Genomic DNA, 273,213 nt, shown 5'->3' with positions numbered 1-273,213 from the left:
TGATACACTTGGAGGAGTCGTTGCTCGCCGTCCCGCTTTAGAGGCAGAAGTCTTTTTAAGAACAACTCATGTTTCAAATGTTCCGGGGCTGTGTGTGTGTGTGTGCGTATGTGTGTGTATGTGTGTGTGTGTTTTTTTTTCAAAGTGGGAAGTCACACAGGTAGGCAACTCTCACTGACGGTAATTCTCTCTGTGGCACATAGTGATAGGATGGTGTTTACGGAGTTTTGAAAGGCGTATATGTATCCCTCTAGCGGTTACAATTTAAACAATCCAACACTTCCACCGAGTCCACAACACAGGACCACAAGCAAACGGTCTGGGGACGTGAAAAACTTACTATGATCCGGGTTTTTCTTCCTTTAAATCCTCCACGAAAGCTCTGTTTTTAGTCACACTGCTCCGTAATGTAGATGTAGGAAATACAACAAAGAAATAGTGCCAAATGTGATTTAAGAACGTTTTATTTTGAAATAAAAACGTGCAAAATATCTATAATCGCTAGAAACACATGTATGTACGCTCCAAAATAAAAATAGAAAGTGTTTTCACTATAAAATACTCCCTACAACACCATTTTAAGTTATAAAAAAGTACGTATAACACAGGTAGACCTAACTGGCACGTTAAAGTCCTGTTTCTCAATCATGTTTTTCAAAATAAAGTAGATCAGTGACGTAATGGGAGAACAACTGCAGTGTGAAAGCATGCCTGATTGAAATAGTGTGTTTTATGCTATAAAAAAATACTACTAGAACTTCCGGTACTCACTACTACTAATATATTATCATTGGCAAAGTTTGAGTAGACCCAACAGTCCTGGCAAAGTCATTTTCCCCGTTTAATTCCTTTCAAAATAAAATTTGCAGTAGGTTAAAGTAGATCAATGACGTAATGGGAGACCAAGGTTGGCGTAAAAAGCATTTATTATTGAAGTATCAAACAAAAAAACACAACCACTAGAACTTCCGGTAGCCTACTCACTACTACTCTATTTAACACTGGCAAAGTTTAAACAGACCCAACAGTCCCATCAAAGTCATCGTCCCGTTTAATTCCTTTCAAAATAAAATGTGCAGTCCATCAATGACGTAAAGGAAGAACAATGACAAAGTCTCTTTTTACTTCACTTAATTTGATGGATCATTTAACACTTAAAAATATATGATTTATGTAATAACAAACTGCTGCTGCTCACTTATACTCAGGACAACTCCATTTTAACTTTGGCAAATTATTAGGTGGACCTAACTGCCCCGTCAAAGTCATGTTTCCCGTTAATATCCTTTCAAAATAAAGTAAGCAGAAGATCAATGAATTAATGGAAGAACAATGACAAAGTGAAAGCAGTTCTTGTCCCTTTTCTGCTTCACTTAGTTGATGGATCATACGTTCTTTCAGTTTAAAAGCCACAGTTTGATGTTTTTTAATCACAAAATGGAAATAAATGCACTTTGATTTTCTACCTGGGGCTGTTTTTTTTTGTTTATTTGGCGAACTCAAATAACCCCGAATTCATCAGATGAATCACACGTTATTTCTAAGTAGTCTGATAAAGAAAAATGTGGCCAATGTAAGCTACAGTTTGACTCACACATCCTTATGTTTACCGAGCCGTCACTTTAGATGGATGTGAGTTTCAAAACCGCGCTCGACTACGGCTTTAAGAGCCTTTGAGGCCCGAGACAAATCCTTCGTAATTCCCAACCGCTGAGTGAAATCAAAACGATCCTTTTGGTCGATGTTGGAGTATTTTCTGACACAGAGAAGACGCTGACTTTACCTTTAACAGCTTCCCATAGAAACAGTCGGCTGGAATGTTGGTGTTTCCTCTCCGTCCTCTCACGGTTGTTTGTTGTAAATGTGCGTTTAGACGGCCAAAACTTGCCACCTACCATAAAGAGAAGAGAGAACAAACATTCAATATTTGCTTTCCTTTTCATGCGGTGTTGCGACTTTTTCGGCCACATATTTCCCTTTGTGCCTTTAGTGCGAGAAGGGGGGGGGTGACATACTGAAAGGTGTGTGACCTTGAAAAGTTGCTGGGAGCGGAGTTCCACATGGAGCACAACTCGAAACCCTCTCAAAGGAGACGGTGGCTTTAGTTTGTGTGTCCGAACCTTCACATGATAGGTTGTTAACGCACATTCTTCTTGCAGATTCGGTTGTGTGGCAACACTTTTGAATCCTCTGAGAGAGTTTTTGTTTGCTTTTTTGTCTCTATTCCCATACGATGGCTTGTTTTTGATGCATCGTTTGTGACCTATATTGACTTCTTTCACCGCATGGTCACAGCCTGTACTATAATTTAGTGTTGCAATGTACTGGAAGTGGATTTTCACAGAGTGTACTTGATACCAGAGGTTCACACTGAAGGAAAGTGGACATCTAAACCCACTAAGGTGCCAAAGTATCATGACTGAAGGCGAAAGACTCCTCCGGTCCTGTAATTACATTTGTCACCCTCTCTGTAAAGGAACATGAGTGCTACAGATAGAAGAGATGACCTAATGTCTTACAGTCGGCATCCTTTCAGGTTGGTACACTATGTTCAGACTGAAGGGAAGAAAAAAACCCCCCTCTGCTCACATAAAGGTCACTCACCATCCCTGTGTTATGCAAGGAGATTGAGCTGAATTGTTTTAGTATAGCCTTGCACCCACCACCCAACCCCTCAGGGCACGGACCAATCACCACGCGCAAAGTTCAAACCGTGTGCCTCCCTGCAGCTCTACCATACGCCGGTAAAAGAGCATCCTTCATAAAACAGGCTGATTCCACAGTTGTTTTTTTTTCCAGGATTTGATGGTCCAGGAAGACAACATCCCATCTTAACCCAATGACCTGTGATGGTCAGTGTCACGGAGCCCCCTGTGCAATTCTGCAAATCCTGCAGCAAATCTGAGCCCGTGCGTAAAGTAGGACCCTGCGCAGTGCTTTCACAGTCAGGGGTCAACGGTGAATAAAAAACGTCGGACCGTAGACAAACCTTTGACATCAAATCAGAAGATTACAGGCGTAAAAGATGCACGCAGTGGTGATTAACACACACAAAAATGATCACACATTTTCCAACCTTTCTGTCATGCAGTCACCTCTAATATCCAAACCAAAACATCCATCCTTAGCAGTAAAATAAAAGCCTTTTGATTATACAGAACATAAAGATAATAGTGAGTGCGTAATCTGAATGCATGCAAGCACTTTTTGGCTTTTTTTTTTCACTCTCTTTTTATTCACTCACTTTTGACCCAGAAAGATAACATCTGTGCGCAGTGAAAGCTTGGCGAGATGGGTTAAATACGACACATTTAACAGTGGAATTTGGTGGCGATGTAGGTGGTTTGTCGCCACCAGTTCAGCTCTATACAAATGTCCAACGGCGAGTCGATCACAAGTACCGTCGAACTTTATGTCTCGCTTCATTGATGCCGCAGAACATTCCTCTCTCCCTATCACTTCTGTTTGGAGGAAAGTGGTACAATAATCCCACCACGTCATCCGAGCGACCGTGGAGCAGCGCGAGTCAAATAGGAAAAAAACATTGTCCCATAATCCATTAATGCACCCGGCTTAATCTGTGACTGTTCTAAAGTGCAAACCTAAATGCTTCAGTTTTTTTAGTGGGTGATCAGCAGAGTAAAATAATATACACTGGAGTGTAAACACATGAAATATAACACAGATTATAGTAAATATAAAGGAAGTGTGAATGGTTAGAAAAGTAAAATGCAGAGCTGTAGCGACAATAGGATTCAGTGTTAGCTGACAGGACCTTGTAAGGCGGCGGCTCTTTCTAAATATAATGCCGTTACAGAGTGCCCATTAAAGCCTTTAAGAGTATAATCCCGCGCTACCTACAAACCAACACAAGGTCGAGTTTTCAGCGATTCCATGAAAACTGTCACGCAGGCGGTTTCCTGTAAAAAAGACTTCACAATAAGAGACGCGAGAGCGGAGATGGAGGAGCTGTTTGTCACTTTGAAAGAGAATATCGCAAAGATTACAGAAAATGTATACATTGGCGTAAATCAGGTTTAATCTTTTCTAATGCTTATGACAGCTGTCATTATATGCGCTTAGCATGGAAGGGCAGCCAGTTCAGATGGACACTGGCAGACTATATGTGGACGCTGAAAATACAGACGGCCATTGTGTTGGTCAAAACATGGAATACTGTTCGCAGCAGAGAGGAGGCAGATCACAGCCAGGCTGTTGTTAGTAACGGTGTCTGACAAGGGAGAATTTTGTCCCCCGTCTTTTTTTAATGTTTATATTCATAATCTGTCCATGAAATTGACAGCCTGTAATACTGGTGCATGATGGGTAATAGTCTCGTGAACCATCTTATGTATGCTGTCCTGATCTGTTGCACCAAAGAGGACAAGAGTGAGAAGATGGATGGATGGATGGATAGATTGACGGATAGATGGATGGATGGATCAATAGATAGATGATGGATGGATGGATGGATAGATCGACGGATGGATGGATGGATGGATGGATGAATAGATCAACGGATGGATGGATGGATGGATGGATCAATAGACTGACAAATAGATGGATGGATCAATAGATGGATGGATGGATGGATGATGGATCGATTGATTGACGGATGGATGGATGGATGGATCAATTGACTGATGGATGGATGGATGGATGGATAGATGAATGTATGGATAGATTGATCAATAGATCGATAGATGGATGGATGGATAGATAAATTGATCGACAGATGGATGGATGGATCAATAGATTGACAGATAGATGGATAGACAGAAGGATGGATGGATAGATGGCTGAAAGGATGGTTAGATCAATAGATCTATAGATGGATGGATGGATGGATCAAAAACGTTCATTCACACAGTTTTAGTATTTGTGCAGATGGAGTGACGACGTCTCTTCAGAGCCACTAAATCAATAAAAGGTCACATGGTAAAAAAAGTCAATTGCTTACGTGCAAGTTATTGAAGTCTGCTACTTAATTAACATTTACACATCACAGCAAATGACATTATGTAAGTTCAATAGAAGATAAATCAGAATCAAAGTAACCTAACTGTAGCACTTTATGTCTGTAATTTAATCATCTCTTCAAAGACTATGTGCTTCACTGTGCTATGATATATTACATGTAGTCTTTTATTTCTATATGTCATCCTAAGTTTCCACTCCGCCCCTTTATCTTCCTTTATCCAAGTGCTACATCATTTATTAGTCATAGCTTCCAGCTGTAGAGCAACAGAGAGTAAGAGGAGAGGGAGGATGTGACTGCGTTGTATCTCTGCTGCCTCCAGCTTTTCTCACCACAAAGAATCCTTTCTTTCTGTTCACCAGTCGGGCTACAGCGCTACATTTATCTGCACCTTTAGGGCAGATTTTCCTGTTGTTTTATAGAGCTAAATGTTTTTCTGATAGTTGTTGGATAATAAAATTTAGTCTGAACAAATGTAAATTGGGAAAAACCAAAGACCAAACTTTGATATTGTTGGTAGGTTAATACAAGATATCGTGTAGTCATACTATCGAGGTGGTAGGAGGCTAAACAAGCCTTAGCCCAGACATATCTCCCTAGCAACATTTTCCAGTTCCTCCTGGGGGATCCCACGGCGTTCCCATGCCACGTGGGATATATAATCCCTCCAGCGGGCTCTGGGTTTGCCAAGGGGTCTCCTCCCAGTTGGACGTGCCCAGAAAACCTCCACAAGGAGGCGCCCAGGAGGCATCGTAATCAGAACCACCTCAACTGGCTCCTTTCGATGCGAAGGAGTGACGGCTCTACCCCGAGCTCCCTCCGTTTCGGCATCTTGTATCCGCAATCTCATTCTTTCGGTCACTTCCCAAAGCTCATGACAATAGGCGAGGGATGGAACATAGACCGACTGGTAAACTGAGAGCTTATTCACCACAACGGTCCGGTACAATGCCCGCAATACTGCAAACACTGCACCAACTTGTCTGTCAATCTCACGATCCGTTTTACCCTCGCTTGAGAACACAACCCTGAGATACTTTGCTTGGGGGAGTACCTCTCTTCCCACCCAATGGGATCAATCCACCGTATATTATAGTATTTGATTATTAATCAAACCCAAAGCAGCTAATTCAGTTATATGACTGCTAAAAAAGCTAAGCTAACCAAGATAACATGCACTGTAACATTTCAACCAAACTTTCCAGTAAGAAATAAATCAAACCTCCAATTTCTTGACCTTCTAAGAAAAAGAAACGTAGAATCAACAGAAAATTCAATTTACTTCCCTGAAGTCCACATTTGTGTTTTAGATAATTATCTCAATGTCTGCTGTCTTCACTAAAATACCCCAAAAAAGCAACCAAAAAAATGTCCCATTTCTTACCCTACATTGTACTTAAGTTAAGAGTTGGTTGACAAACAAAGTCATGATACTCTCCCACCAGCGCCTGGTAAGCTGTGCGGGCTGAACGGCTAAATTTATTTGACAAACTTGGCTGAAGAAGCACTCTGCCTGGCAAAGCTGATTCATCAACTGATGCAGCTCACTTTCTCTGAATTTGTGGCATGTCTTTGCTTTTTTTTTCTTCTTCTGTTGTCAGAGTACCAGGCTGGCATTAAGGTAATAAATGCAAAAGGGAGTTGGAGATGGCAGAAAGTTGGTCTCGTACTTTTTCTGGCAAATGGAAGTGCACTGGTCATGTTTTTAAAAGCTTTAGCGTAAAAGAAATCATACATCAGTGTTTTGAAAAGGCTTAATTTTCCCATCCACATTGCAAGACTGGCACTTATAAATCTGTGCACTCTGGAGGGCCAAAAACAAGGCAAAAACAATGCTTATGTCAAACGTATCTGCGTGTGAATCATGCATTTACCTTTGTGCAGTGTGAATAGCATCAAAAAAAGCAGCAAGATATATGACTCCTTCCATTCTGGGTTGGAAACCATGCATAACATCACATCATTGTCTACATATGTAAATGCGCATGAGGTGTGTGTTCCTCATCATGCTCACATCCTGGATTTTTAGCCGCTGTTGGGAGCCCTGCGGTAAACAATAACCCATTATGGCTCCCCGACGGCAACCGAGCGCTTGCCCTCGGTTTAACTCTACCGCTTGTGGGGAAGAATTATACGTGCAGGGGTGCAGAGTACGGCACAGTCAGCACACCACGGCTTGCCACCGCTACTGCCCCTCCGTCTAGACGTTAGAGCACGTTCCATATGGAGATGGTTAAAAAGCTCATTAGCCGGCCTACTTGAAATACAGTTGCAGTGACGCTTGTCCATAAAAACACAAAGTGGAGTGGTTTTCTGCAGTGGTATTAACCAGGTTGAGGCATCAAGCCCCCAGGACTGACAACAATTTGGCACAGGCCTCCGGTTCACCATACGATGGCTGAAACGGCGGGCTTTCCAAGAAAGGAATAAGGAAAGAAATTATTTCTTGGAAGATTTCTGGAACTTTTTTGCTTGAGGTAGAGCCTGATCCATCTGGGTGAGGAAGAGTGGAAAAATGTCTGGTAAGGTGAGTGGGATATGGCCCATTGGAAGAAAAATGGCTCGGCCTTATTAAAAACATTTAGGGCGACCAAAGGATTGCTCCAGGGCAAGGAAAGAAAGTGCAATTCATGCAACAGCCATTCCCTGTTTGTCACCACCAAACATTCAGTGTTACATTCACACTTTCAACTCATTGAACTAAAACTCAAACCATCCTTAACTTGCAAAATGGCCTTTACACTAAATAATCTGTATATTGTGGAAGCTCTCAGGTTGTAAAACAAACCCATAAAATCCTTATTTAAAGCTATAACCCTTACTGACATTGGGAGAGCTGTAGATTAAAGCACCTTCCACACCTACTGTACAGACGTCTGCACAGGCTTGATTTAGGCTAATTGGGGAACCTGATACCATGGGAGGAATGTACTTTAGTGTGCAGAAAGGAAAGTAAGCGAAAGTGTTTTACCGGCTCTCATTAACACACTGTAAGCTAGCTGTCCAGCAAGAGCAGACGATGTTAGCGTTTAGCTTTTTGAGGAGCTAAACAGCTCGATATCTTTAACCCTTACCCTAACCCTAACCCAGGGGTCAACGTTCGACACACCTTCAGGCCAGTGCACCAAAGTCCCAGCCACTGATAAGCAAACATGAATCCATCACAGACCCTAACCCCTAAACCCTAACCCATAACCCTAAACCCTAACCCCAACCCTAAGCCAAACAAAGCAAAAATGAGGGGAGCAAGTTTGTCAGTGTTGTGTTTTCGGCTTCTTGACCCATAACCCTAAACCCTAACCTTAAACCCTAACCTTAAACCCTAAACCCTAAACCCTAAACCCTATACCCTATACCCTATACCCTAACCCTAAGCCAAACAAAGCAAAAATTAGAGCGAGTTTGTCAGTGTTGTGTTTTCGGCTTCTTGCACTGCCCCAAAAAAGCCATCAAATTCATTACTGTTAGTTTAACCAAATGTATCTAATAAAACCTTACAACTAGCAATAACCAAAAAAGCTGCAATTTGTTGTTATTGGATTAAAAAAAAGATGACTGGCTTTCACATAAAATCTATCAAATCTGGTCACAAAATTTGAGTTAATAAGAGTTCAATTTCATGTACAAATATGAGACGATTTGTATCAAATCAGGAAGCGTAATAATATCATTGCACACACTTGCATATAGACTGCATGAAGCTTCAACAGCAGCCGCTCAGGGATGAATCGTATTTGACAGCAGTGACCACAAGAGCAGCAGTAACACTGTTATGCACTAAAGAGAGAAAACCTCAGACATTGCAGATGAAAGATATAGATAGCAACCTTACACCGCAGTTTAACTGGTTTCAAACTGGAGGTAATGCAGCTGCAGAGCTCGCGTCAGCACTATTTGCTTCATGCAAACACAACACCTGCAGCGTGGAGGTCAGGGGCGACCATTTTTAAACCGTGATAAACAAAAGAGAAACATTGCAGGGACAAATGGGTGTCCTGCTGTTTTGCTGTTCTCGCTGCAGAGGACAACATAAGCAGTCATCACCACGGCTGGGCCTGTCTGCTTTTAAACTGCAGTGTACCAAGGACAGGCTGAACAACACGTTTTCAGATTGGCAGGTTTGTGATGTCACAAACCTAAGGAGCCCATCCTGTTAATGGACGGGGTGACGCTGTGCATATCATTATGTGCAACCTATGGCGACCACTTCAGCGATGCGCGAGCCAGCTGTAACCGTCATTGAAATTTACTCACTACTCACTACTAACTAGTAATGCTAACGTTACTACTACTAGTTACTACATTTCAAGCTAGCTAAGTTTGAATAAGTTGCCACAAAACGATGGCAGAGACGTGTTTTGTTTTCGCGACAGAGTGGGTGTTTGGAAATCTGCATAGTGGGCGGGGACTGTGCAGATTGGGGAATTTGTAATGAGGGAGAAGGAGGAGATGCTTTGGGAGGATTGTAAGGTAATTAAACATATTTTGCAGAAAAAACTTATCAGACAATTTAATATTTCAAGCTGGAGCTGGAGCTGGTCTTTAAACTAAATCAATGGCTGTCAAAGGCAGAACAAGCCCTACAAAAGGTGCCGGTCCACAGAGTCAACATCCTCTCAAAGATGCTTTGTGAGCACGTATCAAAGCTTCGCGCCTATTAAACTTTTCCTTTTATTAATACATCTAAGCCTCGTTGCTCAACATCTCTGAGGTTGTGTGTGTGTTATTTGCAAGGCATGTTTACATTCAACCCAACAAAAGAAAAACTACGTGCCAAATGCTCATAAAGCATCAAAATCATAGAGCGGCGTCTCTGTCCTGTGAATGTATGAGTGTGCACAGTGTTGAATGAACGGTTGACGGAGGTGTGTTTTACCTGTAAGCACGAATGGAAAGTCTGCGTTTAGGTACAAAGAGTGTGCGCAGACGCCAGCATGTTAACCAGAAGGAAAGAAGTGTGTGTACAGAGCTTTAAAACCAATCTACAAATGTCAAAGAGGTGTAGTCCTGAGGCGACTATAGAGGAGAGAAAAATGGCAGGAATGTGTAGTATGTGCTCGGCAAACAACGCTAACAAAATGCAGCGGAACACACACCTTACGCTCATTGGGTGTGCCGTAAATAATCAAAGCGCCGTGGAGCACCTAAACAATGTTTTGTAGACGCGTGATGTATATTTTACTCCGGCCCGGGAAAGGAAGCATAATGCGTTTAGCGAGATGCTAAAGTCAGTAAGCAGAAAAACACATGCTGCAGCATAAGTAAACAATGCATAATGCTACATTGAGATGAGCAAACAATGGGCACGTGCTGATTTGCAGTCAACAATGCAATGCTGCACCTTAATGTGTCTGGGCCAAACAATGCAAAAGCCGATTATGCAAATTGGGGTTATCGAGGGCACTGCAATGTAACAATGGCACCAAGTTGATTGAGGCGCGCTGTGTGTGCGTGTACGCTACCCATCCCCTTGGGTTTCTGTTTTCTCCCCACAGATGCCCTTCCCAAAACCCCCTATCCTACGCTCTCTGCTCTGAGGCCTCATTATAGGGGCTGCTGTCAATCGGAAGGTCAAGGGTCACGGCAGAGGATCAGCTTGATCAATACCCCCTGGCCTGATCAATCAACTTGTCTTTTACGTTTCCACCAATAAGACAGCGGCGCGCATCAAAACAAAAGAGTGAGAGGAGGACGAATGCCAGAACGAATTAGGCGGAGTAAGAAAAAAGGGAGATTGTAAACAAGCGTGCCTTGCTGAACAGATCCCAGAAGCTGCTTTTTTTTTTCTCAGTTTGGAATGACTTTGTCAAGGACTAGGACATTGATGGGTGTGTGCGTCATCGTGATGCACCTGTAATGCCCTTGGGCCCCCTCTGTGTTTGCTCCAGACCCTGAGACACCTTGTGGGAGATTTAGATCTGTGGCTGCATCGTGATCAGTTCCTTACGGCAATAAACACGCACGCACTCGCACAAGCTGTCGTTATCCTCCTTAGACGTAGCAATAAGTCTAAAAAAAAAAAGGTTGATATTTATAGAATTACAAACCTTTTAAGTGGGAAAAAAACAGCATTTTTTGCAGAATAACTTAAAGAATTAAGCGGTACATTTAGAAAAGCACACTTCCATTTAATTATAAATCACCTCATTTCATACATCCAAATTACAAGACGCAGCCAGCCTCCCCTCGTTCCCTTTTAGCGTCTGCAGAGTTAAGGAAATTGAAATGATCCATTAGCTTTGATTATCAAACAGGCTCAATAAATGGGTCATTTTTCAGTATCCTCTCAAATTAAAATTGCCCACTGTGTATTTTCAATTGAGTGTCTGCTTCTGTGCCAAGGAATTATTCTCCCCAAGGAATCATTCCAGCCACCAAGTAGTTACAAATCATGGAAATGAGATGATGGAATATAGAATAGAGAGGCAGTCAATGCTAAATCATTAAAAATGTACTTTCTTTACCTCAGCTCTGGAGCGACGCCTCACGTGACGTTAGCTGGCGGAGAGCCAAGCGTAAAAAGGCAAGCAGGTCCCGGGCTGTTCTGTGGTGAAAGATAATTCTTTTAGGACTAAGGGCAATATCCTAACAACACAGTCGTGACACGCAGCAATAACACAGATTGAAAAGGTTTGTAACGCTCTAAAATCAGGTGGAATAATGTACTTAAAGTGATGACACTTTGAGTGCCAGAGGGAGGAAGTCACTCACAAAACGACTTTTGATTCACTACTGTTACCTTCAGATCACACATGCTTCAACTACAAGAAATCAAACTGTAAATCCACCTTCCTGAAGCACAGTTCATACAAAGATCACTATTGTTCACAAACGAATGAACAAATCATTAATGATAAGGGGTGGGAATCGCAGGGTAACTCACGATATGTACGATAATATCACGATACATTGATTCTGCGATTCTGTGATATATTGCAAGACAATTATATAATGATACATCACGATATCTGATTAACTGAAGAATACAAAATGCTCCTAAAAAGGTAAAGTGCAGGATTAATATATAGAACAAATTAGCGCTTTGAAAGTGGCTGGCGCATCTCTTAACTTTTTTCCTGCTGTCAACATCTTTCGTCACGATACCCTCATTCACATCATAAGTGCCACCGTGAGGATACATGAACAATAAATCGGTAGGTGATTATGTGAAAGTGCTACTTTTTCTTATGCAGGAATAGTGACTGGACTCGAACACGGCCGAGAAATAGTCCGACACATAACCAAGAGTAAAAGCAAAACTCATCAGTTTTACACTTTGGTTTTTGTACAATTTCAAACTAGTTATAACTGGTTTGAAAGTGCTTGTGTTCTTCCTAAGCGCAAAAACGCCCTCTGCCTCAGCTGTCTTTTGTCGTTGCACTCAGCGCTCCGTTAAAAATAGTTTTGGGACATCCCCACTTGTCAGTGTCGCATCTCCCTCACCGACCAATCAAAATCAAGAAGGGGCAGGACTTCTGATATCGACTTTGTCAACAACATAGGCAGATGAGAAGCTAATACTTTATTTTTTTGATGATACAATTTCCAGGTTTAGAGCTGCTTTCCATAGTTTTCTTTGTAAAGTTTCCTTGAATAAAAGCGATTTAAAACAGACTTTACGGTCACTACCATGGGAAGCAGAAGTGCCAGACAACTTTCGTAACCTAGCAACAGTAAGCGCTGGTGAGAAGCGCTGAGGTCGTAGACACTGCCACTAAAAAACGCTATTGTTGGACACAGGCCCTAATGCTAAGCTAACCTAAAAGACGGCTATATATTTAAAAAGCATTTTATTTCCTAATATGAAATATTCTGTCAAAAACGTTTCAATAATCTGAGTTAGCACATGCTACTTCTTTAAATCTACATTTCATGGACCTCAAAAAAACTGATTAAGAGAAAAATAATCAAAAATCAAAACTGCAATTGCCGAGATTTAAAACAATAAAGTTAGCAGAGAGATTTTAATATATTTCCCATAAAATTTCCATTCTTTAAAGTCTATTGTATAACAAATAAAAGCAGCGGGGGAAGTATTGCCCAAAAATGGAGGAAAGAGGAAGTGGAAAAACAAACAGGTCATGAACTGGATTTAAAATTCACTATGTTACAAGTACACGGTATATGTTTTAGCTTAGTGAGCTGTCAACACAGCCCAAGGGACGGTGTGTAACAAGTCATTTGCAGGGAAAGAAGTTTGAAAGGTGAAGCCGAAGGTGAACTGATTGAGCAGCTGGAAACTGTGCAGACACTACAGAGGAGGGAAAAAAACAGGGAACAGAAGGAACAGATTGTATAATCAGCCAAGACGGGGGAGATGATTACTTTCAACTTCTGACATTTGTAATAATTTCCCCGGCCAAATAACACAATTTTATTGGTGTGTGCAATGTAACCTGTCAAACCTTAGGTTTCTCGCTGCAAATTAATTGTAGTATAGAGAAGTTATGTGAATGAAAAAGTGCTTAACAAAAGGCAGAGTCTTGTCAGGAACATAACCACAATAGTTGTAAAGACCAGCGTCAGCAATCCTGACTATGGCAGTTTAACAAAAGGGCAATTACGTCTGTGAAGAAAAAGAAACAAATAGGCCTGTTTCACTAAACCCCAAAATATATGGGCTTCATTGTACGGGTTAGAAACTTGTCCTCATCTTGTCATTGTCCTCAGCGGTCTGCAATTGCGTGGCGAGGCTGGATGTGCTCCCCAGATCATGACAACGATTAATAAATAATAACGGTGAGATCAGGGGGACATCACTGAGCGTCTATTTATATCCACAGAGCAAATTTAACCTTGACCTGCTTTTTTCACACTGACCACCTTTGCCTTTCTCGACCCAAGAGTCAAACATCATATTTTCACACTTGGGCGTTACCTCATAACTCTGACTTAGACATAAAATATTCAAATGCTGCTCTGCCTGCTGTAATAGGCAGTGAAATTCCTCATCATGAGCCTCGCAGACTGTGTGCTCTTTGTTTCAGGGAGCATGTTGCCTGCACCTGTGGTGGGGTTGCACCTGGTACAAATGAGGAGTGCAGAAACACCTGGACGCTAATCATGTGTTTCAGTAAAGTAGTCAGATTATTATTGTATTAGAGCTCAGATACCGATACCTGTATTGGGATCAGTATTGGTATCGATACCAGTATCTGTATCAGAGACAGCGTCACATACACAACATGTAAACCACACAACTCTATATCAACCATAACTTAGTTCTATATGCATATAATTTTCAGATGGTATGTTGACAGATAATGATTCCAGTATCGGTGTCAGTATTGGTATCGATACCCAGTATCATATCAGAGACACTGCATCACATACGTAACACGTAAACCACACAGCAAACCATCTTAAATTATAAGCAGATGCAACTTCATTATAGTTGGTATGAAGTTGACAGATAATGATACCAGCATCAGCGTCAGTATCGGTATCAATACTAGTATCGGTATCAGAGACACAGTGTCACATACACAACATATAAACCACACAGTGTACCATCTGAAATTCTAAGCAAATGCTACTTAATTATGGTTGCTACAGAGTTGACAGATAATGATACCAGTATCGGTATCAGTATTGGTATCGATACCCAGTATCGTATCAGAAACACTGCATCACATTTGTAACATGTAAACCACACAGCAAACCATCTCAAAATATAAGCAGATGCAACTAAATTATGGTTGATATAGAATTGACCGGTAATGATACCAGTATCAGCGTCAGTATTGGTATCAATACCAGTATCAGTATCAGGGACACAGTGTTACAAACACAACATGTAAACCACAAAGCATACCATCTAAAATCAAAGCAAATAAATTATGGTTGATACAGAGTTGACAGATGATGATATCAGCATCGGCGTCAGTATTGGTATCTATACCAGTATCGGTATCATAGACACAGGGTCACATACACAACATGTAAACCACACAGCACACCATCTCAAATTATAAGCAGACTTTTGATATAGAGGTGACAGATAATGATACCAGTATCGCTATCAGTCTCGACAGATACTGATCGGAAACCGATACCGAGTCAAGTATTGGTATCAACCTCAAATATTGCCCAAAACGCGGTATTGGATATCGGCAAGCACGTTTAATCAATGAACCAATATCATGATATATTATTTCCCCCAAACAATCGTTTCAGGTAAATTATCATTTGACGATTAAAAAGAACTACAATTTGGTGCTAATTGATTGTGAAAGGTTATTAAAGTTTTAGCTAACAGTGGGGTTTTTTGCAATGGTATCAGAGGGGTAGTCAGTATCGGCCAAAACTCAAGTCTAGGGATCAAAATTGATATTGGGCAGGAAAAAATTGTATCAGAACATCTCTATATGTATCATTTTTGGCTTTAGGCAGAACCTAGCTATTCTAAGAGGTGCATGAGAAGCCAGAAACACTCAGCCTTTTTTGTCCCGCTGTGGGAAAAGACTTTAATCTGAGTCAGAGTATGATGTGCGTGCATCTGTATATACGTGTGCCTGCGCAGGTGTGCGGAGGGAGCAGAGCAGGCAGGCGAACAGACAGGCGCACCGGGTGCCTGTGAGGTCAGGGGCTAGGTGGAGTGTTAGCAGGAACGACACCTGACAGCAACTGGGAGGATGCGCCCTGGCAGTTCTGTACATTCATGTCACTACCGATAAAAGTCAGCACCTGCTGAGCAGGAGAAACTACAGTGCCGGTGCCGTGGGGTCCTCCATACAGGACAAAGAGAGGAGGATGAGAACACTTCCTTCCTGCCTGTCCTTCCCTGTCCCTCCGATGCTCACTGAGCGGACAAGTCGGGACAGCTGTGATGGCCGTCGGTTGGGCAGGGGTGAAGGTGCCAACCTTGTCAATGGCAGAGGTGGGAGCAAAGCTGCACGACAGCCCCTGATTTGGGCTTGGAAAACGAAAACCTGGATGTCTCTCGTGGTTGTGTAACAGCCAAGGGCAAACGGAAGTCTACAGAACTTTCTCTGTTGGTGTAAATGTAGCTGGATGGATACATGTGTCACTCTAGGTAAAGCAGAACAACCTACAGGGAGGCGGAGTCTTTGTGAATGGCTCAGTACGAAAGAGTAAAGAAACCTGACAAAAAAAACTGTTTAAAGAATTTTTTTTGTTGGTTGTACATACAAATTGTAAGGATCAAAAACTCCAAAAGACCCTCCTTCATCGTGCAGGTGACATTGGACCCCTGTTTATACACTGTTAATGTAATATATAAACCCATAAACACATTCATAGAGGACAAAAATAAGGCAAATATAGCTTTTGATTATAAGACGGGCGTCTGCTTGTCCCGACAAGTCTCAGCTTGTCCCGACATGTTTTGGAACATCCCAACCTGGGTTACCTGGAGCTTGAAAGCACGACAGTGTCTCCAGTTAACAAAAGCTTAATGAGAAAAATAATGCATTTCTAAAATGTTTCATTTTTATAACCTGTGATCTTCTGTGGACTTAGTTTGTGGTGTTGCTAACACTAGATTGCATTCAATCTTAGGGTGATGCTTTTATAGCATCCACTCTGCAGCTGATAAAAAGCCAGATACTACCACCTAGTGTTCACATGCTGCTACACACAGGGAACCCCCTTTATATTCACATGATGCTGAGAGTACCACATTCCAAATGCAGCCCAAAACCACAGTACTAGACTTTTAAACAATGTAATTCAGATTAAAACAAATACATGTTCTGCTTATATAAATGTATGCCGATTGCAAAAACAGCCAAACACACTCCGACTTATTTTCCCTGAGAAAGCGCTGATTTGCAACTTTCCCCTAACCCCAGAACAAAACGGAAGCAATTCTCCGATGGGAGGGGTTGTTTTCCCCACATTTCGCGTTTCTAAATGACCGAAAATTGAGGCCCCGGCTCGCACACACTTGTTGCCGTAAGCAAAAACAAACTTAGCACGTCACTGTGGTAATAGCTTGTGGAAAAACGTCACCTTCAGGAGCGGGGTGTGGAGGAAGGGAGGAGGTTGTATTGTGTGTGTGTGTGTGTGGGTAAAGGGGGTTGGTGCGGCAGGCAAACTTGGACGCATGTGCTGCAAATTAGGCTTTAGCAGGCAGCTCTCATGTTGGAAGGTGAAGACAAGAGTGCGGGTGTTTCTGCTTGGCTGCAGACTGCTGCGCCTTTGGGGGCAGACTGACCCGGGTGCAAATGGAGGGAGGAAGACAGCAAGGCTGAGATGAACACTTGCTCCTTCTCTCTCTCTCTCTGTCTGTCTCACTCCCTCGCTTTTTTGCCCTATCGGTAGCCCCCTTGGGAACCCTTGCACGCACCTCTAAGCAGTCTCTGTATATTCACTCCCCCATGTGTGGGTCTTCAATCACTCTGCCCTCATATAGGGCCTCTTTCCCCTCTACATGTGTTTGAGGCCCTCCGTCTCTCCCCTCGCAGCCACTGTGGAAAGCTCTGCTTCGTTCTCTCTGGGTGGTGAGTCCTCATTCAGACTGGAAATAGGCAAACAGATGCATATTTAAAGGAAGATACTTTCTCTCTTAAAATATTTCCTTTTGATTTATGGATTCATACATTTTTCTTAAGCGTCTTCCATCTTAAATGCAGGAAAAATGAGTCTAACTAGTCCCCCAAGTAGACACTTCTACGTGGATAAAACTGTCATACACAGACATGCACCATCCCTCGCACTGCAAATACACATCACATTTTGACACAGATTTGGAGTTTATTCACACGTCACATACTACAGTGGGTAATGTATTCAAGAAACATTAAACAGCGCTGCCACATATGACACAGGAAACAAAAACGAACCAAAAACAGACACTGAACCCTTTCTTCGCCATTATATAAAAATAGTGTTGCTACAAAAGTATAAATTAGGCTTACTAATAAGACAACTCAGATCTGAAGCTACACAGGAATCTGCTGCCAAAGTGCGATAAAAAAGACAAAAAAAAAAACCAACGGAAAAGAATCAAACACATTTTTTTGCATTTTAGCAGAGTAGAAAAGGAAGTAATGCCTGTAAAGGAGGATGAAAGCAACACTAGTATCTTAACCTGAATTGATAATACAGACTATAATCCATAGTTAAAACAGAACAGATCTCCATGTCAGCATTCTTATACCATATTGTACAATTATTATCTGAATAAGTTAAAATCCTGAAACAAAAGAAACTTACAGCTGATTTCCGTCGTCTAATAATAACAGTATCTAAGTTGAGTTTTCTATTATATCAAAACCTTTTTGAAATGCTACTGTAGAAAATAGAGGTATAATGTTATTGGTGTTCCCTACTGTATCTCTGAAATGAAGGCTCCCCCTTGTGGCATAAAAACAGCAGTTCTCCTGTATTTACATAATACATCCTCTGAAAATGGATGATGTCAACCCATAAACACCAACCCATGATCAGCATCACTACTCCCGCCTCCAGAGGTTCAAATCCAGCCCGGGTTGCTTATCTGACTCCTGATAAGAGTGTTTCCATGTTAAGCCAGTGTTTCTCATCTGATGCAATTGAATCATGTTGACTCTAACTTTATATATCAGTATTCTTATTAAAAGCATGCATATCTTAGATATAATTCTCATGTAATCAACAAAAACACGCTATTTCTGAGTAAAATCAAGTTGACATCATTGCGTCAACGATGGCATTTTGTCCCAGAGTATATTCTATTTAAAATACTTATTTAAAAACTGTAAGAAAAATCCCTTCATCAGTTCAATCGAGCATCACTGCCAAAACCAATGTACAGTATTTTGACTATATGTGACTAAAGCTTAAATTTCGTATCAACAGCTGATTTCCAATCTTTAAATAACAGTATTACCTTCTGAGTACTGAGGTAAAACATTGGATAGGTACTTTAAAATATAATTTACAGCAATTTTCTGTGAGTTTTATAGCAAAATATAAATGTGTGACGTGAGTTTGAACACAGCAGAATACAGATTGAATCAAAAATGAACACATTGACATGATGCCTTGCTCAAGTCGTTCTCCAAAAACCTTACAGAGGAAAAACAGACTCTGTTTGGAACCTGGGAAACCAAAGCATCTGAGACATTACAATGATTATCATAAGCAGACTTTTATAATAAACCCCTAAAGAGTAACTTAACACCAACTTAACATGCCGTCTTTGCTGACCTCCAGTGGTTTACCTCGTCACCTGGCTGCAGTGTTTTATAGCTGTGACATCACTGTTTTATTACGCGGCTGTGTACTTGATTCTGATTGGTTAATTACGGCATTCCGGGGTCTGTTATTTCTCGATAAGAGACCGTTACTATGAAGAACAGACCGTTGCTAGGGATGCGGCTCTAATCATACAATCTGGAGGACTAACTGTAATCATATCAATCCGCTAAAAGAAGTCCGGTAAATTTGATGTTGGTTTGTTTACAGAGGGAAAAAAATGACACATGAAGTAAACAAACGGAACACAGTACGGGATACGGTGGTGTTTTAACAGCGAGCTAAGCTCATTTTAATGTGAGTAAAAACAGCTAGCTTAGCTTGTTTTAATGCGAGTAAAAACAGCTAGCTTAGCTTGTTTTAATGCGAGTAAAAACAGCTAGCTTAGCTCGCTTTAACATGAGTAAAAACAGCTAGCTTAGCTTGTTTTAATGCGAGTAAATACAGCTAGGTTAGCTCATTTTAATGTGAGTAAAAACAGCTAGCTTAGCTTGTTTTAATGCGAGTAAAAACAGCTAGCTTAGCTTGTTTTAATGCGAGTAAAAACAGCTAGGTTAGCTAAGTTAGCTAACATTAAAATGAGCGCATTTTAAGAAGGCTACAGACTTAATCATTGCTATGGACACAGCTCGGACTCAGTTTAACAGACTATTTTTAAACGGAAAATGGAAAGATAATCATTTTTAAATTAATAAAACCATTTCCAAATCAATATATTGTGTCAAATAATTGATGTGGTAAATAAATAGCTGTGTAATGAGCAAGATAATGTTTAGTGAGCAGGTTGTTGCTGTGGAGGAACCCCTTCAGAGTGAGACAAGTATACATTATCCCTTAGCAACTTTTCAGAGGATACAGTAGAAACTGGGAGGGTATCAGAACAGTGCTTTAAGCCTGGTGTTAAGTTACTCTTTACAGAGAGAAGAAACAATTCTTTTTAAAAACTGTTAATGGAGGTACAAAAAAAACATCTTAAGCATGTTTGACCTTTTAAAAGCTGAGTTCACCGTATAACTTAAGATGTGCACAACAGCATTCCATTGGATCAAAGAGATTCTCATTTTATCATCGTGGCTTTCCCTCAGATACCCCTTGATGTCCAATATGCAGTGTGCCGACTTCCTACTTCCTGTATCCATAAGTGTAAACTGTCCCTGTAGCTCATCTGTGTTTCTACTGGCCGACCTTACACTTCTGTGAGGTCAAAGTTGAACAAAGATGAACTCTTTTCCATGAATATAGACACTTGAATTGAATGCGAGCATGAGGCAGAAGTGGGTCCTAATTTGAAGTTGTACTTGGGCCTAAAGCTGGAAAACATGTCAAATTAAAAGTATGTTCTGATAATAGGAGAGTATTTCATTTATGACTAAAAAAACATTTGTAGTTTGCTACTTCAAATATTTGTGCTTGGGTGTATAGATTGATGCAATAGTTCCTGACCTGTTGTATAAACCTGTAGACTTAAAAAGCATTCCTGTACAGTTAGTTCCTCCTTTCTAAAAGCTGGGAACTTCACAATAAAGCACTTGACAAACGCCACAGTTGTCCATGATATTATAAAGCCTACATTTGACCACTAGAGGACACTGTTTCCAACCATCAATCATTAGTCCCTTTGAGTCTACGTGAGAGAAAAAGAAAAGAATAGCTTCAGAGAAGATGGTGAACAGAAGGCCATTGAATAATAAAAAGGCATGAGGTTGGCTCCGACTGAAGGATTTAAGGTAATCGTATGAAAAAAGACTTAAGGCCCAAAAACAGAGATGACAAACTAGTACTTAACTGATTAGTACCAAAGGCAACAAACTAAAGAAGGTACAGTATAACTTCCATTCATCCAAGTCATTGTAGGAGGTAACAGCTTGTGTAAATGTACTACAATCCATAAAAAAATAAATAACTTGACTTCATTAGTATGCATGTGTTGACTTTAGTGAATGTACTGGTAGAGTTTTTTTTCATCCTGAAAACAAAAAAAGAAACCCCTCAGTGATCCGTGTTTGTCGTTTGTTGCAAATGGCACTAACTGTGTTTTTCGGGGTGGAACGTCTCGCAAAAGTCACGGTTTCAGCACATACCCCCGGCATTGAGGTCACAGTTTGGTGTGTTTTTTTCAGTACAGTGAGGAAAAAGAGTTGTGGTGCCGGCTTGGGTGCACTCATTCCTGAGAAAATCCCGTTCATTTCACGAAACAGAAAATAATATTATAATGAGCTGCAGGAGCGTCATGAACAGTCGTTTGTAGTAGAGAGAGTTGGGAGAGTGTGCCCTACGGTAAAGCTTATTGCCTTGAAGATGGACAGTTGTAGCTTACATGAGGAAGACGATGTTGATCATAGAATGAGAGGAGAATAAATAAAATAATTTTCTCTAATTAAGCTTTGAAAAAACACATACATAAACACACATACAGTGTGAAACCACAGGAGGATTAATGAGTGATGAATTAAATCCTTGCCTATGAGCTTACCACACTGATGGCGAACAATATTACTGCTGTTTATCCGAGGGTAATGCAGAGGGGAAACGTCCTCAGTATAAAGACATGTATTGATGAAACTTGAGTGACTCATGTTCACCTTCCTGATTCATCATCAGGCCAGACGAAACGGCCTCTAGGTGTCGTCAGTATTTAGTTACTGACATAAAAGCTGAGTTGTGCCATGAAGCATTAATGGATCGTGAATGATTTATCTTCCCAACACGTTAATTTCCTGTTGATTCCGGATACGGTATGTTTACGGCGGCTTCACACTGGAGGCGCGGCGTGTGCGTGACAGCGGTGGGATCTTTTCAAACGGGGGGCGACACACCGCCTGCGTACTCGCTTGGATCTCGGGGTCTCACTGCGCTCCTCATGTGAATAGACAGTTAGACAAGCGCTCTGCGAGTAAACGCCAGGCGCTCTATGTGTGGCAACCATGGAAACGGCTTCTGTGCACTACTGTATCCCTGCAGGTACAGCTGTATTTTCTTCATAGGCTATAGCAACTAGCTAAATTAGCATAATAGTAACTTAACAGTTACCAACCAACATATATCCTGGCTTAAGTTAAAGCTAACATTACATTACTCAATACGTCTTGTGCCGATGCTCTGCCATGTAAAAGCCCTCCTGTTTATGTGCCGGCAACTGTTTAAAAAGTGGTTATATATCTTCTCGCAAAGAGCAAGCATCAGTCTCTCATCCATTGTGATGTTTTTTGTTAACTACTGCGCGTCGTGTAGAAAAAAAGTTCAAGAACTTCTAACTCTAGCAGCTGGCGGGCGTGTGCGTGAGACGAGCACACTTGCGACAATTTCAAGGGATTGCGTCTGCTTGTCGCTCCGCCTGTCAGATTGCACCTGCCTCGCTACCTGCCCGCTCGCCTCTCATCGACAATGAATGACGAGGCGCATCAATCGAAAAGATCTTCACCATCTAAAATCTAGAGAACAGGAGGCTCGCCTATTTTTACTGCGAGAGTTTCTCGGCCAAAACACACTTTAAAAATGAAATGTGATGATTTCTGACAGCATCTCTTCCTGATGTGCTTCTTTAAAACGACTTCCCTCGTTTGTACACAATGCTCTCATTTTGATGTGTTTTTAACTTTGTTACATTTCCAGGAAGTTAGTTGGTAGATAAAGTCACTCACAAGGCTATTTATTGCCGTTCCTATTTAATTTTCTTTGAAATAAAACACAGTCAGAAGTCTCATGTTGGCCTTAAACACATAAATAACATCAGGTTATGGACGTTATTACTTCTGATACGATCTCCCCCCTCGGGGAGCTCGTATGTCACGCTCTGCTCATGCTTCCGGTGTGAAGCCGCCGCTGAATGAAATCATGAAAGCTGACCACAACATGATGCTGTCCTCTTTGTGCATGTCTATAAGAAATATTTGTGAAGGAAAATCAACCAGCAGCTTGATTTCCTTCATGGTACAGGCCCTTCCCTGCAAATCTAGCGGCTTGATTTGCATATCTAGCAGCATAAGACCTGTTTAGAAGGAAAAACACGCCATTGGTTGATTTTTGTTACATTTTGTAACATAGACAAAAAGGAGAACATGAGGCGGCCATTAATGTTTCAGCAGCTGCTTTGAATTAAAAAATGCAAATGATCCACGGCTACATGAAGGCCAAATACGATTGAAGTAGTTTTCCTGTGAGTATGTTGAACACATAATAGTGATGCATGATAGTAAATTATAAACCTGCTTTAGTTAATTGTCAGAGGTGCATTGGCAGTGAGGATTCACCACTTGAATTCTTGTCATACACTACAACAGAAACGATCCTTCTCCTAAATACTGCACGCTACAGTCCATCCTGCAAAATATCACCTAGTCGTTTTCAGAGGTCTATGACGGTAGATCCAAGCTGTGAACGCTGACTTTACCTGAAAATGTTGCCATCAAGAGAGTAACAGCATTGTAGCCTTTAGGCTGGAGGAATTCTAGTAACTGGCCGGGATATGACTGACGCCGATCCTGCTTGTGTGTGCTTCCCAAACCAGAGGGAGGCGTACCAAACAGGGCAAGCTTTTGAGAACGACCGTTCCACCCCTACGTTTTGTCCACAGTACTTCACAACAGTCCTCCCTCCGTATAAAATATGCAATAAGCTGTAATATTTTATGGGTGTTGCAACCTGTACAATGTGAGTTTCCTGTAAGTATTTGTCTCAAGAAGTAGATTAATTTCCAAACACGTTTTTTCTTTTTTTAAAGTGTACAGTAAGTCTAAACCTACGGTATATAAATAATAGTCTTCAGTCATTGGTTGGAGGTGAAGGTTTGGTTGGTTAGGGTTGGTTTCTTCTAGCCCATGTTGGAGCGAAGGAAAATTAGTTTGTTCATCTCCTCAGCGGTCACCTGCTGCCTCCGCTTCATCGCCAGGCTCTGCTCGCACACCGTCACGCACTCGCTGCGGATGCCCACAGCGGGCACGGCGAGGAGCCACAGAGCCAGGCGAGCCAGCTTGGGGAACTTCTCCCCCACCGCTGAGCTCCAGTACTGGAAGAGGTCAGGCGTGCCTTGGAGAAGAGGTTCAGCCAGGTACTGAAAAATCTCTTGTCTGACTTGGCTCGGACTCTCGTCGTTACCGGACACCCCCCTCGAGGTGCCGCCGTTGTTTCCCCCTCCCTCTATGCGGCTTATTTTCGGGGTCGGCGGGCCGTCAGTGTCCCGGTCTTCGCTCCCTGACCCTCCACCTCCAGTCATACCTCCATCCCTGGTTTCAGCAGCCATTTCGCACGCACGGGAGATGATGTCTTCATGCTGGTAGGCCGGCACTGAACGCAGCTTGAGCTGTGGATCCAGGACCATGGCTACCTGGTGGGCTCGTTCAACCTAGAAACAGAGGAAACTGTTATGAATCATAGTCCTTCTATCAAGTCGAAACTGTAAGTTCTTATACTGCTGATCTGCTGATGAAACAACTTCTTAATTCTAGACGAACTATCAGTTCAATACCTTGAAATTTTCCTTAAGTGCTTCCAGGAAGTAGTGGCAGAGTTTGCTAGCCGTGCCGGTTCCGGCCTCACCAGCTTTGGATGTGAAGAACTTCTCCAGGCGCAGGTAGACGGGAAGCACCTGCTGTAAGGTCGGTCTCCTCTGGCTGCTCAGCTCCAAAGCTGCCAGACGCAGAGGTGCCAGCAGGCAAGCCAGTGTCCCGAGCAGATGCTTGTTTAGACCTTGGAGAACTGGAGCTGTGGCCTTACTGCGACCATATGCTTCACAAATGTGCTCAAAGTGGGCGTGCACCTGCAGAAGAGCTTCAGCCATACGGTCCCAGCATGGAGGGGTGGGGCATTGTGCAGGGCTGGTCTGCGCTCCTTCCTCAGTTGTGCTTGTGGACGTGTTGGTGTACTGTTCCTCGCGAAGGGCCAGCGAGGAGGAGGAGGCGATGTCTCTGCACGTTGTGAGAAGCTCGGCCAGCTCGTGAAGACCACGAGCCTGCAGGCTGCGCTTCCCGAGCACAGCCTGGACAACTGCGCCCAGCGAACACCCGGCGCATCGCAGGCATATCCTGCCCCGCCCACCACCGCCGAGAGGCGAGCCCGAAAACCCCGCCGCCCACACTCTGGGCTCGGAGACGTACACAGTGCGGATGTCGGACATCACAAACTCAGACAGCACGTTCTGCACCCAGTGGTGGACCTGCTCAGGCCCCTCCCTCAGCTCCGCCTCCCTCACGCCGAGCACGTAGCGCTTCAGTCTGCACCCCTCCACCTGGTAGGCTGTAAGAACGTAGCAGGCGTCCGGGCCTGAGGTCTGGGAGTGGCAGGTGACGGCGATGCCCAGCGAGGCGTTGGAGCCGAGAGCACACGTGACTTTGACTTTGACTTGGTTGTACATGCGGGGCAGCTGGCGCAGTGCCAAGGCACTCATGTTACCAAAAGCATCACGGGTGGAGTAGGCTCCATGGCGAGCACCCGTATCCACCAGGGTCTGGGCGAGCTTCAGGAAGTCCTTGCTGTTGAGGACGTTGAGCATGCTCAGATCTGAGCACATTACCCGTAAGAGACGCTCGGCCACCTGCTGCCGCTCCTTCTCAGGTAGACCGTTATTCTCTGCCAGGACGGACAGCAGAGGGGCGGAGACAAAGCATAAACATGATGAGTGTGAATGCTTTCTTTAATGTGACATGTAGAAAATACAGATCATTGTGTTTTGCATGTACAGACATATCAACAATATGCTTACGGCTGACAGTGTGATTTCTCTGGGTGATACTTTGAGGCTGGATTTGTAGTTTCACTGAGGGATGGGCCGGGGCCGGGGCCGGGACCTGAGTCTGGGAACCTCTCCACAGCGGCTCTTGAGGACCAGAAGCAGAAGAGGTTTTGGGTGAGTCGCCTTTGGTGTGGTTCTCATTGTCCGCTGAGGAGACGGGAGAGGTAGAGCTTCAGGCAGGGACAACATTGTTTGGCTTTAATGGTGGTTTTTTAAAGCGTGTGGTAAGTGAAGAAAAATATAAAGAGCAAATTAGGATACACAATCAAAGCAACAAGAACAGAAAAGAAAGAGATACGCTCTGTTGGCTCCCTGAATCTGCCATTCGAACCATGTGGCGGTTAAAGCCACTCAGCTTCTGTTTGCTTGCTGTCCACGTTGCATAAGTCATATTTCAGAGATGATTTAGTCGTGACTTTCAGCTGTGGTTACTTGGAATTGGTGTCATTAGCTACATGTATGATGCACTGAGGCTTTAGCGACAAACCTTAAAAGCTGTATCCGGCAGCCTCAGAACCAGATCTGCAACAACCCTCTTTTAACTCTATAATGTCGTGTCATACGCATGAATTTTAAATGCTTGCAGCTCAATCAACAGTTTCACTGTGGTCAAACAGACTATCACATGCATCGCAGCCACGGAGGGTGTGTTCACGTCCTGTGCTAGTCTGCCCGTTGAGCCTAACATGCATTTGTAGTGGTGGACTCACCAGCGTGGGACTGCATGTGCTCCAGCAGGTTGTTGTAGAACTGGAACTGGATGCCACAGGCACCACAAGTGTAGGGTTCTATGAAATCACAAGGCCCAGAAGAGTGTTGACTCTTTGTCAGAGCAGGAAAATGAATACACCTTGCACCTGTCAATCATTCCCTGATCTATACTTTATCTGCAGCTCTGAAAGTCAGTTCCACCAATTCCCATCGAAGAATTTGTTGCTTTTGTTGTTGTGATGCAGTTTTTGTGTTACTGTGCAAGTGATTGCAGTCATGGCGTCTTGGTGGCCTCGTAGCTCAAGGCGCCGACCTTATAATCACAGCGTCCCTGGTTTGAATCTGACTCGGGGACTTTGATGTATGTTATCCCTCCCTCTCTATCTCCCTCATGCTACTGTATGCTGTCCAATAAAGACTCACAATACAAAAAAACTAATTTCAACATTTTAAAATAAAACATTAAAAAAATGTGCAACAGCTTCTATAACATTCTTTGTCTGCTAAAAGATTTATAATGACGCTAAATGCAGAAAATAATCCTCTTATAATCTATAATCACAATTAATTCTATTATTTTTTACAAAGAGCTATTTGCACCAAACAATGACAGATTAACAAAAAAAAAGAGAGGGTGAAATGAAAAGGAGACAGCATGCATGTTTTCTCTTTTGACAGGTAGGTGGGGTTGGACTTACTCTGAGTTGTAGCGAAGGTGCTGGCCACCAGGGGGCTCGGAGTTCCTGTGGACAAGAGGATACAGAGGCTGTAAGCAGGCACAGTGGGTTCTCTCTGTTGCTTTTATCCCCCTTTTTTATTTAATCAGTCTTAACTGTTTATTGACTTTTTTAAAAGACAAGCAAATATCGAAGAGAGTGTACTAAGATGTCCATAACAGAACTTAAATTGCAAATCTATCTAATCATATTTAAACCTCTTTACATCCTTAAATATTTATGACCAAATAAGGGGAAAGTCTGAAAAGACACACATCCTTAGGTAGCTTTTAACAACTAATCTGCGTCATTGGGACTGTGTGAGAGGTCTGCCAAAATAAGCACATTAACTGCATACAGTCGTCAGATTATAATACACATGAAGCTGATTGGAGGAAGAAATGCTCCCTTTGCAGTTTTAAAGGAACAATCTTGAAGATATTCATTTGAATAATTGTCTGTTAAGTCACTATCTATCCCCAAATGAGGTAACACAATGGTGATTGAGCCTATGGCCCACTGATGAAAGCCTTTGCATTTGCAATATATAGTATTATTATGGACTGGGTGTCTGTGGTGAGTTTTGCAGAAAAAAATCACAAGCGGCGCCCAGTTCGTGACGCGTTTTCCATCACCCAGCAGTGGTTGGTCTGCCAGAGAGGGTAGGCGGAGCTAAGCGGCTGCTTTTCCGCTCTCTGCAAGTGTTGCGAGTAAACAGTAATCTACTATGGCTGAACAAACAAAGAAAAGATCGATGACTACAGATACAACTTCAAAAATAAGTGAAAATCCAAAGAAAAAGAAACAAATTCGACGCTCAGATGAAGGCAAACAGTCTGAAAAGGAAAGCAAACGTCAGCGAGGAAAATCAAGAGTTGCAACCATGACAAAGGGGGCCAACCGTGGACGGCTGGTTATCTTGGACGCATGAGGCCGCAATTGCCTTTTATCGCCATCAGGTGCCACCGAAGAGATCGAAACTGAGAACTTTGAGATTATATCTTCAAATCTTTATGACTAAATAAGGGGAAAAAATGTTACGTCTGAAAATACACACATCCTTAGGTAGTTTTAACTAGCAACTAATCTGCCTCATTGGGACTGTGTGAGAGAGGTTTGATCACGTTTAATTGACTGCGCCTGCCAAAGTAAGCAAATTAACTGCATACAAGCATCAGATACAGATACACATGGAGCGGATTGGTGCAAGGACATGCACCCTTTACAAGTTGAAAATTCAATTTGTCCCTGTGAATGTCAGAGACAGAACAGCACAGAGAGAAACTCTACTGACAGACTGTAACTTTTGCAGAACATTTTGTGTCGGTGCATTTTATCTGAGCTCACAGTAAGAGGCTGATGAGGAAAATATGTTTTCAGGGCCTTTAATTGCAAATCTTTTTTTTGGGTCACTGCTGTGATTTGTGGCAGCTGTGATCAGAGCCAAAGGTGATCCAACGTGTTATTCAACAAGGTCTCTGTTTTATGGTCTGAGTATGGACTGGAATAATAATAATAACAGAGCTCTTAGACTTGAGTTTTATATAGTAACAGTTGATGCAAGGTAGGTCACACAAACCTCTTTACATCCTCTACTCCCCCTCCATCTCAATTTCCAGCCCGGGCGACTGAAAATACCTTTCGCCGTTCGAGCAGAAATGATACATTTCCACACAGGTACACAAAACGTCCACGTAAAGTAAGTGACTCAGTGCTCACCGCTTGAGTTCTGCGAGCTGTTTGTGTCAACCAGGCTAGACTGGATTGCACTTTCCAGCTTCCGCCTGAATGGGCTGTCTGTAAGTGGAGAAACAATGAGTGACAAGCGAGTGTGAAAAAACAAGCTGTGAACCCAGACAACAGTTAAAACGTAGGAAAGTCAATGCATTAATCTTAAGTAGTTTGCAGCATGCTAATCAATCGTGCTAACAGCCTTGAACAAAAGGGTCCAAATGTTCATATTACATTTAAATATGGGTTTAATTCCTCCTCTTCATTCCATCTTTTTGACCCACTTCTAAGATGTGAGCGTGCCATGCTTTAAATAGTTCTTTATGGCTGTTCTTAGCAGAAAGATGGAGGAGGGGGGGCGGTGGGGGGGAGTGTCATGTATCACAAAATGCAGAACCAGTTTGGAGAAAAAATAATTTAGGACACAAAGTTTTTGTAGTGGAGTAAAATTGGCTCCAAAGTTAAAATAAAAGTGTAAAAAAGAAACCTTTATTGCGAGACTTAAACGAACAATGCACCAGCAGTTAACGATCCACTCGAGGGTTATTCGTTTCCCGCAGTGTCAAGGTGACCCAGAACCTCACATTTAATCTCTTAGGGTTCTCTTAAATCCTGTTTCCACTGGCTCAGTGTCACACACTTCAGCCGTAGTGAGCCATGCTCTCATGAATTTCTAACACGCCCTAACAGCAGGTCTGGGATATTACTTTGACGGTGCCTGCCCTAAAACCTCCGCTACCTCATCAGTATCAGCGCGAAACCGACCGGCTGCACTTCTGTGTTGATGGGGAGCCGAGAGTCACGCTGCCGTTTTAAAAAGACATCATTCAAAAGTACAGCCGCATGGTTTTTTTACTTTCTGATCATGTTCACGAGGTGGTTTTTTTCATTTTATCAACATCAATTTCTGCTCAATTCTGTCCCGACTCATTTCCAACAGTATTACAATTTGTCATGTTGACACCCTCGGCCAATTACAAAGCAATCAAGCTCTACATCACCAATGAGAGAGTATAAAATATGATCTGTAAATATCAGAGCACGAGGTGAAAAAAAAGAGCAGACGCCACTGTGTGTGTACGTGTCGGCTGTCGAGGTTAGGATGCAGTGTTGAATTCTCTGCCCAAACAGCTGAGATCACACCCTGGATGATGTGAGCCCAACGACGCACCAACACCGGAGGGTGCTAACGACTCTTGTTGCTATTAGGTCAGCAGCCCAGGTTAAAGGGCCAGTTCAGCGATTTTCAACCTCAGTCCTATCATGCGATAACGAGGAGCTAATGGCATTACGCAAGTTCTCTCTGTGCCTTTTGGAGGACGCTATCTGCTTCCGTGTCACCGGGCGGGGGCCAGGGAGCTTGATAAACTACACTTCCTCAATCTAGGACGCCCGCCTCCGATGTCATGTCTCATTCAAAATCGTCAGGTTTGAAATGTAGACTGCAGATCTGAAGATTTTTAGACGATCCACCGGTATATTCTTTTCATATTTCGGATTCTGTACCGCTCTGAGCCGTTGCCCTCAGCGAAAACGGTAGCATTTCACTCCAGCGTCTCTCGCTGTTCCTTTCAGAGGGAGGGGCACAATACACGCTGGGTGTTGTAGGAATGTAGACTGGGAGAAACCACGAGCTGTTTGTACAACTTTCTCCACAGCTATGGCGCTAATTTCAAATATTATTGCTTCTATCGATTACAGAGAACACCAGCTTTGACTGACAGTGGCTTTTTCCAGGTGCGAATTGCTCCTTTAACGACTCACCCCTGATTACACATCTATTAGCATTCTAATGACATACAGAGGTGTATATTTCTAGCTCTGTCCACCGGTCAGTTCAGAACTGAAGAAGCCTTTCGGATGAGAGGTGAAACGTCTTCATGAACTTCAACCATGTCCAGTTGCCTTTTGGATTAAGCTTCGAGTTATGAGGTTATGAGGCATGCACACTTTTCTTACTATAATATAATCAATCAACAACACTACTGAAGGATGTAGGATACACAAAATGGTTCTTACTTTTGATTTTACCAGCTTGGCTGTGGCCAAATTTACTCATATCGATGCTTCCAATTTCGGGTACCCGTGACGTCTTCAAATCAAAGGAGGCTGCATCAAAGACAGATTTGCAGAATTAGTTAAATCTCAGAGCTCTCACTCAGACCAGTGACATCAAAGCTTCAAGTCTGACTTCATCATATCAAACACATTGAGAACATGCTCAAGCAAAATTTTCATCTATGTTTATAGGAGGTTATACGTGTAAGAACCAATGACTTTAAAAAGATGGACGACATGACAGCTCCCTACAAGTGAAGTGAAAAGTTTTCGAGCGCCCCCTGCTGACTGGCTGCAGTATAGGTCATAAAGCCCGCCTCCTCCATGTTAACAGATGTGACATGAGTCAAACCATAAAATCAAAAAATCAATGTTTCTCAAACATGGTTACTGTTATTATAGTTACTTCTTATCATGCTGATTTATGTCCAAGTGTTTATTTTTCTGTAGTCTAGTTTTAATTAGTTATTTGATGCTGAAGGATGATTGACAGCTCTGTTGACAAATCCGGCTCCTGCAGCCGATCTGCTCTGGATTAGCAGAGTAGAGGAGGAACGGCGAGAGGAGATGTAACTAAAACAATCACTACAGTCATTGAAGATTCCATACCTGTGAACATCCGTTGAACGTACTTCAGACCAACACAAGAAGCTGTTCTGCGGTTTGTTTTAGTTACTTCTCCTCTCGCCGTTCCTCCTCTACTCTGCCACTCTGGAACAGATCGGCTGCAGGAGCCGTATTTGTCAACAGAGCTGTCAATCATCCTTTTTACAGCATCAAATAACTCATTAAAAATAAACACTTGGACGTAAATCAGCAGGATAAGAACTAACTATAATGACAGAAACTATGTTTGAGAAACATTTATTTGGCGTGTATTTTGATTTTATAGTTTGACTCATGTCCCATCTGATAACATGGAGGAGGCGGGCTTTATGACCTATACTGCAGCCAGTCAGCAGGGGGCGATAGAGACGTTTTGGCTTCACTTTTAGGGAGCTGTCATGTCGTCCAACGTTTTATACAGTCGATGGTACGGACAACAAGACTAAAACAGGTACTCTTTTCATAGCCTAAATATTGCAGCTTTAACAGGCTCACCCATCGGTGTGTGCAGAGCGACATGCTCCTGGTACGGGTTGAAGTACTTGTACTGCTTCCCACAGAACTCACAGACGTAGCTCCCCGTTTCTGCAGACAAGAAACACACAATCAAACCTTTGTTTTCTTTAAAATCCATGTCACTGTTAAACCTGTATCATATCAATAAAGATCCAGTTTGTTGGATTAGTTGTTTTCAATTAAAAAAAAAGGGACATCATTTGTTTAATCATGTCTTATTCGAAGCAGGAGAAGCAGAAAAGAGGTGGAGAAGAGGAAGAAGCTGGTGATCTGATTGCATCTTTTCCAAGTGAAAATTCTGTAAGTTTACGTTTAGCATAAAACATAAAAACACGGGGGTCTCTCTGCATAGTGCGTGGAGGTTCACGCTATCCCCCCCCCTATCAGTAGGAGTCATTAGTGCAGTGACAAGTGCAGGCTTCCCACCTGCGAACACTGCCAATTGTGTTTGAAGGGACACCCGCTGCCGTCGGCTGAACCCGCGGTCTCTGCGGAGGTGGGCGAGTGCTTTTTCCCCTGCGAAGGAGGACTTTTGGACTCATGTTCTGAAACCTTTCCAGTGTGGAGTTAGCTCATATGCTTAGTGTTGTCTGTCTAACACGGACCATCACAGTGACTTAAAGTCGGGCATTACAAACTGTGTCCAGTGGACTGAGGTGGACACAGGTGGACTTCAGGCTGTAAAGCTGTATGTTATAAACAGTCAAGGGGAACCATTAGTGCACTAAGATCTGCTTAGTTTTACCGCCTACAAACAAACTTTCCCCTCTAAATAATAATTTAAATATATCATAAAACAAGGTTAATAAAAGGTTATTAATGGCTGCTTATGATGCTGTATTTTAAGTAGGTTTTGTAATCTTCTTCTGCCATATGTTCCATATGTGTTGGACTACCTAGAAAAGTGCATCAAACAGTCTTACTTGGTCCAATTTTCTGGTAGGGTTCAACTGGCTCCTCCTCTTTAAGGCCATCCACAGGTAACACTACCTGTTCATATGGATCTGGAGGGAAGACAGAAGGAGATGCAATGCGTGGAAACTATAGCTGTGTACAGTATATATTATCCACTCCCTCTTTCACATGCTACCGGGCTTTTGATGCAGCTGCAGGAAATAGAGATTCTATAGCAAGAGGAAAGTGTGAAATAGGAAGTTCACTTATACGTGACTTTCCAGTTCAGGTCGGGAAGTTTCAAAAGAAAAAATACATTGTCATGCAAAGTTGAAAAAAAAAAACTCCAGGTTACCATCTACTGCATGCAGGTCACGGTGCTCCTGGAAGCAGCTGTAGTACTTATACTTCTTGCCGCAGATGTCACAGGAGTAACGGAAGCTACCTGCGGATGATCACGTAAGAGAGAGAGAGAGAGAGAGAGAGATTGTTTATCCGTGACTGAAACACAGGCAGGACCGGCTCTTACAACCAGTATTTTGTGGATCACTGACTGCAAACTGGGTAGATAATAAAAACAAAAGAAGAATAAATAAACTCCAATTTTCGTGCACAGTTGACTGTGCAGAGAGCACTGTTCCTGTTCTGATTTCTTTTCACACTACATCAGCAGACATTGCCATAGAAAGAGGGTCAGAGAGGGCAGAATTGCATTATAAGAATAGATACGTACACAAAGAAAATATGATTAGAATAAATAGGAGATTTGATAGTGCTGGGGCAGACAGATGGAAGCTATATGAGATTAGATAAACAGACAGAAAAGTCTGGACAAGTCAAAGAAGAGGTATTAATGATTCGATTTATTTTGATCAAAATCTCCACATAAGCAAAGATAAAGAAAATGTGTGCAAGATAAATTGTGATGTTAATTAGCATCTCATGAATCTCAAATAGTGTTATAAAGGATGACAGTAGTAGGAACTGTGTTTTCAAGCTGGAAAATAGATCATTGTTTTAACTTGCAGTTTTTTGTCGGATTTGGAATTTGTCACATTGTACACAAAGCTAGCACGTTTCTCAAACTGGATTACCGTAACACCTGGAATATAAGATGCAGTCTGTTTTGGGGGTATACCAGAGGGGAAGAAAAGGTTAACGCGAGTTAACGCACATTCCCTTTAACGCCACTTTTTATTTTGACATGTGGTTAATGCATGCACGTTTTATTATTATGACCCTCCGCCTGCCCAGTAGTTTGAGAAATCAGGAAGCGATGCAGCGGTAATGTTGTGGTTGGCAAGCAGAAACAAACCTCCGTGAGCAGAAATTGATAAAGTAAAGGGTCTTTTAAATGGCAAGTTCAGCCTCAAAGCCCGGCTAGATGGTTCTCTGGACAAGACAAAAGTTTTTTGTATTCACGGTCGATGTGAACGGAGTTACCACAGGAGTACGTTGAGTCTTAAATACCACTTGAGCCCCAGGTTGTGAAAAATGTCTTTAAGTGATTAAACTTTGACTATTATTTAGTTATTTTTATCTCCTACTGCAGACTCAGTGACTTATTCCTTAGGAATGTTACATTCAGGTCAACATGCCGTCTGTTGTTGCTTGTTGGGCTTCAGTTTGCCATGTTATGCTTTCAGCATATTTTCTGAGCATGCAGTACCTTTGAGGTTATTCTGTAGAATATTCTGGACAGTATTTGTCTTTGTTTTGGAATGTTGCAATAATAATAAACATACATTTGCATAAAGGAAGCATATTTGTCCATTCCAATGTTGATAAGAGGATTAAAAACATTTACAACAGGTAAAAAATGTGCAATTAATTGCGAGGCTAACTATGGACAACCATGCGATTAATCGCGACTTAATATTTGAATCAATTGACAGCCCTACTATTCACTGATAGAAAAACATGGATACAAGTTATTTCAAGACTTTTTCAATTTATCTTAATTTGAAACACATTCAAAACACACAAATTAGAGCCTACCGTCTGTTTTCGCCATGTCGAGTTTGCAATCCTGCTAGCTAACGGTGTGGCAGTTAAGCTCAGCCTACGGTAACGTTGATTGTTGTGAGGGTGCCGGCTGTACCGGCGATCATGACGGCGCATGTCCGTGACGAAGCTTTAGCTAGATTATAGCGCCATCATCTGGGTAAAATACCTCAACACAATAAAATACTTGTAAATAGGACGCAGCCTGCTTTTTAAATGAAAAATATATATATCTTATACACTGAAGTTTACGGTATATAAACTGGAATGCTGAATCTAAATCTTGTTGTGAACCAACTAACGCACTACATTTTAAAAATTGCATTAATATTGCACCTTGTTTATCTGTTTAAAAGTTTTATAACTGCTGGGTCAATTCTGTTGATGCTTAAGAGAATGAAAGGAAATTAACAGATAAACAGTGCTGCTCTTGCTAATTCTGTGAGAGCATTGTGCAGCCAGGTGGCTGTTGACGAGAACACCTGAAGTGCCTCTTGGCAGAGCAAAGTGAACTCATGTCTGAAGACAATCTGTTGCATGGCACGGAGCAACTGAAAGACTACAATCCTTTCTCCTGTAACTTCAGGTCTATTCTTCTCTCCGTAATAATGTGTCTGACTGAGGTTGCCCCCGCAGAAGGCCTCTCACCTTACACACCCATGTGGCAAATGTTTCAACATTAAGCAGCAGAGCGACAACTTCTAAATGTAACGTCATGTTAATTCAATCAGCTGCATTCTTGCTTGAATTCCAGGCGGGCCCAACTGAGGTATTCCAAATATGTGTTTAAATACTGAACAAAAACACGCAACAAAAATATAAACAGCTTTTGTTTTGGTTCCAGTTTGTACGAGCTGAAACTTTTGTTTCCCACGCACATAAAAAGGTACATTCAAGGCACCAATGTTTTTTTTGATCTGTGTTAGTGACTCCTCTTAGCTGCCAAGATAATGCATCATCCTGACAGATGTGGCAAATCAAGATGCTCATTAAACAGCATGGTTATCACACAGGACGGCCTCTGGCTGCTCACAAGAAAAGGCCCAGCTAAAATGTGCATTTCTATCGCACAACTACGGGCAGAAAAAAGGCTGAATTTGAATTATTCATATTTGAATTTGAATTGCTCAACCTGAATAATTTAATTCAAAATTTGAATTTGAATCACATTATTTGAATTTGTATTGTACAGTCTGAATATTTCAGATTCAGTTTTTCAATTCAATTATTCAGTTTCTCCTGACACATATTTCACGCACATACACGACACAGTGCCACAGATATGGAACGTTTTCAGAGTGTGTAACTGGCATGCTGACTGCAGGACTGGGTTTCCAATAATCATTTGAGATATCTTCCCGGGAGTTTTTAATATATCTTGAGCTCCCTTGCCTCGTAGGTTCCTGGGGATCACTGCTGCAGACCACCTGCTGCTGCTCGACACAGACTGCAACAAGTAATATCATTCTTCCCCATAGTATCGTTATTATAGCGGCTAATGCAGCTGCTAATTACAATTATTATTATCAGCCTTTCATCATTACTGTGCTGTTCTTGCTACTTTTACCCATTTGTACCATTATTATTCGCATTGTGACCATTAGTCTGTATCATCTGTTGTTGTTGTTATTGTTGTAACAAGTACATACTGTATGTTGTTGTTGCTCTGTTTGCCTGTCTCTATCCTGCATCTCCTTCTAACCCATTTTTCGGCCCATCCAGTCGAGGCACACGGCTGTTCAACATGAGTCTGGTGCTGCTCGAGGTTTCTGCCTGTTAGAAGGATGTTTTTCCTGCCACTGTTGCCAAATGTTGCTAAGTGCTGCTCATGGTGGATTCATGTTTGGTCTCTGTCTAAATAATATAACAAAGAATATACCTGCTCTTTTTGTAAAGCGTCTTGAGATAACTTTGGTTATGATTTGCCGCTATACAAATAAAGTTAGATTGATTGATTATTAAATTACCCCAATAAACCGTCTCATTCAACACCTAGGATTAGGTATGCACGATATTATCGGCACGTTATCGGTATTGGCCGATATCGGCTTAAAAATCGGATATCGGCCAACACGCCGATATCCGCCGATATAATTAACCAATAAAATAATGGGCTGCTGCATACTTGATTAAATGCCCGACCTCGGCGCAATGTCCCCGGCGCGAAGAAGACCTGCGCGGCGCAGCGTGATGACGTCACGTGTGTCTACCTGCAGCATGAGAGAGTTAGAAGCCAAAATGTCCGTGGTGTGGAAGTTTTTCAAAGTGTCCGAAATAGAAAGCAAAACTGATATTTGCAATGACTGCTCAGCTTCGGTGATGCGAGGAGGAGCCAAGGCAAAGTCTTTCAACACTACAAACTTGATGAACCATCTCAAGACCCGTCACCCCGACCGTTGTAACAAATGTGATAAGAGTATCACCATTATACTGTACGCTAATTCCAATACAGAAGAGAGTTGATGATCTCTGCAATTAGGTGTGTGGGGAAAAATATCGGTATCGGTAATGAGTTGTAAAATATCGGCATATCGGATATCGGCAAAAAATCTAATATCGTGCATCCCTACTTAGGATAAGTTTGCGTAACCCAGCCAGTTTTAAAAATGGATTTTAAACATTTTGGAAACATAGTAAATAGATTTCCTAGAAATATTATGCCAGGGGGCATCGACGAGCCAGCAAAGTACATTTTTATAAGAACCAGTTTCCACACTTCACAGCAAAATGGTCCATGCACATTATGCTTAAATGGTCACAAGGAAATATAGCTACTAAAGCCATTATTAGGGCGCCTAACTGTAATTGCCTTTATAACAGCTCGAGGGTTCAATATCATGTATATGCTATAATTTCCCCATCAATTAACGTGATTAAAACTATTTCCCACAAATTGGTGTTCTCCTGCTCTTTGTCAGGGTAATTAAAGCTCACATACCATCATCGCTCCAAGCACAGGTGAGGACACGTTCTAGATACATCAATAACACGGTAATAACACAGATAACTGGATATGAACGCGCGATCCGAGCAGGTTGGACCGGTCTCTTTAATGTGATATTTCTGTGTACCGGCTGTAACACAGTCTCACATAAACACTGCCAAAGAAAGCAAGGACAGTTAAAAGACAGGCCCAATCTGCAACCAGACCTCTTCTCTTTAGCTCAGGGATCAAAAAACGAGCCGAAAGCCCAATATTTGACAACCTTGAATGTCCTCTTTTTTCTGCCTGTTTGAATAAAAGTTGGAGCTAATGGATGTTATATCCTTCCCACTGGTTTTTGAAGGATGAATATGAAATGTTTCAGAAAACAAGCCTCGGGGAAAACCTGCCATTATTCAGCTGAAAATGCAAACTGGCATTTCAATTTCATTTTCACTTGATAAGCACTAAAACCATGACGTACTTCACATTCAAATGTCAGTGTGGTTTGCTTTGTCAAACTTAAACTGGCAGGCACTGTGCAACCTAACACAAATAACAACATAGAAAACCATTTTTCTTTTGATTTCACAATCAACATGACATGAAAACTCTGATAATCACCTGTAAACAGTGTTTTCATTTTTCCTCTCACAGTGGTGTTAAACAACTCTCTCTCAGGTATTTATCTCAGGTATTTTTAGTCTTAGTCCAACTTTCAGCGTGCTTGCACAGAGATATTCTGAGATGTTTGATAAACAGGGAGCCAGGTTTCCAAGAACCCTACTGTGATTGTAACATTTGAATGTGGCTGCTCTGTTGATACAGCAGGGGGGGATCCAACTCAGGTGGCTCCAGAAAACAAAAATAAAACAATCAAAGAAGTTAAACCTGGCTAGACTTTTGTCACAAAACAATGCAATGTAACGTGGTTGGGTTCTTCGTCAGCCAACCATTAATCTCTATTTACAGATTCTACATTTCTTTGTAGAATCTGTAGGCTGGGATGTCTTCTGGTTTCCGTTTGTGCTACGCTTGTAGTGCGAGTAATATTGACCAATCACGTATCAGTAGGCTGCGGCGTATGCAGGATAAACAGTCCGTGTGAGAGCAACGATTTAGCTTCTTATTAATCTCTTTCAACAGAAGTCTGCAGCAAACAATCCGTTCTAGATCTTAAATTCAACTTGAGACAAATTCCCCTGATGCTGTGTCACGAAAGCCAGCGTCCGTTTAGATTTCCCGACTTCCTCGAATGCATCAGAAATGATCGATCCGACCTCCGTTCAACAAACGAGCATTTTAAAAGCTGTTGACTGTGTTTGAAATGGCATACTACATACTACATACTGCATTTGGTGGTAGTATGTAGCACAGAGCTGTTCAAATGTATTTTGTTTTCGGAAAGCGGGAGTAAACAACAGCCCGCCAATAGCAAACAGCTGCTTCTTCAGCTTTAGCGCCCCCTTCTGCTCTTCAGGAATGCTGCTGCTGTCTGCCATTTCAACTGCCGTTGTGATGTTCCAGCGCTTTGCATTGTGGGATACAGTAAGCAAGGCAGACTGGTCCGATGCATACTGGAGATTTTTTCCGAATCAGTACGACATCTGGTTATTTTTGGCGTACTGTGAATTGTGCTTTTTTTTTGCATACTACATTTTGGCCAAATCAGAACATACTGCTAGTATAGTACGGCATTTCAAACAGCCGTTTTTTTTCTCCTCTTGAGGACAGAACGCTTTATTTTTACTTGTTACACATGTGCATCATGATGATGTTGAAATTTCGGCAAAGCTAAAACGGTTTCTTTTTCTGTCAACAATGCAGCACACGGAAAAGGAAGTCATGACTGGAAGTCGTTTATTGCTAACCGCTGGCTACACGCTCGGCATGTTCCCCACTGTCCCCAGAGGCTACATCGTCGTCAGACTATAGCCGATGGGATCTAAGATTGATTGCTTTGTGACGTGTGTTTAAAGCTCCTGTGAGGCACTTGGGTTTGTGTCGTTTTGGCGCCCCCTGTGGACAAAGCCTTCCTTTACTGATTTTATCCTGTACATGCTTAAGTGGTGATTTTTAACAAAGAAATCTCATCCTGCTTTCTTTAACAGTCGTGTATTACTCACTTAAATTTTTGCTTGGAAAATGTAAGAATTAATTTCAGTCCGTTTTATAACCAGTGAAAAACTCCTCACAGGAGCTTTAACATGTACAAAATGTGTATTGCTAGTGTTACAGTGCGATCAGAACAACATTAGATAACTTTCACAGAGTTTTTAAATTCTGTCTTACAGTCTAATACAGCATTTGAAAACTCAGTTTTGGCGTCCATATTGTATAAGTCAAATATAAATATTTATGGATCACATTTTATAGCATCTCTGGTACCTGAAGCTACCTCTTTTTTTAACACATGGCTGTTTTTGATCTTAACACCCACTTAGTCAAAACTACCGAAGGTTTGTTCTAGCAGGGCTCCAAAAATACTCCCCTCTAACTCCTAGAACTCCTCCACAACACTACAGCCCGTGTTGTTTTTCTGCTTTTTCTAAACTCTCCTCTGCCCCCACTCCTTCCACCGAGAGATATTTTACAAATCATACTAGATATGCAGTCTGGGATTATTGTTGTCCTGGTTTAATTTCCCCAGTTGGTTTAAAAAATGAAGGCTTGCAATGATCCAATGATAGTTACCAATCAGTAAGAACAAATCTGGTGTTAAGCAGGCTTAAAGTCAAGGTCACTATAATGCCATATCTTTAGTTTGCAGCCCTAAACTTCAGCTTTAATCTTCTTTTGATCGCTGGCATGAGCAAATTTTATTTTTTCTTTATAAGACAAACACGCTGTTTATTCAACTAGAATAAATTGCTTCTAAAACAGTTTGGTTTTTCTTTACTTGCTGCCACATTTTCAGGCCACTTGGACGGCCCATAGAAGCAAATTAAAGACACACTTTTAAATTGGCATGTCAATCATTATCAAGTATAAAGTCTAAATATGTGGCATCAACCAAAAATGCTTCACAGCTTGTTCCATCCTCTTAAGAATTTAATCTATCAGCATTTCACCGAGCAGCCTCTCTGGCCTACTTATTAACACAGCCACAGCCCGGCTTCTATGAGTTTGTATTCCACATACAGCTAAAAAAATGCCGTTGTTTTGTCTGAATAAAGATGATTGCTCTCCAATCTCCCTGCCATGTTGATAATGCTGCCTTTGCGACGTGCACATTCATGTAATGATTGCCGAGTGTGTGTAGGAAGCTTTATAAATAACTCAAGTACTACTCTGAGGTAGGAGTATTTTTAGTCCCAATCAAACTTTCACCGCGATCCCTGGGAGTGATTTTTAAGATGTCTAATAAATACAGGCTCTAGGACCTCATGTACAATGCAATTAGATGAGCAACATGCCCAAACCTGCAGGCCGAAGGTTTACCTCAGTTAAACTGGTGTTGTGGGACAATGAGTGTCAACAGTGTGACATTTTTTGGCTGTGAGGTCTTTAATTTGTTCCACTGAGAGAATTCAGTTAAACTTTAACCAAGCTAATTTTATCAGCAACATATCTTGTGGATAATGAGAACATTGTGTCCAAGCAGGATTAGTTTGTGCCAGAAATTTGGGGTTAAGTTGGAAGATGCATTACAGATACTTAATGTCGCCAATGGAAAGGCAGCGACAGTGAGGAAACTAGACGGGAGAGAGGAAGGATTGTGAGGGTCACATAGAGACAAATCTTCCAACCCAAATAAGTGTTTTTCAGACCGGGACCAAAAATGTACCAATATGTGGCCAGTACAAGATTCCTTTTTGCAAGATTGATTTTTCAAAAGGTCCTCAGTTGACTGCAGCTTAAACAAATACATTTTTAAAAAGTACATTAAACAGTTTTTTTCAACCAATTCAAGCAAGGACAACCTACTGCTCAGGGAGGGATAGTTCAGGTTTCATGTACTTATCAATAGCAAGTGCACTATTTACAGTAGATAACAGTCAGCACGGCCACTGTCAGGAGCCGGGCGGAGTTCCTACATGGAAGCTAAGCTAAGGCCTGGCCCACTCAACAAGATTTTTTTGTTAAAAAAGAGACCCCACATATGACGACAAATGATGATAGATATAACAGTCATGTTCCTGTAGTTTGTGGAGAGCAACAATATGACCAGAACAGCACCAACACCACAAACTAACAGATTCCATTCGCCAACAACTTGTCCCGACTCACACAACCGGATATCTTGTTAAATCTCTCGCGGTCAAATGCAACTTTAGAGTAAACAAATATGGCGGACTATAGGCAGGAAGAATTGGGGAAGATCACTCACACTCACAAAGAAAAAACTATGGATGAAGTCGTGGAGTTGTGGAGACGTAACAATGGGCTCTACATGTTGCAGCGCGAGTTGTGCTTCCTCCTTCAGTCAGCTTGCTTCCCAGTTGGAAGCAATCGTTTCGTTCCAAGTGACAAACAACAGAGCGCATGCTCGGCTGCCATCTGGGTTCCCCCCACACAACAGGATATCGCATCGTAAATATTGATGTAAATATATTTCATATTCGGAGCAGCCCTGACGCTCTTCCAAGCAGATGGGAACGTAAAAACACTCTTAATATACCTCACACCACAGGAGAATCTGGCATAACATTTTTGTCGAAAGGAGGAAGTCGGGTCCTACATCGGCCTGATTATCTTGTAGTGTGTACCCCGCTTAAGCACCGCTGCAGAGGGGGTCACGAGTTACTTTAGCCACTTAAAAGAGTCGGACGCAAGTTGTGTTTTTTTTTATTGTTCTCCGCAGTCAGACAGCTCTTTCCTTGGGCAACATGTCTTAATCCGCACAACGGCCCTGCATACCTGCACATCAGATCAGCTGTTAGATCAGCAGTTTATAGAGGAGACGACAAATAAAAGAAAATAAATTATTGAAATTACTAAATTACGTCCACGATCATTTTTTCTGCATTATCATCCGTATAAAAAAAGTTAAGATATCAGTACGTAAGAAATAACATAAACAGAGACAGATATGTCTGCGATATCGGTGGATAATATCGCCAAACTTATACACTGGAGGGGCTCTGGTATCTTCTATTATAAGTTGCAGTAGATTGTTTTAACCAGCTTTTTAAAGATCTAAAAGTAAAACAACACACTGTCTGTTAAATGAGCCATGTATGCAATAAACAGCTTGTGATGGCACGCTAATAAACTTGAGTGTGTTCACTGGATGGCTGTACTCACTGTTGGGAGTCTGGGGTAGACCATCTGCAACCATGCTCTCTGATTCTATAGGGGGAAAATAGTCAGCCTTAGAGAAATCTGTGAATAGATGAATGCATGCTCACATGTGGTCACGGCTTACAGGAAGTGAATCACAAAGGACTAAAATATCATGGGAAGAAAACTACAGTGAATTGAATATTATTAGGCTTTTTGTAAGTACCAAACACAGATGAAAAACTGTCTTACCTCTGTGTGCTCTGACGTGCGTCTGAAAGCAGTTATAATACTTGTACTTCTTCCCACAAACCCCGCATACATAAGAACCTGCAGGAAGATGCAAAACAGTGTCAAAAACCCTGGAGTACACGCATTTAGCAAATTCAATAACTACTGTAAATATACTAACAATTACTTCCAAACAAAAATGCTACCAAAAAGCTATTCATGCACTAAAATCCAATTATATGTCACTTCCCATACAATCCAACCACTTATGAAACTGAGGTTTTTTCTCAGCTTTTGTTGCCTAAAAGAAAGGAATTACTACGAAATCGGATTAATTGTTCGAAAAAAGTATGAAAGTCAGGAGCCAAGATTGGTATTAGGGCCGATCAAGGGATTTTTAACCGGTCAGTATGAGCTATATAATCCAGCTTCTGTTCTCAAGCTTCTGTTTATTGTTCTCCAATTATGTGAACTGTCAAAAAAGCTAAATTGTGGTTAATTTAAATTATGAAACCAAAGATGAAACAAAACAAAGGCATAATAATCCCGCCTTGAACTGGCAGTGTAAAAGGGGCTACTGATTCCTGCGGTCCAACTTCACCATCAGAGGAAATGTTTACATTTAATGTGAGTAATAACGACTTGCTTAGCTCGTTTTAATGTGAGTAATAACAGCTAGGTTAGCTTGTTCTAATGTGAGTAAAAACAGCTAGGTTAGCTCGTTTTAATGTGAGTAATAACAGCTAGGTTAGCTCATTTTAATGTGAGTAATAACAGCTAGCTTAGCTTGTTTTAATGTGAGTAATAACAGCTAGCTTAGCTCATTTTAATGTGAGTAATAACAGCTAGGTCAGCTCGTTTTAATGTGAGTAATAACAGCTAGCTTAGCTCGTTTTAATGTGAGTAATAACAGCTAGGTTAGCTTGTTCTAATGTGAGTAAAAACAGCTAGGTCAGCTCGTTTTAATGTGAGTAAAAACAGCTAGCTTAGCTCATTTTAATGTGAGTAATAACAGCTATCTTAGCTCGTTTTAATGTGAGTAATAACAGCTAGGTTAGCTTGTTCTAATGTGAGTAAAAACAGCTAGGTCAGCTCGTTTTAATGTGAGTAATAACAGCTATCTTAGCTCGTTTTAATGTGAGTAATAACAGCTAGGTCAGCTCGTTTTAATGTGAGTAATAACAGCTAGGTCAGCTCGTTTTAATGTGAGTAATAACAGCTAGCTTAGCTTGTTTTAATGTGAGTAATAACAGCTAGGTCAGCTCGTTTTAATGTGAGTAATAACAGCTAGCTTAGCTCGTTTTAATGTGAATAATAACAGCTAGCTTAGCTCGTTTTAATGTGAGTAATAACAGCTAGCTTAGCTCGTTTTAATGTGAGTAATAACAGCTAGCTTAGCTCATTTTAATGTGAGTAATAACAGCTATCTTAGCACATTTTAATGTGAGTAATAACAGCTAGCTTAGCTCGTTTTAATGTGAGTAATAACAGCTAACTTAGCTTGTTTTAATGTGAGTAATAACAGCTATCTTAGCACATTTTAATGTGAGTAATAACAGCTAGCTTAGCTCTTTTTAATGTGAGTAATAACAGCTAACTTAGCTTGTTTTAATGCGAGTAAAAACAGCTAGCTTAGCAAGTTTTAATGTGAGTAATAACAGCTACATGAGCTCATTTTAATGTAAGTTATAACAGCTAGCTTAGCTCATTTTAAGAAGGCTAGAGTTAACCATTGCTATGGACACAGCTCTCACTGTAAGTGTAACAAACCATTTTTAAACCGAAAACCGAAATATATTCATTTTTAAATTAATAAAATAAGTGGTTGATTTGGTAAGTAAATAGCTGTGTGATAATGTTTAGTTGTGCCTGTTGGGGTTTCCACTTCGCAATAACAACCTGCTCACTACACATTATCCCTAACGTGAGCAGGATCCCTCGTCTCACCCTGGATATTTATAATCATTATCATCATCACCACCACGACCACCACCCAGGTTTTATTTGTCTTTAAGATTTGAGCTCCAACCCTCATGCTAAATCCTGCATAAAATAGAGGTGAATGGAATTTCAATTGTGCCCTTAAGATTGGAAAATGACATTTAAAAAATTCAACAGCACCATAACGCTGTAAATACATTTCATGGGGGCCATTTTGTCTGTAGAAAGTAGTGCCAATTAAAACAGCTTACAGCAGGGTCTGTGGATTATCTCGGTAACGAGGACATTGTTTCTGCAAAAAGCGACTGCTGCTGAATGTTTTTAAATGTCATTTTTAAATGCAGTGCAGTTTGTTTGTGTTGTTCTGCCGCTCAGGTCAGATTGCAGTCAGAAAATGCATGTATATATATCAGTATGTATATTTACACACCTATGCATGAGTCTGTGCTCTTCGTTGGAGGAGGAGTACCAAGGGCAAACATACCCTCGGTCTGAGCTCTACGGGATGCTCCTCCGCTCGCTCCTCCGTCTCCTAAGACAACACAGATCTCTGCAGGGTTGGCTTCACCCACTTTCCCGTTACTCGTCTCCGAGGTCCCAGGCTCTTTCTTTACAGTGACAGGTGGTGGACTGATGCTCTTGGACTTTGGGGCTACAGTTGGTGAGGGGCCATCTGTAGCGGCGGCACTTCCACTGTCCCCCTTCTCCTTCCCAGGATTGGGTGCCTCTTGTGCACTCATGACTCCACCTCCTCTGAGCCCGTGCTTCTGTACAAGGAAACAAACAACAGAGAGACAGTCTTGATCTGATCTGATGCCTCCTTATCCAATGTTTATTCTTGGTGTCATATTCCAGCAATGCCAGGTCAAACAGACGGCAGCCATTTTCCTTTGACAACACACTCAGGGTCTTAAGCTTAGGTCCAGCTTTATTGTACTGCTGTGTTCCAAGCTGTAAAATGTATAAAAAATCTGACAAATCATTATTATGTCACTGTTTCATGGTTGTGCAGCAAAAGAAAAGACCATGAGCTGTGAAAATCTGGAGGAACATCAGCCATATTTCAAAATAAAAACCCCTTTTAAAAACACATTAGCTATCTTTTAGTAGCTAAGGTTAGCATTCAACCATTTCCCTGCTAACATTACCATTAGCTAGGAAGTGGCTCAGTGCTAACATTAGCGTTGTTAAGTGTTGATAAGATAGGAAAGGTCTAAACAGACTTCACAAGGAAAGGTCCAAAACAGCATAGTAACTCATTATCTATGATCAGACAGCAGCTAAGGTTAGCATTCAGCCACATCACTGCTAACATTACCATTAGCTAGGAAGTAGCTAAGTGCTAACATCAGTGTCACAAAGTTTTATAGGAAAAGTCTAAACAAACTTCACTTTGTGAAAAAAGCATAACTCATTAGCTATCATAAGAAAGCAGCTAAGGTTAGCATTCAGCCACTTCCCTGCTAAAATTACCATTAGCTAGGAAGTAGCTGAGTGCTAACATCAGCGTCACAAAGTGTTATAGGAAAGGTCTAAACAGACTTCACTTCGTGAAAACAGCATAATAACTCATTAGCTATCATCAGACAGCAGCTAAGGTTAGCATTCAGCCACTTCCCTGCTAACATCACCGTTAGCTAGGAAGTGGCTCAGTGCTAACATTAGCATTGCAAAGTGTTGATAAGATTGGAAAGGTCTAAACAGACTTCACAAAGAAAGGTCCAAAACAGCATAGTAACTCATTATCTATCATCAGACAGCAGCTAAGGTTAGCATTCAGCCACATCCCTGCTAACGTTGCCATTAGCTAGGAAGTGGCTCAGTGCTAACAGTAGCTTTAGAAAGTGCTATATGAGCAGATAGGAAAGGTCTAAACAGACTTCACTTTGTGAAAAGAGCATAATTACTCATTAGCTATCATCAGATAGCAGCTATGGTTAGCATTCAGCCACTTCCCTGCTAACATTACCATTAGCTAGGAAGTAGCTGAGTGCTAACATCAGCGTCACAAAGTGTTAAAGGAAAGGTCTAAACAGACTTCACTTCGTGAAAACAGCATAATTATTCATTAGCTATCATCAGACAGCAGCTATGGTTAGCATTCAGCCACTTCCCTGCTAACATTACCATTAGCTAAGAAATAGCTAAGTGCTAACATCAGCGTCACAAAGTGTTAAAGGAAAGGTCTAAACAGACTTCACTTCGTGAAAACAGCATAATTATTCATTAGCTATCATCAGACAGCAGCTAAGGTTAGCATTCAGCCACTTCCCTGCTAACATTACCATTAGCTAGAAAGTTACACCTTTCCTATCAAATCATACAACACTATGAAAAGGGAGCGGCTCAATGCTAACAAATGTAACTTGAAATATGACCCAAATGTCCCTCCAGATTTTCACTGTCCATTTTCCATTAATGTGCTTATGAATCAGTAACTGGTGAAATGATGGGCTAATGATCGTCAGATTTCTTGTAAGTCCATACAACTTAATGATTGTCAGATTCCTTGTAAGTCCATATACCTTACATCTGAGAAAAAGCACTTTGACATTGTAACAGCATTAGAGCTTCCCATCCTGACCTTGATTTGAGAGGGAAATTGCAGCTGTGTGAATAAAATGAAGATCCTTTATCTGACAACTACTGACAGTCTAAAAAAAGTCCAAATTGTGAGACAACCACCCTTTTACACAGATGTGTGAGCTCTAAAAGCACAGGACTGGCTCCTGGTCATCTATCTGTGCAAGTGCCATTTTAAGGACAGAAATAGCAGACAAAATTCTCTAGTTATCCATGAAGAACAACAGAGTGGCTTTACTGTTCATAAGTGACCTTTGATGGCATAAATTCCACAGCTTTGTGACATACAAATGCTCTAATTTCAGAAATATCCAAATTACACAACTTGCCACTTCAGCACAAGGCTATAAAAGGCCCTGTCAAGAGAATGTGCTCAAAATGCAACCAAGCAAAACAGAGTTATGCCAGGATGACTGATATTATGGAAAGAGGGAAAATTGGTCTTCTAATAATAGCGCACCAATACAGCAACAACAAGCCTTTTCATAGCCCAAATACACCTTTCTTTGGATAAGAGACACGGCCGGGAAGCCTGAGCAAACAGGTCCATGAATAGGATAATGTTGGAACAAAACATTCAAGGCTTCCAGTTTGAATTGCTTGCCTTAGTTTGTGAAATTACAAAAATTACTGTCAGCTCAATAATACAGTAGGTGCAACACTAAACAAGGAGGTTGTTTGCTGTGTGTGCTGCAATCTTTATATGAACAAGCGTGAACTTTTAAAGCAAGTTTTATGCAAAATAAAAATTAGCGTGCCATAAAAATCCACAGCATAGTTCATCAGAACTCAGTCAATTGTAACTGTATCGTGTTATGACAGAGGTTGCTGAATAAGGGGAATTGAACCTCATTGTTGACACTTAAGCTTTTATTTGAGCATTTTCAGTTTAATCAAAAAGAAACAAAGAAACTTCTCTTTTCCATTTATTACTGCTATTTTAAATGTTGACTGTTTCTCTTCTGGTTTCATTTTTCATTCATTTCCCATTTTTAAGTATTTTCAATTCTAGTTTTATTTTCAGTTCCAGTCTCTTTTCATTAGTGTTGTCTTGTCTGTCTTCTCTAGTGACATAAGAAAACAGCAACTGAGTACACCTATGGCATTATCATCCAAACTGTCCATGGACTGAAACTGTGAGCAGAAATAGTAAATAATCTTTGTTTACATTCACAGGTTGTATACAGGTTTTACATTTACACTTGTATTAGGAAAATTAATAGTTGTTGTAAAGAGGGAATGTCTACCATACTATATACTACTGTAGAAGTGACCCAGACAGCTACTCAATGATACCAACTGCTTATTTCATATAATCATCAATTTCATAATAACTCCACACAAAGCTCTTGTCTCCTTAAACCCCCTCATTCCAGAACTCTTCAATCCCAGTTTAGTATAATCTATAGAGGATCCAAATTATGGAATTCACTCCCTTTACATTAGAATGTATTCTAACCAACCAGAATGTTCCATATAGACTGCCTGTATAAGCTGGCCTCAAGCAGTACTTGTCACAAGGGGTGGGAATCGGAGGATAACTCACGATACGTGATACAATAAGTGATACAATAAGTGATACAATACGCGATACATTACCGAATGCGTTACAATACACGATACAATACGCAATAGAGTACGCGATATGGTACGTCATACTGCATGCGATACGATGAATGATACAATACATTAGGGATGCGCGATATTATCAGCAAGTTATCGGTATCGGCCGATATTGGCTTAAAAGTGAACTTTCGGATATCGGCCAACACGCCGATATCTGCCGATATAATAAATCAATAAAATAATGGGCTGCTGCATACTTGATTAAATGCCCGACCTCGGCGCAATGTCCCCGGCGCGAAGAAGACCTGCGCGGCACAGCGTGATGATGTCACGTGTGTCTACCTGCAGCACGAGAGAGTTAGAAGCCAAAATGTCCGTGGTGTGGAAGTTTTTCAAAGTGTCTGAAATAGATATCAAAACTGCTACTTGCAATGACTGCTCAGCTTCGGTGATGCGAGGAGGAGCCAAGGCAAAGTCTTTCAACACTACAAACTTGATTAACCATCTCAAGACCCCTCACCCCGACCGTTGTAACAAATGTGATAAGAGTATCACCATTATACTGTACACGAATTCCACTACAGAAGAGTCGATGATCTCTGCAATTAGGTGTGTGGGAAAAAAATATCGGTATCAGTATCGGTAATCGGCTAAATGAGTTGTAAAATATCGGCATATCGGATATCGGCAAAGAATCCAATATCGTGCATCCCTACAATACATGACAATAGGCCATACGATATGCGATACAATACGCAATATGATACGCGATACGTTACGCAATACTATACGCGATACGATACGCGATATGTGGTCAATGATAACAATAATATACAGCGATTCTGTGATAATTGATATATTGCAAGACAATCATATATTTGATACATCATGATATCTGATTAACTGACAAATTCACAATGCCCCTAAAAAAGGTGAAGTGCAGGATTGATGTATGCAGTTTCACAGAATTTGACACCTTTTGTTACCCTCATTTATGTTATATGCGCCACCGCAAGGAGTCATGAAGTAGTCAGTCAAAACCAAAAGAAGTATTTAGCGGCTGCATATTGATAATTGTATTGCACAAGTCAGGACAGCGATATATTGTCATATCGATATTTTGTACCACCCCTACTTGTAACATAAGTCAAAAGACCTATTATGAATGAATGTTGTTTTGCATGTTATCGCTGTTTGTTTATTCCTTAGATGTCTGTCAATCACAGTGATTGTATACTTGTATGTACTTTGAAAAAAAAGAATGTTTTTGTTGTGTCTGTGTGTCACTTTTGACTATGATCTATTATACTACAACAGATGGGTAGTTAGATTGGCTTTGCTGTCAAGTAACAAAACTATTGCGCATAAATTATGTATTCACTGCTGTAATTATTTCCTTTTATGTATTGCTAGGAGACTGCCAGTCTACAAGCCCCAGGTGGGTTTTTAGGCAATTCTCCCTCACATGTAATCATATTCTAGTCCTTGTTAAATGTGTTTTATTTTTAAATCAAAAAATAAATAAATAATTGAGCCATGTTCATACAGCTTTAACCAGAAGCTCAGAAAAAAAACCTTCATATGTGTAATACCTGTGGCAGCATTACATTTAAAGCGTAAAGCCAAGCTTCTCTGTGACTTTGTTTAGTTTAATGTTACAGGTTAAAAGCGGCACATTTTCTTTGTTAGCACATTAGATTACACAACGAACCTCGTTTGGTGAAAAGATGCCAACGATTATAAAACTTAGACGAGTTAAACTGCGTCCTTTTGTGAGTCACCACTGGTATGACTTTAAGAGGATTGGATTTGGAAGTAGCAAACACTTCAAGGAACCTACTCGGCCCCACATATACTCAGTGGCCACTTTGTTAGACACACCTGTACAAACTGAAAATATTATTACATTACATTTTTATTACTTGGGTCACATTGCCAGAGCAGCAGGCATATACCGAGAGACTATATGTTTAACTCCTGTGTACCATAACATTTAGGGGATTCTCTTTAGATGCATTGTTTCATATATCTTAAGCCAGGAATCAGAGAAACGCCTTAAAATGCTCACACTTGTGTTGTAGTAAATGCACACTAAAATGAAAGGTATTGTAGCACTCCTACAGTTGAGAGAATTATGAGCCACATTTAAACCTCACTTTAAGGCAGGGGCTGAAATGGCCGCACGGCTGCATATGTGCAGAAATATTTTGGGTCAGCAAAGTTAGTGGCCCATTTACTGTCTACGCAGCAGTGCCAAATTTTACATCCCAGTGACATCATAAACTAAATGGTCAGCTTTCCATTTTATAGTTGAAATGCCTCGGGTAAAACTGAAGTCTGGTAGTCGCTGGAATTCTCTTTTTAAAGTGAGGGAGCAAACATTTTAATGCTTTAAATCAGGCGAAAAAACAGCCCGATATCCACACTGTACATGTACCTAACTCTGTGTTAATAAATGTCATAAAGCATTGTATTACATGCAGCATTATTTATGATTAAAGCCACTGTAATAAAATGCACAAAGACAAATAGCACCTGCCTGATAAAGGGATTAAATTTTAACATTTTATGACTCATGGGGAGAGGCATTATGTTACTGTAGATTATGTGCATAAATTTGTTAGCCAAAATATATACGGCTACAGTAGGGCAGTAGATTAGCTTCTCTCTGTAGGCTAGTTTACTCAAGGTGTGTGTGTGTGTGTGTGTGAAATTCAAATACCTTTAAACGTCTGTTTTGTGAAACTGCAAATTTTACATTGAGTCAAGAAAAATATAACCCCGTCTCCTCTGTTCCATTCTTTCAACACGCAGCCTAAAGGAGCCACTTTAAATGTCGACAACACCAGCGTTTGGCGCTGCTTTGCCAGAACTTACACTGGCATGAAAATTTCCAACCGTGACGAGTCTAATCCCCCGCCACACAAAAAGCGACGTGTCATCATTGTTCTTATGAATGATAGGGTAAAGGCCTTCTGTCAGCTTAAAGTCAAGCCAAAACAAATGAAGACAGCACAAATATAGTGCCTCTCACTTTAATGCATGTGTCATTACTTTTTAAATTATTAACACAAAGGGACGATCATATTGTTTACTTTTACAACGGAACAACTCGAATATAGATCTTTAAAGCATTTGAGTAAAGGTCACATGGAGGCTTTTTCAGGCTTGTACCAATGATTAACTTACCAAGCAGCCACCAGTTCCTATTCTTTATCAGTTCTTAACAAAAGCTACTCCACTACGCTTCAGAGAGGTGTTCTTTGTTATATTGATCATTATATGACATAGTAACTAGGCACTTTACAGAGCAAAATTTGACATAAAAATTACAACATATGTGAAGCTTATAGAAAACTTTTAAAGATTAAAGTAGTGGTCCCAAGCCAAACGGTCTCACAAAAAAGCAGTGTCTGGTTGGGGGCCTGTACCAGATTTAGGGGACATTTCCCCATTTAACTTCTCCAATCGTTCCATTTACGTAACTGTTATTTATTAATAAAATAATGTAGACGTTTACCTCTTTAGGCTTTTAACAAATATTAGAGAAAGGTCCACAAAACATATTTGCAAAGCAGAACTTGTTTTTCCGTCTTTCCTCTCCTTTTAATCATCTCACAACCACTCATTTTTATCTGGTGACCCTTGGGAGGGGCTTGAACGTTATGTTGGAAACCACAAGATAAAACTGCCGGGCTGTTTATAAAGTAGACGCGTAGATTGGTCAGATACAACTTATAAATGCTGATAACACATCGTAGCAGTAGTTTGGGGGGGGGGGGGGAGCTTTAGATTTCACTGTGTCATACCCCATACGAGTAGCTTAGCATAACTCAGTCAGCTCTGTCAGTCAGTCCCTTTAAGAAACCCCGTCCACTTCTTTCTGATTAGCCAGCTCTTCGAAGCCTGCTGAGGCTGCACTTTGTGACATCACAAAGTGTAGCGTTCAGAAAAAACTGTGTGAAACCCAAGCGGCAAGCGCCGGTGTTAAAAAATGAAGCCAATGCAGAAGTGCAAAAAAACTGCAGTTCCTCAAGGGGCCACTTGAGGCTGGCTCCAGAAATCAAGAAATAACATTACAGCAGATGGGAAAATGCCAGTTTTCACAGCAGAAATAAACATGTTTACAGCCTTGTACAAAAAACGTCTTTGTTATAAATAGCCAATTGTATTGTTCAAGATAACTGTACGGGGGTTGAATTTCTTTATAACACACCCGTTTTAATTATATTAAGCCTTAAATTATAGGGGCCGGATCACTTGATTGACAGGTGGATCCTGCTGGCTGTCTGCTAGACGCCAACACAGACACACAGTCACTGAACTTAACTTCACCTGTTTGTGTTGTTGGAGCCTGTTGGGGATTTTTTCATTTAAGGTTTGGACAAATAATCCCTCTCTGTGGGATTTATGGAACTTTCTGGCCGTGCAAGAAGTCTGAGCTCGAGCTTTTTGGTGAGTTAAATGCGAGCACTAACTAGCAGGTATACTGTGCTCCCTTGAGCTGCTTGTTAGCCTGTTCAGTGTTTATCAAACAATTATTTAATCTTCGGCCAGTATAGTCAGGAGTTGTTGGCTTTCTTTTCCCCGGAGAGATTACAGCAGACCTTAGTTATGAGAAGACGGGTTATTTTACGTTTCCTGTTACGTGTCGGCTCGCCGCTCTCTCACCGGTCGAGCAAGCAGCGAGTCCGCTACTTCTTTACTCTGATAACTAAACACCTGCAGTCAGTAACTGTCACAAACAGAATCTCCTCCTGGCAAAGTCAAACTAGCTCATTCATTATTTATACAGTCTATGGCTAATAACCGCTAGCTACGCTGAGGAGCATATAGCCTAGCTTCATAGCGGTAGCTGGCTAATTAATGCGGCCCCGCCCATAGTCCTAAGCCATAGGTTCGTGCTCCGCCTCTTTGCCTTGCGACCCCCAGCACCTGCCCAATTCGGGCTTCAAAACGCTTCTTCAGACATCACTGAGACTACGTCCATTATTTATACAGTCTATGGTGAAACCTGGCGTTCACAGCAGCCGGCAGACTGAGCCGAGAAGTCTGGGGATTACTCCAACATACTTTTACCTACAGATTTGAAACTTCACCACCATTTATTATGGACGTCCAACATTGTAACATTATATGTATGTCTTAAAATGTGAAACAGCATAATACCCCCTCTTTAACCCTTCTAATTATGTCATATTCTATATCAGTCAAAAGGCACATTTTCATGCGGAACGAATACTTCTACTTTAGATATTTGCTGATAATACTTTTACAGAACTACTTCAACATTTGCACATATCTGTGTCTTCTTCAAGAAGTCTGCTTTTGTTAAAAGAAAGACAATTTTTCTGTTAGTATATTTGCTTTGAACAGCTTACAAAGTTGGTTACTCTGTTGCTGACAGCAGTCGATTAGTGGACTGACTCCCCAAATGGGCAAAGTCAGTGGTTAAACAAGGCCGCCTCAAGTCTGTGTGCGGTTAGAGAAGATCATAAGCTGCCTTTGACGGCAGCGAGAAAGAGATCATGTGGCCATGATGGATCAAGCAGATATATCACCTATTTTTATGCCTGTTTTTTTTATTAAATTAATGCCAACATTAAGTGACTTTTATCATCTCTAATCAAATAAAATAATGGCAGGAAAAGATCTGAATTAGATCAATCCCTTAGTCATCGTCTAATATTTCCTGTGCAACATTTTGAATGCATGCCCTGAATATATGAAATGCTTGTCGTGGCCTGTTTTCCTCTAATTAAAGTCAAAATGCAAAATTAGCCATCTGGCCTCTCTGTTCTTTTTAAAGTCGGAGCCTTCTGATATACTGTAACCTACAACCCCCACGCTGAAAGGAAATCTAAACCAGATGTACATTTGCTTGATGTTCCTTAAAATATAAAAGCACATCGTAAAACAAACACAACAAAAAAAGCCATTAGGGAAAAAACAAAACAACAGCACCAGGAAATGTAGTTCGAGCAAATATGATTTCCATGATCTGTAACGGTAAGAGGAAGTAAGATGGTTAAAGTGGCACTGTGGTTTATTAAACTAGTTTTCTCTTGCTGATAAAATGTCAGTGTCTTCATGTTAACTACACTATATTACAGTATTCCTGGACTGAATGTTTCAGAGGTTACAGAATAAGGAGCATACAAGTCTCTAGGTCGTACCTCTGCACAGAATACTGCACTAAGTCGAGGTACTTAAAATAATTGGCCTATATTTGGGCAGTACTGTATCTGCCTCTGCACAATAATGAAGTAAATGAATCGCTGTGCTCGGTTCAAGCAAAAAATAAAATCTTGCTCTCTTAAGTTACAGAGATTTTGTGACTTTGAATTGTACCTTGCGTTGCCAAAAAGTCCCTGTGCTCTGCATGTTAAGTAGGCTGGAGTAGAGATTCCAAATATAAAATACAAATTTGTTTAAGGCTCATGGAAATGTTTCCACTCTGGAGGGATTAAAAATAGGAATGAGCTAAAATGGGGGGGGTGGGGGGGGGTCACTTCAATCACTGCTTTCACTGCATGTTTGTATTACCCTGAGCAGAGTCAGTGACTGAGAGCAAGGGTTCACCAGAACCTGTTTCACACTAAACGCTTTGCTTTTCCTCTTTCTTTAATCAAATGCACATTTTCTCGTCCTCTGTAATAAATGTCTTCCAAGATGGTGTACGACCCATGATTTCAAAAAGCAATAATGCAGAGAAATGGATAAATCCCCCCCCCCCTCAGACCCTCCCTTCCTTCGACCCACCTCACACACACACACACACACACATACACACACACGCACGCACACACACCCGGGATGCTCTGGAAAAAGAAACTGTGTCGTCTAGTAAAATTCCATCAGCATACACTCAAAACCCCCATAAAAACCTTTTCAATCTATATGTTAATGCCACGAATTAAAATTTAATAACAAGAGATATTGAAAAGCAGACTTGAATTATACAAAAATAAATCCTGAAAGATCAGGCCCCTAAAATTAGAAATTCAGGGCGGCATCCGGTCTGCTGCTAAACCCTTGTAGGCTGGCAGATTAAATTTTTGATGAAAATCAAAATTGCACTGCACACTGACGCAGGCGCAGCAAACCTGGCACTATTGTGATTTATGGATTCATTAAACCCAGGGGAGTTTCACCCCCCCCCCCTCCCCTTTTCACTCACAGAAATGAGATTTGCTTTGCTGAAAATTTGTGTTTTCAGAAAAGCTACTCAGGCTCTGCTCTACCTTTCAGAAAATGGTCAAGGAAAAAAAGAAGCTTCTGTGTACATAACCACTGCACGTAAACAGCCCTAATTTTCATTGCTGCAGCAATTGAACGTCCTCATGCATTATTCATGGCACCAATAAGGTTCATTTTTAAAAAGGAAGAGGCAGGAAAATATGTGCAGAATGCACAGATTTTTTTTTTTTAATGCAGCAGCCCCAACCTCTGAAAAGCCGTTCCCTGGAGACTAATTTAAGTGAAGCCATTTTCAGACAGTTTCAACATGCCACTAGGAAGTAGCAGAATATAAGATGTGCGCCATGTCGAAAAAAGGGATGTATGTTTTTTTTCAGACACATCTAAGCACAAATCATGAATCTGTAATCATGCATTAACGAAAAAGGAAGCAGAGACATCAAAGACAGAAACTGTTTGTGTAACATCAATTAGCCTTTAAATGGAAAACAAAACCTCTGTGCTAAGTTAATGACAATCAGAGCAGCAACCAAACAAGTGAAACCCACAGGCGGTGATACAATCCCTCAACATCTTGTGTTTATCAGAGCCTGAAGGGACAAGCTTCACCTCTCCATCCAAACTATTTGCTCCAAAAATCCTGCGTGAAACAAAGCTTTTGTTCATTAAAGTACAGGCACACAGGCATTCCTGCTACCTTACTTAGAATGAGAAGAACACAGTCCCCATTAACCGTATGAGGGGTTTAGGGTGTTTTTCATTTCAACACTGCTGCATTATTCCTAAAGGATTTATAACTTATTACTTGGTCCTTCAGGTATTCTGCGTATAAACATTCCCATCACAGGCAGAGTGATCCAACCCTATTAAACCCATGACACTGGTTGCCTCTATTCAGCCCTGTACTTTAACTCCAACTGCATTTTCATGAGACTTTCCCAGCAAAGGTCAGAATTTACACCCAGATTTTGCATACCAACCATACAATTTCCACCAGCTCTTTGAATTTAAACAGATTTGAAGGTCAGCATTAAAATCACCCACAGCAACAAAAAAAAATGGCCTCCGCAGTTTTCCCTTACATTAAAATAAAAGCAAGCCGAGCAAGATGGGAAACTGTTTGGCGTCTGCAGGATTAATATAAACAGTAGAGGCACTGGTTGTGATTGTTTTTCCTGCCCTCAAATTATGCTGACATGGTCTTTCTTCTTCCAGAGCTGTTCAGTTCACTTTGGATAGTTATTTTCCGCTTACACATTTTCCAATCTGTAGAAGTTTAGAATCCGATTTGTTCCACGTTTACTAGGAGGTAAATATATCCCTGTATATCCATCGTAACACAAATGCATACATAAAGAGGCGAGGAAAAAAAGGAAAATTATTGTTAATGTGGATGTTAGAGGGAAAAGATTCAGCATGGGTTTAGCATATTTGTTTCTTCCATTCACATTAAATTGTTCCCATAGTTAAATAATTGCCTGAAGCAAAATAATTAATGTAAAGAACATCCATCATGAATGGGGGAACATAAAAGGTTATTTTGCATTAATTATCACAAAAGCACAAGATACATTTATATTAGAGGCAATCATGTACAGATGACATATTCATTTAAAGGGCGACAAATTGTGTCTCCATTCGCATAAAACATTCAATTTAGAAAAATAAGTCTCAAAACTAGTCTCATTACAATTTTTTTAATTTCCCCAAATGACTGCCTACAGGTGGCGCCAACGACACATACATTTTAAATCCTCTATCTTCCTAAAAATAAAATTAGAAATGTATTTTGATACGACGCCACTTTGGCGTTTCCTCATGGCTGTCTACAATGACTACCAAGCCGTCAAATACAGCCAAAAGTAACGTTAGTGTTGAGTGAGTTTCAGAGGAGGCAACTCCGAAGCTCTGCTCAAATTTGCTGGAAAATTCACAAAACATGGCTGCAGGAGGTTTTTGTGTTTCAGATTGTTCCTCCCCTCATCGTCCTTCATGTTGCCACTACCGCCTGGTCCCCCTTGCTCTTTCGGCGTATACAGTGTTTTATCTAGGTGGGGAATATGTGAGCAAACTAGGTGCACAGACACACGACTAGTCACTTGCTACACGGAAACTTCATTACGAAAATTCAGTCCAAAAACATCAACAGATTAGGTCTATTTCGGATGGCTTCAAAGCCTGCACCTGGTTTAGTGTCAGGCAATAGTGCAAAAACACTGTCAGGTCTCGCCTTTTTAAGTGGACGGGACTGAAACTTAACACCCGCTACTGAAATTTCTCAAATTTAGGATTTCTAAATCAGAAAAAAAGCAAACAGCGGTATGACATACCTCCAAAAACGATGCAGCTCATGCGAAACAGGCTCGCGCTCCAGAAATCTTCCCTCCCCGACCAGAGGTGACTGCACAACTGCTTCCTCAAAAAATTGTGAATTAGTTATGAGAAATTCCAAATGTTGAAAAAATTTCCACCACAGCGGGTTTATTTTCCCTCGGCGACACGCTACGTTACATTTTAGAAAGAGTAATGGCGTAATGATTCATAAATTTGCCGAGGTCTACTCATTCCGTGCAAGCTTTCCGTTTCTGCCGTGCACGCGGGGGTTTGTGTTGCGGTTCCTCCTGTGAAATTTTCGTCCGCCATATACAAGGGCAGATTCCGAAATTGCAGCGCCGGCCTGTATATTAGCCTACATGAAAAAAAAGAAAGAAAAAGGAAAAAAGTCTGGGAAGAAGACAGAAAAAAATGGTTGGCCGACTATGAGGTTGCACGGGGGAAAGGGGGCTGGAAATTACGCAGAGGGAAAAAAGTCTCATGTGAGCAAAGATATTATAATAACATGCTCTTACTGCTGCTCTACCCTACTGACATATGGGGCGTTTTAATAAAGATAAACGCCTCTGAATATGACCATATTTAAGGTTAATTGGCTGACTGACTGACAATTATAGCATACTATTTTAATAACCTCGTTGTCCAAGTTTCATTCACAGTTGCTTTGAAATTATTGTCATTGTTTCTCAATTTAGTGAGGGAAGAATAGTATCGCTCCTCATGAGCCGTTTTTAACTTCACAAGAGGGAAGTTTATTGTTCACAATATAACCTAATATCAGACTCTACCTGAGTTTTGTCAGAGGACAAATTCACCGAATCCACTTGTGTTTTTGCCGTTTACTGCAGCAGTCTCCACACAGTTTCTGGTAATGTTACATGTCCAGGGCAAGGTTTTGGTTGGCCAACAAATTTTGAATTGAAAACCCCACTCTGAGAATTAACAGTCGTTTTTTCTTTTGAAATAGTTTAGTTTTTGTTTCTAGAAGTTCATTATGAAAGGATTTTCAAAGAACCACCGTAAGTTTTTTCGCAAATTATATTTGAGTGTTTTAAATATATTTATTTTGCAGGTCTGGGCTGTCAATATGGTCAGAATACTTGACAATTACATAAATATAAACCAATAACAATAAAAATAATAAAAGCATACATATACTATGTACTTTTCTAACATAATGGATGCAATGTAGTGATAAATTCTATAAGCAGGAGTGGCATAACCTGCAATAAAATATATATTCAATACTTTAGGGCTGTTTGTGCTTTTTCTGTCATTTTATTCACCACTGAATCCTTATGTACACAATGATCTGAATGAAAACCATCTGCAAACCTCTCATCGGTGATGGTCAGTCATCTGAACAATTAAATGTTAATTAATTGCAAAATAAATAATTGAATTAATCATATATTTATCCATTTAAATCAATATTTTTTTTATTAACTTTTTTGTGGGTTAGTGATTATGGGGTGCTGACTTAAGACAACACTTGAAACAAATCTGTGAGAACATGCTGATCAATGGAACAGTACAAAAACTTTAAAATGCACCAAATATCTTCCGAGTGTTGTAGGGTCAATAAAAACAATGAATTATCTGAAAACCTGCCTCTTTGAAAAGTACCCCCAGTATGACTATCCCCACAATATGGGCACAGAGTCCTTTTAAAAGTCAGACATCTCACTGCTTCACAAGGCGGCAAATGCTATAGAAAGTCACTCTTGAGAATCAAAATCCTGAATTCAACTACATTTGGGATGACGTTTTTAAGGTGACACAGGAGTGACTCCTGTTGAGATCAGATATTGGGGTACTCTTTGGCCTTCACACTCATTAACAATCTGCACATCCGCAGACACACCATCTCGACCATGAATCTTGTTGGAGGCAGCTTCATGCTCCTGTGCAGCCGGCTCTGGAGGGCCTGTGAGGGTAGCTGGGTCAAATCAACGCTGCAAAATAATGAGAAATCCTGGAGGAAAGGTTCCTGCAACCTGGGCAAAAAACAATGAGGCCAGCTCTTCACAGGAATGCGAGAAAAATAACAGCAATGTTACTGTCCTGGAGTGTCAGGGTGCAGAATCCAAACAAATATATATGGGCAAAATATGAGTTGAATTGCTCAACTTGAATAATTGAATTAACAATGTGAATTTGAATCACATAATTTGAATTTGTATCGTTAAGCTTGAATAACTGTATTGAAAAACTGAATCTGAAAGAGCATATTTTGAAATTGAGGCCAGTGCTTCACAGGAATGCCTGAAAACATAACAATAATGTTACTGTCCTGGGGTGTCAGAGTGCAGAATCCAAACACAAAATGTATGCTGTATGGGCAGAAACATGTCAGTAGAAACTGAATTTGAATTATTAATATTTGAATTGCTCAACTTGAATAAATGAATTAATTGAATCCCGGCAGCCCCCGTAGCACGTCCCACAAACAGAAGGGAATCACAGACAGCCCCTCCCTAAACAGCAACAAGTGGGTGATACCCCACATTAGTTCCGGAAGCTACCAGAACTTCCACGACAGCTCTGGCAACTCCGCGGCAAGCTACTGCTACTACTATTGAACTTGGCCTTGCTGCAAGTTCATGTAGTGAAGAAAATGGTCAAAAACATAGATGCTGATTGGCCAAAGAGGAGTGCTGCGAATCTGCACTCGATTGCGCTTCCTCATCAACCGGATGTGTGTCTCCGTAAACTTAAGGTACATTTGAGGAACTGAATTTGAATTGCCAGAAGATGAATTTTAAGCGAGGCTAAAAGTTTCAGAGCAATTTAATTCAACTGCAGAATATTTAATTCAGATTCACGTTTATTAGAATTCAGTTTGAAAGTAATAAATTCAATTTCAAATGATGCTATTTCAGATTCAGTTTTTCCAATGCAGTTATTCAAGTTGAGCAATCCAAACTCAATTTACACATATTTCTGCCCTGTACATTGCTGTTAACTCACAACATTATGGTGTTTAAGCAAATTTGCAAGGAAGAATTGGCAACTATTCAGATTGTCATGTGGGAAAAAGCTGGTATAGACCAATCTGCATGGTTAATTTTATGTTTTGAATTTGTACAAAAAAAAAAATCAATTTGTAACATTCACTTAAAGTCCATCATTATATTATAGGGGGTTTTGCTCCTTTTCTAATGCTTTATTCCACCTCTATTATCAAAGTAAGCTGGGTCATTGTTTAACCTTTTCCCCTCAATATGCAGAGGATGGCACTGAACAAAGTTTTGATTGAATACATGATTGATATTTGACATATAATCAATATCAGGTCATTCATTTTGTTGTACTTAAAACGAGACTAATGATAAGTCAAACAAAGCAGACGAAATATACATTCATACAATTTTAAGTTTGTATTTTCCTTTAATTGTAGTTTTCATCAGTTTCAAAAAGTTGCTTTGTATGTAAATTCTGTCCCAGGTGTATTTCAAACATTTTAATTGGTGCCGGTATGATTTATTACATATCACATACAATTAAGTATTTATTATCTTTGATAAATACCTTCTCTTCTCGCTAGCTTTCTTGCTGTAGTTATCTTTTCTGTCCAGCAGAGGGCGCCCAAACCCAAGCGAATAGAAAGTAGTGGTCAGAGACAGTGCTGCATCTGTTGAGCTCACTTTCTGCTCTCTTCCTCCCTCTGCTGCCTGGACTTTGTCATATCTGATCCAACTCATGTCATTGCAGAATGACTGCTTCTAAATTCTCTTCTATTGCTGTCCAGAATCATGTCTGGTCATAACAATGAACTAACTTTAACAGGAAAAGTTCACTTACGGGTTCAGGCATTTAATTATGCAAGAAAGTTTGTCTAATCTTTTAGCTTGTGCTGTTACCTTGGATCAAATCAGCACAACTGGGGCGTTTACAGCAAACTGCAGCTAAGAAAGTCCAGAATGTGGGTCAAAAGCATAATCATGTGTTGACCGCATCATTTTATTGATCCTTTAACCTCATAGGTATGCAGCAAGGTGTCTGAGACCCTGAGGTAGGTCAACACTTACCTTTGAGTGGGTTTCAGTGGCATCAGACTGAAGGAATACATATTTTTCATGGGTATAAGGAAAATGCTGGATAATATGGTGTTTGGTTTCAGGTATTTCCAGGTAGATTGTATAGTAAAAACTTATATAAAGGCAGTTCAAAGTGCACTATAAAGTGGTAAATTATAACATATACAGAAAGAAAGCAATACTATTAAATGAAAAGCTATTGTAGACCAAATGTCCACAAAAAGGAAGTAAAGGGTTCAAACCTAGGGTCAAGGAATCAGAGTCATGTAATCAGATGTGTTTGTCCTATTCAAACGGTTGCTATATTTTGTTTTAGCAGAAGCTGCTGAATGGCGTTTACAGGAAAATAAGGCGAAATAAGAAAGAGAAATTATGGTTATCTGCTCTGCTGCCCGCAAAGCCAGACGTAGGTGATTTCCAAGTCTGACTGTGATTAAACAGAAACTAGTACGATGCTTTGTTTGGAGATAGGAAGTGGTTAAAGACACTTGCAAACTCGGAAACCACTGACAGCTCACTCTATGTTGCTATAAGTGGTTTTCCCCGGTGATGAAAACAAACTTCATACATTCTGAGGTCTCATGAGAAAGGCAGACAAGAAAAGAACATTTTTGGAAAGGAATTAATAAGATTGAATCCACTGAGTCAGTTTTTCTTTCAGTCTGAAACATTTGGCAGCTCATATTCGGGATGAAACCCAGCAACCATAGTGTCCTCGATATGAACAAACACACTCTCCCTTTCCTCCAACATTTTTCACAGCTCAAGGTTGGCCTGACCTCTCAGCCTACTTTTTTTGAGAGATATATTTCTTCAAGTGGCAGAAGAAGCAACAGGTGAGTGTGGCTGACAACAAGGATGCTATTTTTTCCCTCACTGACCTACTTGGGATTGAGAGCCGACAGACCTTTTGCTGCATGCTGAAGAGCCTGGCGTGATATGGAGACAGTTTTCCACCAGTGGTGATGCTAAAATCTAGGTCTTCCAAAATGTGACCTGCATAAAGAGAACAACATCTAGGAGGAAATGCGTTTTTTCAGCTTTGGAAAGAAATGCAGAAATACTCAGATCCAAAGATAAAGTTGTTCTCACTGCTACAACTAGCAACTTGTTACATTCACTTTTAGCTCCTTGTTATTAAAAGTGAGGCAAACTCTTTCTCAGACATTATGATGGCTAATGTTAGCTAACGTCAGCAAACATTGCTTAGTAACTGACCTTGATGAGGAAGTTCACTTATTCTGACTCTTGCCTTTTTATACAACAGTACATTTTAGCACTTTTTGTCTGACATATTTCAACAGTTTTATGTCAAACTAAAACAGGAAGTAGACACATCACACCTCGCCTTCCTGTTTTGTTTCGTAACTAAGTTGAGGCTACTGTGGCCACAGGTCAGAAGTTCAATAGTCCAACATTAAAGAGGGGGTATTATACTGTTTCACATTTTAAGATGTTGCAATGTTGGATGTCCGTACTAACGTGGGTGAAGTTTCAACTCTGTAAGTAAAAGTACAGTGGAGTGATCCCCAGGCTTCTCAGCTCTGTGAACGCCAGGTTTCAGACAGACTACGCCAGACGCTTCACTTTGTGACGTCACAAAGTGGAGGAACTCTATATTTGGGCATCTGCCGGGACACAGCAGAACTTCCTGCCCCTGGCACAGTTCAAGGACACGCCCACCCAGCAGCTCAGTCTGCCTTGGAAATATTTTTCACTCCACCACTCTGCTCGTCAAATTGGTTAACAATGTCTTGGGGAAAGTGTTTCTTTGGCTGTGATGGAAAGACATCAGTGTTTACCTTTCCAAAGGACAAGAGCAGCAGACGTTTATTTAAAATTGAAAAAGTGAAGTTTACTCTTTGCAATCAACTCTGTAACTCAGCTGGCCAATCAGAAGAAAGTGGGCTTGTTGGGGCGGGGTGTCTTAAAGAGACAGAGTTGACTGAGTCATTTCAGGCAGAGGCTGTATGAGGGCCTGCACAGAGCACCAGTGTGACAAAAATGATGAGTTTTTCTAACTGTAAATTATGCTAAGCTACTCCACAGGTGTCATAGAGTAAAATATATGAAGCTTGAAATTAGCACAATACCCCCTCCCCCCCTTTAAAGACCAAAAATGGCCAAAACTAGTCAACTAAAAACTTAAATTCAGTCATTATTTTTTATATTAGTTAGGCCTGTGTTTTCTCCTTAGCTAACACGTAAAATATCTTCCATTAAAAATTGAAAGTTCCTTTAAAATACCCATGGCAACATGTAGCTAGCAGCGGAAGACCTTGAAGAACAACATGGTTCCTGAATCACAGCCTTGCAGTGAAAACACTGTTTACTTTTGTGCACTAATTTATACACAAACCTTGAAAACACACAGACCACACAGGGGGAGCCTAAAGGTACGGGACAAACAGCACATTTAATGTCGTACACAAACAAGAGCGAGCCTCATTTTAGGTTTAACACTAACAGATGACAGTGACAGTTACGTAGCGCGAGAACAATCCATAAACAGAACGATAATCTCCGACCAGTCTCTGTTGTCAGTTCAAATACCAAGTGCCAAGTTTATCCTTTGCCTAATGTGTATTGTGCAAGAAAACAGTAGTTGGTAGCTAACCACAGACCAGTAAACGCAGGAAGGAGTCTCGCCTGTTGTTCTGTTGCCACTAGTAATTGCAGGTTTTTGGTCCAATTTTAAGCAATCAAAAGCCTCTTGTATTGAAGCGCAGTGTGTTATTAAGGATCAGGGAAACTATTGGGTAAACTATTCAATTTTAATGCTGACCTCAAACTGAAAAATAGAATATTTTTGTTTTTCAGAAGAGACTGATTGAAAAACAAGCTGGTGGACTAGGCTCCAGGCTTAATGAGATGTTTTGGAAAATGTGCTTGTTTTCCACCTCACAGGGTCAGAGTAGAGGATAAACAGGTATTTAACTAGGATTTAGAAAGGTGTAGCATGAAAAATAAATAAGTGAAGGAGTAGGTGTATAATGATTTATCTTTTAAATATGGTAAAGGAGCAGTTGGCCCCTGGAAAAAGCCACAAGCTGGTGTTCTCTGTAATCGATAGAAGCAATAATATTTTAAATTAGCGCCATAGCTGTGGAGAAAGTTTTACAAAGAGCTTGTGGTTTCACCCATTCTACATTCCTACAACACCCAGCATGCATTGCGCCCCTCCCTGTGAAAGGAACGGCCCAGAGAGAGACACTGGAGTGAAATACTGGAGTGCAGGCAACGGCTCAGAGCGGTACAGAATCCGAAATACGACGAGAATATAACGGTGGGTCGTCTAAAAAATCTTCTTGTTTGCAGTCTACATTTCAAACCTGACGATTTTAAACGAGATCAGAGGCGGGCGTCCTAGATTGAGGAAGTGTAGTTTAGCGAGCTGGGCCCATTGGAGAAACGGAAGGCACAGAGCCTTTGGAGTACGCCATAATGGCATTAGCTCCCCATAGGACTGAGGTTGAAAATCGGCTAACTGGCCCTTTAACTTTAATTGGGCTAAATGTGGATCGAATGTGTTGGTAAGAAGTGATCTGTCTACAAGATCTAATATACAAAAATAAACATAACACAAAAGTTTTACACTCTTGTATCTAAGCTGCAAACTTTCATCTTGAATTTATGACTTTTAACCTGATTGTTCTACTTTCAACCTCTGTCAAATTATACTCTTCTTGTAGAAGCGACACATATATCTAAATACATCTGTATTTGAACAAAAGTTTTGCTTCCATGTATATATGTGTAAGTAACTTTTTACCTGTTTTTACTCTGACAAAAACAAATAGCGCATCGCACGAGTTGTACTATTTTGAGACAAGTGCTCATTTTCACTTTTCAACCTCAGCCTGCAGGTAATCAAAGGCTCCTGGCTGTTTTGTTCCTCACATGATTGCAAACCATGACAAGAGCACATAACAAACAAAAAAGCCCATAATTGCTTTAACGCCATCTCTTCACTTACATTGTGAGCGCCTGATTAGGCCAAGAAAAGTGAGTAATGTAATTATAGTTATGACAGGATAGCATGAACTGACTGCACTTTCATATGCATGGGAAGTCAAAGAAGAAGCTAAGAATAAAACATACAATGATTGAGCAGTAAACCTCTGCAACCCACAATGACAGAATGTATCTGATTACAGCAGTGCCCGTTCTGAAGCTAATTATAGTAATCCACTTTCTGCGCCTGGATGTTGTTTTTATGTTTGGTCAGTGTCGAGTCAAGGCCGCAACCTAAAATCATCATCCAGGAAGTGAAAACATAAGTCTGCACGTGATGTATATTTATATTTTTCACTGAACTTGGCCCTGCTCAAAGTAGAAACCATCAAAAAAAACAGGCATCCATTGACTGGTAAAATAAGCATGGAACAAAAAAGTGAGCTATTTTTTGTATAATAACCCTCGGTTTGAAATAAAATGGTAATTATAGACAGTGAGTGCTCATGTGGTCTGTTTAACCTCTGAATACATGACATGCTGTCATAATAAAATGCTTGTTTCCTTTCAAAAGTTGAGAAGTTCTGCAGACTTTGTTTCTTTTACCTTTTCTAAACGTCATTACGTTCAGCTGACAGATTATTTGATACAGCTAGACTTGGACTTGCCATCTGGTAACTCTGAAATGCGAGATGGGAGGGACTAAAGATAAAGAAGGTATACTTTATTAATCCCAGAGGGGAAATTCAGTGGTTTCACTCTGTTAGTTCAAACATGCTACACAAACATAGGCCCGAAATACACACGCATGCACAAACAGAACTCTATGGACATAACGGAGAGATGCCAGAGTTAGGGGGCTGCATATGCACATGGATTGCACCTCGACAGTGCCCAGGAAGGGAACTGGCACCTCTCCAGCTACCAGCCCCAATTCCATACTTGGCACGTACCCGGTCATGAACCGGCCACCCTCTTGTTACCTACCTAACTAGACAACAGGTAACGCTGGCATTCAAGAAATTCATAGCTAACATTGACTTTAGCTAGCGAGTATTGGCTGACATTACTGTTAGCTAGCCAGCATTGACGTTAACTAGCCAATATTGGCTAACATTACCGTTAGCTAGCTAACACCAGCATGAGCTAAGAATCTAGGCCTTTCCTTTCTTATTGTGTAACTATCAAACTGTTAGCACAATCAATTCCTAGCTAACATTATTGTTTACACGGTACGATAGGAAAGGCGTACAGCTGGGTGTGAACGGGACTGAGAAGAAAAGAAAATATTGTCAGGGCAGAACTTTGTTTTGGAGGTATTTAGCCATAAACCAAAGTATTGAACAAAATGTAAATCTGACCTGAATAAATATGCCTCTGTAAGTTACCCTTCAACTTTTTGTCAAATCTACTGCTATTTTGGAATCAACTGATTAGTTTGAGTCGGTGTTGAAATAAAAGGAAAACAATATTTTCAAGAGCTCCAAACGACACAGTGCAGTTCAGCCTTAGGCCAAGGTTAACAGCACATTCCATTCACGGCTCCTCCAATTAGCAATAAAACTTTATATAACCTCTTCCAAACCCTGTTTTTCACGGAGAAGACTAGTGAACTCAAAACAGCCTCTAAACCTCCGAGAAGCTGGAGGCACTAATTAGTCGGAATCACAGATTTTCATTCGGAAATCATTTGTCTGCTGTCTGCTCTTGCTTTATTCTTATTTTCTTAGGAGCCTTTTTTATACCAATACCAGTGCTGAATTATGACTGGAATTACCTTTAAATTACCGCTCATGCTTGACATATTTTTCTCGATATTTGTTCCTTCTTCGTAGCATTTCTCACTCACCCTGTGTAAAAACGTGAGAGAGTAGTTTTAGTGCCTTTGGTTCGTAACGGATCGTTGTGAGAAACATAATATCATAAGGAATTTGGAGGGTAAATCATCATTTTAATTATACCTAACTTGTCTAGTAACCTTTATTCTACCTTTTGATAAAGAAGGAGATAAGTGCCTTTAAAACCTGAGTTTTGGCATCATATCATTAACAGCCACTTACACAAGAACATTATTAACATCCGAGGAAACAGCATACTTAGTTTGCCACCATACAATGATTTTGGTTTCAATTGATTCTTTCTCACAAAAGCGTTTCCAGGATTCAGTATTTGTAACACACAGTGAGCTCAACCTTATAAATATGAAGCCAGGTCATCCGCTTTCATCCGTATCTGTCTGTTAATTCAATTAATCTCCTCTGAGTCATTCTTTAGGCACGAGGCTGTCCTCCAGAACTTACGGTCTTAACAGAAACCCCAATATGTGTGTCCCTGAGGTAAACGATAAAGTAAAAATGAAGACGTCCAGACAAACACATTTGCTCACCACGAGAGCAAATGATTTAAAGTTGAAGGAGGCTTTCAGAAGACAAGAGAAAGCTACACTGCAGACTCCTCACATTCTCAAGGGTTGCCGAGTTCATTACTTGCTAAATTAAGAATGTACAGATAGATAAATTGAGTTAAGTATATTGAAAACAGTGACAATGACCTAAATGCGCCATCTGTCATAGCTTTCTTGAGAACAAAACCAGGAAGGAGGCCAAGTCAGAGCAACATCTGATTACAAGGCACCGAAAGTATGAAGGAAAACAAAATGAGTTTTCCATCTGCACAGAGGGAGGACGACACATGCCAGAAAATACAGATGGTGACAAATTTCAACAAAAAGCCCAGATGGCTTCTTTTCAAGTGAGGACAAATATGAATGTAGGATAAATGACCCTTTGTTTGAGTGTTTATAAGTAAAAGTTACATGATTCAAGCTGCATTTTGTTTTGCGTACTTCTAGGCCCCAAGCCAGTTATGTGTAGTCGCTAGGGTTACTAATATATAAAACATTTATAAACAGCATAATATTTGTTACAAAGCAGCTTAAAATATATGTCATAAAATATACATCCAAAAGATCCTGCCAAGAGACCTTGGGTTTTATAACCATGGTTCCTTTCAAAGTTTGACATCAAGTACACAATAAGTGATTGTTTTTTGGCAGTCTGGAAAGGTTCTAAGTACGGCACCATGTGGTACGCCAGGCATCTCAAAGCTGACCTATGACCTGACCCAGAAGCAGGGGTTGTGAAGGTTTACATGAGATGGTCTGTCTGACCTCCAACCAGACACAAGGAAGATGTGGGGACGGCATTTATCTCTTAAACAAAGATTAGCCTGTGCGTTTTTTTTATAACTGTTTTTTGACCATAACAAGGTAACTTGAGTGAGTTGGTTATGATGCATTCCAGCTGCCTCATTCTGCTTTTCATCTGAAAATTAAATTATCCAAAGGTCAGAGTTTAATCAGTATAATGGGAACCTAATAATAGTGTAGTTGTGTTTTAGGAGTATTGAAAAAGGCATTCCTTTAAAGTCGAGGTGAAATGATAATCCCCGGTAATATTGTGCATCTATTCAAAATCCGATCATTTTTTCTTCTGGTAAAACTACATTTCACACGTGCTTACGTAAGTTAGCACCAAACAATTTCAACCAATCCATCTGCAACATTTAGCCGCAGAGCACCAAGAACGCTCGGTCAGTTAGCTAGCTACTGCGCTGTGGAGATCGTCTGTCTACGCCCACTTCTCAACGATCAAATCAAATCCCTCTAATGATATGTCCCGCCTGCATGTGTTTCCCTCGGAAATACGTCAAGATACGGAAGCTAGATACTGTCGAAATGCCGTTTCAGCTCGACTTTAACATTCAAGTTTATTAACAATTAAGCAAATCTCAAACATAAACAACAATAGCAAGAAAAAACCAAAGGTACTATTTATTAAGGGTTTAATACTCATTTAATCATCAAGACTTCATGGACCTGGTTTGACCAGATTTTACTAAAAGAAGCCAAACTAACAACCTGTGATCAGATTATGATTCAAATGTTCCGACTGGTTCATGGATACTTGTGATATCACCTTTTTTCAAACAACCCCTGCCTACTTCTAACCAGTGACACAAGGACAAAGAACAATGGAAGTAGTAAGTGGTTAATTGAGATATTTAAGGAAGCGTATCCTGTGTGACGCAGTGTTGGCAGTGACTCAAGCATGTTCAAGGTTGCAAGGAAATCTAATTAAACAGAGGCTAAGACACATCATGAAGGTTTACGGCATTGGTTGCACTAATGAGGCATTGAGATAATGAAGAGAGAGCTGAGCCATAGAGCTAAAAACACAGCCAATCTGTGACTTCAAGGAGCCAGACAAGCCCAGGTTCATTGAGATTACATCCCGGGGTGGCAGCCATGACGGCTATGTTGGTCATGCTTTAATAAAAACAGTTTTTTTTTAATCAATCTGAAGGCCTTTATTGTCAAGTACAACCACTATTCTCTCTGCAAATAACACGCAGTTATGTAAGAGTATAAGTATGTATATGGGTCAAGAGGAACCCCTAACATAAATTACTGGACAAGTAAAGTAGGAAACAACTTCTCAAGGTATTCGTAAATTACATTTATCTATTAGGAATGAGCTCCTCTGAGACTCAGATATAAAGATGCGTGTGTGTGTGTGTGTTAGCTTGACCTGAGCGCTGACATCATATAAATGAACAGTCTATAAATGGAACCTCATTAGCGGGCTGTTATAATAGAGGCAGGTCATCTCAAAGACCCTGGGGGCTTTAAATTCTGCCAGTGATGCAACACGTAGACACATCCTATTGGCTCTTTCATGAAAGAGTTCTTGTCTGGTATCACGCCTGAAAACATGAAACGTTTAAGTATCATTTCTTTAGATTGTGAAGACATTGAGAACATTTTGCCAAAGCAACAATGACCCGTCGAGGCATGGACTCCGCTAGACCTCTGAAGGTGTGCTGTGGTATGTTGCACCAGGCAGCAGATCCTTTAAGCCCTGTAAGTTTCGAGGTGGGGCCTCCATGGATCAGACTTGTTTGTCCAGCACATCCCACAGATGCTCCATTGGATTGATATCTGGGGAATTTGGAGGCCAAGTCATCACCTTGAACTCGTGTTCCGCAAACCATTCCTGAACCACTGTTACTGCATTATCCTGCTGAAAGAGGCCACTCCCATTAGGGAATACTGTTTCCATGAAGGGGTGTACTTGGTCTAGGTAGGTGGTACGTGGCAAAGTCGCATCCACATGAATGGCAGGACCCAACATTCTGGTCATAACGTTATGGCTCATCTGTGTATATTGATCATCTGTTATCCTCTTACAATATAGCAGGAGTCTTATACAGTTAGTCCATGTCACTTTTGTTAAGCAGTGCCCACCGTGGCAAGGATAATGGTACCATTAAGGTACTGATCTAACTGGATACAGCCTCAGAGGCCAGGCCCCATTCATTCCTGTGAAAATCACATTAAGCCAAATAAACTCAACTCAACTGGGGGAAAAAAATGACCCAGATCTTTTGCATAGCTTCTGCATTGAGCGACCAACAAGCCAAGCACACTAGCATTTCTTTTAACCACAGTTCCCAACCCCCTCGTCTCTGAATCTGCTTTATTATGCCCAGAAAAATAACTCAGCTTTTAGAGATTTTGACAACTTTTAGGACATAAAATTCTAATAACGGCTTTATTATTGGTTTCAAAGTCCAGGCCACTTCCTGGGGGCTTGAATGATACATCCTCAATTTCCCAAGTTCTCTGGTGTAACTTGCTCAAAGCCTGTAGTAACTGATTGTTACGCCTATTTGGGAACATGGGAAGCTGTAAACACGTGTTTACTTGACGTTTTATTTTGAGTGAGAGGACAGTGGATAGTGTTGGAAACAGGGGGCGAGAGTGGGGGATGACACATAGCAAGGGGCTGACGGTGGGAGTTGAACCCGGGCCGATGCATCGAGGACTATAGCCTCTGTACTTGGGTTGCGCGCTTTAACCACTGAGCTAAAAAGGCGCCCAAGTGTTAATTATTAATACTTTTACCTTAGTAAGATTTTGAATGCAGGACATTCATTTGTTAGGATGTGTATTTGTAGTACTTCTTCCATCACTGTACAAGAGTAAGTGGCTGCACTCTTAATTATTTAGATATTTTTAGCTGTTCTGGCTGTTTAAATCATGTTTTCTTACAGCCTCGGTGCTGTGTTGTGTTCTTGTGTTTATTCATCATGTCTTTTTTTAGTACCACCTTTGTGGCTCCTTGTTTAATATTATGTAAGACTTGTCCCTTCAATACACTGTACGTGACTTACCATCCATATTACCAAGAGCTGTATATTCAGCTCTTTGAAGCCATGTGAAGAGCCTGTCTCATTTTCCATATTCATCAGCCTCTGTGTTACCCGCACTCAGGATCCTCTTGTGCAGCTTGGTTTTGTCTCTCATGTCCTGAATGCAGCACGACAAGCCGACTAAAGATAAATGTAGCCACAGGGAGAAAAAAAGAATTGCTTAATTGCTTAAGGCTTAATTCAATCTTCATTTATAAGAAGGTGGAGGACATTTTACAGCCCGGGCTCTGGCCTGTGGAAGAAAAACAGTCTCTGTGCCGTTTGTCTCATTCCTTTTTTTAAAAAAAAAGTGTCTTATGACTTTGTTAAATTCTCTCATCATCTGACCTAACTGCTGCTATTTTGAGCAGGCTCTCTCTCTTGTTCTCCTTACTTAGTTTTACTCTCAGTCGTCCTCTGTCCTCTGCAATGTCTCTCGTATCCTTTTGCTTTACTTTCAGTTTCAACTTGAATCTTCAAACTCTGTGCTTACTAAAATCATCCGTCTGTCTGTCTGTCTGTCTGTCTGTCTCTCTTGTGAATGAAGAGTCAGTGACTCAGTCTGTGAACGGGACTCTGCGGGCTACCAAGGTTGTTACAAAACACTGCAGCACTTGATATTCATAGTGCCGCCCTACTTTCATCAGGACCTGCATGTGTGTGGATACACACCTACAACGTATGGATCTATTCACAAATAGTTTGTTAAGAATAGTCCAAAATGAGTGAGTCATAGGCGTAGGTTTGGACTGATCGGAGACGTAACAAATAGATCCATCTGTACATTTTATAGAAGCCGGAGCTCCTGCTGATTTGGGGAAGTTACATGAAACAGCAAGTTTGTGGTGTCGAATACTGAGCTGCCACCACTGAATGCAAACTCATTTTTTCTGGATTAACTGTCCTCTGTCCTATTGTTCCAAATCAAAGTCCTTATTGCTCCAAAACTGTACAAAATGCCTAGGTGTTGATTATCATACTCACTTGCAGTCTCCTATGTACTCACAGTAAGGACTGGCCTTGATGTTTGTTGCTCCTGCATTCATGATAAAGGTTTTATTCAAGCATCAAAAAGGGGAATTCTCCTGTAATCACAAACTCTATTTGCTCTTTAGAGTAATAATCTGGACGATTTTCATTTGTAATAAATGTCTGTTAAGTCACTATCTATCACCGAATGAGGTAACACAATGGCCCACTGATGAAAGCCTTTGCATATGCAGTATTACACTGGGTGTCTGATGCAGTGTTGCCAACTTTTTCCCAATGAATGTAGCTAGCATTAGCTCCAAAAGCCGCTAGAAGTTGCCAGATGACGTCATACGCTAATTTGCATATTGGTGACGTCATTGTGAACTCATTTGCATAACGTTTAGTGGTCGTTAGCACAGCAGCACTCTACCCTGACTGCCTGCGCAGTGCTGCTGCACACGGAACAAGAGGAGAGAGGAGAGAGCAACTCGGAGCTGTTGGCTGAGGAGCCGTGAACTGTGATCACTCTGAGCAGCATGGGAATGAACAATATAATATATTTCACAGGTCTGAAAATGTCGCTAATTTGTCACTAGTCGCTTTTTAAAAAGTAAGTCGCCACGAGGGTCTAAAAAGCCGCTATATCTAGCGAGAAAGTCACCGAGTTGGCAACACTGGTCTGGTGCCCAGCAGTGGTTGGCCTGCCAGAGAGAGTAGGTGGAGCTAAGCGGCTGCTTTTCCAGTCTCTGCAAGTGTTGGAAGTAAACAGTAATCTACTATGTCTGAACAAACAAAGACAAGATTGATGACTACAGATACAACTTCAAAAATAAGTGAAAACCAAAGAAAAAGAAACAAATTCGACGCTCAGATGAAGCAAACAGTCTGAAAAGGAAAGCGACCGTCAGCGAGGAAAATCAAGAGTTACAACCGGAGACAACCGTGGACGTCACACATGCAACACTGTCTGGATATCTGGGAAGTGTGCTCCCACAATCACCGTTTATCGCCATAGGTGCCACCAAAGAAAACTAAACTGAGATCTTTGAGATTACAACTTTAAGAGTGCTTAAAGGCTAGGCCTTTATAGAGATAGAGATGAGGCAGCTAATGTCTAAATGCCCAAACACACATTACATTATATATGGAGCTATAGATGGAAGTCGTGTCCAGAAAGCCATACATCTGCCACTTGTGACACTTGTGACACAGAAGCAGGCTCTGGAAAGCTGAAATAATCAACTGTCTGTGTTACTTGAAGCAGGATTCAAATAAAGCCAAAATAGGAAGTGAACGTAACATCAGGCAGACGTCCAGCTTTCGCCACAACAATGTTCAAAAGAAGAAGATTTATACAAGCCAAAGAAACGCATTTTGGATGAACAGCAGATCATAACACGAGATACAGGAAAGATAAAAAAGAGGAGTATTACATCACTGAAAGCTGCAGATTATATTTGTTTGTGTGGGAGCAGTTGGCTATATTTATTCCTCTTTAAAACTGACTGTTCAAAGTGTACGCACGCATAAACTTACTGGAGTTCAATGAAATTACCACTTCTGCTTTTGTCATCCTTGTATTCCAGTCCTTTCTTCCCTCTGGGGCCTGTGTCAGACCTTTTTCTGTCTTTACAGGCATCACAAATGGAGCCACTTAGGCACATGCTCTGATTGTGTGAAATTACATAATTGAGCCACAGGTAGAACGGACGTGCGGAGCAGGGGAATAGGCTGTTCGTTACGTTTGTTTCGTCACCGTTCAGACAGTGGTTTCCTCACAGAGTAAAAACCCTGCTGTGTTTCCTGTCCTTAAAAGCATTGTTGGCCTCACTAGAGCAGAAAGACGCGCTCACAGAGAACAAAATGGAAAGTGTAGAAGTGCAGATATTCGAGCAAAATATTTTATAAAATTCTCTGTTAAAAAAAAAGTTTGCAATCCATTCATATTTTATCATTTCTGGTCGCTTTTCCTTTAAATGTTAAAAGCAACATGACAACAAGCTGCATGATTATCTGTCTGCATATTTGTGAGTATCAACGTGATGTCATTCATCCTTTTGTTTTGAAACGCGCCGCTAAAAATAGACATCAAATAACCTTAATGGACGAGCCCTCCTCCTGTGACGCGTGGATCTACGATCCAGCTGTGTATACAGTCACAGCCACACACACACACACACACACACACACACGGTGAATGTGCACTTTTGTTGGTGCATCATTTCCCATCACACTGAATCCTCACCGATGCCAGAGTTAAGGATTATGCTAAACCAAACGTGAGCTCTAATCTGTTGCGTTCTGACCAGCTTCTGTCTCTTTTTCCGAGGCTTGAGCGGGAATGCAGCTCGATGCTGACCTACATGCTTCATACCAGGCTGCCAGTTAGGGTTTTTTACTTGTGAATGAAAGAGGTCCAGTAAAGTATATTTTTAGAACTGACTGTATACTCTCTCGCTTAGACACTTACTTGGTTTAAAGCTTAGCCGATTAGCTCCAACACGTGTCCACAAGAAACGGAGTTGAAGTGCATTCATGCGTCTTTCCTTACATATTTCTCACTCCCAAAAGAATCTCTGCTTGAATAAACATCTTGCTAAAAATTGTCCTAAAACTCAACAGTTGACTAAAAGTAGATAGAAAATATGACCGAGGGGCACAGGAAGTCTTCCAGGTTATTTCAGGCCTCGACACAACCTCACGTGACGAGACACTCGGTCATGACAGCCCCCGAAAAAGCGCCAGATTTAGACTTTTTACAGGAACCCTGGACCCGTTTGCCTCGTGACCCCTCCCCCCCTCTGTGGGTGGACTTGCTGAGTTATCAACCATAACAAAAACTACTACATGTTTTCCCTTCCCTCAGGCCAAAGAGGTGGCGTCATTCTGGTGGCCACGTTTGTTTGGTCACGCTCTCTTGCAGCATTTACAGTACGGAGCTGAGAAATTATATACAATGAAACATTTACTGCCCCCAGTGGTATTTACGTCTTTCATACACCAAAGTCCCATTTAAACAGCTGCTTGAGCCTGTTAGTCACAGTGTGACGTAAAGCAAGCGTCATCCCCACTGATCTGACAGAGTTATAGGCATGTTCATTGAGTAATTATTGAAACTCAACAACGACAAATCGGGCTTCCCGTCATTCTCTTCAGCTGTTGATTCATTCATTTAAAGCCCTCAACTTGAGTGAGTTTTCTGCCCGCCTGAATTGTCTGTTTACGTTATACCCATCTAGTCATCTCCACCAACCCAGAGAGTCATCCAATGTTTGGCAGTGGGTGTTGATTTAAGTGGCACACTCTGACATCAGTCCAACCAGAAAAATCTGCACTATTCAACCAGTATCAAGTCTGCAAACCGCAGCTAATAAACATCAGATGTGATTGCTAAGCGCCTGGTATTTACAAGCCGTTTCCTGTTTCCTAGAAGATGTTCCTCAAGACGTTTCTTTTTATTTATTAGGAGAATTTACTGAATGAACAATAATTAATCCACAGGATAATTTGGCACAAGCCCCAGCATTTTATATTTGATGTTAAATGTTACAGCCTAGTTGATGGATTTAAGAAATATCTCTGGCAGTGTTAATTACGTTAACGGAAATAATGACTATTATATTATATATCCTGTCTGGCCCCGGAACGCCTCGGAATCCCCCAGGAGGAACTGGAAAATGTTGCTGGGGAAAGGGACGCTTGGGTCACCTTGCTGAGTAGGCTGCCACCGCGACCCGGCCCCTGGATAAGCGGAAGATAATGGATGGATGGAAATAATGACAAAAAATGTTCGTCAACAATCTTTTTTCCATGACGAAGTCGAGACGTGGACGTCTCGTGGCTAAAAATAGGTCGCTAAAAAAAATAAAAACATGACGACACCTCGTTAACGAGATGAGACGGGACTTCAATGTTAGTGGTGGGCTGTCAGACATTCAAAGTACATATTGTCCCCCACTGTGCGTCTAATCTGTCCGTCAAAATACAAGCAATTCATTCCTGTAACTGGGTAACCTGCTTGGTGACAATCTCGGATCCCATCGACTACAGTCCCACCATGAAATAGCCTCTGGGGACAGTGCTGAACACGCCAGCCGTGTAGCAGCTTCCAGTCATGACTTCCTTTTCAGCGTGCTGTATTTTTGCAGAAAAAGAAAAAGGTTTTCTTGTCAGTTACTTTAATTAACAGGTTTTAGCTTTGCCGAAATTTCAAAATCATGATGCAGATTTGTAAAAAGTAAAAATGAAGCTTTGTCAGGTCTGCCGTCGAGAGGAGAAGAAAACTACTCTTAAAATGCTCGTTTGTTAAATGGAGATCGCATCGATCATTCTTGATGCATTCGAGGAAGTCCGGAAATCTAAACGCTGAACGGCTTTCATGACACAGCGTCAAGGGAATGCATGCCAAGTTGAATTTGGGATCTATAACGAATTGTTCGCTGAACTTACATGTAGAAATTAGAGATTAATAAGAAGCTAAATCATCGTCAGATCGCCGCTAACGGCAGCCGGACACGGACTGTTCTTCCTGCTTATGCCACGGCCTGATGATATGTGATTGGTCAATATTAGTCGGACTACAAGCGTAGTAAACCAGAACACTTGCCGTCCCGGAAATCCACATCTCTGTTTTACCTACGTAAATAGAGATTAGCTTGGCGATAACGGGTATCACGGAGGTGGTTATGACCTTTCTCTGTTAACTCAGGCTTTCTGCTTCAGGCTCTGTGGGGGGGGCGTTTTTTAACATGTCATTTGACGCATCTTTCACACAAAAAGGAAATTTAAAGCTTTAATTTTACCGAAAGCAAAGAAGAGGGAGACCGGAGGGGGTCATATTTTCTTAAGAGAGAAATCATCTTGACTAAAAGTAATGACTAAAATGTGACTAAAACTAATGACCATTTTCGTCTGAAGACTAAGACTAAAATAGCTGCCAAAATTGACACTGCTGGCTGCAACAATAGTACCCTTCCGGGGGTAAAAGAGAGGAATTAAACGATTTATTATTTCGGGACTTACTGAGGCATGGATGTTACGTAAAAGGCTATTGAGAAACTTTCGGCCTGTGCCAGGAGCACAGGATGAGGTGGCCTTCCTGTTTGAACCTCTGCTTCAATTTCATTACTTATTTTTAGTCTCGGACGGTTCAGCAGTTGTGTTTTATCATTCTTCCCAGGCTGAGGAGGAGGAGGACAAAGATTGCCAGTTACAATATTATCGTAGACCTTCGGCATTTTTAAGCGGAAGAAAATAAATACCTGACTGGAAGGCCGCATGGAGAGGAGAAGGCTGTGTAATTGAAATTAAATTGAAAACATCGTCGCTTTTTGGGAGTCATATGAGCAAGCCCGCACAGAGTGAAAACTTTTACTGATTACAGAAAAGGAGAAGGATAACTCAATATGCTTTGCAGACATGTGGTTTCCTGCAAAGTTTCGTGCCTCAAAGATTTAAACAATGTTCCCTGAAACCTTCTATTTTCTGCTCAGGATCTCCTGCAGACTTGTGCCAATGTATGCAAAAATTACAACTCAAACATCCCTTTAATAATTGAAAGCGTCCTTAAGTATTTTTCAATAAATCTACTGAAATTCATAATTCAAATTTTAACAACCAAGCGTAAAAAGACAGAAAGTAGACCCTGTTGAAACACCAAATAGGATCACCATGTTGCTGCTTTCTCTTGTGACAATTTAGCAGCGTCATTAAATCTCTATGTTGTAACCTTGTGAGTTACGTTACGCCTGTGTTACATGTAAAGCCAGTAGGGAGTAGAGTGAGAGATTACGTTGCCCATCCCTGGTTCCTGTCTTCTAATTTTACCTCCGAAAAAAAAAAAGGAAGATGAGGAGTTTCCTGACAGCGTCCTGAGGGATCGAGCCCTGGTTGCTTGGAGACTAATGGAAAGTCAGGGGCTAAAGGAATGGCAGGAGTGAGTCACTGACCTGGGAAAGCAGAGAGTGAGAGAAGATTAAACGAGATAAAATGATCTACCTCTACGTCCCTGTGGAAAAGAACCACGCTTGTAATGATAACTGCTTTTGCTTTGTTGTTCTCTGTAAGCATCTGTCGTGCATGTGCGGCATTCTTCTCCATTAATCCTCATCCCCACATCTTATGGCGCCATCTGCTTTTGATCGACGCGATTTTATTGATCTCCGCTCCGGTATAAAAATAGCAAGAGGAATTTAAATTCAAAACACGCCTCAGAATAATGGACGCCCGTCTTTGCCTATGATTGCGCCCCCTGAAACATGACTTTCTACCTACAAAAGAAATCAGCAACAGCTACTATGTTTCCTCCGAGTGTGATTTATACTGCAGATAAGTCACCAGGAACTCTAGAGGGTTTATTGTACCACCTTATGACAAAGCGTCATCCACATCTGTGCAGCATTTCTTTGATAATGTGTCACGGAGCGGAGAAATGAGCAGGATGAGTAGGTTAGTGGTGTTTATTACGCATCACTTGAGCCTCCCAGTGCTATTAATGCCCTATTGACGCACTGTGAGGAGGCTGGATTCATGCATGAATTAACTGCTTCATAAACACAGAGTGAAGCGTAGGACGACAAAGCCCTGGAAAGTTCGGGGACTAACTTGCACTTGAGAAAACATTTTCCGACAATCGCACCTCCATCTCAAAAATTACATAAACAAGACACACTTTAAATGTTTGGTAAAAACTACCCGTTACATTGTATCCCCTATTAAGGCATGAGGTCATAAATCATGAGAGTTTCTATGGCAGGCGCTCGTAATAACTGCAATAAAAAGCTATAATCAACAATTCTTGTCGCTCATCAAGCAGAATTATTGACCATTACATTAGAGATGTTTGAAAACACTCTCTTTTCTTAACGATAAACATGAAGCTACAACTTCAAGCAGCCAGTTAGCTTAGCTTAGCATGGCAAAAAGGTTGTAAACAGGAACTAGCTACCCGTCCTCTGTCCAAATATACTAACCAGCTTTTAAAACCTTTAGAAATGATCATGTTTTATTTCATTTGTTAAATCCATACAGCTAGTTTTATGCTTGAAATATATGGGAAATATTTCATGGCTGGGTGAAGTTACTTCCTGGAGTCGCTGCTGATTGCCTGGCGGTTTTACAGTTGTAAAATTATTTATTGTTAAAGTGGTAATTTTTAAAATCAAAGTTTGGTTCTCTTTGGCGGCAGGGTGATAAGATATCCAGACAGTGTTGCATGTGTGACGTCCACGTCTTGGCTCCAGACTGTTTGCCTTCATCTGAGCGTCGAATTTGTTTCTGTTTCTTTGGATTTTCACTTATTTTTGAAGTTGTATCTGTAGTCATCGATCTGTTCTTTGTTTGTTCAGCCATAGTAGATTACTGTTTACTCGCAACACTTGCAGAGACCGGAAAAGCAGCCGCTTAGCTCCGCCTACCCTCTCTGGCAGACCAACCACTGCTGAGTGATGGAAAAGGGTCACTAACTGGGCGCTGCTTGTGAAGGTGCCACAGACACCCAGTCCATAATACTGCAAATGCAAAGGCTTTCATCAGTGGGCCATAGGCTCAGTCACCATTGTGTTGCCTCATTCGGCGCTAGATAGTGACATTTATGTGAATGAAAATCTTAAAGATTATGATAGAGACCCATATAGTTCCCTGTGTACAATAGATGTGATGAATTGATGTGAATGTAGATCATAGAGGAAGTAACAAGTGACTCGTTTCCAGCGTTGTTCATTCCTGTCCTCATTAAAGGAAAAGAATGATTAATGCCTCTGAACTGTGTCATAGACATGGCAAATCACAACTCCATTTGTCACCTCACCTTGAGCCTCATGAACCTTTGTTCCAGCGTTTATTTCTGTAGCTTCTGTCCAGAGTTGGTAAATTTAGGCTCCACATTCAGAACCTGGCAGAACAAGCTGACATTAAGTGTGTGGTATTAGGTAACACTCTCTGTGGGCGAGGGGAGGACATGTGTTCCTGTTTAGGTTTATAATGATTAAAGTGAATCTGCAATGAGGTGTTTCCTTGACATTTACAACGAAAGAGCGAGACAAAAGGTGTGTATTACCGGGCTGCTTTTATGAGACAGCCACTCACGTTTCGTTCTCTGAATACAAAACATTTCATACAATGACTCAGATAAAAGGTAACTATCACAAACAGCCTCGTAACACACTTGTTACGAAATTAGTATTGGCGAACGTGCGTAAAGTAGACAAGAATTATTGCCTGAAAGATCCAAACATGTGTTGAAACCTTTATATTTTCTACAATGAGAAGGAGCCTTGACAGCTTGATTTATGTGTGTGTATACGCAGGCTCATAATGAGGCATTTCAGCCAACAGGCAAGCCCTGTGCCTTCTGCAAAATAGCTCGCCTGTGAGGTTATAACTGAAGTCGCTGAAAGAAAGTTCTGTTCAAGGGGCCAAAAGCATGTCAAATATGGTGGTGACAAACACAAGTTTTGGTCGTTTTAACATTCCTGCAGCGCTCTAGAAAACTCTCAGAAGAGAGTAAAGGTGTTAACTGATTGGCCGAAAGATGCCGGCTAATGTCAAGGTCACATGTAAGAAGAGGGGAGTTAAACACACATCAATCAGAACACCAGCGTCACCTCAAAAAACGCAGGATAAGGGAGATCGAGTTTAAGCATTTTAAAATGATCCATAAGTAACATAATAGTTAGGACGAAATAAATTATCTGCTATCAAATTCTGAACCCTCACACTAAAGGGGTCTTTATCTGCTCATCATATATAAGTGGTTGACCTCACTTGACCTCAAACTATCGGCTGTCACATTGCAAAAGCTTTAACAATGATCCAAATGTGTACCTCAAGAAATCAATAGCACCCCTGCTGCGTTTAAGACGCTCACACAAGAGACTGTGGGAAACCTGAAGCTGCTGCGGATCCTTGTATACCTGCAATTTTTCAAACCACCAGTTAAGTATGTGGGACGCAGCGTCTGAGACAGGAATAGATCCAAAGGAAGTGAAAGCAGTCATGCAGTGGAAAAAGCTCATTTGTCACCACCGAGCTTTTTACTAGGCTTCTGTGGCTACTATTGAGGATTCAAAGCCGGCTATTCTGCCTTTGTCCAACCACCAGCCGAATAAAGTGCTTTTTAACAAGGGAGAGATGTTTTTTAACAACCTCGTAGACATTTTGGAGACCAACCTGCAGCACTGTATTTTCCAAAAATCATCCACAAACTCTCCAAAGCACATGTGTTTCTGCTGGTGATGTAACCAAAGTGAGCACTGAGTATAGATTCTCGCCTGAAGGAGCAGAAATCAACAAAGGATACACAAAGGGATTGGACTATAAACAAATGTGAAAAGCTGAACCCCATCATCAGCTGGAATTTCTGACTTTTCTTATGAATAAATGGTTTGTTGTGTAACAGAACAGACAACAATCCATCCACATGTTTGAGGATGACAAAATTGAATGTCAGTGGCCAAAGATGGCGGGCAGGCCTCAGTGCCTGTTATTTTGTTGTTCAGACTGTTAGAACTGAAGCAAGCTTGTACGGTTCGATACCATACGTTACTAAATGTTACTATATGACATGATATCATAATTTTAATATACGTAACAGTGTTCCTGCTAGATACATTTTGCCGCCGCTGCTTCAAATTCCTATAACCTGACTCCTCAGAGATGTCCGCTCCAAATGAGCGGTCGTTCGCCCTCTCTCCTCGTTGAGGAAGAGCACTGAAACAGTCACAGGACATCAATCACACGTGAAGTCGTGGCAACCAAATAAACAACAGCGGGACCAGTTTACTCCTCACATAGTGTTCTAACAGCATAAGAGGGTCCGACATCGGACGCTCTCTGTCCGCACACAATCACATGCAGTTCTGTTACACAATGTAAACAAACCTATTGTGTATCTCCGCACGTCCCTACTGTAAATTCATTGATTGTCACTGTTTATAAAGCTTATAAAAATGTGCAGATGTCATTTGGTAATGATTGATCGATCGTTTTGTTCGCTCCATCATTAATAATGTCCCTCGTGCACACGCGGCTCACGTGCTGTTTTGAATTGGGAGAGAAAATATTTAAGTTTTGTAACTGAATTAAACAGACTGCTGATGAAGGCAGTCAACAAAGCAGACAGAGAGACCGACAGAAAGAGGGGGGCGGGGCCAGAAGCTATGCAGAGAGCAGAGGTGCAGGTGCGTTGGGGGACTGAAGCAAAGCATCAGATTAAAGTAGATTGTGAATAAAACTTAATAAGGTGAAGAAGAGAGTACAATTAAAGTGTGGAAGTGGAAGTCTACATGTGATGTGTCATTGATATATGACACATCAATGATGTATCATTGATATGATACTCTACGTCATGATAGCTTATGATTCATCGCAATGTACGATACGATATATTGTTACGTCTTTGTTGGGAAATTCTTCTAGCATTTGAATGCTGCACACATTTAGCTTTCTGCATAACAGAATGAGCACACGGGTGAACAGGCCGGTTTTTACCAGATTAGAGGTCAAAGTTGGTCTAACAATTATTCTTGACATCTTTGCCAGGGAGAAGCAGCAGGACAGTACACTGAAAAGTTTCTTTCTGAACTGCGTTTATGTTGATAACTTTATGTTTACGGAGTGAACTTTTCCATCACCTGAATCCACACAACAAGCAGCTGCAGGGTGGAGATAAATCCATGACATTCCTAAATAGACTGACAAAGGGGGGAACTGATTTGTGGATATCTGTACCCTTTCCTTGGAGTAAGTAAGTGTTATTCCTCCTATTTTTATAATTAAATACGGTGACATTTTGGAAGATAACTGACCTTACAAACAAATGTGTGAAAATGCAAAACAAATAAGGTATTGTAAGGAGAATTTATGCCCAACAATTCTTTGTTTCATTTTCTTCTTCTTTGTTTAATCTACATGTTCTGACCTATCGATCTGTACTTTGCATTCTCATGTCCTGCTTCATACTTTACACCCTCCTTCCCCTCCTTTCCTGGTCTATTTTTACACCACATATACAATCCACGTTTATCTGGCGGCCTATAAATGCACCATTAAAGAATTAGCAGCCTGCAATCACAGGATGTGGCCAAAAGCCAGCAGGGAACAGCTGCTTACATGTCGGTCCTCTGATCCTGTATGACAGCTCCACTACTCAACCAAACCCCGCCCCCCAACTGCCCAGTCTGAGTGATGCGACAGGAAGAGGAGAGGAAACAAGTCATTCACATGTCAGACAGTAACCTGCCCCAACGAATCCACAACTGCTCCCACTGGGTGTTGCCACTCAGAGGTTTGACCCTGATTTGTCTGTCTGATTCTTTCAGACGCGTAGGTGCCTCATGGAAAAACTTGCGGCCAAAAAAACCTTAAAGGGTGCTGAAGTATTTCAGGGATTGCTGCTGTGAGTTTGCTTTGGAGTCAGTCCTCTTGCAGTCAGAAATGACTTAATGCCGCTATGAGCTGTGGTGAAGCTCCTACTGTATGTTTTCCATCCTCATGCCGTGCTTGCACACATCGTATACGGCAATAAAAGCTTTTCACTGAATCTTTCTAGAAAATATCTTTCTAGGAACAATTTAAATGTCTTTAACTGTGAAATAAGAGAACTCTATTAGGTTTACAGAAAATGCAGGTCCAATTATTACTTAATGTGGAATGAAAATGTATAAACAAATGGTAAAAACATTATAGTTTGAACATTTTCCAAATAGAACATAATACATAACATAGAGTGGAAAATCGTAAATGTTAAAGGATGGTTTACAGCAACAGTGGTAAAGTTATTTAAGGTCCCCATCCTCATAATACCGTTTCTCCTCATTCCCATTACCAACTTTTCTTTTATAGCCATTTTCTTCTTCTATATCTGTTTTATAATAATAAATATGACTACGTTTCTAAAATGTAGTAGAAGAAGTAGAAGTAGCATTCAGCAACTAAACAAACAGATGTTTCCGTCAGTAGTTGGTTTCAAAGATTGAGCTAAAAATGAGTGAAAATAGGATTTAAATCCATCAGGGTAAACACAAACATAACAGTTTGTTAACAAGTTTAAGGTGACAATGTTGTCAGCTTGTGTGGTAATAAAAAACACGTTTATAATTGCTGGTTTGGTAATTCTAGAAAACTCTAAACAGCGGCGCTGGCAGAATTATGTTATAGTCAGCGCGTGCACATACGTGGTCTACTCAGTTAGTCAAGGAGAAAGAGAAGGTGTCTTTGCAGTGACGTCACATATACAGCAGCGCCATAAAAACTGAGATTAACAGCATGTATTCAAAGACCAGCCAAAAGGCCAGGAATACAGCTAGCTGAATAATGGCCGTCAAGATATCTTATTTAAAAACTCGTTTATATGAACAACCAGCCAAGAGAGGTAAAGAAACTAACAACAATTAAACAAATGAAATGTAGAAAAAGTGTTCCTACCTGTTATAAACGAGTTCGGCGTCCTGCCGTTGCATCCAACACTTGCAGAACCTTCTCCTCGTCGACTCCAATATTATGACGGATGTTCATCGGTGCAAGTCCTTTCAATCAAGAGATACTTCTTTAGTTAATTTAAACAGCTGAAGTTCCGCTAAACAGTGGCAGCGGACAGACGCGTCGTTAGGTGAATCTTCATGACAGTGTTTATGTTTAGGTAGCTGCGACGGTAGATTCCTCCCAGACCTCATCACGAACATGTAGCTCGCTGCTAGCTTCTGTCGTAATGTCTATGCTAGCAGCACTTGCGTCAGTAGCCTCGGTGCTCTTGCTGCCCACGGCAGAAGCTTCGCTGCTAAGGGCTCCTGAAAAATATACGATTGATTTCTTCGCGAATTTCTAAGTTATGTTTTGTCTGCCATAACTCTAATATTAAGCGGCAGAAACGTTTTCATGTAATAACCTTCGACGTGACGGTGACGTGACCAATCAGCGGTCTTCAAATGAATTGCGTCATGACGTCAGTGGGAGTGGAAAAAACGCAGCCAAATTTTTTAACATAAAATTAGAACAATGAATTACAACTTTTCTTTTTCTATGTTTATTTGTTGTTGTTTATTATATTAATTATATTATTTTCTTTCATATTATTATTATATTGATTATTGCTTAATTATTACATTATGGTTTGGCAACATTCATGCCAATAAAGCTTATTAAATTGAAAAAAATGATTGAAACTCATGTAGTTGTTTTAGTAAAACAATGTCTACCATTAGGCTTTAACTTTAAAATTACATTTAATAGTGTCAGTGTAATTTAAAATGCCAAATTACTTATCTGGAAACATATTGACCACCACATCGCCACTATTATTATTATTACTATTATTATCGCAAAGTGCCCATAAATGCACTGAACTTTCTTGAGCCAGTGGTTTCCTTTTCTGGCTCCTGCTTTGACTTGCAGACTTGGCTGACACGTTAATCCTCAGGGAGTTTGCAGATGTATGACTCACTGCCAAGATGGAAAGCGCTGAAAGCCCCTTTTGCTCATCCAATGCCATCAGTCACCACATTCTTAGTGATGGAAGATAAACTTGGATTGGATTGATGCTGGCTGCCAAAATATTTCTCTCTCTCCGCAGAGGGAGCTGAGCTTTTGTAGTACTTAGGGGAGATTTGCCAGACATATCTCACCTGCACTTTATGTAATCCTTGTTTGTTTTACAATATTCTGCATATAGAAAGGAGCACTTCTTTGTTTTTTTCGACCTGCAAGGCCTTTATTTTTGTTTTTCTGTGAGAAGAAACAAAAGAACAACTTTGTGTGAAACTCAGACTCTTAGAGCAGAACCTTTTCTTTTCTTTCAACAGTCCTAGTTGTTTGTCTTTTAGTGTTTACACCTTATTTTATTCCGAATCCTATTCGCTAAACTGTGTTCGATATACCTCTAAAAATTTGATAAAATTAATAAACAGCATATTGCAGAGCTCATTACTTTTTATACAAATAGTTTTCTGATTTTTAGTTGACACAAACACAATGTTTTTGTTGCTTCAAGCAGAGACAGGACATTGACTTGTGCTGCATGCCTTTAAAGCGCATAAAGGACAGATGAAACGACAAGTCAAGTAATAAGGCAATAAAAGCTGAAGGAGTGTCTGGTCAGTGTTAAACTGTTACATAACCAGATGGCTGCAACAGAGAAACGGAAAGTGGATAAATCATTCAACTGTGGCAAACACCTGCAGATGCAGCTCAGTACACCTAATCCATGTGTAAACCACGTATTGATTATAGTGCATGTAGGCGACATTAAGGGTTGTGAGTGTATGTGTGCCTTTGTGTTAGTGTATCGGTTTGTTAAGGTTTATGTGTGTGCAGCCGCATTGATTTCTTACAGAAATGTGTTCCATCTTAAGTGCACCGCCTCTGAATAATGAATTGTTTAGCCTGAAATAGCTGAGATGTGATTTTTAGAACATGAAGGGGCGGAACAGTGTTATGAAAGCATCTTTCTTTGACTGGCAGATAAAAACAAAACAAAAAGTAATACTTTTAATAAAGGGGTTATGGTTAGTATAGTTTTTGCCCTGATGAAAGCACCACGTGTTTGAAAGCAGGTGCGCGTTGCGGACATCGGTGAGGACTGTGGATGAGCAGCGGATGACCAGCCCCGCCTACTTGTCAGTGGCGGTCCAATATGCTCCATGATCTGCCATTGCGATGTTGCAACTCTCTCTCTCTATGGCAGTCAGTTACTCAGTCACATGCAGACCCGTGTGTAAGGCTGACCCCAGCCTTAAGACAAAAACTGTCTCCTATTGGCACAAACAAAACCGAGGTAGTGCCTTTATTTACAGAGAGAGGACAGAGGACAGTGTCGAAACACGGGAAGAGAGAGTGGGGACGACACATGGCAGAGGGCGGAGGGTGGTTCTCGCTAGTTAAAGCAGCAGCAGCAGCAGCCAGGTGTCTTCAATAAAAATGCCATAATAAACCCACGATACAACAACTGCCCAGCTTCAAACGTCAGGTAGAAAAGGTTACCGAACAGATAAAGTGACAGAAATTGTTTGCAGGGGTGGTGGAGACCAAAACGGAGCTAAAAGAAGAGTTTCAGCTCTTCTAAGCCTGTCTGTCTTAATTATTTTTAATGATATGAATGTAGAACGATGACAAAACTATGAAAAGGGACTCAAGTTGTGATAAATATACACTCATCTTGGTAAATCATCCTCGGTAAATTATAAATATACCTAAAAAACTACAACAGGTCAAAGGAGCATTATAAGGGTGAAGGCAGAAATGGTACACAGTGTGTTCCCAGGGAAATCAGATGATGGTGGTTGCTGTAATGACTTCATATTAGGCCTGAATACAGCTCTAAGGACAGCTACTTTAATGACCTTATTTTGAAAAACAGCAATTCTTTGTCCTTCCAGATCCTTCTGATTCAAGCTTCCCTTGCTTTAGTTCCCGCCTCCCTGTATATTCCACGTCAGGGCCTTAAGATAATCCAGAGCCACATGGCAGCAGAAGACAGACGTGTAGTTTGACCTTAGGTTAAGAGGTGTCCTGGCACTGGCTGTATTGTATGGATGTAAACTAAGCTTGGTTAAATGATACAGAGCTAAACAGGATTAGAAGTAACTGATGTTTCCTTTCATTACAGATGGATGGATGGCAACCAAACAAGTTGGCTTGTTTCACTTGTCCTCTTTCTTTTCGACTGTGTAGAGAGTCGCTTTAGATTTCCAGATTGGCTGTATCTTGCATTTAGGTCAAAAGAGAGATAAATGGAGCCTTACAGTCACTGCTTTTCCTTCTCTTGAGGTTTTCTTGCACCAAATCTTGTTTCCATATCCTGTGATTACAGAATCGGAGCTGCAAAACGTCAGTGTCACATCTGCCCTGCTACACAAACCTTAATCTGTTTTCTAGCATTGGCCTCTATTCTGCGTCCAACAGCACTAGCAGGAAATCATTTCTTATTCTGAGTTGTCAAAGGGTTCGTGACGTTATTAATGTTCCTTTAAATGTAAAGAACGGTGCGTTTTACGATCGCTCCCTCCGGCTGAATCAGGTGATGACGTATTGACGTTGTTGTTTCTATTTCCACCAACGCGTGAAATCAGTTAACTGGGGAGAAAATCGCTCTTTAGTTGGCTTCTTTGCTCCAGTGCTTGGAGAAATATGCAGGGGGAAACGGCACTCGAGTTCACGGTCACGTGCGGCGATGTGTGAGCGTCATCTTTTCACAGTCATGGATCATCATTCATCCTGTGATTATGCCTCATATTTTCCACTTTTTCATCCCGACTCTGCCTCCAGAGCAGAAGTTTTTCCGTATAAAGGGGAAACTTAGCCTCTAAAAAGGCTTCCGTGCAGTTTAAGTTTAGGGGATTTATTTAAGATACCTCAAAAAAGTGTCAACTGCCACATAAACATCATGACATGCGAAACCAGGAAGAAGTGATGAAATACTTGATCATGATTGCTCTGCGTGGGTGTTTCCACTGAAGAAATCAGTTTCCTCCTGGGCAGCGATTATTCTGCATTCTAATCGAACACATGAGTCACACCAGATTTCAGAGCGATGTATAAGTTAAGACTCGCAGCAGCTACATCATGATTGATTCATTTCCGCTGCTTTGCGACGCTTCATTTGAATGACTAAGTCACACTCACTAAAGCCAGATCAGCAACGAATCAAACGGCTCATTAAAAGAAGAAACCACAAGTGTTTACTAATCTGCCGCCCCTGTTCCAGGAATTCTCGCTGCAGTGGAAGATAAAGACTTAACAGTCAATATCAGAAAGTCAAACAACTGAAGCATCGGACGAATAATTAACGACGAGGAAACCACAAAAAAAGTCAGTGTGTCTGCACAAAATTGGAAAGTAATCCACCCAACAGCTGTCAAGACTCTGAATGTAAACCTTTTGGTTGTGCTAAATAAAACTAGAAGGGTTAGCTTAGCCTAAGGACTGGAAGCATATTGAAAACCAGACAAGAAATTGTTTCAGTGCACAATTTTCTGTAATACCACAATTAATGGATATGTGCAACAAGATGAAACAAGTGAGCTAAAAAGGTGTGAATCTAATTCAGGGTCTTTAATGTGCGTACCAAATTTCGTGGCGAACCATCCGATACTTCCTGAGAAATGTCGGTCTAAATCAGCGTTTTCATCCCTAGAATATATAGCCCAACAGTGAGGGTTTAACCTGGATGATTGAAATTAAATTGAATGTTGTCGCATCATAAGTATCTGCTCCATAAATCCCTTGTCCTTAGATGTCTTCTACTCTAATACACAAGCAGGTTTAGGAAACAATACTGCAGACCTTGTTGATTGTACAGGCTAGTAGAGTAATCTCATGAGATCAGTGGACCTTTTTTTTTGGGTGATTACAATCCTATTAGTGAGGTGCATTATTTCAGCTTAGCGTAGCTGCTCTTACAACCTTCATCATTTAAAGTGTTTGGTTGGGGAAGAGCTCACCTGCCTTTTCTCTCTCTGATGGAGCGTCCAGCAGAGTTCCTGTCAACACAGCTTAGTGAGACACAAAGCGTAAGCTGAAAAAGGAAAACAATCTAGCACTGTGTTTTGCTAATGCACAATGGTAGCATATGGGGGTTATAAAGGGGGTTAAAGGGGGGGTAGGGTAAGGTAGTTTGGTTGGGGAAAATAGAAGGTAATGATTGTATATAGCTGAGCGACATAAAATAAAACTAAAAAAAGTCTTCTTTTAGGCAGGTTTGAGCTGTAAAAAGATTTAACTTTTATAAAACAAGCAAAAAGGCTGATATTGTCTTGCACAGTCACCACATGTCTGTCGTAAGTGTCATCAAACCTTGTGAAATTCATGTGCTTTCCAGTCAGTGTCTGCTTCTGATTGACCTTGCTGAAGGTCATTTTAATTTTACACTTCAGTCTAAACTACACTGTTGCATGGTGTTGATTAAAACGTGTTTCATTATGGGCTAACCATGTGAGCACTTCTCCTGCAAGGTGTCCTTGAGCTTAAGCAGCAGTAAAAGTTGCCCATGGATAACTTCAGGGAAGACTACAAGAGAACACATTGGTTTAAGACATTGGTCCGTTCCAAGAAAACAACGGTTGCGTAATGTGATTGATGGTTTGATGATATTACCCGAGGAGTTTAAAAGAACAGGCAGTTATACACAGAAACAGTTTAAAGCAGCTCTTTCACTTGAGCACAGTTTACAGCAAGCCAATAAATCACTTTTAAACGTCTCTTTACAATAATGTTTGCGTTCTAATATCGAGAGTTGGACCAGAGCATGGACACTACTCTCACGTCTGTACCATAAATATGATGCTATAGCTAGTTAGCTTAGGAGGAAACAGCTAGCCTGGATCTGTCCTAAAGCATAACAAGGGCTTTGTGTTGGGCAACTTCTTGGCTTACTAGAAGTCACTGTGAGGTTGTGCCTGGGCAAGAAATAGTCCCACGCATGACCTTGAAAAACCAAAATGTATATAGATTAAACACTAGGAATGTAGCTTTATTAGCTAGCAAATTCCAGGGAGACTTATCCTTAAAACGGCAGTCGGCCAACACCCATCTTTTAGAAGAAGCAGGAGACATCCTGGTGTAGTAAAAAATAAGTAATTTATTTGCAGCTAAATAACAAATTTAGATGGAATGAATCTATTAAATCAGTTGTGTCGGTAGTGGAGGAGTTGAAATGTGCTGTGTGGAGGTGTGTCTGATTAAAGGAATCAAAAATAGCAACACAGAGGTGTGTGCTGAGATGACGTCTGACTGCTACTTTGGCTTGTGTGCAGGGTGCAAACCAGGCCATGCTGTGTCCAATGCTACCGATTAACCTGCGAATAGGTCTGCAGGCCCGTAGACAGAGAGCAACAACAGGGTGAACCAAGCAGAGGGGGAGTCACAACGTGCAGACATGAGAGCAACTTCAATTTTTTTAAGTACACTTTCAGCAAAATAAAAAGACCACCCCCCCAAAAAAACAAAAACAAAAAAAAAGCGACCTGTTCCTCTAAAGCCGTCCATGTCCAGTATTTTACAAAAACATCAGCTACATCAATACTTGAGGCCGTCTATATATAAAGCTGACCTTTTCTGATTAGACCACTGGGATCAGGCAGCCTATTTCATTCTGCTTCCTTCCCCTCTCTCGTCCTCTGTCTGTTGCTGTTTTTAAAGTCCCTGTCTGCCAGCAGCAGTGACGACATCTGCTCAAACTACCGAGCTACATGCTAATGATGGAAAACCGGACAAGCACTGGAACTGGCTGTGCATGATGCAGCTAGAGCGCCAAGTGTGAAATGTTCCACAATAAAGGTGAGCTCAGCGCAGTTAGGGCTCCCTCGGCTCATTAAAAGCGGAATATAATTTTCACTTGTGACAAGCTGGAACAAGAAAATAATGTCCTTATTTTCCGAATGTTAAAACCTCATGTAGAAGGTATGACAAGGTGACAAATGACGCAGAATAATTAAGAGTTCAATGAAGCCGATCTGGGCTTTTAGTGTGACAATAAGACAAAGGTTCAATGCAGTACGGACAGGAGGGCAGACAACAAATAAACACACACCAAACAGGATTTAGGAGAGGGCAGCTGGGCAGACATGATGTTTCCTTTGTAAACCTGCCAAGAGTTGAAAGGATCGGCCGGTCGCAGAATTAAGGATTAATCAAGGCTTAAGCCCCTTGACCGCTGCACAAATAGATGAGATCCGGAGGGGAAGGCCGGCTGAATACTGCACGTCTGCATTTCATGGGTCTTCTGGGTTCATGGTGCAAAAAATAAACAGAATTTAAGAGCTTGAATTTTTGATAGTTATTGAAAAATTATTAAATTAATAATTAAATTATATAGTTATGAGGTTATTGAGGTTGAGGTTATATGAGGTATTTAATACCTTACCACAAAAAACACAAGGTAAAAAAAGTACAACCTTGAGATTGAATGATTTGCGTTTTTTGATTCTGACTTGCCTAACTTGAGAAACATAATCGCAGAGTAGTTTTACATTTCGCTAACTTCTCTCATTTTCTTGCCGAGAATAACATGGAAAGACTGACACCACTCTCATATCTGTTCATTAACTATGAAGCTAAAGCTAGCAGGTCTTTGTCTTAGGTTAGCTTACTGTCAAGACTAGAAGCGGGGGAAACAGCTAGCCTGGATCCGTCCAGAGAGTAAAGGTTTTGCTCAAAAACACCTCTACAGATGCTTTGAATTGTGTCTGATTGAAATGGTTTTACAGGGAGTTATGTATGTTAGCTATTTATTGGCAAGGCTCTGTGTTAGTGCTTCCTGTCTTTATGCTAAGCATCAGGGCTGTCCCCCTAAAGTTGACAATTGTAGTAGCTAACTTGTCCTACAATATAAATATGAGAGGAAATTACTGATGTAATAATCTGACATTTGGCTAAATGCTTTTATTCACCTTCCCGCTCAGAATTAGATGAGAAGATCAACACCTCTCTTGTTTATGTTCATTAAATTTGAAACTAAAGCCAGCTAGTTGTTAGCTTAGCTTGGCCTAGCATTAAGACTGAAACAGGGAGGGAAGAGCAAGACTGAATCTGTCCAATGTTTAAAGATTTTGCTTAAAAACAGCTCTAGCTCACTATTTTCACCTTGTTGCGTGTATCCATACATTGTGGTATTACAGAGAATTTCTTGGCTTGTCTGGTTTTCAATATGCTTGCAGTCTTTAGGCTAAGCTAACCCTAGGTAAGTTAAAGTAGGCTATTCACCTCTAGTTTTATAGTTATTGGACAGTAAGCGCTATTTATCTTCTCAGCTAAGTGAAGCGATCCTTTTATACCATAATAGTGATAAAATGCAAGAGCTTGAGTTTTTTTGTTGAATTATACAGAATGTATAGTCTACTGCAAGGGCGGCTGAACCGACAAAGCAAGACAAAAAAAAAAGGGCTCAGAAGCATCTGTTCCTGTCGCCAAGGCCCAGGAAAAAAAGAGGGGGTATCCTTATAATGTTACATAACACAAAAACTACTGTAAGTAGAGATAAGACTTCATATCCTGGTGACAGAGTGACAAGAAATGAAGATAAGAGTCTGCCCCAGAGAGGAAACTTTGAGAGCCATATTTGGTATTGCAGGATATGAGAGGAAATGTTAGCTGGCATGTTTTTGGGCTCACGAGACAGCTGAATTAGAAAACAATGACAGACACTGTGATATGGTTTACACAGATTACAGAGAGGAAGGAAACTTGGACAAAAGGATTTGGTAGAGGAATCCTGCTAAAGAGTGGAAGCTCTATTTTATGGCATGAAAGATGAGCATACAAAAATACAAGCGTGTGTTCTGAAGACAAAGAGACCGTCAACAGGGAGTTCGACGGAGAGGAAGCAGGCAGAGAGGGGAGATAGAAAGGCTCATGACAATTCCTTTTGGAAAAAGAAATTGCGTCTGTCAAAACAGATGGCAGCTGGTAAAGGAGATTAGGCGTTGTTACTACTGTTTCCAACACCCCTTCAGACTGATCAAATCCCCCCCCACACACACACAGACAAACACTGAACTCTGTCAACTGTTTTCCCTCATCCCACTTGAAAAACCCAGCAAACACTCGACCCTGTCTCACTTACCCGACTTCTTTTCAGAACAATCAGACAGCTGGGACTAGGAAAAGTCTTGATGTTTTGAGTCACCATCTTTCACCATTCATCAATCCTCTTTTAACTACTTGGACCCTCCTTTTGTAGTTTTGGCATAAGTTCAGATAGTTTATGATTGTAACATTTCAATCAGTGGGACAGCCAAAAGAATGCTAGCAGGGATTAGCCTAGCTATGCAAAAATTTACCTTGCTGGTTGGTTTAATGGTGTTTTTTTGCTAACTTGAACTCACTAGCATAAAATATACAAAACGAAAATACCCTACAAATCCCAATTAGTTTCCTATGAATTAAACAAACAAGATATGTTCATTTCTTTGTTAATTAGTAAGCTTTGCTGGTAGGAAACTCTAGATGAACTCAGGCTAACCATTTCTTGTCTTTATGGTAAGCTAGGTGGCAGCAAAGCTGAGCTAAGCTAAGTGGCAGCTGGCTTTGCAGTTTACTCTGAATTTTACAAACAAGATATTTTAATGTATGTCTTACTTAGTGAGCTTTTAGGGTGATGTTAGGAAACTTTGGATAGAATCAGGCTAGTTGTTACCAGTCTTTATGTTAAGCTAAGTGGCAGCTAAGCTAAACATCAGCTGGCAGTAGCTTTAAATTTAACAAACAGACATGAGAGCGTTAGCAAGCAAGAATATGAATTTTCAACTATTTATATATATATTCAATTATTTAACCTTTAAATATTTTAAGGGTGCTGGTAGGAAAGTTTTGATGGAATCAGACTAGTTGTTTCCAGTCTTTATGCAAGCTACGCAGCAGCTAAGCTAAGCGGCAGTAGTTTAATGACTACTACTGTACATGGACAATTGTATAAACAAGATAATTTCAATTTATGTCTTACTTAGTGAGCTTTTAGGATGCTAGCATACTATGGATAGAATCAGCTTAGTCCAAAAGCTAAGCAGCAGCTGAGTGTAACAGCAGTTGGCACTAGTTTTAAATTTACCAAACTGACATGAGTGCGAGCAAGAATGATTTTTTGCAGTTTTCAAAAGAGATATTTTAATTTATTTGTTAACTTTTAAGCTTTTAAAGGTGGTTTATGCTAAATAAAGCACCAGCTAAGCTAATCGGCAGTAGCTTCATGAAGATGCTTTAATTCAGTATAGGGTATTGTTAGGAAACTAGTTTTTTGCAGTCTTTTGCTAAGCAGCAGCTAGCAGTAGCTTCATGAGTGTCGAACGAGCAAGGGCGTAAGTGTCAAAACAACTTCATGTTGCATTGGAACTTATTGACCGCCTAGATACACGTCAGTCCTGGTCTGTTTGTGGAAAATTCACATCACAAGAAAAATCACAACAAACACAAGTGACTTCATCAGTTGGTTGGTTTATTTATCATTAGCAATGACACCAAATGTAATCTACTGTTTTCACTTGCTATCAGAGGAGATGCATTTTGAATTGTAAACAGTGAAAATGATAAAATGCATTTCAGAAAACTCCTTACAAGCAGTGTATGACCAGGGTCAAAGAGCAGATTGTACCTGCTCTTGCTCACCTATTTTTTTTAATTTTTAACAATACATGTCATCTTATAGTTTTGAGTCTCTCATATTTACATAGATACAGCTGGGTCCCACATTTATCACCAGCAGAGACCTTTCCGTTGTTTGTTTTTGTTTCTTTTTAATGTGTTATCACATAGTTTTCTTAAAGAATTATATTTACAACCATAATGCCCCCAGCTGCCTGCTGCCGGGGGGGTAACACACAGTTAGAATCGCTTGCTTAAAATTCATTAAACTACTTATGTTTCTTGAAAGTTTGCGTTTGTAAGTCAACCTTATAGCTCTAAGTTTTTTTTTTGTTGTATCTTAACAAATAAAGTTAATACAGAGCTCAAGCTGTTCGTCTTTCCCATAAAAATTCAAAAATTATCCAAATAAATGAACAAACAATAATAAAATAAAAAAAATATTGCACTTAAAGTTCAGGACAGCATTGGACCTGTTTGGTGGTTAAGAGGAAAAGTGAGAGCTTTAGCTGAGTGCTTTAGAGGTGTGAGGGTGTCTGTAGAAGCATCCAGCGAGTTATTCTAAATAAATAGGCAAACTTTTTGTACAACGTGAAGCTTTTTTTCTATGACACGAGCAACTTTTTTGTGTATTGCTCTTAGAACTAGGGAGTGCAGGTAGGAACCCTAACGCATATAAAAACAGTGAGTGTGTGTAGAAAAACAGAAACAGCTGAGAAGATAAACTGGAACTTGTCGTAGCAATGTCCTGAGAATCCTCCGTTAGTCCAGAATGAGCTACAATGTGAAAGGAAATGTCGTTTGGCTGCGCAGAACTTCTTCTTCTTCGTTCCTTGTTGTAAACAGTCTTTGGAGACAGGAAGCAAGTCGTCTTTTTCTTTCCATTACTGGCTTTTAATGTCTTTAATGTGAGAGTGACACGTATCTGTGTTTCCTCACAGTCCATCATGCGTTATCGATGCGCCTCTTTGCCCGTCGCTGCCTCCCTGCTTTGTCCCAGCTGAATGCTCACAGTTTCTTTCCGCAGTCTTGTGATGAGCTGAAAGTTGTTTATAGAAGCTTTGAGAGGGTGGAGGTGTTTAACAGAGCCGTAGCGTGAGCTTTCATTCAGACATCTTGTTTTTTTCCCCCCCTTTCCGTCATACAGAAAAAAATACAGGAAGAAAAAAAAGGACTTTGTGTCGTACCAACGGCTTTGAAGTGGCTTCACAGAGAACGAGTTGGAGGAAAGGAGGGGACTTTTAAAAGGAAATTTAAGGGGAAAAAAAGTGACAAAACAGTACCTGACTGTCTTCATGTCTGCAGGGTTGTTCAGAGCAACCCCTCCTTTTCTCCAGTACAACTGGACAAAGACTTAAAAAGCACACACAGAAAAAAAAACGAGACAGTGTTCAGACAAGCGTCCAGCTCCTGCTCCAGCCCTCGCTTGCGGGCTTCTGTATTTTTAGTAACATCCATCCATCCATTCACCAGTCCACTCACTCATCCATCCACCTGGTAACTGTGTAAACTACATTCCTTTGCAGTGCCATAGCTTCTCCACGTCCTCTCACACCATAACATAAAAAAAAATCATAGTGGACACGAGGACAAGACACAAAATAAAGTAAAAAAAAAGGCAAACAAAGACCCTCAAATCCCACCCAACCAGTCTGCTTTTTTTTTTTCAAGTCTGCCCTCTTTTCTTTTTCTCTCTTCATCATCTTCGTTTCTTTTTCTGGTCTCTTATGATGAAGAGGAAGTTGGAGTGGAGCTCTGCTTTTTTTGGTTGACTAAGTCCGAGTAGAGTTCTGAGCGCAGGAAGCGCGGGTATGAGTCCTTCTCCATCAGCCCGTATATCCGCCTCTGCGCGAGGTCGAAGCAGGAGCGCGTCACATTCTGCAGGTTGTCCTTCGTGTGGTCTCTGGTGTACGAATCCAGATTGACCTGCGGGGAGAGAGAGGACAACATGTAAGGAAAAATGCACTATTTAGAAGAAAGAATGCGCGTTCTTTGGTTTGTTCTTTTTCTTTCTTTCTCACCTCTTTACACGACTGGATGGCGATGTATTCTGCAAAGATTTTCTTGGCTTTCGACGCCATCTTGGACTGCGACTTGATCTTCTTGTATTCCTCGCATGCTAGCCAGAATTCCAGATTCTCCTCGCTGAACTCTGTGCGCAGGAAAGCTCTGAACGCTGCCAGACCATCTGAAGAGAAGGGAAAGGAGGAGGAGAGTCAACATGAGGAGAGTTGACTCGACTGCCATGGCAACCTCACAGCTGAAGCGCTCCTTGGAGTTTCAGCGCCCAAAAATAGCACCGAGACGACCGTTTGAGTCATGTGGTCGGAAAAAAAAAGTGAGGCATGAAAAACGCTCTGTAGCACACATTCAAGCGTTTTAAGTGACATCACCCTGCTGACCCAATCCTTCCTTGTTTTGCATTTTTTACAGTCATGCTGTGAATGAACAAAGATGCGCCTGTTATAAAGGAAGAGGGGGACTAATTCTGGCACTTCAAGTTTCACTGCGGTTAATGATTTGAGGAAGAAGGAATCTGGGAGAAAGAATAGCAGGAAGCAGCGTCCACCCACAGCTCCGCTCTGCACCTTTCCGTTCCCATGAATCACCCGCTCTGATAAAGCGAGCCAGTGCACGCGGTCATCTCTTACCTCATTCCTGTGAGCAGGAGTGAGGTAAGAGGAAATCAAGAAAGGGGGAATAAAGAGGGGGAAAAAGCCGAATGAGGAACAGATGTAGCTCTGGCTTTACGTCAGGTTTTTCCTAAAGGAAGGATTGGGATTCAGGATGAAGCAGCAAGACGTCTGCAGGTTGTTTTCCTGCTTTTTTTCTATGTGAAGCATGGACTTTGTTTTCCGTTGGGATTAGGGAAACTTGGTGCAAGCTGCCCGTCCACTGCGGCAATGTGTGTGTGTGTGTGATCCATATATCAGTGCATGCTTGTTTCCTGTGCTCACCACCCTCCCCCAACACCTCATGCAAGTAACTGAAACACATTGCACTAAGTCATATCACAAAGAATACATGAAAAACAGAAGACAGATGATCCCTGTGTATGTAAATAAAGAAAGGAAGACAAAGAAAGAGAGAGAGAAATAAGGCAAAAGGAAAAAGTTAACTTACATTTGTGTGCCAGCAGCTTGTCAAGCGAGTCCCCCCATTTGAGCGCTTCCTCCGGGGTGGGCCTGCAGATGAAAGCAGAGCGGTTCTTTAACAAACCCATCTCAGCCAGGTTTCTCATTGTGTGACCCATCCGCAGAACTTTGCTCTACGCAGGACGGATGAGTGGAAAGCAGGTAATTCCTCTAGTGTCTATCTGCTCTCTCGCTCACATGCGGTTCAGCCTCATCAACACAACACTAGGAGTCTATCTGCCTCAGCCTGGTGGGGGGAAGGCTTTTATATTCCCGATGAATGCAACTCAGAAGGCGGGAGGGGAGGGGCTACATGCAGCCAATGGGGATGCCTTGATGGGGTTTAGAGCCTCCTCCCCCGACCGGTGTGTGTCTGCCCCCTGCTGCCTCACCTCCTTTCTGTGCTCTGCTGTGAAGCTCGTCTTACACACACTGTAATCCACATCTGAAGCCTCATTTGAACCTTATTGTGTTACATTTAAGTCCGTTTGGACATCTGCATGCGCCTTTTGAAAATGGATTTGAATGTAAGCGTCATTATGACGTCCTTATTAATCAGTTCTGACGTTTATTTTAGATCAAAATATGGACTTTACAATTTGTTTCTCTTTTTGTCATGTTTGAACAATAATGCATTTATATTGCATAAAGGAAAAATAATGCTTATTTATAGAGCACTTTTCAATTATTTATATAGCAGCAAATTAACTAGACAGGTTATAAATTGATCTGATTTTAAAATAAAATAAATATCAATAAAGAATAAATAAAATACAATTAAAAAAGTATTAAAAATTAACTTTAAAGTAAATCAGGAAAGGCTCTCTGAAGTGTCTGATATTTATGTGTTAAAGCAGCTGCTCACCAAAGTATACTGGCAGGTATACTGCTATAATACAAGCCGAATTATCTGTAATATTGCTATTTACATGTAATTTAACAAATAACATTAATATTTTTCAGTTGTTTGCGAGCACAAGGATATTTAGTAAAAATGTATAAAAAGTACATGGGGTTTGGTTGCCGTGTTACTTAAACACTTTGTTAGCTTCCTTTGAAGTCACTATCCTGACAGTAGAGGCATAGAAACAACATCAGTTTTAAACAATCATTGATCTTCAATGTGTCATACAAGTTATTAGGCTCTTATTTTGATAAGCATATTTTTTTCAAAATAAAATAAACGCATTCAAACAATTCACTTTCCCTCCTTCTTACGTGTCACCGCTGCACCAGCATTCTCTCATTCATTTCACTAATTCCACTCACAACAAGCCCATCGCTCCGACTGCCCACATGTCTGTCTTCCAAGGCCAGGTCACGACCGGTTATTGTGGCGAGACCCGGAAAAACAGTTTGACACACGCCCACGCGCACACGCCGTCAGGAAGTTGCCACTTACTTGACTGACTTCATAGATTTGTCTAGCTTGCTGGCTGGGTTGCTTCCTGGGGATTCATTCCTCCTCCGCAGGAACGCCAGCCGATTCTTCATGTCTTTGGCCCTGAGTGGAGGAAAGATAGAGAGAAAGGAGGAGAGAGTTGGCAGAGAGGGGGAAGAGTGAAAGGATTTATGGATACAGTCGGAGGAGAAAATGGAATAAGTATGAAAGGAATGGAAGAAGAAAGAGGAGGGAGACAAAAAAAGATGGGAAGAAAGTTGAGTCCAAAGTCCAAAGTCCATGTTTAAAACAATCCAAGGCATGGGTGTCACCATTAAGTCTTCAGCATTGTAAATCCACATGAAATCAAACAATAAACGCCAGAAAAGAGGAGAATAAACGCTCTGTTTTGTACATTTTAGTCTTCAGTCGTCGTATGATGAGGCAGAATTGTCCAAAAAGGCCGATATGAAGCTCCCTTTCCTCGCTGTCTCTCCTGTCAATCTAATATCTCTTCGCTGTAGAGATGTGTCCCTGGCAGGTTCCTCGGCAGGGACTGAGCGAAAGTGGCAGAGAAGGAGGAGAGAGACTCAATCCTCACTCCTCTGTTTCATCACGCCATTTCTCCGTGTGCCCAGAGGGGGTTCCTGAGAGGGATCTGACCCCGGAGGCCGAGGCAACAGGGCACAGTGACCTCGTGCTGCAGGATACGAAATCCTCCTGACCGCCCACCTCAACCTGCTTCACCCTTCCTCTGACAGTCGCACAAATGCCACCTTAAACCGCACACAAGGTGGTACACCAACTATCAGTCCCCCCGCTTTCCCATAATCCCTCGGTGCCTGTCCTGGCTTTTCCCGACCCGGAGCACGTGCTGCCTCGCTGGGACGTGACCTCACTCAACACCCATTTCCTGAGTCCCTGCTTTTTTGATTTCCACTGTGGATTGGCTGGCCTGCTAATAATGCAGCGCTGAGGTGGCCCTAATCACTGCAAGCTGTCCCAATGCCAACCCACGGCCCCCCCAGGAGAGCAAGAACACCCCAAATTAAGACACACGACTTCCAGTAATAGAAATCAGCCAAAAAAAAGGAGGGGGTGGGAGACCTCGCAGCTGCAGATTTGCACAAAAAAAGGTACAAGAATACACTCAGATGGGGATGAAAGAAGAAGAATCTCCCCCTCTCCACTTGTGCCAACTCATGCCCACTTCACGTCTGCTTTCATGCCAGTCACAGGTGTTGGAAACTCCCCCCCCCCCCCCCCCCCCCAGTGTGGGCACATGTGTGCGTGAAGGGAAGGGTAATTTATGCACGCAAAAGAAGGTACGTGGCTAAAAGCCGAAAAAGCGAACAGAGAACACAGTCAGCTGTGCGAGGGGAGTTTTCCCGACAGGAGAGGTAGAAACATGCCCGTACACATGCTACAAGATGACTACAGGAGCTGTTGGAAGGAGCTGCTGATGAATAGCTCCTTTAAAATCAGGTTGAGTGTGGCTTTGTCGGGGTGTTGATTCGGGGGGCGTTTTGGGTTTTGCGCTGGTGAAGGTCGAATCAGCGTAGCACAAAAGGCCTTTTTTAGCCAAGTGGGTGATTTAGAAAGTGGAAGTTCTACCAATAAATGAACAAAAGTTAAGTATGAATCAGTGTGGCATCTGGAAAAAGCTCTAAGAATGTTGTGTTCTTGTTTCAGGCGAGGCTAACAGGCTAACAAGACACCATTATTCTGCAAAAAAACACCTCAAAGATCTCAGTTTCGTTCTCTTTGGCAGCACCTTTGCAATAAACGGTAATTGTCGGAGCACACTTGCTGGATATCCAGACAGTGTCGCATGTGTGACGGCCACGGTTGGCTCCGGTTGTAACTCTTTACTTAACAGACATTTATTTAAATGAAAATCTTCCAGATTATTATTTTTAAGAACTAACCATCCGGACAAAAGTGGCCAATTTGTTAGCATCTAAATTAAACAATCATTTGATTCTGTCCTCATCAGTGCACCAAAATGTTTCAGGATTTTGGACATTTATCTATTATCTACACCACTTGTCCTGTTCAAGGTGGGCTGGAGCGAATCCCAGCCGTCTCTGGGCGAGAGGCAGGGGAACACTCTGAACGTAGAGACAGACAACCTTTCATGTTCACAGTCTACAGGCAATTTAAGCCCTTCTCTCACTGGTCAAAAACCCAGCACACACTTGCTTAGTGGGAAAGCTTACAATCGGCATTCAGATCCACTCCGATCGGCGGTGATGGGAACACAAAACCCGGGTCGACACGCTAATCTCCGCCCCCTTTCCGGCGCGGTGCTATGAATTATTATATTGAAGTTCCTGCCGGTGTCGCGTAAATACAGGAGAATGACGTACAACGGTGCAAACGGTTGTTTCGTGCAAGATGCAGCAACACAGGCTTCTTCTGATCCTAGGGGAAGTTTGACTTTCGCCCCTGTTTCAGAATCAGAATCAGAAATACTTTATCAATCCCTGTGGGGGAAATTTGGCGCATTTGTGACGCAGCAGAAAAGAGACCGAAAGCAAGATGCTCCGCTGGCATTGGGAAATGAGACTGCATTTATTAGTGGGTCTTTCCGGGTCGGAAAAACCTGCATCAACACGCTAAGTTTGGTGGGAAAGCTTAAATTTAGAATCAATTTAGAGTCACCAAACCTAACGAGCATGTCTTTGGACTGTGGGAGGAAGCCCGAGAACCCGGAAGGTACCCACGAAAAAGGAAAATACAAAAGAATAAAAATGATCTATTCTCAATTTCTCCTAATTCATATATAATTCAGACAACCTGCGTTCCTCCTGGATGTTTTTAACGCTGCCGACTTCAAGATGAAATATGAAAGACGCCTGAGAGATCGAAAAGCTCTTAAAGGGAGCAGAAATTTCTCTTTAAGACATAAGGAAACCAAACACACTTCATACTGAATCCTACGGAACAGCTGAGCATCCTCACAGTGTCACTGCTGGAGCAATGACTCACCCATTGATTGAAATATAGCAAGTCCCCTGTACGAAGCAGGCTTTAACCAGATGCTGAACTACTGAGAAAAAATCAGGCCTCTCTTTCATCTTTCTCACTTTCCGGCCTGAAGGACATTATTACCCAAATAAAACCCCCACTTGTGCTGTTAAATAAACTCATAACATCAGAGCCGGATTCATTAAGATAGTTCTATTTTTAGCTTGCACTCGAGGCAATTAGGTCTCGAGCTGAGCATGTGTTAGCCCAAAGAGAGCCGGACCGTGTGAGCAGAAAGCTTTTCTTTTATAAGGGCTGGAAAATATTTAGTTGGATGACAAAAGACGGTTTATTATCTGTGTCTGGTTTTATACAAGCTGCGCCTGCATGTGAATGATGTAAGAATGATGTCACTTTAAAGGGGATGTATGTTTCTATCCTGCCACCATGTGGGTGTCAATGGATATTGCAAACACAAACAGGTTGACACTTTTTGGACCTCCAGCAGCACAGATTGCTTGTGAAGCATTCTTTAACTCCCAGCAGTCGATGTAAACAACTTGACATGATTTATCTTTCCAATTATTGTCAGGACCTCAAATGCAGCACAGATACTTATTGTAGCTGCTTTAATAAAAAGCACAGAACACTGGCTGGTTTCTGGAGCCCAGCCCACACAAAGAGTTTCTTCCTGCGTAGCATCTAAGCTAATCCAGCCGTCAATGAAACTGCCTGTATGGTTATTAGCTCCATCAGCGCTAACGACTCACTCAATCAAGGGCAGACACATTCTTCACCCTTTGGCCAGTTTCATTCAAAAGGTTACAGCCATGTCTGCGGCCCCCAGACGACGAGATTAGCATTGTTATTACAGCGCAGATTAGCAAAATAAGCTAGCTAACAATAACTAATCATCTAAATGAAGGGTAAACACTATTAGCAGGTTTAGCAGGCGTGTCTTTGGGTGAACGTCTAAAGCCATGGCTCAGACTTGAGAGGAGGAACTAAAAACACTAATTTAAGCATCAGTTTAGCTTAAAAGTAGCGACTAGCATTTTTAATTAAAACATAATTACCCAGCATTCCTTGCCACTCTGCTTTTTCCATGCTAACTGAGCTAATTCTCACTGTCTCTCACTTTCTGTATTTAAAGTAACAACAGTAAACTTACAGTACCTCTCAAGCTGAGCACGCTAATAGCTCCCTAGCGCTAAAACAATTAGCAATGTGCTGCATCACACTCTTTATTACACACCACGACCCCTTCACTTAACCTAATCTGCTAAAAGATTGGCACCAGCTCAGCAGGGGATTTTCAAATTACCATGATCTTTGCTCAAACACGCTGCCACCCAGAATTGTGTGTGTGCTTCACTGCCCATGTTTGTGTACACACACATCCCGAGTGTCTGCTTGTGCGTGAGCAATTTCTGTGCTTGAGCGAAGGACCAAGAGGTCTTTAGTTTCGCAATTATCTGCAGGTTTCCGTCCTCTGTATTCCCACTCTGCTTGGCTCACATTAGACGCGCTAATAGCACCCCGCTGGCTATTCCTGGTGTTCTGTTAAAGTAGGCCGCACTCCCAGGGAAAGGCTCTGGGAGCACATGGGGGAGAGCTGCAGACAGATGTACTGCAGAGCGCAAAGCTCCCAAGCCAAAATCTACTGCTCTGCTTAAAATCTCTCACTGTGGGCTTTTGTTTCCCACAATGATAGGAGTTAACCCTTTGGCGTGCGAGGTCGGGGGTACAGCAGCGAGAGCAGAGGTGGGGATACAAATGCAGCAGCAAGAGCGTGTTTTCTTTCCTGCTGCCACTTTCTATTTACACAAGGCTGTGTGCCTGAGACGTGCATGCAGGAGAGAGCACACAAATAACAGTGTGCAAGCTCGGGAGAGTGTTTGTGCATGTGTTGGTGCGAGTATGAAAGGTCAAAGGCTGTGGCAACAAATTTAGAGTGTTTATTGTATGTTTACTTCCAGACGAGTCAGTCTAGAGATGTGATTTTATCCAAAAACATGCTTTGATTTTATAAAAAAGAGAAAGGCGAATCTATGCAGTGCCTCATAATAAGATAAAGTCGCACAATATTCCTAGAAGAACATTGAAAAAGGGAATTGTCTCCCTCAATCAGGACCATTAAGAAACCGGCTCAATTTCAGAGCGAACTCACCTTCCTAGCCACCAAGACCACATGAGCAGTCCTATTCCTGAAATCCAGGCTGCGTATAATAAGAAAAAGGGGCAGCCTCAAGTTAGAAGTTAAGAAGCTGCTTCCTCCAAAATAGTTAGCCTCACGGGGGAATCTTTCTCCCTCACTGCGACTGTCAAATGAGATCCACGTAGAGGTCACATAGCTTCCTACCAGCTCGAGAGGAGCCATTCCTGTGGGATGCAAAAACAGCCCCCGCCCTCGCCTTCCTTCCTTCCTCACCCTCCCTTTATATTTCTTGATAACACAAACACACACACACCTGGATGTGCCCAGCTCTTACCTTTCCAGGTACTTCTCAGAGAAATCGACCATAGTGTGAAACATGGGTGCCAGCCTGTGCGGAGGTTCACTCGGTGTGTGCGGGAATGTGACTGCATGTAAGCGTGTGTCAGGAGTGCCGGCGCTCGGGGTCCAGGGGTTTTGTTTGACAGTCACATTCCTCTAACCCCTGAGAGGCTCTGCTGGAGCTTTTTATAGTCCGGAGGGTCTGGGGAAGGCGGACCCTGGGCTCAACCAATCAGAACGCAGTGTTTAGACAAGATAGATTCCTTCCACTGGGGCCTGGTCAGGATTTGAGGTATTAATGGGTTTATAAGATGAGATGACATAAGTAAAAGCAGTGATTAGGCTACTGTCATGACCTTTTTGTCTTTGCTTAGGGTCAATAAGAAAGACTTCATATATAATATTTCACAATTTCTTGGTATTTCTTCCATAGTTCCTCTGCACTGGATGCTAGTTAGCATTAGCTTTTATTTAATTGATTAGCTTTAAAAATTTCAAGCTATTTATTTAATTGTTTTGAACTTCTTATATGCCAGAAAACAGTCAAATATCTTCAATCAGGACCTCCTGTTTACTTTTAATACAATGTCTCATCACAACCTTAGCTTGAAATGCTAACCCGACTGGCTATTGTTTGATAGCGATGTAGCCTCTGGGAGCGACAGCTAACTATAGCCAACTATTCAGGGCTTGTAGCGATAAACAATATCCTGCATTCATGCTCTGAATCTGACCTGAAAAAACAACTTATAAGTTGACTCAAGTGTTGTACATTAAGGCAATATCCTAAGCGATTACCAGCCCTCTCTACTTCACTCATGTCGTCTTGAGGCTAGCAGATCACTGTTACGTTAGCTGCAGCTAGCCTAACACATCCAAAACTACAATTTAACTGTAGGCGGTCACCAGATCAGCGAAATGAGTGAACACAGCATGAGCGGTGGAAACGCAAGCTTATTATCACCACTAAGTTCGTATCCTTAATTGTTGAAATGAAATCCGTGCTGGCGGACTCGTTGTTGTTGTTGTAGCGGCTAAACTAGCATGGCGCGAGACTGCACACAGGGTCGTCTGTGCCTGTTAGACGCACCGAGGGTTGAAACAGCGGTGCTCTGACAGCCAGATTTCTTTAGCTGATAAGTGTGATTTTTAAAATGAGTTTCTTGTTCATAATCGTTCTATCGTTGGGAAAGACCAGGTGCCTCCCTGGGATGAATGGATAGTGAGTTTACTGCGTCCCTTTAGATTTTAATGCATTTGGCGTCACATAACCGCGGTATTGCAGTCATGTGGATACGTTATCGGTATCTGCAGATCATGGCTTGAAAATGACATAAAGGCATTGACAGATGTGTCTTTTTTCTGCCGATATACAACACTTTAATTTTGCCTAAATGATTCCCTAAAAAGCTCAACGTAATGCTAAGAAAATAACAGGGGAGACTTGATGTTCTCTGCAATTAGGTGGAAAAAAACATGAGCCTAATATATCGGTATCGATATCAGCAAAAAGGGTTGGAAAATACTGGCATATGGGCAAAAATCTAATCTTGTGCATCCCTAATTTGAATCAATTTCTTCAGTCCATCATGAGACCAGATACTTCTAAATAGACTACATATAAGTATGACTGGATAACTGAGACATTTTCGTCGACATAACAGATTGAAGCGGCTCGCATAATGTCAACACTGACTCTACAACAAGGTCTCTGAAGAGCTAACGTCTACCTCGGTCAGATTTCACAGCACACAAAAAAGCATCACAACAGCAAAACCAAGTGATATCTGGGAACTGCTGCTGGGGGTGGAGCAGAGTCAGTTTTATGTTTTGAAAAACATCTCTATCTTTCAGTACTGGCAAGAATACGTGTACTATCTATATATACAATATCTAAAGAACAACTAAACATACATCAACCACTAAAACAATAACACAGATGGTGGTTCTGTGTTGTCAGACGTGTGATTTCTTCTGTTGTTGTTCCTCTCCATCTGTCTGTATTTTGTCTTTATGAGCTGAACAGTTTAATAACGGAGGTTTCAGTATCTCAATCTGCACACGTTTGTTGTGGCAGTAAAATACTCCCAAAGAAATTAAACCCTCCGCCTCTGGGTATGCGTCATTTTTATGAACTGAGATTAATCTGTCGTCGGAGCTCACGTTTCTGCACATATTACCCTGCCGCTCTCCTCTGTTTGCTGAAGGTTTATGGCTTTATTGCTACTTTTTGGAAACAAACCGGATGGGAAAAAAAGGGGAATCTATTGCTTGGGGAAGCAGAACACCTGGGCTGAGTAAAAACAAAAGGTCATAATGGAGGGGGGAGAGGAAGAGATAATGTGGACAATTTCAGGAAAACAGCTGTGCTCGGTCCGGAGACACGGGGAGCAAACGGAAGGAGCAGGAAAGTAGAAAAAAAAATGTAGGGAAGAGGTGGAGCAGGAGGGCCAAATGCTTAAGAAGTCGATGACTACAATGGTTTCTTTGTGGTTGTAAATGATGCATGAGTGAGTGAGTGCTTTGTAGGGGAGGAGGAAGTAAGTTTCAAAGAGGGTAATTAATGGGCCCTAACATTTCAAATTCTTCTTTAGATAGTTGTGTTAAGATCTGTTTGTCTCAATCTTCCTGTCACTGAAGATGATAATGGTGAAGTTACAGAATGCTACCACCAAATTCCAGACTATAGACACCACAAAAGAATGAGATAAAATCATGACCAAGTTGAACTGGAGTCTACATTGACATATTGTAGATTTGAGTGTTGTCAGTAAGGTGGCCGACAAAGGGGAATCGCTCTGCAACGGTTCAAATGGTTTCCATTAGACGCTCCTACAGGCTGGGCAGCATTGTTCCTTTTGTTTGTGTTCATGACTTTGCATCGTTTATGTATTTGCAGTGTGTTTGATGTTAAAGTAACAGTCACAAAGATTTCCATGTAAATAAATGTTAAGTCACTTGCGCCGAATGACGTAACAATGTTGATGAAAGCCTCTGCATTTGCAGTATTACAGACTGGCTGTCTGTGGCGACTTAGAAGCGGTGCCCAGTTAGTGACGCGTTTCCCATCATCCAGCAGTGGTTGGTCTGCCAGAGAGGGTAGGCGGAGCTAAGCGGCTGCTTTTCCGCTCTCAAGTAAACAAAGAAAAGATCGATGACTACAGATACAACTTCAAAAATAAGAAACAATTGACGCTCAGATGAAGGCAAACAGTCTAAAAAGGAAAGCGACCGTCAGCGAGGAAAATCATGAATTACAACCGGAGCTAACCGTGGACGTCTGGTTATCTGGGATGAGTGCTCCCGCAATGACCGTTAATCGCCATAGGTGCCGCCAATGAGAACAAAATGAGATCTTCGAGATTCCCACTTTAATGCATTTGTTTCGGCCTTTTCGGCAGCATGTTTTTTTTTCATTTGCAGCGCCGTTCCGCTGTTGCATTTGTTTTGGACTTTCTTGAATTTGCAGCATATATTTTCGAATGGAAACCGTTCAAGCGTGATTGCCCTTGCCGGCCACCGTAGTTCAGGCATATCCAATCTGGTCTGGTAAAGGTTAAAAAACAAACCGCACACTGTTGACACAACAGGAGGGACAGCGAGAGGAGAGGAAATCAAATCTACTGCTACAACTGGATAAGGGTCAGAGTCCCTTCGTGAAGCTCTAAATAGCTGCATCTCTGCATGATCTTTCCCTGTTACTGTCGGCTCTACAGAGTCTCCCTGTATTATATATCACTTCACAACATCTCGAGAAAATAATTTCATTTCCTTTATGCTTGGTTGCATAGAAATCCTGCGATTGCTATCTATAGTAACAACATATTGCATCTGTATTCCTCTGAGTAACATGCACAGATATTGTATTGAGGGTATGTTTATCGGCGTGGCTTAATATGATAGAGGAGATTATTGCCCCTGTTATTGGTTTACAGGGTGGCCTAATGAAAAAGGGCTGAAAATGGGTCAAATACTGGACGATGAAACCCTATTTATAAGCGATAACAGGCTCGTGACAGTGTGACTGTAATGGAAAAGAGGGCTGTGTGTACAGGAGAGAGAAAAGAAGTGTGTAAACATGCAGAGTTTCCAGCATGCTTCTCCTCGTTAGATTGGCTAATGATGACAGAAAAAGGTCATTTAGTCTAAGGAAGACAAATGGTTTTCTTCCATGCAGCTTCTTTAGTGTCACAGTTACGCAGGACAGATGTCTCTTAACATAGGTGAGGTGATTTTCATTATATATGTACACAGTAACCCATCATCATCGAGCTCTGGAACAAGGATACAGCAGGTATTAGAACAAGTGAAGTGTGGTAAAAATAACTACAGTAATAACAGCCTGTCAATACCTCAAAGTGTCTACATTGAGATATAAAGAAGGAAAGTAGATGGTAGCTCAGTCTGTGGGGACTTGGCTTGGGAACTGGCCGGTTCAAGTCCCGGTGCGGACGAAGCACAGAAACTGGGACTGGTAGCTGGAGAGGTGCCAGTTTGAGGTGCCCTTGAGCAAGGCACCGAATCCCCCAACTGCTCGGTGAGCATGTGCAGCCCCCTCACTCTGACAGCTCTACATTAATGCATGTCCATAGGGTCCTATTTATGTATGCCTGTATATTGGGCCTTTATGTGTAGCATGTGTCTACTAAAGCTGCTTTCCCACTGGTCAAAAAACTAGTAACACACGGCTATTTTGCTACATGGGAAAGGTTACAATCTGCATTCAGACCCGGGTCAATTGACTCTGCAGTAGACCCGGGTAATTATCGCCTTGGCTCTTATCGGCATTGATGAGAACACAAAACCCGTGTCAACAAACTAATCTCCGCCCCCTTTCCGGCGCGATGCTATGCTCCGTTGGTAACTTCTGCGACTCCTTGTCATCTCAGCTACAGATTCCACCCGTCTGTGTCCGAGCAGTGCTCAAACATCGTTCCAAATTTGTCAGCTTCGAGTTTGATAAACAGACTGAATGAGTAATAGATACAATAAAGACCGAACCACCGTAACTTCTACACTGTTTACTAACTTTCGGGCACGTTTGTGACGTCAGACGGTGACGCAATCGGCATTTTTAAGCGGTCTTCCCCGGTCTGAAAAACCTGCGTCAAGGTGCAAAATTTGGTGGGAATAACAGAGCAAATAGAAATCCTTTAATTTTTTTACATCTCACTCGTCCTGACACTTTACATATATTTATTTATCTATATACAGTATGTCTACTCCTTAATAATGTTCTTCTTCATAAAACTAAATCTCTAAATATAATCATGTTACAGTTCTACACATACTGCTGACTTTGCTGCTACTATTCACACCATCATGTCACTTTGCTTGACACAGTATTACACTATTAATTTACCCACAACTGGTTGTTGCTATTGCGTCCTTATTTTGAAACCATTCTTCCTTATCTGCACTTGTTTATTTGCATGTGCGTGAGCTGGATCTCAAGGGATCGATAAAAGATTATCTTCCTTTTAAAAATATCCCCAGTCATGTGTAACATCAGACGAGCTAACGTGATGATGACTGTTTGTTTACCTATTATTAGAAGCATGGTCACTGTTTGCTGACCTTGACCTGTGTCAACAACGGCATCAAGCTGAGCTGCTACGTGTGCGATCGTGACTGAAATTGCAGGTACACATTAAACATTGAGTCATTACTGAGTCACTTGTTAATGTGGGTGTGCATTTAAATATGATCAATTGAAGGAAGCAATGACACAAACTATTTCAAACTACTTTAAAAGGAAAGAAAGACTACATCACTTCCTCTCTAAAACTCGACGCTGTAGTCTAGTGTCAGCTTAATAGGAAATGAATCTGGTCCGCAGCTTTCTGCAGCAGCTGCCAGAAAAGAAACACACTCCGAGTTCGAAGAGAAAAAAGAAAGGGGGCTGTGGAATCTTAATCACTTAATCTGCTGGTTAACTAAACAACATAAAACCGCAGCTTGTGCAGAAGAATGGGCGACCATCAGGTCCAAGGACGGCCTGCTCTGAGTGCTTTTATTGTCCTCGCGGCGTGAAATGGGCTTTCATCTTGATGAGCGGGAGCGTGAATAAAGCTCATTCAACAGCTGATGAATCACCGAGGCGTCGAGTGACACATCTGACGCACACAAACAAACACGCACACACCTTACTTCTTACACTGCTGAGCGTAAGCGACACACATATGGTAGACTTGCAGCACACACACCATTAACCGGTTAATTACGTAGATGATGATCAGCGTTCAATAATTACTTTCACTCTCAGGTTGCATCTCTTGAAATTGATATAAATGATGCTACCCCAGTGAGGACATGTCCTGACGTCTCCCACTCCTCTGATTCAATCACACGTTGCGTCTCAATTAACCCCCCACGTGCTGAAGCAGGACATTATCATACAACGTTAGGCTTTACAGAGGTGAAGACAGCTTTTCAAAATAAAGGTTGCGAGAGCAGGGTGTGAAAATTTTACCCTTTTACAGGGTACATATGTTGGGGATATTTGCATTACAATAAAAGGCTGATGACTCAAATTTGAAAACAGTAGAGGCAAATGCTAGTGTCATTGTCAGGACTGTGAGAGAGTTAATGATTGTGCTGCACTTTCATGCAAAAGTCAAAGCTTTGTTTACCAAAATAAAGGCAAAAAACAATGAGCAAACTAAAACTAACCACAAACAGGGGAAAAAATTTGAGATTGTACTTACAGGTTCTTGGATTTCTTCTTCTTTGTCCCTTCGGAGCCGACCTCGCAGCTACAGGGGGATCCGGAGCTCAGCTGGGGGGAGATGAAGGAGAGCACACACTGCATCATCCGGCCTCCAAACAGAAAGAAGGCCCTGTAGCCTAATGCATAAACTGTCTCTGTAGCTTTGACTCTCCCCAACACAACCAAAGCTAGCTCGAACACTAGTAGGGCCTTAGTGCGCCCAGTAAGGCTCGACTGAGACCGGTCCAGTCCGTAACACACACGGCCAGCCACCAGAAAGGTTAATCCAAAGCAGCAGTCCGCTGTGTAAAATCCCACAAGGCAGAGCTCTCAGAAGTGTGTGTGTGAGAGTGTGTACGCAGCAGATGTTGTTAGTAAACAGTTTGTACTCGGTTTAGCAAAGTCAGGAAATTCTATGAGAGTGTGAGAGCGTGAAAGACCGCGGCTGTTGTTTTCTGTCGGCCTCCAACTGTGCCCCCAGGTTTGAAGTGTGGAGCCAAGACCCCTTTGGTTTCACATTACACTTTCTGCCAACCCTCCGTTCTGATTGGTTGAGAGGTAAAAGGGAAGTAGCCTCAGGGTGGGGAAGGGGTCAATCTCCACTAATCTAATGGCCCAGGGCTGCCCCATTGTATGAGTGTGTGTGTGTGTGAGGGGGGCTCTAAATAATGAGCCATTGTACTACAGGAACAGGAGTTGAATCAGAGCTAGACACTGCTAACAGCTGGTAACACATGGTGCGAGTGTTTTCTATCAAGCTTCAGAATGAGGACGTTTTGGGCAAACTTAAGGACGTTTTCTGGCTGACCTTTTTTTCAAGGTGCTGTTTGATTAAAGTGACACACAATAGGCTTTAAAGCTGGCTGGAGAGTTTTGTAGAGTAGAAGTTCCTCAGGGTGAACATTAGTTTGTATTCAGTCAGTTAAGATTGGTATTTTAGTCAATAAACCAAACTTATGCCAATAGTATCAGCCCACATTTGCGAGTGTCCAAGCTGATCACAGCTGTTTTCCATCAGTGAGGAGGCGACAAAACTTTGTATAGTCGCCTTTCAAGCCAACAGTTGGTGAGTGAAAAGATTTTGAGCGGAGTGCCCCTTTAAATAAGTAGCTTTACATTTCTTGACTTTACAGTTAAATCAGAAAGATTGGTACCAATTGTCTACACCTATTTCCAGTCTTAATGCTATGCTACGCTAAGCTATGCGTACTTGACTTGACTTTTTTATTTACCAAACATATATAAGAGTGGTATCAATCTTCTCGTGTAGCTCTGGGCAATCAAGTGAACACGCATATTTCCCCATATATCAAACTGTTCCTTTAAGATTAAAATTTAGAGCACAGGTTATGGCTTGTCAAGAACTGCTAGCTGCTACAGAAGCATCACATCATGAGTCCTTTTCACACTGCGCATCCGCAACAGCCAAGCTTATGCTGCCTTTGCCATTTTACACTGAACAAAGCCGCGCCCAGTGTGTGTTTTAACATAGCGTTTCGGGAAGCGAAAGACGCGCAACATGAAAACAAAAAGTTCTGGCTTCTCAAACACACACGGCGCTGTTCCAGCCTGTCGACTCCGTTGTTTACACAGATGCCGTTTCACCTCTGTTACGCCTCGGTAACTACCTCCAGTGCTGGCTCAGAGGCGGAACGACTTCGCCTCAGCGTTCCACCTCGACGAGGAACAGTCACAGCTTGATCTGACAATGTAGAAGGGGCTACTGAAGGTCCTAACTAGTATACTTATACAAAAATATTAATGTGTATTAGTGTGTGTTCTTCCAATCGTGCATAAATACACTTATGAGTGCGTCTGAGTGCACGTTGTATTTGGTGTGCTATTATTGTATTAAACAATAACGCTAAGCCCCCATGAGAAAACATTTCCTGCATTTTCCCTCCATCTAAGCTGAGCCTACCAACGTAAACCAGCTGCCCCAAGTAATATCCTGTTGTGCTTTTGCATTCTTGTTGAGCCTGGTCGACTATATGACACTTTTTATGTGGCTGACAACTGCAAAGAAGAAAGAAAAACAGGAGTAGACACGTATTTAGCTGTTAGATGGAGTAGCTATATAAATGAAAATAAAATATCGCCCTGCTTTCCCTGGTTCCCGTTCAACAACCCAATTTATCTTAATCTTATCTTTTTAACGGAACAATACTATTCGCATTAATCCGCTTTTACCTTGGATATTTTACCAACCGAAAACCTCATCCTATCAGCAGCACAACACCGATACTGCTCATGTCACGCTTGTAAATTGGACCTTGTCCTGTGCTGATGTGGGTCAGCACAGAGTGTTAGAACTCCTTGACCTCAGTGCGGCTTTTGATACCCGTTAGATGCGCTCTTATTTGAGTGTTGATAAATACACTCTCTTGATTGTAAGGCCCAGTGTCTGTGAATGTCTGATCTCATCGATGATGAGAGCCGAGCATCTCTCTTCCCTTTCATTATTCCTCCCTCCGACTGAGATTCAGATCATAGGAAGTGTACTCTGATGCACTCAACGCTTTCTGACTAAAGTCACAGTTGACTGTGAAAGGTGACTGAGTGAGTGTTATGTATGAGCTGTCTAAAAATAAGTACAAGTAAGGAGGAGGAACACAATATATTTAAAGCTGCTGTTTGATGGGAACAAAGGCCCGTCGCGCTGTAAGAGGTATTTTATGATGTGTATTCCTTTCCGCAAGAATTAGAAGTAACAAAATCACCCTACAAAAACAGGTTTCAAGTCACTTTGGGTCACAAAGGACATTAAATCTAATCATTAATCTCAGAGGTAACAGTATAACAGGGAAGTCCCAGCCTCTATGGAGCCGACAGACACGCTTTTCCCTGAAACCTCGCGGAACAATCAGAAGACGACGCAAACTTTGCCCTCTCTGGAGACAGCGTGCCCTGATGTAGCCCCCCCAGGACGGGATTACTCGGAGGTATCAGTGGAGCAAATTATGCTGCCTAGACGCTGTAGGGAGATCAGAGGGGGGATTGTCCGCTTGCTGGGTCAGCCTTTAGCTCGACCGGCCGCCTGCACGTAAGGAATGAATGCTCATTCACACTGCACTGCGATGTTCCAGCTGGATGAGATCCATTAGGATACACAGACAGTGAAATATGTCTGCAATTAGCATTAGCAAGCGGCTAATTAGATGCATTTTTAGTGGAGTTTTGTGTTTCTCTAAGTCTCTGGGGTTTCTTCTGAAAGTAAGACCCAACTCAGGCCCCAACACACACACCAAAAATACTCACACACACTCGGGCTGCCAAGCAATGGCCAGTGGGGCATAAAAAAGTCTGACTCTGTTCTAAAAATAACCCTGGTGTGCGTTCAGTGTGTGCACATGTGAACAGACCGCTCACTGAAGAAAGTAAGAAAACACAGAATCTGCCAAAGACCACACAACAATGCGGCCCCCCCCTGAGGCATGTGATGCAGATGTTGACACACTGTTAAGGGCCGCTGGATGGCTGTGCAGATACAAAGATAAAGGCTTTAAGGGGCTGCATGTGTGTGTCGCACACGTGTTTTTGTAACCACTTTCACAGTCTATAGTGTTTCTATACGTGCACGTGTGAAGGAAAACACGTTTCTGGCTAAAGTATGTTGAGGAAAGCTGCATATGCACACGACCTGAGAACACGTCTGTTTAGCCAAAGCCGAAGGAAGATTGGTGTCTGTGTGGGAAAGAAGTCGGACACACACATGCCACACATGCCCCGATAACGAGGCAAAACTGTCTCAACAAACTGCACATTCTTCACTTTTGCTCCACACTAACAAACACACTGTAGGAACAATATTCTGAACGCAGCCCTGAAACATTCCTGACCCAGTCAACCCAAACTCCAAATCCTCCACCAACCTAAAACCCAGAGAGGTGAGGTAATGAATCTGTGTGTGTTTAAACTTCTTCTCACCAGTTTATCCCCCTGCTGCTTTTCTTCATCAGACCGCCCTCGGGCTGCTTACGTGTTTTTTTCTTCCCCCAATTCTTCATTTATTTTGAAAATAAATGGACATGTTGGCGTCTGAACAATGTTATGGAGACGCAGACAATCTCCCCTTCCATGTAGTGCGGCCTCTGATTGGTGTTTGACGCTTGTTTCCTGACATTGTGTGTCTCCACTGTGTGTTTCTTAGACTGACACAGTGACGTCATCCAGCGTGGCATCATGTTTCTGCTCCTGACCTGGGTTAACAACAGCTCTGATGCTGATCAGTTTTAACATTAACTAGATGACAGCCAGGGAAGTCGTACAGTAGGCACTGAAGCAATAAATTCTGCTCTTCTCAATCTCAGTTGATATTTGAACATTTTGTTGAAAGTGGTTTCATTTACTTTTCCAACAAGAACTCGGTCCAAACATTCCGATGACGTTAGCTTGGTCAGCGGCCCGAGGCTTCAATATATGACGATGTAGGCATCTAGGGTCAGTTTTGAATGGGCAAGGCTCCTTGGTCAGGCTAGCAACAATAATTATGTAGACTCTGGCTAGACTTTCAAAATAAAGCGCTCAAGTTTGCATAAATAAATAAGCAACATGCGGTCAGACTTTCCGAAATAAAAGCTTGGTGAGAAACATTTCCCATTTTATGACTGATCAACGTGCAACAGCAACTATGTTTAGGCACCCAAATGACTTGGTAAGATTTAGATAGCAAAATTACTTCATGGTGTTGGTTTAAGTAAAAAGGTACACACCAATCAGCAATACCATTATGACCACCTGCCTAATATTGTGTACGCCCCCCTTTTGACGCCAAAACAGCCCATTCCCGTCAAGGCATGGACTCCACTACCCTCTGAAGGTGTGCTGAGGTATCTGACACCAAGATGTTAGCAGCACATCCTTTAAGTCCAGAAAGGAGGCGGGGCCTCCATTGGATCGGACTTGTTTGTGCAGCACATCCCACAGGTGCTGGACTTGATTTAGATCTGGGGAATTTGTAGGCCAAGTCAACACCTTGAACTCATTGTCGTGTTCCTAAAACCGTTCCTGAACCATTGTTTCAAGTGTGGCAGGGCGTGTTATGCTGCTAAAAGAGGCCACTGCCATGAGGGAATACTGTTTCCATGAAGGGGTGTGCTTGGTCTGCAGCAATGTTTAGGTAGGTGGTACGTGTCAAAGTAACATCCACATGAATGGCAGGACCCAAGGTTTCCCAGCAGAACATTGGCCATTATTCACTCGACCTGTCAGCGGTCATTATGTTAAATCTTTTGTTCATAACACCGTTTATAAAGCTATTAAGTCATGAGAAAAGAAGGAGAAACATTCGATGGTTCAGACTTTCCTCTTTGTATCTACTTTTACTTTCTCCTGATACAAACAGGAAATGGCATGCACTACAGACTTAACCAAAGTCACATGTCATTATCAGGATTTGGAACTCATTAAGAGCGCAAATGAAAGAGGAAATTATTCATAATTGTCTCCATGTGACTTACCAAACCAGACTCATGTTCTCTGAAAGCATCTGCTTTTTGGTAAACAGAAAACATGGGTCAATTACGCACTTGAAAGGCTTGTCCGTGTCTTCAATGATTAGAATAAAACATCTTTCTTATTGCTTCTAACCTTAAAATAGTACCATTGTGTTCAGTATGAGTCTGACAATGAATGGAAATAGGATGGCAACAGACAACAGTAGGTGAGCTTGGAACACGATCATATGTGATTCACAGTCGGTTAACACTTTTGAGTGTGAAGCTCATGATAACAACTTATAAGGTTGGGACTTTCAACATAACAGATTGTTTTATGTAACAAGTAGAAGTGGATATTTAAGGCCTTTGCTTGTAATGTTTCTCTGGTGATGATATCAGTCCCAACGGGCCGAAAAATGAGAAAATCACACCTTTTTTTTGTATTTATCGATGTTAAGCATTAAATTAACTTTCTTCACCTAATTATTAGGGTCTGTGTCCACTAACAGCATTTTTTGCGCTGGCAGAACCCACGACCTCAATTTCATAGCACTTCTCATCAGCGCTCACTGTTGCTAGGTTACAAAAGTTGTCTGGCAGCACTTCTGCTACCCTTGGTAGTGACTGATAAGTCTGTTTAAAATCACTCTGTATGCTTAACATTTGTTTTAATTCCAGTACATTTCACAAAGAAAACGTAAAAACGATTGAAAGGAATCGTATCCTGGCATCAACAGCAGCTCTAGGCCGGGAAATTGTACCCTCGAATAAAACGAAAGGATTAGTTTCCCCTTTGCTATTGTGCAGTGACTATAAACACCTGACGCTGAGGGCGTTTTTGAGTTTGTGAAAATGCTGAACTGCATTGATTTTGCATAGAAAATAGGCGCTGCCAGCGCAAAAAACACTGTTATACCCTTTTCCCACCGCAATTAATGTGTGGATGCGGGTTTTTCCGACCCGGGAAGACCCGCTTGTAAATGCCGATTGTCTCTTTTCCCATTGCCAGTGGAGTATACTCTTGTCGGTCTCTTTTCTGCTGCGTCATCATCTGACATCACAAACGCGCCATCACATGTCACAAACGCGCCCGACAAACGCGCCAGGGTTAGTAAACAGTGAAGATGTTACGGTGGTAGGTCTTTATTGTATCTATTACTCATTCAGTCTGTTTATCAAACTCGGCGCAGACAAGCTTGCAAAGATGTTCGAACGCTGGTTGGACTGAGACGGGCGCAATTTGTAGCAATGTAGAGTAGAGATGACAAAGAGTCACAGAAGTTACCGACGGAGCATAGCATCGTGCCGGAAAGGGGGAGGAGATTAGCGTGTCGACACAGGTTTTGTGTTCTCATCAATGCCGATCGGAGCCGAGACGATAATTACCCGGGTCTACTGCAGAGTCACTTGACTCGGGCCGATTGTAACCTTTTCCACTAAGCAAAAAAGCCGGGTGTTAGCAGGTTTTTTGACCAGTGGGAAGGCGGCTTTAGTGGACACAGGCACTTGCTTAAGCTCCTTCTGTCACAGGAGGACAATGAGGGGTTGTGAGTGACTTGGATAATGACGGCATTTGGAAATCTGTACCCGCTTTGGGTTCACATTGGTTCAGCAGGAATAATCTTTTATGTTGTGGCCAAATTGTCCAAGATATAATTCTTTAAAGAGGAGTAAGATTCCCAGAGAACTCCCAAGCTTTGTTTTGAAGTTAAAGTATTTTAAGCCCTATTTTTACTTCCCAGGAGTGACTCTGCGATCCTTCATAAATAAAGTCCCTGCAAACGTGATCCCAAACTCAATAAACACACGTATCAAGTTATGAAGCTAAATTCTGTACTTCCAGTTCTTCTCTCTCGGCAAAAACATGCCTAATTTTCGTCCATAAATATAATTCCGATAGCTGTTTCTATTTTAAAATGTTCCTTTTGCATAACAAGTATTATTTAACCAAGCAAATAGCTGGACACAGCTTGCTTGTTTGATGATTATCTTGGCCGTTTATTGTTCGTGATAGTGTCTACACTTTCTTGTAGATCTTGGCCAAAAGGAACGGGAAAGAAAATAAGAAAAGGGAGATGAAAAACAGAAGAGTGGGCTCTGCGTCTAAGAGGGGAACTGGAGGAACAATGGGGGCCTCATAAGAGCTAGAAAATATAACAAGATATAGATAAAAAAGATTAAATAAACTATGTGAGACAAAGAAACACGAGAGAAGGTTCACAAAACCAAATTTTAAAATCAGCGTGGGTGTTTTCTCACAGTACTTTTTTGTTTTATAAAAGCCTTTAGAAAACATTACTGATGTCTTTCGACTCTATAATTGTACTTCAAAGACAATTTTCTCTGTCTTTGATGTGTAATAACATTACTTTTTGAAGTTATGTCACAGGAAATCATTTCCCAACTTCCTCTAAAAATAGTTTTTTTGGGGAAAAAAATAAACTTGTGGTTGTAGCCAAGGGAGTATGATTGTGTGTGTTTCTGTGAGGGCCTGTGAGCTTGTGTAACTGGACGACAGATGCAACACAACACACACATACAGTACAACAGCAGCGCCAAAATATTCAGTAATATCTGCAAATAAACCCAGTGACCCACAGACAGGATACTGACTCATTCCTGCTCCAACTACATAATGAAAGCGGATACAAAAGGTGCATTGTCCGCACAACTGTGTGTGTGTGTGAGAGAATGAGTGTATGATTTTAACAGAGAGGGAGAATGAACAGTATGTGTGTGTATGTGTGTGTGTGTACTTGACTCTCCTCTGCCTCCTGTTATTCAGCTCTGTTCAGGAGATGGCTGCTTCCTGCACAAGTACTTCCCATGTTGCGGGATGTAAATGAACAATGCTCGGACAGTGTAACTTCTCTTACAGCTGCTCTGAAAAGCTGTCAGGTTACTCCGTTCAGTAACTGGTGCTATCTACTAAAATGTAATTGACATTTAACTGACCAGTGGATGACCTTTCTGCTGGTATTTTAATGACTGCAGCCTCACAAATATGTCCAGAGCTGGCAGTTATGCACACACCAGTGGGCCAATGATCTCCAGCTGGCTGCAGCCACAGTGGGGCAAACTATTGCTGCATATTTTGTCATTAAGTTGACAATTGTAATAAAATAACCTAGATTATTTTTTTAGTAGCATGAATTTTAGACCCAATCTTGCATTTTATTTGCAGCTAGACTCTGAAGATGATGAATGTGTCTCTTGCAATCCTGCAGCAACACTTAGAAGCTATTAATACAGATGTTTCAACACCATTCATTTCCCTATCTTACCCCAATTAAAATACCTACACTTAGTGAGTATACTGTAATAAAAAATACATATTATCATTATTATTTAACAGCTGTTGCCTATACTACTTACCCTGTATACATTTTATATGATTGCTTTCACTGTTGCCTTGCCTAGCTAAGTACACAGAAGGAATCCTAGCTTAGTAACAAGCTGAGCTAACGTTAGCAGCAGCACCAAACAACCCATGTACGCTAAAAAGTGTCCGAGAAACACAGATTTTTGACATGAAACAGCTTTATTCTGTGTTGTAGCTGGGTTTTAATATGTTAACTTTACATTAAAAAAAGAACTACAGCTTTAAAATGTAGTTCTGGACCACACTGATTGCCGAGATCTCGCTAGCTTTAGCGAACGATACAGTCTTTGCTAGCAGCACACTGTGCTAGTTTAAGCGCATTAAAACAGTAGTTACGAGTGACAGGTAATATTTATCATTCCTGTGTAGGCTTTTTTGAGAATCAAGAAACAAGTTAATTTCATAGGGGGCTTATAAATTACGGTATTGAATTGTTGCATTGACTAGCACGCTCGCTAACACCTGATTAGCAGTATTAGGTCAGCATTGGAGGTATTTCTGATACTGCTAGCGGTATCAAAAGAACTCTAATTATCAGAGACATGGTCCTTAGGTTATCTTCACTGACCAGAGGAAAGCTGCTATTTCTGGATATCAAACCCACTTAATGAACCCTTGACACATGAAAACATCTAAGGGCCTTTCTCATAACATCTCCTGTTTACAGAGTTTAGAATTAGAGTTAGAGCTAAACAAGCCGAACACGAGCGATCAGACTGTTCTGAGCATTCTTTGTGCAATTGTTCTCGGTTTGAAAGATTAGACAGATGGTTTATTTGTCTTCATCCAGTTATTGCAGCTGCACAATTATTCCCGCAGTAATAACCTTTAAGTGTAACAGCTTAGAATAAATAAATATTAGTGTTCCAGCTGGATTTTAAAAGCTTCTGTGTGTCTCTTTTGTGCAGACATGATGTACTTTTTTACTTCCAAGTACATACTTTTATAATGTATCTTTGTATAATTACTTAATAACAGCAATCCTGGTCAACTGGTCATTAGTCTTATTCACGTATTACGAGGGTAAAGTCATATTAATGTACAGAATGAGCACTGACATTCCTCATGCTTAATGACTGCTGTTTTTGAACATTTATGTGAGTGACGTCCATCACATGGTCACACCGTCTTGACGTTGCGACACGCTGCACGAGGCCCATTGCCGATGCCTCTACAAATTCCACTCTGCTGACAGCTCTGCAGCACTCAGCTCTATGCTTGCAACACCCTGAGAGGGATAATTGCTATATCTACTTAAAGAGGTGTAGTGCAGGTGCTGCTAGGTGCCAATTATTAGCTACGGGAACTCTATAACAGAATGAGGGGCAGGTTTCCAGATAAGGAAAGGGGAATTCGAGGAAAGCAGCATGTTGGCATGAGATGTGTGGCAGTTGAGAGTGAAGGGAGGAATGCTGCGAATGAGATTCCGACCAGGGCAGGCGGGGAATGATGTCGGTCACGCAGACTCATGTAAAGGTCGAGGTCCACCTCCCCAGTGGAAGTAAACAACACGCAGCAGTCTTGGAATATCTGGCTTTACTGCTGGCCTCTATTTGTGGAGAGGCAGACGAAAATAAAGCATGTGTTTGTTGAGTGAAGCCGGAGTCCAAGTTACAAACTGCTTTGATTTTGTTATATAATGCAAAACCGTTGGCCTGAGCGGCTTCCAAAAGGTACATTTGTTTTAAAAATATACATTTAAAGGTGAAGTGGTGCATAAATTGGAGCAAATTGAAAGCAATCACTGGTTATTTCCAACTCAGATTAAGAAGATTAGGATAAATTCATTCGACTAGAGCCAAAAAAAAAAGGCAGCCAATCACCTAATGGAATTATTTCTAATCAGTTTATACACAATAGTTACATCCTGTTATTTCTAATTATGCCGTAACTTGTGAGAAATTCTATTTGAACACCAGCAGAGAAAAGATCCAAATGTCGGCTCTGATATGAATGAATACAAAAATAATTTATAGCTCTGTAATTAAAATTCAAGTAACTTCCTTTTGATGTAGATAAAAGTTATTCAATTTAATTAAATGTTTCATAATACACGCTTTAATCCAACATCAAGTGAACCTCCCTTCCTCTCCGTTCCCTTGACCTACAACAGTGCGCGTGCTCCCATCATCCCACCAGCATTGTTCACCCTGCCTCCTGCCTTCTGTCAACTGTGAGTGATCATGTGTGTGTTTGTGTGTCCTGTTTCTACATGTGCTGCTACACAGTTGTGTGTGTGTGTAAAATTCACTCGGAGCCAAGGTAATGTGCTGAAGTGAGCCACACAGCTGGCATGTAGATGAGGTACACAACGTCCTTGTTATCTCACTGTATGTACCGTTTTTACGCCGGAGGTGGAACACACCGGGACAAAGAGTTGTGTATCTGACACACACGAGTGCAAAAGGCTTCCTTAAATGGAAATTTAAAGGTGGAATCGCTGATTTCAGGTGCTTCAGTTAAGACTGATTTCTTCTGGATAATACAGCAGATTGTGAAATTAGTTGTTTGTGTGTGTGAAAAGGATGATTGGAAATCTCTATCGGTAAAACAGGCTGGCATAGGGGTGTAATATTTGGAGTTATAATTCTCTAACTGCCCTACCATCATACATAAATTACTTATTATACTGGTCCAATATTGATGAATAATGTTTGAAATCCTGCGTGAGAAACCTAAATGTAAGAAAACTTCTTTTAGTTTTTGTGCACTCGAGACCTTGAACATTTAACAACACAATACAAATTGTCCCTGTAGGTCAATTTAAAACCATGAATACAAACTACTTGGTCCTTGAGTGTAACTATCTTTAACTGTTCTGCTGTTGCCGGCTCGTACATGTTTTGATTTATTATTGTTGCCGTTGAATTTCTTGTGAATGTATTCATGCTTTCATTGTTATCTCAAGGTCATTGAAAAGTGGGACGCGCCCTCAATGACTCCTCGAGGTTGAACATTTAGCATCAGAACTGTACTTTAGCAATATCACACTCGAGGCTGTGATTCAGCCGTGCTGATATCCAGTATAACATTGCGACCTTGGGTGTGACATTGCTTTTATACAAGTATACAGTGTATATACATGTATACAGTTTTACAATCGGCAAATAGTAGTAAACAGTAATAATCAACAGATTATTTTTTGCTCCACCAACTTAACTAAAACTGGACACTTCACACTGTGAAAAGTCACCGTGCTGTTATACTCTATATCAGCACTCATGGAATGCCTCTTGTCCAATCAGATTACTTGGTCGTAACTGTTGTAAAATTAATATTATTGTTGATGACATTCTCTCATATACTTTTGCTATTATATCAACTAATAAAAAATGTTCTTACACGTACTGATTTAAAACCTGCTAATAGTGAGTGACAATTTAATAGGCTGCAAAATGACATAAGAAAGTGAGCCCGCATTAATCTTTGCTAATCTCGGGCAAAGCTTGGAGAGAGCAGGTCAGACGGTGGGAGCTTTGAGCGAGTGACACTTTGAGAATGCAGGTCAGGAATCTGTGCACCTAAAATATCCCTTTGTGTATGCACACTTTTGGCTGTGATAGAACTCCATGGAGGGCTCGGGTCACATTAAGACAAGGAAACTAAATTGTGTAAGGTTAATTAAAGGCTTTGGTTATGGTTAAATTAGACCACTGAACATGTGTGATCCTAAGACTACATGGTATGCGTTGTAGAGCATTGTGCGTGCCCGTTACGAGAACCCATTTATTAACGTTTATGTAACTGATTCCAAAATACAGCTATGGCAACGAGCGCTATAAACACCTCCATTCAAACACAAGCAAGACGCAGCTATGAAACAAGAGGTGTTCTGGATCCTCTCTTGGATTATGCAAACGTCAGGAGAAGGCTTTGTTGTACCAGTGACAGCATCCAAAGTCCTGTTGCTTAATGACCTGACTGCATGCAGTGTAGGGCGCAAAGGTGGGCTGAGAGCGTGGGAGTGCCGTGACATCAAACCATCGCGTCTCACGAAAGTGAGACATCGTCAAAGCCCGGTGCTGCATTTCCCCGAACGCCATCTCAACTGAAAGGTCAGAGAGGTACTGCTTATTGGTGATGTTGTATATTCCCTCAAGCTGCATGTGATGTACTTTTGTGTTATTGTATTAGTCATGTTCATTGTCATCAGTCAAACCAGCTGATGCTAACTGAAACAATACCCTCCGAACATTTCCAGGCTTTAGCAGGCCGGATTTAACAGTAAAGTGTTCATGCTGGACTTTATTCATTTTCCTCTGCTCTGATGGGAAACAACCAGTGGCAAATCACTTCCAAAGAACTCTAACACATCCCTGATTCACAATGTATTACAGCACTGCCTGCGTTAACTAATGGAAACAGCCCGTTCCCACACTCCTTCACACACAGTTCACAGCCGAAAGAATCCAGGTAGCTCATTAAACCTCCTGCAGTAATCACAAACAGCCAACTAGCAAATATACAAGAGGAAAGCTAGCTCAGCCTTTGTGGTGGGGATTTGTGAAGGGATAAACCCCTGTGGGTACTACTAAGTTGTAACACAGAGAGAAAGTATACAGGTATGCAGGCCAGTTTTTGGCTGTGTGGGAGCTTCCCTGGCGAAGAAGGATTAGAGTGGGAAGGTTTGAACTCTCCTGAGGTCAGAAGGAGTTACAAAGTATTTCAGGGGAAAAATAGCGAAAAGATGACGTTGTTTTTAGGCATGATCTCAGATTATCCTGCTGGTGTTGTGCAAAAACTTCCAGATCTTCAACCATATTTTAAAGCCTTTAATCAAACTCATATCTCTAAGTCATACTTATTCAAACACATTCAAACTGGGCCCCTCCTCCTGGGCTCACCAGAAGCTCACTCTCACTCTCTCGTGCGAGAACACGCCCACCCTGCCGAGCTAACACCGACAGCATTACCTTTGTGCTAGCATGCTAACCGCCGGTTAGCTTGTCCTACCCGGTTTGAGGGACCTATCTGTCCAACAGAAAGAAGGCCAACTCTGCATCGCTCTTTCGCCATGTTCGCCGGTCTGAATGGGGCCCGGTTGCTAATTTGAACCACTCCCACACTCACCTATACGCTGTGATTGGCTCAGGGAACCACAACAACGCCCCTCCTGACAACGTCCCGTGAAAAGTAAAACAACAGAATAGATGCAGAGGGAAGGGTCTCACAAGGGTTTGCACACACTCACCAACACACGTATAGATTTATATTATATTATATTTGTAAGTCGATATTTTATTTTTCTAGGAAAATCCTACTTATTATACCTTTAAACTAATTAAAGAGAAAGTAAAGAATATTTTATTCTGAAAATCCGACAATTATAGTAAAAACACACAGGCCTACATTTATCCTCATCCTTACTAGTGTCATGGGGAAAAAGGAAATGTAATAAGCAGATGATGTGAACAAGAAGTTATTGCATTTGACGGTCAACGTCAAAACAAAATGTCTCTATCAGGACTGAGGGAAAGTTTAAACTCCTCCCTGAAGACTTTTTTGTTATCATTGAACTTGCAGTGAATTTTCCCCTTCCTGTTTGCTAGAACATCTTTTGTACTTGTCTCTCTCTGCCAGAGGACACCATCTGAGAAAGATGTGTATGTTTAGTAAATAAGATGCACAAGTGACTGTTGCTGAACCCTCCGTTGGACATCCAGCGATTGACGAGCAACCGTTGTGGAAATGTTGTGCACGAAGCAGTAGCAAGAGGGATACTGTTTGAAGGGTAGTTTTTTTTGTATCGCACACTTCAAACCAAAAACATGGGACCAAATCTTTATGGGATTGATTGTAACGGGTTTTTAGCGGCTACAACTGCTGAATAAATTTGAGGGATTTCTGATTATGTTAGAAAAACCCCTGTTGTAGCTGTCGGTCCTGGATGCTACGTACTTAGCCAAACTTCTGTGTCCTTGTTTTTATTAGCTCCTACAACAAAAAACTCATTACCCAAGATACATTTCATGTGTTAAAGTCATCAGTAAGTACTTCTCAAAAAGTACTTCTCAAAGTATTTGCATTAAGGCCAGCATGCGAACAACACAGCACCCGGCAACAGCTAGCAAAACATTTACTGCTAACGCTAGCTAACTAGCTACATCTGATGAAAGCAACCGCTGACATTTCTGCCACCAAAGTTGACATTGTCAGATATTATTGCCCTCATTAATCACAACGTAATAAACTTCATATATGCTGTGCTAGATTTAAAAGCTGGACAGGCCGAGGGCAAACGTTGGGAAAGGGTCAATTTGTTTGATTTATGTCACACTTATTATTACATTAAGTACAGCTAACGCTACATTTTGAGTTTGTGTTACTGTATGTGTGTTTGATTTAAAGTGCCATAAATTATTTTAATGTGTCAAATAAAAGGAATGGAGAGAGTTGGGTGGGAGAATGGAAAGGGAGTGTTAGAGGAGCATTTGGTTGTGTAACTAAGTTATGTCTGTGAGAACTTTTCAAGGAATATGTGCTCATGCTGCGCTCTGAAAATTAATCTTCCTAATTAAAGCTAGTGACGAGGATTTCTTCCTTAATGAAACATGTATTCTGTCTGTTGTGTGTTATGTAACTGCTTCTTCGTAGGGCAATCTCATATATGTTATACTGTCTTCAGTTCCTGCACGTCTTTGTAGATGTTGGTTGACTGGACACTATGTTGCCTGTCCTCAAAGCTTGTTCAGTCTGCAGCAGTAAATATTTACATGTTACTCATTCAGCATTTCAGCGGCCAGATTCAGCCTGTCCTCATCTCACACGGATCTGAACCCTGGTGACCTTTTGTCCCATCAAGGCCACCATCTCTACTGTCAAATAGAGAGGAACCCTCACTTAATGATTGTGATGGGAACTTTTCCCAAGCTAATCTATCTGTTGAACTTTATTTTTACACAGTTAGACAAAAACAATTGAGAGAATGAGGCAAGTGCTCTCTGATACCGTGTATTTTTTTTTTTAAATTTCCAAGAATATCTGAAAGAAGTTCATTCAGTAAAAAACCCACACTATTATTAGGTCTGGTCACACACGCTTATCCATGTGAGAACCACATTGCATGAGCACAACAAGTGCTTCGCCTCTCTTAAACTCTAACCTTTAAGCTACGATGTGGAAAACTACAAGAACTTGGACATTAGGGCCCGCTGGATAACGAGAGGTCAGCGCTGATAGATTTTTCTTGGAAGACGGATGAGAGTCTAGACATGAAGCGGAGGTTTATGTACAAGAAGTTTACTAATGTCGTACTGCGTGGGCCTTAAATAGCACGTTTGGGTTCCTGTTACTGTTTATCCTGCTTATCACAGGGAAGAGGACATGAAGTGGAGCTCCAGGAAACAGAAGACACACTGTACTCTGTAGGTAGAATACTACAAACAAGTTGTGTTAAACAAATTTTTGTGTACTTAAGTCAATGTCTGGAGTAAATATAAACACGTGTTACTGCGCAGAAACTTGACTGTACTGTTATTATTGGTTTGTGGAATCTAAAGTGGTGCCAGGAATCGCACTGCATCGCAATACACACTACATGTTGTTTGTTAGGTGTACCTCCAACTTATTTTTTTATGCTGTGTTAAGTTAGAGATAATGTATAGTACGCAGGTTGTTAAGCGTCGGGGTCCTGCTCACCCTTTTTAACCTTAATGTGATCTCTCCGCTATTTTGTCTCTTTTCTTTTTTTCCCTTTGACTGAGGTCAAATTTACCGGACTTCTTTCGGTGGATTGATATGATTACAGTGAGTCCTCCAGATTGTGTGATAAGAGCCGCATCCCTAGCAACGGTCTGTTCTTCATAGCAACGGCCTGTTATTGAGAAATAGCAGACCTCGGAATGCGGCAATTAACCAATCAGAATAAGTGTAATAATCAATATTACATCTCTACTCCCAGAGTCTTCTTACATCACACAGTATATTAATGTAGCTGTTATTGTTCGATGTCATTCAATGGTCTCATTTTTTTCTCTCCTTTTTTTGTCATTTGTGTCACTTTTATTTGTCATGTTATCTCTCCAATGAAAAAAAGGTGTCCATCCTATTTCTGATTCTTCCATGCAGCTGTGGCTCAGCGGTAGAGTGGGTCGTCTTCCAAACGGAAGGTCAGCGGTTCGATCCCTGGCTGCTGCAGTCTACATGTCGAAGTGTCCTTAGGCAAGACATTGAACCGCAAATTGCTCCTGAAGGCGTAGCCATCAGCGTGTGACTGTGTGTGAATGGTCCAGATTGGAGATTGGCACTTTGCATAGCAGCCTCTGCCATCAGGAGCCCTTTTTACATTGCGGTTCCAACACATAACCATAACGAAGACTTGCCATTATGCCATCTTTGCCATTTTACATTGATCAAAGCAATGCCGACGTAAAGCTGTCCCAGTGTGTGTTTTTACAGTGGTTGCAACGTCGCGGAAGGAAAAGTTACTGCCATTTACTCTGTCGCCATTGCTTCTGTTACACCTCTGTTACTAACTCCGATGCCGGCTCAGAGGAACAACTTCACCCCACCATTCTGCCTTGGTGCATTTTACAGAAAAGGCGTAACAGAGAGGTATTAATCCAAATTGAACTGGCAATGTAAAAGGGCCTTAAATGTGTGTGTGTGAAAGGGTGAATGTGACATGTAGAGTAAGACTAGAAACAGCGCCATTTAAGTGCAGTCTATTTACTTATTCTATTTATTTTCGGACTTAGCCACAAGGACAAAGGTAAGGCACTTTGATTTGAGATTACCATGTAGTCTTCAGCCTGCTTGTTATGTGTCCTGTAGCACTGACAGCAGCCTGAATCATTGTAATATTCACTGTTTCATTCTTCTTTTATGTCCCGGCCAAAGCAGCTTTATTTAATCTACATCAGAATTTAAATTGAGTTGTGCGTTAGCCTAAAGGTTTGTTTTAGACAGAAATAATAGACAAGGTAATTAAATGGAAAGTTCCTGCTTCAGTGTTGAATTTTGAGTGCTGCTCAATCCAAACAGGAGATCATATCTTCTTTTTGTTCCTAAAGTTAAATATAAAAAGCTATTGTTTGTACTTTTTAAACTGAGATTGTATCATTTAAAGTACAGAGATGCAATGAAGTAAGAATGATAAAGGACAGAAGCAAATGTTCCTCAGTGTGACGAACAGTTCTGTTTCATTCTGTTCCTCACTATCAGTACGATCCTCCCCGAGTGTGAAAGGTCGCCGCTCGGTTGAGAACCCCCCGCTCGCTTTAACAACCTTTCTGATTCATCCTGTACGCGTCCACTCCAACATACCAACACTGTTTGTCAGAATGTGTGCGTGTGTGTGTAGAGGCTGCACCACCCGCTAGGACACCTGTTTTCAAGTACGAATGCATGATAACCTCATTTCTTCTTGCACTATGCACGCGTGTGGATCCTTGACACGATGCAGGAATGTAAGCTGTGACTCAACCGTCGGTAAACTCTTTAAAATTGCCCCCCCAACGTCTGCAGAGACAGCCGATATTTATCCAGATTTCAAACACACACTAAGACCCCATAAACTTGATGTTCGGCCTGTTGAAGCCGAAAGCACTCGGATCTGATCCACTCGTATGTGTCGCAAGAATGTATGTGCGGATGCAACACACTGACAAACTGAAAGTAGATGATGGATTGTGTGATAATTGGAAAAAAGGGGGAGGATTTGATGGATTGGACAAGGAGATGAGCGCTTGATTTAATAGTGCGATTGGAAAGAACATGCAGCGGTTTATTCTGACAGCGGGAGGCTATTTAGGGCCGCTCGCCGTCTTGTGATGGAAAGTTGGATTTTTTAGCGTCTGAAGCTGCAAAAAGATCAGTGGAATATGTTTTTACGCTCCTGGACTTTTACAATTTTACATTTGTTATTACTATTAGGGTTATATAAAGCATTTCATTCTTTGTTGACATCTTTAATACAGCCGTAGCTCCAGCAGCTCATATTTTCTCTAACCAATAAAGGCTTGTGTCTCACTTTGGACAGGTTTTACACAGAGCATTGACAGCCTTATTGGCTTTATTAAGAGGGAGAGAGAACAGTGGATAGTGTTGGAAACAGGGAGAGAGAGTGGGGAAGACACGCGGCAAAGGGCTGAGGTTGGGAGCTGAACCCGAGGCCGCCACATCGAGGACTGTAGCCTCTATACATGGGACGCGCTACTCAACCACCAAGCCAAACCGGTGCCCCCACTGACAGCACTTTGATGCATGTTTAGACACAAACATTTTTATGTACACCTGAAGTTGCGTGGTCTTTGTTTGTTGCGCTATTTTCTGTGTTGTTAGTTTGATTCCTTCATGATTATATGAGATTATTTTGTAACTCTCTTTCTCATCCTCCAACGCCATGTGGCTTATTGTCTAGCACTTGTACTTCCTTTTCCTTTTTTTTTAAACGATTATTTTGTTGGGCTTTTTTTCCTTACATAGGAAAGGGTGGGAGGAAAGAGTGGGGGGGATGACATCCACCAAATGATCGGCAGACTGGGAGTCAAACCTGCGACCAGTGCGTCCAGGACTGTAGCCTCTGCGCATGGGACGCAAAACACTGGCTGGAGCCTGTCCCAGCTGGCACTGGGCGAGAGGCGGGGTCACACCCGCTTGCAGCCACCTGTGTGCCTCCCCTCTCATGTAAACCAGAGGTTCACTTTTAAGTTCCCAGTATTCTCAAGATCATATATCTATTAGTAGCAACACATACTTACGTGCTGATGTTAACCAGGACTCCTTTTGGCTCTATTTTCTCCCACAACACAGCGACGTTGAGTGCTCTGTCTTTGTTCACTGAGCTAACCGTTAGCACTGCTAACCGGTCTTATCAAGTATGAAAGTTTCCTCTGATTTTGCCTTTTTCATAACGCTTAATAATCAAACAGTCTTGTTCTTTTACCTAAGTGGTACTTTTGAAGGTATTTCAAAGGTAATCTTATCGTTTGAATTAATTTCCATTGTATTTTTATTCCCCCCATTGAGTGACAAGAATGACAGAGTTTCCATTAAGCAGTAGACAAAAAAAAAAGTCTCCTTGTCAAACAAGCTGACAGTATTTCCCCCTGTCCTGCTCCCTGCCCGTCTCCTGCTCTTCTTGCACGGATGATAGGCCGCATCAACCGAGAGGAAAACGTGCAGAGCGGAAAGAAAGACAGGACCGTGAGTGTGTATGTTTGTTAAAGGGCGAGTAAACACAGGCTGGCAAAGAGAAGTGGGGTGACAGCCAGAGAGAGACAGAGACAGAGGCTTCACATTATGCAACATTAGTGGAATCACAATGTGCCTCTCTCCTTCTGTCACACTCTTCTCTCTCTCTCTACGCCCAATTCGTGTATCATCAGTGAGTGTTGCAGTCGCTGGACGATGTCATATATGTGCATACATTCACATCAATCAACCAATCTTAAGTGATGCCCATAAAGTTCTCCAAGTCAAAGGTTAAACACACACACACTAAAGTTCTGCAGCTAAAAATGTCACGGTATACGAAAGAGGGAAGGCTGACTGATCATTTTGAATATGGAAACATAAGCCCTAAAGGGACTGTGTCCATGACGCCAATAGGTAGTAAAATTACCCTTGAATCTGCCAAGACCAATAGCTGCAGCCCTGTCTGCTGCATTCCTCCCCTGCACGGCTCACACACACACACACACACACACACTGCCATTGAAGGCTGCCGAGCGTGCTCACAGACTCGTGGAAAGAGAGTGAGATGAAGAGGAGTAGTGCGTCCGGGGGTAATCACTGCAGACAGGATTTGTAATAATTCTGGAGAAATTGTAAAACAGCTTTCTCAATATCTAACAAGAAAGCGAGTCATTGTGAGATTTCTCAGTTATTGTTCATTGCTCATTCTTGGCTGAAGCGAGGTGAGAAAAGATGCGGCGCACGTGTATGTGAGGCTGCAGGGCGAGCAGGCTGTGATGAATGCCGCCCTCTGTTGGACAAATAGAACAACTACTACCTGCAGTAAAATCAATGGCATATGAGCTGCGTGAATCATTTTCATTCTTTTGATAAAAACATCAGAGGAATATGATAAATGTAGGATCACAGGAATCTCTTTTACACGTTTCTTCAAGTAATATGTTTCTAACAACTGCTTACTGAAATTATACTGTACAAATAAGCTACCCTTATTATATGAATTAACAATGTTTGTTGTTAAAAGTTTTTTTATTATTTATCATAGGGTTTGTTTAGCTCAGTGAGTGGAGCAGGCGACCCATGTACAGAGGCTATACATTCTAAACACAGCGGCCACGGGCTCGACTCCTGTCTTCGGCCCTTTGCTGCACATCATCCCCCATTCTCTTCTCCCACTGTTTCCTGTCTCTCTTATCTCTTAATCATTATTATTATTAAGTTGTGTATGTGCCTGTGTTGAATGCGTCTGAGAGTGAGTGTATATTCAAATAGGTGTGCGCCGGTCCCCGGAGCTGATTGGCCGGTGAACCATCAGCCTCCGCAGGTGGTTGGCTGCGTCTGAAGACGGCTAGCAGAAGAAGCCGGAGTGGCGTCACCGCAGCGACGTGGGGGAACCCCGTCTCCGTCGGTTTCCAACCGGCCATGTTTTTCTTTGTTTAAAGACTCAGTTTTAGTGTAGTATAAAAAGATGTAGGGGTGAATCTTATTCATTAAGGTTCTCCTGTTTATGTTAGTTAGGGAGGGAAATGGTTGTTTCTGTTCTCTTTTATTTGTTAGGTTAAATTATTTTGATTCACTCTAAAGTTCAGTTTAATTAATGTGTCATCGTTAAAATTATATCCTTTTTTCCCCTGTAAATAAACACGCCATATTTTGAACTTTTGATTCTGTGGCTGCTTGAGGGAAATGAGTCTCATTCATCTCATGTCTCGGCCACCCCTAGACGGAGCATAACAAATGTATTTAGCAACGATCAGCACTTTGTAACCTCAGTGACAGAGCTGCCTGTAATTAAAATAATTCCTTCTGTCTTATACAGAGATTTTACTGCTTTGCAAAAAAGGTTAGAAAACTGTGAGAAAAGTTTGTGGAGGCAGATGGCTGTTCGACATCAGCCATGAGCTCGAGCTTTCTGCCTGTTGAAAGGAAGTTTTTCTGCCACTGCTGCCAAATGTTGCTAATTAGTGCTCATGGTGGATTCATGTTGGCTCTCTCTCTAAATAACATCTAGAGCTGCTCTTTTTGTAAAGTGTCTTGAGATAACTTTGGTTATGATTTGGCGCTATACAAATAAAATCTGATTGATTGATGGTTTAAAAGCAGGTGCATACTAGGTGTTACTAACTGGTTTTATTTATGACTGTTAAAAGTGTCTTTGTATCCCTTTGGTGTCACATTTTGGGATGTGTGTGTGTTTTTTCAAGTGTCAGTATGTAAGAGAGCATGAAAAACTGATGCTAGATTTGAACCTCCCCCTAAGTTTCAGGTTTATGTAACATTTTCTATAAGTTAATTATGCTGTGTAGTGGAAACATAGAGTAACAACTCTGCATGTTTGCCCTCAGCAGGAGGATTATAAGTGCCTTTTCTTGTGCAGTTCAGTGTGCATTTATTGTGATATTAATATTAAACAATAATCTGCATACAAGATTTTGAGACTTGACTGCATCTTAAATATATTTGTCAAACTCCAGTTGGGTGGAAAATAATTGAGAAGAAAGTTTGTCATGCATTTAATATATGTAGTTTGAGACTTAGTGCTGTAAAAAGTTGTGCAAATTCAGACACAAGACTCTCCTTGTGAACAACATAAGTTGTGATACCTTGCAAATGTGTCTGCTGTTATAGATGCATATAAGTCTTCTGTATTAAAAGTGACGTGTAAGAAACAAATGACTCGCTGGACTATGATGTACTTGCTCATTTTTACCACTTGGTGTCACCCTTTGTACAGACACCAGTGAACTGAAACTTTGGCTGAGCTGACGCAATAGTAAGGAGCAACATATGCATATATGAATGTATGTATAAAGTCTGTGAGGTCCGAAAGAAAGACTGAAATATATGAGTGATGCTGCAGACCGAATCCCAATTAAAGTGTGTGTGTGTTTGTGTTTAACATCTTTGGTCCTCCAAGCTCCTTAACATATCTCCTTTAGTTGTAAGTTTGTCTAAAAACAGAGGTTATATTATAACCATGGTATCTGTATGTCTTTAGGTTGAGTCCTGCATGACTCAGTATGTGATAGAGTTACAGTGTGAGGTGTCTTACCTTCCTCCCAGAGAACAGCATACACAGCTGGTGCATGGAGCCTCCGTTCTTGGTCAGCTCTTTCTTCAGGGTTTTAGGTGACGGCAGCGTCCAGCCGCCCTTGTGATGCCCTCCCCCCGCCTCCAGGCAGTTGATCGCGTTGTCGGAGGTGAAGCATGGCGTGCGGGGGTCCTGCAGGAGGCTCCCTTCGCTGTGCGTGCGCCTGCGGAGGGAATTCTGCACGCTGAGCCCGCCCCCTCCGTGCTTCTCGCAGGTGGCCCCCTCCACCATGCTGCGGCGCTTGCTGTCGCTGCGCTGCAGGTAGGCGTCGTCGCTGTCGTCTTCGTCCTCCTCCTCCTCTTCGGACTCCTCGTCTTCGTCCTCATCGTAATCTTCTTCATCGGTGTTGGGTGAGGAGAGGGCATCGGCGCTGAAGGAGCGATCGAGGCGCAGCTCAGGGATGACAAACGAGGATGAGGAGGAGGAGGGGGGAGCGTTGGTGTCAGGTGGCTCCGAGGCATTCTCGTCATCTGTGTTTGACACCACCAGGTTTATGTTAACCTCGTCTTCATTCCTCTCTCCATCCTCTTCTTCTTCGTCTCCTTCTTTCTCCTCCACTTCACTTCCTGGACTCTTCCTGCTCACCCCATCCTCATCCTCCTCATCTTCCTCCCTCCTGCCCTCCATGTCCTTAACCTCTCTCCAGATCTCCATCTCGTTCCCCTCCATGCTCTTGCAATCCTCCCCCTCGGTGGAAGGAGGAGGTGTTGGAGGCACCTTATGTCGCTCCTCGGATCCCATCAGACCCCCGAGAGGCATGTAGATCTCATCCAATGGGGTGAGAGGCTCTGACGGGTGAGGGCTGCCTATGGTCGGCGGCTCCGAGGGACTGGAGGGGTAGAGGCTGCTCTCCTCACCTTCGGAGCTGCGCGGGGGCAGGTGGAGGCACACGCCTCCTCGGTCTCCTCCTACTCCGCCCAGCTCACATGAAGGGGCATCCACCTTAGGCTCCAACATCTAGAGAAGGGAACAGAGAAAGACAAAGGGAGAGACGCGTTAGTCAATCTGTTATAAATAAATAAATCTAACAAGTTTAACTCGGCGTGATTGAGCTTTACTTCACGAGCAAATCCGCTTATCACAACTATCCCATTACCAGATATTGAATTAACTTTCTCTCCTGCTAAATGTTGGTGTAACCATGCTTTAATGCTAGGATCAGACTGAATGACATTTACGCCTTTTTATAAGGTCACAATGTCAGATGAAGTGATTAGAGTGCGAGCATGACTCGCCAAAGAGATGGACGACATAATGAACTCAGAATAGAGTCCTTCATGACCTCTGACCGTGGACAGGATGGGTCAGACGTAGACTTCCTGGTTAGAAATGTCAACAACTGTGGGTATTGTCAAACTAACCCTTGAGTTAGGATGGGTTACACGTCTCTAAACAGGCATTTATTATTGTGCTAATTATGGTTTATAAGACCCACAAACGTCCGCTTTGCCAGAGCTTCGCTGTTTGCTCACTCATGCAGCTCCAGATACGGTACTACGCTGGAGCTTGATTCAAATTAACTGGTACTGTGCCCTAAGGGATTGTGGGATAAAAAAAAAAGACAAGCCTAACCTTGTGCAGAAATGGTTTCTTAGCAAAAGCCAAGCATCTTGTTCACCCAAAAGACCACACATATACGAGCCCAAAACTGCCCTCGCCAACTTCTGAGGGTCGAACACAATATCTCTGTCGCACATTAAAATGCACTTGTGTGTAAAGTGCAAACACACACACTCCCTGCCTTTGGCGATCTACCTGCAAAACCTCCGTCCTAAAATCTGCTGCTTTTAAATGCTGCTTTAACCTCCTCCACCTTACAGAGCCCTCAGCGGGAGGATCATTACAAATGCACTGAGTGGGCCAAAATCATGCAAACCCACTTGATACTCAATAAGTCAGGCGGAAATAAGGAATTGTTGAAAAGTTATATAAAAAACTTGCTTCCATTTGAGGTAATGAGGCTATTTCCACGATAAAATAAGCATGATTATAGCGTTTTCCAACAAGTCAAATCAATTCTGCCTCCTTTAAATCAGCAGCAAGTCTTGTGAAGGGCCTCATTGTGCTGGTCAAGTTAACCCGTGACGACAAGCTGCAGTCACAAGACGCTCTGCTCTAAGTGGAGATAAAACTGACTGCTTCAGACAGCTCTCATGATATTTCACAAGCTGTTTGTGTACTTTTGCAGCTAGCTCTAGTTTTCCCCAGATACTCCTGCCCTGTTTGTACAAGGCCCTAAACTGTGACCTGTATTTATAAACTCTGCAGATAGCTTTTAGTTTTAATCAAGGTCAACCCCAAAAAAAAAACAATCCTAAAAACTGGTGTTATTCACTGTCTGGAATGGAGATTGCATAAATACTGTGCAAGTGTTTGCTCGCCAAGAATAGAAACCAGGCTACATTGCTTTTGTTTAACAGTGTATGACCTGAACTAGAAGCAGAAGTGATGAATGTAGTTGGTGGTGTGAACTATATGCACAATATGAATTCAGTATATCTGGATACAAGACACTGAGGTCTGAAATTGGGGTCACTGTGTCTCCTGCCACAATATGAGCTCATGTTTCTGTAATGTGGGCTGTGGAGAACCCCAAGGCTCTGTCCTGGGACATTTTCTATTCTTTGTAAACACATACTATCACTGACCGAAACTATCAATCAACCTAGCATTACATACTATACTGACAAAAAGATATAGAAAAATGAACCTATTAGATACATATTAAATTCCTGAATATTACTTGACAGAAAGAGATATGGGCTTCACAAACACAAAAGATAATGACAAAACACTGTCCGCTCTTCTGGCAGGTTTGTTGTAAAGAAGACACAGCAGACAACATTGTTTAATAATGTTAAGCTGTTTTTATACCCCATTTTTCCATTATCCGAAACTGGGTACTATTTATTGGGGAATAAATGTGCTGGCTTTGACTGCTGCCTCGATAAATGACACACCTACAATGTTGAACGCAAGTACAATCCATTGGCGAAAGGTCTGGCTGACAATAATACAGAATTTCAAGATGCAGCCAGGGGGCGTGCAGTGGCCAGTTGAGGGACCTCAGAATCACATCTCTGTTCTTTGCAGATGATGTGGTTCTAATGGCTTCATCAGTCAATGACTTCCAGCACACACTGGGGCAGTTTGAAGTCTCGCGTAAAGTGGTTGGCCAGCATCTCTCAGTCTGACGCCTTAATTACCTGCCGTGAAACAGTTGATCACTCCCTTCAGGTTGGGAATGAGGTGCTGCCCCAAGCAGAGGAGATCAACTATCTCCAGGTCTTGTTAGAGATTGAGTGTAAAATGGAGTGTGAATTGGACAGGCAGATGAATGCAGGGTCAGCAGTAGTGTTGGTGTTGTACCGGACCGTTGTGGCAAATACTGATCTCAATTTACCAGTCTGCACTACATTTCAACCCTTATAGTCACAAGTTTTGGGTAAGGAATAATGGATTAAAAGAAGAAGCCAAATCAGTTTCCTTGTTTGGGTGGCTGGGTCCATTCTGTTCCTCCACATTGAAAGGAGCCAACTGAGGTGTCTTGGGCATCTGGGTAGGATGCCTGGATGTCTCCCATTAGAATTCAGAAGTTTTCTAGCCAAGTCCAACTTGAAGAAGACCGCAGGGTAGACCTTGAACTTGCTTGAGGGATTATAACTCTGATTTGGCTTAGAACGCCATGTGATACCCCAGGTGGAGCTTGAAGGCACTGCTGGGAAGAAAAGCGTCTGGGCTCACTTGCTTAGCCTACTGCCAAAACAACCCAGCCTTGATAATTGACATCAAACGGACTGAAGGACAGGGAATTCAAATTCTGTTCCAAGCCTCCAAAGGGCAGCACTGAAAAACTGCTCCATGGTGGGATCTTTCTATGAGTCACATACTACAAGGTTTATCAGACCTTCTGTCTGCTTGTTTGTTTGGGGTGGTATTGGGTTAAATTACCATTTCCCAGTGTGGCCACTGTGATACCCTTGAGGCAAGAGCAGAGACTCAAGGCTATAGATTTAAACTTGACTCTTCTTGATGTTCATGGGTACATACAGCTGCCCCAAGGTGATCCAGCCTTCCATCGTAACTCCCTCTTAACCTCCCTGTGATCCCATCCAAACAGTTCACAGTAGTGTTACAACCAAGACATCAAGGCTTCTTGCTGATGCTCTGGGTGGATGAGGGGTATTTTTAGAACGCAATGCACAGCCATGGAGGAAAGTGGAAGTAAAGCCTCCATCTTTATCCCTTTCTGCCCCTCCTTCTCCTGTTCTTTCCTATTTTTCACGGTGGTCCAAGTCAGCATAGTGAGTCATTGTCCGAAAAATTATGACTTTTGATTTATGAGTCTTGTCAGATTGTGGACAATTTGAAAAATAATGCGATGAACATTTATTGGTCTTCCGATCCATCTTATATTTCGACCTATGATTTGCACAGACAGTTCCTCCTTCCCTTTCCTGCACTTCCCTGACCTCCATCTCTCTTTCCCTGTCTTACACACATAAAGCCCTGTCTGTTGAAGATATGGCTTGAGACACAATGGAGCCACCTGTCCTGTCAGATACACTTGTTCCTCCTCACAGTCCCTACAGTGGACGCACAAAGAAGCACACACAAGAGGATACAGACAAGGAGCTAGACGCTAACCCTTTGTGTCTTTCAATTCTGTCCTCATTTCTTATATAAAGATATGGATAGAAAAGACATATCAACAAACACATAAATCCTCAAGGCATTTTCTTATTATGCCAATTACCGCCTCTTACATTCTCTCTTCAATGAGCCTGCTTCAAAAGATGAATTAAAAGACACACGGTAATGGGGAACGGGCTGCAAGTGCAACACAAATGTATTCAAATGCGGCTCAAAGTCATCAATGATTCAACACAATACAATCTCTCAATTAAGCAAGGAAACACAACCAACGCTAAAAGGCAGGGAGAGTGGGATGCAGAGGGTATGAGAGTGATGGAGGAGACAAAGTGGATAAGACAAGCAGAAGGGAAGAGGGGAGTCAGGGAATGGCAGCGACACAGAAATGAGATGAGTAAGTGCAAGAGGGCAGAGAGACGGACATAAAACAGGAGATGAGCGGAGAGTAAAGCTTGGAACATGGCCGTGTTGGTTTTATAATGTAGATGCACCATGAGCAGGATTACTGCTCTCACAACGACCTAACACCCAACAAACCAACAAAGCACAGTAAAATAAGCTACAGAGAATTATTTGTATAAATCTGAATTTATAAACATAAGTAGTTTGGTATGTCTTTGTAGTAAGGGGTCGAACAGAAAGAGACTGGACTCAGCTAACTGAGAAGATGTGATTTAATGCTTTGTTGGTCAGCTAACTTTATGTGTTCAATGAGCTTAAACTATGCTTCTTGGCCTTCTTGTCTTCAAGGCCAGGAGGCAGCCATACTGACATTTTTTGATCAAATGTAAGCAAGCCCTAGTGAACGTGACTTGAGGTCTTTTTAGCACACGTTCTTTACATGTATGGTGCAGAAAACAGGGTACACTTTTGTTATTGTGAAGCTAACCTGAAAGTTCAATGGCATCGTCTGCCATTCAGTCAGTCAACTGCCGTCAAGGCACAAATATCTCATTTATTCAGTTGGCAGGTTATTCTGAACAGACATTCATGATTGATGAATCCTTATGACTTTGGTGAACACCTGACTTCTCCAGTTGCGCCAACATTGGCTTTGTGGTTCATACTGTCTCTATAGCTGTTGGATGGACTACCATGTAACTTCACCATTCAGGTTATCTGAGAACTTTTGTGATAACTATTCATTCATCGCCCATTTATTTTTTCATAATTTCCATATTAACAACATTCCTCATCTGGACTTAGTTTTTGTTGCTACTTTGCATGAATCATCAATTTATTACACGGCTGTGTTAAATACTTGATTCTGATTGGTTAATTACTTTACACAGGTCTGCTATTCCTCTACAGCAGACCGTTGCTATAAAGAACAGACCGTTGCTAGGGATGTTGCTCTAATCGCAGAACCTGGAGGAGTAACTGTAATCATATCAGTCCGCCGAAAGAATTCCGGTAAATCTGACGTCGGTCTGTTTACAGAAGGAAAAAAGAAAAGAGATGAAAACAGCGGAGAGAATGCTAATAGCCGTGTGAGAGGTTGGATAATGTATAGCGAGCGGGTTGTTATAGCGGAGGAGTCCTGCCCACCATGTCAGGTTCCATTCTGCTATAACAAAACGCTTAATATAATGTGCAGTAGGGGTGGGACAAAATATCAATTTCGCGATAAATCGTCGTCCCAACTGGTGTGATACAATTATCGTATCGGTGGCGCCAAATATCGATAATAACTGACACCCAATTGCGGTGAATAATACATTAATCCTCACCTTTTTAGGGGTGTTTTGTATTCTTCAGTTAATCACATATCAGGATGTATCATTATAGGATTGTCTTGCAAAATATCAGTTATCGCAGAATCGCTGTATCGTGATATTATCGTGGGTATCCTAACGTATCCCTGGGATTCCCACTCCTACTGTGCATTATCACTTCCTTGACGCATCTTTCAAATATTTTTGAACTTTATATGCTCTTCTCACAAGTGACCTCACATGTTGACCTTTCATGACTAACAGTAACCTCACATTAATAAATAATACACTGCTACTTACGCTCACTATGTCTTTATCCTTTAGAGGTTTCCAAGGACCTTGCTCTAACGTTACACTTAAGCCAATCATTAGTTATTGCTAACGATCAAAAACAATTTGGACGTCCACTTTTAATAATATAACTGTTTTGTTTTTTGCAGTGAGCATCTCAGGCTCTGTAAGCTAAATAAAAAACGTTTTATTGCATCAGTTTGGAGCTGAATAAGGCAGCAGACACGAGCACTCTGGGGGTTGTGTGGGCTTAGAACAAACTGGATGAAGCACATTTGCAGATGACAAAGTTTATCTAGATTTAGGTCTGTTTAGTCTCATTTCCTGAGGGTACATTTACGCTTCAAACAAACATAGTTTTAGGGAATGAAATGGAAGGAAAAAGGGCCTAATGGCTCTAAACGTAATTAAAAGAAAAACAGATCTGTCTCCTTTTGGATAATCACGGAAGGCTACAAAGTGCACACCTTTTTGCAAACGGACAAATCACACAAAAATAAGCATGCTTGTTGATGTCTGTAGCCCCCAAAATATTAGTTTTAATAGTTAAAATAGGCTGCAGAGGAAAGCTCCTCTTGACCTTATTTCCTGTATTCTGTGGTTTGTTAATATGCACAGCTATAGAAATAGACTTCAGAAGCTGCATCCAGCTAAAAAATAACATCCCATAGGCTAAATTTGAACATATATTTCTACACATATTTGACCTAAATTGTACTGTGTTTACTTGCTTCTTCCACCACTTATGTAATGGGAATAGAAATCATGTAGCACATGCCATCAAACTGTCTAATAATCCTACTCCAACTGTCATATTTAGCAAAAAGCATAAGCCCTCGTTTTAACACCATCTGTTAAGAAAATAAGTTGCACCTTCCAGGGAAACCTGCCAAATAGCTCAATCATGACTCATGTATAGTGTAACTGCGCCAACTGGGTGGAAAAGACACAGAGACGACACAAACTCTCCGACTTAAGTAAGGAAAACTGACAAATCTGACCTTCACTTGCAAAAAAGGTTTACATCTCTGAAGGTCAAAGTCTTCTTTCAAGATAGAACTAACGAAAACACACACACAGCCGTGGACAGACATCCAGGGACAATCCTGTGAACCCTGTCCTTGTTACCATGGCAATAAGAGACCCATCCCAGGGGAGCAGCTGTTCTCCCAAAGCTAAAGAAGCACCTATGAACTCTGTCATTATAGTTTCTCCCCCGAAACCCCTCCCGCCTCTCAATTTCAAGGTGCCATCTTTCATCTTTATCTGCTTCCTCTCCTTTTTCTATATTTAATTTCCTGTGTTTTTAAGTAAGACAGTACATTAAAGAGCATTAAAGCCTCTCCCCTGCTTCACTCTACTTAGTGTAATATTAATGGTTTAATGTTTCCACCAATACATGTGCCAGATTCAACTCCAACCTCCATCAATCCAGCTCAACTCAATTAGCGATGCTGTTAAACATGTTGTCTGCTGCCAAACAAAAGGGCATGTTTGCTCTTCTCTTCCTCTCTGCCACTCCCTCCGTCTCGACTCCCTTCCTCCTAATAAGTCAGTGCTGGATGGGCACGACAGCGAGGTGGCTGGCAGGATGTCTAATTGATGTAACTCCCACCGATCGGTCTGCATTACTCTTGTTTACCCCGCTCTTTGGTTTTCTTTGCCCACTTACTTATCTCATCGATTTCTTTAAAGGACACGTAAGGTCAGCGCAGTCTAGACTTCCTGCTGTCAGGGGAAATGGAGCAAAATGATCTTAGTGAGGGCAAGAAATAGGAAGTTATTCAAACTGGGCATTTTCATTTTACTCATTTGTTGGGGGGCGGGGTACACCCTGGACTGATCACCAGTCAATCACAGGGCTGACGCACAGAGACAGAACCGGGCCTCGAAATCGGAGCCTTCAAGCTGTGAGGCGACAGCGCTGACCACTGCACCACCGTGAAGCCCTCCTACAGTCGGTGTAACTACAGAATATACAGCCATACGTTTCTAATGCAATTTTAGTGGAGTCACAAAAGTTGCACTACACCGGCAAGAAAGTAGCTTGCCAAATGAAGACGAACGTCACATTAGGGTCTTATCTAGATCTTAGGGACAATATGATCCCTCAACCGACAAACTCCCGATGATCCCACCACCAAACCCTGCCAGTTGGGTCTACTAAGCACCAAGCCCCTCTGATCCCAATGGCCCCAATGCAACTTAACTTTTAATCCCCCTATATTCTGGAATGACTAATAGATTTACACTTTGTAATACTTCAAATTGACGTCATTAAATTATGTAAATTTCAGATCCTGTGAGGAGTTTTTAGTTGGTTATGAAACAGTTGGTATATAACCTACAAAAGACCGTCAGGAAGATGATTTATTATTTCCATATAATTAGAAATAATCGACAGTAAGTGACCTGTTAAACTGTTAAAAGAAAGCACAATGAGATTTTTCGCATGTACAGGACAGGATCAGCAAAGAGATAAGACGTACGGCTTTGACCACAGGGGGGCGCCAAATTTGACACAAAATTAAAGCTCCTCACAGTAGCTTTAAAGTAAAAGCAGAGATACTACACTGTAAAAGTACTGTATGAAGCCAGCTTTTTAGCTTAGTGGGAAAGGTAACAATCTGCATTCAGACCCGGGTCAAAATATCGATTTCGCTTTAAATCATCAGCCCAAATGGTGTGATACAATTATCGTATTGCTGGCGCCAATTTGAGTCACCGCATTATTGTTTATCTCAATGTGTGTCAAAATCTGAGAAACTGACACCCAATTGCAGCAAATAATGCATTAATCCTGCACTTCACCTTTTTAGGGGTGTTTTGTATTCTTCAGTTAATCACATATCATGATGTATCATTATAGGATTGTCTTGTAAACATAACGTAACCAGTTACTTTTAAAAGTAATGTTACCCAACACTGGATAAGAGTAGCGCTTTGACCACAGGGGGCGCCAAATCTAACACAAATCGAATGCTCCTCACAGTAGCTTTAAAGCGATAATGTCAAAGATTTTCATGTAACTAAATGTCTGTTAAGTCACTATCCGAATGAGGTAACACAATGGTGATTGAGCCTATGGCCCACTGATGAAAGCCTTTGCATTTGCAGTATATAGTATTATTATGGACTGGGTGTCTTTGGCGACATTCACGGAAAAAAAACAGAAGTGGCGCCCAGTTAGTGACGCGTTTTCCATCACCCAGCAGTGGTTGGTCTGCACAAGAGGGTAGGCGAGCTAAGCGGCTGCTTTTCCGGTCCCTACAAGTGTTGCGAGTACAGTTGTACTACAGATACAACTTCAAAAATAAGAGAAGATCCAAAGAAAAAGAAATAAATTCGATGCTAAGATGAAGGCAAACTAAAAAGGAAAGCCACCGTCAGTGAGGAAAATCAAGAGTTACAACCGTGACAAAGGGAGCCAACCATAGACATCTTGTTAAATTGGGACGTTCACTCCTGCAATAGCCATTTATCGCCATTAGAGGCGCCAAAGAGAACGAAATTGAAATCTTCGAGATAACATCTTTACAGTAAAAGCAGAGTTACTACACTGTAAAAGTGCATTATAAGTAAAAGTGCTGCATTCATTTTATTCAAGTTATAGTTCAGAAGCATTACAGCTACTAAAAGTATTGGAAATAAAAGTACACATATACATCAGAATGACCCCTGTCATATTATATTACATGGTTACTATCATGGTGTATATAACTTCATTTTGCAAATTAATGAAGCTCCTTTTGTGGAGATGAATGTGGCAAAAAGTACAATTCTTTACTCTGAGAGGTAGTGGAAACAAAATTTCTATTTATAACACACAAATAAATATCTCAAAAGGTGAAAGTTACATTATTTACAGCTCTGGTAGACAAACAGAGTTCATCAGAAGAGGAGCTGAAAATATAAGAGAGAGAAAAAGAAGGAAAGTATTTGATGTGGTAAAAACATTAGCACTCCCTGAAAGAAGACATTCATTAAACTCAGCATCCGTTACTTGGAGGCATGTTCCTGTTTAAAGTTGTCCTTGAGACTAAAATAAGGCTAGATATAATAAGGAGATAGAAATCCTGATTGAACCACATTTCTCCTCTTTTTTCATTGACACAAGTTGTTTATTATCGCCTTAAGTGAAATCATTGGCTCCAACAGACGTCACAGGTTGTTACGTAAACTCGAAGACGGTTCATTTTCTACATTCCTGCAATCACAGGTCACTTATTTCAAATCAGTCACACATGTTTGGACTGATTTCAAAGAGGTTTAAATATAGATAGGCTTATAATGAGAACGTGTATGACAGACATGAAGACAGCCTGTAGGTCTGTGTGTGTGTGTGTGTGTCGCGTCCATGTCCGCGCAGACTAAACACACATTAGATATGTTTTGACATGAACTGTCCAGATCAATCTGCGGTCTGAGGGTTTGAAAGCCGTTATTGCTTTGTGTTACACCAATAACTCGTTAACGGGGCCCGATCATATAGATGATCGATCTCTGAGCGGCCTCATTATATGCACCGCAATGCACCGGCCTATTTTCCACTCGATTTCACTGAGAGGAGAGCGATGAGAAGGTAATAGTCGTTTATCTGCCAAACCCCTTCGTTGCGATCGGGCCGAAAAGGAGGGAGAAGACGGAGAAGTGAGCGAGGGATTAAAGGGTGGAGATAAAAGAAATACAGGAGGACAAGAGGTAAGGTGGACATTGGGAAGATTAAAGTACATCTTTTATACTGGATCATAAAAATTTGTACCATAAGACTACCGGCTTACGAGAGTCATAAAAATGTTGTATGGTCTTATTTCTTTTACAGATAGCCGAAGCACAATAAAGGTCCCTTGAGGTGTTCACGGGTCGGCGATTTGCTGTGGCCAGAAATGAGTTTCGCAGCAGCTTTTTGAAAAATGATTGCGATGTTTGGAGACTTCTTTTTCCTGTGTGACACATTACACAACTGCTGTTTGTCTTCTGGCATCATCCAGTCGATTTTCCGTGTCAAGATGCCAAATAAAATGTGTAAAAAACTGAATGACACTGCAGTCAAAAGCACATGCACATTACAATGTCATCCATATGTGCCAAGGAGAATCTACAAATTATTACATTTACTGTTCTACTGTTTATTTCAGCTGCTGCGGCAGTTTAAAACTATTGATAAGAGACAGGAGAATTACTATGTTTGAGATCAGCGCTGACACAAACATCAGTAACCTGTGATTGGTGGAAAGTTTGGAACACGGCCTCTGATTGGTCGATCTATTCGATTTATTATCATGCATTCACTGTATAGAGTCTCCATAAGACTTCCGGATAAGGAAGCTCATGAAAGACAGACGATCAATTTTCAATCAATCGACGGCATGTCGTGTTCCAAACATATTCAAGACACAGTAAAAGATGCCCTCCGATCTTTCTACAAATTTGCCGACATCAGAGGATGAATATTTTGAACATCAAAGAAGTGAGTTTGGTGGCGTACGTGACTTTGTGTGCAGAAAAGTTGCAGCCAAGGTCTAGAAAGCGTTGCAACAACTGATTGAATTCCAAGAACGCTGCATCGTAACTGACAATTACAGAAGCATAAACAATTACAAAAGTATAAAATCGCCTAAAAGCTCTTAATCTATTAAAATAGTCACAGTAAAATTCGGTGTATAAGACGCACATTTTTTTAAAATTTTATTTTTAAAGATTATTTTGTTGGCCTTTGGCTTTATTTATAGGACAGCTGAAGATAGACAGGAAATGTTGGGAGTAGAGATTGGGGGATGACATGCACCAAATGATCGGCAGACCGGGAGTCAAACCTGCGATCAGTGTGACGAGGACTGTAGCCTCTGTACATGGGGCGCCTGCTCTACCAACTAAGCTAAAGAGCGCCCCATAAGACGCACTTTTAATACTTTTTTTTTTTCCCATCTTAAAAGTGGGCTGCGTCCTATATACTGGTGCGACCAATATACCAGTATAAAATGCAGAGAGAGGTATTTTTTGTGTTCCACCATCGGTACAGACGGTGGCGCTATAATCTAGCTAAAGCTTCATATTCCAGTGCGACTAGTTCACGTAGAATTCTAGCATTTTTGTCAGTCAGTCTAGTTTAACTTTTTTTCCATCTTCCCTGAGAATTATGATCATATAATTAACGCTCATCCACCCACATGTACGCAATAATATTGCTATTTATCTCATTAAGAAGTACTGCAGGGTAGCAGGAAGCCTCTGTATGTCAGCATCTCTAATTGAAGCAGAACATCAGAAATACAGTCGCTCAATATCTCACATGAATACTTTGCGGTGTGTTCAACCTTGGAGATGTCAAACGCTATTTATTAGCATGAAATCTATTCTCATTAATATTTATGCGAAAACTCAGAGCGTATGATGTAACACTCTTGTATGTAAACTTATTTTCAGAAAGAATCGGCACTGATGCGTAACCTTTAGGAGAAAAATGGGGTTTGGCTTTTTTGGGGGAAGCGAGTGTCACATCCAAAATGCAAAGGCGTTATTGACATAAGCCGAGGGTTCAGAGAGAAAATGTCATTGACGTAACTTTCCCCCCGTGACGCCAGGCAGCTGAAGACAATGTGACCACTGAAAAAGAGCGGAGAGAGATCTGTGTGCCTGCAGCTCTGTGTGTCTGTGTGTGTGTGTGTGTGTGTGTGTGTGTGTGTGTGTGTGTGAATGAGAGGCTGGGGACAGAAAACGCATCCATATTTTGTTTTGATCCGTCTCCCCCTTTGTGTTTATGTGCGAGACAAACAAGAGGTCGTGATGCGTGCGAGACTGTATTTCCCAGGTTATAACAAATAGCAAACATCTCATTTGTACAAGCCGGGACCGGCTGTGTAAGAGCAGCTGATAGATCACATTCAGTCACAGACACGCTCTTGTGTTTGCGTGTGTGTGTGTGTGTGTGTGTGTGTGTGTGTGTGTGTGTGCAGCAGAGGGATGGGCCGCTGACTCTGTCAACTATTGATCAAAGACAAGGGAAAGATTGAGAGGGTGACACTTTTTCTCTTTACACCGGTGTTATGTAAAATCCACTCAAACACAAGCAACCATATGCACGAATCGGAAACTACCCATCATTCCCTTATTTGTGTATCAACAGGCACAAACACAGACGACTATAAACAACTCTGTCTCTCTTTCTAAGTAGAGAATAACCTCTCAATTCCCCTAATGAGGAAAAAGCTATTTTCCCCAGTGTGCTTCCTGTTGTTTATTTCCCATCTGGTCCCTCTGTTTGCTCCATCTTCTCGTCTTGATCGCGCTCGGATTCGGTTTAGAGCGCGTCGTCCTAATGGCTATCTCCCTACCGCTGCTCTCTCTCTCGGTCCTCCTGCCTCGCTTCCTACGGCGGCTCCCCCCCCAGCCATGTGGAGGGCTAAAATCACGTCACGGGGAACACAGCCAGAAGAAACGAGTGGACAGAAAGCGGCAAACTGGGGATGTAAACAGTGTTTTGTGTCAGAAAATTACAGGGGTTGTTGTATTAAAAAGAGAGGAAGAAGTGGATAAGAAGAAAAAGAAAGTAGGAAAGCAAACTAGACACAAACAGAATCACAAAGTTCAGCGCACATGACACCATGTCATAAAGATGCCGAAAGATAAATCCGCCTTATTGCTTTCACTATCTTTCCTCCCATCTCTCTGTCTTATTTATATCTCCGTATGACCAAACCACTCCCTCCCCCCCGGCAGCACCACACTGCAAGCAACTCAAACTAACTGCAGGAATATTTTTCGTCTAAATCCGAAGAAAAGCAGCGAGAAAAAAAAACGCACGAAATCCCTCTTTTCAGATTAGCCTCAACATCAGATTTACTTCACAGATGAGGTATAAAGTGATGGTTCGTAAAGCCTACCTGGCAAGAGGAAGCAGTTCCAGGTTACAATCCACTTAAGGCAGACACAGGCACTCCACACATCCCCATTAAAGTGGCCTACTTCCTCTGACAAACTGCTGTGTGTGTTTGTGGCCGGCTAGCTGGGCTGCTGAGTGTGATTCTGACAGTGTGGGCTAGGCCAACTGAACTGTGCGTACAGAGAGAGAGAGAGAGACAGAGGGAGAGAGAGAGCGAATGCCCAAGAGGCTAAGAAGGTAGACTCCCAAGCTGCACAAACAAGTGGGGAGGAAAGGAGGAGAGGGAGGAGATAGCGGTAATGAGAGGAGACAAATGAGCAGCGAGCGCTCAGAAGAGACCGTATGCATGCATGTGTGTGTTGTGTATACATACGTACGACTTGTTTCCATGATTGCAGATGTGTGTCTGCAAATATTGTCTGACATATGTGCGCATACATTCTGTCCATGTCAACACCCCCCGCCCTTCATTTCTTTGCAGAGACATTAAGGCACTACAGGCAGGTCCCACAGGATGCACAGAGCCCACAATGGACACACTGTAAACACACACACACACACACAAATCTGTGCATCACAAGTTAAGTTATCCGTGTCGGACACTCACAATAGAGCTGCTAAGTCATAAGGAAACTATAAAAGAAGCAGGAACTATGGTATATTATAAAAACTTCCTATCTGTCACAATAGCAGCTATAATAACACCGTGAGGTCATCAGTGTGTCAAAGGTGTGCTGTAAATTAGGAGCAAGTCACTATACTTCCTGGTTTTCTAGAAATTAAGTTCTTAAATCCCTCGATTAAATCGCACATTTTTACACTGTAAAAAAAAAGTAGTTGCTTTAACTTAAAAAAAGCAAGTGTCTTAAAATTGGCAAAATCGGAGACGATAAGTTGAGATAAATTTAAATTAATTCAAAACAAATAAACTTTCTTATCAAAATAACTTTTTTTTTTTTTTTATTGAAATTTTGTTGTTTTGTCGACACAATTTAATTCATGGCTGAACCAGCATCCGAACCAGAGGCCTCGTAGCTGTGAGGTGACAGCGCTAACCACAGCATTGTGTAGCCACTTAATGTAATGTCAACTTAAAGGGCCAGTTCGCCGATTTTCAACCTCAGTCCTAGCGTGCTATAATGGGGAGCTAATTCCATTATGGTAGGAAAAAAATGCAATTTTGCTCTGTGCCTTTAGAGGACACTGGAAAACCAGGGAGCTTGACAAACTACGCTTCCTCAATCTTGGACGCCCGCCTCCATCGTGTCTCGTTCAAGATCGTTCGAAAATCTTTTTAGACGATCCACCGGTATATTCTCGTCGTATTTCGGATTCTGTTTTGCTCTGAGCCATTGCCTGCAGCGATCAATGTCCTTGAGTGGAAAACAGTAGTATTTCACTCCAGTTTCTCTCGCTGGACTGTTCCTTTCAGAGGGAGGGGCGCAATGCACGCTGGGTGTTGTAGGAATGTAGAATGGGCGAAACCACAAGCTTTCTCCACAGCTATGGCACCGCTTTCAAATATTGTTGCTTCCATCGATTACAGAAAACACCAGCTTTGACTGACAGTGGCTTTTTCCAGGGGCGAGCTGCTCCTTTAATTACATATTTAGATTTGGGTCAACTTTATTAAAAGGTTTTTCCTTTTGACAATCAAAACATGAATCATGTCATGAACGTTTCTTATTGCTGAATTGTGATTGATTCAGAGTGACAGCTCAGACAGTGATTATTTTCTTACCTTGTTGTCTCACCTCGCACATGTATTGCGTGGCTATATATAGGTTTGTTTGCCCTCCACTACTGCGCTGAGTCATAGGCTGCCACAATATCCTTGACATTGATGGCATCAGTGCACCTTTCTGTTCAAACAATGTCTGGCAAAATGAAGCCGGGAGCAAGGTGGACAAAAGAACTGGAACATGTTTCAACTAAGACTGGCTAATGGTAGCTTCCGACTTCAGTAGTGTGGGTTCTAGCCAGAGTCCAATAGAGACAGATTTGGAAAGTAAATCATGACATACATAAAGCATGTGACTTAAACATCCTCTCAAGCTTCCACTCCAATGAACGGACTAAAAATAGCTTCAGATGAAAGCATCAGATCTCTCCTGAGCGCCTCAGACTCAAATTAATACCTGAAACAAAGAGACCATATTTTCATGGTTTGAGGTTTGGGTCTGTAAATCGCACCCTCTTCTTCTGCAACATTTTAATGGCGCCTGACTGGAGAAGCAGCAACACAGACTAACTCATAATATTCACATCTAAGTGCGGCCTTTTACAGATTTACTGAAAAACTGAATGGAAACCTGGCTAGTGTTTCTTGTAGATACACAAACCTACCCGTTGTACCTAAGTGGCTTATTGAACCACACTGTACTCTCTCTCTGGTTTTCTCTTACGCACTCATTCACACACTCTCTGTCGAGTCTCTCACCTTTCTCTTCACTCTGTTATCTCGAGAGCCTCTCAATGCTGCTCAGGAGAAAGGTTTTTTATATCCTAAGTGTGACAAACAACGTTTGACAAGGAAAGGTAGAGGACACCTGCTGTCTCTCTACACTCTCAACAGGGGTGGTACTAACCACCCAGGTGGCTGACTGTCCTCTTTGGGGGGTTGGACGCGTCCCCAAAGCACTTCAAGCTCCAAAGGCCCAGTTCCCCAAATTTTGGGGGTACAAATTGAGTTTGGGGCCATGAAACCCTCGCGTTTCAAGAAGCACCTTACAGAGATCTACCTTGACAAGGCAGACAAGGACCATCTGTTCCCAGTCCATCAAATCTAAGTATGGTCAGAGCACCATCAGCTCTTATCTCTGCAAGAAAGATAATTGAGAATAATAGTAGGATTTAGCATTATTTAACAGCTCCCTGCTGATAACCAAATGTGGACTTCCGTTTACGTTGAAGGGGGGCCATCGAAGGGGTTATCTCTACGTTGAGGGAAAGCAAAATAGGTACAGAAATCCAACCCAAGTAGAAAGGACACATCATGGCACACGAAATACATAAATAGGCTCCGACACAAAGGAGCAGCTGTGTGCCATCATGCAAGAATTTCCATTCAGCCTTCAGCTGGATGAGACAGCCATATCTGACAACAAGGCTGAGGGCATATGTCCCCTATAAGACCTCCAACAGTTGGGAGATGGGTAAGTATTTTGTGTTTCCAAATATCCAGAAAGTATTTTCAAGAGCTAGACCATTTAATGTGCTTAACTTGTATGCACAGGAAAGGCAATCCCATCGCCAACATCCTCGCAAGTGCAACTGATCTGCCCCTCAACGGTCGGTAGGTACGGTGACTTTGTCCCTCTGCTGAAGGAGAAGATCCTCAATGTCCACTGAGACTTTCACTGACTTAACTTTGGGACCAAATCTAAAAGTCCACCTTATCATGAGTATCTTAATCTTGCATTCGAGGCAGTAAACAAAATGAAAGTCCTTGACCTAAATGACAGACAGTTCAACAGCTGTGTCAGGAAAATTACAGATTGCTTCAGGGGCCTCTCCACCTTCAATGTTTCCCTCTGGCTGGTGCAGCCCTTCCAGGAAGATGTCACCAAAAGCAAGTCTGCAATCCAGGAGCATATTGTCGATATCTAGAGTGAAGCAGAGGGCCGCGGCTTCTTTTACCCTTCTGGCTGGAACAGCACATGGGTCAAATATGCCAAGCATTACCTGGCTCTCTGGGAGAAGACACTTGCAGGTATTGCAAATGCAGTCCAAGTAACCCAATCTCTTGGACTTGATGACTTTGGATGAACAACCCATGAAACTGGGCTCTTTCCAACCCACAGTAAAGAAGAACCACCAAGCACAGGACTTGGTAGGGTGCTGCTGTTTGCCATTTGAACAATACAAAACGCTTCTTCTCCAGCATTTCTGAAGGCGGTCGTTTTAGATCAATAACGACATCTAATAAAAGTTTGAATCTCTAATTGGTAGCTGCTGCATTTGTTCAACACTCAAAGATAAATGCAACACTCATAAATATAGTTTCTATCACGAGGCTTTTTGGCTTCCTGGGAAACAAAGAATGGACTGTTCCAATGCTTCCCAATTTTTACGAGATATCAAATAATTATCATCAACATTAATATTCAGAGAAGACCATTAGCCTACATCTTATTTGGGGGGTAGCAAGAGACCTAAGCGGCTGTGGCTCAGTGGTAGAGTCGGTCATCTCTCAATCAGAAGGTTGGGGGTTCGATCCCTGACAAGTGTCCTTTGGCAAGACACTGAACCCCAAATTGCTCCCGGTGGCATAGCCGTCGGGTATGAATGTGCATAGATCTGATTAGAGATTGGCACTTAGGCCTTTGCCATCAGTGTGGGAATGAGTGTGTGTAGTGTAAAAGCAGCTTTGAGTGCTATATAAGTGCAGTCCATTTACCATTTACCTGGAAAATGGTAAGGTGACCCAAAAGTCAACCCCAGTGATTGACAACCACTTCTGTAAATGGCTGCTCAGGTCAACAACCATTAACGACCATTGCCGATACCTTTCAAGAGGTAAATGCCAACGCAAAACAAAACTTTTTAACAGACAAATTAACTCAAAAGTGTTTGCCACAATCGCACTGATACTGAGTTAACATTGTAGAGTTTCCAAAAATATACTTTTATGCGGCGCACGCAAAGATAGAGACGTTAATAAATGACTTTGCCTCTGGAGCTACATGAGCCTAAACTAAAAATGAATCACAACAGAGCTGCCAGATTTCTAACAAGCTTTTCATCTTTGTATTCCCACTCTTAAGGTGGTATTAATTCAGAGTAACTCTTATGCCATTATAGAAAGTTATAGTTAACAAAAAAGTCCCAATATGCACAGAATTAAATCACCCATGGCGCGATATTTGAATCAAACGAGAGTAAAAAGAACAAAAAGAAACTATTTTTTAAAAACATTCCAACTATATAAATGTTGGAAATACAAAAATGGTAATAGGCAATAATATTTAAACAACAGTTATAAAGCCAGCCTAGCAGACAATGCGACTTACACCCACAAAATAATCCCAATCTCAGCGATACACCAAGAGAAGTCTCCAGAAAGACCTCTCCCTTTGACCTTCGCACCGGTGTAAAAGATGACATACATTACCTTAGAGACAGGCATCTGGACGCGTAGTGTGCTTGCTTGCGTGTGTGTGTAAATGTTGTAATATTGGTGTTGTGTCCCGGAGTGCGGCACAAAAAAATGGCACAGTTCATCCACACACAGAGTCAGAGAGCACGTGTGCAGCCCGAGTGGATACAGGCTGCTAATCCAATGTGACCATATGTGACTTTTTTCCCTTCCTGTCCGGTTTTTCTGGATATGTCAGTGCTTCTTGTCTCCTCCTTGTCTCCTGCTCTTGTCTGTGTTGTTGCTGCAGTCCCAGCTTCTCCCCCGGCTCGGCAATAACGTGCGTGCCAACGTGTGCGCGAAAGAGAGTGGAGCGAGAGAGAGAGAGAGCAAGAGAGCAAGAGAGAGATGGGGGTAAAGAGGGATTTGGTGAAGGAGGGGAAATGAAGACAGATGGCATCAGGGACAGAGAGAGAGAGAGGTGTGAGAGTGAAAGGAGGGAATGAAAAAATGTGATGTATTAAAAACATACAGGGAGAGGTGGTGATGGCAAGATCAAATGTAACCAAGTCTCAGGGGACCAAAGCAATCTGTGTCCTACGTTCTGTCTCCCCCACTCTCTCTCTCTCTTTGTCTCTCGCCCTCTCTCTCTTCCCCTACATGCTATTTTTAGAAGTTGCTCTGTCGCAAATCAAAGCAGTGAATCAAAACCTATCAAAGAGCAGGATGTTAAGGACCGTGTCTTTCACACAGAATGACACACACGCACACACACAACCCTATCTGTTACAATGACCATGTGTCTGTATCAGGCCTGAAGGGAGCAATGTACGCTGTTCACCGGGCCTTATCTAATCATATCATGTGCTAAAACATTATTTTAAACATCGCGAACTACACTCCCGTCTCCCTCGCTGCCTCTGCCTAAAGGTATTTTTGTTCCAGGCTGATGGTGCATAAAGTAATGATTGACATTTAAAGTAGAATATCAACTTAACTCGTTCCATCTGCTTCCACACTTTGCTCTTTTTCCGTCATTTCCTGTTAATTGGTAGCAGAATGTTTCTCGAGTGTAATCAAACACTCGCGCTAATAAAAAGTGTCCTTGTGTTAAAAGGAGCCCTACTGTTTGCAAATTAAACCCAGTTCAGTTGCATATTCAGTGGAGCAAACATCACTTTCAGAGTAAAGAAATTGAATTGTGCGTAATTGAAAATGAGTGCATAGATTTCATGCTCTGCTGTACCTTCCGAGCACTGAGGCTCTTATCTATACTAGCCCCTGTGCTGGCGCATAATTGCCATTACATAACAGAGTTATGAATAGTTAAAGGTGAGCTAAAATAAAGCCAAACACCACTCCATCAAAGGGAAATCATTAATGTTTAAAGAGGGACATGGGAATTAATCCTACACTACAGGCCACAATGAATAACATCACTGGGCTATGTGAGCGTGTGAGAGGGAGACAGAGGGAAACAAAGGCAGACATGAAGATACAGAGAGAGAGAGAATATGAAGGTGACAGATTGTATGTTTGCACTTGACAGGTGTCGTGAAAATTTTAAAGGTAAAGAAGTGATAGTGAGTAGAGGGGAAAAGGTCCAGCTATTTTGACGGGCATGCTTGTCGCTGTGCAGTGGCAGATGTGGATAATTGCAGACTTGGCCGCTGTTGTCCGTGCTGCTGTGTTGACCCTGTCACATCCCCTCTGCCTCTACACTGCCCCTACAGTTCATGTGCATACTGCATTGTGTGTATGCGTGCTAATGCCTCGCTAGGAGAAAACTTTGATGCATTTTAGCTTCTTGAAAGATGATCTCTCAAACCAGCAGACTGCTATGTTACCACCTTTCAGAAATCAAGTCGTAGCGACACTGTGATGTGACATTACAGGATGTGTTCCAGCTTGGTCCCTCATATCTGCTCCATTTGAACCAGTTCTAAATCTGGATGTCACACTTCCAGAGACAGCCCGTCCCACAAATAGCATGCAGCATGCTGTTTGTGCGTTGTGTGCGTGGACATGTGTGCATGTGAACGCACGTGTGTGGGTAAAAAAAAAAGGAGACGAGAGAAGACTAATGGAATTCATCCGTGTCTAATTAGAGACAATGAAGGGGAAAGTGAGAAACAAAGAGAGCAAGAGAAGTGTTCATGACGTGAACATGAGGCAGCACAGATGTTGGCGGTATTTTACTTTAAATGTACAATCTTCTTTTCAGTCCGAGCGAAGCAGGAAGACTTTGTACCTGAAAAAATGGTTGTAATATTTGTATGTCTTACGTTTGTAATTCCCCACTTCCAGCAGGTGTTTGGCTGCCTTTATCTCACTCCTTTCCTCGGTGGACGACCAGTGGAAATAAACAGTTAGACACAACACCCACTCCTTTTTTCAATTACTTGTTAGCTTTGTAGAATTCTCCAGTGTCACTCTGCTTCCTGTTGTATCTGTCTCTGCACATTACCAGACTATCACTTCTAATGTGCTTCTTTTACCGTCTATGTCCTCCTGACATTCCTTCTCTCTGCAAGACCTTTCTGCTAAATTAACCAATAGTCAGTGAAATGAGACTTTAATGTAAGGCACACATAAGAACCTAATCTTATTCTGCTGTCTCACTTTGAATATATTCATTGATTTTTTATTATTATTATTGTTATTATGATAGGATTACAGTTAGTCTTTCGGATTGTCTGATTAGAGCTGCATCCCCAACTGTTTGCTATCGAAAAATAGCAGACCTCGGAATGCCATAATTAACCAATCAAAATCAAGAATTTAACACAGCCGCGTAATAATGAGTAATAAATACCCTTTTAGCTTATAGAAGTAGGGATGCACGATATTGGCAAAGAACATCAAGTCTCCCCTGTAGTGGAACTGATTTTATGCCTACTCTTATTGTAGCGGCCCAATGGCAGATGCGGAAATAACATAATACTAGGGATGCACGATATTAGATATTTTGCCGATATCAGATATGTCGATATTTTCAACTCATTTAGCCGATTACCGATACCGATATTTTTTTCCCACACACCTAGTTGCAGAGATCATCAACTCTCTTCTGTATTGGAATTAGCGTACAGTATAATGGTGATACTCTTACATGGTGATACATTTGTTACAACAGTCGGGGTGACGGGTCTTGAGATGGTTAATCAAGTTTGTAGTGTTGAAAGACTTTGCCTTGGCTCCTCCTTGCATCACAGAAGCTGAGCAGTCATTGCAAATAGCAGTTTTGCTATCTATTTCTGAAACTTCCACACCAAGGACATTTTGGCTTCTAACTCTCTCATGCTGCAGGTAGACACATGTGATGTCATCACGCTGCGCCGGGCAGGTCTTCTTCGCACCGGGGACATTGCGCCGAGGTTGGGTATTTAATCAAGTATGCAGCAGCCCATTATTTTATCGGTTAATTATATCGGCGTGTTGGCCGATATCCGATAGTTAATTTTTAAGCCAATATCGGCCGATACCGATATCTTGCCGATAATATCGTGCATCCCTACGTAATACAGTGCTTTTTAAAATGTACACATTCACTGGGCAATATAAGAAAAGTACTTAAACTTAGATTGTGTACAAAATGCCATATTTATTTGTATATTTTCTTTTCTTTTTTAGGCAATCATCGAGCATTTATGCATAATTAAAGCACTGTTTTATCGGCAGAAAATATCAGCAGAAATATGACGTATCTGCCGATGCCGATATGTCATTTTCAAGCCATAATCTGCAGATACCGATAACGTGCCGATAATATCGTGCATCCCTATATAGAAGACATCAGCTGTATTCAAGTGCAATTGAACTGCTGTATGGTTACTTGGTGCTTGAAGTTCACTGACATAAGCGACTTTGCAAGATATTAAAAGTTGTAATTTCGCAATGTAATTTTGGCATTAACTTTAAATTAGGTAATACGTCATAGTAGTTCATGTTTAAAGCATATTTTGAGTTAATTGGCAAGAATTTATCTTCTTTTGTCTTGATTCTTTTCTGCATAGAAGAGCTGTCAGATTATAAGGCAAGTTCTTTTGTTCTCAACGACTTGGTTTCAAAAACAATGTGATTATATCGCATTTTAAAACTACATTTTTAATGTCCTTGTAAGACTCCGTAATTGGAAAAGAAACTTTTCAAACTTACAGTGCTGCTGCTAAATACCGATGAATGAAGTGTGACAGACACCAGCACGAAGTGTCTTCAGTCGACGCCTTTGGCACAGGCAGAATGTGTCACACAGATTGAGGAAGCAGTGCAGGTACATTAGCAATCATTTGTCAATCAGAGCTGCGAATGAGGGAAAATGTGATAAGAATGCAGCATTTGGGAATACAAGTCGACACAATGACAGACACCCACAGTGTGTAGCGCTTGAAACTCTTTACAGCCATAATGAGGAAAACTGGGAATAATGAATTATTCAGTTTTCTGATAAATCCTGAACTCAGCGGGAGCCATCAGCTTATTTTTTCTGTTATTTGTATCGCTGCTTAAGATTCAGTGTGACCTCGTCGTGAGATATGATGCTCAAAAATGCATATTCACTGTCACTTCCCATCTCAGAAGAGCGTTGTGTGTCACTGATGGAGTGTGTTTAAACATGAGGTGAAGCGACGTGGTCGAGAAAGAAGGAGAAGGAGAGCTCAACTTTCTTTAATTTCTCATGAATAATCAGTTCGTCGCGTTGAGAGAGAAAGAGAGGGGATGAGTCCTCGTCATAGTGCGTCACTGCTTCCTCCAACATAAATGCTGTATTATAACCACTTCAGCGGCTAAAACAGATTCTCATAAATGTCAAATGAGACAGCCAGAGAAAGAGAACAGAGCAAGCTGCCTCCGAACCTCCACAGACACACTTTGTTCATTAGCAGCAGCCATCTTTTCTCTCTTCTATCTTGAGCGAAATATATGCAACTTTTAGGGCAGAGAGTTTGCGTTCCTCTTCTGGCTCAAAGACGGGGTGCGAGCGTTGCTCATCAAATGCTTTCTTTGTGTGATGAAGTGTGTGTGTGTGTGTAGCTGAACAAATGCATTTTTCCAGCAGCCCTGTGGCTAATGCTGCCTGAACAAGAATGTACCGGAAGGCAGGAAGTAACAGACTTATAATGGCAGCGGGATACCAGACCACAAGGGTACGTGTTTGTTTCTGTAAGGAAACAAATACATACACATTTAAAACCACACCTACCACTATCTTTACTTCCCTGCTTTTATTTTGAAGGCCAAAGGCACTAAAAAAACAGCCACATTGTCCTTGAACTACAACATTCTACAAGTTGATATTCTACTTTTTAAAGGTCAATCATTACTTTAGGCTTCATCTGGAAATGTTTCTTAGAGAACACCTTGGTTAGAGACGGTGGGGGGGACTGTGATCTGAAGTGAAAACGTTGAACAAAATGATCTAAGACTGTGAACAATGTCAGTTAATTACATTTAAAAATTTACTTTTTGTTATTTATAGTCCAAAGTTAATCCACCATGAACATGCACACACAAAAAAAACTAGAAACTTCAGGCAGAAACAAACTTGTAGGCGGTCATCAGACCTCTATGCAGTCCAAGAGCCTAGACAACCTAGAGGCCTCACTAGGTTTAAATGTGAAGTGGAGTCGCAAGTCATCTGCGTATACATGATATGCTATATTAAAACTGTTTGTCCTAAGAACAGCAATGAAAGGGAGAATATCAAGGGCCCAATGACAGAGCCCTGCGAAACACCACAAGACAGTGAGAGTCCCCAATAGAGACCTACACTCTAACGCTGTGCCTCAAATTTCCACCAAATCATATCAGAGTTAACACATGGTAGTTTGGAACACCATCTGCTCGGATGGTACAAGTGCTGCAGACAGTGCTGAGAGTATTGTAAACCATTGAGTCGGAGAGCGCTCTGCTGGACAAATTGTGACACCATTTTTTTATCACTACAAATATTTTACTGTGCATTATATTTTCAGATCAAAACAAGTAATCATATCTTGGCATATTGGAAAACATATATGCCAATTAGGGGTGGGACAAAATATCGATATTGCATTATATCATCATGCAAAACAATTATTGATAGGTTGGCGCCAAATATCGGCATTTTAATTTACAAATATACGGCACTCTAAACAGATTTCCTCCCTGATTCGACCCACAGCGTCACGACTCCTCGCGGTGATGCTCATAACATGAATGAGAGTAACGTAAATGAAAATAAGGCAGCTGAAGAAGTTGACAGCAGGATAAAAGAAGAAGACGACAGCGGGATAACATCGGACAGCTGATCATGATATGATTGTCTTCCAATATATCAATGATCGCAGAATCGTTGTATCGTGATATTAACGTTGTCGCGGGCCACGTATCGTGAAGCCTATCGATAATGAGTTACCCTGCGATCCCCACCCCTAACGCCAATACTGATTTATTGGTGATAAGCCCAAGTTGGCCATTAATATCGGTCAAAAGATATATCTGTCGGGCTAAGAGAATTTTTTTTTTTTTTTTTATCATCATTGCCAATTTGTTTTTTAGACTTGATGATTTCTTGGTGTATTTTGGCGAGGCAGCTTATTTAGCTTCCTCACAGTCTTTACAAAGGTCTGTTCAGGACCATACTTGGTTAAAACCTGACAGTGTAACATTGCCTACTGCATTCTGTCCTCACTCACTGTGACTATCTCTAAGTCAGAGAGAAAGAGAGGCATCAGTTATTCAAGTTGAGATTAGTCATCAGAAACATTCGCCCTCAAATCCTCTGCCTTTAAATGGAGCTCCACACAAAACAGAAACTCTCTCTCCTTCCCCGCTAACCGAGGGACTCCAGGATTAAATAATCTCCAAGTAAAAAAGGGCTCGTGTCCAAATTTTTCCAAAGGAGAGCATTCAAATCTGTGCCGGGGGAACTGAGACAGCTGCTGACATCAACACTGTGACTCGAGTAACCCCGTTCGCTGGAAAACCATGAATGAAGAAAGTGGCATGAATAGATGGATGTGATTTACACTGCATGTGTGACTTCCCTCAGGAGCGGATTCTGCTCTCTCCGCACACTCCAGCAGAACTCTTGAGTAAAGTGCATGCTTCAGCAGAGTGTGGATTTACTCGACTTTGTGCATGAGAGGACGAACGCCGTTTCTGACACAAGGGAAATGTGTGAGTCAATGGGTAATTTTCTAAAGCTCCTTTGCTGTGACTCTTACTCACTGGCAGGAATACACACGCAGCATCAAAGACACACTCGATGGAGATTATAGAATAAGTTCTGGTGTTGACTCAGCAGTGAAAATGAGCCGTGGAGTTATTCCAGCAGCACTGAGGGATTATTTCTCCTTGTGGAATAACGACAATATTAATGAATAATGCTTGAAAAAAGGCATTTTTTATTAGTTGTTTGTGCTATATATGCTTAATGAGCACAACACGCGAGCTAATGAGACATTTAACCAGATTTGTTCACGTGTTTATTTAATGTCTAATATAGTAATGTGTCCTCCTTTCTTTCATCATTATGAGATCAGCCAAATGATACATCCCCAAGATGCAAAGTCAAAAACACAGGAGCATGCAACAGATGTATCGCCCGCACTCGACGAAGCTGATCCGCACACAGTTTAAACACATTTGGGGTTGACTGAATACAAAGCATTTGCCTCTAAGGTACTCTGGAGAAACGCAATCAAAAGTGAACTAATTTGTCAAGATGTAAAATGTTATGATTAAGTGTGTACTCCCCTGCCTTCGGGACACCGTTCAAATTTTTATTTAATAAGAGATTACAGCAAAAAGGTTTTCATAACTGCACAACGATGATATACAGGAATGATTCCACGGGGCAAGACGAGCATGCAAGCGGGAAAATGTGTTAGTTTCTGAATCCATGTCCAAATGTAAGTTTGTTAAAATGTTGTCCATGTAAGCATTTTAATATTGTTTTTGTAAAGATGTCAAAAAATGGAAAATCTATTTACATGCTTAAGTATATATGTTAGGGGCAAGCTGTATGGTGTGATTAGCTTTAGTGACATCTCTATCTTTGTTCTTCCTATGAATGTGCCACATCTTTAGTCACATACATGTCTCATAAATGTTGAATTCAGGGCATTATATAATGCACTTGTTATAGCTGGCTGAATGATATCATAGGAGTTGTGAGGTGAGATTTCCAACACTGTAGTTATGCTCTAATTGGTTCATTTTGCCTCCTTCGCCTTTGTTTAACAATCTTACATTACAGTTAAAAGGAGGTGAGTATGCAAGCCGACAGTCCTGCAGCTCCTTCTACCAATGGTTATACCATGTCCATGTTATCCAACAAAAATATGTCACATTACAGATGATAAAACCACTCAAATGTCTGTCTTTCTTTGATTTTAAATGAGTGATCACAGGGTGTCTTAAAGACAGTAAGTGGCTTTCTTTACTTAAAATATTTGTGCCCTATACCAGGGGTTCCCAATCCCCGGTCCGCGGACCGGTACCGGGCCGTAGGTTGTTCAGGACCGGGCCGCGAAACCCAATAGGTGTCTGTGACATTCCAAACATTCGCGGAGACAGAAACGTCGAATGGGCTGTGTGAAGTGCACCTCTAAAGACACTTCAAAAGTCACCCAATTCAGCTGGAAAAAGCGCAGACCTGGCAACCATGGCTTCGCATCCCATGAAACTTTGATCAAGAAGCCTGATGCCGCTCTAAAGCTCTATATCCTCTCTTTATCCAATCTAGCGAGCATTTTTGAGAAGCTCAAGTTCCCGTGTGAAAAAGTCTGTGTTCGTCTGGATGGAGGGTTAATACTGAGGGAAAGATGTGTGTTATTACGCCAGTATTAACGTATAAGTATGAACGTACACTAAGAGAGAGATTCTTTGATGCTTGAATGAATTGTAAAAAAATAATTAATAGAAAGAGAGACAGATGGACAGAAAGCAAACAGCTAAATCTTTAGGAAGCATTATACTTCCTATTTCTAACGAGATGTACAATGTGGCTCAAGGGAGCATGCCATAAAGATCATTGCACGTCTAATACAAATTGGATGGGCAGTTTCTTTACCACGTCTTTACTTGTTGATGCGCTGGCTTGGTCAATATTGTTGGGGTAAATCCCATTGACTTACGTGACTTAGAAGGCTTGCCAAGCTGTTATGTTATCGACGAATTGACCACTGCAGTGTGTGCAAATGTGGGCTTACATTCAGCTGGGTGCACCGAAGAGACACAGACTTGGGAAGAAGGCAAGGAAAGCTACATTTCCCATTTGGATTGTGTTTCTACTGTATCTTTCTGCACAGCAGCAAATATTGTAGCAGTGAAATGTTGTTTGGAAGTGTATTTATGCTGTGTTTGGAACTGTTTGAAGCTGAAATCTTAGGCAACGTTCATAAAGTTTAACCTAAAGTAGTTCAAATATTGTAGATTATTCAAATTCGGGCCAAGTTCTGGGTCATATACACGTCTGGGTAATCAGTTCCCATCCTCAATCACTCAGATGAACTATATGGGCAAAAATACACACACTTATACAGAGCCACGCATGAATACACACGCAGAGAGAGAAGGATGAAAGACTGTCGGCTTGTCCCTCTCTCTGTCTCCCTTTCATGTGCTGATGAATAGAAGCCCAAATGTGCAACAGGTGTGACGTCCTCGCACAAAGCTATTTATCCCTTTTAATCACCTTTCAGTTCAACTCAAATGAACTCCTTTGGTGCTTTTAAATTTATGACGTGAACTGCTCGTCTATGGCGTTCATCGAATATTAAAGAAGTAAGGAATGGAAAAAGGGAAATGGTATTAAGAATGTAAGATGTGCAAAGTGGGAATGGTGTCAATCAAATCGAAATGACCTTCACTCTTCTGGATACTGCTCCAGAGGACACGAAAGTTTCTGTTCTGTCCGAAGTTTTGTCAGAGTCGCACTCACTCACAGCTTTCACAAAAAAAAAATTGGGAGATTTCCCAGAGGCAACTTGTGAATGACCGAATTGGGCCACAGTCATCTCTGTCACAGCTCCCGAGCAGCAGCCCTTTAAATCAGGGCGGTCAAAGCCCAGCGAGCAACAAAACATAAGTTACAGCCCCCTGCAACACTGTTACTATGTTTCAAGTAGAGAAAATGAGAGAAAACAGAAGGACCTTTAAACAACTATAATAAATATTTCTACATTTATAACAGATAAAATGATTAAGGGTAATGTAATGAATAACTAATAGAGTTCAACTAACTCGCAGCTGAATGTAATGTTTTGTTCACTCTCATGGTGTTGTTTTCAGTTACAGCAGGCAGCTGTTTTTAGCATAAAGCTCAGCACCAAACGGAAGACAAAGTAAGCGACTAGCTAGGGAACAAAGTAAATCTATTAGCTGCTAAAGAGCTGGATATTTCCCACAGGAGTTAGTAGAGACCAAAGACAAAACAAGCATTGTACTTACATACATCAAGGGAACAGAAACACGACGCCAATTGAAAGCTAATGCTGCTCCATATCTGCTACTAAACTGCTACTATGCTAACACTTTAGCCATATCAACATTAAAGGTGTTTTCAATGTTTATTCATTTATTTTTTTACACGTAGCAGATAGTAACAGTTAGCTTAACATATCCAGTTCAACTGACATTCATTTTCAAGGAAAACTGTAGCTGTCGAAAACAACTGCTCAGTCCTGTCAGTGCTGTCACCACACGGCACCTAAGCTAGCCCACTGAGCAAACACATGGTACTCGCCGTGCTCAGACACTCGTGTGTTTAGTGTGTTTAGTTTTTCAATAAACAGCACACTGCAACACCGTTGAGCTTACATGCCTTTATGTGAAAAAACAGGAGGAACTTAAAACAACTGTAATCAATATTTCTACAGTATTAACAGATAAAACGATTAAGGGTTTTGTAGTGAAGAACTACTGTTTTCACTCACAGCAGGCAGCTGTAGCATAAAAGCTCAGCACCAAACGATGACAAAATAAGCGACTAGCTAGTGAACAAAGTAGATTATTTAGCTGCTAAAGAGCTGGATATTTCCCTCAAGAGTTTGTAGAGACTTAAGAAAGAATGAGCATTGTACTTACATACATCAAGGGAACAGAAACACGACCCCAACTGAAAGCTAATGTTGCTCCGTATTTGCGTCTTACGAAGCTGCTGGTATGCTAACGCTTAAGCCATATCAGCATTAAAGTTGTTGTAATGTTTTTATTAATTCTTTACAAGTAGTAAAAAACATTAATAGTAACAGTTAGCTTAACATATTTATTTTCAAGGTAAACTGTAGCTGTCATGAACAACTGCTCAGTCCCGTCAGTGCTGTCACCACACCACAGCTAAGCTAGCCCGCTGAGCAAACACTCGCTGTGCTTAGACACTCGTGTTCCAAGTGTGTTTAGTTTTTCAATGAACACAACAAACACAGTTTTCCACAGCTGTCAACACAGTGTTATTCTCTCAATGCAAAGTTCAGCTAATGTATATGAAGTTTAGTTGCAGAAGCCTGTTTTTGCTAGCACTGTTTTGTCCAAACTAAACGCACAAGGCAGGTCTTAAATTGCCCTGAGTTGACTCTACATTGAAGCAGTGCAACTATTCACAAACAGCCAGATAACAGGCAGCGTTAAACTCACCCAAAGAAATGTATGAGCTAGCCTAAGTGGGAAACTGTCATGATGGCAATGTGAGCTGTAGGAAAGTGTCATATGTTACTGACTGAGTGTGTATGCTTGCGAGTGTGTGATGTTCCCCGGGTATCTGTGATGGGGGCATGCACAAATATATGCAGTCCCATGTGTTCATGTGTTTACTGATTCATCTTTGGCCTCACATGAAACAGGAAATGTACCTAGATATGTGCGTCCGTGTGACATACCTGTTCAAAATGTGGAACGGTAGGCTCCCGCCTTTGAAGCTGGAGCTGCTTGTCTATGTTGTCCTTCAGGCACTGACACACGCGGCGCTTCTGGTCTGCAGAATAGGCTTCCAGGCTGAGCAGGCAGTCACACTTCTAGAGACACAGAGAGAGAGAGAGAGGAGAGAGAGAGGGAGAGGAGCAAGAGGGGTGGAGGAAAAAGACAGCGGGCAATTAGGCATCTACTGTCAGAGAAGAGAAGAAGAAGTGTCTCCTGATGCTCAGATAGTGAAGGGCTCAAGATGGGTAGAGAGAACAAATTAGAAGATAACAGTGGAGAAAATAAAAGGGAAAGAATGGATAAAAGGCAGGTGGAGGTGTTGTACTACCTTGTTCCTGTGTGTTTGTGTGTGTTCAGCAGCCTCAAATAAATGCAGTATCCATAACTGACACCAGCCCTACTGGTACAGTATGTGCTGTCATTGTCGGCTTGTTTCCTCTCAGATTTGTCTTTTTTTTGCATGTTCAGTTGTGATCCAAACTTTGTTTTCATGACACCGCAGACTGTAAAGTGGCACAGCCCTCTGGGTAGCCAAAAACGCTAGCATTAGTGAAATTAGATAATGGCCAGTATCGACTTTTAGGCAGAATCTGATATGCTGACAAAACGACTACGTGACCAATGGCAAGATGGCACTCCTAAAAGAGAACAAATCAATACTTCCCTGCTGGGAACAACACAAGAATATTTGACAATCAGTGGTTACGTTGGAATTGGCAGAGCTTGGTCGGATAGCTTTTCACTCAAAAGGACACAAATACCCCTTGAGGGACTCTCCAGAATGTGTGTTTGATCTCACTGATGGCCGGACCAAATGTCCTCATGGTTTAATGGCTCCATTTGTTTTTTGGTCATGATTCCAGCTATGTACTTTTGATAAAAGACATGACATACACAAAAAAAATCATTGATATACATGATACTTATTTGTGAGGTCAGGGACTGACGGTGGCCAAAAACACCTAGGGTTCTGATTCCTCCCAAAGGTGTTCCACAGGGTACAGATCAGGGATCTGTGCCGTTACATTGAGTGTCTCTACACCAAACCCGTCTAACCATGGACTTTGGAAGGCAAAGTCATGATGGAGCAGCAGAGCCTTCCCCAAACAAATTTGTAGGGATCCCAGTGGCTTAATATTCTTTAGACACCTTCACTGATACCAAGGGGCCAAGCCCAAACCCTGAAAAGAACAGCCCCAGACCATTACCCCTCCTCTACCAAAATTTAGAGAAGGCACTATACATTCGGACAGGAAGCGTCTTCCTTGCATTGGCCAAACCAAGATCCATCCAACAGATTGCCACGATGTAAAGTGTGGTTCATCTCTGCAAGGAACTACATCACTCTAGCCGACGCTTGCCATTGCCCATTGCCAATCGTTGCTAGCATGAAGCTGCTCAGCCAGTGAAGCCCACTTCCTGAAATTGACGATTCACAGTTTATGTGCTGATGTTGCTTCCACAGAGAGTTGGTAACCTTGTAGAGAGTGATGCAGCTAGGAGGCAATGTTTTAATGCTACATACTTCTGGACCCTTTTGCCCCAACATGTGAGTCAGCGTGGTCTACCACTTCTTGGCTGAGCTGTTGTTGCTCCTCGGCTGTACCACTAACAGAAATAGCACATTCAGTTCATCTGGGATGACCTAGTAGGGCAAAATTTCACAAAGTCAATAAGCTTCTTATGACCCAACTAAATTCTACATGTTAGCCTACGGAGATATGGCTATAGATGGGCTATAACACCTAAACTCAGTAATTTGTGGGCGATCTGACTTTGGCCATATTTTGTTTGAACAAAACAATTGTTTGTTGGGATTTGGTGGAAATACTTAACATGGTCTCCTCATATTTAGTGCACACAGGTATGGCACATTTCTGATATGCCAACACATGGCAAAATACAATTTACCAATACACCCGTAAGCACTCACGTCAGCTTCCCTTACACAACCTTTTGGTTATATCACTATGGTATTTTCAGTTGAATAATAGTTCCCATTATTTCTCCTATCTCCAATTTAAGTCCAACATGAAAGGAAGCTATTGTGCTGGAGTGCAGTTTAGTTACTATTTTCCCTCTTTCCAATTCGATTATTTCCATCTACCTCGGCCTCTGCTTTGGGCGATGTCTGGGAAAACATTTATGTCCTGCCATTTTTGGGCGCGAGTCAGGCTACAAATAGGGTTTTTTCCATTTTGTGCTTGTCTTTTGAGACTGACTGTAGTCCCCCGGGGCGTTTCTTGACGCTCCCTTGCCCTGGTCAGTGTTGAATAATGATGCGAGTCAATTTGCCTGTTTCCGGGCAGCATGGGCTTTTGCATGACCTGCTGAGTAGCCATCTCTTGGACTATCTGTCTCTTTCAATGTCACTCAATGTTGTGTTGAAGACAGAAATGCTGCTGTTGTAGGGTCTAGTGGCACAAGGTGTTAGTCTTTTATGTCATGTCATTGTGTGATGGTAATGCAAGATGAAAAGGCATTAAAAGCCTGCATTTATGGTAGTTGCGTCAAGACCGTTTTGCCTTTGTGTAGAATAGAATATTTTGCTGCAAAGTCCATCCACTGGATAGAGACTAATATATCAGTCAAAAGTGGAGAAATATAGAGACACAAACAAGACAGAGGGGCAGGTAATATCTAAAGCTTTATGAAATTGAGCATGACTGCACAAAAAGATGATGATATAGGGCTTTTTCAGAGCGAGCAGAAAAACAGTGTTGATGCTCTTTGATATCCATCATTTGGACTGAATCTGAGTATGGAAGGGAGGCAGCAGAGGCCATAATATCTGGATGCAACGCATGCCCTCACACACTACACACCAACTTCAACGTAAACAGCTATTCCCAAGGCAAACACTTGTAATGCTGCTGAGGAAAAATCTCATAAGACTTATTTCTATGTTTCACATAAAGTATTACCGATACTACAGATCAAAAAGGTCAGCCATACCTCTTCAGAACCCAATCTGGGAATGCATGGTCATCAAGCTGGAAATTACACTGTATCCCCTTGCTTGTGGGGTTCTTCGATTGCCAATGTTGGTGCGTCCATCACTTGGGTCCAAGTTGGATTGATGGTAATGGAATTTTAAGCAGGCATTTATTGGTTTATTTATTGAGTTTGATGCTCTTGAGACTTTTCCTTAACAAGTAGATCAAAATGTTTTATTATCCAGCGAAATATCGATCCACTGACTGGATGGATTTGCAACAAATTTGACCTTCATGGTTCCAGTATGATGTATCCTGATGATTTCTATTGATAGCATGACATTTGCTCTAGCACCATCAGGTAAAGTCTTGTTCAAACACACTAAACGTTGATGTTGACCGTGCTAAACAATACCTGTCTAAGGATGTTAGCATTCTGACATTAGGCTCAAAGTACAGATCAATTTACAGTCCAACAAAGCCCCTATGCTGAACAGGAAAACTCTTATTATTGTTTTAGGGAAGTAAACTGGAGGCTTAAAGCTGGAAATACTCCAAATCTGAGCTACAACAATACCCTACATCTTGACAGATTTGGGTCTGTTGCCCAACAAGACGGCAGCAGACCTTAATTAGTTTTTACTTATGGAAGCAAGAAAAATTGAGGAAAATTACACTACACACAAGAATATCATGACCAGGCTTGATTAATGAAGAGTGAAATGATAGGAGTTATTCTTCTTTATTTAGCAAATGGGATTGACTAGCTGACTAATTCACATCCTTTGCTTTCATGGTTGCCCTGAGACATTAAAGTGACACTTCTTATGCACGCACCAAATTAAGATGAAGCAGTCTGCTGTCTGAATTTCTCAAAAGAAATGACACATAGTCACACCCCAAGCCAACTAACCTTCAATCATGTAATACTAATGAGACTTGTTCATGCCAGGAATATAAAACAAAATGCAGCCTAACACCTCCTAAGAGACACAGACATTTGCCAATAATACCAATTGAATTTTCTCAGAACCGATATGTGATGCACTCAAGTTATTAAGTCAAATGTGTCTGTTTTTCTGACTTTCGCATCCTTTGAGAAATAGTTGGTAATTATTCAGGATGAGCAATGCTGTTAGAATAATGCTCCAGCCTTCAAGGAAGAATTGCCTTATATGTCCAGGATTTTCCAGGCAACCACTGTCCCACATAAAAGAAACACATGTGAAGGAGCAGTTCAGGGTCCAAGAGGAATGCGTGTACAAAATGCACCCCGCTTTAAATACTTCATATACACAACACCAGTTAGGATTCATACTATACAGTCCATCTGTAGCTACATACTTAAAACATAAATATAAAAAGAAAGGCAACCAGCTGGGACTCTCTTCACCATGAGTCACGGCGAGGCATTGGTCTCAGAGCCGCATTAGGGCTTACATCCTAATCTGTCAAAGAGAGGAAGTGTGTATGTTTACACAGTCTCGGTGTGTAAATATGAGGCCGTGCATACCACTCTGTAAACCACTCACTGACATCATGCGCATTTTGTCTCGGGTAAAGAGAGAAAGAGGGGGAAATAATAACAGGTGATGAAAGATGTAGAATAGCATCGAGGTCACTCTTATTATTAGTAATGGAGCATTTCCTTTTGCATCTATATAATGAACTATGCTGCACTAGGGGGCTGCTAATGATAGCCATTCCTTTGTTTATTCCTCCTAACCATTATTACGCATTTATTTGCTGCACTGTTTATGCATTACTGCATCTATCCGGGATAGTTTCCCTGAATGCGACTAGCACATTACTGCATTACATCAGAATAAATAAACAGCCATGCCAGTAAATGAGTAAACTGTTGACAGCTGGTCACAGGCCACATGTTTTAGGCAGGAATTTTTTTGCACTGCATCTTTTTCACAGAGCAGCTGTCTCTTAGTTTGAACCACATTTAAGAGCTACTTCTATTTAAGGACGCATACAGAATGTTTGTTTTCCATTAAGGCGTTAAAAAAAATACAAGTGACCGTAAAGTTTAATAAAACACTATCTTATTAATGTTGGGACCAAATTCCATTGAACATTTGGCCTGTTTTCAGACTAAAGGGAATTCAGTGGAATCTCCCCGACTCTGCAGAAGCAGGTCATTTGGGATTTTCAAGTTAAGGTCATTTGGCTTCTTGGCATTAAACAGCTTCCGGTCAGTGGCCCTGGCTGTGGCCTTAGAAACAATAAGCTACCCTTTTCCAAGACAAATTTGTTTCAGCAGCAGAGCCAGGTCATAAATAAAGCCCTTAAAACTGGCAAAGTAAACAGGCTATTTACCGTATTCATGACGGGGTTACAAAAATAGCCATATTAGCTTAAATAGCTAATAGCACCCGTACTCTAGCTCCTGCTTTAGTTAGCCCCCTATTTATAAATCCACCCATCCGAGAGATAAACACGGGAGCTAATGAAACAGAATTCAATGAATGGCTACTCCCTTGCCATGGAGGGGCTAAAAATACAGGCAGCATTTCCCCTTAATCAGATTGATTAAAGTGCTCCCTGGTTGAAGCCCTCCCTCTGAGCCATCTGGCAGATGAGTTTTCACTGTGTCACTAGACGGCTGTCAGCACAGCTCACCTAAGCTGCTTCAGTACAGGTTAGCATGGTTTCACTCACAGCTAACGCACGTTTAGGTAGAACTTATTTTCACACTTCCTGGTTATAAAGACCTTCTAATGTTGTTCTCACAATTGGCAAAGATCACAACAAACATGCTTTTTCCCATTGATGCAAAGAATTAGATGGGAAAATAAATTACACTATGTACGTTGATTATGAAGCAGCTAGCATGTGATTAGCTCAGCTTAGCATAAAGACTTGAAACAGGTATGTGCCAGAAATGTTCTGAGGTTGGAGTGGGAACTTACTGGAGTCAACCCACCACCAAAAGGGTTATAATGCAATCAACAGTGACGTCACTGCTCCCGCCCAAAAAGTTGTCACTTAGCTTTTAGTACGTATTAAAAAAAATACAAGGTTTGTCATGTTAATGATCATGCTTCAGTTGTTTTTTACCAATGGACAGTCTTTATGCTAAGCTAATGCTTTAAGCTAAGCTAAGCTAAGCTAAGCTAAGCTGCTAACTGCAGTTTCATGTTAGCCTATAGGCATGAGAGTGGAACCAATCTTCTCATCTAGCACTGGCTAACAAAGTGAATATTAGAAACTGATAGGAATCCAGACACCCATCAGATTATTTATAGATTTATAATTAGCTTGACATGCTAACACAGATTAAAGATCTGATCTGAAGTTGATTCAGGTACGGATATGAGTGTTTTGAGTTTACACGCTGAAGGCAGATATTGATCACTAATCCAAAGACTGGCAAACACCAACGGCCTTGTGATATCCTTTGTATCCTTTTGATGCCTTGGGAATGAGAACAGGCTGAGATAGCAAGAGAGTATGAAAAAGACAAGACAGAGGAATCTATAGCGCACTGAAATGAGAACACATTTCCTCAATGTGCCCATAGTAATCAGTACAACGCAGTAAAAAAGGTCTTAATGAAGACATAATGCCACCAACTGCACTTGCTTTTACAGGATCATGATACTGATAGTGATTGTAATGCTGTGGCGTATGTTTTTGTAATATTATAAATCTCTAAAACAGCTTTTCAAATACTTGCTAGAAGAGATACACAGTGGTGAAACAAAAGATGTAAAAGGAGCCTTTTGTGTGAAGCATTTATAGAATACACCCGGCCTGTCAGAGATCAGAGGGATTTTCCATAGAAGTCACTATGAATGCAACACTGAGCTTTATCATACCCCATTAGTCATAGCTCGTATTCTGGTGCTGTACACTGTATCGTGACAAGTCACTCCGTCACTATCAAGTTAGTCACAGATAAAAAGTACCCGCACGTCACCCCTCTATTATCTCATTGGCTTACTTAATCGAGAGCACACTAGTATAGCCATTACTCTTCTGCCTCAGACCTTTAGACTAATCCTCCATCTTCTCTATAGGGTGCTATAGGGTTTCACTTCTAGGCATTGAGGGTTTGTAACTGTAGCATTTAATGGGTTTATGGCGTCCAATTTAGTGAAGTGTAAACAAAAGATAATGATGCCCGAGCAGATTGCTGGCTCTTGGTACAGTTTATGTCACTGGATGGGGAAGCAACTTTTTTCCCCCATTATGTTCAGTATAATCTCCTTATTTTGAATCTAATGGTTTTTTTATAGCCATGTGGGTGGCTTGCTCTGGGGATATTGGCCCACCATCATGCCCACCAGAGGTCTCAGATTCTATCTGATCTATTGGATGGATTGTCATGAAGTTTGTGCAAACAAGGGATGGTCCTTCTGCTGATTTTGAAGACTCCCATACATTCATCTATACCAACATTTCACCTATACAGTCAAGTATCTTATTTTAGCTATGAAATTGGGAACTTAAATTTACAGTATATCCCTTCTCATACCACCAGGACATCATTTTCATTTTGTTGAATACATTTTAGCTTTTCCACCAGTTTATTGCCATAAGTCTGAATTATCTGTTGAAATATTTGTTGCTGTGTGTACATGTCAATCTGTCTGTCTGTATGTCAATCCATTTTCTCTTTCCGTCTATCACTCTATCCAACTTTCTCGGCCAATCCGGGCTCGGCACATGGCTATCTTCCAATGAGTCGGGTTCTGCTTGAGGTTTCTGACTGTTTAAATGAAGATTCTTTCGTGCCACTGTTGCCAAGTGATGGTTCATTGGTGGATTAATGGTGGGTCTCTTTATGTAATATTACAAAGAGTACAGTCTAGGCCTACATTATATGTGAAATGCCATGAGTCATGTTGGGATATAGCGCTTTGTATAATCAAAATTAATTGATTAATTAAAGTAATAATCTCAAACTTTTATTTCAAACTGTTAAGGCACTATCTATCACCGAATGAGGTAGCACAATGGTGATTGAGCCTATGACCCACTGATGAAAGCCTTTGCATTTGCAGTATATAGTATTATTATTATGTTAGTATTTTGATGGACTGGGTGTCTGTGGCAACATTCGCGGAAAAAATCACAAGCGGTGCCCAGTTAGTGACATTATTTCCATCACCCAGCAGTGGTTGGTCTACCAGAGAGGGTAGGCGGAGCTAAGTGGCTGCACTTCCAGTTTCTGTTAGCATTGCGAGTAAACAGTAATCTACTACGGCTGAACAAACTAAGAAAAGATCGATGACTTCAGATACAACTTAAAAAATAAGTGAAAATCCAAAGAAAAAGAAACAAATTTGACGCTCAGATGAAGAACCATGACCATGTAATTACCGATTATGGCCAGTGGGTGGTGCTCAAGAGCACGAAATTGAAATCTTCTAGATTGTATCTTTAATATTTTGAATTGAAACACACAAAATTTAGATAGTGGATCTGGTCAACACTATGCCTGCTTAGCATCACTATGTAAGCCTTGGACATGTTGGCATTTACTGTTTGCGTAGTTTAAAGCAACGCAATGCCTACGAGTACAACCCCAGAGTTGCTAGCATGTAGACTCTTAGAGGTGTTCTTTCTCTGCACCAATATACATTTCATTTACTTTCTTATATTCTTGCGTTGTGATTGCATCAGAAGGTACATTGAGGTCAGGGTGAGGTAATAGACTTGACTAATTTCCATGCATGACTGTCCCATGACTGTGCCAAAGGATGGCAGTCAATAAAGTCGTGAACCTGGGAGTACATATAATCAAAAGCCAACGGCTGGTTATGTACTGTTTCTATACACTCTTTATTTGTGCTGTATAGTGCAATCTAAATAAATCACATTGGTTCAGATTAGACTGAAGTTGACCTAGTCCCTGTAATGCTCAAATGCAAAGGATCAGGCATGTAACCCCTGATGCAGGTATTGTCACTAAACTGCACCACACAAACAAAACATGTATATTCCATACACAAAAAAGCATAAAATCTGATTCCCTTTCAACTCTGGGGCTTTTCCACGCTTTCATCTATTTCTGGTCTGCCTCTCTGGTTTCCAACTCAGAGCTCTTCTGTAGTCTGCAGCCTCGACAAAGCAGCCATGAAAAGAAGCATGTAAAGTGGAGATCCTGGCCAGATGCCTTGTTGTGTAGCCACTGGGGAGGATGATAAGCACATGACGGGGCCTGGAGGAAGTGTTCTGAAGTCATGTACTGTTCCCGAAAAGTTTTTCTTCAATCAGTTTTGCCTCTTTTTTTTTTAGTAACGGTAGTTTTACGTGTTTTCTGTCGTCATGAACATTTCCCCGGTCAGTGGGTTCATTGTGTTGGCTTGTTTCTTTGGGGCTTTTTGCATGATTGTATCAAGCGTGCTTGTGTTGCATAAACATGAATGTACTATTTTGAGACTTTAGGATTCAGGTCAAAGCACATAAGTTTGACATTTTGATCATTTGCTTGGGATTTGTTCGAAAAAGTAGATCATTGAGCATCATGTGAATTTAAAGGCCAGGAGTTAGGTCGTTGTTGTAAAAACCTTCCATTGTTGCATCACTGTTCGTACATTCAACACATACCTATGGAACTGTATCATACATTATTAATGTGGAATTACTTCTGCACACTGTCCCATAAAATCAGTGAATAATTCAGGTGCTGATTACCATTTGCCCTACATGTGATTCAACCGGGAAATAAACCATAGGTTAGTACAGCTCTAGAGAACACCTTCATCAGTTAAATCAATGTTGCTGGGTGATTGGTCGGTGGTCGTAGATCTCAATGCAATCATATCCCTAGCATTGAGTGATTACATTTAGACGTATAGCCGTCGTCACCGCTCTCCTGCCAATCTGTGCTGGCATATTAAATCAAGCAAAAAGTAAAGTTTACTTTAAGTTGTTGAATGAAGAGGGTACATTTCAGTTCAATCACACCCCTGAGAGACTGGTCCCGCCCTGGAAATGTTACGGATGGCTGCCATAAAGTCGGTATTTTGCTGACAAGAGCCCCTGGGTGCCTATCATTCACACCCTGCCTTCAGATTGGAAGTCACAGGCTGTTTGACAGGCAGTCAATGACTGCCCCTGGAAGCACGTAGACATTCACAACTACATGCAGAGAGGCATTAAAGGCACACTGTTCTGTTTATGCACATGTGGGGAAAAAAAGCACCTCTATAGATATTCTTAAGAGGTCTTCCTTGTGATGGAAAAACTGTCTTCACTGGAAGTAATCAAACCAAAACGGAACCATTATCGACCGTGTCCACAAACGTCACAAGAACGTCAGCCTCCGCATAATAAACAGAGAACAATCTGACATTTTATGGCACCGACCCCTTGCAGAAAAAAAGACTATTTGTATGCACAACACTATCCTTTGTTAGCCTGATCACAGAGCTCCTTGCTGTTCGGCGGCCTACACGCAAGCCATCACACTGTGATTTCACCTAGTTTGGCGGCATCTCTCTCTCTCATCTCATCACATCTCAATCACCACTTTCTCCACGCTGTTTAAGGTGCATCAAAGAGGATTCAAAACAAATAACTGTACTCTATATATGAAATATGATTTGCATTAATGGTTTAATAGGAAAAAGAAGCAGACTACGTTCAGTTGACGTAAGTAGTTTTCGTCATTGTGACTGCCGTGCTTTGTAAGTGGAGATTATTCAAGATTTCATGGTCATTAGTGACGACTGCATTGTGCCAATTAGACGCTAATGGCTTCAGTGGTAATTTAGAGGGAATAGATGTGAATGAGGGACAAGCACTTATGGGAATTCTCAGCTTTCACTTGTGGAAACCATTACCAAAGACGTATTTACACAGCAACTTCTGGTACAGTATCATACTGAAGTCCTTGGTGGACATTTTTATTTACTCCATTTTCTCATAATACAGATTCATTCATGTCATTATCTCAAGATAACAAAGCTGGTTTTCCCATTATAATGGATTCATTTATGTCATTATCTCAAGATAACAAAGCTGGTTTTCCCATTATAACAGATTCATTTATGTCATTATCTCAAGATAACAAAGCTTGTTTTCCCATTATAACAGAGTAATTTATGTCATTATCTCGAGATAACAAAGCTGGTTTTCCCATTATAACGGATTCATTTATGTCATTATCTCAAGATAACAAAGCTTGTTTTCCCATTATAACAGATTCATTTATGTCATTATCTCAAGATAACAAAGCTTGTTTTCCCATTATAACAGATTCATTTATGTCATTATCTCGAGATAACAAAGCTGGTTTTCCCATTATAACAGATTCATTTATGTCATTATCTCAAGATAACAAAGCTTGTTTTCCCATTATAACAGATTCATTTATGTCATTATCTCGAGATAACAAAGCTGGTTTTCCCATTATAACAGATTGATTTTGTCATTATCTCGAGATAACAAAGCTGGTTTTCCCATTATAACAAATTCATTTATGTCATTATCTCAAGATAACAAAGCTTGTTTTCCCATTATAACAGATTAATTTATGTCATTATCTCAAGATAACAAAGCTTGTTTTCCCATTATAACAGATTCATTTATGTCATTATCTCAAGATAACAAAGCTGGTTTTCCCATTATAACGGATTCATTTATGTCATTATCTCAAGATAACAAAGCTGGTTTTCCCATTATAACGGATTCATTTATGTCATTATCTCAAGATAACAAAGCTTCTTTTCCCATTATAACAGATTCATTATGTCATTATCTCGAGATAACAAAGCTGGTTTTCCCATTATAACAGATTAATTTATGTCATTATCTCAAGACAACAAAGCTTGTTTTCCCATTATAACGGATTCATTTATGTCATTATCTCAAGATAACAAAGCTGGGTTTCCCATTATAACAGATTCATTTTGTCATTATCTCAAGATAACAAAGCTGGTTTTCCCATTATAACAGATTAATTTATGTCATTATCTCAAGATAACAAAGCTTCTTTTCCCATTATAACAGATTCATTTATGTCATTATCTCAAGATAACAAAGCTGGTTTTCCCATTATAACAGATTAATTTATGTCATTATCTCAAAATAACAAAGCTGGTTTTCCCATTATAACAGATTCATTTATGTCATTATCTCAAGATAACAAAGCTGGTTTTCCCATTATAACAGATTCATTTATGTCATTATCTCAAGACAACAAAGCTGGTTTTCCCATTATAACGGATTCATTTATGTCATTATCTCAAAAAACGAAGCTGGTTTTCTCGTGATAATGGGATAATTTTCTGGTGAAAATCTAGAAAACAGAACAACAGGCTGGTCACTGTGATATTACAGACCAGGACATGCCATTCTCCCATTGCCAACACTCATGAGGGAAGTTAAGCCTGTTTCTGTTTGTTTTGTGCTTTTGCAACTCTGGGGATACGAGTTACGATCATGTGACGTTACTGGAAATAAGTCATCATCACGGGAAAACAAAAGTAAAGTAAAGTAGAGTAAAATAAAATGTATGGATGCATGTCCCCTAAGGGCTTCTGTAGTCTAACACCAGAAACAGCATCATACACTGTAAGATGTAACAGTCATCATTGGCACATGAGAAAGTCATATGGCTGTTCTATTTGAGACCACAATAATTTACTGTACTCTTAATTTATAACGACATATAATAGCTAAACGTTTTACAACTTCAGAGAAGTGATTACGTTTATCACTCATTCAAGACTGTGAATAGTTACATTTAAGTGAGAAAGACACGCATTAAACCACCATGAAGTCATCTTCTGTTTATAACTTTTCTATGCTTGTTAAGTATCTTTCACTTCCTGTTTCATGCAGTTTAGTAACAAGAGTTAGAACATTAGATATCTTCCTCTCTAAACCTTTAAATCTACCCGGTGCAGAACTCTCAATCAGTCGCACTTACATCTCCAGAGTCAGATAGCAGGTGCCGCTGAAGGGAGCTCGCCTCCCTCATGAAGCGTTTCTTAGGCCCGACCCGGTCCGACAAGTTTCCCATGATGACTCTGCGATGACCCTGCTGCACTCGGCTGATCAATAATCTCACACAGCGTCTCTCCTCACTGCTTGTGTTTGTCGTTTACCTACAAAAAGCTCTCTCGCTTCCTCTCCTCCTGCGTCACTGACACACTTACACACAACACACTTGACTTTCCTGAGACACAATTCCTCCAGCACCCCCTCCTCCATCTCACCCTACACACACACACACACACACACACACACATTTGCTTAAATCTGGGTTAGATCAGTTCTGTTTTGAGCTAGCGCTAAAATAAGATGACCTCCAGTGATGGAGGAGAAGGGCAGGAGGAGACAAAAACAGGAGGAGAGCGGACCGTGACGGTGTGTGATGGAGGAGAAGATTGACATTGTGGCTGCTCACAACAATGGTGGTATTTAAAGGGGCTATTCTGCTCAAGTGTCTCAACAAAATTCCCTGTGCATAACGAGAATTTCAAGGATGGATGTGTCCTTCAAAATAAACAGAGAGGAATGAAGAAAATCCATAATAAACCGACATGGATGCAGCAGAGAGGTCTGTTGCGTGAGGAGTGAATCAGCTGGGAGAAGCTGTATGCGCTGATATGTAGGAGCCACATATGTCAGTGTGTGTGCTCCCTCGTGAATCAGTTTGCCAATTCTGCTCTCCATGGACTTCTGTTTTCTTCCTGCAGTTGTTAATGTTTTTATCTAGTAGGTTTTGCAGCCGTTCTTTATTCATGCTTGGCAAACCACCACTTGTTGCACCCAGATTGAAAGTATTTGAATCTAGAAAGGGAGTTACATATCTTATTTTGAACTATTATTAACACTAAGATTGATTGGGATGCATCTTTTAACTTTGTTTTATAATTAAGGAGGTTGAAACTTACCTGATGGTCACGTGATGATTCTGTGTGTGTGTGTGACGTGTTGCTCCTCCTGATAGGCCGTCTTTAAATAAGGAGTGTTTGTGTGTTAGAAATAAATCAGATTAAATCCCGGTTATGTTTTTTTGTGCTGGGAAAATTAAACCGGAGTTTATTGTAAATAAATTAAGTTTCAGTTATTGCACCTGTTATCTCCGCGCATGCTTTATTAAATGTGTGTGTCGGCAACTCCTCACCTAATTTATTCATAGAAGTATTCATATAATAAAGTGTATTGTTTACTTTTAAGGTCCTAGATTATATAATCCTTCAGATGTTTGCATAAGCATGGTCCAAATATTAACCGATGACTGTATACAAAGATGGACGACGCGTCTCTACCTCCCGCACGTTGCCGTATTTAACAGCAGAACAGCTTCTTGTGTTGGTCTGATGCAGACGTTCACGGATATGAAAGCTTCACTGACTGTAGCGTGACGTCCTGCCCTCTCTGCCTCCTACTGGTTTGCTTGCCAACGGGCAGAGTCGGGAAGGACATCAGGGCTCTGTCCCAATCCAGGGGCTGCAGCCTTCGAAGGCCGTATTTGAAGGCCGACTGCATCACAGAAGCCCATCGAAGGTTGTCCCAATTCGGCGGCTCCTTCGGATGTGGCTGACAAATGCCTCCTCTGTTTCCCCTTACCTTTAAAATAATAGGTTAACTCCCGCGACGTTAGTAATGCTAGCTAATTAGCCCGCTAGCTACCTGTTGCTAGGCGACAGGAGCGGTGTTTGGTGACGCAAGGGTAGACCAGACCGTCTCATTTCAGTTCGGCTTTTACGGTCTACGCGGGCTGCGAATGGAGCATCCTCCCAGGCCTCCACCAGCAGGTTTGGTTGTTTGTGTTTTCTGTTTGGTCGTTCTTGACAATAAATGAATATTGTTTAAAGAGTATTCATGTGTGATTCCCTTCTTTGCCACTGACTTTGAGTCGGGTTCGTGACAGTAGTGTTCATGTTCGTTACGTCTCCTCTCGCCGTTCCGCCCCTACTCTGCTTATCCGGAACAGATCGGCTGCAGGAGCCAGATTTGTCAACACTTTTTATTGCATCAAATACCATAAAATCTGTAATATAAGTCGCACCGGAATATGCGAGTCTGTTTTTAGGGGTATTTAACTTTTTTATTAACTATTTATTAATAAAAACATGTTTGAAGTTATTTCAAAATGTTATTATTTCAATTTACTTTCATTTGAAACACATTCAAAACACACACAAATTACAGCCTATCATCTCTTGTTGCCATAGCTACTGGTGTGGTAGTTGAGCTCAGCCTACAGTAACATCGATTGTTGTGAGGTGGCGGCTGCACTGGCGATCATGACAGCGCATGTCGGTGACGAAGCTTTAAGTAGATTATAGCGCCGTCGTCTGGGTAAAATACTGTAACACAATAACATACCTCTCTCTGCATTTCATACTGGTATATTGGTCGCACCAGTATGTAGGATATATAGCCCACTTTTTACATGAAAACGAAAATACGGTAGCTAATTAAAATCGACACTTGGACATTAATCAGCACGATAAAAAGAAGCTAGAATGACAGAGAACGTAGTGATTTCATAGTTTGACCCATGTCCCATGGAGGAGGCGGGCCTTATGAGCTATACTGCAGCCAGTCAGCAGGGGGCGATAGAGATGTTTTGGCTTCCCTTTTAGGGAGCTGTCATGTTGAGCATCTTTTTATACAGTCTATTATATAAACTTGTTTGGAGTAAATAAAATAATCACCTCTTAAATACTTTAAGAATTATATGAGTGGTAAAAGTCTCCGTGCGATGTTTAACTACAAACATGCAGTTAGCAATCAGCTGGTGTACTATATCTGTCTCTCTTCTCTCTGTTTGTGTGTGTTCATGTCGGTGACCTTTGCACAGACGGGGCCAGAAAGAGCAATTCAATTAGAGTCCATCACGTAACACACATCTCCGATCGGGTAAACACAATCAAACACACACACACACACATAGAAGCAGCAGAGAGAAAGAGAGAGTGAAGGTCCTTCAATCACTTCAAACGTGTCCTCATCTTCTCTGATCACCGCAGCTCAATAGTCTCGCTGTTCAAGACTTCAGACGTTCTGTACCTGCTTCTTTTGATATCTCTTCCTCTTTCTGTAGTGTGTCCTACCATCAGTACCAGAAGGTCAACCACTTTAAAAAAAGACTCGTCACTTAAAAGATGAATTAGCGCAGGACTAGCTGAGTAGATGCTGACTTTAGCTGTAGCAGGATAACAGACAGAAGCGATGAAAAATGAGCTCCTTCATTGATTATTTGATGGTTTATCAGCATATTTTTATACTTTATAGCATCAAATAATGAGCTTTGAAAAGAATACATGTAAAAGTACATTATTTTCAGTGTTTCTAACAGTACCGGTGAGAAATGAGAGGTAAAGTAAGAGCATGCTGTGTTTCATTGTGGGCACTGCTCCCTCCCTGAGGTATGAAATGAACTGCTGACAGGTGTATCAATTATAATAGATGACTGCACATTTTCTGTATGTGTGTGTGTGTGTGTGTGTGTGTGTGTGTGGGCATCTGACAGGACGGATGGAGGAATGAGTCCGCCGGGGGAGAGGAGAACGAGCCGAGTAAATCTTTACTGTAAACAAGCACACACACGCAAAATCTCTTTGCGGTTTCTGTGTGTTTTTCTGTCGTCTATACGGCGCCGGTTTGGTATTTTTTTAGGGATCATCCGTGCGATGCGGCGTCAGCCAGGAGGTCTTTTGAAGACTTAGGTGTCAAACTGTCAGTGGTCCCTACTGCTACGAGTGCGACCCGGCGTATTTGTTCACATTTGACAGTAAAGTGTGTTGTATAGGATCCAAAATCTGCCTTTAACTCACCCAAACTCTCTCCCTTTCTCCCCCATTCTCTCTTACGTAAGAGTTGCTATTTATATACGTTGCCTAATTGGATAGACTGAATAATTTTGAAGACGTTTCTCTTCCTTTTTTCCAGCCTGTGGGACAGATATCAGGCCCCGGCTCATTCTGTCTGGAATTTCTGAAAAAAAATAGTCCCCCTAAAAGATTCATAAGCGGCTAATGAGGTTATGCAGCACATTTCAAAGCAAAAAACCAGTGTGACGTTACATGTGCGTGTGTGTCTGCGACAGGAGGGGCTGCGGGGTTTAAATAGTTGCTCTAGTGAAAAGATTATCCATATGACAAGAGGTTTGCAGCTGCAACTAATTGCAGACGAGTCAAGAGATGCTGGATGGAAAACAGGCCCTTAAGCTGTGGGGTTAGAGCGAATGTTTTAAAAACAGTTGAGACAATCAAACCTCAGTTTAAGTAAGGGGGGTCGAAAAGCTCCAGGAAGTTTCCTAAAATGGTGTGCAAGAGATCAAAAGGAAAAGATCGTCTCGCTTGATTTGTTCAGGGCAAATGTTTGTTTGAGCCGAGTTTCATGAATTCAGAAGGTTTGCATTTGTAGTTGGAGAGTTGAAACCGTGCAGTTCACGGTCGGAGCTTTTATTGTGAAGAATGAAGGAGGCTTTAGACCAAAGTTTGTCTCATCCAACAATCGGAAAGTCCTCAGCGGATGCTTAGAATCGGTATCAAGGCTGATCTTGGATCCTGGCATATTCTAGAGGATCGGTATCAGCTTAAATAATGTTAATCAAAACCTGAAGGTCTGCATGCTCCTGTTGAAAACCTCTTAACATTTGTAATAGATGTATCAGGATTCTGAGTCTAAAAGTGGACTACGGACTTGACAGCTACGAATTCCGCCCGTCTCCGTCCGAGCAGCGCTCGAACATCGTTCCAAATTTCCCAGCACCGAGTTTGATAAACAGACTGAATGACTAATAGATACAATAAAGACCTAACCACTGTAACATCTTCACTGATTACTAAACCTGTTTCGGGCGCGTTTGTGACGTCAGACGGTGACGCAGCAGAAAAGAGACCGAAAGGAGTATACTCTACTGGCAATGGGAACAGAGACAATCAGCATCTATAATCGGGTCTATAAGCGGGAAAGGGGTATATGTGTCAGCCCTGTGATTGACTGGCAATCAGTCCAGGGTGTACCCCGCCTCTCACCCAATGACAGCTGGGATTGGCTCCAGCCCCCCGCAACCCTGAACAGAATAAACAATGGATGGATAAAATTGATGGATGGATCCCACTGGACAGACGGGTTGGTGTAGCATTAGCAGTCATGCGGGCGTTGTACCGGACTGTCGTCGTGAAGAGGGAGCTGAGCCTTAAGGCAAAAGCTTTCGATATATACCAGTCGATCAACGTTCCAACCCTCGCCTATGGTCACAAGCTTTGGGTAGTGACCAAAAGAATAAGATCGCGGATACAAGCGGCCAAAGTTTCCTCTGTAGGGTGTCTGGGTTTAGCCTTAGAAATAGGGTAAGGAGCTCGGACATCCCGAGGGCCGCTACTCCTTCGCATCAAAAGGAGCCAGTTGAGGTGGTTCGGGCATCTGATTAGGATGCCTCCTGGGCGCCTCGAGGTTTTCCAGGCACGTCCGACTGGGAGGAGACCTCAGGCCAAACCCAGACCTCGCTGGAGAGATTATCTATCCCATCTGGCCTGGTAACGCCTCAGAATCCTCCAGGAGGAGCTGGAGACGTTGCAGGAGAGAGGGGCTTCTGGGTCACCTTGCTGCCACCACGACCCGGATAAGCAAAAGAAAATGGATGGATGGATGATCCCACTGAATGGCCAGACGTTAAATACTTTGATATCTAAAATTGATCAAACCACCCGGTAAGATCATCATGTAGTCAGACAAAGGTCGAAACCAGGCCTCTGCTTAGCAGGATATATCCGGGGAAAAGTGTTGGTGTTCAGGTCTCGAGACACAGAGTGTTTTAATGAGACATTTACATATTATCATGTTAATTTGAGTAAAGATCAGTGAGTCGGCTCCAGAGAGTTTGACAGCTGTTACAGATGGATGCAAACAACAGCCTCAGAGATGTGCAGGATGAGGAAGAAGAGGGAGTGAGGTGTGAGGAGATGCAAGAAAGCGCGAGTACAAGTGGTGATATACGTCCTATATGGCAACATTTAATCGTACTAACACCTGCAGCTTCGTTCCCTCTCTGCACACTTCCAAATAAAAAAAAATAAAGCAATCAAACGGGCTCGTACAGCAGCAGAGGAAAAGGGAGGGGCAGCCGAAGAGATGGGGAGAGAACAACCAGCCACAACAACCTGCAAACATGCTCATTAACGGCTGCAGAGCTGTCAGGAGTGAAGAACATTTCAAGGCTGGGAAACAGCCAAACAGGCTCTGAAACCATCACATCCCATCACGTCTGTCCCATCCAGTGTCTGTCAGATCGCTATCACATCGCCCTTGTTTCTGCCGGCTTCCCAGCAGCTCGCCTTCATGCTCGGTTTGTTTTTGTCTGAAATTTAACATTGTAAAAACTACGACAATGAATAAGAGATATTTTAAAGCAAATCATGAAGAGCTGGACGACTACAATCCTATCGTGGCTCTATTTCTTCTACTGCTGGAACAGTGACTTTGCAGTGCCACTTAAACCGGTGAACAAAGCTGTGAAATATTAAACGTCTTTCCCATTCATCATTAAATGACAGCCTGGGAGTTGTTACAGCAGCTGTGGCGTAGCGGTAGAGTCTCTCAATCAAAAGGTTTGGGGTTTGATTCCTGACTGCTACAGTCACATGTAGCGTCCTTTGTGCGCTGAACCTCAAACTGCTCCGATGAAAGTCTATAGAGGCCAAATCCCAATCTCCACACTCAAGGACTCGGACTTTGAGGCGCGCTCCCGGGAAGTGTGTGTGTGTGCTTAGTGCTACTATCAAATCATCAAGTGCGTAAGGGCTCTGATACGGACTTTTCAACAAATTACGGACTTCCTGTGTGTCCACATATCTGCAGACATTCCTTTGGTGGTTACCCAGAGTTCATAGCCAACTTGCTGACGCATACAAACGCGACTGTCCAGGCCCACACTAAATGCACACAAATGTTCGTATATTGAAGTCGTATTCAATAAAGTTTGAACAACAACAAAAAAAGTAGGATTGCTTTATCTGCAGATGTAGTTCATAACTTTTGTGGTTATTTATAGCACATTTTCAAAAATGTTTGATTTTCTGTTATTATTCGAAATGCATTAAAAATAACGCCTTTCTGACTTTTGATAGTTTACTTATATAACTTTACTTATATAATTGTATATTTACTTATATAATTGGCGCATCCTGTTTCCAGGCAACGTGTGATGTCATGATGTGTGTCCCAGTCCCTGATTTTTATGTAGTTCTCGAACCCTGCACGCCTGATGTCATTGAAGTCCAGTAGGGTGGAGATTGGGGTTGGGCCGGATCCTGATTGGAGATTGGCACTTCGGCCTTTGCCATCAGTACGAATGTGAGTGTGAAAGCGCTTTGAGTGGTCCGAAGACCAAATCACAATGTAAACAGATGCATCATACTTGAATATATTGCTTTAAATTGAATATGACAATCCCTTGGAGAAATATGTAAGTATAAATATGTAGCAACTTCCACAGCCGTATTTACACTGTGGATTATGAATACTTAAAACACCAGATTTTGGTGGCTTGGTGTTTCAAAAAGGTCGCCGTTGGTAAAAACAAATCTTTGCTGTGAGATACATACAGAAAATCAAATGCATGTTTGTGTGACAGAGACAGGCCAGAGGAAGAAACACAGAGAAAAGACATTTTCATTAGAGCTTTCTGCTAATCCCTGCGTCTTCCTTGTAATGTGATTTCCACCAGAGTCTATGGCCCCTGCGGCTCACAGACAAAGTAGGCTGCTCGCATTAGACCCTCTTCTCTTACACACACAAACACACGCAGTCCTTACCTCGGTCATGTGAATAAGGTAGAATCTCAGCTCTTCAGCGTAATCTGTAAAACACAATAAGAGAGAGGTTCATTTAAATCAATGTTTCATTCTCACTTCCTTCCTTCCTTCTTTTTTGGACATAAAACAGCAGCTTTGATTTCCGCAAAACACTTTAATTGATGGAAGGCTTTTACTTTCTGTCGGCCACGCAGAGATCCACCCATAATGCACTGCAGCATGGCTCTCTGAGACAGGCCTGTGGGTCTGCAGTCAAGATAAATGTGTTTTAATCGAGTGACCCCCCACACACACACACACACTCTCAAACACTCCAACGTACACCCACACAGTCTGTATATGTTGTGGAGGTGTTTACTGTGTTATTCTGACTGGCAGTCAATCCTTCTGCCCCGGGTGAGATTCACAATGATTGAATATGTTCCAGACAGACAGGGGTCATCAATTCTGACCTGCACACCTCCTCTTCCCCATCCGTCTTCCTGTCTTACACTTGAATTGAAGACTGTCTATCTAACTGTACTATCTATCAAACTACCTATATAAATACCTGTCTAAGTCCATGTAACTCACGTTTTTCTGTGCAATAGTGAGCACAAGGTGCTGGATTAAAAATTTCATAAGTGAATAAGCAACAGTGAAACCTTTGTTAGAAGGTCTTTGTGTACAACCCCATCACTCACAGTAAAAAGCTGCTCGTTCTCAGGGCCCTTGATGATTAACATGTGAGCGTGCCACTCTTAAAGGTGAATAACAGGAAAGAGCATTCAGATGGTAAATGTCTGGAAGATGTGGGCCCGCCCTGCTGTGCTCTGATTGGCTACAAAAGCCAACAGGTCAAACGCAGGACTTTGATTTAGGAGACTTCTACCGTAATACTTCAAATAAACGCCGATCACAAATGAATGCCAAGTCCCTTTAACTCGCCGCGTGTGGCTGCACGTTTGACAAATTAGAAGCCTGTGTGCATGAAAAGCACCGTTTTTTTCCCCTTTGCTCAAACGCCACACGTCACATTTACTGGTCCCTGTGGCAGCATGGAGAAAACAGTCCCTGTGAAGGTTAAAGAAATTTACACCACGATGACTGAGCAACATTTTTAAGGTATACTGTTTGCATTAAACAACAAACAAAACATATGCTGATATGCTGAGACAGCTTTACAGACATGCACGTCTGCGTAGCACTCCTGAGTCATTATTTAGATAGGTATCTCGTAGGGTTAGACGTGCTGTCACGCAGAGCAGGATCAAATTAGTGATTTGCATTTGCTGATAAGTTAGTCCAAAGCCTTATTTTGTATAAAGGTAAACATTCTTCCTGGTTTGAATCAACATTTTTAAAGTTTAAGAGTTTTGTACAAAAATGATTAAAGGCCCGTCTCGTTTAGACGCCCGTCCCAAATAAAGGCAGGGTGATTTTATAGATTAGAGTAATTAAAAGCCTGGGCTATTAATTGAAGCTTTATTGTATATGTTCCCCGTGTAAATGCAAATGCAAACACTGGCTTAACGTTTGAACCCGTCCACGACCTTTTCCTAAATCTAACCAAGTATTGTCCAAACCTAAAGAAGGAGGTTTGTGCTAAAACAGTTAGTTGACTTGGACGGCGGTAGTAGCACTGCAATGTGTTTATCACACTCCCAGTAGAATACTGTCTGCAGAGGAAGTCCAAAGGTCTTTAACTGGTTCCTGCTGCTGTGTTTCTCCATGCGGTCTGCAAACTGCTGCAGTTCAACAGTGTGATAAAGAAAAGAGACCGGCGCCACCTTGAGGATGGATCGGGTGCAGGAGGGTCAAAGGCAAGTTTTTCAAAATAAAAGTGCTTCTTATTGAAACCAACAGCAGAGGTCACTGTTGGATATCTTACAGCGGAGAACTGTGTGAGCAGCTTTTTGAAGAAGTGATGTGAAAACCTGATAACGCTCATATTTTATAGTGTCCATGTTTTCAGTTTAAATTAAATACAGGTGTTTATTCTGTGGCTGCAGAGACAACGACACTTTCCATACTTTAAAATAAAGGACATTTATTTGTTGTGAAAAGTTTGTAAGTGTATGTCAAAGGTCACTTCCTATCCCAGTGAAAAAGTACCTGAACCTTGGATAAATGATTGATTTCTACCAAACTTAGTTCAAAATTTTACAGCTTTAACAACCGATTTAACTGATGATATCGTTTTGATTGACACATGTTAATTACCACTCTGGATGTTTCCCACGCTCCTCACTTTAGTATCGGGGTGACAGGAACACAGGAAAGCCCCTGTATTGAACTTGTACCGTGTCATTACACTCACACACACACACGCACTGCTCAAACACACCCTTGCTGAAACAAACACAATCCCCCGGCGCCTCTTTCCTGAGTGACGCTACCGAAGCGAAATAACAATGACAGGCAGCAGGGTGGAGATGTGCGTCTCTCTGTGTGTGTGTGTGTGTGTGTGTCCTGAAATGAAACACACGCTCATGAGACACACAAACTCTACTGAATCCCCACCCTGGTGATCTCCCTAATGTTTGGGTGAAGGGTGGAGGTCAGAAGTGGCCCAGAGGAGATGAGAGATGACTGTATCAGTTCTAATTTGTTCATTGGATGTTTCCTGAGCACAAGTATTCCCCCGATGTTAGCCGTAGCTGCACGCTGAATGTTTTTGTGTGTAAATCTGCATTAATAACCCGATGCACAAACATTTCTGCTGATTTTAAAGGCAAAATCTCATTATAATCCCCTGATTTAATTAAAAAACAAGACTCTTTCTTTGACACAGAATGATTTGACAGCTTGACCTGCAGCACTAATGTCCAACTTCTTGCATTTCAGTAATGGTAGCTGAAATAAACAAGACATGGAGGGAAGCTAAGTGGCTATGTGAGGCTACACTGACACCTTCAGGAGGCTTTATCCATGGAGGGTCAGGCCAAGCCCTCATCCGACTGAATTTGTACAGGAGTATACATGCCTGGGCACTATCACTGACAACAAATTGACATGGAATGATAACACCAATGAAAGATTTGCAAAAGCTCGACAGCGGCTCTATTTCTTAAGGAAGCTTACAAGTTTTAATGTGAAAAGTCCAATGTGCAGTCTTGTTAACACAACAGACAAGTACACCTTGAAATTAGCTTAGAAGATCATAGCAGACCCACTGCACCCCCTGTGGTCTGTATATGAACTTCTATCTTCAGGTAAGAGACAGTCTGCACTATATTTAACTTATCCTTCACAAGTTACCACATAATGTTTTTATTAGGGATGCACGATATTGGATTTTTTGCCGATATCCGATATGCCGATATTTTACAACTCAGTTAGCCGATAACCGATACCGATACCGATACCAATATTTTTTTCCCGCACACCTAATTGCAAAGATCATCAACTCTCTTCTGTATTGGAATTAGCGTACAGTATAATGGTGATACTCTTATCACATTTGTTACAACGGTCGGGGTGACGGGTCTTGAGATGGTTAATCAAGTTTGTAGTGTTGAAAGACTTTGCCTTGGCTCCTCCTCGCATCACCGAAGCTGAGCAGTCATTGCAAACAGCAGTTTTTCTATCTATTTCGGACACTTTGAAAAACTTACACACCACGGACATTTTGGCTTCTAACTCTCTCATGCTGCAGGTAGACACACGTGACGTCATCACGCTGCGCCGCGCAGGTCTTCTTTGCGCCGGGGACATTGCGCCGAGGTCGGGCATTTAATCAAGTATGCAGCAGCCCAGTATTTTATTGGTTAATTATATCGGCGAATATCGGCGTGTTGGACGATATCCGATAGTTCATTTTTAAGCCAATATCGGCCGATACCGATAACGTGCCGATAATATCGTGCATCCCTAGTTTTTATGACATTTTATTTCATGTATATTATGTGCTCTCCTATATATTTGTTGATGTCTTTTGTTATGTGTGCGTCATGCATTGCGCCCCTCCCTCCCACGATTTTGATCGAGACATGACATCGGAGGCGGGCATGCTAGAGTGAGGAAGCGTAGTTTAGCAAGATCGCTGGCAGAGGCCAGATGGCGAGTTTTACGTAGTCTGACGGAGGTTTTCCAGGGCCCATTGGAGAAGCGGATAGCGCCTCCAAAGACACAGAGCGATATTTCACTTTATTTTCTACCGTAATGGCATTAGCTCCCCATAATAGCATGATAGGACTGAGGTTGGAAATCGGCGAACTGGCCCTCCAAACATTGAGCTGAGAGCCACACTTGCCTCCCTCGATACTCCCACTGACTCTAAACATTATGCAGCCGTTATTCTGCAGGACTGAGCCGGCAATCTCCTCTTAACTATGTCCTTCTAATACCTGTTATCCTGCTAAATCAATCCCATAATCCCGACACTATAACCCCAAAATTAAGCCATGTTATTGACTCAGCTTTGGACACTCATGCACCACGCATTTTAGATGATATAACACTTCTGCTTTAAATCTGACATCCATTATGACTATCAGCTGCAGGGGGAGTCCCTTATTACTGTCTCATACCCGCTCACTTATCAACTTTCAGCAGACTAAGTGCACCCTCTCCCTCCTGGCGCTCTCCCAAGCATGACTCCAAACTTTGTCCCAGTCCCCGCCTACCTCTCTAAACACAGATATTTACAGTCAGCCGTATTTATTTGACTCGCCCCGAGCTCTGCGCCGCCCTGACAGCCAAACCATTCTCTGCGTCTACGCTGGAGGAGGTGGCTGTTTACAAGAAGGTGAAATAAAAAGACAAAGCAACAGGAAGCTGGGCAGCCTTTCTCTAAACATCCTGTTAAGCTCAACTTAAAATATGACTATACTCAGAATACTTTGTGTTTATTCGTAGTTGTTAAATTTGTGTTTTATATTGTTAAACTTCCTTTTTTATCCAGTGTTGAATTGAAACATGCTTTGTCATGAAACACACTGATAAGATTGTTTAAAGATTTGTTTGACTGTTTCAGTTTTGGTTTGGAAATCTGTTCATGTAGTAACATGGATTTACTCTTATAACTGGAGGTTTCTGTCATGATTAAGACTCTCTACATTGAAGTTTGGGAAAGCATGCATTTCACACATATTGGAGAGAGGCATGTTAATGAACACGTACCATCCTGGAGCCTCAGCTGCCGGAGGTACAGCGGACTCTGAAGGACGTTACACCTGCCAGGCTCGTCTTCTCTTGTCACCAGCATCAGGTCGCTGTAGACGAACACTGTGACCTACAAGATCAGAGGGGGAGTGATGGAAGAAAGGAGGATAGCAGAAAAGAGGAAGGGAGGTTTAAATAATGGAGGATGGAGAGGAGGGGGTGAGGTTTAAATGGGAGACAAGACGGGGGAGGAAAAAAAGATTAATGACACCTCACAAACACACATCTGCATTCCAGTAAGATGCACAACCACCTCCTAACTTTCAACAAGTCTCACCCCCAACAAAAGCCCCCCACTCACCTCATTTCCCAGCCCAGGAAATGCATTTCACACATTCATAATTAAGGCCACATACTAATGTGCATATACCTCTGTCTTGCTTTTTAGCCTGATACTAGTTTGCTTTACTTAATTCTATATTTAGTTAGAAAAATTCATAGTTTGCATCCATGTTAAGTTTGAATCAAATCAAATCTTCATGTTCTATATTAGCTCAGTGTCTCCAGAAAGAACATTCATTGTACATGTCGGCCATGTTAATTCCTTGTGGCATTCAACGGCTACTTGCTTACATTACTGTCAAACCACATATAATAATAATATAATAATAATAAAGTTTACATGAATAGCAAATATAATATCCAGTCCATTTAAGCAATATTACATGAGAGGGAGTGATGCTGTACTGAATATCATCACGGCTGTGATTTGGTTATAGATAAGATAATCACAGCCGTGCTGATATTCAGTACAACAGCACGACCTCGAGTGTGATATTGCTTTTATACAACAGTTAAACAAACGGCAAATAGAAGTTAAAAGTAACAACAACAGATTCTTTTTTGCTTGTATAACTCAACTACTTCTACAACTTAAAAGGTATAATAAGTATAATATAACATAATATAATATAAATCATCACTTATGGGCCTCTATACATGTGTGTTGGTGAGTATGTGTGCCGACCCTTGTGAGACCCTTCCCTCTGCATCTATTCTGTTGTTTTGCTTTGGTTCCCTGAGCCAATCACAGCGTATAGGTGAGTGTGGGAGTGGTTCAAATTAGCAACTGGGCTCCATTCAGACCGGCAAACATGGCGAAAGAGCGATGCATGTTGGCCTTCTTTCTGTAGGACAGGTAGGTGCTTCAAACTGGGTAGGACAAGCTAACCAGCAGTTAGCATGCCAGCGCAAAGGTGACCGGCAGTTAGCATGCTAGCGCAGCGGTAACCGGTGGTTAGCATGCTAGCATAAAGGTAACCGTGATGCTGTCGGTGTTAGCTTGGCGGGGTGGGCGTGTTCTCGCAGGAGAGAGTGAGAGTGAGCTTCTGGTGAGGAAGAGCCCAGGAGGAGGGGCCCAGTTTGAATGTGTTGTCAAAATGAAAGGAAAAATCCTACTACCTGTAACCGAAACTGGACTTTTGTTGCCAAGCAACCCAAACAATCTCCTGCACTCTGTGTCTACAGGTTACCACAGATCAGCTGTTTTTATCATGTAGATTTATCTGTATGTTTTAATCAACCCGTGAAATAAGAGTCTACCAGCTAAGTACCAGCTTGATCAATGTAGACATACACAGTATTCAGGACACCTGGCTGAGGTGGAGTGATACACAGAGTGAGAAGTCGTAGTGCTGTTATACTGTATATCAGCACTCATGGAATGCCTCTTGTCCAATCAGATTACTTGGTCGAAACTAACCGGTGTACATTTTTTTGTTATTTCATGGGACAGAGCTGCTTCCACGTCATCGCTTAGCATAGAAAAAAAAGTACATGCAGAAACCACAAATTAATTTTGCTTGCAACAATTCGTGAAAATGTTACAATAACCGACTGTTATATAATAGCCTCATCTTAAGTTATTTAATGTACAGTCTATCTGCCTTCGTAGAGTTGCTGTTGCTTTATTTTTACACTTCCTTTAAACTTGACACAACTGAAGTAACAGCATCACAGTGTGAGAAAATGTACGTGTGTAACTAGTTTCACGTGAGGGAGTGCTGTAATTGTGTGCAGAAAATGCAGAACTGCAGCCACAAACTAATCACAGACAAACTCCCAAACTCATCACATGCAAGCTTCAGAGCGTTACAGGCTTCTGCAGTGGTTAATGGGTAAAGTCGTGCCAGTGAGGAACTCAAGTGAAAATAAATAAATAAAGGAACAAAGCATGAAGAATAAAGAGCCTAAATGTGTTTGAAAGTTGCTTCTGTGAGTTTGTGCTCCCATGCAACATAACGGGCAAGACAGTGTGGATGGGCACTGTTTCAAGACAATGCTTTTGCTTTGGTGGCTTCCTCTGAAGGGTGAGATAGCAGAGAGTGGTATTTCAGACGTAGCCAGTATGCGGTTATTGTGTTATATACGTGTGTGTGAGCGTGCGTGCGTGTGAGTGTGTAGGTTTGAGTGGGTGGAAGAGGATGTAAGCAAGTAAGAACAAGGACAGGGCAAATGAGAAGCAAACAGAGAAAGGCACACATACTTCACATACATTTATATTATACACACACGCACGCACAAAAATACTGTTCAAATGTGTGTAAAAGCTTCCTCAAACACTTGTGTTGTAATTTCCAGTCTGCACTACACACGTGACGAGTAACAAATACAATATTTGAACATTAACTTTTCTAATATACTGTCACATATTCTTTCTATATGTACTTTAATAGAAGATTGCTACTGTGTGTATGTTACACAACACAGAACATAGAACAACTATCTTTAAAACAAACATTTGAAGTCATTATTATAATTTTACATGGATGTATAAGGGCTTGTCCGAGGGCTCAAATGCCACTTTAGATTGAATCAAGTGAGCAACATTGTGCTTTTTATTTGTGTTCAGATATTATAATTAAAGTTTTACGTGTTTCTGTGAACAACAGAGTTTGTGTTTGCCTCCCGGGCAGACTAACAAATCTGTGGTGAGTACAGAGTAAAAGCTGGAACAACAGTGACGTATCATTAAAAACAGATCGTATAACGCGGCCCAGCGGAGAGAAACTCCCTCCTAACAAACTCTGCCTGTTTAATATTTGTTTTATGACCGACTCCAGAGGGAGAGGCCAGAATTATCTTCCATGCCAGCAGTCACTGCACTTCACTGCACCGAGCAGCAGAGATTATCTGACGGGGCAAATTAAAGAACGGCAGGAAGAGCCAAATTCAATGAAATAATATGCTTTCCTTCTCTGTTCTGCTTTCCAAATGCACAGACTGTTAATGTTCTGAAAAACATAGAAAATTATATATCAGATTCCCTCATTCAAAACACTGATTCTGAAAACTTAACAAAATATATTCACCGAGCAGTTTTATATATTTTTAAAGCTTTTGCACAAGGAGACGTAGAGCATTAGGCTGCATTACTTCTTCTGCTAAGACAAAAATACCCTGCTTCACAAGTTTTGTCTTTTAGGCTTGATGTGCTAGAGCTACTATTCGATATTCACTCGGTACTATTCGACCAAGCCCCCCGCCCCCACCCTCACAAGGGCGCGCAAACACGCTGACATTAGAAGAGAGAGAGACCCATACACTTTTTAACAACTCGGTTTTAAACCACTCTCATTCTCAAATGACTGTGCATAGTTGTTGTAGACTTATGATATGCTAGTTTTACCTGGCAAACTTTACACTTCGTTTATTTTTTCGAAGGAGTTCCAGATAGAGTTCTTTGACCGCTACTGAAAAGTCTGCAAATTTCTCCGGTTCCCAATCTCACTGCGCCACACCCCTTTTACCGGCACCTGGAGCTCGTGCTTTCTTCTTCTTTTATTATTTAATGGCGGTTAGCAAACAGCTCTCAGATGCGCTAGTGCCACCGTGTGGCAGTGGTACCACATTACAACCAGGCGCCGGTCGTGGGAAAAACATACTTCTTAGATGAGATTAAAGTCGCAATAACTTTTCGGTTTTTTAATATATCAATGACTATTCGAATATTCGAAAATGATGACCCATCGCTAAAATGTACCTGCACGTTTATCAGAATATTGCAAATATTTCTAATGTAATTGCCAAAAGGTTACTGTGACTTACAGAAGCTAAGTGTTATCTTTAAATACAGTTAGCTACACCATAATGTGAAATTAGCTAACAGACATTCATTAATCATTCATTTATGCTATTAAGATTACATTACTAGATATTACTTTTAAAGCCCTGACAGTATTTCCTAAGTACTTAATACAAAGTAAAATCTATAAACGTATTTCTGAAACTTCTAACAGATTTTACTTCACTGTATGAGATACTTGTATTTTGTAGAATGCGGCTGCAAAGTGAGCTTAATATATTTCGAAAGCTTCATTAATATATTTTGAAGGCGCAACAGCTTCTTTAGATCCATAAAACAGAATTTCTGTCAGTCAGACGTTCAGCGCTCTTCTTTAATATCAATTATTCATTTTCCTCGTCTGATGTGGGCCGGAGAGTTCAGAGGAGTCTAAGTTCTTCAGAGGTTTTCAGACGTCTCCTCTTTTCCTCCCCCTCTCAGTATGTTTCTCTCTACTTGTTCAGCCTTCTTTATACCTGTATAACTCTATAACACACACACATTTTGACTTTGGGTTAATGGACCGTCACTTCTAGTTTGGCCAAATAAACAAAACGCATAACTGGTTGTGACAAAGTAACAGAATGTTTGTCGGTACTAGTATTTTTGTCTCCTGGAATCTTAGGAGAGGAGAGGAGAGGAGAAGGAAGAGGAGAAGAGGGCCTAAATGTTTCTGCAGCAATCAAATGATAAAATTCTTGGAAAGGGCAAAGAGAAAATTGCATTTCCTCTCTCCACAGAGATCAAATCCTGCATCTTTTAAGTACATTTTTAAAGCTTTCAGGTTCTCTTAAGATTAGTGTTTGATCAAATCCCGCATAAAAAACTAACTTCCTGTTTCTTCCAAGACAAAAATGTTGAAACAAAGCGAACACATACAGCAGAAAACGCACTTATATACACGTGACGCACATGCACACGTAGTAACATCTTAAACTTGTTGATGCCACTTACCTTGAGAGAGTGGTGCTTGCTCTCGTGTAGTATCATCTCCTCGGATATGATGAGAGCTCGGCTGCACAGGTCAAGAGGCTGCACAAGGAGGAACATGCTAGAGATTAGCCTCATATTTTCATTCACTGATAATTAATGAAATCAGATTCATCAATGATCACAAGTGCAGATTTGTCTTATATTTAAAGTTTCTTAAAATACAAATCAACAGTATATTTTGTATTTAGTCAAATAAAACATGAGCTCAATACCAAATCCATTTTAGCTCCCGAATTCAGACACTCAATAAAGCGAGCCTTTTCTCTACGGTGGGAAACGCAACTGAAATGGATTCCACTAAGACTGAAAGTGATTTGTGACTGTGAAGCGCTTATGTGTGGTCCCTGTATGGTGTGACACTCACACTAAGAATGAACCAGTGTGGCAACGTGGGCGGTGGGGACTTCCTTTAAAGTCCAAGGTGTGACACGGAGCCAATACAATATGTGTGCATGTGTAACATTTACATTCTGTGTGAAGTAGGATCAGGGTTGCATGTTTCTGCGTGAATTAACAGGAAGTACCAATTTTAAAAACGACAAATGGTTTAAGAGAAGTTGCTGGTGCTAATTTTGCCTATTTCCCCTCACGACAAAATACAAACAAACTTTCAAACTGACATATGAAGAATAAATTGTACTAAAATACAAGCTAAAATAAGACATAAGTGTTGAACGGATCATACAGAACATTAAAAGAAAACAGAAATATAAAGTATTCTAAATCTAAAAGATAAATTGAAAAAACAATGTTGCAGTTTGTAACAATGACTTGACTTGACCTCCTAACTTTTTCACAGACATTCAAAAGCTGCAGCCTCAACAAGCATCTGTATAACAAAAATGTGTCGTCTTTGAATACTTAGGCTGAAAGGTCAAAGTATTTCATAATTACAAACCTCAAATGTCTATTTCCTTTTGACCCAAATGTTCTGGGAAAAACATCATGTCTAGAAAGAGAGATCTTATGCACTGTTATTTACGGATTTCCTCTTTGACCGCTGACTGGTTTTTAGAACATCACAGTGACCTAGTGATTCCTAGAAGGAAACCACAGAAGCACTGGCCAGGACTTTTGCATGTCCTCTTTTGCTCCTTGTCTTTTCAATGCAGTTCGTTCATCACAACCATCATTAAGCTAAGAAAACCTAAAGAAACAGTTTGTGTGAGACACTTATACGTTTTGTTATGCTGAGAGTTAGGGGAAAAGATAAATAGGCTAACAGTATTTTATCTGTCCTTTAAGTCAGAGGCTTTTAGCCTAGCTTTAGCTTAGCATTAATCCCCCAAATCTGGGGAAAACAGCCACCCTGGCTTGGTTAGATGGTAAAGAAATTTACCGAAATAAGTTAGCCGTATTGTATTGGTCCTTTAAGGTAGAAGCTTTTTAGCCTAGCTTTAGCTTAGCATGAACCCCTCAAAACTGGGGAAAACAGATACCCTGGCTTGGTAAGATGGTAAAGAAATTTACCGAAATAAGGTGAGCAGTATTTTATTGGTCCTTTCAGCTAGAAGCTTTTTAGTCTAGCTTTAGCTTAGCATAAAACCTCAAAACATGGGAAAACAGCTACCCTGGCGGGTCAAACGGTAGAGAAATTCACTTAAATAGGCTAACAGTATTTTATCTGTCCTTTAAGCTAGACAGTTTTTAGCTTAACTCTAGCTTAGCAAACCGTCAAAACTGGGGAAAACAGCTACCCTAGAAGCTTTTTAGCCTAGCTATAGCTTTGCTTTAGTATGAAACAGGGGAAAATAGCTATCCTGGCTGGGTGAAAGTCTAAAGAAATCCACCTACCAACACTACTAAAGCTAATTGATTCAGACACTTTGGGCCGGTTTCACAGACAAGGCTTTAATTAAGCCAGAAGTAGGCCTTAATGTGTACTAGTTAAACCAGGAAATTTAAGTGGCTTTCATGGATGTGGCTTATGTTTAGCTTAGTTAGTCGGTGACTATGGAGTCCTGGAGTAAGGTAAGTAAGCCTAAAATAGAACACCAGGGTTAAGCCTCATTAGGTTAAGTGGGAGCACATTCTGTTGGTCTGATGGTGCTCATAAAAACCCGGAATGGAATTGAAAAACACCATGACTGGTGTGATCCTGGAGATAAAACAACAGCAGAGGCAAAGAGAATTTGTTCAAAATACTTTAGTGAGTCTGAAAGAAGTCTGAAAAAACTAAAACAAAACTGTGTCAAACAATCCAGTAACTGAAAGTAAAAGCCAGACTGCTTTCACTGAGCAAGAGAAGAACAGTGTTGGGCTGCAATTTGCAGTAAATTAAACACAAATTAAAATATAACAAGAAAAGTTTAACTTCTTGTGAGATATCTTTATTGTTTTCAGTGTTTTACTTTTCTCATATTTCTATTTTTGTGACATACATTTTAGAATGACATCTGCCTTTATAGACTGTGGAAGAACCTTAAACTGGTGTAAACAAATAGAGATTTAATACTGGTGAATTGTACACCACACGATGACCGAAAGTAAATTGGTTAGTGTTTTTGGTCAATATATTCCACTGTCTGCGTCAATCTTTATTCTTCTTTCATATGAAGGACCAAATGAGTTTATTGCTTCTAATGGAGTATTTTAATCACCACAAACTATATCTTAAGACGGCCTTAATTTCGTCACTCGTTTAATTTTCCTTGCACACTATTTAAATAAAAAAATAAAATAAAATAAGCCATAATAAATACATTACATATTTAAATGCGTCTCATCTGGTTGTGCTTCAATGTAAAAGCATCTCTGTATGCAAGGTCTTGTTTGTCATTGCTGGCCTCAGCCATGGGCACAACTGCTTGATCCTGATTTTCCATTGGAGGATCAAGACAGCAGTGCAGCACTCCGATTACACTTATCCACAAGTACTCGTCTGGCTGGCCTCTGTAGTGGATGTTGGTTTTCATTTAGATATTCCAAATAGTCCATGCTTCTTCACAAACAGTACTAAGCAGAAGTTAAACCTGCCTCTTTGAGGATTCATTTAAGCTTCAATTTAAGCCTAGAGTAGCTCTAACCTTCCCTCTTGCAATCAGCTTAGTTTAATCCAGAACAGGCTAAGTCTATGACTATTTTAAAATAGGTCTGTGCAAGTCGCTTTTAGTTAAGACAGCTCAAACAGGCATTTAAGTCTGGGACTAGGCTTAAGCCTTGTCTGTGAAACCGGCCCTATGTTTTGTATGTTTAGTCTGTGCAAAAATATTAAAATGTATTAGCATGCACTTAAGAGGCTAATTGTATGCTAATACAGAGGCTAGAACCAGATTAGCAAGAGCAGTAGGAAAAAGGACTATTAACTAGTGTTAACATAAATCAGAAACATATAATGCATATCACTGTGCCACACGATGGACTGTAAAAACACCAAAAGGTTACAGTTAGAAAACCACACACAAATATCCAGATAATATGGCTTACCTGTACAAAGATGGGGAAGATTAGTATCTTGGGTGCCACTTTGACATATCCATAATTGGCGTGTGAAGTGTGTGAGCGCACAATGGTGCAGTTCTGGTAGTTGGCAAAGTTGGCGTTCTGCTGTTGGTAGTTTGGTGCACCGGCATTAGTGGAGGTGGACGCTGTTTTTGTTGTCTTGGAGTTGTTAGACCGCCGAAGGAAGCCAGTACGGTTGGAGAGACCCACACCACCTTCTCCGCCACCTCCTCCACCACCAGTCATACCTCCAGAAAACGCAGCGCCACCACCACCCTGGGCCTGTTGACTAGGCGCCTGTCGTGTGGGGTATAACCTGGCAGCTGTGAAACAAGAAGAGGAAGCTGAGGCAAGTGAGGCTACATATCATTTCTAAAGTCATTTATGGGTTTCTGTAACCCTGATATGAAGTGATAAATAAATACAGAGCTAGCTAGGCTATATTTACCTCTGTTTATTCCATACAAAACATAAGAAAGAATATAGACAAAGTTTAGCTTTACAGAGGGTTTTAAGGACTCCATTTTCCTGTGATAACGAGTTATTAGCAGTTGTTTTCTCAAGATCTCTGCTTATTTTTCCCGCTATCTCGGGATAACAAAGCGGGTTTTCCCTTTATAGTGGATTAATTTGGCCCATTATCTCTGGAAAACAAAGCCGGTTTTGATAACGGGATAATTTTCCCAGCAATCTAGAAAACAGAACAACAGGCTGGTCACTGTGATATGACAGACCACGACATGCCATGCTGCCATTGCACACACTAATGAGCTAAGTAAGGCCTGTTTCTATGTTGGTTTTGTTCTTTTGCATTAGAGTAAATAAAATGAATGGATGCATGTCCGCTTAGGGCTACTGCACTGAACAATGTATTCCCCTGTTTTGTTTTTGAAATTGTGCTAACTTAATCAGCAAGCTGTATGAACAAGATGACGAACTACAGCTATGATTGTAGGTGGTCCGCTGCTGGCTGGCCATGAAAAAGCCACACCACCAGCTGGCAGCTCCAGCTGCTTTTAAGATGCAAGTTTTGCTTTCAGTGTGTTTTCTGTGCTACTCTGTTTTTAAAGTAGAATCATTTGCTCTATTTCCCTTATTGTAATATGATATATATATATTAGGGATGCACGATATTGGATTTTTTGCAGATGTCCGATAAGCCGATATTTTACAACTCATTTAGCCGATTATCGATATCGATATTTTTTCTGCACACCTAATTGCAGAGATCATCAACTCTCCTCTGTATTGGAATTAGCGTACAGTATAATGGTGATACTCTTATCACATTTGTTACAACGGTCGGGGTGACGGGTCTTGAGATGGTTCATCAAGTTTGTAGTGTTGAAAGACTTTGCCTTGGCTCCTCCTCGCATCACCGAAGCTGAGCAGTCATTGCAAATAGCAGTTTTGCTTTCTATTTCAGACACTTTGAAAAACTTCCACACCACGGACATTTTGGCTTCTAACTCTCTCATGCTGCAGGTAGACACACGTGACGTCATCACGCTGCACCGCGCAGGTCTTCTTCGCGCCGGGGACATTGCGCCGAGGTCGGGCATTTAATCAAGTATGCAGCAGCCCATTATTTTATCGGTTAATTATATCGGCGGATATCGGCGTGTTTAAGCCAAAATCGGCCGATACCGATAACGTGCCGATAATATGGTGCATCCCTAATATACATCTCTATATATACAGTAATATAATACAGGAGAATATACTGTATATTTTGAGTTTGTGGTAATTCATTTAAGAAAACAGGATTTTAAAATGTGAGCCTTGACACATTTTGCTTTGCTGTGTTTCTAAGGTCACTTTAACTCAAGTCTCCTTCACTGTGCCAAATGTTGAATTTAATCATATTCATTAAAATAACAATGATCTAAAATGTGAAGTCAAAAATTAAATGAACATTGGGCATCATCCAAAATAATAAAGGAATCAGAGCCAAATTAAACAAAGGCGTTCAGCCAAAATGTCCACACGAGTTCACTGATGAATAAAATGTTACACTGTACATGTCTTACCTAATGTCCCCTGGTTGTCTTGATAAACAGGCCTCAAGATCTGAAAGCAGAATAATGTGCAATGACATTAATATTAAATAATTATTTCAGCACAATAAAAAGTGGAATAATAATTGGATGTTTATCAGCAGGATATCTGGATAGTAAAAGGCGCTTTTCCTCATATCTGTGTCCTACAGTTCCTCTGTGTGTTGCTATGCCTCGCGTTTGTGTTCAGGGAACAACTTGGACGTTATCATGTGGCGTTCGCTGCATTAAATTTAGCATCCAGGATTTAGCTGAACCCATCTGACCCGCGCTGGATGTAGTGAGTCAGTGATGGTTTCTATGTGTCAAAACAGATTACTATCAGCGGAGGGAGTAGAGATAGTAAGCTCACACCACATCACATGTTTTACATTGATACAGAGGGTGAACTAGGGGTTGGAAAGTCACATTAAGTATGAAGTATGTCATTAGCGTGCTGTTCTGCAAGGTTATAATAGTAAGTATTTCCTGTAGCGTGTGCTTTCAGCTCTAGAATATTGTGTCCGTGTGATATGTCACCAACATGACCCATTTCCACAGGGCTTTCGGTATATTTAGCCTGCGATGGCCACCACGAAATATCACCAAATCCCTGCCTGCTTTTATTATTACGGATGGAAGTGGTGGCTGTTTGAGAGGAAATGTTTGTCCAGTATGCTAAAATGTACCGCTATTTTTTTCCCCACAGGCTAACCACACTTTTACACTCTTACTTTTCTGGATTTACTTCGGCTTCTTTCATAATATCAATCTCATCTCATGTTTGGGACTGCTCGCTACACATGCACAACGTCCTCAACCATTCACGGATGAAGATGGAAACTACATGAAGCACACAAAGAAACACAGACACACACAACTCGAAGTAACAGACAGACTTTCTTAAAGTGATAATCTCGAAGATTTTCATTTAAATAAATGTCTGTTAAATGTCTGCCAGATGAGGTAAGACAATCGTGATCGAGCCTATGGCCCACTGATGAAAGCCTTTGCATTTGCAGAATTACAGACTGGGTGGCAGTTGCGGAAAAAATCTCAAGCAGCGCCCAGTTAGTGACTCGTTTTCCATCATCCAGCAGTGGTTGGTTTGCCAGAGAGGGTAGGCGGAGCTACGCGGCTGCTTTTCCGCTCTCTGCGAGTGTTGCGAGTAAACAGTAATCTACTATGGCTGAACAAACAAAGAAAAGATCGATGACTACAGATACAACTTCAAAAATAAGTTAAAAAATCCAAAGAAAAAGAAACAAATTGGACGCTCAGATGAAGCAAACAAGGAAAAGGAAAGCGACCGTCAGCGAGGAAAATCAAGAGTTACAACCGGAGCCAACCATGGACGTCTAACATGCAACACTGTTGGATATCTGGGAAGTGTGCTCCCGCAATTACCATTTATCACCATAGGTGCCGCCAAAGAGAAGGAAACTCAAATATTCGAGAAAATCACTTTAAAATCAGACACAGAGGAAGAAATAAATGCTATATTTAAATCTATCCCTACATTTAAGGAGTTAGTTTGAGTTTTAGGTTTAATAGCTATTTACTAGAAGCTGTAGGCTACACCTACATTACCATGTGTCTTAAGTGTTAATAAGTTAGTATCATATTGTTAGTTTTGTTAGCTGAGGAAATTCAGTTCAGTCTTTTTGATTTTAATTGTCTTTATTTTGCTTTTACGATAAAAGATTTAAGCTCATTTACATGATGAAAAAATAAGAACACGCTGTATAAAATGTCATATACATGTCATACTGTGCATGTAAACGCATGTTATACTGAAACGGCATATTGCTCAAGGGAAGAGTCTTTGAATGTTTGAATAAAAGTTGGACTTTTGTTGAATTATTTCTCTTTTAAATGCTGGAACTTGGAAGTTTAATCATTGGCACATGACATCTAAAGTGATATCTGTGAGATAAATTATGTCAGAAACATATGCATAGTTTTCTTATAGGAACTGTGCGTAGTTTGAATTTATAAAAGCCAAAGCTTCTGCATCTTCGTAGCACATTTATACACATATTATTAACAGCTACATATATGTTATTCTCTCCTCTTGCTTACTTCATATCTACATGACACTGAGCTGTACGCAGCGTGTTCAAACATCAAGCACAAATCAGTGAGACGCACACAGTCCTCCTATCTATCAGCACCGGGGATGTAAGGTAAGGACACATATCTAGGATGAGCCACCATGTGACCGTGGTGAGGATGGGGAGGACGGAGGAGATGATGAAGATGCAGCCCACCACCGGTTTGCGGTACCTGGCTTCCGGGGTTGATGGGGGCCAGGATGATGTAGTTGTCCCCGTTGGACGCCTTCACCCTTGTCCCCTTCAGCGTGGCAGTGTGAGGGTGGTGGAGGTGTCGCGGCTTCCCGTCCAGCTCCTCTGCCGACCCTCCCTGGGCCCCCCACCCGAGGGTCCCTAAGCCCACGCCGCTGCTGTTCCCGGGGTCGGAGCCGTTGACCAGCAGCCTGCGGGAGGCGGTGGCACGGTGGTGGGCGGGCAGAGGCGGCACGGCCGGCGGGGTTTTGCTGGCGCCGAGGTCTGGCGCGCGCCTGCGGGTGGGGGGCGAGGGGGCGTCATAGTTTGAGGCGGAGGGTTTGTAGGAAGGCCGGTGGATGAGGCCCTCGAAATTCGGCTTGGCTGAGGGGCCCGTGCGCCAGACCACCACTGTGATTTCATTGGCGCTGTTTCTACAAAGAGAAAGATGAATGAGTTTTAATTATTTAGTGAAACTGGAGATAAATTGTGTCTGAAATGATACAAAACTTGCAGATATTTAAACATGGACATAATGATCTCACTACATCAGATGCAGATCAGAACAGATCAGATTGATCTGTAGGTCAATCATCATCGTAAAATTAACCTCTCAGTCTATCAGATAATCATTACAAATCCCTGATCCCGCGTATGAAAAGGATCCTGTAACATTTTGGTTTAAAAATCAGCCCATAATCCTCTGAACTGTTGGACTCATTACCTGATAGCATGGGCTAAGTCCACACATTTCCACTGCTCCACCGGCTGACCGTTGAGCTGCAGGAGAGTGTCCAACTGCTGCAGACCTGCCTGATCGGCCGGACCCCCTGCCACAGTGAACAGAAAAGTCAGATCATTATGTACTCATTATGAAGAGGCCATTCGTGCAATCCATATAGTTTTAATCTTGTTTCTTTGGTATTAGAGCAGCTAAGTGGCTATTTACTTTACAAATTAGCATAATGAAATAATGCTTTGCTGTTTTATGAGGTTTAATTCAGTTTGCACTCCCGCTCATCTCTCCACAGGGTATTGATCGGATCAAGCATGTTGTTCAAAGACGTAACAGCAGGGTAGACGCATGCCAACATGGGGGCTTGGCTCTAGCGTGTCCATTAGGGCTGTTACTTTTCCCAAAAATTCGAACGACTCCTCAAACAACTTTTTGCAAAAAACAACAACTACATATTGGGTTCATAGTGGTACATGCAGCGCTTCTGAGGTGCGTTGTTGAGATGATCAGTTCTGTGGCACGGTCTAGAAGCGTAGCTCTGTTTTGAGAAGAGCTAAGTGTGTGAGAGTGGGGTGGTAGAGCGGGTGAGAGAGAACGGAAGAGTGCATGCACGAGTTACGTGAAGTGTCCGGGACCGGAGCAGAGAAAAACAGTGATCGGCAGCTGTATATACAACAGAAATAAGATACAGTTTAGGTATGCTGCTGACGTATTAAAGTGACGGGAGTAAGCTCCGAAGCTAGCTACAGCTTCGGCCCTGGAGCAGAAGAACAATAAGTCTCCTCTGTGCTTTCTGACTACAGTCGGGAAGCTGAAGCAGGAAGGTTAACAGCGGCTTGGTTCGTTCGTTTCCTGCACTGGTTTGTAGCAGGTAGAGTATTATTGTCTAATCTGTTGGAATACAAGGCACACTACTTCTGGGACTCTTGAGAGCTGATGACTCATTTGTTCGTGGACCAGCGTTATCTGCTGTGCTTCAAAGTTTAATTCATTCGCGTCATTACAGTTCGAGCTATTAATATTTCACCAGGTTCAAACGATATGTCGACTTTCGATTGGAAAATAACAGCTCAAGTGTCCACTTGAAAGACAGGCGACCTAGCAACTGCCCTGCTGCCTTAGCCAATGCTAATAGCAGAAAAATAACTACATAAATCAAACACAGGTGGTATTAAAACTTTCATGATGCAAGGTGCATTCATGAGATGCCAAACTCAGGTCAAGTAATGTGAAATAAAATCAGCTTTTACAGCAACATACGAATATAATCCATTATCGTCATGTTTTAAACATCATTTAATTGGAATACAGTAAAGTTCAGAACAATGTCTGACTTAAAAAGCAGTTCAGCCACCAGCTTTGGCACCATGCAATTTATTTTCTAGTGTATGAATGTCCTATAAGGGACGGGTTCAGCTCCCAGCCTTGGCCCTTTGCTGCGTGTCATTCCTCACTCTCTCATCCCCTGTTTCCAACACTATCCACTGTCCTCTCTATAAATAAAAGCATTGAAGGCCAAAAAATAATCTTAAAAAAAAAACTCTGATGAAGTAGCTTTGTTTCCGGCTGCTTTTAGTGTCATAAATGTAGGATTCTTAGGTTTTGGCAGAAGGATACAAAGTTGCGATGAGTAATTCTACATAAAAATTAAATAAATGTTGCTTCATTTTGAATCGCTTTGGGTCAGGAGACCGCGCAGAACATCGGGGACATGAAAAATTAAACAACAACCTCGTTCTGGAGAGTGGAGTTGAATTCAGACAGACGTGTGCATGTAAAACTTGCCTGGATCCACAGCCTGCACCCTCACAGGGGAATCCGAGCAGATGGTGAAGCCATATCCATCCTTTCCTCGAAGGATGGTCACCTGTAGGACACACACACAAACACACACACACACACACACACACACAGAGTCAGTTCGTGACAGAAAGATAGGACCTCCCTCTCTCTCTCTCTCTCTCTCTCACTACCTGAGGAACCAAACGTAGCGTGCTGGCAAAACAATCGACTTCCTTCCTGCAGGACGATTAGGTAGATTAGTGTTCTGCTACTTCCTATTAAAACTGTCCTGACAGCAGTTTCCCAGTGAACCCAATTAGCAGTTAGCTGGAAAAATAACTCCAAGAGAAGTAAGAAGAACCTTATTTTGTTAGACGTGATTATACTGAATCTACAAAAGGAAATAGTGTATTCATTCCAACCTATACTTTGTAATTGTGTACAGATGAGAGCCAAAGAATGGTTTAATAGACTTCCCTTAAGGCTGGCGCACGTTAAATGATTTTTTAAAATCTTAACAGATGTTGAAAATGTAAGAGAGCCCACACATGACCACAAATAATGACAGATTTATAAGTTTTGTTCCTGTAGTGTGTGGAGAGCAACGATATGACCAAACCAGCACAACACGCACCAACGAGAGCCCCGACTCTCACAACTAGAAATCTAACAAAATCTCTCGCGGTCACACGAGACTTGAGAGTAAACAAACATGGTGGACGACAGGCAGGAAGTTGGCGATGTTTTTGGACTTGGAGAAAAAAGACCAAACTGTGTCGTGGAGACGGCGTGAACATGTTACTTTATGCTTCGTGTTTGCTTTCGCCACCATGGATGTGGTCAGTGGTGTACTCAAGGGGGGGCAACCGCCAACCTTGGTGCCCCCCATGTCTAAAAAATAGACGTAAAAGTGCCCTCATGGATGCCCCTGTCGTTGATAAAAACTGATAAACTGCCCTCTTGGTGTCCTTCCAGTGGATAAATGAGTTGGCCTCCGCACACTCCTGTGAGACACAATCCCTCATGGTGTGCCTCTATAGCTACAAATGCCCACCTTGTTGTCTCGCATGACAACTTTCTGCGCGCTGGTGCCCCATGGCATACAGCGGGTACCCCCTTTTTTTTGCCCCTGCCCCTCAAACAGCCTAAATATGCCACTGGCTGCGGTCGTTGTACCAACTGGCTCAATTCGTTTCGTTCCACGTGACAATCCACAGAGCACGTTCTCGGCCGCCCTCGTGGTTACCCCAACACAACAGGATATCGCAGGATAAGCTTTTGTTAAATAGATACAAACTTTTTGGAGATTTGGAGGGTAAATTTAGACTTTTTAAACCTTTTTCTTCCAGATAAGTCGAGCCAAGATTAAGTTTGAAATTTGTCTCATGGCAACAAAAGAGCGAAATAAAAGAAAAGTACAGTAAAAGTGTTCAAATCTATTATTAAATCTGATCACATACACCACATTCTCACACGCCCTTACAGTATATAGACACAGTGGCATCGCTGATGCGTTCGTCCCATTGTCTCTCTGCTCTCTCTGACCCTGCAAACATTCTGTACCTGTGCCCGCCCGTCTGAGCCAAAGTCAACAACGTTCCCGTCCAAAACATCTCACTTTCCATCGCATCCGCTGTCAACCAGGGGCCCAAAGCACACAGACCAACCCCCTGCCCACTCCTCCCTGTCCTTCTGTCCCTAGCAGAGGAAAGCTACATGTTCATGCTGCCATGTTACAATCCCACAAAGACCACGAAGAGTTGGAGAAAGTCGGCGAGTATTTCGGGGCCTGAAGCTTTGGATGACCCTAAAATGTCGGGAAGGATTCCGGTTTTTATAGCCACTGATTTCTTGTGCCCCCACGTTGCGTTGTTCGGGGCTACAATTCCTTTATCATATTTGTCTGCCCTTCATCCCTCTGGTTTCTCGTCTTCTACCTCCAAGCTGACACTGCCAAGATAATGATCGTCAAGAAGGCAGCTGACTTTGTTACCTGCTGACCTACAAAACAAGTTAGGACTGTCATCAGCGACCTCTTTGGATTAGCTGTCGTTTGAGATAATGTCAATGAGATGTCTTTTTAATTAGAGGGATACACATTTCTAACCTTCCTGCTCTGCGGCTAAATACGCCCACTGATGCACGCATGACTCCACATCCCACGACTACAGCCAGTGTTACAAACAGAGATAAATGTCGGAGAAAAGCAGAACCAGAGAGTAATTGTAGGTAGGGAGAGATGGAGAGATGATAAACAGGGTTAGAGCAGATGAAAGAAGGATTAAATAAAAGAGGGCAGTGGGACTTTGTCATCTGCTCTGTCTCCATCACTTTTTAAAGACAAACAGAGGAACAGATGGTATAACAAAAAATGGATTATGGAAGACGACAAACCATCACACATCATAAAGGATTGGCTTGAGACAGGGCTGCACAATCAATCGAATATTTATCCCCATCACGATTTTGGGTTCCTCGCGATTAAATAATGGACGTGTAGAATGAAACTAACAGCCGCTCCCCCAAGGGGGCGATCGAGGGGATTTGGCTTCACTTTTGCATGAGCTGTCATCTCATGAGCGCCTGCCTCGCAGCGGCAGTTGAGAGTGAACAGAGACCGCCGTTTTGGTTTAAAGAGTGAACATGTTAACTTGCGACTTTCAGCTGAATGAGTCTGTGGTTGTCGTAGTTACTGCAGCTGCCGAAAACAGGAAGACAGTCGCGAATGCTTCTTTGACAGCTCCCTAAAAGCCCCTGAAGCCAAAACATCTCTATCGCCCCCTGCTGACTGGCTGCAGTATAGGTCATAAAGCCCGCCTCCTCCATGTTAAGAGATGGGACATGAGTCAAACTATAAAATCAAAATACATGCCAAATAAATGTTTCTCAAACATGGTTTCTGTCATTATAGTTAGTTCTTATCATGCTGATTTATGTCCAAGTGTTCAAGTTCAGTTTTAATTAGTTATTTGATGCTGTCAAAAGGATGATTGACAGCTCTGTTGACAAATACGGCTCCTGCAGCCGATCTGTTCCGGATTAGCAGAGTAGAGGAACGGCGAGAGGAAACGCAACTAAAACAATCACTACAGTTTCCATACCTGTGATCGTTAACCTCAGACCAACACCGAGAAGCTGTGACAACGTGAGGGAACCTTGCTGTTTTTTCGGTAAGTTAAGGGTGTGTTTTTGTTAGCAGAAGTGGCTACAGCGGCGCCATCCACTGATCTCTACTGCGCAGACTCTGGCTCCAAATGACGTCGCCATCGCAAGATGACAGCGCCCATCACAGGGGCTAATTTGGCATCACTTTCATACAGTGAGAGCAGACGGAGATGCGTCGTCCATCTATATATACAGTCATTGGCTAAAACAGGAAGAGAGCAGGTCACTCGTTAAACTGAAACAACGGTCCTCCGAAATGGCTTGTCATCGGTTGGTTGGACGTATTTCGGGTTAAGGGCAACTGATGTGCATAAAACCTGTGTCTGCGCCGCAAAGCAACACAACTAACTTGTTCAACCAGCTGAAAAAGCACCACAAAGTGCAGCATGATAAGTGTATGAAGGCTAAGAGGAGTCACGAAGCAACTTCCCCGTCCTCCAGCGTCAAGTCAGACATCCATAACAGCGGCGCTGTGCAACGCGTCACTCTATCCAACCATCTCCCAAAGACAGGACTGAATTTAGAAATTACCCATGATGCACCAATTTTTTTGCTGCACTAAAGAACCTAATTTTAAGTCTCAGCTTGACGCAAAATGTGTACATGAGTTGGAAAGTAGCAATAAATAGAGCTGAAAGCGTAGCTCTGTTTATTTAAATGTGAAAGTACGATAAAAAAAATGTTGTCCTTAAAATTGATAAATCTCAATATTGATCAAGATAATTGTGATTATCATTTTGGCCATAAAATTGTGCAGCCCTCGCTTGAGATTTAACATGAGAAAGACATCTTTTTGATTAAATAAAGGCTGACTCAAAATGAAGAGGAGTGAGACATCGTTCTACCCCAACTCACATATCTGTATCTTTCTTTAATCAAAGGCTGTTTGAGACACTGTGTCCTTTTAAAAGAACTCTCAGAGCCGCCTAATTTGGACCCATTCATCCAAACTGCAGAGCCTTTACAGCGTTAATTTAATTTGTAGGCGTAGTTGAGCCCGACCACTTGGACTGTGGTCTGCCGGAGAGAGGGAGGTGGCCCCCTTTTTTTTCCCCTCTTCTTAATGAAAGCAGTGAGATTATTTTCAAAGAGGAGGCCGGCTTGGGAATATTGCAATAAAACAGCGTGAATGTTCTTTATGATAAGGAAAATGAGGAAAGTTCCCAACGTGCATTAAATATTCAAATTGTATGCGCAGGGGCTTTTTTTTTTAATGAATTAATAATACAATCCGAGCTGCTGTAGAAGACGTGACGGCACTAAAACGTCAGATTTTTTTTGGTCATAAATTTAGACGATCCAGGAGGAAGAAGCCCCCTGCAGTGAGTACAGTATGTGTCAGTGTCTCTCCTCGGTGCTGCACCATCCTTGCAGACATGACTGCATGAAGATAGGAGCTGAAATGCTGCCAGTGTGCATCTGATGATTACAGTACATGTCTGGTCTGCCTTCTAACAGTGCAGCTGAGGTAACAATTACAGCAGACAGGTCCAGGTAAACTAAATAACACTGACTTGGCATATGTGCTAGTGTGATCTACAGGAGCAGACACACATGACTAAGCCGTCCTGCTGCATTTTCGTCACGTATATTCGTCATATTCTTTCTTTTTTATTACGTTACATCACAATTTATTTATTATTTGTTCATATGGGAATGTGCACAAAGTGGCTTATATAAGGACGGCGGCGTCAGTTGATCACTATGTATAGGATAAATAATGCAGAGGACGGAAAGCTTAGGAAACACACTTCCTTTAAATATCCTGCGCAGCCAATTGCCTTTCCAGATGTGTTGCACATGCAAGAGAAAGTGCATTTTACAACGTGCAGTAATAGTAAGATTATAATCCTATCATGTGCGATTAAATATAAATCCATCTCTCTACTGTCACACTCCCCCCAGTCTCTTCTTACACTCCAACCCTCTCCGTAACACACCTGAGGCAGCCTACAGCCGATGCAGAGGTGGCACAGCCCGTGGATAGTATGCATCACACCTCCACCTCCTCCTCCTCCTCCTCCGCCGTTCAGGTCTGCAGCCAGCACGCACACGCTGCGGCGGTGACTTTCCACCTGGCCGGCCGCTCTGCAGGCCGAGTATCTCCACAGCCTCCTCTGCGCGGCCGAGTGCGTCCTCCTGGGGCTGTGCTCGGACGGCTCGGTGGACTTGAGTGTGTTGTGAATCATGTCTACAGAGTGAGACGCCCAAAAGGAGGAGTGAAATTGTCCGAAATGTAGAGGTAACAGTCCAGTTGAGGGGACTCTTGGGGTGTCAACTTGCTGGATCTGTCAAGTGCGTCCTTTGAGGCTTTCTTTTTCAGGCCTTCAATCTACATCAACTTCCTCGAAATGAATCTGGATCCTTTCTGCAATACAAGTGTCGCTCTTCCACTGACCTCCGCCTGCACTGTTATCCATTCGAGGTTTGTTTCCTGTGTGCAAGATCTTACGATTCTGTACCTGTCATCCCTTTAAACAACTTCATGTCGTCCTCTTGGTTCCTCTCAGAGTTCCCTTCCTTCTTTTCCTCTGACTTTCCTTTAACTTTCCCTCGCGCTCGTGCTTCCTTTCATCCCGTAACGCGTCGTCCAGCTCCTCGCTCTCTCCGGCCTGACCGCCAGCAGTAGCGCCAGTAGCTCCTGAAATCAGCTGTGTGAGAGTGCGCGCGGCGGCGTCGTGCAGGCGAGACTGGCGCTGGCTCGGCCTGCTCGGGCCACACTGTAGCTCCTGGCAGGGGCGCTCATGGGAACTCTTCAACAGCAAAAGAATAGGAGGAAGTGCCTCCCACCACCCCCATCCCCTCCACACACACACACATGCACTTACGCATACCTCGCCACCCCACAGCCAGGACAGCTTTGTGTGTCTGCCCCCGATAAGGCCCGTTTGCTTCCTGAGTCCACACTATGAAGCTGTGAGAGGTGCTATAGCGCTCAGTCCTTTACAAATATACACAGTAGTGAGTAATGTAGGTGGCACAAGCGAGATATACATGAGTAAGGGGGAGAAGGGATTGTTTGGACGTATGTGGCTCTAGCTACTTTTAAGGACTACATTTCCCAGCAAAAAGGCACAAACTTTCACACCTCACAGACTCCTTTCATCTTAGCTCCCGTTCTCCCCAATCTCCGTCCAGACATTACGCTTGTTTGTTATGTTTTGTACTTCCATATTTCCTCTGCTTTTCCTTTCAGCCGCCTCCCCCCCTTTCTCACCCCAACGGAAATTCACAGGTCTGCGAACTCTGACGGCCTTCCCCTCCTCTTCCAGTAAACCAAACATGACTTTTATTTGTGTTTTTCATATCTGAACGCCTGGGAAAGAGGTGGCAATCAGCTGAAAAATGCACTGCAAGAAAAAGCTTGTTCAATTACGCCTAAAACAGTGGCCAGTCTAACCCCTAGCAACCCCATTAATTCCCCGGCTTTCCTTGTTTTCTTTTAAGCGCTTGGATGTCTGGCTTGACGAAATGAAACATGGACAGAGAAGTGACAGAGAAAGAGAGAGAGAGGGGTGAAAGAGGAGCGATGCCGCACTAGTCTCTACAGTCCTAATAAAGTGGCAGAAAAGGCCGTTGTCTTAAGATCCCTTCATGCCAGTCGTAATGGCAGCTTTTCCCTGTTTGCCTTTTCAAAAGGGCGAGGGTTACCCGTCAAGCGCACAAAAAACACTTTCTCTCTCTTTCATGCTGCGCTGTTCACCTCTAAATAGGCAGAAGGACGGATTAGAGGGAGAGGAGAATGGGGGGAGAAGAAAGCATGTCTTAGGGAGAGGAGTGAAAGAAGAGTTTGAAAAGCTTGTCTAGGAGCCAGACGAGGCCAATCTGGTGTTTAGTAGTGTGGGATCTCTCTCTCTCTCTCTCGCTCTGTCGCTCTCCCTCCCTCCCTACCTCCCTCTCTCTCTCTTTCTGACCTGAATAAACAGCTATCAAAGGAGGAGGCGTCTTCCGAGCCAGTGAACACAAGATGGGTCCAAGGCCAAGTTCAGGGTCACAGCGCAGGTTGTGTTTAAACTCCATAGTGGGGGAACTCAGGCATATGGCTTCAGCACAGGACGAGATTTCTGAAGGTGATTTAGTGCGTAATGTGAGACCGTGAGATAACGGTAAAAATGCTGGGAATGACTTTGGCACAGCAGCGCTTTGAGCTGAATGCTAACGTCAGCATGATAACGTGCTGACAGAGACAAGGCTAATATCTAGAATTATCAGCTTGCATTTGTGTGTGCCGACCAGTAAAGTTGCAATTGACGTCCATCAGTGTTTCCACAGAATGATACAGTAACTGTGGTTAGGAGGACAGGGGATATTATCAGTGTTTGAAAGAATAAGTTGCGATCAAACCATAATAACAGCAAAAGGAGGCCTGCATTATACAGGAGAGACTGCATAATACTAATCATTATTACATAATACCAGATAACTTACTTTGGAACATGTTATTTTCTGTGAACAGGTAAATGACGGGTAGAGCGAGGAGAGATTATCCAATCATCGATTTCAAACTACCTCGATCTCTTAAACGGATAAAAAGTCAAAATAAACCAAATGCTATAACGTTCCCTCGAGGCCATGCTGAGATACTGTGCTCATGAGAATAGGCTGGACATGACCTTTGACCTTTGACCACCAAAATCTAATCACTTCATCCTGGAGTCCAAGTGGACTCCTGAGATTCCTGAGATTACAAGTTCACAAGAACATGAATGGACATGAATGGTGGGCATTGCGACATACTGATCCCACAGACCACCTGATGGATGGATGATAGTCAGACAGATGAACAACCTGAAAATATAATGCCTATTGGCTACCGCTAACTCATGCTGAGGCAAAAAAATAAGCACATAAGTTATGTCCAATACAGGGGCTGCATCTTTTGAAGGACGTATTTGTAGGCTAATTGCGTCACAGCAGCCCATTTAGGTCCAGATAAGACACAGCGCGTTTTGCAGGCTGTAAAACACAAAGCGCACTACACTGCCTTTTCTGCTGAAGCCTACGGTTAAAAAACAGAGCAGCTTGCTGCGCCTTTTTTTTTTAATGTTGTTAAGGCAACCACCTAATCATTAGCTGTCATTAACCTAACCGTTATTTTGTAAAGTGACAGAAGGCCCGCCTCATTCATTCAATTGGACAATGAGAAATAACTGCAATGACGTCGGGTGCTTTTCTGCTTTGAGCTGAAGTTTTTTCAACTCGAGGCGCACAGACCGGAAAAAGTGACGCGCTCTGCAACGCAAAAGCAGCGCGCAAGAATAAACAAAAAAGCAAAAAAAACAAAGAAGCCGCCCCCAGCTCCTAAAAACGCGCTCCATCTGATCGGGACCTTAGAAAGTTCCTTCAGATGCGACCGACAAATTCGTCGGCGAAGGATCTATCGGGTGAATCCTTCGCGGCTAAACGTATCCCGAGATTCATTGTTCGCCAATTCAAACAAGATGGCGGACTCTAAAGTTTTGGTTTCGACTCAATCAAATAGCTAGCAATATAAAAAATGTATTTTTTTAATAATATTAGGTTAAGTTACTTGCTGTTACTTATGTTAGCTACTCAGTCCACTAGCTACCTGTTGCTGAGCAACCTTGGTGATGCAAGGGTAAGAGCAGGAACAGCTGGTGACACAAACAAGAAATCCTCTCATTTCAGTTCGGCCTCAGCGGTCTACGCAGGCCACGAATGACTCCTCCATAGAACACGTCCTTTCAAGGATGCAGCTGTCCTTTCGGGGATGAGACACAGCTTTATTTCTACCATGGCAACCATCTTTGTTTTAAAATACTAAATGCTAAAATTGGCTTTTGGCCAAATGTTTCACTAATCAAGTTGCAAGATGTAAAGTGGATTGCAAGATGTAAAGTGGATCATTGGTGGATCATTGGGATCCATCCTATGGAGACAATGAACAATGACAATGATCTGTAAGGACAAGTAGTGGACTAACCAACCAACAGACCAACATTGCCATCTATAGAGCCATCCTGCTAGTCTTCTTCAAGCTGTGGACAACAAACATCTCCATAAAGTATCCCATTCCCCACTGCACAAACTAACACATCGATCGCAGTGGACCTGCCATGCAAGGCCCCGGCCATCTGGAGCAATTTGGGGTTAAGGGCCTCGCTCAAGGACACGACATGTGGGCAGGAGGTGGCAGAGATTGAGGCACCCTAAGATTAATGGGCCAATCATTCGCCCACATAAGCCACAGCAGTCTGTACAATGTGGCAAACACTGTACAACTAAAGCTACTCAATCTACTGTATATGGTTTAGCTTGTAACTTCTATAGTATCAGAAGACGTTGCAGAGCAGCAGCCGCCATGGCCCGCGGCCTAAGCACTCACAAAGGGATTCTGTATGTTCTGGCAATAAAATTAAACCATTCCTCATCTTCAGAAACTCTGTGTCCCCTTTTCAACTCACCCTTCCCTCCTCATCTTACCCGTCAGGCACAAGTGTCAGACCCATTTTCACACAGACGATGTGGGAGCTAATGCTAGCTGACAGGCAGAGTGATGCAGGCGGACACATTGTCTGGGGCGTAACTATTGTTAATATTTATGAACTCACTGCTCCCCGTCAATGAAATGAGGAGGTAGTTGGGGGTTTTTTTTAGCCTGTAGATGTAAGTGGTAAATGCTGACAAGGCAACTAGGGAGATGGATTGTTGTTAAGCAGCAGGTGAAGTCATTAATATTGGGTTTAATCGTTGTAATAAAGACAGGAAACAGACATTTTATTATATTTTGCAGGAACATTTTATGATGCTTTTAACACATTTTATATCTGAAACTTTGAAGGTAGACAGCTCCCTAAAAGTGAAGCCAAAACATCTCTATCGCCCCCTGCTGACTGGCGGATGTATAGGTCATTAAGCCCGCCTCCTCCATGTTAACAGATGGGGCAAGAGTTAAACTATATAATCAAAATACACGCCAAATACATTTTTCTCAAACATGGTTTCTGTCATTAGTTAGTTCTTATTAGAGACGCACCGATACCACTTTATTCCAGACCAAGTATAACTACTTACATTTGGGTACTTGCTGATACTGAGTACTGATATGAGTACTTAATAATACCATTACAGTTCTCATCATGACTTTAAAAGCATGTTTAATTTTCATCAGATGGTCCTCACTTTCTAACTGTAACAAAGTAAATCGACAGAATGATGCAACTGTCGCTGACATTTTAACACTCAACTTTGTTTAACTTAACAAACAAAGAAGACACTGCCACACACCTGAACGCAGCACTACACAGCTCATCCCCCCTCCGAAACATGGCAGTGAGGGAGACATGCCCGGACTTGTTTACTGCACCTACTATGGGGACATCAGTGATCGCCAACGGACTATTTCAGTCGCGTGTGTGCGACCATGAACATGTAAGTTAGTTTGCCTTAATGTTTATGTTACACTCTATTAGCTTCAGTTTGGCCGTGAGTGTATATGTTAGGGCTGCCTGTGAGCAGACCAAGTCTTTTTCTGAAAAGTGACATAGCTCCTTCTCCGCCTACCTGCTTAACTAACGGGAGGCTAACGTCAAGCCGCAAAGTGGCATCAGTTGTGGTTGTATCGGCGTAGTTTTACGAGTACTTAAGCTCTGATACCGCCCAATACACGATACTAGTATCGGTGATTGACAAGTTTAGTTTTAATTAGTTATTTGATGCTGTAAAAAGGATGATTGACAGCTCTGTTGACATATCCAGCTCCTGCAGCCGATCTGTTCCTGATTAGCAGAGTAGAGGAGGAACGGTGAGAGGAGACGTAACTGAAACAATCACTACAGTCATTGAAGTTTACATGTCTGTGAACGTCTGCTTCAGACCAACACAAGAAGCTGCTCTGCTGTTAAAATGTGTTTTTTTGACATGTTTTTTGGGGGGGTAATTTAAGTGTGTTTTTGTTAGTGGAGGAGGTATGGCGGCTCGCAGCTCTGGCTCAAACTGATGTCACCAGCGCAAGATGGCAGCGGCCACCACGGGGGGGGGATATTTTGGCTTCAATTTTGTACAATGAGAGTAGATAGAGAGGCGTCGCCCATCTTTTCATACAGTCATTGGTTAATACCAATAAATAAAAGCAAACGCACACAATGGCAGATAGGAGTTTTTTTAAGTAGAAAGTAAAAGGTTTCTCTAAATATCACACTGGTTGAAATGTGCAGTGTATAATTTCACATATAACAAGTATTTATCCCAAATGCCAACTTTTCCTGCCTTTGTTATCTTAAAAAGTTCACCTTTTTTTTTTGACAAATTGAAAAGCGGTTCAGTTCAGTCCGAAAGAAGCAAAACAACTTGATTGGTGTGACATTTTTAAAGCATAATTACCCCCAAAGGTTGTAATTATACAAACACAAAAGAGCAACAATTGAAGAAGAAAATGCTGGAAAAAGTTGTAAAAGTGTCGCCAGCGTGGATAGTAAAACCCTCTTGAAATAGCCTTGTGGTTTTCCGAGGGACATTCCTTTGTGGGTATCAAGTATCATCTTCGCCAAGCGTCCCTGAAGTTATTCATGTGGAAGGTCGTCATCAAACACTGAAAATGTTTGAGGAGGTAAAGAGTGGGCAGTTAATGATACCACGGAGGTCTTTGTGTAGCGGGGGTGATGGCCATGGGGTGGGAAGAGGAAGAAAAGAGAGGGACGAGCACGGAGGAGGAGGAGGAGGCCGCAGCAGTGAGGGAGGAAGCACGCAGCGGTCTGGAAGGGAGCGAGGACAAGGCTACAGAAAAAAGAAGAGAAAGTCTAAAAGGTTTTTAATTCTCTGCTGATTCAGTCTGTGAATGTGTTCCCCCCCCCCCCCCTTCCCTTTGCCGTCCTCCGAGACTGTCCTACACAAACGGCGCAATCGTCTGTTACTCTGATTCACCCGGAGATAAAGAGGAAGAGAGAACAAGGCGGAGGGGGCAGAGAGGGAAGGAGCATTCACAAACACGGATGTAAAACTTTTTCCATCTCACATCATTAGTGCCCTCTTCACCTTTCATATGATTTCAAAAGCTGCTCCGACTCTTTACACACTGGATGTTTCTCTGCAACAAATGTAAGGAATGTTATGAATTTGTTGCAATTATACAGAAAGAAAACGATTAATACGAGTTAAAAGAAAGGCCCAGGGTCAAATGGCACTACTTTGTGAGATAAGTACCGTGTGTTTCTGTGTGTGTAGAAGCAGTATTATGTGTAAAGAAAGGAAAGAGTGTGTGAAAGGTGAAAGTAAAGTGAGCTCCCCTCTGTCTAATCCTGTCCGTTAAAGCTTCTTAGCTTTACAGTAGCTCCATAGGAGCTCTGCTTTCCACAGAGCTCACATCCTGGAGCGTTTGAAAAGCAACACGGATACGGGACAACACGGGAGCCTAAGTCAGTCATCGCTGCTCGGATAATCCTAAAGTATGTTTTTTTACTTAACTGCTTTGCAAATACATTTTGAAAGACATGTTATGCGTTTGTTTGGGGCGGCTGTGGCAAAGAGGTAGAGCGGGTCCCCCACCAATCAGGAGGTCAGCGGTCGGATCCCCAGCTCCTCCTACATGTCAAAGTATCCTTGGGCAACATACTGAACCCTAAATTGCTTTGAATGTTTGTGAATGATTAGCTGAACAGTTAGCTTGTATGGCACCAAATTAGTGTCTGAATGAGTGTATAAAACAGAGACTGCATAAAAAGTTGGATGGAACATCTCTAGCACCCCCTGCTGACTGGCTGTGGTATAGGTCATAAAGCCCGCCTCCTCCATGTTAACAGATGGGACATGAGTGAAACTATAAAATCAAAATACACAACAAATAAATGTTTCTCAAACATGGTTTCTGTCATTATAGTAAGTTCTTATCATGCTGATTTATGTCCAAGTGTTCATTTTTCTGACAAGTTTGGTTTTAATTTGATGCTGTAAAAAGGATGATTGACAGCTCTGTTGACAAATCTGGCTCCTGCAGCCGATCTGTTCCGGATTAGCAGAGTAGAGGAGGAACGGCGAGAGGAGACGAAACAAAAACAATCACTACAGTCTTTGAAGTTTACATATCTGTTTAAGTCTGCTTCAGACCAACACAAGAAGCTGTTCTGCTGTTAAATACGCCGACTGTTTTTTTTGTGGGTAATTTAAGAGTGTGTTTTGGTTAGCTGAAGTGGCTATGGCGGCTCCATCCGCCGATCTCTACTGCACAGCTCTGGCTCCAAATGACGTCACCATCGCAGGATGGCAGCGCCTATTACGGGGGCTTCAACTTTGACATGAGAGCAGATGGAGACGCGTCGTCCATCTATATATACAGTCATTGAGAGGGACATTAATACCTCTGCTCCACCAGACGATCTGTACTGCGCAGACTGCGGGGCTACTTAGGCTTCACTTTTGAACAATGAGAGGAGGTGGAGACCCGTCATCCATCTTTCTATACAGTCATTAGTTTGAAAGGGTGAATGCTGACATGTAGTGTGAAGGGTCTTTCTTGGTATATAAGTGCAGTCCATTCACCAGCACAATGTTTCATGTTTGCCAAATCCTATTAAAGCTGAACTAAAGTAATATTAAACTTCATTCACTGGAAAAGACTGCAATCGCCACAGAAGAAGAGCACTATCAACACTTTGAGTACACATGATGGGTTATGTATTTTGCAGCTGAATGTCTTCTGGCAAATTCTGAAAATTGCAGCTCCTCTTGGGAGTGTTTGCCCTACTTTTACCATGCCAACAGTTTTAACAGCAAGATATTAACATCCCCAGGAAAGTGTCTACAAAACAAGAGCGCGGTGATTGGGAATTCTGACTGGAAGTTGAGGATTTAGAACGTTCTTGTACGTGGTCGAGCATGTTTGGGGCAGACTGGGGCATCTGTCTTATAGCAGACGGCCAGGCCATGTGTGGTTGTCGCTTCGGCTCTCCTTCTGGTCTGTCAGTATGTTTTATTAGGCGTCTGCACGGGATAAAGTGCTGTTTTCTGGATTTCGTCTTCTGCCTTTCTAACAAGTCAGTGATAAGGACAAAGTTTTCCTGTAACTTTGCTGACAAACAGTCAAACGAAGGTCAACCAAAAACCCCCTAGGCGGCGATAACAAGTCCCATGAGTTACAGACATGTTATGCAACGCAGAGGGGAATACACTATATGTCTGATCTAAATATAGCCACCGAGACACACAGATAACAACCTGTAAAAGTGAATTCGCTAAAGTCTAATCAATGCTGGTGTCATGTGGGAAGAACAGCTTGAGTAAATTTTCCATGAAAGCCGGTCTGGAAATTTGCCAACTCAGAAACAAGCAGGATTAGAGCGTCGTGGAGGAATAAATCTTCCCCCACAGCTGTAGGGCACAAACGCACGCAAAAAAGATGCAACATCTGTAGGAAAATGGCAACTACTATCTCTCGTGTGACTCTGGAGGACAGGTCACATGAGTCAGGGAGTAAAGCTGGAGGCACTCGTCCTCCAGTTTCTATATGTTCTTTCTGAATTAACAACACTGTGTGCTCGCGCCTCTGTCTTTGTAGGCAAGTGCATTTCTCTGAAAAGAGACTAAATGTGAACTTGCGCACAGTAATCAAAGGCCGTCTTCATTTTAATCTAGTGGTAAGAACAATGAGAACTTCATTTTATTGTTGAGGAGGAAAAAAGGCTTTAGTCATGAACCAGAATGCCTCCAATAGCTTTCCGGCCTAACGCAGCCTCGCATTGTTCCTGACTGACAGCTGAATCGTTTGTCAGGGACATGATTGCGAGCATCTCGTTCTTCTAACTATTTCTTAAAACCTAAGACACAAACAGTTAAATGAAAGCTTAAGATGCGTTAAAAAAAGAACAAATAGCTTCTATCTGGCCTGAAAAACAAAGGTTACAAAAGTTACGTCTGTTAAATTAAATGTCTGCATGTTGTCTCCGTGCATGCGTGGGTGCTCTCCAGGTACTCTGGCTTCCTCTCACAGTCCAAAGACATGCTCGTTAGGTTCATTGGTGACTCTGAAATTGCCCGTAGGTGTGAATGCGAGCCTGACAGGTTGTAAATGGTAAATGGACTGTACTTAGATAGCCCTTTTCTACTCTCCCAACCACCAGGTATTTTACACTACATGTCATCCACCCTTTCACACACACATTCACACACTGATGGTGTCAATCTCCAATCAGTATCTAAGCACATTTATACCAGATGACTATGACTTCGGAAGCAATTTTGTGGCCGGTGTCAGTGTCCCAAAGACACTTCGACATGTGACTGCAGCAGCCAGGGATTGACCGACTGTACCACTGAGCCACAGCCGTTGTCTGTCTCTGTGTTTCAGCCCTGTGACTGACTACAAATCAGGCCAGGGTGTACCCCGCCTCTCGGCCAATGACAGCTGGGATTGGCTTCAGCCCCCCCGCGACCCTGAATAGGATAAGCAGTATAGATAATGGATGGATTTACCCTAAAAAAAATCCCAAGAGGAACCTGCCAGATAATGTGAACCTCTTACTAGATACTGTGTTCTGATACCGATACCAGTTTTGGTATCGCCCTACGATACAGGCTAACCTTTAATCGGTCAATGCACCAATTACATACTACAACAAATTACCCCACAAAAATCAGTCGAACTATGGTGTTACAAGAGAGAGTTCAATCAGCAATCAGTGTTTTTCAACCAATATTGTGTACATGTTTGTAATCGCACTAGTATTGGCGGCGGACTAGATATCAGCCGATACTCGAATCGGTATCGGGAAGGAAAAGATGGTATCCGAACATCTCTACCTCTTACATGAAACATCCTCACAGCTGAGCTCAACACTGGCTGGCAATAGCATATGTAATGTTAACAAGGTAGCATACGGTTGTCCTCGTCACTCCCAATGCCAACAGCAAAGATAAAGAGTGCAGCTCATTGGGGATTAAGCGCTCCAAACAGGGGAGAAACAGGGGAAGTAATGTATGTGCTTTTGCCATTTTTGCAACCATTATGTAACCATACTTTTGACCACTGATGTCTTTAAATATGTCCCTCTTGTTTTCGCCATTATTGCTGCTGTTGTCAAGCAAATACTGACTTCAATAATCACCGCTTCCTATTCCCTGCTGTAAAAGGGGTAAAGGTATCATCAGTCACGCTCCAATGTCTCTGTAAACAGTTTAAGTGGGCCTCCACATTCATTTTTAATTAATCCATGGCTACAGTCAACAATGTGCAAATTAAAAAATGGACTGTAAAGAGAAGTCAGATAAGAAACAAACTGGCTCCACTGGTTCCCCTTTTCTCATGACAAGCAATCATTCTGCTCCACATGTGACTCACGCAAAGTCAGCTTTTTTTTTTCTCGACAAACATCGTCTTTCAAGAAACGACATCTTGCTCCGTTCAGCGCTCAGAGCTCCAAACGCATGATTCAATTAGTTGCTATGGCTGCCGAGGACGTGTAACATGGAATTCATGCAGTAAATATCTTACTGAAGGCATGTTTATGCATGATGAGTTTGTTGGCATTGGTGCAATATCACGGGTCAGTTGCTTTATGTGTGTTAAACACAGGGCTTTCTATTCATTGTGGAGAGTCGAGGGAAATGTACAAAATAAAAAGCACAGTGATCGAGGAGGTGAGCACAGAGAGGCAGTGACAAAAACTAGGGATTGCATATATCCAATATGCTGATATTTTCCAACCCTTTTTGCCGATTTCGATAACGATATATTAGGCACCGATACATGTTCTTTTCCACCTAATGCAGAGAACATCAAGTCTCCTATGTAGTGGAACTGATATCATGCCTACTCTTATTGTCGTGGCCAAAACCGCAAACATCTTGCACCTTTCTTCACGCTTGATGGAAGAGGCGTTGTACAAAAAGTCACGTTTCTGAGCGCACCTGAACGCAGCATGCCCCGAAACACGGCAGTGAGGGAGACATGCCCGGACCTGTTTATTGCACCTACTACAGAGACAGCGGCAATTGCTGACAGACTCTTTTTATCATGTGTGCGTCCATGAATATGTAAGCTAGTTTTGCACTGATGTTTATGTTACTCTCTGTTAGTGTCGGCTTTGGCTGCGAGTGTATTTTCGGCATGTTTGATGTTGTTAAGCCCGGTAAAATGACAAGAATGTGAGCTAACTGTTAGCTAGTTAAGAGTTGTGAAAGTTGTTTAACTTCTATTCATTGGCTCGAGTTTCTGGGACTTTTTAGTCTTTATTTGTATACTGTTGCTAACTTTGCGCAGGCAATGTGTGCGCACACTCGCGCCGGGTTAATAGTAGCATTACGTCAAGCTTCTTTAGGGAATCATTGAGCATATAGATATAACTAAAGCGTTGTTTTATCGGTGGAAAATATCGGCAGAAAAATGACATATCTGTCGATGCTGATATGTCATTTTCAAGCCATTATCTACAGATACCGATAACGTGCAGATAATATTGTGCATCCCTAACGAAAACTTCGAAAAAACAGTTACTGTGTTAGAGTTTCAGTTCATTCAATTTTCATACATGCACCCACATAAAGAGCATAAAAAGCCAAATATATATAGGATTTTAAGGTTTACATGCACACACAGACACACACAGAAAAAGTAAGTTTGATTGTACTCACTGTTAAGCATTGCATATTCTCAGGGCGATTGGTCTCGGGGGCAGCACCATGGTTTGACAGCACAGCCTCTGAAATGTAGACAAAGGAATCACGGGCTGAGACAGTGCCTTTGGAGCACATTTCCCTCTCTGCCAACGCAAAACAGCCCTCTGGATGCACAAAAATAAAGTCCTCCAACAGTTCTGAGAGTCCATAAAAGTGACTGGGAAAGATAACAACAAGCAATTACGGCAACAGTTGTCTGCAGCAGCCGTTAGCCGGGCTGGGATTCAAACTTCACATAAAAGGCAAAATAAAAAAAAAACAGAGAGGAGAACCAGGGCAGCCGGGTTAAGGAAATTCCCCCCGTAAGATGCGAGGATCCAACAAACTGGCCGAGAGAGGAGTGGAAGTGGGAACAAGTGAGAGGGAAGGAGGGAGGGAAGGAGGGAGGGGTGAAGAAGAGAAAAGGAACTCCTCTCTCACTCTATTATCCGTCCGTCACAGGGCTCCTGGGAAGTAACTATGGTTACAGGGACTCACGCCTCAGTGTCCTTTTAACTATTGCTCATAAAGGCGGCATTCAGCTTTGGGCCACAATGCACATCTCCCCCTCTCTCTCTCTTTCTCTCTTTTCCTCTCTACATTTCCTTCTGTGTACATTCTTCATTTAACATATATTTCCTTATTATTTTCTGTCCTCGCTTTCTCTCTCTCACAAACTTCACACAAAACAACCCGAATGCCCCCCTCCCTCCATCCAAACCCCGACCTCATTCTTCTGTTTGGTGCTCCCATCCTCCCTTTTATCTCTCTCTTCTCTCTCTAGTCTTTCATCACACCCCTACCTCCGTCACCATAGGAGAGAAATTATCCTACTCCCAGACTGTGAAATGTTATTTTCCAAACTCTGCCAACAAAGTCCAAACAGCCCCCGACACAAGTCAAAGAGTTTAAGAGAAGAAGAGTCCCTCTGTTAAGCTCACGCCAGGTTGGAATAATCACATTAAATACCTTGAAATGTCCACTTAAGTGGCTTTAAAGTAGGAAAACGCATTTTTACACTGCATTACATTATGTCACATTCATGCTGGAAGAAATGTTAAACCCAGTTACCGTCTTTAATGTATTTACTGCTGCCTGAAATAGAAGCTTCAAGATGCTTTGTAAATAATTGTTTTCCAAAGCTTGAGAGTAAAATGTGAATTTTTAACTTTTAACTAACTCCTCCTTTCCTTCCTAAACAAAACCAACTGTATCAGTCTGTTGTAAATGCATTCGAGCAGAAATGGTAATTAAGACTCTGGTCCATTGGGAGCAAAGGGGGAAGTTTGGTGACGTTATATAAGAGCCAAAAACGACATAGGGAGGAGGTCAGGGTGGATGAGTTGGTCAACAACAGCAGGCCGTTACCTCATGGGATTGCTGTTTGTTTCCTGTTTTAAACCAACACTCAACATTAGTTTCTTTTAACCATAAACCGCGACTACAACGGTCCCGTAAACTTTAGTAGTTATCTTCACCCTAATGAATATGTGTTTTAATGTAAGTAGTTGAAGATCTTCTCCCACCCTGTAACCAACTTGTTTCTGTGCCTTAACCGAATCATACCAGACTCAAAACTGCTTTATGATTGATAAAAAAAAAAATATATATATATATATATATATATATATATATATATATAAATAAAAAATAAAAATAAAAATATATATATCTATATTAATAACTTCAATACACATTGATATCAATTTTTTTTTAAAAATCACTCAGCAAAAAAAAAAAAAAAAAGATATAGATATATATATATATTTTTTTTTTGCTGAGTGAGTTTTTTTTAAATTTGATATCAATGTGTATTGAAGTTATTCATATTCGTAATTTTCTACCCATGTGTCATATAGGGAGCAGGGTGGGTACTTGAAGACTGAAGACTATGAATGTATATAAAGGCTTATGACTGTCATATTTAATTTAACCTCCATTAATCACAAAAAAAAATATTCAAAATGTCCTAAAACCCCCAGAATGCTCACAAGGATAAAAGTCAAGACACAGTGTTTAGATGTTTAAGTAAACATGTTTTAAAACATATATAAATACTCCTTAATACTTTAATAATTTGTCTTTTGTTTTTGCCACAAAATGCTAAATTATCTAAAAAATTATATTGTACAAATATCTGAAACAGCTGACTTGATACTAAAAGCTGTAACGAGAAAATATAAACTTTAACATGGAGTAAAAAATTCTTATTAAGAAAGACAGTCCACTTGCAAAAATTAATCCCCTAACTCTATAGTTTAACCCCAGAGTAAAGGGCCCAACCCCATAGATGTAGCTGCCATGGAAATCCAGAGCCTTTTCTTTTGTTTTTTAAGTGGTTCTGTCACTTGTGAATCTGAAACCCACAGGGGTCCAGCAGGGGAGAGGGGCTAACCTGGCTGGCATCAAGCCCAGGCGAGGAGCCTTTTGTGTGGGTAAGCCATCAGTAACACAGGGCATATGAGGGGAGAGATGTGGAGCAGCTGGCAACGAGAAACATGCAGCATGACTGACACAAAAACTGAGGGAAATAGGGAGGGAGAAGAGATGGAAACAGTGGGAAAAGTCTACATGAGAGAAATTCAGGGAATGAGAAAAAACCAGACTGACTCAGAAAATTAAGACGTTCAAAAGACAAGAGTAAAGAAAAAGAAATCAAAAGGTATTGGCAGTCTTCCGCAGAGTCAGCGTCAGTCTCAGATCTGCCAAAAACATTAAAAGCCCTCGACTCTGCCCAACTCCTTCAATGCACCACTCACTCACTTGACACCCAGACCCTCTTTTCACCTCCTGTCGCCCACAAACAAATAAACACTTGATGGAGAGGGTGGAAAAGCCAAGATGGGAGGACACTGCCTCTAATTCACTGCTTGGGTCTCTTAAGATCAAGAAATGATTAAGAATCAGTCAGAATGAAAAGTCAGAATGAAAAAGGTAACTATTTAGGATTGTATGCTTCAAACTGTTGCTCAGGTTGTCAATCAATTAGCACATTTGTCTTTGAGATGATGACAACAATAAAATACATATGACTTTTGCAAAAAGTCAGATTAAAGTAGGTAAAATGTCAGTGAAGTTGAACCGTTAGTTAATAACTTTTTGTGCGACAGTGTGTGTAAATAAACAACAAATTATCACCACTAAAAACCTGTACCATGGGAGTACCACAAGGTTCAATATTAGGACCACTGCTCTTCATTATATATATAGTATATAAATATATATATATATATATAAATATGTATGTATATATAACTGATCTCCTGTCTGTTTGTCATGATGTGTGCGAATAAACAACAAATTATCACCCCTAAAAACCTGTACCATGGGAGTGCCACAAGGTTCAATGTTAGGACCACTGCTCTTCATTATATATACAGTATATAAATATATATATATGTATGTATGTATATATAACTGATCTCCCGTCTGTTTGTCATGATGTGTGCCAGTAAACAACAAATTATCACCCCTAAAAACCTGTACCATGGGAGTGCCACAAGGTTCGATGTTAGGACCACTGCTCTTCTTTATATATATACTGATCTCCTGTTTGTAATAATGTGTGTGAATAACAAATTGTCAACCGTAAAAACCTGTACCATGGGAGTGCCACAGGGTTCGATGTTAGGACCACTGCTCTTCAGTATATATATACATGATCGCCCGTCTGTTTGAAATTATATTAAAATTATGATGTATGCAGATGATACCATGCTATTCACACACGTGAAAAACGCATTAGAAGTTACCACAAAGTTAACAAAGGGACTGAAAAATGTTGCTAAATGGCTTAATGACTCCTGACTCACTGTGAATGTTGGAAAGACTTTAACTATGTACTTCTCCAATAGAACAAACCTTTAATTTACAAATCTACAGAACATTTGAGATCTCCATGTTTTTTGCACAGATAACAGCTTTGATTTATTTAACTCAAGTGGACTGTTATTAACAAGGGTTTGTGTATGAGCGACAAGGGTTTGTGTATGAGCGAGCTTTCTACAGAAGTCAGTTTCTGCACAAAGACAAACAGCAAGGAGGAGTTTATATAGAGATCAGAGTAACGGAGAAAATCACATAAGTGCAAAACAACTATGCACACAAACCACTGGAGGTCTGAATAATGCAGCATGACTGACGTTTGGTGCAAAACAGCCTCAAGTAAACAGAGATACAAGATTGTTTGAAATGTTATATTTAATTTGAACAGATTGAGGGAAAATGCGTAACTAGATATAATAGGTACCAGTAAGGAAAAACAACTAAATAAATAATTATATCATCATTTGATCACATATATATCTAATGTAGGCATATTTGGCAATTTGGGTAAGTAAAACAAGTTTTCTTGTAAACAAACAAAAGTTGTGTTTACACTCAGCAATTCTTTCCAGACCCACTGTGAGTATCCTTGAGGCCTAACAAACATACTGGGTGCTTTTCCTGCTAAATAAAACATCTGCAAAGGAATATTTCTTTAGTATTTTAATCGTTAGCAGCCATGTTTAGGCACCACATCACATGTAGACTTACTCAGTCTGTTTCTAGATGGTTATATCTGACCTGTTCACCTCTTCTGATATCTTCACAAACTACTTTAATCTGATCACTTTGATTCCTTTCAGCACACCTCTTCTCTCTCTGCACACAGCTGCTTGTCCGGCCCCCCTCTTTCTGTCTGTTTCTCTCTGTCTGCTATTTTGACTGTCTTCATCAGCAGTATGTTTTCTTGAGTCACAAAAGTTAAATATTTTCTCTCGCATTTCAGGTTTCACAGCACTTGAGGCGCGTGTGGATGAGGCTTGTTATTAATGATGTAGCGTCACAAAATGGTCGACATTACTAAATGACTTTTTACAAGCTTTAAAACAGCGACAGACGTAGGTGTATTTGAAAAGGAAAAGACCACCGCTCAATCACTGAATTTACAGTCGGGACGTATATTGTCTGAAAAATAATTAAATGTCTGTTAAGTTAAAAAAAGGTTCATCAGCAAAAAGTTAATTGACAACTTGTCGAGGCAGATGGCCTGTCACTATTGAGTCTGGTTTTGCCGTATGTATAGCGACATGAGATATCTTTTGTTATTATTTGGTGCTATATTAACAAAAATGATTAACTTGATCTGCTGGTAGGGACTAAAGCATTACCAACCTTATTAAAACGTATGTAGTGTTTCTGCCCCAATAGCTGTGCCTTACGTTTAGTGCTATGAGTAATTGTTAGCTAACTAATGCTGCTAATATGGTCAAAAGGGTCAACTTTATACCCCTCAAACATGCTAGCTTCATGCTAATGTGGGCAGCCTCACAGAGCCGGGAGCCGACCCAAACTTTGACTACAGTTGGATTTAAGTCGGACTTCATACATCTGATAATTACAGACGCCTTAAAAATGTCTCTTGTTACTTCTTTTGTTTTAGAGGAACTCGCCGCAACACAAATCTTTAAGGATGCAGCTTACCAGGTGGTTTGCAGGAGGAAGCGTGTAGCTTAAAACGCCATCTGAATCAACAAAGCTCAGACACACTCTCAGCAGAATCATAACAATAAGCATTAGAGGGTGGTTTTCATTGAACAGTTACTTTATATATTATAAGTTGCCTCTTTTAGTTTTTTGATCCCTTCTGTTTCATGCCGTGGAGAGCACAAAAGTAGGCCATACATGCATACCTTATCTTACTTGTAAATGGATGCCCAGGTAATGTACTGTACATGTTCAACACATACAATTTGATCCCTCGGAGGATCGCATTTGTTTTATGCATGAGTTATTTGCACACTACCAGCCCAAAGCCTGAAACATTTAAGACATGACACAAGAGTAAAAAACAGATCAAGTATGAAAGATGTTCTGCCTGATCTCTGCAACCCCTGAGCAACTGACTCACTAACTGCACGATGCCTTACGAAACGAGACAATGTGACAACTTTTAGCCGTTCCGGATAGCCGTTTAGTAGTGAATGACGCATTTCATTTTCTGTTTCTGCTTCCATTGTAAGCAAGGCAGCGCAGGCAGAAAGGATTATGTCTGCTGTGTGCTTACTCAAAGTGTTGAATGATTGTCTCGGAAAGAGATTTGTGAAAGGGATTTAAAGGGGAACAAATAGAAATATTGGAATGCTGGGATGCAATTTCATATCCATCTTGAATCGTGCATCCGAATTCACCAGATCATTCACTATTTCTTCCATGTACTTTTTAGTATAACATTTAGTCATCCAACTCTAAGCATTGGTTCTGACACCTGATCAGAATATGTATATTACTGCAGGGATGCTTGAAAAGGGCAGGACGGGAGCATGTTTTTTCCCCACATGAGTGCGTCTCTTATTGGCAGTCACTCTCCCTCAAGTCATGCCTACTTAGTTCCGCCTACCTTTGACAGGCTCAACCTATCAGCCCATCATAAAATTAATTCAAATTAACTTTGTGTCCATGACGACTTTCAGCCGTCGAGGTTCATTGCTTCTGACCCCAACACGCGGAAGTGTCCGCCCACTGGAGATTAAAGAGTGTGACTATTTGGAGGCTGGCAGTCTGCTCAGATTTATGCTCGAGTTTGGATAGTAGGTGGCAGCATTAACCGCGCGTGTCTGAGACTGAATGTCCGCCTCCCCCTTCAAACATCAAGCCTCTGCTTGGAAAGACTGCCACCTTCCTGTGCAGGTCATCACCAATGATCACTGAAACGTTTCCTGCGTGTATTGAGAAGCAGAAGCAACAACTTGGAAATCATCAACAGGTTTATAGTTTACTTCATTATGCACCACATTCTCAGAGATTGTCTGTTCTCTTATAAACTGGGCTTGGTTTCAGGCTGTATGTCACTTAATTAAAGGGGGGGTATTATGCTCAAGTCAAGGTTCATATTTCACTCTGTAATACCTGTGGAGTAGCTTAGCATTATGTACAGTTAAAACAACTCTTATTTTTTCTCACAATGGTGCTCTGAGCAGGCCCTCATACAGCCTCGCCTGAAACGGCTCAGTCAGCTCTGTCTCTTTAAGAAACCCTGCCTTCTTCTGATTGGGCAGCTCTCCAAAGCCTCCAAGGGGCAGAACTCAGTGTTTGCCTCTTGTCCATTGTAAAAGTAAAGTCACAGCCAAAGAAACGCGGCTGTGTCTCGGGCAAATGCCCAACTATAGAGTTCCTCCACTTTGTGACATCACAAAGTGAAACGTCTGGCGAAGTCTGTCTGAAAGCAAGCGTTCACAGCAGCCTTTTTTAGCAGGGGATTACTCCAACATACTTTTACCAACAGGTTTGAAACTTCACCCACGTTTAGTATGGACATCCAACATTGTAACATTATATACTGTATATGTCTTATAATGTGCAACAGCATAATAACCCCTCTTTAAAGTAACACTCTCTGAATGACAAGAAACACAAGGTCCACCAATCACCTTTTTCTCTTTCTAATGCAGCTCATGTGAGACTTATACTTCATAATAGTCTGATGGAGTGAGTCAGACCTTCTTCTGAGTCCAGCTCCTTGTGTTGGTTCTGACCCTCCTATTAGTTTTGTAGTGCCAGTTAGAGTTGGAGAAACTACACCTATCACAAGGCTTTTTTCACACTACAAAAAGCACAGGTGTTACTAATTACATTATGGCCAAGTATCCCACTAAGCCTTAACAGTGTGACAGTGAGCCAGCATCTACAATAACGGGCTCCTGACACTGAAGCCATGTCTACACGAACACGGGTCTTCCTCAAAACATAGCTTTTTCTCTGCGTCTTGGACTTTCGTCCACACACAAATGCCGTTTTAGGTCACTGAAAACGGATCTTTAGTAAAACTACGTCCAGGGTGAAGACTTTTAGGAACTCCGTTTCCACGTGGAGAAATGAAGACGGGGTAAACAGCGTTTTTGGCTCGTGTCATCAGGCTGTGCGCCGTTATCTCCTTTGCGAGGCGTCACAAATGAGGCGACATTCCTTGCAAAATGACGGACGTGACAAAAACAGTGATGCTTCCAACGTTGATAACAGGACTTTTTACATGTTTACACATAAGTTACTCGTCCACTATATTGAGGAACAGAGGCGTCAGGATGCAATCTTCCGGCAAGAGATTTTTTCAGACTTTTGGATGGCCGCGGTTTTCTTGTTCTTCTTTGCATGACCGGGTTAAATCGCCGCCTGTTGGTGTGGCATTCTCATGACAGCTTTTCTGTTGTGTTTTTGCCTTTTCGTATGGACGGGGGGTTTTTTTTGGAAACGATGGAGGGACGTGTAGACATGACCTGAAGTAGCTAAAATGAATTCAGCCATCGTTAACTTTATCATTTTCACAGCTGTTTTTCCAGCTGTGGGATGTCAAAGTCTCTTCTGCTTTCCTGCTATAGGTTCCTGAAGTTTGGTGACATCATAAGTAGCTCTGCCCACTTTGTAGGGCACAGGTGTTTTCACTTCTGGCTAATTAGTGTTGTGCAGAGGTCTAATTAGCCTCAGGTGAAAACACCTGTGTGGGTATGCAACGGCCTTAGAATATGCTCACTATACTTTACTGTTTATTTTACAGTTGGTTCATTTAAATTGGATCTTGTTTACTGTCTCACATTAAAAAAATGAATATGAATGTCCAACTTTTATGAAATTCAAAACCTCGTAAGTTGAAATTTATAAAGTTTGTTACTGCTGATGTTTTCATGAAGTGGTAGAGACCATGGAAGTTTTGGTGAATGATGAGTCAGTATATTTAAAGGGGACATATTTTAGCAGTGCAATCAATTATCTATTGTTATAATGTGTTTTTGAATCACGTTGGTAAAGTTTGCTTTGTTTTAAAAATTGTATACATATTCTAATTATATTCTGGAGCCTCTCCTTCCTCCTAAAACGAACAAGCCGCTTTGCCATTCAAAGGTTAGACCTTAGCCACGATTGGCTGACTGCGTCGCTCCTCCCCCACATGTGCGATCCCACGTGGGAGAGCAGCCACACTGCACTGTCACTCCAAAGTTGCATGGCTGCTCTAGGATCGGCTATTCCGCCTCTTATGTACGAACCAGAATCACCAGGAGGAACAAGCTAGTGCAAGAAGGCAGCCTGAGGTGAATGACGGTGAATGACGATTGGTCGATTTCAGTGACAGCAAGGTTCTACGTAGAAACATGCGGCTGTTCAGAGGCTACCTTTTTAAAGATGTCATTCTGGAAAAGCACGGAATTATGCAGTTTTCAGTTTTTCCAAAAACGTGAAACCCATGAAAATTTGAGAATATCACTTAAAAGATATGGCCCCTTTAACTCACGATTTAATGCACTGAGTTACCCGCTTCCTAGCTTCCTTAATCGTTAGCCTCGGCTGCTTCTTAACAGAGACAGTAACACTACTTTGGTGTTCATGTTGGCAGCAGTTTTCTCATGACTTAAAACACATGAACAGCAAGCATATCGTGTACATGACCTCCCACGTGGAAACCACAAGCTAACGAGTTCCATTCGAAGGCAGGATTGGTTCAAGAGGTTTGGTTACGTCCTTAAGAGCTCCAAACATCTTCAACATGAGAAGAGGGCTAATTAGCCAGGGTAAGTGGAAACACCTGGGTATTCAAGGGCCTTTTTAATATGCTAAGTTTACTACACTGCATTTATTGCAGTATAGTATAGTGATTTACTATACTATAAATCACACTTGATTTATTTGAATGTTGACAAAAAAGCAGAGCAGTAATTTGAGGTGCTGATGACAATCCAGCGTTTAATTTTCCCCCACCGAAATGTTTTCAAAAATGGAATTAAATATTTAGAATAAATCGTCTATGACAGGAAATGAAGCTCAAATCAGCACAGCTGACAGTGTCAATTAGGCGCAGAAGGTACATGGTAGCTGAGAGTTTGAGCTATTGTGCCAAATGCTAAACTTCAGGTCAAGTGGGGAATAAGCCTGGGGTCAAATCATCGGATGCATGGCACGTCACACACACTCACAGCCAGCGCCATAACAGTACAGAAACAATCCCCTCCCTCCTGCACGTCCACGTCCAGCATGTCCCATATAATTTAATCACAGTGTACATTTTAATCTGCCGATTTAAAGGCCCAGCATGCCATCTGGAGCAGACCTGGCTGTGTTTGCGTGTGTACAGTACGTCTGGACGGTATTCATCTATTATGAAAAGTGAAACAAGTGTACGATGCAGATGACACACTTTTTTTTTTTTTTTTTGAGCACGAGCCCAATGGCTGTTCTGCTATTTTTGCTTTCATGCATATACAGACCACCTGACCCACATTGTGAGCTTGTTGGAGGGAAATGCATTACCCATGGTCAAAAACACACACACGTACATGTCACTGCGGGTCAGTTGTTTCTGATGACACACTATGCAAGCCGAAAAAAAGCTGAGGGAGTTTCTCACACATTCGCTTGCTTCTTTCGACCAATCTCCTAAAAAATATCCTGCCATATTACATCTAATATCCCTATATCCTGTGTTGTTATTACTACCGTTAAACAAGGACTTAAAGAGCTGTGTGCAGCATTACTGTGTAAAAATCTACGACAGCGTAGTACTAAAACATGTCCTGAAAATCAGCACTAATTGCTCTGTCAGTCTTTATCTCAGAAACGTTGTTTGGCTGCCAATCACGCACTGCCTCCGCATTTCAGTCTCTCCACTCGCGTTAAGCAAAGTTAAGATGGCAGCCCCTTTATTGTCGCCCTGCAGTGTAATTAGCTGTCAGCGCTGGGCGGGTAGGTTTTGTTATGGAAGAGGACGATGCCACGGGAAAGTCTGTCTGGTACAATTGAGTGTGAGAAGTACGGCTTGGAACGATTTGGTATTAAACTAGCTCTCATCATTCATTTTAAAAGGTATATTTTCCAGTAAATACGCCTATAATTTAGCCAGATTCCAATAACTACTTGTGTGTTCAAACCTCTTCCTAAATATCGAATGCCCCGAGCCAGCTATTAGGTCAGTGTGCTGCTACATCACATGCACATGTGCTGCCAGCTCCCCAGTACAACTTAACTCTGCCCCCCAGGATTTTTGGCCTGGCACTGTCCTGGATCAGAACTGGCACAGGTCACTGTGTGAGGGATTAGTCAGACACACTGATCCAAATAGTTGTCCCCTTGTGAGAGTGTGTGCACATTAACTTGGATTAATGTAGCAGACCTGTTTAAGGACTTGTTTCAACAGATGATGTGTGCTTTGAAAGTGAGGCTTTCTTTTTAAGTGGACATGGAATTATAGGATTATAGCAGTTTAGCTGTTAGCAGTAATTGTCTTTGAGGTCAACAACAGCTGTAAAATTGCTTTTGCTCCAAGTTTCTGGTTATGTAAGTCACTTAGACAGTTGTGACTGAAGCCTGGCTTGTCAAAATTGTAATATACGTGTTCTAAATGGTCTTTTTATGAACATTTTCAATGTCAAAATTCGACATAAAGGCCGACTACGAATGGGTGCTGTTGCTGTCCGTTGGGAAGTAAAAGTGTGAGTTTTAATCCTCAATTAAATGAACTCAACTGATGTATAATCTGATTGTGATCCTGCTTTAAAGACCCCCTCCATGTGGTGTTTTTCATGTGCTACAAGACATATCAGGGACGACATGAGCAGTCATCGCCATGGCTTTTAAAGTGCAGTGTACCAAGTACAGGCTGAACAACACGTTTTCAGATTGGCAGGTTTGAGACGTCGCAAACCTAAGGAGCCAATCCTGTTATTTGTACAGGGTGACGCTATGCGTATCATTACGTGTAACCTATGGCAACCACTTCTGCGATGTGCGAGCCTGCTGTCATCGCAATTTTTGCAAACTAACTACTGACGTTAGCATTACTACTACTATTCAAGCTAGCTAAGTTTCAACAAGTTGGCACTAAACGATGGCAGGGACGTGTTTGGTTTCCGTGGAAAATTTGCAAAGTGGGCGGGGACTACGCAGATTCTGGAATTTTTAATGAGGGAGAAGAAGGAGCCTTGACAGGATTTTTACAAGGTAATTAAACATATTTTGTTTCAGACACAATTTATAATTTCAAGCAGAGCATTTTATACGTCTTAAAACATGACTGGAGCTGGTCTTTAACTTCACCTTGTTTAACTTGGAACTAATTGGAAGCTTACCGAACTGCTTCATGGCACATTTCCTGTCTAAGCATGTCACAGGGTTCATACACATTTTCTATTTCAAAATTCCATACTTTTCCACGTCCAAATTTCCTTCTCGGTAGATTTTTCAGACCATATTTGACATCGAAGTGCAAACAGCTAGCTCTTTATGTAAATTAATGGTTTTAAAAGCAAACTCTTAATATGTATGTTACATTCTGGCTATGCTATTACATTGCTAAATAATAGCCAGAAGACAAATAAACACCAAACCCAGACAAGTTCAGTGCACAGCAACATGCTGAAACGGTGCAATGTTATTCAGTTTTTGGAGATTTTAGACAAAGTTTGCATCTATTTTTCTTTTCTAATTTGGAATCTTAAGTCAGCCAGGCTTTATATTTGACATTTTTGAGCCAGCACTCGGAAAACTTGCAATTCTCCAACCCTGCCGTTCAGGAGTGCCTTGATATCAAGCTCACTCTGGCCCATGCTCTCCCACACAGTACAATCAATTTATATTCAGAAATTCAGAATTTTATGTTTTCTAAAACAGAATAGGGATAATAGTCTGGAAAGACCATTTTCCATACTCTCTTTTCTTTTTTCCATACATATCCAGACCTGGAAATAACTCAAATCAAATTCCATACTTTTCCATACTGTGAAGGAACCAATACTAAATCCTACACCTTATCCTTAACCATTCAGTAACTAATCGTTCTGCATGCATATAGGACTTTGAAATATTGACTTTATATCATGTACAACATATTATTAATGATCCCTATTGGTTTCCTTTATTACATTTTATGTTTCACCCTCGTGCAACTTCTACTTCTTGTGCTGCCTGGTGTAAGAGTGAAGGCTGCACCATGTTCAACCAGAGCTCTGAGGTCCTGCCTGAAACAGTGCATACCATAATTCCCCCTAAGCCCTGAACAAAGACAGACAAACAAACAAGCCCAAGCCCAACAAACTACAGTCCCTTCTGGGCAGCTACGCCTGAACACACACCCTGACGGTCATCCAATGACCTGCTCACTGGCACCAATATAATATGCAAATTAATGTATGATTATTTTCAGTTGCAAATAAATTAATCAACTTTCAACTCACTTTAAAATAACAGTTTACTTTCAGAATGGATTTTATTTTAAATAAACTATTAATAAGCTTTTAATGTATGCAGTTACCTGAGTAGAAAGTACCCAACCAGCGCTGGAGCGCTAATAAATTATGGAGAATCTAAAATGATACATTCACAGTTCCTTTTTAAATATTGCTGCCGTGACACTATTGCTCCAGAGTAGTAAGACGTGGTAGAGGAGAGGAACGATGACATGCAGAAAATATGATGAATTAGCTTTTAAACCGGATCATTACTAGAACAAGAGGGGCCGTATACTCCCCCACTATGCCCCGTCACACTGCCGTCAAATGCAGGATTTACCTTAATTATAAGCTGTATATATTGAAGATCAGGAGCTTCTGTCGGCTGTCACAGGTTTGTTTAGTAAAAGCCTTTTTGCATTCTGCCACAGTGCCGGGTTACATAAGAGGTGGACTGACGACTAACAGACAAATGACAAAGATGCCAGAGTGAATAAGAAGAAGTAGTGCCTGAGAAAGCAGAGACGGTGAGAGGGAGAGGCATGAAATAGAATTGGTAAAGATGCAGAAATTCTTTTTAAATATATGGATATCAGTAGGAAAAAGAAACAGCAAACAGAGAGAGAGTGGACAGACATGCAGAGTGATAATTAAATGGATTTGGTCATTTCCCTGCCAGTGCATGTCACGGTGCAGCAGTGCCTGCATGGCCTACATTCTGCCAGCTGGTAGCACACATGTGCATGCATGGGTATGCAGCCCCCATTCACACTTACACATACACATATGCAGACACAAACACACACGCATGGATCAGATGAGACAGTAGTGGGGCGGTGTTACCACTGTGAAAGAAGATTGTACATTCATTAATACAGCCAAGCATGCTGTTTTCCACTTTTGGGCTGTAAAATAACTCACTTTAAATTAATGGACTGAAGTGTTTTTTGTGCTTTCTCAGCATTTTTACATTTTTTAATTCTAGTTCAACACCTCTCAGCCGATCAGCTCACAGCTGAAAGAACCGCTTGCCTCTGTAACCCTGGAGTACGCGTCAGGATCCCCTCATGCGAGCTCGTAATGGTTTCCTGCTGGCTGAGTCCAATCTGATACCCCCCTTGTCCCAGTTCCATCCACAGAAGCATAAAACTAATTTTAAAGTTGCATGAGGCAGATTAGCCTAGTTCAGCCAAGCAGTGTAAATTGGGATGGGTTAGCTAACGTCTTATGATATCACCGTCATCCTCATAACCCAGAACGGAACTACGTGAATAAGCAAAAGGAGAGCGGGCGCCGCCAAGGAGGACGGGGAAGGGAGCGAGTATGTGGGAGTATGAGAGTGTCTCTGTGTCGAGATAAACGGGTTTGTGCATATTTGTGTACAAAACAAGTGGGCCCATACTGAAGGTAATCAACTGAATGGGGTAAACTAAGCTCCTTCGGGGGTCTTCTGGGGAAAGCAATTGTTCTCAGTTTAGCTCAGCGAGAGAAAATTAGATAAGATTTGGCAGATTACAGTGAACGCACAGAGCAACAAAGAGGGATAACAAGTAAAGTCAGCAGCAGTAAAATCACACAGACAAGGAATATTACAAAACCGATGAGAGAAAAAGTTAACAATAAGAAGACTGAACGCAGAAGAGTGCAGAGTGAGAGGGTGCAACAGACGGAGAGGAGTCAAGAGAAAACATCCAAACAGCATCCTTTACATAAAACCACTTCAGGCTGCAGATTTGCTGCATGCAACTTCCAAAATGTCCCCATGTGCATCGAGTACAGTCAAGTACGATAACAACAACATTGTACTCACCTAGTCTAGGCTGCCCTTATGGCTGGCACACAGTAGCATAACTCCAACACACACACACCACCACCACCAAACTACGAGTGAGCGCAAACATAAGTAGGAGCGCACGAAGCAGGAGAGAAGAAAAAATTGATTTCCAAACAAAAGTGCGTGTGTGTGTGAGTGTGTGAGAGTGAGTGTGTGTGCGTGTGTGTGTGTGAGTTAGGTGGGTGTGTGTCTGCGCGTGAGGGGAGATCCACTCCGGCAGCGGACGGTATGGGAGAGCTCCGTCTCTCTCTCTTTCTCTCTCTGGCAACTGTGACGCGGCAGGGTTTCGTCCAGACCCCTCCTCCCTCCCTCACGCTCTCCCTCTCTCTGTCTTTCTCTCGTTCGCTCACCCAATCCCTCTCTCTCTCTCTTTTTCCCCTCTCTTAATCCCTCGCTTCCCCAGACTCCCCACCTCCCGACCCAAACGGTGATAAAGACTTAGAGCTGCGAGGCTGGCACACTCCAGGCACACACGAACGTGACAATATGTATTTGGCATGGAGCGACGTTACTTAAGTTGAGTTGGGCTCTACAGTTGCCGTTTTCACTCCAGATTTGTTTGACCCAGAGCGCCTTGGTTTGGCTGGTTGTTGCATGTTCTGTCTCCCTCTCTTTCCCCCCAATATGCAGCCTGGCTCTTCACTTTCAAGCTGTCCAATAAAGATCAAAACGTAGGGGCAAAAAATAACCTTCACACAATTAAATTTAATTATTTTGTAACTTTATTGTTCATGATGTTTTGTTTTTGTTTATTTCTTCTGGGAGTCAGTGCCAATATCATAATTTTTTTTTCTTTTATTCACGTAATTTCTCTGCTCTTGAAAATGTAATTGTATTATTTTGTAACTTTATTGCTCATGCTGTTCTTAACAGCATGGCTTAACACAATCATCTTCTTTTTTCTACCTAACTTAAATAGGGCAAGGTAATAGTTTAAAAAGCAACAGCCAATATTCAATAAGAAACTAGAATTTTACTACTGGTGCCTGTTTTTATTTCTTTTTCTTGAATATGTCAATATCTATAATAAAATAAATAAAAATAAATAACTTTTCCTTAAAGAAATATGGGGTAAAAATAAAAATAAAAAGCTTAGTATTTAAATGATTAAATATCATATTTTTGGGAAAAGCATAAATGAATATATGACCCTCACTATTAAATTACTTTTGTTTTTAATCAGTGTCTTTAACCTTTACAAGCAATTTTAATTTAATTATTTTGTAACTTTATTGTTCGTGCTGTTTTTGTTTCGTGTAGTTTTTTTACTTTTTTTTGTAAGTCCTAGCAAAAAGCATAACACAATCATCTTGTTTCTTTCTACCTAACTTACATAGGGCCAGGTAACGTTTTAAAAAGTCAGTGCCAGTATTACATAAGAGAGACTAGAATTTTTTTTTTTTTTGCATTTGTTTATGGAATCTCTGTGTTCCTGAATATGTCAGTATCTATAATGCATCAGTATTAAATAAAGAACTTTCCCTAAATAAAAAAGGGGTAAAAATATAAACAGCTTCCTGATTTGAATGATTGGCAAAAAACATTTATAAAATTGTTTGACCCTCACAAACTGCTGATTGACTATCAAACTACATTTGTGTCTTTTACTCTTTTACCTTTACAGGCGTTTGTAACTGTTTTGTTCATGGTGTTTTGGTTTTTTTTTCCAGTACAAGCAAAGAGGATGACACAAATCATTTTGTTTTTTCCACCTAACTTATATAGGGCCAGGTAATAGTTTAAAAAGTCTGTGCCAATATTAGTTTTTGGGGTTTTTTTGCATTTGTTCCGAGAATCTCTGTGCTCTTAAAGATGTCAATATACATAATACATCAGTATGACATAAAGAACTTTGCCTTAAATAAAAAAAGGGGTAAAAATAAAAAAGCTTCCTGATTTTAATGATTAAATATATTTTTTGGCCAAAAAAAACTGCCGATTGACTATCAAACTTTTTAAGTAGTGCCTTTTTCCCCCTTTTTTCTATTTTCGTATTTAGTGCAAGCAAAAGCAAAACACAATCATTGTTTTTTCTACCCAACTTAAATAGAGCGGTAATATTTTAAAAGGTCAGTGCCAATATTAGATAAGAGACTATAATTTCATTACTGGTGTTTTTTGTTTGCTTTGTTCAGGGAATCTCTGTGCTCATGAATATGTTAATATACATAATACATCAGTGTTAAATAAACAACTTTGCCTTAAATAAATATGGAGTCAAAATAAAAAAAGCTCCCTCATTTAAAGATTAAATATCATTAAGAATTTAACCACACGTGTTGTCAACTTTCAGCACTTCCAACATTCAATGTTCATTAAGACGGACACATTTTGGTTAGTGTGTTCCTGATAAATAAGTAATAATCATGCTAAGTTAACTTACCAGTGGAGTGGTGGCACTTTTCTGGCACTTTAAGATGCTTCTTCCTCCCCAGCTCTTCTCCAAGCAGGTAGTACCATCCTTGAACTTCCTGCACACACACACACACACACACACACACAGTGACTTGTGTGTGTCAAGCGACTTCAAGCTCAAGGATTCAACCTAATGAGAGCTAAATTTAAAAAGAACCCTCTATGTGAGAGCATAAACACGTACAGAAATACACACACACAGACTCAATTTGCTTGTTCCTGCAGGGCTGCAAACACTAAACACACACACAGACGCACACACTCATCACTCTCAGTGCTTTGGCTTATTCCAGCAGCTGATGCCCCCACTATCTGCTCTCCTGCCTTGTGAGCCAGATGGTGTGTGTGTGTGTCTGTGCGGATGCGTGTGTGCGCAGATGTGTGTTGTGCGTTTACAACTACTGTACGTGTGTTACATAAAGTCATGCAGGCTGTGATGGAGGAGGTCTGATTTGTTGTCCTGATGTGTTGTAAACAAGGAGATGACGGCTCTGCTGTTATTTCAATCTGTGTCTGAGGAATATTACAGCGCGCACACACACACACACGCACACACAGAGCCAGCCTCCTCTTTTGTACTAAATAATGTGATGCTGTGGACAGCGACAATAATCTCCGTTTTAAAAGCATCTTATCAGAGTGGACAGATTTCTGCGGGCTGTGGGACAAGTGGGGGAGGACGGGCGGCGGACTTGTATAGAAGATGGGGGAGGGGAGGGCATATGTCCTGGAAGTCAGGGAGGGATTTACGCCATCGTTCAATATTACCCTGCACATGTGACAAAAGGGGACCAAGCCGGGCGAGGAGAGCTGCGAGTCTGGAGGGAGAGAGCGGGATGAGAGTGATGAAAAGAGAAAGCAGGACACGGAGGGAGAAGTTAAAAAGCACAAAGTGGCAAAAAAAGGTGCAAACAAATGACGAGATGTGACAGGCGAGCAAAGCAGGTAACAACACTCATACGCTCCGAATGCTCCCGGAATCAAACAGGAACACTCCGGAGGGGATGGGTTTAAAGGCGGGAGCGAGCGAGAAACAGAAGCGAATAACGGATGCGTCGGAGGAAGTAAAGAGACGTAACTCTGTGGGACTCAAAGCTAAATCTACCCCATTTGCATATTAAGCCAATTAAATATTCATAGGGATAAATGTTAGAGGAAGGAAGCCATAAGCCTGACTAAAATTTAATTTCTGTCTGTTGTTTGTTTTGCCCGCTGATGAGGAGGTTAATTGAAACGACAAAAAAACACTTACTGGGGAAGAGACAACAAGAGGTTTTGTTAATTTGCACCAATTTAAGAGTTTTATCCCGAATTCTCAGCCAACCTGGGGAGAAAACACAAAGATTAAACAACAGAGTATAAATGCAAACTAATTAAGGCCAGTTTTAAGGAATCACAGAGACATTTTTTCAGGTCATTTGACTGTCAAATTTGTCTCTGTTGCCTTCAGGTGTCTTAATCCAAAATTGAAGCCACATTATGGTTACGTACGACTCAAAATGAAGAAGCTGCTTCTTTTTTAGCATTTAGCAAAAGTCTTAAAGTAAATACAGATGCAAGGGAAGAAGTTTTTTTGTACTTTACACCAGGACATAATTTCTACCTAAAAAGGAGCCTTAATAGAAGCAATGTTTGCTTGGATGAAAGTTTTTTCCTTCTTTCTGACAGGTATTTCTCAACATTTTCTCAGATCAGACATGTTTCCAAAGCAGTATCAGTAAGCAGTGAAAATATTTACATACTTTCTGCATACTTTAAAGTACCTAACGACCGAATGGAAGCTTAAAAATACACGCAAATTCATATCCCGTGATGTAATAACATACATAAATGATAAAGTGCTCAGGCATTACATAACAAACATTTGCGGTAGTGACAGCGACGACGTGGATTTTCTTTTTAAAATGCGACTTTGTGTTACACTGCAGGAAGAAAATATGCAAAGGCACAGGAAAGGCAGCTGGATAAATTTGAGTTGAATAATTAAACAGTGAAGGGAAATAGCTGAGATGGAATATAGTGTACAGTGGAGGAGAAGCTATTCTGACTCAGACAAAGAGCCCGGTGAACTCTTAGACGTCACGTTAATCTGCTCTCACCTGGGACAGTTTGGGGAGAAAGACTAAAGGCCTGTGTTATATTATGTTATGAGAAGGGTGAGCAGGAGGAAGTGGATTAACCCTTTGTGTGGTGTCATTGTGCATCATTAATAGTTGTTGGCTCTGCATTCACTGGCAGACAGGGATGGGTATCAAGAACTGGTATTTTCGGAACTGGTACGTGATTGGTCATTACCGAAAGTAGCGATAAGCTCATGGACAAACGGTGCTCCTATTGGTATTTAAAGTTAACATTTCATATTATTTAATGTCGTTTTCATTCAATCGTTTCATTCTAGCACAGCAGGCATCTATCCCCTCGTGATGACGAAGCTGGGGGCGTCAGGAAACGATGTTGCACTGTTGGAGAAAGTCTAGCAAGTCTATACGACGGAGAGAGCAAAGTGTTCGAAAGTTTGGGCTCACTTTACCAAGTTTAACTCTGGTGCATCTCCATGCAATTTATGTAAAAAGGTAGTTACACCAGCAACCTCATGAAACACTTACAAGTTCAACAGTCTGTACATCTGAAGCAGTGCAGCGTGTTTGACTGCTTTAGCAAAGCAGCTAATGCTAACGCCATTGCTAGCGTTACTGCTCTTACTTCCACAGTGCAGAGACTCAGTGGGTCCGATAGCAATGCTAAAGAAGGGATTAGCAAAAATGCAGTTAAAACGCATGGTTCTTATAAATAAGCCTGTAATTATTCAGCCACTGTTGTTAGCTAGCTTCATTGATTAGCACTTCTAATTCATGTTCCAATTTAATCCATAGACAGCGTCAATAAAGCAGCAGCCCCAGCTTCATTTGAAGGGGGGTAATGTTAGCAGGCAGATAATCATTAAACGTGTTTGAATCTGACAGCCTTTATCTCACCAAGAATGTTGGACTTTGTGTTTAGTGCTAATTAGCCAGTGTTAGCATGCTAACAGCTTCAAGCTACATTGAAATCAGGCTTATTTAATCACATTTGTCTTGCATTAATCATCAACTATATGCGAGTTTTTGGCCTAACACTGACAAAAAAGACATTTTGTAGGTTTTCTTTATGATGTTTTAGAGTTTTTCCTGTTTTTTCATTACTTTTCTGCAAGGGCAAGCTTAAATTGTGCTAGCTGTAGCTTGCCAGTAGCTACCGTGACCTGCCAGGACCTTCCAGAGCTGTAGTGGCAGTTCTGGTGACTGCCAGTATCTACCAGGGGAACTGCCACCAGAACCAGAACTGACAGCCCTACAGCTCTGGCAGGTCCCGGCAGGTCACGGTAGCTCCAGGCAGTCCAACTGGCAGCTTCCAGTAGTTACGGTATGTGCTGTGGCAAGCTTCCACTACCACAATTGAGCTTGCCCTCTCTTAATTTTTCGTCAGGACAGCATAGGATGCACTGGTGGGTTAGCAAGCCATATTTGCTAACACTTTTTAATTAAACTGCCCTTCTTCCCTCTGTTCTGTCCTTCCACTATATTCATAAGACATAGTATCACTGTGTTTGTGATGGTGGTTTCCAAATTACAAACTTACCCCCTTTGTGCTGTTTAAAACTTGCGTTGGTCACTGTTTCTGTACAAATTGGACGGGGTTGGGAACGCACTGCAAAGCTGTTGGTGGCTGTAAATACCAATCTAAAAAAGTAATCATGGTTAGCTCTACCTGAGCTGCTAAAATGTGGATCTGGTTTTGGTGTCCGTGGGAAGATTCCTTGTTCACACCAGCAGGTAGCAAAGCACAGAGCAACAGTTAGGAAATGCACAGTGTGTGTGATGAGAACAGGATGTGCTGTTGTCTCTGACAGCTCAAACACTGGCTGACAAAAGGAATCAACCTTGGGCTTTGTTGTCTTGTGACAGAAAGCAACAAAGCTGGTGTTGTTGTCATAGCAGTACCAGTGATACAGAGATAACGTAATCTGTTAGGATGTATTTCATGTTGATGCATATGTTACACTTAATTTGACAAACCTTAATTTTGGTAAAGGAAAGACATGCCTCTGTGTTTGCGTGCGACCCTTAACATTTCAGCGAGAGTGACTCAAACTTGGTTATACTCAAGAATCTGGAGGCAGTATTGCTGCACTGTAACACGAGTAACCCCAAAGTGTTTCCTCTCCACTATCGAGGTCACTAGAATTCATTCAGACTGAACTAAACTCCCAGATTTATGGTCCAATGACTGAACACACACACACACACACAGGAAGAGTGTAAGTTGAAAAGGGAGCTGAGGACACTGTTTACACAACGTCTTAATACCTTTAATCTCGTGTTTGAACTCACCTTGTCCATAAGGGAACACACGCCAAAGCTCATGCACCCCAGCAGCGCACTCATCCTGTTGATACAGACATGGAGACGGACAGAGAGAATAAATAAGTAGGAGGAAAATCAATTAATCCCCAAAGTGAAACTGATGTGTGATCTAAGTAAGGTCGGACATTTATAATGCGCTTTTTTTTAACCTCCAAAAAGCGCCAAATCCAGCTGAGCTTATCTACAAATATAAACTAATCAATGGCGAAGTGTTTAAAATTTTATAGTGTTTTCCATCTTGGTGTCAGATTTTGTCGACCATAATCCTGCCTGACGTTACCGCACAGAATTATTTATGCGAAAAAGATAAGACGAGGTTGATCCCAGGGGTGAAATCTGTGCTTTTGGAGGCGTCGTAAACCTTAATGAAGACAAACAAAAGCAGTAATTAAAAGTTTAAACCAGTAAAAGTGTCATACTTGGGAAGATCTTTGATGAATATGTCAACATACTGACATTACAGGACTGTATATTATTGCAGTCCTGGGAGCGTGTGTGTGGTGGTGGAAAACATGGGGTGGGGATGTTTAATTATGCATATATGAGAAAAACTGTTCTCGACAACCTCCCAGCTGGACGGGGCTAATGCAGCTGCCGATGCTGTTCCGAGGGCAAACTGGCCGTCAGCACAAATGAACACCAGAAACGTTTCTTGGCCTCCTCTTTAGAACGAGCCAGCGACCGAAGAGGCTTGGCTGCATCGACGGAAAATGTCAGGAAGACAAAGTTGTGTTTACCGGAACCGCCGCTGTAAACGGACACAGATGTTTCACCACAAGAGTCATTCGGCAAAATATAAGCATCACAAGTACACTGCTGTGTTTAGTATATACACCGATCAGTGGGTGGGATATGTTAGGTAGGGAGCGAGTGAACATTTTGTCTTGAAGTAGATGCGTTGTAAGCAGGAAAAATGGGCAAGCGTGAGGATGTGAGCGACTGTGACAAGGGCCAAATTGTGATGGCTAGACGACTGGGTCCGAGCACGGCAGCTCTTGCGGGGTGTTCCCGGTCTGCAGAGGTCAGGACCTACCTGGCACATTGATGGGCATGGTGAGCGAAGGCTGGCCTGTGTGGTCCGATCCAACAAAAGAGCTCAAATTGCTGAAAAAGTGAATCCTGACTCTGATAGAAAGGTGGCAGAACACACAGAGCATCGCAGTTTGTTGGGTATTGGGCTGCGTAGCCGCAGACCGATCAGGGTGCCCATGCTGACCCCTGTGCACCGCCGAAAGCGCCTACAATGGGCTTGTGTGCATCAGAACATAATGCGCCACGCCACACTGCAAACATGAGGAAAGCAAGGAGTTCAAGGTGTTTACTTGGCCTCCAAATTCCCCAGATGTCAATCCAATCGAGCGTCTGTGGGATGTGCTGGACAAACAAAACGATCCATTGAGGCCCCACCTCGCAACTTACAGGACTTAAAGGATCTGCTGCTAACGTCTTGGTGCCAGATACCTCAGCACACCATGTCCATGCCTTGATGGTTCAGGACTGTTTTGGGGGACCTACTCAATATTAGGCAGGTGGTCATTATGTTATGGCTGATTGGCAGATTATAATGAAGACAAGGAGTCTTCAGCTTTGCTCGCATCTCTGTGATGCTACACTCAAGCAGATTAATGGTTTGCGCTAAATGTTTTTGTTAGTATGCTAACATTAGCGATGTGAAAAAAGGGTGAAGATGGCAGCAACAGCATGTAAACTAATTTGGCCAATTTGCTAATTAACACTAAACATTAAGTGTTTTTCAGCAGTTTATAAGGTGTCTCTTCAGGAAAAGTATTTGTGATTCTAATTTAGGCCTGTTGATGGCGCTATATGAAAAGTTTTAGGCGAGATTAAACATTAGGGGTCCACCAAAATCGTGGGGACCTTTCTGTGTGGAGTTTGCATGTTCTCCCCGTGCATGCGTGGGTTCCCTCCGGGTACTCCGGCTTCCTCCCGCAGTCCAAAGACATGATGCTCATTAGATTAATGGTGATTCTAAATTGGCTTTAGATGTGAATGTGAGCATGAAAAGTTGACTGTGTGTATGTGTCAGCCCTGTGATTGGCTGGGGACCGGTCCAGGGTGGGATAGGCTCCGAGAATCTTTCCGAAGGGATTTGAAGGACATCTGGTAGATACGAAACAGGAAAATGAATTAGGATACCTTGTGATATCTTGCTCCTATCATCAACCTAACATTAGCAATGCTTTGTGTATGTTTTCTTTAACCCTGTCCCTTGTCTGGCTTAACTTGTCTGCTCTAAAGATCTGATTTTAAGTTGCACAAAATGTCATTGGATCAGTCGGGTTTGGCTGCAGCAGCACATTGGCCAATGTGCGGTGGTGTTTTAAGAGGATTTGCTGACTGCTGCCCACAACTTCTTCACAGCAGCGCAGCAGAGTTGAATAAGCACATTTTCATGACATTTCAGCCTGAACTTGAACTCGGATTGCTTCTCTGGTACATGTGGGAGGCACAGGGGTAGAGATCCTTTGCAGAGAGCACAGGTTTAGTGACAGATTCTGATGCTTTCATGCTGGTTGTGTATGCAAAAGGTGTCCTTATTGAAGCATTAAGAATCAGCACAGGGTCTTGTCCTCCTTTCTTCAGACATTGATGGGTCATGACCAGCTTCTACAGTTTAACGCCTGATAAAACAGCAGCTTGTACTAGATCCTCAACTTTTACAGCCGAGGGGTTTTATACTTCGACAACTTTAATGCCTCTACATTACCGTCCGCGGAAGAAAATCCACATAAAAATCTAATTAGTGCTTTTATAAGACCTGAAAGTGCCGTCTCACCACTTCTATGCAGTATTATTCGAATTGTCCAAGAAGGTACACGATGAAGGTCCACGATTCACATATTTTTGCTGCAGATTTCCAGCACTCTATTTGCTCGTTCACAAATGAGACAGGGTTAAAATATGAGCTATTCAACACAGGGTCCAGAGCAGTCTTTTAACGCATTGAATGCTAAGAGCGTGTGCTGTCCTTCAGTCTTTGAGAGTGGACTCGTTCAACAGGTCGTGACCTCAGGGTCATTTCCTCGAGCAGCTCCACGTTCAGGCTTTGGATGGAATTGTTTGGATCACTGCTGCTAACGCTGGACAGATGCTGCCCTGGTTTATCGTAGAATACTGCAGTGTTGTACTTGCTTGACGGAGCATCTGGAGAATACACGGTTATGTGTGAAATTGCTCTGCTCGGGTTTGGAAATGAGAGCATTAAAGAGTGAGTCTTTTTCATCTTGTGGTTAATTTACACCTACTAGCAGAAAAAGGGAGGAGAGCCCACTGCAAGCTACACTTATCGAATGTATATTACTTTTCCAGATTAATTCCAAGGGACATTTGGTGTGAATGAAGCTTAATTGCTTACCAAAGATGAGTAAATCGCTCTTAATCTGTGTCCCAGAAACGGTCCCAAAAAGGTCTTTATAATCATTCCATGATCTTAACCCACACATGTAAGCCTCTGCCCGTATACAGTATACCCCCATACATCCCCTAAACCAAATAATGGGAAAGAGCCCTAAACTATATAAAGTGGTGTTCCTCAGTATTTCAAATATATAGCAACGCGTCTGTCTGTCCTCTTGATTACAACATAGCACACAAAATGTGTGACTCATTCGACCATATGTCCTCCATCCCCAGCAATGACCCTGTTTCAGCTTCAGTGTGGTGAGGCGAGAGTAACACATTCCCTCTGCCTGATTCAGAAACAGACAAACAAAACAACACACAGAGGCATGCTGCAGCATCAATTATAAAATGATATGTCACTGCCCTGGTAGGACGCTTCGTGTCTGTGTATTGCTTCATATAAAATAGGAGTTTAGATGGCAAAACAAACAACAAAAGAACTATTTTCCACGTTACTTCTTTTGCAATCTCAGAACCCATCTGCTATAGTCTGACGCCGAGCCGCTGGGAGCGATGTTGGACATGCCGGGTGTGTCCGATTCAGCCAGCATTAAGGGATAAGGACTTCCTTTTCTGTGCGCTGCATTGTTTACAGTCCAGTTAGCAACTTGACAAGCGACCGTGTGTTCAAAAATGAAGCAAAACACGCCTCTCTACCTAAGACAAACAAACATCTTGGTTCATTAAAACCCCCGGAGGAGCGCCCGCTCATCTGTTTCTGGTGAGTCTCAGTTTCACTGTAAATAGTGAGTTACACAGAGGCTGCAGTTCGGCTTACTTCAGCGGTATGAACACGAAGAGAATCAGATTTTCTTGTCTTAAGTCTTAAGTTTGCCGTAATAACAACATCATGATGCAGATTAGTAAAATAAAAACGAAGCTTTGTCAGGTCTGTCCTCAAGAGGAGAAAACAACTTTTAATGCTCGTTTGTTGAACGGAGGTCGGATCGATCATTTCTGGTGCATTCGAGGAAGTCGGGAAATCTAAACGCTGAGCTGCTTTCGTGACACAGCATCAAGGGAATATGTCTGAAGTTGAATTTTTCATGTATGTCATTATGCCGGATCACTCTCCGACTGCTTTTGCTCTCCACATGGACTGTTTTTTCCTGTTTACACGACAGACTGCTGATACGTGATTGGTCATCGGCCTACAAATGTACCACAAACGGAAACCAGAACAGTTCATGTACTAAAATCTAGTCACATACATACAGATTCTACATTTTGATGAAGAACCTGTAAATACGAAATTACTTCTTTTGTGATCACCCACAGTAACATGCTCTATATTCTCCGCCGGTACCTTGTTGTGGAGTCGGAGTTCCACATCGTGAAGAGCAGTCTCTTATGAAGGTCCTCCTCACTGAAAACACTGAAAACAAAGGAAGTCTTAAAATCTTAAGAGTAAGCTAATTCTAAGAATATACTCTAAACTAACTAGAGAATATGCTGCATGTAATGGTGGTCACTGCTTTCATTTACATAATCTTCACATCAAGTTATCTTTCCTGCAACATCAGTCCGAATTGTATTAAGAAAACACTTTACACTTTACTCTCGAGTAAAAGAGAGTCTTAAAACCCTCCCTTGTAAAATGGTATGCCACATTTCTGCAAAATTCAATCGACTGAATGCTTACAAGTAAAAGGTCTGCAGGAAGACGGGGTTCCTGCAGTGAGGAACCATCCGAGTCTTCTGTCTCTCTCCAGGATCGCTGTCTGGGAACATGCCGACCTGAGGAGGAGAGCGAAACTAAAGTACAAACAATCCAGTCTTATCTACTGTCTCACATTTCCTACGCAGGGCTTTTTGTATCTCTGTACAGCGGCTCATACCTTAACATAAGAGTCACATGATCCCTGGCACTCCTCGGCCATAGCCCTCGCCTCCAAAACTGTGAACACCAACAAATAGAGGTGAATAAATTAGGACTTTGTAGTTGCATTAATTATGTATATGGTGCAGGATCAAACAGTAACAAGGTCCACGTTACTATACTCAACTGTAAATCTTCACATAGTTCAGATCCTGTATAGTGTGCAACCTTTTTGAATGCACATGCACACTGAGCAGGCTGCTTTGTTTGAAAAAAAAAAAAATGGCTGCCATGTTTAATTCAGCTCTCTTGCTTTGGATCTTTTTTCTGTATTTTGTTGAGATATGTGAAGAAAGAATAACAAGATGCCTCACTGAAATAACAAGCTGTGAAAAGCATTTTTAGGACACCATAAAGTATTTCAGAACTTTAAAGGGAACTCTGCAAACTTCATAGAAACAGCTCCTCAAGTTGTTTGAGTAAATAATGCACATTTTCTCTGCCCTTTTACTGTGGTTACTGTCAATACAAGATGAGATAAAAGACCAAAAATATGGACTATATATTGAATAAGGTTATACATCAGTCCCTCCAGGAAGTTGCAAAGCTCCTGCAAATTAACGCAAAGTCAACCAATTGCTGCAACTTTTCCGCAAATTGGACCAATCATCCTATTTCCCCACGCATGTGAAGTCCCCAAACTCCTTGTTTGATCTTCAAAATATTGATCTCCTGAGGTCTGCAATGTTGTATATACATGAGGGCAAATTTGACTTGTTACTGATGTTTGTGTCATCACTGATTTCAAATAGTCCTTATGTCTCTCCTCATTGTTTTGTCCTGCCACAGCAGCCGAAATAAGGAGGAGAACAGTGTAAATGTAATAAATAACTTCACATATATGGATAGTATTGAATGCACTCGTCCAGTGCAAAATTAGCATTTCATGGCTTTTGCCTTACTGTCAATTTCTACACGTTTTATTTGGAGTCCCGACACAGAAATCAGCTGAAAGTGATGTAAGGAGACAAACAGCTCACTTTATTGGAGCGTTTGTCCCAGTCGCTCACAAGGGTTGTGTCATTTGTCACACACAAAGAAAGGCCTTAAAACATTTCAACTTTCATTGCAACTTTTTTAAAAAGCTGCTGCCAAATCTGGCATTTTTGGCCACAACAATCACGGAAAATCCAGTGAAATCCTTAATAAATAGCTACTTTTGATTAAAGAGGGGGGGTGATGCTGTTTCGCATTTTAAGACATATATATATAATGTTACAATGTTGGATGTCCAGACTAAACGTGGGTGAAGTTTCAAATCTGTAGGTAAAAGTATGTTGGAGTAATCCAATCCAGTTTTTTCTACACGCTGCACTTTGTGATGTCACAAAGTGCAACCTCAGCAGGCCAATCAGAAGAAAGCAGGCTTGTAGGGGCGGGGTTTCTTAAAGGGACATAGCTGACTGAGCACCAGTGTGAGAAAAATGATGAGTTTAACTGTAAAAGATGCTAAGCTACTCCACAGGAATCACAGAGTGAAATATGAAGCTTGAAATGAGCAAAATAGCATAATAATTCACCAATCTGTCCGCCATGAGATTTCCAATCTGCAGGGAAGCTTTTGACTGAAGCTGATGGAATTTCTAATGACCTCAGACTCCCCTTTCAAAACACCTGAGGACAGATGTAACTCTATATGGGTGCATTATTTTCCACAGAGAATACACATGGATGACACAGTAATGCAGCTGCTGTCCCTGAAACAAACATCCCCACTTTTGTTCTTATAGCTGCGTTGATTATAGAGGATGGGTTTGAACTCGGTTGCATTATCTTTACAGGCATTCTCAATATTTTGTTACCCTAATGTATGGAGATTGGAGTGGCCAAAAAAAGATGTTTAACAACACATTTCATAAAATATCTAAACAAACAAAGAGTGGACAAGAACAAACACTGAGAAAAACATGTAGTTTTTCAGCTGATGAGTAAATGCTCCCTCACTCAGAGACATGACAGCCACACAAAAGACGCTGAGAGGGGAGATGGAGGACAAACAAAAGCAGGAGGGTACACGCTCTGGTTTGATGGGAGACCAAAATAAACAAGCGGCTAGTTTCCCTGAGTGATGTGGTTTGACAGATGATCTACACTGTGACAAATACTTCATATATTATTTAGGGCATCTTTTGCAAATCATGTGTGCTAAAGAAAAACATTTTCTTTCCTGTAAATTTTACATGTTATTTTACCAATATTTCACCTGTCTCAAGCACATACACACTGTGTAGTGCTTAAAATGAACAGAGTACAAACTGTTTGTCCACAGCAGTGTCTCTCTCTATAAACAGTCTTTAAAAGGACTCACCACTAACAACAAGCACCTCATGCTCTTGGATGATTGACAGCTTCAGCTGACCTATGGAGAAACAAGAAAGAAAGTTATCACAGAGTAACATTTATCATCATTGGATGTATTGGCTTTAATTATGAAAACGTTCTTATTTGCTTGGGCTGCACTGTGGTGCAGTGGTTAGCATTGTGGCCTCACAGCTAAAAGGTTCCTGGTTTGAATCGACATAGGGGGCATTTCTATGTTCTCCCTGTTCATTCGTGGGTTCCCTCTGGGTACTCTGGCTTCCACCCACAGTCCAACACGCTCGTTAGGCTGATTGGTGACTCTAAAATTGCCCACAGATATGGCTGAGAGAGTGGATGGTTGTCTGTCTCTGTGTGTCATCCCTGTGATTGACAGGGTGTCGAGGGTGTACGCCGCCTCTCACCCAATGACAGCTGGGGTCTGCTCCAACCCCTCCTCGACCCTGAACATGACAAGCGGTATAGATAATGGACGGATCCTATTTGTTTTCTTGCTTTCTATTATATATATAAGAAGCTACAACTAGTAGGTTGTTAGCTTAGCTTAGCTTAGCTAAAGGTGTTGTGTGTGGGGTGGGGGGGTCTTAGATGCAAGTCCAGGTAGTCATTGCACTTGCACAAAAAATAGTCCAGCACATAACCAGCCAGGCTTGCAATTTCCCACTGTTTCCAGTTGTTATGCTAAGCTAGGCTAACCATCTCCTTGTTGAACCATCAACTTCGAAAGATTCTCTCAAGTCTGAACAAGAAAACTGAAAATTCACTAAATTTTGGAACTATCCCTTAATCACGTTTAATAAAAAGGCACAGTTTTGATATCATGGGGCGGCTGTGGCTCAGTGGTAGAGTCAGCTGGCTCTCAATCGTAAGGTTTGGGGTTCTATCCCTGACTGCTACACTCACATGTTGAAATGTCCTTGGGCAAGACACTGAACCCCAAATTGCTCCCGAAGGCATAGATACTTATTGGAGATCGGCACTTAGGCCTTTGTGAGTACAGTCCATTTACCATTTATATATACAGTATAAGTGATATCAGCTTTCATATGATACATTTTCAAAAATCTAAATGATGAAATTAACATTCGGCTCCCTAAACAGTGTTGAACTTGGGAACATTAGATAACTGTCAGTCGAGGAAACACGAGCGTACAGTTTTTAAAGTACCTCCCACATACAAACCAAAAAAAATGTCAAAGAGCCTTCAGGGAGCAGCAGCCTTTGTGTGTGCGTGCAAGGATGTGCATGAGTGTGGATGTGTGGATGTGTTCATCACTGTGTGGCTGCAGAAATCTGTTAACTACTTACATGGGTTTTACTTACCACCCTGCAGTGTTGGAGTGCTACTGAGTACATTAACAACAGGGATTATTTTGAGGTAAATGTACTTTACTGAGAATCTGAATCTCATGCCTTCCTGTACATTACATTAAGTCTACTTTTTTAGGTAATACTTCCTCCAGCACCATGTGTGTCTGTGAGAGAGTATATGTGTATCTTTGTCCACGGTCTATCAAGTGCCACTTTCTCTCCCCCTCACTCACACTCCTCTCCTGTAAGTCTCCTAGCACTGTCTTGTTAGCAGTGTTGACATGGCCACTGCTAACATTGGCTTTGTGCTTTCCTAAATTAATCCCGCTCATAAGAGCGCAGTCTAAGGCTAAAATGTGGGAGCCTCGCTGTGTGATAACGCTGCTGGCACTTCAGAGCTTGGGTACAAGGGATGTTTGTCGTTCCCACACTGAACTTGGCATGGTTTTGTGCTTCTGGCCACGCTGGTAGAACAAAGTGGAAACACAGTTTGAAAGGTCTTCCTGGTACGTCTGAACCTGAAGCAGCCTCAGAAATACAAAACATCTGTATCACTCTGCAGGTGTAAGACAAATCAGACTTATAAAACGTTTCTTAAAAGTCCAAGACTGTAGGAAAACAACACAGTTTCTATGACATCAAGTATCCTGAGGTGGTGGACTGCTGTGTTTCTGGTTTTGCATATTGAAAACACATTAATATGCAGAGGTTTTTTTTATGACAATCTACAAACGAAGGAATAAGGCGGCTGAAAAGTAACGAGAGCTGTCTTTTTCGAAAGCAGATGGCCTGTAGGAGTGAACAACGACATTGTGGAAGCAGAGGTTAGAGCCTGAGAGAGTAGGAGTGAATTAATAGGGCATGGCAGACGAGACAGCACTGTGGGTCAATACAAGCTCAAATGAACTCGCCCACGACACGGGAACACAGATGCAAATACGATCCAGCACAGCTGCAGTGTGGATACATGGCTACCGTGCAACAATTCAACTCACCACGTCTTCATATTACATTGTTCATGTGCAAATATTTTGTATTTTATGATTTTGGAGTAAATGCAGGTTCAGGTTGTGAAGAGATCATCATGTTAATGTTAATTATTCACCAATATTAAGAGACTGCAGCCACGTATGAAGCTCTGGGAGGCTGTATTTAGAGCACAGCAGTGCTCTGGGCTAAATGCTAACATCTGCAAACATGCGTGCAGTGATTATGCTAACTTGCTGCTGTTTATTATGAATAATGTTAACTATGTTCCCTATGACTAGCTTGCTATAGCATTTGTGACTTTGATGGCAGAGGGGTTTTTTTTATTGCAAATTTAGGACTTTATAATCTCAGAAAATATTTTATTTCTTTCATATAAATATGTAAATTTCTTTTCATAATTTTACCGCTATATTTTGGAGAACATTATGACTTTAATCTTGGTAATTCTAAGCTTTTCCCCCCTCCCCTACGTTTGCAATTTTGTTTTTCCTCCTACAACGGCCCTAAAACACCAACCTTAAGCAAAATATAATTTATAAATTTGACCTTATGATGGTGCCAGAGGGACAGTAAAGTTACTACGATTCACCCTGCGGGGGGGGCATGAATGTCTGGACCAAATCCATCACGACAATTGTGGAAATATGTCATTCAAATCGACAAATGTCAACGTCATGCTGGTGCTAGAGGAAACAATGGAAAACAATGAGTGCCAGTTAATGTAACTCTGATGGTAGCTCCTTCTATCCAAAGAGCATTAGCTTAAACAAATTAGTGAAACATATTCCTAGTTGGCATGTATAGCCAACTAATGGAAGTCTAAGCAGACACACCTAATTGAAAAAAAGACATTAAATGTCACAGTACAGTTGACCTTTGACCTTTTGGGTAAAAGAACTATGTTATTCTATTATAATTATTGTATGAATTCTTTTGTTATGGTCAAAATGTTCCTTGAGCGGTCACAGTGACCTTGACCTCGGACCACTAACATCCAATTAATTCCTTAAGTCCAATGAATGCCTGTGCCAAATGTGATGATATTCTGTCCAAGAGTAATTGACATATGCATTTACAAGAAGAGGAGGGACGGGCAGATGGTGGACTAACAACCTAAAACCATAATCCCTCCAGCCATGCATAAACTCCATGTTTAGTGATCAACTAACTACAAAGTTTGCTCTCTGGTGGAATTTGTTTTTGTAATTTTGGACTATATAAAAAAACAGACTGTTTGGACAACATGCCGCAAATCTATTGAAGATTTTAGGCAAATGTAATCATGCCTCATCCACAACTTTTTGACTTCAGAAATACAATAAATACACACTCAGTTTGCATCCTCAGCTATGGAGCTCAAATGCAGACATGCTTGGAAGAAATGCCCAGGTGAAGTAAGGTCGCAGGAAAACAAGGCTTCATTGTTAGAGTGGTGCCACATTACAACCTCAACAGAGCCGAAGAGAGAGAGAGAGAGAGAGAGAGAGAGAGGAGTCTGTAATTAAAATTATGTAGCATAATAAAAGGTCTAAAATGAAACTTTTTATGGCTGCTGTAAAAAATAATGAGTCCCTTAAACAATAAAAGTATTCAGCTCTTTGGAGTACAGGTTATACTAAAAGACAGAATACTAAACAGGAAACAATAAAAGGATAAAATTAACTGTTGTTCTTGAGAAATATTTAATACTCTGACTACAAAGAACAAAGAAACACAATCTAATTTTCTAGTGTTTACTTTAGAGTCACAATGCTGAAACGACCCAGCTATTCACCTTCAATACACATGATAAAGATGAGATAAGTTAGGGATAATGTATAGTGAGCAGGTTGTTATTGCGGAATGGAAACCCATCAGTGAGCTGTGTAATAACTTCCCTTATTACACGGCTGTGTTAAATGCTTGATTCTGATTGGTTAATTAAAGCATTCTAAGGTCTGCTATTTCTCAATAGCAGACTGTTGTTATGAAGAACAGACCATTGCTAGAGATGTGGCTCTAATCACACAATCTGGAGGGCTACCTTTAATCATATCAATCCAACAAAAAATGTATGGTAAATTTGATGCTGGTCTGTTTAAGAGGGGGAAAAAAGAGCTGCGAGAAAGCAATAAAGGTTAAATAACGAAATAACTGAAGGCTACGACAAAGGGATCTAGAAAACTGAAGACGGCACATGAAGTAAACATTAAACAGAACACAGTAGGGGACACGGCCGTGTTTAAAGACAGTGAATGAAAAAGAAAATGTCAACAGACTCTGACAGTGACGAGACAGAAAACCTCAATCATTTGCTGCGCTGATTCATGCGGTCCAATACACCTTGTCTTACTTCACCATCAGTGGAAATGTTTCCATTTAATGTGAGTAAAAACAGCTAGGTTTGCTCATTTTAATGTGAGTAAAAACAGCTAGGTTAGCTCATTTTAATGTGAGTAGTAACAGCTAGGTTAGCTCATTTAAATGTGAGTAATAACAGCTAGGTTAGCTCATTTAAATGTGAGTAATAACAGCTAGGTTAGCTCATTTAAATGTGAGTAATAACAGCTAGGTTAGCTCATTTTAATGTGAGTAAATACAGCTAGGTTAGCTCACAGCTAGGTTTTCACTGGCTCCCTGTCTGTCAGAGAATAGACTTCAAAATACTACTGCTGGTTTACAAAGCGCTGAACGGTCAAGGGCCAAAATACATTTGTGATCTACTGACACAGTACGAACCATCCAGACCACTCAGGTCGTCAGGGACAGGTCTGCTTTCTGTCCCCAGAGTCAGAACCAAACATGGAGAAGCAGCATTCAGTTTTTATGCTCCGTATATCTGGAACAAACTCCCTGAAACACTTACTTCTTTTAAATCAAGCCTGAAGACTCACCTGTTCACGGCTGCTTTTTATTAAACTATTTTAATACATTTATTTTAATAACTGTTCTAATTATTTATATCTGCACTGTAGCTTTAACTCTTATCTTTTTATATTTTGGCTTCAGTTTTAGCTGTTTTTAGTTTATCTTCACTTTGCTTTTTCATTTCTTGTTTTATGATGTGTTTCTTTGCTTTTGTTGTTCTGTGTAAAGCACTTAGAATTGTCTTGTTGCTGAAAATGTGCTATATAAATAAACTTGCCTTGCCTTGTTTTAATGTGAGTAATCACAGCTAGCTTAGCTCATTTAAATGTTAGTAAGAACAGCTAGCTTAGCCAATTTTAATGTTAGTAATAACTAGCTCATTTAAATTTTAGTAAGAACAGCTAGCTTAGCCAATTTTAATGTTAGTAATAACTAGCTCATTTAAATTTTAGTAAGAACAGCTAGCTTAGCTAATTTCAATGTTAGTATAACTAGCTCATTTAAATGTTAGTAAGAACAGCTAGCTTAGCTCATTTTAATGTTAGAAATAACTAGCTCATTTTAATGCGAGTAATAACAGCTAGATTAGCTTATTTTAACGTGAATAATATTAGCTCATTTTGATGTGAGTAAGAATAGCTCGATTTGCTCATTTTAATGTGAGTAATAACAGCTAGGTTAGCTTATTTAAAGAAGGCTAGAGTTAACCGTTTCTATGGACGCAGCTATGACTATTTTTAAATGGAAAACTGAAATATAATGATTTGTTAATAAATAAAATGATTTCCAAACCAATATTTTGTCAAATAATTGCTTTCCTTAGTAAATAGCCGAGTGATAAGCAGGATAATGTATAGTGAGCAGCTTGTTATCACGAAGGAACCTCTTCAGGGTTGAAGGAGTTCCTCCTTCACTTGAATCCTTTTCTGAAACTTTTGTGAAACATAATTGGTCTCAACTGTGGGACTCTTAAAATGTCAAAAATGTCACCAGCTATTGTCAGATGTCAAAAAACAAACTTTAACATCTATTTGTTACTTGTTTTCTATTTTCAAACATTACAGCAGCATCCCCTTCTCCACATTCCGTCACACAACAAAATGTTTGAAACGCTGTCCTACTTTGTCACTGCAGCAGCGGCCCTGTCACTACGCTGTCACTCAGGATGATGCTTCACTGCCTCGTACCTCTGAGGCTTTCGTCCTGACTCAAAGCAGATAACAACCCAGGGCCAAAACTAAAGAAGAGGACAACAAGGTCATGTTTTCTTCTTTCATAAAGTGCATATTTACCACTCGAGAACCACACAAAAAACTCAGGAAGGGGTAGAGATTGTAACCCTGAAAAACATCTTCTATTAAATGTTAAAACAAGAGAGAAGGCCATGGTGAAGCAGGGGAGAAGGTTCGGTTTTAAATGTGTGTGGCGCTTCGTTTTCCTCTACATCCCACTCTTTCTCTCTCTTTTTTAAAAGCCTTTTATTGCTTATTTGTCACATTTACATCTGAAAACCCTGTGCCCCATCAGCATCCAATAATGCCAAGCCAGGGGACACTGCTGGTCTTTATGTGACAGTTAAAGCAGCCATTATCAGCAGAAAGGAGACAAGAAAAGAGACTGGAGTTAATCAGCATTCTGTTACATTTTCTGTGAGAACGAGGAGGTTTAGGAAAGTTGGGAAACTGCTGCGCATATAGGATTCAAAGTTCTCATCTGGGGCGATTGCCAATTCATCCAATTTGATCCAAGAGGGAACAAAGAGCAGATTTGATGAGCGCCACACAAGATGAGTTTCTTTAAACAGGCTGGCTTGTTATACAACTTTCCAAACCTCATCTTCTTGCATATTGGCTGCCAAAATCAGCGAGATGGGGCTCTAATCGGAGGAGTACATCAAATGTATTGCGTCCATTGAATTTAGAGGGAGACACCTATATGTCAGATGCCAATGTGCCCCGACAGACAGAACGGTGCAGCATTATTTGATGGTTACAAAGAGAAAAAGTTTGCAGGAATTAAGTCTCTGGAAGACTACACATTTTATATTTGTAAAAGGCCTCGGCCTGTGTTTAATATTTAATCGTCGGAAATGCTCTGTGCACTTTAATCATGACAGGGAACTTCCATCAATTAGATGTAATTATTGGCCGGCCTGTCCATCCCAAGGAGAGGAGGAGAGATAAATGATCCATGCACAGGGGTATGTATAAAAAAGAAAAACAGTATAATAGTGTGGTGAATATGGGAGACGGAGGTTCTTTAACGCAAAGAAAGAAGTACAGATAAGTATAGAAGGCCACAAAAAAACCTCAAACGTCCATATTGGAGAAAAACAAACTAGAGATAGACCGATATGGTTTTTTCAGGGCCGATACCGATAACGATTATAAGAAGTCAAGGAGGCCGATAACCGATATTTGAAGCCGATATTCATTTGCAGTAAAAGTGAAAATATTGGCGTCAAAATTTTGAATAATACAAACTCCAACACTTAACTTTGTTTAAATGCCTTTAAGCATATGCATCAGAGCCAAAATAACCCAGTTTTAAATTGATCTCTTATCGGCCATCGGATAAAAAAATAAAATTTAAATTTTTTTTTTTTAAAAAAAGGCCGATGCCGATATGCGTCAAAATGCCGAATATCGGCGCCGATAATCGGTCTATCCCTAAAACAAACCATTAATTTGAAATCTATAGTTTATTTATTTGTCAATACTTAATTAGTTTATTCAACATAATGCTATTGAATGATAAACACGATTTTTGGGATCCACACGTTTGATACTGTACATCCAAATGATCTTTCATTCATTATACCTCTGATTCAGGACTGATGATGTTACCTCAAAAGAGGTCAAATTTAGTATCTTCCCCATTTAATTATGTGTAAACTTGTCTCGTCTTCATTGCAAAATTGTGGTAATCTGAGATCTGGGATAGACAACTGTCATTTTTCCTCATACATTCTAAAAAGAAATAAGAGTGGGAAATGACAGGACATATTGTGTTAAGAGAAGACAGATATTCGCTGAAAGTCTTGTTGGCAGCTTGTAAGAAGGCCATCACAAAGAGGTGGTACAAGGCAGAAGCCCCATCACAAGACGAGTTGCTGAAAATTGTTAAGGAAATATATAAGGGCTGTCCTTATGAGGCCGATGACAACTTGTTTGAAAGCAGGTGCGCACTGTGGACGTAGGAGAGGACAGCGGACGAGCAGCGGAGGAGTAGCCACGCCTACTCCCCGTACAAAGTATCCAGAGCCGTATAGAGAGAGAGTCGCGTCAGTGGAGGTCCAATGTGCTCCATGATCCGCCATTGCGATGTAGCAACTGTTTCTCTCTACGGCTCTGAAAGTAACGTCACTCAGTTACTCAGTCAGTCAGTCAGTCAGTCATATACAGACCTGTGTGTAGGGCTGACCCCGGCTGTCAGCCAACAAAGAGTAGATAACATACAAGTGCAGCTTAAAAAATACAAATAGTTTAAAATGCCACCAGTAAGAATAAATTAGCCTAAAAATATCATTAAATAAAAAAATAAATGATAGGGTAAAGCACCCAGACTAGGAACATAACAACTTTATCCCTACGCTTATTTATCTTTTTTTAATACTTTATTTAATTGCTTTTCCATTACAATACACAGATGAGAGAAAGCAACAAAAGGCAAAACAACAAACAAAAAGAAAGCATGAAAAGACGGATTCCAACGTTTCTACTCCGTTGGCATATTTAGTCGTTTGTCCTCCTGTCTTGTCTTTGACATGTAAACATTGTCCATTTCTCTTGACATCGCTGTTCCTGACCTCTTGACCTATGAGTCACTGTTCCATACTTGTAACACATTTGCCACAAAAGCGCACATTGACCTGATGTGGTCAGCCACATACTCTGTTTTGACCTAGTCTTGTTTGTAGTCTGTCCGTGTTGTGCACCAATGCTTTTACACAAATGAGGTTCCTAACAAATAAATAACATTCTTTTAATTGGTCTTTAATGAAATCTTTATCTGTAAGTCTGACAAACCCTCTTTATTCTCTTCCTCTTCCTGTCTCTGCCTGACTCAGTAATGCCTGGTGCAGTAATCAGCTCCACAGCGTGAGAGCGACTGTCAAACACAAGGTAGCAAAAGACACAAACGCTGAACAGAGAAGAAACTCAAACCACTTGAGTCAGTAGTTAACATCAAAACTTGTCAGGTTGAATTTACCTGCAGCAAACTGGGCCATTTTTAGATACTTAATCGAAGTGTCATAGCAGTTACTAACCTCCGAGTGTGCATGTGTTACGAAGCTGTCCTGAATGACAATAATAATGGGTGGTAAAGGGTTGCAGGCGTCGCAAACACTTTCAAGTACATCAGTATAGAACTGCAGTTCTATTCAAAGAAAGAAAAACGTTACTGTACATAAGCTTTACCGGAGGGCACATGGAAACATCAGGTCACCACCCGGTTGGTGGTTTTGATTCAGTCTTGGGCAGTGAAAATCTTTCCCAGAGGCTGACACAAGAATTTAAGCTTTCTGGAAGAAGTCAAGCTCAGGGCGAAGTCTGACCCAGTTCTGAAAGGGCACACTGTCACAATGAACTCGTGTGCGTGACCAAGTTGGAAGATCATTCATAACATAACAGATACAGGAATCAGAATGCATTGTTGATGTTAAAATGGACCACACCGATGCCACAAATCATCCACAGAGGGGAAAGTACGGCTTGAATGCTGCGGGGGTTAAACAGGAGGGTGTCCAAGCCAATTTAGGAGTTGAACAAAACAGCCTTTTTTTCTGGGTGTAGCTAATCCAGCAAATAAAACATCTCCCAAGGCGTCTTAAGCTACTCAAAGTACTCATAAATCTGTTTTCTATTTACATAAAGTTGCATCATTATGTGTTCAACAGACACAAGTTGGAAGGACATGGTCAAAGGGCTTTTTAAGTTGAGGTAGAAAGCTACTTCTATGGGGCAGTGCTTCAAAAAGACAAGCCCAGCTCTAAGGTGCTTCTCCCTTTATAGACAGTATAGACATATCCTCAATATCCGCACTTCTCTTGCAAGTTAAATAACGTGTTGTTAGTAGGGATAGACCGATTATCGGCGCCGATATTCGGCATTTTGACGCATATCGGCATTGGCCTTTTTTCTTTTTTTTTTTACTTTTTTTTTTTTTTAATCCGACGGCCGATAAGAGATCAATTTAAAACTGGGTTATTTTGGCTCTGATGCATATGCTTAAAGGCATATAAACAAAGTGAAGTGTTGGAGTTTGTATTATTCAAAATTTTGACGCCAATATTTTCACTTTTACTGCAAATGAATATCGGCTTCAAATATCGGTTATCGGCCTCCTTGACTACTAATAATCGGTATCGGTATCGGCCCTGAAAAAACCATATCGGTCTATCTCTAGTTGTTAGCACTGTTAATATCACAATAAAAGATACATTCTCTGTTCAAATAAGCTCCTAAAGTCAGCCACAGTCTGAACTTCCTCCAAAACCCCACAGCCGCCCCCACGACTGTAACCGCACCCCTGTAATACCTCTTCCATATTCATGTGTGTGGACACGTAAATACTGGATAATGGATGAGGCTTTAGTCGCAGAGTAAACAGGTGCAGGTGCTCCCTTCTTCTCCTCCAAACTCCTCTATAAATGATTCAGGGTGTCACCAGATAAGGAGGGGCAGCCTCATTACCCGACCAAAGGACTTGTTGCTACATCTGAGCCCGCTTGTTGCTGCGAGTAATACGCTTCTCATGTTAGACACGCTGCAGGATCGAGTGTCTGTGCTGAGGCACAATCCTTTATATAGCATGGAGGCATTCCTGTACTGTTATCATGATGGATTAATACAAAAGGCCGACACTCTTTACTACTTTTTTAGTTGAGGCTATTATGGTTGCATGTCAAAAACCTATTACCAAGCCTTCACAAACTGCTGCCTAAAATCCACTGTCTGTATTCTGCACACAAAGTGAAAAGGAACGAAGCTCACCGTGGGTACTGAGGAGGAAGGACGATGTCTCGGGGGAGTTGGCAGGGGGCGTCCGCAGGAACACTCTGACACAGGTCATGTTGGATGGAGCATGCTAGCTGCCTCTGCAGGCGAGATGGTTTCAGCATCTATAGAGGAGAGGACAGAAGAAACTTGATGCTTGTCTGTGTGCGTACGTGTGTGTGTGTGTGTGTGTGTGTGTGTACACGTAGGTAGGACAGAGAGGGGTGGCATAAAGGAAACATGTTAATTATTATTATTATTATATTAATACATGTTAAATATGTAGAGAATGAATAGATTTTTTTCACTTTAAGCTTCAACCAGCAGCAGGACGTGACCTGTTAGCATTGCTAACAATTACAATGACTCAACCTTTTTGTTTTCCACGCATCCTGTTGGATGTAGGCGGGATAAAAGTAATCACTTTTCAGCTGAATACAACAGACATTAGACTAGGCCTGCACCATGCGATTACTATTAAAATGTTTGAAAGCACCTGCTGTTTAGCATACCTAACACAGTGCCCGTGCTTGTAACAACAGGATTTCCCTCACAGACTTTACTTGGGGGGCCGCCCAAGCATATTTGGCGACCGATTTTAGCATTTTTTTTTTTTTTAAATCCATCGATTAACTATTGGCACTGGCAATCTCCGCTTACTCTAGCCTCTCGTCTACCTGTTCGTTCTGATATCGCGGGAGGGTTTCACCTACTGAAAGTCACACATGCTCTGCATAGGAACAGAGAGAGAGGCATACGTGTGTATTGCGTTGAAGATGGCTTAGGGCTGATTTTTTGCCATGGGAATCAACAGCAAAAATCTGTATTGTAAAGTCTGATGGCAGTGGGCACAAAGGAGCGCCTGAAGCGCTCAGTTCTGCACCTGGGTGGGATGATGCGCTGGCTGAATGAGCTGCCCATCTGCCACAGCTCATCGTGAAGAGGGTGGGAGGGGTTGTCCAAGATGGCTTTAGATTTGTCCACCTCTCAGCCACTGAATCCAGAGTGTCCAGTTCCAGGCGAACCACAGAGCCGGCCTTCCTCACCAGTTTATTGAGTCTGTTAGCCTCAGCAGCCTTGATGCCACCCCACCAGCACACCACAGCCTGCTCTGTCCCTCTCTGAAGAAGGCGTCAGTGTTGTGAGACCAGTCCAGTTTATTGTTGATTTGGACCCCGAGGTACTTGTATGAGTCCACCCTCTCCACTTCCTCCCCCTGGATGATGACTGGGGCAGTGGACCTCCTGTTCCTCCGCTAGTCCACCACCAACTCCTTGGCCTTGCTGATGTTGAGCACCAGGTGGTTGCTGTTGCACCATACTACTCCGCGTCATTGTCATCGGTGATCCATCCAATAATGGAGGAGTCATCAGAAGTCCCTGTCCCTGAAGTCAGTCAATGTAGCTTAAAAATGCATTACAATTGCATCTGCAACAGTCATAAAAGCCTGTTAATATTTTCATTCAGTGTGTTTAATCTGCCTGTTGTGTCTTGTTATTAAAGAGCTACTGGTTAGAGACGGTTTTGAAATTGACATCAAACAATAATGTCACAGAAAAGATTGTTTTCTGTTGTTATACGGCATTTCCCAGTGTTCTATGGGCTGACTGGTTTAGCATTATTAGGACCCAACCAAAGACAGCAATGTTTACAACTGTCCTTTGCAGCTATGACATGGATTTGCAGTTATTTGAGAAATGTATAAAGAGTATTAATAACATGTGAAAGGCTAAAGAGGATGTCTGCTCAGAGAGAGAGAATTGACATGTTGGATGCCAGAAGAAAGCAAAGTCACTTAACCACGAGAATGTGTTATTCATAAATTAAACTCCAAATGCTTTATGAAACATAAAAGACACTTTCATCCTTCAGTTAAAAATACTGTGTAGGCGGTATTAAAGAAAGGGATTGGGTATGTCATATATATTGAAGCCAACAAGGGACAAATGACAGAAAAAAGCAGCCGGCCTCCAGAGCGAACAACAAAGATACAACATATAACACAACATGTTTTTCAGCCTCAGATTAAATCATCAGTCACTGTGAGCTGAAGAATCGATGTTGCTAAGCCAGTGTTTTGGTTGTGTGGCAATAATCCAGATTACTTCCCAGCATGACTTAACACACCTCTGGGTTAAATGTGACACAACACTGACAACTGCAGCACATTGTTTTGACATCATGCCCAGTGGCGGTGTACCAGTAACCCACAGATGAACCTCTCTGCTAAGCCTGATTACCAAACTGCCCGCCCACCAAGAAGGCACTCAATCAAGCTTTATTTAAGGGAGATGAAAAAAAAATCTACGACACACGGAGCCCAAATTCACATCAGCCAGTACTGTACACACAGTACGCTCAAAACAACAGCACGACTATTTTAGGCTGTCAAACATATATCTCCAATTATCTCTTCCTCCTGCTTCCTGCCCCTTCCTCGGGACTTTGAAAAGTCATAATCGTTTTCCTCTCATTCTGTCCCTCCAGAAAAAGCCCCTGATTCATTTGGTGCTTATCAGCGACAGTGAAGGGAAAACAAAGGAGTTCTCTGAAACTCATACGCTCCTTCCCTAAAGGGGAAACTGGGCAGATAGTGCTGCTGTGGCATGGCCTGGTCTGTGTCTGACATAAGGAAGTTCTGTCCCTCATGCAGAGGCACAAAGTACACAAGGACATCTATGGTTACAATATTCAACGGACATAAGAAATGAAAACTCGAATTTGACATGTTTCCAGTATCAGTACATCAAAGCAAAGAAAAAAAAAGAATTCACACTCCTCTCAAATAAATCATTTCGTTATATGTCATTCTATATTTCCGGAGTCGTTTAAGCTACATTCATCCAGCTGTATAAAGAGGAGCTTTGGGAAGTTTGTCGTATACTTATTGCATTGAAGCTCACAAGTGAGTGCCTTCTCACTAGCCAATATGTTTTCCTGTTTTCCAATAGCACCCTTCTTTCTTTTGGCCAAACTAAGAGTCGAGTTTTAACATTAGCCTTCTCTCAATCTCAGATCCCATCGGCTACAGTCTACCGACGGTATAGCCTCTGGGCACAACGGTAAACATGCCGGGGCATGTAGCCGCCGGTTAGCGATAAACGACTTCTTTTTCCGCGTGTTTATTGTGATTTACTTTAATTAACGGGTCTTACCTTTGCCGAAATGTCAACATCATGATGCAGATTTGTAAAAAGTTAAACTGAAGCTTTGTCAGGTGTGTCCTCAAGAGGAGAAGAAAACTACTTTTAAAATGCGCGTTTGTTGAACGGAGGTCTGAGCGATCATTTGTGATGCATTCGAGGAAGTCAGGAAATCTGAGCGCTGAACGGCTTTTGTGACACCAGGTCAGAGAATTTATCCGAAGATGAATTTTAGATCTAGAACGGATTGTTAGCTGTTAGCATGCAGATGTTTTTTTTTGTCTGTTTAAAGAGATTAATGATAAGCTAAACCATTGGCAGATGCTGGGAGCTGGGATGCCATTATGGCGCATTATGTTCCGCCAGCTTTTGCTCACCACAGGGACTGTTTTTCTTGCATAGCTGCTGATACGTGATTGGTCAAATTACTCGGACTACAAGCATAGTACAAACTAGTAATCAGTAAGCACACAAGATGCTGGTTTAGCTCAGTTGGTAAAGCAGGCAACCCATGTATAGAGGCCACAGGCTCGACTCCTGTCTTCGGCCCTTTGCTGCATGTCAAGCCCCCAGCTCTCTTCTCCCAATATTTCCTGTCTCTCTTCAGCTGTCCTATCAAAAAATAATCTTAAAGAAAATATATAAAACTACATGTTTCAGGGCACAATCTTCAGAGTTGGCCTATGTGTGATTATTTGGTTGTTTCGTATTTTTAATTTCTTGTGAAAATAAAGAGATTTACAAACATGTTTGTGTAAGTACGGTGTCTGAGGGAAAATATATTTTTATCTATTAGTAAGTTTGGACTAAAAGAGTTTCTGTTTACACTCATTTGGCAATAAAAAACTTCTCATATGTGCGAACGTATGTGCTGTGTTGCACTAAAAGACTTTTGATTGTTTGTTGCCCCAAAAAGTGTTATTGTTATTTATATGTGTTATTTTCCTTTTAAATTTCAAACACATTGTATGCCTGATTCCTTACTTTGGGGGATGAATGATTGGATGTAACAAGGTCATATTAATAGGGATTCAAATCAGTGAAAGTATCCATCAATCCATCTAGTATCTATAATGCTTATCCTGTTCAGGGTCATTGGGTGAGAGGCAGGCTACACCTTGGACAGATCCCCAGTCAATCACAGGGCTAGAAAAGTATACAATAAGTTGTTGTTTTTTTTAAATCAAGTAAAAGTTTGGATTTAAGCAACGATCACATCAAGCTGTTTTAGCCCCTGGACAGCCAATATGACTAGCAACAAGTTGTGGTCCAGTGTCCTTAAGATAAACTGAATATAGCAGATATTCTTATGTCCATAAAAGTTCAGACATGATAAGGAAGCACAACATCAAGACACACGATTTGTGCAAGGCAGGGGAGTGTGAGGAAGGGGCAATGTACAGGTGCAACTGTAGGAGGAAGGTAGAGGTGAGCGAGACTTAATTAAGATAGCAGAGATAAGAGGAAGAGAGCGGAACATGTACCTCCAAGAGATGCATTTTCAATTTGCGCTGGAAGATTGGACATGACTGTGCAGTTTTGACTCGGGGTGAACTGTGGGAGGAGACGAGAGAGAGAGCTCTGTGAGGAGATGTCCGGATTGCCACAGGGGATAGACAGGCACCTACAGACTGCAGAGCAAGAGAGCTTGATCAATTAGAGTGACACAGTATGTAAGTCTACTAAACACACAATTACAGTTTTAACAGTCACAAGCCAGCAGGTAACACAGGAGGCATACACAGATACAAGTGTGGCGACACTGTGAGAGTCTCTGATCCACAGCAATCCACAGACAGGAAAAACTCACCTTGTGGTGTCGTCTCAGGGAAACTTTTCAC

General features: G+C 41.5%; 2 protein-coding genes across 11 annotated transcripts; both read right to left on the bottom strand.

Annotated features, from left to right (window-relative positions):
* Positions 1 to 21,588: 21,588 nt before the first annotated feature.
* Positions 21,589 to 59,445, bottom strand: znf618 (zinc finger protein 618). Of its 5 annotated transcripts, none has more exons than XM_069673216.1 (14): positions 59,141 to 59,445; positions 45,892 to 46,228; positions 43,542 to 43,619; positions 43,314 to 43,358; positions 33,495 to 33,584; positions 33,169 to 33,249; positions 32,225 to 32,314; positions 31,085 to 31,174; positions 29,054 to 29,131; positions 27,317 to 27,361; positions 26,618 to 26,695; positions 25,878 to 26,054; positions 24,645 to 25,744; positions 21,589 to 24,521 (listed from the first exon to the last, which is right to left on the bottom strand). In XM_069673216.1, the coding sequence occupies exons 2-14, from the start codon at positions 46,199 to 46,201 to the stop codon at positions 23,991 to 23,993; spliced, it is 2,793 nt and encodes a 930-aa protein (XP_069529317.1). In that variant the 5' UTR covers positions 46,202 to 46,228; positions 59,141 to 59,445; the 3' UTR covers positions 21,589 to 23,990. The 5 variants fall into 5 exon arrangements, with proteins under 5 accessions (XP_069529317.1, XP_069529319.1, XP_069529318.1 ...); XM_069673218.1 differs by having other exon boundaries at positions 25,878 to 25,991; XM_069673217.1 differs by having other exon boundaries at positions 45,946 to 46,228.
* Positions 59,446 to 97,259: 37,814 nt separating this feature from the next.
* rgs3a (regulator of G protein signaling 3a) lies at positions 97,260 to 242,691 on the bottom strand. 6 transcript variants are annotated; one of them, XM_069672920.1, is made up of 17 exons: positions 242,620 to 242,691; positions 227,596 to 227,663; positions 209,854 to 209,935; positions 208,057 to 208,162; positions 207,334 to 207,766; positions 205,042 to 205,081; positions 202,997 to 203,334; positions 199,532 to 199,609; positions 194,473 to 194,584; positions 189,370 to 189,413; positions 168,647 to 168,781; positions 137,126 to 138,121; positions 114,116 to 114,186; positions 101,963 to 102,064; positions 100,550 to 100,611; positions 99,448 to 99,614; positions 97,260 to 99,352 (listed from the first exon to the last, which is right to left on the bottom strand). In XM_069672920.1, the coding sequence occupies exons 2-17, from the start codon at positions 227,608 to 227,610 to the stop codon at positions 99,152 to 99,154; spliced, it is 2,982 nt and encodes a 993-aa protein (XP_069529021.1). In that variant the 5' UTR covers positions 227,611 to 227,663; positions 242,620 to 242,691; the 3' UTR covers positions 97,260 to 99,151. The 6 variants fall into 6 exon arrangements, with proteins under 6 accessions (XP_069529021.1, XP_069529020.1, XP_069529019.1 ...); XM_069672919.1 differs by lacking the exon at positions 242,620 to 242,691 and having other exon boundaries at positions 227,596 to 227,754; XM_069672918.1 differs by lacking the exons at positions 227,596 to 227,663; positions 242,620 to 242,691 and adding an exon at positions 214,956 to 215,668.
* Between the last annotated feature and the right edge of the window lie 30,522 nt (positions 242,692 to 273,213).

This window comes from Semicossyphus pulcher, unplaced genomic scaffold (assembly GCF_022749685.1).
Source record: "Semicossyphus pulcher isolate SPU_LCO1_2020_fin unplaced genomic scaffold, fSemPul1.0.p SCAF_22, whole genome shotgun sequence".
In the NCBI taxonomy this organism is placed as follows: Eukaryota; Metazoa; Chordata; class Actinopteri; order Labriformes; family Labridae; genus Semicossyphus; species Semicossyphus pulcher.
The sequence above is the reverse complement of the archived record's forward strand: the minus strand, read 5'-3'. Positions and strand labels throughout refer to the sequence as shown.

Bases quoted from the DNA above. Each gene is read 5' to 3' on its own strand.
- rgs3a (XM_069672918.1), bottom strand. From the start codon at position 215,204: ATGATTCACAACACACTCAAGTCCACCGAGCCGTCCGAGCACAGCCCC. The intron at 205,082-207,333 runs GTACCGCAAACC...TTCTGCTTTCAG, and splicing joins CCATCAACCCCGGAAGCCAG to ATCTTGAGGCCTGTTTATCA. The intron at 138,122-168,646 runs GTATGTCACACG...TCCCTTCTCTAG, and splicing joins CCGTTCCACATTTTGAACAG to ATGTTGGAGCCTAAGGTGGA.
- znf618 (XM_069673216.1), bottom strand. From the start codon at position 46,201: ATGAGTGCACAAGAGGCACCCAATCCTGGGAAGGAGAAGGGGGACAGT. The intron at 29,132-31,084 runs GTAAGAACCATT...CTCCACTTACAG, and splicing joins CCAAGCTGGTAAAATCAAAA to ACAGCCCATTCAGGCGGAAG. The intron at 24,522-24,644 runs GTATTGAACTGA...CTCTGTTTCTAG, and splicing joins CACTTAAGGAAAATTTCAAG to GTTGAACGAGCCCACCAGGT.